This window comes from Panthera pardus, unplaced genomic scaffold (assembly GCF_024362965.1).
Source record: "Panthera pardus isolate Hobbes unplaced genomic scaffold, ASM2436296v1 HiC_scaffold_8, whole genome shotgun sequence".
NCBI lineage: Eukaryota > Metazoa > Chordata > Mammalia > Carnivora > Felidae > Panthera > Panthera pardus.
The window spans coordinates 17,770,375-18,041,781 of record NW_026527013.1 but is presented as its reverse complement, the minus strand read 5'-3'; the positions used below and the strand labels follow the sequence as shown (position 1 = coordinate 18,041,781).

The following is a 271,407-nucleotide window of genomic DNA, read 5'->3' as shown; positions in this document are numbered from 1 at the left end:
AGAAGAGTGTGTGTGTGTGTGTGGTTTTTTGTTTTTATAGAGAGAGCATGTGTGTACAGGGGGGACAGAGGGAGAGAGAGAGAGAATCTCTCCATGCCCAGCCCAGCACACAGAGTTGATGCAGGGCTTGATCCCACAACTGTGAGATGAGCTGAAATCAAGAGTCGGATGTTTGACTGAGCCAGCCAGGCACCCCAAAAAAGTGTTTTTATTTTGAAAATACTGGAGGTTCTTTGTATAGAACCAAAGAAAGGGAACACAGTGGTAAGATGTCAAAAGTGAAAGTGCCCCACTGGCCTTCCCTCCCAGTCCTCAAATGTGCTCTTGAGTGACTGAAGTCACTGCCCTTCTCACAAGCTGGCTGATTCCAAAGGAGTCCATGTATGATTTGCTTCAGAACTGTGGATGTGTTTGAACTTGATTTCCTCAAAGTTTCTTAATATTTTGCTATGCTTTATTTTGGAAAGAAATCTCAGGACTTACGGAGGATGACTGGCAAATGGCTCTATGTTAGGACAAAGTGCTGTGACCTGTGCCAGTGTCAGGAATTTTTTCATACCCGTATCTCATTCTTTTTCTGGCTGGTCGTGGAGGAACACTGAGTATACTGAGTGGTTTGTGATAAAAGCTGCCAGATTGGTGCTTTGAGCCTGGGACACTTTGCAAACCCTTGAGGAAAGTATTAACTAAGTGAGGTTTTGCAAGGACCTGGAGCAAATTGTGCCCCCTGGACATATAGGACCTGGTGCAGTGCAGGATACACTTTGGTCCCTCCATCAGCAGGTATAGCACTCAGGGTGTCGGCCTAGGCATGTCAGGGATGCCTGGGTTCTGTGGCTGCCCATGAGGACTGAATCATTTTTGGCTCCCTGTGTTTTAGAGAATGAGCTCGTGTGTCATCTGGTTAGGGAACCAGCTGAGGGATGAGTAGGGGTAAACATCAACAACATGCAGAGAACATATAATCTTGCCTGAAGCCAATGGACCATTATTTGTCAGCACAAGAGAGAACTGTGACTCAAGGTAGGAAAGTCCCTCATGGATTGAGCCCTCACAGCAATTTCGGCTGCAGTCTGAGACAGCCATTTCTGTGTGTTTCTGTTGTGTGTATTTTTTAGGGGGTGGTGGGAGTCATAGACTGCACCAAGGAGGAGGAGACTAGAAATGAGAATTGCCCTTGAAAGAGGAGTAATGGGCTTCTTTCTAAGGAGGACTGAGAATTCTTGGTGTATGTATGAAATACATTTAGTTATTTATAAGAAAATGTGATTCTCAGATAAAGAAGACATGTGACACCTTAGAATCAATAATTTCAATTTCCTTGAAGGAGTCGTGCTATGCTTTTCGCTAAAAAAAGCTTTTTAAGTTGCTAAAACTTTGTAATTCTAGCAGTATAACTCTGATGAACATATTTCTAGGTAGGCTGAAAGTTCCTTCTCATCCCCTTCCATTTTGGGACCTTCTAGTCTTTCATTCCAGAAATCTAATTTAACAAGGCAGAGAGATGGGGTAATGTGTCATGCTGGTGGTTCTAGAGAGGAGAAGCATCTGAGAGGCTGCTGCTTCCCTTACAGAAAAGCTTGTCTGGATTTTTGGAACAGAATCTGGTATTTTATTTGTTCCTCAGCATTGGGGGAAGGATCTGTGTTATTATGGCTTTAATGAAACAGTTCCATGTACAACTTCCAGCTTTTCACTTATTAGAACTAGAATAAAGGGGCACCTGGGTGGCTCAGTCAGTTGTGCGTCTGACTTCAGCTCGGGTCATGATCTCACGGTTCGTGAGTTCGAGCCCCGTGTCAGGCTCTGTGCTCAACAGCTCAGAGTCTGGAGCCTGCTTTGGATTCTGTGTCTCCCTTTCTCTCTACCCCTTCCCCACTTCCTCGCTCACTCTCTCTCTCTCTCTCAGTCAACAATAAATAAACATTAAAAAAAAACTTTTTTTAACTAGAATAAAATGCTAACGAGGGAGAAAATGAACACCTAGTCTTGGACCACAGGCATCTGTGTCAAGTTGATGCAGAGATTGTGTCTTGTCTCTGGCCCTGCTGCTTTAGTGGAGCCAGTGCCTACTATGGCATTGGGAGGATGGGGGGAGACGGGGCAGACAGACACCTTGCCAGCCCGCCAGTCAGGCTGCAGCTCCTTTAAGGTTAGGACTAGGATTCCAGCCATTCTTAGCAGTAACTCTTTCATCTCAGGCACCTGGTTTTTGTGGTGACGCATACCTGTTATGGTGACCTCAGTACCTGGCACCTCAGCATGCCCATCATGGCCATGTCTACTCCAGAGGGCTGTTGTAAGAGCAAGGGTGTTACAGAACAGACTAAGTGCTCCAAAATGGGAGCTCTGGTCTCTAGCATGTTTGTATCACGTTGTCATTGAAGTTTGAGGAGTTGGTTACTTCCTTTTCTGATCTTCCAACACCTTGTATACACCTTAGGGTATGTGGGGGTTGTTAACATATGGTCCATCTCCCAGGGTCTTCATCATGGAGTGGAGCTCTGAGCATGCAGTGTGGGCTAGGGCAGTGTTGGATGAGCTTAAAACCTTCAAGAGCTAAACAGCTATCTGGGTTGTCCTATTTTGGTCTTAGTGATTTCTTTTCTTTTTTCGCCTCTAATATTTTCCCTCCCTGTTGTAAAGATAATATATGCTCTGAGTTTGAGACTATTTCAAGAAGTTTGGGACATTTAGAAAACTGAAAAGAAAGGAATAACGTCTTACTATTTGGTACAAGGCAGATCCAGGTTTTGTGCTGTCTGAAGTTTATATAATGTAATATGAATATATATATAATTTATTTATATAAATATGTAATTATAACTGCCATCTTTAAACAAAAGAATTTACAATTATGAAACCAAGTAGGTAGGAAAGTGAATATCTGTTTAGATTGAAAAAAAATCAGAAGATACACATTTCAAAATCAGACAAATACTACAACTGCAATACTTTTCCCCCTACATTTTGAGGCAGGATTTTGATTGCCTCTTCTGTGACAACAGTGTTATAATGTTTCTATAGAAAGGGCATACAGTTGCTCCCCTAGGTTGATGCTCATCTGCTTTCTCTTGTTGACAACTTAGAACAGTTTCTTTCAGCTTCACAACTCATCCTATGTCATGTAAATTTTTAGAATTGTTGTCAAATTTGGGAAACCTGTATCAAGTTTTTTTCACACCTGAGCTGGGAGACTTGGAGGCATTCAACTTTTTTTTTTTAAGTTGCCATTTTTAGGTGCACCTGGGTGGTTCAGTCTGTTAAGCCTCTGACTCTTGGTTTTGGCTCAGGTCATGATCTTACAGTTTTGTGAGTTTGAGCCCTGTGTTGGGTCTGTGCTGAGTGTGTGGAACCTGCTTGGGATTCTCCCTCTCTCCCTGCCTCTCTCCAATTCGTGCTGTCTCTCTGTCTTCCTCTCTCTCTCTGAAAAATAAACGTTAAAAGGAATAAAGTTGTCTTTTTTTAACATTTATTTATTTTGAGAGAGTGCGAGCAGGGGAGGGGCAGAGAGAGGAGAGAGAGAATCTCAAGCAGGCTTTTGCGCTGTCAGTGCAGAGTCCGATACGGGGCTGGAACTCACAAACCATGAGATCATGACCTGCACCAGAATTAAGAGTTGGATGTTCAGCTGACTGAGCTACCCAGGTGTCCCAAGGCATACAGCATTTTTAATGCAGTGGCAGTGATGAAAGGGCCTTGGAAGGGGGTGGGACAGCCATGACCTCTGTGAGTAGCTGGTACTTTTTAAAATTTTTGTGTGTATGTGGTAAAATATACTTTACGTAAAATTTACCATTTTAACCATTTTTATTGTATGATTCAGTAGCATAGCTGGTACTTTTTGACAGTCTTTTTCTCTATAATTCTTTCGACATAGTTGAGACAATATAGATTATACAATTTTTATATCTTGCCTTCATTTAAAAGAGTATATCATAAGCATTTTCTCAGATTGCTTAAAAATCGTAAAATTGATAAACTTTTTATAATATCTCGATAGTTCATCATGCACTCTTCTGTTGCTTGACATGGAAGTGAGTGCGATCACAATGGGGTATAAGAGATATCTTGATCTCTGTGGTGCAGTGGTGGGAATTTTCCTGAGGTTGGTAGTTTGATGCCCTGTACTCAGATGGGTCAATCTGGTCAGCCTCTTATCCTTGCCTCCCACAAGGCACATATTGACAGCTTTCCTCTTACTTCCTGGCTTTATTTTGCTAAAACTCCTTTTTGTGTATTCATTTTGTTATCAGGGATTGTGCCTCATCTGGTACCCAGCTTCCCCAGAAGTCCAGGTCATGCAGGGAATGATTTTCCTTCTGCATTGTCTTGCTGAGATAACTTACTTAAATAAAGCTGGATGGCAGACCCACCAGTGTTGCTGAAAGAGGCCTTCAGCAGAGACTCAGCACCAACCCATGGCCATTCTTTGCTTTGCCTGCAAAAGATGGGGATGATCATCTTGTAGTGATAACTTTGCAAAGCAAAAGGTTTGAGTCTTTGGGATGTGAACTTTGAACCAACACAGAATTTCTGATTGCTAGTTAGTATATTTGTTTTAAACTATGATAGAATTTTAATCTTCTTGAGGCCACATTTTTAAAGTTTATTCTTCAGTGACCATTCTTTTCCTGCCTGATTTTCTACAAGAGATAATTTTCCAGGAGGTTGATTGTCATTACATTAAGAGCTTAAGCTTTGTTTACATGAAATGTTTCCACATCACCAGGTCCCACATGAGTGTTAGGTGCAGAGTCCTTCATTTATATTCCTCAGTTATTGTAGACTTGATAGATGGGGAATTATAAATGCAAAATTAATACCAGTCGGTGCTCAGAATACATTTTGTATAGTGTGTTGCATGCCTCATTTTAATAATTGTACCCACTGTATGTATGATTGGTTTGGGTTTGGATAATTGCAGTGGTTGCCTTTTGAGTTCTCTGTGTTAATCTGCGTGTGACAGGTGTTCATGACGCAGTAGTGATTTTGAGGCACATCCTGTGAAGTGCCTACTCTGTTCGTGTTCTCCTGGACTCTGGAGATTCAGCAGTGAACGGAGCGGTCAGAAATCTCTGATTTTATAGACCTTTGTTTTTTGGTGGGGTCAGGGTCAGGGATAACAAAAAATAAACAAGACAATAAAACATAGTATGTTACATAGTGATAGGTACTAAAGAGAAAGCAGGGTTGTATAAGGGAGTGTGGACAGGGAGATATGTTACTTTCAGATGGGGTACTAATAAGGAAGGCCTCATTAAAGAAGTCACATTTGGGGGCGCCTGGGTGGCTTAGTCGGTTGAGCGTCCACCTTCAGCTCAGGTCATGATCTCACGGTCCGTGGGTTTGAGCCCCGCGTCGGGCTCTGTGCTGACAGCTCAGAGCCTGGAGCCTGCTTCGGATTCTGTGTCTCCCTCTCTCTCTGACCCTCCCCCGTTCATGCTCTCTCTCTGTCTCAAAAATAAATAAAACATTAAAAAAATTTTTTAAAGAAGTCACATTTGTATGAAGAGCTGAAGGAGGTAAGAGAGTAAGCCAAGGGGGTACCCAGGGGAAAAGTGTACAAAGCAGAGGGAATGGCAAGTGCAAAGGCTCTGAGGTGGGTGTATTCCAGGCATGTTTGAGAAATAACAAGGAAGCTAGTATAAGAGGAGCCGACTTGATGCTGATTTTTCTTTCCTTCTGGGTGTTTTACAAGAAAGGCTTATTAAGGGCCTTCATGCTTCTGTTTTGCTTGATTGTAAAGGATGTTTTGCTTTGACTTTATAAGAATTAAAAAAGATAACCATGCAATTGGTAGTAGTCTGTGAGTAGGGGTGCCTGGGTGGTTCAGTCGGTTAAGAGTCCAATTCTTTTTTTTTTTTTTTTTTACAATTTTTAAATTTTAACTTGTTTTATTTTTTATTTTTTAAAATTTACATCCAAATCAGTTAGCATATAGTGCAACAATGATTTCAGGAGTAGATTCCTTAGTGCCCCTTACCCATTTATCCCATCCCCCCTCCCACAACCCCTCCTGTAACTCTCAGTTTGTTCTGCATATTTATGAATCTCTTCTGTTTTGTTCCCCTCCCTGTTTTTATATTATTGTTTCCCTTCCCTTATGTTCATCTGTTTTGTCTCTTAAAGTCTTCATATGGGTGAAGTAATATGATTTTTGTCTTTTTCTGACTAATTTCACTTACCATAATACCCTCCAGTTCCATCCACGTAGTTGCAAATGGCAAGATTTCATTATTTTTTTTTTTGATTGCCAAGTAATACTCCATTGTATATCTATACCACATCTTCTTTATCCATTCATCCATCGATGGACAAAGTGTCCAATTCTTGATTTCAGCTCAGGTCATGAGCCCCGAGTCGATTTTCTGTCTCTGCCCCTCCCCACAGCTTGTGCACACATGCGCATACTCTCTCAAAATAAATAAACTTAAAAAAAAAAAAAAAGTCTACCAGTATTAAGAGCCTGATAAAAATTAGGCTTTCAAAGTGAGCAAATGGCTTTAGGATTAGCATTGGGTGTCATGGATTTACAAGGGGAAATTTGGCTATCTCTGAAAGTCTATACCATCTGGCAATGCCTTCACAGAAAGGGAGGAGTCTGTACTTTGACCAAGATGGTGACCCAGGCTGACCTTGGCAGGAGTGACTCAAAGATGCTCAGTGTAAGGCAAATGACCCGAGTGAGAACAGATGGGAAGGTAAATTTCATCCAGTGCATTTGCATGTAGAAACTATTTAAAAGCTAATACGATCTTTTTAAATACAGTTTTTTTCTGATTATTAAAATAATATATACTTATGAAAATTTGGTAAATTAAAAAGTATAAGAAAAAATTTAATCCCTTTATTGAATTGTAAATTATATACAATAAGATTCATCAATTTTAAGTCTAATTTTATGAGTTTTGACAAATTTATGCAGTCATATAATTACTGCCCCAGTCATAGCTAAAACACTGTCATTACCCCTAAAAGTTCTCTTGGTCCCCTTTGCAGTAAATCCTATTCTTCTACCTCTGCAACTGCCTATCTACTTTCTATAGTTCTGCTTTTTCTAGAATTTTGTATAAATGGAATCTTATAGCACATAGTCTTTTCTGATTGGCTTTTTTTCACTTCTGATGCTTTTATGATGAATCTTTGTTGTTGCATGTATCAGTACATTCACTTTTATTGCTGAATAATATTGCATTATATGGATATACCACAGTTTGTTTATTCATTCACCCATTTGATGGATGTTTGGATTTCCACCTTTTGGCTGCTGTAAATAGTGCCTCTGTGATCATTCATGTATAAGCCTATGTGGACATTTGTTTTCATTTCTCTTAGGCATATGCATATGTAGGATTGTTGGGTCATATAATAAGTATATGTTGAACTTTCTAAGAAACCGCCAAACTGTTTTCTGAAGCGGCTGTTACCTTTTTGCATTCCTACCAGCAGTGTTTAAAGAGTTCAGTGACTGACCCTGGTGGTGGAGACATGGGTTATGTGCAGATGCCGTATGGTGGCGGCTGTGGGGCTCAGGGAGAGCAGGTGTAGATGGTGAGTGTTGATTTTCCACCATCAGGCTAGTGTGCCTCACAACATTCCCTATCACTATCCAACCCTGGGGCTTTTCTTGAGGCAAATAAGTGGCCCCAGCAAACTCCATTTGTAGCCTCATTAAACTAAATTCTAGATGTGTGAGCTAACGGCTCAGGGCTTTTCATGAGTCATAGTTGTTTTATTTGCAATATTTTAGAAGCTAAGATTATTAAGGTGTTGTTTCCAGTAAATTCTTCAACCAGTTTGACAGATTTAGGGAGATGGACTGTGGAGGAAATCTGTGTCCTGTCCTAGGATGAATTATGTTGTTTTCCTTCCCTGTTCAGAGTTCATGGGTCAATGTGAGGCAATGTGGAAAATAAAATAGATGCTAAATCTGAAGGCAGTATTTTGTTTGTCCCCCCCTCCCTTGGTACAGGGTCCACACATTGCATGGACATCTCAGTAACCATTAATACTCTAGGATTCTTGGGAAACTGGGCCTTAGACTTTGGATGTTTAAAAACCATTGAGAGAACCCTCTGCTCAAACCACATGTGGAACAGAGAAAGAGTAGCAGGTGAAAAAGCAGGTGTTTTGGGTACTTTTCTTCCTTCTGGCCAGGTTGAGGCCACTGATATGCTGCTCTGTAATCCTTGGGAAGTTTGATTTCTTCAATTTCCCACAGAGATAGGGCCTATAAGGGAAGCTAGACTGGAAGCTCCACTTCTTCGTCTGCACCCCAAATGTAAGAAATATGTAGTACAGTGAAGCCATACATATGTTCATATTGAGAGATTGAACATAATTGAAATAAAACAATCACAAAACAGGACTTACATTATTATGTGCAATACAATGATAGTTTCTGTTTTTTAAGTTTATTTATTTATTTTGAGAGAGAAAGGGAGAGAGGAGCGAGTGGGGGAGAGGCAGAGAGAGAGAGAGAGAGAGAGAGAATCCCAAGCAGCCTCCGCACTTCAGTGCAGAGCCCGATGCAGGACTCAAACTCATGAACTATGAGATCATGACCTGAGTTGAAGTCAGACACTTAACTGACTGAACCACCCAGGTGCCCCTATTTTTTTTTTTATATGATTAAAACAAACTACTATTCACTAATTGCATTACACCACCCACAGAGTAGAGATCTACTTCAGGCCTCTCTTCTCTATTTTAGAAACCAGAAAACTGGAACCCAGAGGGAGCCAGGGACTTGGAGTCTTTCTCTAAGCAATCAAGTGGCAGAAGTGGGACTAGAACCTGGCTTCACCTCCTTACAGGATAATCACTTGTCTCCCTAACGTCACCTCACATTTGGCAGTTTCCTCTGTCATCAGCTTGCCTCAGGCAAGGGTTGGCCTTATTTTTCTTGCATCTCTACCCAAGATGATGATTACTCTCCAGTGAGCAATGTCCTACGGACTGCCAGAGTTGGGTGCTGCAGGGAGGGTGGCAAGGTGCCATGTCATACCCAGCAGCTAATGAATACCCTGAGGACCTGGGAGGAGATGGAGACATTCACCTGGCCTTTTGGCCTCTAGCCACACTCCTGCACCATACTAGAGAGTGCTATGAAGGACCAGCTTTTGTTTTTGAGCTTTGGTGTGGAGGTGGGTAAAAGATGCCTGGAGAGAGATATTTTTCTATTTAATTGAATACGTTTAAGGAATCTTGGACAGAGTTGGAAAGGGATTTGCATTGGTGTTAGCATTACTGACAACGAAAGCAGTTTATACTTGTATGAAAGGTTTGGATTGTGTTTCTAAAGCCTGGACCATGAGGAGCATCTTGTGCAATAACAATAATTATGGTACCTGGTTCGTGCTTGGGTACTTACTGGCAGACCGACTGTGAGTCAGTACAGTAGCTTTCCTTTGGTATTGCTCGTACTCCTGAGGTCTTTTCAGTGGGTTATTATGAACTGGTCTGTGTAAACCTGGAGAAAGGGCTTGTGTGGCCAAGTATACCAGAGCTCCACCTTCTGGAGAGAGTCTGGAATGTCTGGAATGTACTCATTCTTTGAACTGATTGTCACAGAACCCTTCCCAGCACTTGCCCTCCTGAGGGCTTCTGTGATGCTCAGAAGGTGGTGCCAGGAGAGGAATCAGGACCTTTGATTTTCATCTCTTTGCATTTGGCACCCACAGTCAGTTCTCTCTAAAAAGAGATTAATACCAGTTGAAACTCTTAAAGAGAACTTTATAAATATATAGGAAATAAGACAAATATAAATATAAAACATAGGGGCGCATCTGGGTGGCTCAGTCGGTTGAACATCCAACTCTTGACTTCGGCTCAGGTCGTGATCAGATCATGAGGTTGAGTTGTACATGGGGCTCTGCGTTAACAGTGTGGAGCTTGCTTGGGATTCTCTCTCTTCTCTCTCTGCTCATCCCCCGCTTTTGTGTGCACGTGCGCTCTCTCTCTCTCAAAATAGTAAATAAACTTAAAAAATAAAAAATATAAGTACATGGTGAAGGCACTCTCACAACAGGCTAAGTGTCCCATGGATGTAGGAGTACTGTATGAAGGTACTAATGCCAGAGACCCTGGGCACTAGAGGTGGCCCTATGATGGCATCCAAAAGATTGAGGTTCATTTGGGAGCTTATTGTCCCTGGCCCTGGATGAGTTCCCTCACCTCCCCAAAGCAGTGTCATTGTTTGCAACAGAGAGAATAGTGTCTTCCTCACAGAAGGTATCTCAAGGACCAAATGAGGTAAGTTCCTGTGATGAGCCAACATCTAATAGGTGCTTTACTCACCTTAGAGGACAGTGGACCCATCTTTAGCAGACCTATTCTTACCCAGCATGTCAGCTGGGGTAATGGGAACTGGAAGAGTTGCCATTAAAAACCCTGTATGGGGGCGCCTGGGTGGCTCAGTCGGTTGAGTGACCGACTTCGGCTCAGGTCATGGTCTCACAGTTTTTGAGTTCAAGCCCCGCATCAGGCCTGGAGCCTGCTTCCGATTCTGGGTCTCCCTCTCCCTTTGCCCCTCCTCCTCTCATGCTCTGTCTCTCTCTGTCTCAGAAATAAATAAACATAAAAGAAAAAAAAAGTAAAAAAAAAAACAAAACCCTGTATGGTTGATGAAATGGCCTACATGCTGTAAGTAGTGCTAGTAGCAACCATGTAGTCTGTAAATTACAGACAGGAAACAGAACTAGCTTGACATGCCTTGAAGTGGTTAACAATTGTGTAGAGGTTGCTTTGCTAAGATCTGGGTGTTTAGTGATGCAAAGTCAGGTCTAAGGCCCTAAACCTCAGAGTGGATGAGAGCCCTGATTACGTAGGAGCACAGCTTTGGTTTAAAGGTGTGCCCCAGCTTTTGGAGATCAGGATAGAACTGATAAAAATAGTCAGTGACCTAGAACACCGTGTATCTTTTTAAATGGAGTTAGCCAGCCTTGATCAGTTGTTTTTAGATACAGACGTTAATCATTAAAGCTAGGCCCAAGCTCCACTGCTAATAAGGTTATTGGGGCTTGTCTTTGGCCTTGGGGTGGGGGTGGGGGGTGGACACCCTGGGGGAGTAGATCTTACTAGATGGTGACTAAGCAGGTTTTCCTTTTAACTGCATTTTATAAAAATACAATTAACGACTAAGAGTGAACCCTAATGTAAACTATGATGATGTGTCAATGTGGGTTCATCATCATTTGTAACAAACGTACCACTATGGTGGGAGATATTGGTAATGGGGAAGGCAACACATGTGTGGGAGCAGGCGGTTATGTGTGCAGTCAGTGTATCTTCCTCTCATTTTTGCTGTGGGCCTAAAACTACTCTAAAAAATAAAGTTAAAAATATATATGCATGAAGTTAATCTTATTAGAAAATGGTAACATTTAATCTGAATTCTTAGGCTTGAAATGGGACTTTACCTTATGTGGCTTTGCGTTTTTCCCGCCCATCTAACGCCGTTGTCGTGGTGGGAGGGCACTGGCTGTGTGGGTACACCTGGAGCCAGTCGCTGCCTGTCGGCATCTGGCCCCGCCCCGCGGGAGCTCTGGCTGTTTGTTTCTGCGGGAGAAGGCGGAGCCGGGGTGGGCGGTGTGGGTGGGGCCCGGCGAGAGCACAGGCTGTTTGTCTTTCCTCTGGAGGAAGGCTAGTGGCTCTAAGGCGGTTCCCAGGCCGCTTCCAATGCCAGTGTCTCTCTTTGCTTCCGGCAGAGCGTCCTGGCCCGCGCAACTGAGGAGCCAAAGCCAGGCAGACGGACGCACGGACAGACGACGGACGGAGGACTCACTGGCCGCTGGACCCCGCCGCCTCCCCCTTCTTCCTGCCGCCTGCGTCTGGAGGATGAGCCCAGCCTTCAGGGCCATGGACGTGGAGCCCCGCACCAAGGGCGTCCTGCTGGAGCCCTTTGTCCACCAGGTCGGGGGGCACTCATGCGTGCTCCGCTTCAATGAGACGACCCTATGCAAGCCCCTGGTTCCGAGGGAGCACCAGTTCTACGAGACACTCCCAGCCGAGATGCGCAAATTCACTCCCCAGTACAAAGGTGAGCCCCCGCTGCCATAGGGGTCTCCGCTGGCGAGGAGATGCAAGGCGGCACTTCGCAGCCGGGGAAGGCGCGGGCAGCTATCCCTGGAGCCCTCCCCTCCTTCCTCCCCACTCTGTGTTTTCCCTTCTCCTCTTGGCCCTCAGCCCAGCACCTCACACCCTCAGTTTGCAAGCCCTGGTAAGATTGCTTAATTCTGTTTTGTTTTGTGGATTTGTTTTGAGTTTATTTTTGGTGGAAGTGTAGTTGTGTTTTATGTTCAGGTATCTCTTGATCACAGTACCCCATAGGAGTCCCCCCACCCCCGCCCATGGGAGACAGCGGGGGAAGACTTTGGGAGGATTTTTCCCAGAATCCTTGCCGCCTGCTTTTTGTCCTCCAGGAAACCAGAAGCCCTGGTGATTAGGTAGGCTGGGAGCAGGGTTGAGTCAGATGGAATGCAGGAGTGGGAGGCCTGTGCTGATTAGCTGAAACCCTTTGCTATTACGGAATGTCCCTTAAATTGCAATGTTATGGCAACTCTTTGATTCACATATGGTGACTCTCTCTTTCTTTTTATAATGCATTTTTGGGGGGACAGCATTAGCCATCATCATGGTGTGGACTTTCCTGGGAATGGGGGATATTTTGTAAATCAAAGAACCCATTAAGGAAATTAAATTTACATTGCCTGGTTGTACAAAAGACTCTTGAACAACTTAGGTTCTTTTGGGACTGTTGAAACATGCTCTTTGAAGACAGAATGTACTGGGCGCCTCTCTCTGTACTCTGTGAATATGCATGTGTGTTGTGGTTGGGGGTGGGGGAGTTGAAGGCCCTCACTTGGCCCTTCTCTGTTGTTTTTTCCAGGACAAAGCCAAAGGCCCCTTGTTAGCTGGCCACCCTTGTCCCCCTTTTCCCCCTGGTTGTTTCCCCGTGGCCACAGGGAAGTGTGGTCCCCTGAATTCCCTACCCAGGCTCCTCTGCTTCTCTGCGCCCAAAGACAGGGACCACCTCAGAAGTGTCATCTCTCTCTGAGCACGCATTCCCCTGCAGCAAGCGAGCAAGCGGGCGGGCAGCAAGGACTGAGCAAATTGAGTGATCCCAGGCCAGAGAGGCCTGGGAGGAAAGGTGTTCAGCCAGTCGGTTGTAAGGCGCTCGTCGGCACCTGCTGAAACGCTCCCACCTGACAGCCCCTTCCTCAAAGACTGTCTAATTACACATGGCAGGTTCTAGAGACTCAAGGGGGAGAGCTGCTTTCAAGGCCACCATGCGTCTGTGCTCCCGGCCCAACCTTATTTGCCTTGTGTTCATTTTGTTCTTTTGTGACTGCAAAGACCAATAAAGTAATATGTTTGAGGACAAAAGGCTTGGGGTGCCCACCCGTGTGGGGGTGCTGCAAGAAGCCTCTGCTAGGGTGTCTGTTGTGCTGTGTGGTTTGTTTTGTTTGCTCCTTTATTATTTTGTTTTGCTTGCCCAGTCTTCCCTTACCCTTGGACCCTTCTTACCCTTCAGGGCAAACCTTTGTTCCCAGTGTTCAGGCTCCGCTTTAAAGCAAGTCTCAGGCCGCCGGAGTTTCTGTTTAGGGCATCAAAAATTCCCATAAGATATAAAGAGCAAATGTTTTTACATCTCTTTTAGGATTAGAAGAATTACATAAAATTTAATAAACATTTTCAATAATGGAAAAATGTGTCTTGTAATTCTTTGGCTCTTGCCTTGTTGAGTGCATCAGAGAGGAAGACTCTCGGCCATGTTTGCTCCCTAATCGCTTGTCTTGTATGGTGTCATCTTTTCTAGCTGTTTTGATATTTGTTAGGTTTGCAGATGAGTTTGGGGCCTCTGGCAACATAGAGACTAAGGAACAGGGTAAGAAAAAACCAAATGTTACAATCATGTTATTTATAACACATCATCTTTGGAATTAAAAATTCTTTCTGCTCCTCACCCCCCTTCCAGGTGTGGTATCAGTTCGCTTTGAAGAAGATGAAGACAGGAACTTGTGTTTAATAGCATATCCATTAAAAGGGGACCACGGAATTGTGGACAGTGTAGACAATTCAGACTGTGAACCAAAAAGTAAGCTTCTGAGGTGGACAAACAAAAAACATCACGTCCTAGAGACAGAAAAGAGCCCCAAGGACTGGGTGAGACAGCACCGGAAAGAGGAGAAGATGAAAAGGTGGGTATAAACTGAGAGGGGAACCCTGGACTCTATGGGAGGGGAGGTGTCATGGGATCTTAGTTATAGTCCAGTCGTCTGGAGCTAGAGACTCAGACGATGGTGCCTTGTCACTCAGTGGCCAGTTCCCACATGGCAGCTTCTTTGTAATGATTCTGGGTTAGGTCATGCCATTTTGGGTAAACAGCTACAGTGGCAGCTGTAAAAGAGTTTTAGTCACTCACTGCTCCTGCAGCTGCCCTGTGCCAGGCCCTGTGCTACATCCTGGGGATGTCGCAGTGGCCAAGATAGGAACTGTCCCATCACCTCAAGTTGCTCATTGATGGTGGGAGACAAAATGGTCAGTTGGGCATCCCCGGAATGTAGGATCCACTGACACAGAGCCTTCCAAGAGCCGGTTCTTGGCAGAACTGGTAAAAATATAAATAATATATAAAAATTGAGAAGTGTTTATAACGTGGCTAAGTAGGTTGGCTTATTCCCATGGGATTTCAGTTCAGCTTTTCCCAGTCTCCAGCATTTGGAATCCGGGAACTTGGATGTAGCAGAAGCCAGGGGACAGTACTGCCTAGAAAAAAAGGGCAGTGAAGGCTGCTTGGGGGTGGGGGGGTGTGCAGTGGTGGAGGCAGAGGCTGTTCTTGCATCTTAGGTTCTCTTGCAATAGAAAAAACAGTGATCTGGCCCTTTAATTTTTTCAAAGTCAACTTTCTTGAGGTATAATCCACTTAGAATAAAATGTATCCATTTGAAGTGTTCAATGTGTACGCTAAAACCACCACCACATCAAGATCTCAAACTTCCCATCACTCCAAAAGTTTCTTCATGCCTCTTTGGCCCTGAATTCTGATAAGATGTTGTGATTTATTGGCTCCTTGTCTCTTTACAGCCATAAGTTAGAAGAAGAATTTGAGTGGCTAAAGAAATCTGAAGTCTTGTACTACAGCGTAGAGAAAAAGGGGAATGTCAGTTCCCAGCTTAAACACTATAACCCCTGGAGCATGAAGTGTCACCAGCAACAGTTACAGAGAATGAAGGAGAATGCAAAACATCGGAACCAATACAGTATCCTTTGCTCACAGGGTATCTTTGCCTTGGGGATAGGGGAGGGTAGGTGAGATCCTAGGAGCTCAGAGAGGTTGGGTTTATTTTCTAGTCATGGTTGTGCCAGGGCACGCTTTGTGGTAACCATAGGCAAATACCACTCCCTCAGGAACAAGGGCTGGTCTGGGAATACAGGTGGTGGGGAGGCGGTTGAGGGCCACCTCATGGAGGGACCAACCTGCATCAGGGAGGCTTTAGCCTAGAGTGCAAGGGGCTGGTTTGTGTTTTCAGACTCCTACAGAGAAGACCCCAGATAGTGCTTCCTGCCAAGAATGGGGGTGGCAGGTGGGTGCTTACCTTTCAATCCTGGTTCACCAGACTGGCACATGAATAAAGCATGGGGCTTTCTCCCCCCCCCCCCCCCGCTTTTTTTTTTTTTTTTTACTCAGTGATTTCTTTTTAATTTATTTAGTTTTTAAAGTTTATTTATTTTGAGAGTGAGTGTATGCGCATGCATGAGCAGGGAAGGGGCAAAGAGAGTTCCCAAGCAGGCTCTGTGCTGTTAGCACAGGACTCTATTCCAGGAACCGTGAGATCATGACCTGAGCTGAAACACAGGTGCCCCTTCTTTCTTTTTTTAATCTTGAGGGGGTAGTTCCTCAGAATTGAGTATGTTTTATTTTATTTTTTAACTTTTTACTAGGGAAAATTTTACACATATTAAACATAGAATAATACTTTGAACTTATAAGTACCAGTCACCCAGTTTTGGTGATTAACCTACTTATGTCAGTCTTGGGCCGTGACTGTCTCTTATACCCAGCATCCCCCAACCGAGCTGTTTCTTTCTCCCTTTCCCTTTTTCCCTTTCCCCCTTTCCCCCTTTCCCCCTTTCTCCCTTTCTCCCTTTCTCCCTTTCTCCCTTTCTCCCTTTCCCTTTTCCTTTCTCCCTTTCCCTTTCTTCCTCTCCTCTCCTGTCCTCTCCCCTCCCCTCTTTCTTCCAGAGGGAGGGAAGGGAGGGAGAGAAAATCCTAAGCAGGCCCCCATGCTGTAAGCATGGAGCCCATTGTGGGTTTTGAACCCATGAACCATGAGATCATGACCTGAGCTGAAACTAAGAGTCAAATACTCAACTGACTAGCCACCCAGGTGCCCCCAACCGAGCTCTTTCTGAAGTGTCTCCTGTGTCATTGCATCCATACACATCTCATCATCCATCTTTAAGAGATAGGAGTTTTCTTTTAATTAAGTTAGAAAACGAGAACGAGTGGGGAAGGGGCAGAGAGAGGGAGACAGAGGATCCCAAGCAGGCTCTACACTGTCAGCTCAGAGTCCGATGCGAGCTCAAACTCAAGAACTATGAGATGATGACCTGAGCCGAGATCAGGAGTTGGACGCTTAACTGACTGAGCCACCCAGGCGCCCCAAGACAAGGGTATTTTTAAGATGTGAGCTCCTTAAAACTGGACAGTAGTGCCTTATTGTCAAGTATCTAGTTTGTGTCCACATTTTCCTAATTGTCTCATAAATATGTTTTTACTGACGGTTGGTTTGAATGGAGAGCCAAGTGAAGTCCACACATTTTTGGTTGAAATGTTTAAGTCTTTTTAAATACCCTTTTTATTTTTTCATCTTGGAAATTTCTTGTCAAAGAAACTAGGTCTTCTAAACTTTCCCACCATCTGAATTTTACTGATTACATCCCTGTGGTCTTTTACATGTTACTCTTTTCTCTTTGTTTCCATTAGGTTTTGATAATTTGATCTAGAGGCTTGGTCAGATTTAGGTTCAGTTTTGGGGTAGGTGGGAGCTAGGATCCCTTGGAAATGGTAGTGGCCATCAGGAAGTGCAGTATTTGTCTGTCTTGCCTGTGTTGCCATTGCCTTAGATCCATTTTTTCATTAGGCACTTTTCTAATTTTGTCATTCCTTCTTAGCTGGAATCTGTAAAGATAAACTTATTCTCATCAATTATATGCTTATACTGAGGTATAGTTTATATAGGAAAGGTACATTATTTACTGACTATTTGGAATAATGGGTGGGTTTTTTAACATCCATTCAAAATGCCAGTGGGTTTTTCGGCCTTATTATGAACCTATGAATTTAGACATATTTGATGTGGTTTTAGTCCGTTGCAGTTTTATCTTTACTGATGCACAGATTCTTCCATGTTTTGTTTTGCCTTTTAAAATAGGCTCTTGAGAAGCACCTGGGTGGCTCAGTTGGTTAAGCGTCCAACTTCGGCTCAGGTCATGATCTCATGGCTGGAGAGTTCAACCCCCGCGTCAGGCTCTGTGCTGACAGCTCAGAGCCTGGAGCCTGCTTTGGATTCTGTGTCTCCCTCTCTCTCTGCCCCTCCCCTACTCATGCTCTGTCTCTCTCTGTCTCTCAAAAATAAATAAACATTTAAAAAAAATTTTTTTTTAGTACTTTAAAATAGGCTCTCGAGTCCTTCTGACACAATCATAGTAGTCTGTGACGACTCTCTTACTTTCTGGTATGAAAAGATGGCCCAGGGTCATGTATATTTCCTACTCTAGATGTAAGTTCAGTCATTCCTCTGAGGCAGGAGTTACAAACCTGCTCAGTAGAGGGCCAGGTAGTAAATGTTTCTGGCTTCACAGGCTGTACCCTCTGCCACACCTCTGCCACTGTAGCTTGAAAGTAGTCATAGATAATCATGTAAATGAATGAGCATGACTATACCCCAATGAAACTGTTTATGATCACCAAGATTTGCATATCATTTAATTTTCCATGTGTCATGAAGTATTATGTATATTTTTTGACAACTTAAAATTTTAAGAACGATTTCTAGTTCATAGGCTGTACAAGTAGCCATAGTTCACCAATCCCTGCCCTAGGAAAACTGGTCTGGACACTAAGGGTGCTCACACAACTATCTGGTCATTGTTTCTAGACCTTTTCAGTGCCACACAGCTGGGAAATACCCTTTTATTTTATTTAAAAAAAGGTTTTTTTAATGTTTATTCACCCTTGAGAGAGAGAGAGACAGAACGCAAGTGGGTTGGCAGAGAGAGAGGGAGACACAGAATCCGAAGCAGGCTCCAGGCTCTGAGCTGTCAGCACAGAGCCTGATGCAGGGCTCGAACTCACAAGCTGTGCAATCGTGACCTGAACCCAAGTCAGATGCTCAACTGACTGAGCCACCCAGGCGCCCCCGCATTTATTTTAAAGAGAAAATTTTTCATGAGTTTATGCAGATATTTCCAGTTCACATAGAAGGTTACGGGATTTATTTATTTGATGTTCTGTTTGAAACTTAGGACAGTGTGAAACCCTGTTCCCATACCTTGTTGAGTTGTGGCAGTGCCATATGTGTGTCGCCCAGGCCTATGTTGAGTGCGGATGCAGGCGGTCCTCATGCCTGTTCCCTGACAAGAATTCAGTTCTTCGATTTTAGCCCTCTAGTCAGCCTTGGGCTCCCTACATGGGGGATAGCAGGACTGATGGGGCCTTCTGTGGACCTGGGCTTTTCTGAGGCACTGTGTGCAGGCATTGTGCCCTGGAGTGGCAAAGCCCCCATGCAGCAGCACCTTTTCTTTAGAGGGAGGATTGTCCTTAACCACTCAGAATTCATCTTACTGGAAAATCTGACTTCCCGCTATGAGGTGCCTTGTGTCCTGGACCTCAAGATGGGTACCCGCCAGCATGGTGATGATGCTTCAGAGGAGAAGGCAGCCAACCAGATCCGCAAGTGCCAGCAGAGCACATCTGCGGTCATCGGTGTCCGTGTGTGTGGCATGCAGGTGAGGGGAGTGCTGGTGCATACCACAGGCTGGCTAGGGCATCCAGTAGCTTCTACTCTGCACCGTGGGCATAGTCCTGCTGTTTTCTCAAGATTTCAGCATGGCTGAGTGAGTCTGTTGCTTTCTGGTTAGAAAAAAAAAGCATGCATGCCTGGTGAACTGTCTGGGGCTGAGCTGGTTGACTGAGTCCAGAGTCTCTGGACAGGAGTGGGAATGAAGGCAAGATGGTTAGGCCCTCTCCACCAACTGATATGCTAAGCAGGGGTCTGAGGACAGAACCAGGTCAGAGGGCTGCGTCCTGAGTGGTGGTAGATCAGAAAGGGTATTGCCTTGTATGACTGGTGTACTTAACAGGTTAAAGGATCTGATCCAGGGGTGTCCTATTGCTGCTGTTCCCCAGGGTCCAGGCTCTGAGACAGCTGTCAGCACCTAACCTGCTGGTCTCTTCCCACAGGTGTACCAGGCAGGGAGTGGGCAGCTTATGTTCATGAACAAGTACCACGGACGAAAGCTGTCAGTGCAGGGCTTCAAGGAGGCACTTTTCCAATTTTTCCACAATGGTCGGTATTTGCGCCGTGAACTCCTGGGCCCTGTGCTTAAGAAGCTGGCTGAGCTCAAAGCCATTTTGGAGCGACAGGAGTCCTACCGCTTCTACTCAAGCTCCCTATTGGTCATCTATGATGGCAAAGAATGGCCTGAGGTGGCCCTGGACTCAGATGCTGAGGACTTGGAGGACCTGTCTGAGGAGTCAGCTGACGAGTCTGCAGGTGCCTATGCCTTCAAGCCCATCGGCACCAGCTCAGTGGACGTGCGCATGATCGACTTTGCACACACCACCTGCAGGCTGTATGGCGAGGACAGCGTGGTACATGAGGGCCAGGATGCTGGCTATATCTTCGGGCTCCAGAGCCTCATAGACATTGTCACAGAGATAAGCGAGGAAAGTGGGGAGTGAGTTTGCTGGCTGCACCAGCACCTGAGAGACTCTCTGTGTCCCAGGCACAGCTGTGCTGCGTCGGGGAGGAGGCCAGTATGGCCAGGCGTTGGCCCCTGCAGCCTGGAGCTGATGTGCAGAGGCCTCTGTGAGTCCCAGCCTGAGCCAGCCCCAATCGCGTTCGGAGTCTTTTATTTATTTTAACTATTTCTTCAACATTCCACATTTGATGATGCAGATACCTCTTTCTTCCCTGAGTGTAAATGTTCTAATACAAATCTTTTTGTTAATTGTACACAGTGCTGCTGTCGTTCTTAACTAGGGGCAGACAGCCAGACCCCATCCCAGCCCTCAGAATCCTGACACGTGCTGTGTCCTCTACCCTAGCCCAGGAATATTCTCCTTGCCACTGCCCCCACCTCACGGACCCTGAGGTCACCCAAAGAGGACCTCCACACATATAACCTTAGGTTCCTTTTGGGTCTGTGCTGGCCTAGTGTCCCAGCATCCCCTAAGAACTACGTGACCCTTGATACAGGTCTTTTCCTGTCTTCCATGCACCTTAAGCCAAAGTTGGGCAGCAGGTGTGCCAGACCTTGGATCCATCTCCTGGACCACTGGCAGCAGCTAATTGGCTGGTCATTGTGATGTCAGATGTCCTGGAGCCAAACCAAGGCCTCAGGTAGCTGCCAGGCTCTGGTCTTTTGGCGATGGTGGACTCCATGGTAAAAGGTCCCAGCAGGATGAGGGGGTGGGGGTCAGTGAGAAAGGGTGTTCCAGGCAGGGGGGTCCTCTTAACCAAACCTCTTGTCACCACTGCAACCCACAACTATGCCAATCTCCTCTCCTAAGCAGCTGTAGCCAGGGCGGCCCCGAAGAGAGCTACTTCTGTGCTAGGAGGGTTACTGGGAGGTGTGGCAGGAGGTCTTGAACTGCAGAACCAGACACCAGGGAGAAGGGCAGACCCAGTGCCAAGAAGGTAGGGTCTTGATGTCCAGTTCTATCAGCCCCACACTCCTTTCTGAGGCCCACTGTGCCTCTGTGTACTATGTCCCCCAATGCCAACTGCATGTACTGGCCTCGCTGTGCCCATACCCGCTACACCCTGGGCCCAGGCTTCTGGTGGGAAATGTGGCTGGACAGGAATGGGAGGCCCCCAGGACCCTTAGGGCCTCTCCCCTGGGTCCCTCCCTCCCTCAGGACATCAAGGACCAGTCCAGGCTAATTGGAGGTGTGCAGGGTCAAACCAGCTCTTAAGGCTACCTAGCACCCCCCTCCCCACCCTTACCAGCTCTTCTATCTGCTCAGAAGGGCGCATCAGACATAAGATGGTTTGGAGTTGTAAGTCCTATAAAGACAATAGAGCAATATGACAGCGACTGGGAGAGTAATGACCTTATGCTGTGAGGGAGGGAATTAGGTCCCAGGCAGAGGAAACCCTATGGAAAGACCCACATTAGAGGGGTAGAGAGAAGCTATTGAAAGGAGTGGGGGGGGGGGGGGGGGCGGGGGGGGGCATCCAGGACGTGAGAAATTGGGGCTGGGGAATGGCCGACCTGGTTTCGGTGTGGCTGGAGTAGGGACTCCTCAGAGAGGGGTCATGAGGCCTGGGACACCAAGGAGACGGACCCCCCCACAGGCACCTCCAAGTGTCGAATCAGCGAGATCCAACAATGGGACTACGCTCGCGGAGTCGCCGTCCCTACTGTTAGTAGGTCAGGACCCACTCCCCCGGGATGGCAGGGACGCATGCGACTAGAGCGTAGGACACAGGCTCTGCCAAAGGAGGAAGGACGGCCGCACACCCGGTTTGAGTGGAGGGCCAGGACGGAGACTCTGGGGTGGGGCGCCCGGGAGGGTGCGGAGCCAGTGGTCGGGGGTAGGGGTGTGTGGTCTCGGAATCGGAGGTACCGGGACCGGACTGGAGGCCGACTGGAGACGGACTCGAGCAGCACCGCGTCGCGCCGCTTGGAGCCGCCAGGGGGCGCCGCGATCCGCGCGGGGGCTGCCCCCCTCCGGAGGCGGGGCTGCGGCTGGCGGGCGGGCGGGCGCGCGCACGCGTCGTGTGTCACGGGGCGGGGCGGGGCGATCGCGGTTCTCCGGGCCTGCCGTCCTGGTTCCGCAGCCCCCGCCACCTCCACTGCCCCGGCGCGGCCCGGCCCGGCCCCATGTATCGCGCGCTCTACGCGTTCCGCTCGGCGGAGCCCAACGCGCTGGCGTTCGCCGCGGGCGAGACCTTCCTGGTGCTGGAGCGCAGCAGCGCGCACTGGTGGCTGGCGGCGCGGGCGCGCAGTGGCGAGACGGGCTACGTGCCGCCCGCCTACCTGCGCCGCCTGCAGGTGAGTGTACCCCTCCCCAGCCCGGCCTCACCGGTCCTTAGACTGGGCCCCATCGCAGGCTCTCGGGACCGACCCCGGAGCCCCAGGCCCGCCAAAACTTCCCGCAGATAGGGAGTTTGAGCACCTGACCCTGAGACCCCAGACCCACGAGAACTGGGACCCCAGGAGCCCGCACTCCCAGAAAAGGCCAAGCCCTTGACAGCCAACTCTGAGGACTCCGGACCTGCAAGCCTAACTCTGGGACTGAGACTCCTTGGATCCCAGACTCATTGAGACTCATTATCTGAACCCCCATCTAAGTAGAATTCAAGACTCAGTTCTGAGAATCCAGTACCACTGAATTCTGACCAGTTCCTCAGATCCCTGAGATCCCAGATTCGTAATTGGCCCTTTCACTGGATCCCCTGGATCCTACCCTCAGACCCCCAACTGGAGCCACTGCCTCCACCACTAAGACCCCAGGCCACCTGGACACCACCTGTTTCCCCACTGCCCTCCATCCTCACTTCCCCACTGAGGCCCTGGAGCCTAGATGATACTCGTATCTCCTAGATGACCCACTAAGGGTGGGACCTGAGTGTCTTTCACCCTCCTGTACTCAGCCACCCCTAAGCTCTTCTTCAGACTGACCCCAACCCTCTTGGAACCAAAGATCTCAGCCCTTGCTGACACTCACTAGCACTACTCTCCCCACCCCCACCCCTCCATTACAAGCCACGTTCAGGCCCTGACTTAACAGACTAATTTTCTCTGAAAGTGAAAAGCTCCATCCCTCTGTGTCCCCAGCCTGGGGTGGGGGCTGCTCCCATTGTAAGGAAGTGAGATCTCTTCATGGCTTCCCCTGGTCTGACTATGACCCTATTTCCTTCCAGTGGAGGCTGCGTCTCCAGTTCCTGTTTCCCCAAGAATAGTCCTGCTGTGGGGGCTGGGGTGCAGTGTCTCTAGCTGGTCTATTCTGACCTCAGGGGAAAGGAGGGCCTGGAGCCTCCAGGCCTGGCCTGTGCCAGACACCCCCGCCCCATCCTAGTCCTTATCCTTTTGGAAACATCCTGTCCCAGCCTGGTTCAGGACAGAAATAACAGGATAAATTTGGAGATGTCATCTGGTCTTGCCAGAGGGGATGGGCCCTGGACCCTCAGCTTGTTTCCATCTAGGAGTGCCTGGGGTATGAGTGGGGCCCTGGACACAGAGGCTGCCAGCTCTATCGTGAATGTGTCAGACCCAGCCTCTCTGGGGCTGGGGGCTTGTTGGAGGCCTCTTTCCGAAGAGCCTGTGAGGCTCCTCTCCAGGGCCAGTGGGGCTTGGTGTTTGGGGACGGCAGAGAGGCCACGGTTTCTCTCATAGTTTCTTTCTGCATACCTCCCTCTGCCTCAGTCTCCCTAACGCTGTCTGTCATTATGACTCTCCCTTTCTCTGTCTCCAGCTTTCAATTTCTTTCTGCGTTGTCTCCCTCTGCCTGTCTCGCTCTCCCTCCCTCCCTCTCTCTCTTTCTATCTCTTCCTTATTTTCTATGTGTATGTATTTCTTTTTCTGTTCCCCTTTCTGTCTGCTGTCTCTCTGCATTCTGGCACACCCCATGGTACCTGGAGGGCTTTGCTGACCTCTGCATCCGTCTGTCTGTCCCCCTCAGGGAAGCTCCTTAGACCCTCTCTGGAGTGACGTCACCTCAGTTCTGAGACTTCCATGCAGCCTGATGGACCATCGTGGACAGGGAAGGGGTGAAAGTGGCTGGTCCCACAGCTGCCACCCCTTACTCTTCACACCATGCCAGGCAGGCTGGGTAGATTGGACCCCTGAGTTGCTTGGTCTGCAGCACGGAATCTGGGACAGGGGCCAGGCCCCTCTCCCATGTCCGTCCTTTGCCACAAACAGAACTGCCGCTTCCCAGGGCAGGTCTGGAAGATTCTTTGGAACAGCTGAGGGGGATGAGGGCTAGAAGCAGGGGTGGAGAGAGGAGATCCCTTTGGCCCATCCCCAGCTGGTCCCTCAGGCCCATCCCAGGGCCTGCAGAAGGCTCTATGAGGACAGGGCTATTCTGGAGTGTGACCTTGGTTTTGCGAAGGATCAACAAGATCCAGAGTGATTTGTTAAGGGTTCCAGACACTAGAGGCTCCCTGCTTGGCATTTCAGCCTGGGCTCTGAGCCAAACCTGGGGAGAGACTAGGTGTGTACTGCTGGCCTCAAGCTGGGGGGCCCTGGGCTGTTTTTGCCCTGGACCCGTGATTTTCAGAGCCAGCTGAGAGCCTCACTGTGGGGCCTGAGTGGGGCCCCAGGATGTAAAGCAGCGGCATGAGGCCACCCCATACCCCAGCTCCCTGAGTAACACCGTTTGAGAACCTTATTTGATATTCTGGTTCAACTTCTGTGTTCATGTCTACCATTCCAGCCTTTAGCTATAATGGTCCTCTGTCTGCCCCGGTTGCATCCCGGGCTGGGTCTGGGCTCAGTACCCTCACTTGGCCCCCAGGTCTAACTGCCCATCCTTGCCCTCCCCCCCAGGGCCTGGAGCAAGATGTCCTCCAAGCCATTGACCGGGCCATTGAGGCTGTGCACAATGCAGCCATGAGGGATGGTGGCAAGTACAGCCTGGAGCAGCGTGGAGTCCTTCAGTGAGTGTGGGTGAGGGGAAGAGGGCACCGCCTCCACCCCATTATCCTAATGAGCACAGTTGGGTGGGGTTCCTTCAGTGGATACTGGGGTTGTGTGTAAGGCAGAGCTGGGGTAATGCAGAGTAGGGTGGGGCATGAGGGAGGGGGCAGGAGCCCGAGCTTTGGGGGGCCCAGGACCCATGGGGAGCATGTAAGGACTTTGGGAGTTTAAGGTAACTCGCCCAGTAAGCTCCCTGTCCCTCCATCAGGAAGCTGATCCACCACCGGAAAGAGACTCTGTCCCGCAGAGGCCCCTCAGCCTCCAGCCCTGCAGCTATGACCCCATCCACCAGTGACCACCATCTGGACGCTGCTGCTGCCAGGCAGCCCAATGGGACGTGTCGAGCTGGGTTTGAGCGGCAGCACAGCCTCCCTAGTTCCGAGTATCTCGGGGCGGACGGAGGCCTCTACCAGGTATGTGGGGAGGACATCCTGGCGGAGGGAGGTGGGTGGAGCTTAGGCTTGGTCCAGAGGTTCCAAGGGTCCAGTTGGGTCAGTGATGCAGAGCCGTAGCCCGCCCGTGCCAAGAGCTCAGGGCCTAAGCCAGGCCGGTACCCCAGATGGCAGCGTGTCCTCCCAGATCCCGCTTCTGTCCTCTCAGATCCCACCACAGCCTCGCCGAGCAGCACCCGCCACGCCACCTCCACCTGTGAAGCGCCGAGACCGGGAGGCCCTGATGGCCTCAGGCAGTGGTGAGAGGCGGGATTGGGGCAATTGGGGAAGCACCCTGTGGTGGAATGATTGCTTTGCCTGTGTCAGGAAGTTGGGGGCTCTGGGCTTGGAGGGGTGGGTCTAGCAGAGAAACCAGGCCCTGTGTCGGGAGGGCGGGGCTCAGGGCCTGGAGGGGTAGGGGACCCAGGGGGCTGTCCCAGCACAGCATCCGCTCTCTGCCCACAGGCGGCCGCAACACCACGCCCTCCGGGGGCAGTTCTGTGTCCAGCGGCTCCTCAGTCAGCAGCACCTCCCTTGACACGCTCTGTACCGGCTCTAGCTCGTCTGAGCTGGGCCCCAGCTGCTCACCCACGCCCCCACCTGTGCCCCGCCGAGGCACTCACACCACTGTGTCCCAAGCTCAGCCCCCTCCCTCCAAGGTGCCAGCCCCTGAACCCCCTACAGAGGAGGTGGCAGTTGATACAACCTCAGCCCCTGATGAGCTGGAGGCCCTGGGTGCGCTGAACCTGGGGACCACAGAGGAGAAGGTGGTGGCCGAGACTGCTGTGCCCAAGACCATCGGGGCAGAGCTGATGGAGCTCGTGCGGAGAAACACCGGCCTGAGCCACGAGCTATGCCGTGTGGCCATTGGCGTCGTGGTGGGTCACATCCAGGCCTCTGTGCCGGCCAGCTCGCCTATCATGGAGCAGGTCCTCCTCTCGCTGGTAGAGGGCAAGGTGAGGGTGGGCGGCAGGGCCAGGGGCCTCCCCATCCTCGGGCCGCCCTGCCTCCCCTGCCCCATTCCCACTCTCATGCTTGTGTCCAGCCTTGACTCGACAGGTGTTTATTGAGCTCTAGCCTGGCCTTCATTGTGCTGGGTGCTGGGGACATTTGAGCTGATCCTTGGAGGAGAAAGGGAGGAAGAGCATTCCAGGCAGAGGCTCAGCCTGGACCAAGGCCATGAGGCAGGACCGAGCTTGGCTCGCAGGAGGAGGTGGAACAAGGCCAGCATGGCTGTAACACAGGGAGTGAGGGAATAGGTGGTGTGGGAGAGGTGAGACCCGGGGCAGGTGATAGATGAGACCAGATGCAGGTGGGCAAGAGTCATCTCTGGCTGCAGGGCAGGAGTGGACATAGAGCATGAGAGAAGGTAGTACCTCGCTGGCCTTGGCAGTGGAAAGGAGTGGGTGCTTTGAGAGCTGTGACAGAGGCCTCAGTACTGACTCAGGTGTGAGTCAGGTGCGTGGGCATTGTAGGGTGGGTGGGATCTTTTGCCAGGGTTGGGGCACTGGTCAGGAAGCAGGATTGGAGGGCGACGAGCCATCTCCATATGGGGACTAGATGGGCCCAAGGTCCCTCCTTAGGGCCCCATGACCTAGCAGCTCTGGTGTGGGGTGGAGGGAGCAGCAGGTCAGTGGACTTGTCTGTGTTGAGTACGGTGGGTGCTGCCAGGCTGGAAGCATTTGGGGGAGACGGGGGAGGTGGGGAGATGACAAGGCCTGGTGCCACTTCATGTGGATTCGGAGGGTAGCATCTCAGTCACACTCAGGCAGTGATACAGTCGGTGGCCTTCCTCGAGGAAGATGTTTCTACAGGGCTGGGATGAGCGGCAGGTTGTTGGAAGGCACCCACAGATGTGTCTCAGGCAGAATCTGGGCCCAGCAGGTTATCAAGACTGGGGGCAGTGGACTTGCTTGCAGAGGGGGTGTAGAACTGGGCTGGTGCCCTTGGGAGCTTTGGTGTTGAGGTGTGGGCCACAGGAGCAGGGTCCTTAGTGGGAGCTCGAGGTGGGGCAGAGGGGAGGAAGGAAGAGAACCAGGGGCTGGTCTCCTCACAGGTTCTGGGAGGACACTGACTAGGAGCAGCCCTGAGAGATGAGGCTGGGAACCCTTTCCTGTTGTCGGCCTGGAACTCACGCCTGTGACATTCTCAGGGTCTGGGTTGACTTCTAAACCTTGGGGGCTTCCTGGAGAAGGTGAGGGACAAGGAATGTGCTGAGCCATTCCTCTCTCCCCCCCCAGGACCTGAGCACTGCCCTGCCCTCAGGGCAAGTCTGCCATGACCAGCAGCGGCTGGAGGTGATCTTTGCAGACCTGGCTCGGCGCAAGGACGATGCCCAGCAGCGCAGCTGGGCCCTGTACGAGGATGAAGGGGTCATCCGCTGCTACCTGGAGGAGCTGCTGCATATTCTGGTGCGGGGTGGGGGCCCACGGGTGTCTCCCCCCGACCCTGCACTGTCCCCTCCAGTGCTCAGGAGCCTCCCCTGCGTGTACTCAGCTCGCTTATGTGTGGCCACATGGCTCACAACTGACTGATTGTGTCATGCTTCCTCCTCTCCACAGACGGATGCAGACCCCGAAGTTTGCAAGAAAATGTGCAAGAGAAATGAGTTCGAGTCTGTCCTGGCCTTGGTGGCCTACTACCAAATGGTGTGTGCAAGACAGAGGGGCGGGGGCGTGGAGGCACCCGGGTAGAGGTGGGGGTTCCGGGCACTGAGTGCACAGGGTCTCCTGCCAGGAGCACCGGGTCTCCCTGCGGCTGCTGCTCCTCAAGTGCTTTGGCGCCATGTGCAGCCTGGATGCAGCCATCATCTCCACACTCGTGTCGTCTGTGCTGCCTGTGGAGCTGGCACGGGACATGCAGACAGACACGCAGGGTGAGGCGAGGGGGAGCTTCCTGCCGTGTGGGGGGTTCCCACCATCTGTAGGGGCTCTCACCGCCTGCCTTGCCCCCCAGATCACCAGAAACTCTGTTACTCCGCCCTCATCCTGGCCATGGTCTTCTCCATGGGGGAGGCAGTGCCATATGCGCACTATGGTAAGTGAGCAGGTCACCGACCAGCTGACCGCTGGGAGCCCCACTGCACGTACCTGACAGGGATCGGGTGTCCCCAGAGCTGACGGAGACCCAGGGGGCTGGGTGGTGTGCACAGACGGGGAGGGCTGACTCCGTGCACCCCTCTCCCAGAGCACCTGGGCACACCCTTTGCCCAGTTCCTGCTGAGCATCGTCGAGGATGGGCTGCCCCTGGACACCACAGAACAGCTGCCCGATCTCTGCATGAACCTGCTTCTGGCTCTCAACTTGCACCTGCCAGGTGGGAATGGGGCCCAGCGGGAGGTGGCCGACTGGCTGGGTACCTGTGCGCTGATCTACTGACACCCATGTCCTTCCTCAGCCCCTGACCAGAACGTCATCATGACCGCCCTGAGCAAACACTCCAACGTCAAGATCTTCTCCGAGAAGCTTCTCTTGCTCCTGAACAGAGGAGGTGAGGGTGCAGGAATCTGTGTGGTGCTGCTTCGCTGTCCTGGGACTCCATGATCCCCAATAACTCCCTGCAGTGGCTCTGGCCCTCCCACGGTGACAGCCCTGACCCCTCTTCTCTTCCCCCTGCTTCCTAGATGACCCCGTGCGCATCTTCAAACATGAGCCGCAGCCGCCACACTCCATCCTCAAGTTCCTGCAGGACGTGTTCGCCAGCCCCGCCACGGCTGCCATCTTCTACCACACAGACATGATGGCACTCATTGACATCACCGTGCGCCACATCGCGGACCTGTCGCCCGGAGACAAGGTACCTAGAGGTGGCTGCAGTGGGGATGGGAGGTGTGTAGAAACCGAAACAAAATGGACTGGAGACAGGACACTGACGGAGACTGGGGACGGGGCACAGCTGGAGCCAGGCCAGTGTGGAGGCCACTCAGTAAGCCATGGCAGGTGTGCCCAGACCCAGAGGAGCCCCGGTGAGCTGATCTGGGCCAGACTTTCTGGACAGAGCTGGGGTGGGGAGGGCAGCGGGGTCAGACGGGAGGAGGTGGCATTTACACAAGGCCTCAGAGGCTGCAGCAGGAGCTTCTGATCTCAGAAGAGGAGAAGTGACCTGATGGACACCCCGAACGGAGTGTGGACTGTATGAGTCCGGGGGAGGCAGAGGTCTGTGAGGAAGCAGCCGCAGCTGTCAGGGCAGCCCAGCCGTGGCCTCCTGGGAAGAGGTCAGATTTGTGGGTATGGGAAGTGGGTCCCAGGGCTTACCACTGGACTTGTGTTGAGCAATCAAGTGGATGAAGTGTGATTACTGAGGTGGGGAAACACTCTTGGGGGGGTGGAAATGGAGTTGCATTTTGACGTGTCAGGTTTGAGAAGATACCTGTTAGACAGCCAGGTACAGAGCACATTCAGGGGCAGTGGAGCCGAGTTGGGACACTGGAGAGACACACTGGAGAGTTGCCTGTGCACCAGTGTGACGGGAAGCCTGTTTCAGGGCCACCACCTAGAGTGTGAGGAGGAGGGGTCAGAGGGCAGCTCGGGCCTCGGCCCAGGGCACAGTGAGGACAAGTAGGGAGGAGCCCAGGAGGAAACCCTGGAGAGAGCAGGAGCCCAAAGCAAGGTTCGGAGGAGGAGGGAAATGAGCCGTCTCCACAGTTAAGAGCCTGAGTAAGACGGAGGCTGCTAATTGGCCACTGGAATTGCCCCCACAGAGTCCCCAAGTGACTGACAAGCAGCGTCCGTGGAGTGGAGGGAAAAAGAATGGAACGTTTAAGAGAGAATTTGAAGTTGGAGGGGAGTGAGGGGGAAATTGGAAGCCGTAAATGGAGACAACCCCTGTAGTTCTTCTGTGAAGGGAGCAGAAAAGAGGGGGTCCGCCTGAGGGAGATGTGGAGTCATCAGGAAGTGTTCTAGAGGTAGGAGATGCTGGTGCAGGTGTCTGGGCCAGAGGGAATAATCCAGCAAGCATCAAGAAATGGCTGACGGGAGAGTGGGCCACCACAGAAGTCAAGTAGATCAGGCAGTGGCGGAGGGCCCAGGGCTGTGGAGGGACACCCCTCACCCTAAAGGGAGCCAAGGCAGCTTATTCTGGCAGAGACAGGTGAGATGTCGGTGCTGCGAGGGGAAGACAAGGGCTTTCTGAAAGATTGCTTGTTTTCTCCATGAAGCACAAGGCCAGCTGTCCAGGCACTTTGGGGTCTGGAAAGCCTAGAAGAGGTGGGCCGTGGTCCTTAAGGGCGTGTGAACATAGCGGAGAAAAGTGGCAGGAGCCAAGGCAGTGCTGCGTGTCCGTCTGAGGCTTGTGGTAGGGAAGGAAGCTGAGGCCTGCACACGGCTCTGTGGCCGTCTAGGGCTTAGACACTGGGCAGTGATTTGCAGGTGCTGTGGTCTGACCAGGCTGGGGGGTTACAGGGTGGTGCTGCCTAGAGAAGGGATTGAGTCCTCTAACCATAGGGAAAGAGGGAAATAAGGGATGGTGAGGGGGGCAGACAGAGGAAAAGCATTGGGATCGTGTCAGTGGATTGGGGGTCTGTGGGGAAAAGGAGCAGCTGGGGTGTCAGACTAGAGGGCGTGTTAGAGCTGGACTCTGGGCCCGTGTGGAAGGTAGGACGGTGGCCAGGTCCTAGGAGTGGGTTGGGTACGAGGTTGTGCCGACAGAGGGGAGAGAGCAGTGTCACAGAAAAGACAGCTGTGTTACTGGCCTGTGCATTTAGATGGACGGCTGTGCGCTTTAGTCAGAGAAAGAACATGAGAAAGCCTTCAGTTTTGGGAAGATGGAGCTGGCGGTTTTCCCTTGCCGCCTCTCTGAGCCAGGACTCCTGGGGGCTGGCCACGTTCTGGGACGCCTGTGTCTGGAATGGTCCATTCATTCACTTACTCAGCAACTGTTGAAGGCCAGTTCATGTGGCAGGCACATTGTGGGCGCTGGGGATGCAGCCCTGATCTTCGGTGCCGTGAGGCGGTCCGCAGCCCTGGGGTCCACGTGGCAGCCTGTTCCTGTCTGGTGGCAGTGGCAGTGCCTCCCAGGGTCCCTGAGCTCACCTGCTCCTCCCACAGCTTCGCGTAGAGTACCTCTCCCTGATGCACGCCGTCATCCGCACCACACCCTACCTGCAGCACCGCCACCGGCTGCCCGACCTGCAGGCCACACTGCGCCGCATCCTGACTGAAGAGGAAGCCTCGCCCCAGGGCCAGATGGACCGCATGATTGTCCGAGAGATGTGCAAGGAATTCCCGGTGCTGGGCGAGGACCCCAGCTAGCGCCTTCCTCCCCTCCCTTCCCTGCAGCCCCGGTCAGGGTGCAGGGGACGCGGAGGCTTGGCCCTAAGCATGTTTTGCACAGACGGTGTGGGGGAGGTGGTGGTGGAAGGGACCTGAGCAGGGCCCCCACCTGAAGTAGAGCCAGTGCCAGGGGCCAAGTGTGGGATTGGGGACCACGCTCTGGGAGCTATGCTGGGGCAGAGGGCCTGTGTGAGCTAAAGCCCCTCCATCTCCCGGTAGGCTGCCTCTTCAGCATGCCCCCTCCCCCCCCCCCCAGCACAAACACACACTCAGAGTCCTGCTGCTGCTCCGGGCTGGGCTAGAGCCGCCATCCCTGTCCTGCCTTGTCTGGGTCCTGGGCCTCAGCAAGCCATGTCTTTGGGGTGAGGGGAGCCACCTTCCGCCAGCTGTTCTTTGCCTTAGCTTTGCAGTGAGTGCTTCTCCTGTGCTCCCCGCTCCCCGTGGGGGTCGCTTTCCCTTGCTCCCACCCCCAGGGGTCTTGGCCAAGCTCCTGCTTTAAAGCAGAATCTTAGAGACAGGCCAGCTATTCTGGAGCCTCACAGAATAGGGTGATGGCACTCAGAAAGCCAATAACAGAATATTTTCTCTGTAAAAATGTAGACTGAAAAGCCATGTGTATTTTCCCGTGTGCTGCAGCTCACCTTCGGAAATAAATCACAGGCATCCAGAAACAGGCTCCCCTGTATGATCCTGGGTTGTTGTGGGAGAGGATGGGCAGGGACGCTGGGGCCTCAGGACCTTGTCACTTGCTTGCCCTGATCTCTCCAGTGTAAGGAGGGGGTGGTCCCTGATAGGTCTGTCCATCAAAGTTCCTTGAGCCCTGTTCCAGCTTCTCTCCCTGAGTTCCTGCTTCTGGGCCAAGCCGAGTGCCCCGTGGTCCGTTTGTAGGCGACTGCCCTCCCAGACTTCACTTACATCTTTCTTTGCTTTGAATGCTGACTCTCTACCCTGTTGAAAGCCTCTCCTTCATAGCTGCTCTCAAATGAAGCAGGCCCCACCCCAGCCTCAGCCTCCCTCCCTGCCTGTCCAGCTCTGTTCCCTTTCTCATTTGTCAGTGGGTCCAACAAGAGCCCCTCATTTTGCAGCCTCAGCAGAGATTTGGCCATTACTGTAGGGCAAGGAGAGTATCTTAACAGCTGTGGGGTTTAGTTGGCACTACTGTTTGAGGAGAATTAGGGACCGTTTGGCAAAAACTTCATTTTCCTTGTGGGCTCTCAAGTTAACAAAGGTTCTCGCCATAAATGGGGGGAGGAGAGTCAGGAACCCACAGACAGACATCAGTCAGAAGTGGTTTTCATCAGTTCCCTTTGGTTTTTGACCCAGGACGATCCTCATAAGACCCTTCCACGTGTCCAGAGTTCCCGATACTGTGACTTCCAGTCATAACTTTTCCTTTTTCATTGGGGGGCTGAAGGCAGAAGGCAGTTCTGTTATTTTCTCAACAGGACTGTCTAATCCAGCAAGAAGCACAGAGAGGTCAGGGCTAGGAGTGGGGTCCCCTGAAAACAGGTCCTCAGGAAGCTGAGGCAGGAATATTTGACAGGGAACTAAGCACTGATGAGAACTGATGAGGGAACTAAGCACTCATGGCTGATGAGATGTCCTTCCTTAACTGCTGACTCGGGTTAAACGCATAGGCTCCCCTGCTGGACCTGAAGAGAGGCTGACAAAATGCCTCCCAGTAAAGCTGTGTGGCACAGCCTGGTCGCTCTTCATCCCAGAGCCATTCTGCCTTTCCCTTCACATCCAGAGTCAGTGACACTGACTTCCAGCCATGACTTCTTCCTCACTGGAGTGCTGAGAGAACCATGATTCTCCTCCTGAGATAGTGTAATTGAGTGAAAAGCACAGGTCCTGTGACAGCCCCCATGCCTTGCTCTGTTCCCTGTTTTGCGCACACACAGACACTGGAAGGGCAGGGCTGTGCTGTGCCATCTGTCCCCGTGCTGGCACCTATGATGAGCAAAGTAGGGCCCCATGGCATGAGGATCAGAAAGCCCTGCCGGTTTCTGTATGATTGTCCAAGAGGCCCTGGCACGTGTTTGTAAGGGATGCAAGAGCCCCAGGTGACAAAGTTACATACTGGCCTCTGGCAGCAGACAGATGCTGTGAGAGGGTGCAGACCTCCAGGACCCACTCAGCAGATACCCCGATGGTGCTTTCACAACACAAAATTAGAACCACAGAGGGAAATATGATTAGCCAGAGAGTTCCTCAGCGAGGAAACTCTTTGAGAGAAAACACCCCTTTGGCTGCTTGGAAGGATGGTAAATGTGGGATATGGTGAGCAAAAGAAAGGGCAGAGGGAGACAACTAAGCCACTCGGGTGGGTGTTTGGGTGGGGCTGAGGGAAAAAACTCAAGAAATTTTGAGAGGCAATGAGGGCTGGGGGGTCGGGCTGACCTCTAGTGTAGAAACGGGTACCTAATGGTGCTGCCACACACACATCAGGCAACTCCAGAGCGAGGGAGTGGGTAAAGATCACACGCCTGCTCAGTCCCCCAAAGATACAGAGGCTCTGAGTAGTTGAAAACAATGTTTTTTTTTCTCTCTTTTAAAGAAATATTTTAATGTTTATTTTTGGGAGAGTGAGACAGAGTGTGAGCGGGGGAGGGCCAGAGAGGGAGACACAGAATCCGAAGCAGGCTCCAGGCTCTGAGCTGTCAGCACAGAGCCCAGCGCGGGGCTCGAATCGCGAACCGTGAGAACATGACCTGAGCTGAAGTCAGACGCTTAACCGACTGAGCCACCCAGGTGCCCCTTTTGTTCTCTCTTTTTGAACTCATGACCAAGACCAAGAGTCACATGTTCTTCTGACTGAGCCAGCCAAGTACCCCATTTTTTCTCTGTTTTTATGGAAGAATAACATAGCCATGAAAATTACACTATACAAAGAATAGAGCTGAATGAATGCTGACAGAGAATGCTGCTATAACTACCACCCAAGTCAAGAAATAGAGTATCACCGGTCCCTAAGGCCCACTTTGGTGCCCCCTCTTTTTAAAAATTTTTTCATGTTTGTTTGAAAGAGAGAGACCGAGCACAAGAAGGGGAGGGGCAGAGAGAGACTCCCAAGAAGGCTCTACGCTGTCAGCGCAGAGCCCGATGTGGGGCTCCATCCCGCAAACTGTGAGATCGTGACCTGAGCTGAAATCAAGAGCCGGACACTTTAACCGACTGAGCTGCTCAGGCGTCCCTGTGTGCCCCCTCTTAATCACTGATTCCTCCTTCCTCTCCAGACCTTCTCCCTAGAGGCAATTACAGATCAGCTTTGCCTATTTTTGAACTTTACGTAGATGGAATAATACAGTATAAACTCTTCTGTGTGGCTTCTTCATTCACCATTAAGTTTCTGAAATTCTTCTGTGTGATAGTATGCGGTTCCAGTATGTTCACCCCCAATGTTGTATGGGATATACCCTCATTTATTCACTGCTGATGACCTTTCAGTTTCCAGTTCTTGGCAGTTGTGAATAGCGCTCTCAGGGACATCGTTACACAGGTCTTCCTGTTGCACATACGCATTATACTGGGGAATGTGTTTTCATGAGCGGAACCGCAGGGTCACAAGCCAACGCTCCAAATAGTTTTTGCAAAGTAGCTGTACCAGTGTATGCTCCTCCAGTAGCGCGACTTCCACTTCTCCACCTCTTTCCCCAAATTAGGTGTTGTCAGCCATTTCTTTTTGTTTGCTTTTAGTCATTCTGGTACACTATGGTAGTATTTTTAAATTTGTATTTCCCTAATGGCTAAAGAGGTTGAACACTTTTTCATTAGTTTACTGGTTCTTTGGATCACTTGTGAAGTGCGTGTTCAAATCTCTGGCCTGCTCATCTGCTGGGTTGTCTATTTTTTTGTTGATTTGTAGTATGTATGTGGCATCTGAGTCCTTGGGTTATCTATTTTGCAAAATCTTCTCCCATCCTTAACATAGTCTTTTGATGAAAGTACATTCTTAGTTATAACGTAATCCAGTTTCTCAGGATTTTCTTTGTGCTTAGTGCATTTTGTGTCCTGTTAATAAATATTTGCTTAAAGTCATGAAGATATTCTGTATTGTCTTCTCAAAGCTGTGTTCTCTTTCTTTCATATTAAGATGTCAAATCTATCTGGAATTATGTATGTAGTATGAAGTAGGGGTCTCATTTAATTTTTTTCTACACAGATATCCAACTGACCCTGCACCATTTTTTGAAAAGCCCAGGGGCACCTGGGTGGCTCAGTCTGTTAAGCATCGACTTCAGCTCAGGGCATGATCTCACGGTCCGTGAGTTTGAGCCCCACATCAGGCTCTGTGCTGACCGCTCAGAGCCTGGAGCCTGCTTCAGATTCTGTGTCTCCCTCTCTCTGCTCCTCCCCCACTCATGCTCATTCTCTCTCAAAAATAAAAAAAAATAAACATAAAAAAATTTTTTTAAAGGCCGTCATTTCCTCATGTTGATTCTCTTTTTTTTAAAGTTTATTTAGTTTTGAGAGTGGGGGCGAGGGGCAGAGAAAGAGAGAATCCCAAGCAGGCTCTGAGCTGTCAGCAGGGAACCCAACATGGTGATCGATCTCACGAACCATGAATCATGATCTGAGCCGAAATCAAGAGTTGGATGCCCAACTGACTGAGCCACCCAAGGCACCCCTCCTCATGTTGACTCTTAAAAGCCACCCTTGGGGGCTCCTGGGTGGCTCAGTCGGCTGAGCATCCTACTCTTGATTTCAGCTTAGGTCATGATCTCAGGGTCATGGTATTGAGCCCCTCATCAAGCTCCATACTAAGCTACTTAAAACTCTCTCTCTCTCTCTCTCTCTCTCTCTCTCTCTCTCTCTCCCCTCTCCCTTGCTTGCTCACTCTAAAAAAAAAAAAAAAAAAAAGCCACCTCATCAAAATTCAAGGCTTCCCACATCTTTAGGCTCATCTCTGGATTATGTTCCAGGAGTGTATTCCTGTACTGGCACCATAGTCTTGGTTTCCTGTAGCTTTCTTATACCCAGTAGAGGAAAAACTGTCCTCCTACTTTGGTTTTCAAGGCTGTCTTGGGTGGGGTGCCTGGCTGGTTTAGTCAGTAGAGCTTGTAACTCTTGATTTCTGGGTTGTGGGTTCGAGCCCCATGTGGGTGTAGAGATTATTTTAAAAAATAATAATAAAACCTAAAAAAAAAGACTATGGGGTGCCTGGGTGGCTCAGTCACTGACTTGGTTTCGGCTCAGATCATCATTTCACGGTTTTGCGGGTTCAAGCCCCGCATCAGGCTCTGTGCTGGCAGCTCAGAGCCTGCTTGGGATTCTCTCTCTCTCCCTCTCTCTCTACCTCTCTCCCACTTGCACTGTCTCTGTCCCTACCAAAATAAATAAATAAACTAAAAAAAAAAAAAAAAAAAAAGACAGTCTTGGGTATTCCTGGCCCTCATTTTAGAACCTAGTTTATTAGTTTACACACACACACGAATACACACAGACAAAACCAACTGGGGTTTTATTGGAGTTGTATTGAAACCACATGTCAATGTCAATTTTGGAAGAAATGGCATCTTTACAATATTGAATCTTCCAATTTTTGAACATAGTTTTTCATCCATTTATGTATTTATTTCTTTCAATATCATGTGTGTGTTGCACATTTTTTAAATTTATTTTTTATTTTTTTACATTTATTTATTTTTGAGAGACAGAGAGAGAGCACAACTGGGGGAGGGGCAGAGAGAGAGGGAGACACAGAATTGGAAGCAGGCTCCAGGCTCTGAGCCATCAGCACAGAGCCGGACGCAGGGCTCGAACTCACGAACCATGAGATCATGACCTGAACTGGTCGGACGCTCAACCGACTGAGCCACCCAGGTGCCTCGCACATTTTTTTTTTTAAATATTCATTTATTTGGAGAGCAAGCGGAGGGAGGAGGGGCACAGAGAAATGAAAGAGAATCCTTTGCTGACAGCATGGAGCTTGATGCGGGGCTCCATTTCACAAACGGTGAGATCATGACATGAGTGGAAGAGTAGGCCACTCAACTGAATGAGCCACCCTGATGCCCTGTTGCACAATTTTCATTAGCTTTATTCCTGGCATTTTGTTACTTGATGCTTTTGTAAATGGCATATCAAATTAAAAAAAAAATGTTTTTTTAACATTTATTTATTTTTGAGACAGAGAGAGAGAGCATGAACAGGGGAGGGTCATAGGAAGAGGGAGACATAGAATCTGAAACAGGCTCCAGGCTCTGAGCTGTCAGCACAGAGCCCAACGCGGGGCTCGAACTCACGGACTGCGAGATCGTGACCTGAGCCGAAGTCGGCCGCCCAACCGACTGAGCCACCCAGGCGCCCGGCATATCAATTTTTTTTAAACTGTTGCTGATATGTAGAAATTACAGCTTATTTACTTATATAGAGATTTAATTTTTAAGTAATCTCTACACCTAACATGGTGCTCAAGCTTACAACCTCAAGACCAAGAGTTGCATGCTCCACCAACTGAGCCAGCCATGTGCTCCAACAATTGATTTTTATGTATTGACCTTGTATTCAATGTCTTTGCTAACTAAACTCACTCTAATAACTTACCTATGGTTCTTTAAAATTTTTTACATACCCAATCCTATTGCCTGTGCTTGTTTTATTTTTTCCTTTCCAATCCTCATACCTTTTTATTTTTCCTGCCTTACAGCACTGGCTAGGCCCTCCCCTCCGATATAATATTGAGACTTGTGGTCATGAATGTAAAATGTTTTCCTCCAGTAATGTTCTGCTCCTCCAGAACATTGTTGGAAGGGAGGATCTATCATCAATACTTAGTTTCTGTCTTTACAGGGGACATTAGAAGCTGCCGCTGGAGCGGGGCTGGGGTGCGGGTGGGGGATGGGACACAGAGGTGAGTGCACATGGGGAGGAGGAGCCACAAAGAGAGGATAACAGTGGAGGCAGGAACATTAGGGAGTGACAGGGCTGGCCACCGCAGTTACACCGCAAGTCAAGTGTATTAAGGAGAGGTCTAGGTCTTGCTCTTTACAGGAGCATCAGCTGAAGCCACTGCTAGCCCTAATGAAGACAGCAGAGCTCGATTTCCCTCTGCCATGGTTCCTTTACCCCTCTGCACAGTGCCCACTTAGCCTCCAAGACCTAGGATGGCTCCTGCTTCCCCTGTAGGTGCAGACTTCCTCTTGGTTATTCGAGGCTCTGCTCAGGCATTTTCTCCAGCAGGAAGCCGTCCCAGATCGCTAAGTTGCCTGAGGCAGCTCCCCAGGGACCCTAGTACTCTTCCCCCTAGCGTGCCTCCTGCTTCCCTCCTTTGCTGGTGTAAAGTTTCGTGCCCTGCACTCGCTAGATTGTGGACCCGGAGGGCTACTGTACAGCCAAATCCTCGTCCCTGGCCCCGCCCCTCCAGGCCCTCCACCGACTGGACCCCGATCCAACCCAGTTCCACCTCAGCAGCTCAGCAGTGCTCCATCCTCACGCCCATAGGAACCGAGACCGTATATCCGGCATGAAGTTCCGACCTTAGGGCGTCCTCAGATTCTGGAGCCCACCTGCCAGCTTTCCACAGCTAGGTAGGGCGCTCAGGAGGTGGGACCCACGGGAACCCCCCCTCCCGGAAGCGAAGAAGTCGAGGGGCCGAAGAATGTGCCGCCTGATTGGCCGATGGTGATGTCATATGTACCGTTGGAGTGGGCTGCAGGCCTGAGCCAGGAGTTTTGCTTTAGTTCCTAACTGGAGCCGCGCCCCTTGGAACGTTCTGGGATCCCGCCCTAAACCCCTCCTTGGTCTGGGGACGCCCGCGCCCTTTATCCATGACGCTGCAGGGCGTTGCCGCTGCTGCCTTTGCGGGCCAGGGGGCAGAGAGCCTCCGGGATTATCTCTCCGGGCTACCTTGGAATCCACAGAGCCCTCCCCTAAGACAATGAGTCCGCCGTCGGGGGGCGGAGCCTCCCATTGTGCCAATAGTTCTCTCCCAACCCGATGTCGTCTTCTGTGACGTCTATTCCGCCTTATCTGCCCATTGGCCATCCGGAACCGACTTGCTCCTGGAATTGCTCAGCTCTGGGAGAACTGTATTGAACCGTGGGAGGAGGATTGAGCTTCTGTTAGTCCCTTCAAGGGGTTAAGGGACGCGGTCGTGGAGGGCGAGGGGCGGGGATCCGAGGAAGCCGTGGCTGCAGTTATACAAGGCAACGCCGGGCTCCACGTGGCATCCCAGAGCTTTCGAGACCCGCGGCCTGGAGGAGGGTGTTTCCTCCAGTGGAGGGGCGCCCAGCGCAGGAGACTGCTGGGTTCCAGCAAGGCAGGGAAGAGTTTGTTCTCTATTCACGCCTGGGCGGGTCATCTCCAGTCCTTGCTCTGCAGAGACACTCCAAACAGATGGTCGCGACATGTTTCACGAGTTAAAACTCAGTGGTCGAACAGTTCAAGCTATCAACCTTAGGTCTGGCGTCCCAGGTCCCCATCCAGTCAACCTCCCCTGCGTCCCCGGGATTCCACATGGTACCCCTGCCAAGAGTCATGAGAACGCTCTCTGCGCAACACTGGCACCAATTTTCATACCAAACTCCAGGACAGGGTCCGGAACTAGTGCTCAGGAAGGGGAACAAAAGACCTGCAAACAGAAGAAAGAATAAGAGATGGAGCTGAGACCGCGCCTAGAAGAAGGAAGGCGGGTGAGGGGGGTGTCCCAAAGCAAGGAGGGTGGATCCAGGGGCGGCGAACCTTCCAACCCTTATTCAGCACCGAGGGCAGCAGTTATGCTTTGCCCTTAATAAAGATGGCGACAACAGCTTCAGCAGTCAGATTTGCCATGCGCAACGGGCTGTACCACAGGATTTGGGGTTTCGGGGCTGAGGTGGAACGAACCATCGCTGAAGCCGGGAGCCATGTTGGAGCGGCGGGAGGCGGCAGCCGCGTCGGGGATGCTGTGGTGGGGGCGGCAAAAGCCGGGGCCGCACGCCAAAGGGGCTCTGGCTGCGGAGTAGATGGTGCCCAGAGGGCGAAGGCGGTGCGGAGCGACAGGCCGAGAGGCGGGGGACCGGGGCGGCGGCAGGGGCCCGGGAGGGGGCCCGAGCGGCGGGGCGGGCCCAAGGCCCGGACCGGGGCGAGGGGCGGTGGAGGCCGTGTGGGGAGGCGGGGGGTGATGGCGAGGCGGCCGCCTTGGTGGGGTCTCAGGGGGCCGACAACCCCACTACTCCTGCTCCTTCTCCTCCTCTCTTTGTTCCCTCTCAGCCGAGAGGAGCTGGGGGTCGACGGGGGCCAAGGCTGGGACCCAGGGGTAGCTGCCGCTACGGGGCCAGGGGCGCGGACCGGCGGCGGAGCCTTAGCTCTTTGTCCCGAGACGCCCGGGGTCCAAGAGGATGAAGAGCCTGGCCTGGGAGTCAGGGAGCCTGTCTTCTTGGGGCTCCGAGGGGGAAGGCAAAGCGCCCAGAGTGGTAGAGGGCTCCCTGAGCAGCCGGACGCGGGGTTGGGAGCGAAATATGGGGTCCAGGCTTTAGACAGACGCGGGCAAGGAACAGGACAGGGACCAGGGGCTCTATTATGCTGGCGCCCAGAGGTCTCCTCTTGCGGGCGGATAGGACCCTTGCGAAAAGATAGTCAGTCTCCAGAGGCTCTGCCCCCAGGGGTCCCGAGCCTGAGGAACAGCTCTCCCTTCCCTTTGGACCTTCTGGTTCGGCCCCGTGGTTACAAGCCAGTGTTCTCCCAGAGGAATCCTGGAAGAGGCACCCCCAAAAAAGTGGGAACCACGCGCTGCTGCGGGGAATTGTGGGCACCGAGGCGTAGGGGTCAGAGCGAGAGAACTGCGACATCTCGAGCGGCGAGGACAGCCCCCCAGCCGGACTGTCCCCCCAGGGCTATAGGATGTGGCCCTGGGCTGGATTCAGCACCGCTCATAGAGAGGACAGCTCCCGAGTCTGTTTCAGCACTGCGCGAGTCTCGGACAGCTCCCGAGCCGACGCCCGAGCGCATGCGCTCGCGTGGTCTCTTCCGCCGCCGCTTCCTCCCGCAGCGCCCCGGGCCGCGCCCTCCGGGGATCCGGGCTCAGTCGGGAACCTGGAGAATACCCACAGCGAGCAGGATCCGCCCCCGTCGCGCCGCGAACCGCCACCCTCAGTTTCCGCAGTACAACTATCAGGCGCTAGTGCCCGAGAACGAGGCGGCTGGCACCGCGGTGCTACGCGTAGTGGCGCAGGACCCGGACGCAGGCGAGGCCGGGCGCCTAGTTTACTCGCTGGCTGCGCTTATGAACAGCCGCTCTCTGGAGCTGTTCAGCATTGACCCACTAAGCGGCCTCATTCGCACAGAGGCTGCTCTGGACCGCGAGAGCATGGAGCGGCACTACCTGCGCGTGACGGCACAGGACCACGGCTCGCCGCGCCTCTCGGCCACTACCATGGTGGCCGTTACAGTGACCGATCGCAACGACCACGCGCCAGTGTTTGAGCAGGCGCAATACCGGGAGACTCTTCGCGAGAACGTGGAGGAGGGCTACCCCATTCTTCAGTTGCGTGCCACAGACGGCGACGCGCCCCCCAACGCCAACTTGCGTTACCGCTTCGTGGGGCCGCCAGCTGCGCGCGCCGCTGCTGCCGCCGCCTTCGAGATTGATCCGCGGTCTGGCCTCATAAGCACCAGCGGTCGCGTAGACCGCGAACACATGGAAAGCTACGAGCTGGTGGTGGAGGCCAGCGACCAGGGCCAGGAACCTGGGCCGCGCTCTGCCACTGTGCGTGTGCACATAACTGTGCTGGACGAGAACGACAACGCGCCCCAATTCAGCGAGAAGCGCTACGTGGCGCAAGTGCGCGAGGACGTGCGCCCCCACACGGTGGTACTACGCGTCACAGCCACCGACCGGGACAAGGATGCCAATGGACTGGTGCACTACAACATCATCAGCGGCAACAGTCGTGGCCATTTTGCGATCGACAGCCTCACGGGCGAGATCCAGGTGGTGGCACCTCTGGACTTTGAGGCAGAGCGAGAGTATGCCTTGCGCATCCGGGCGCAGGATGCAGGCCGGCCACCACTGTCCAACAACACAGGCCTGGCCAGCATCCAGGTAGTGGACATCAATGACCATACTCCTATCTTTGTCAGCACACCTTTCCAGGTCTCTGTACTGGAAAACGCACCCCTGGGCCATTCGGTCATCCACATTCAGGCAGTGGATGCGGACCATGGGGAGAATGCCAGATTAGAGTACTCCCTAACTGGTGTGGCACCTGATATGCCCTTTGTGATAAACAGTGCCACTGGCTGGGTCTCTGTGAGTGGTCCTCTGGATCGTGAGTCTGTGGAGCATTATTTCTTTGGTGTGGAGGCGCGAGACCATGGCACACCTCCACTCTCAGCCTCAGCCAGTGTCACGGTGACTGTGCTAGATGTTAATGACAATCGGCCTGAGTTTACGATGAAGGAGTACCACCTACGGCTGAATGAAGATGCAGCTGTGGGCACTACTGTGGTCAGTGTGACCGCTGTAGATCGTGATGCCAACAGTGCCATCAGCTACCAGATCACAGGTGGCAACACCCGGAATCGGTTTGCTATCAGCACCCAGGGGGGTGTAGGTCTGGTGACACTGGCTCTGCCATTGGACTACAAGCAGGAACGCTACTTCAAGCTGGTGCTAACTGCTTCTGACCGTGCGCTTCATGATCACTGCTATGTGCACATCAATATCACAGATGCCAACACTCACCGGCCTGTATTTCAAAGTGCCCACTACTCAGTGAGCGTGAATGAGGATCGGCCAGTGGGTAGCACTGTGGTGGTTATCAGTGCCTCTGATGATGATGTGGGTGAGAATGCTCGCATCACCTATCTCCTGGAGGACAACCTGCCCCAGTTCCGCATTGATGCAGATTCAGGGGCCATTACACTACAGGCTCCACTGGACTATGAGGACCAGGTGACCTACACACTGGCTATTACAGCTCGGGACAATGGCATCCCACAGAAGGCAGACACCACTTATGTGGAGGTGATGGTCAATGATGTCAATGATAACGCTCCACAGTTTGTGGCTTCCCACTACACGGGATTGGTATCTGAGGATGCCCCACCTTTCACCAGTGTCCTGCAGATCTCAGCCACTGACCGAGATGCTCATGCCAATGGCAGGGTCCAGTACACTTTCCAGAATGGGGAAGATGGTGATGGAGATTTTACCATTGAGCCAACCTCTGGCATTGTCCGCACAGTGAGGCGGCTGGATCGGGAGGCAGTACCAGTGTATGAACTTACTGCCTATGCAGTGGACCGAGGTGTACCCCCACTGAGGACTCCAGTCAGCATCCAGGTAACGGTGCAGGATGTAAATGACAATGCCCCTGTCTTCCCAGCTGAGGAGTTTGAGGTGCGAGTGAAGGAGAACAGCATTGTGGGCTCAGTGGTGGCTCAGATCACTGCGGTAGACCCTGATGAAGGCCCCAATGCACATATAATGTACCAGATTGTGGAGGGGAACATCCCTGAGCTGTTCCAAATGGACATCTTCTCTGGAGAGTTGACGGCACTCATTGACCTGGACTATGAGGCCCGCCAGGAATATGTGATTGTGGTGCAGGCCACGTCTGCCCCTCTGGTCAGTCGAGCCACTGTGCATGTCCGCCTGGTTGACCAGAATGACAACAGCCCTGTGCTCAACAACTTCCAGATCCTCTTCAACAACTATGTATCCAACCGCTCAGACACCTTTCCTTCAGGCGTTATTGGGCGCATCCCAGCTTATGACCCTGATGTCTCTGACCACCTCTTCTACTCTTTTGAGCGGGGCAATGAGTTGCAGCTGCTGGTGGTCAACCAGACCAGTGGGGAGCTTCGACTCAGCCGCAAGCTAGACAACAACCGCCCACTGGTGGCCTCCATGTTGGTGACTGTCACAGGTGAGGGGTGGGGGGCAAGCAAGTGACCCAGTGACCCCAACCTTCAGGGCCTCAGGGGCTCCACAGGGCACCTGAAACCAAAGAAGGATTTCCAAGCCTTCCAAGAATCCCTTAAATGCTGGGTTCCTGCACCCCCACAGGATCTGCCATAGGCTTTACAGGTTAGGTTCATAGCCTGCTTAGGGTCTTGGACAGTCTCCACAGAACCTCAAAGATTCTAGGGCATATAGCAAATCCCATAAAGACCGTATGAACTGTCTACTACACTAGGGATAGTGCCCCCATCCCCAAAAGCCTGCAGGTCCTGGCTTAATGCTCTGGAGGCCACAGGAAAAGCCAGCATGGGCCAGTCAGCTCACACCTGTTCAGATGAAGCATTACTTTGGGTCCAGCTTGACCTTTACCCCATATGTACAGGGAAGGTGGGCCAATAGTTTAATGGTCATGAATAGCAGCTTACTCTGGCAGCTTCAGACAGAGAGTGGGCCCATACTGGCCTGACAGCTATCCAAGGGACTGACTGAGGACCTGCCCTTTGGGAAAATGTCCAGAGGCCCACGTGCCTCTTTTCTACCTCTACAGCCCCAGATTTTCACAAACACTCCCTCATAGGAGGGTGCAGGTGGGAGAGGCTCTTGCAATCGTGCCTGCTGCTGCAGAGGTTGGCAGAGAGGCTTCCACTGCTGTTCACTTCCCAATTCTGGAGCATGGACTCCTCACACTGCCAAAGAAGGCACAGACTTCATTTATCCCTAAGTTCACTCAACAACCAAGCCTTATTGGCCATCCAGTGTGTACTAGGGTCTGGGGACAAGGTATATAAGCACCTCATTCTCATTTTGAGAGGTGACCACTGAGATCACAGGACCCAGGTCTGGGATGACGGGCAGCTTTCTGATCCAAGAATTCTGAGGGGGCAGGTGGGTGGTGGTCAGGGTTCAAGACCTTCCTGGAGAGAGAGAGTTTGCTGAGCCAGGATTCTGGGGGATGGGGTTGAGTGGTCACAGGGCCAGGGGCCCTTCTAGTGCCATGGAAAAGCAGTTTGCTGACCAGAGATAGGGGATGGGTAAGTATTAATCTAGAAGTCTGTTTGTTTCTTTGAGGGGATGTTGTGCTGGTTATGCAATGCTGGGGGGTAGGGGTGGGTGGTCAGTGGCCCTGGCTCCTTTTTATGTTCTGAGTGAGGGTGGCTGCTGGCCATAACCTGGGGGAAGGTGAGTTACTATTTAGGGACTCTGTTGTGTGCTGTTAGAGGAATGGCTTACTGACCCAAGGGCTGACTCAGGTTTCTCCTGGCGTTGGAGGGAGGGGAGAGGAAGCAGCAACTTGGTACCCTGATGCTGAGGGAGTTGGTGGTCACAAGCCCCAGACCCCCTTGTGTCTGGCAGGGTCAGCCTGCTGACTCACAGGTGCTGGGAGTCTAGGCATTCACTGGCCCCAGCTCTCTGAGTCCCGGGGAAGGGCAGCCGCTGACCCCAGACTGACCACTGCCTCTACCCCCACCCGCAGATGGGCTGCATAGCGTGACGGCGCAGTGTGTGCTACGCGTGGTCATCATCACGGAGGAGTTGCTGGCCAACAGCTTGACCGTGCGCCTTGAGAACATGTGGCAGGAGCGTTTCCTGTCACCGCTTCTGGGCCACTTTCTGGAAGGCGTGGCCGCGGTGCTTGCCACACCCGCCGAGGACGTCTTCATCTTCAACATCCAGAATGACACGGACGTGGGGGGCACCGTGCTCAATGTGAGCTTCTCGGCGCTGGCGCCGCGCGGGGCCGGGGCAGGCGCTGCGGGTCCCTGGTTCAGCTCCGAGGAACTGCAAGAGCAGTTGTACGTGCGCCGCTCTGCCCTTGCCGCGCGCTCGCTCCTAGACGTGTTGCCCTTCGACGACAACGTGTGCTTACGCGAGCCCTGTGAGAACTACATGAAGTGCGTGTCCGTGCTGCGCTTCGACTCGTCTGCTCCCTTCCTGGCGTCGGCCTCCACGCTCTTCAGACCCATCCAGCCCATCGCAGGCCTGCGCTGCCGCTGCCCGCCCGGCTTCACGGGAGACTTCTGCGAGACGGAGCTCGACCTCTGCTACTCCAACCCGTGCCGGAACGGCGGCGCCTGCGCGCGGCGGGAGGGTGGCTATACCTGCGTGTGCCGCCCGCGCTTCACAGGTGGGCGGGCCGCGGGCCTGGAGGCGCCACGGGCAGAGCGTGAGGGCGGAACTACAGTGAAAGCGAGGATGGGGAATCTGTCTTGAGTCTACCGGGGTCGGGTGCGGCGCCGCGGAGCGCGAAGCCGTAGAACCCGGCCCTGGGAGAACCTAAAGCCCTGAAGAAATAGAGGTCTTAGGCGGGCTGAGACTGCGGCGGGGGCGTGGCCTGGGGCGTGGGGGCGTGACCGGAGCTGCTGGGAACGTGGGGCGGGGCCAGACCGGTAGGAGGCGTGTCCGCCCCCAGGGAGCTCGCCCTTTCTGTGGGCTGGGAGGCTTTGGAGGGGCGGGGCCCCCTGGAGCCGCGGGTGACCTCCTCCAACCTTGGTTTGACTCCTAGGAGAAGACTGCGAGCTGGACACGGAGGCCGGACGCTGCGTCCCCGGCGTCTGCCGCAACGGAGGCACGTGTGCCGACGGGCCCGACGGAGGCTTCCGCTGCCAGTGCCCGGCGGGCGGCGCCTTCGAGGGCCCGCGCTGCGAGGTGGCGGCGCGCTCCTTCCCTCCCAGTTCGTTCGTCATGTTCCGCGGTCTGCGGCAGCGCTTCCACCTCACGCTGTCCCTCTCGTAGGTGCCCGCCCGGTATCTCTGCGCGCCTCCACGCCGTCCCCACTCCCTCTGTGACCCTGAGTCAGATTCCCGGCTGCCCCATCCTGACGTCCCACAGGACATCGCCCCTCCCCGGGTGTCCTGCCTGGGTGTCTCGGAGCATCACTGTCCCTGACATCACTGCATTGTCCCTGACGTCACCGCACCCGCTCTCCTCCTTTCCTGCTTCACCCTAGCCTGGCTGGCGCCCCGTGAAACTTCTTGTCGCAGGGATGGTGGGTGTGAGGAGGTGTCCCGCTCGTGACTTGCCCTGTCCACCCCATCCAGGTTCGCAACAGTGCAGCCCAGTGGACTACTCTTCTACAACGGGCGCCTGAACGAGAAGCACGACTTCCTGGCCCTGGAGCTTGTGGCCGGGCAAGTGCGGCTTACATATTCCACGGGTGGGTGCTCCCGTGGATGTATATGTGGGGGAGTGGGTACATGAGTAGGTGAGATGGCTGGGGGGTATAAGCCTCGAGTCCCCTCAGGTTTGCCTCACTGTACACCTAAACATGTACCTCCATGTCAAACAGACATCAGTGAGGATCTTACCCCCTTAGCCATTCCCTGGGAGAAAGTCCATCTCTCCAAGTGGTGTGTGCTTCTCCTATCTTCCAAGGTACTCTGGTCCAGCCAGTATGGTCACCAGTGGATGGGACTGATCTGATGTATCCCTGACCATCCTGGGAGTAACTGTACCTGAGTAGGGATGGGGAGGGAAAGGTAACTAGGCAGCTCCAGACAACCTTCCACATGTATCCCCTGCACAGGTGAGTCCAATACAGTGGTCAGCCCTACAGTTCCAGGGGGCCTGAGTGACGGGCAGTGGCACACAGTGCATCTGAGATACTACAACAAGGTGGGCACCACCCTTGGCATGGCAGTATGAGGGGAGCTGGGATGCCAGGTTCTGCCCCTTAGGGGTTAATCCTGGAGGTCCTGTTGAGTGGTGTGCCTGGGTTTCTAGCCCCGGACAGATGCCCTGGGGGGTGCTCAGGGCCCCTCCAAGGATAAAGTGGCTGTGCTGAGCGTGGATGACTGCGACGTGGCTGTGGCTCTGCAGTTTGGTGCTGAGATTGGCAACTACTCATGTGCAGCTGCTGGCATGCAAACAAGCTCCAAGAAGTGAGACCCCAGCCCCTGATTCCCATGCCTTCTGCCTGCCAAAGCCCACTCCAACCCTGACCCCATGCCCGTCTCCAACCTGCCACCCCATCCTTCCCCAAATCACAAATCCTCTCTCCACTATGACACAAATCCTCTCCCCTACCTCACCGTAGCCCCATCTCTTTATTCTACCCCTGCCTCCCTGCTCCCATACACAGTCCCCAAGCACCCAGTCCTCCAGTATCCACTGCCCCCTTCCTAATGCCCCACATCCCCTTAGATTCTTCGCCAACCACCCAAATGCCTCACTGTTTCATCCTAGCCTTCAGCCCCTCCCCTTCACCTTTCCCTAGACCATCTGCCCATCATGAACTCTCCTTTGCACCCCCACAACTAAAGTTAGACCTCAGCTTCTTCCCTGGCCTTACCCTCCCCCCTAAATCACCTTTACCCTCTGAGTCCTACTCCCACCCCACCCCCACTTCTGTGGCCCTCAGGAGCAACCCTACCTTGGCCTCTGTCCCAACAATGATGAGGACCCCTGATCCTCAGGTCCCTGGACCTGACGGGCCCTCTGCTCCTGGGGGGTGTCCCCAACCTCCCCGAGAACTTCCCCGTGTCGCACAAGGAATTCATTGGATGCATGCGGGATCTGTACATTGATGGCCGCCGAATGGACATGGCAGCCTTCGTTGCAAACAATGGCACCATGGCAGGTAGGCCATGTCCCCACATTAGGGAGGGGGAAGAGGGCTATGTGGAGTGATTCCAAATCTGACCTCATCCTTGTTTCCTTTGCTGGCAAGCATTGTGCCATAGCTTAACCCTTAGGGCCTGTCTCCTTCCAACTCCATCTTGAGAGAATCTGGGGCTAAAATCATGGCCACTTTTGGCCCCTCTGGACCCCTGTGTCCTGATAATACTTGTGCCCCCTGCCCCCCATGTTCTCACATCTGCCATGTGCCTTCCTCTCCCAGGCTGCCAGGCCAAGCTGCACTTTTGCGACTCGGGTCCCTGTAAGAACAGCGGCTTCTGCTCAGAACGCTGGGGTGGCTTCAGCTGCGACTGCCCTGTGGGCTTCGGTGGCAAAGACTGTAGGCTCAGTGAGTGGGCATCATGGGGCAAGAGGGGCCTGCAGGGTAAGGTCTTTTCCTCAGGTGGGACCTGTGATCCTCTTCCTTTTATCCCCCCAGCCATGGCCCATCCCCATCATTTCCGTGGCAATGGGACGCTGAGCTGGGACTTTGGAAATGACATGACTGTGTCTGTGCCGTGGTACCTGGGGCTGGCATTTCGGACACGGGCGACTCAGGGGGTCCTGATGCAAGTGCAGGCTGGGCCACACAGCACATTCCTCTGTCAGGTGTGTCTGTCCTCCTGGCCCCTCCCTAGACCCTCAACTCTCAACCTCTAATGCCACCAGCAACATTCCTGGTCTGTTACAACCTAGTCCTGCCAGGTGTACTGACCATACTTGACCCTACTCTGGACCCTGGCCCTTGATCCTCTTCCCCACCATAATATCCTCTGCAGGTGCAGGGCCCCAGCATATCTTTTTTGTGCTAGCTGCACCAATCCATAATCCCTGATCTTGACCTCTGAGTCCCCTAACTTCACTCTCAGGGACATGGTGTCCCTATGGCACAATGCCCTGTGTGCCAGATATAGCCTTAGCCCTGCAGTTCTGATGTCTGAACCCCCTGATCTCACCTCTTGACTCTCCAAGCCCCAGCCCAACTTGGGGCCCTGACCCAGGGCTGTGCTTCTCTATCTGCAGCTGGATCGGGGGTTGCTGTCGGTGACAGTGACCAGGGGCTCGGGCCGTGCTGCCCACCTCCTTCTGGACCAGGTGACTGTCAGTGATGGCCGGTGGCACGATCTGCGGTTGGAATTGCAGGAGGAGCCAGGTGGCCGGCGGGGCCACCATGTCCTCATGGTCTCACTGGACTATAGCCTCTTCCAGGTCTGATCTCTGACTCTTGGGTAGTCCGTTAGTCTCCCAACCAGACCCACCTCATTTGACCCCTCTCTAGTCCAGATCCCCTCAACTGTCTCCACTGTACATCACTCTCCCTGCAGTCCCTTCCTCATGCCCTTGCTTTGAGCCCACCCTGCCAGCCAGGCCTGCTCAGGTTAGAGAGGCTATCCAGATTTCTGGCCTGGTCTTGGGGTACCTCTGCAGCCAGTACATTCCCTAACTCTTGGGAACCCCTTCTGGCCTCTGCCCTGATCTCCCTGTCTCAAAGCTCTGAAATTTCAGGGTCTATTCTGGGTCCAGGAAAGAGAGGCCTGTCTGAACCCAGCTCTTTACTGAAACCTTGCTATTATCCATCCCTCACACTCCAGCAGGTCCTCCGCACTCAGGGGCAGCGCATGCCCAGACCATTCTCCTGGTCCAGAGGGACAGAGGATGGTCATGCAGGGCTAGGACAAGGCCAAGACTGACTCTAGGGTAGGGCAGGGATCCATCAGGTGCCCCCACACCCCCAGTGCTGACTGTACCCCTCCCCCAGGACACCATGGCAGTGGGGAGTGAACTGCAGGGCCTGAAGGTAAAGCGACTCCATGTGGGAGGCCTGCCCCCCAGCAGTGAAGAGGAGGTTCCTCAGGGTCTGGTTGGCTGTATCCAGGTGGGGGTCAGCACGGGAACATGATTTGGGCCATTAGGGTGCGTGGTCAGTGGTCAGGAGCACCTTGGGACTTGAAAAGCTGCATTCACATAGGGGTTGGCATGGGGAGGGGATGTGACCCAGAGCCATCAGAGATGGGCCTTTCTGTGCTGTTGGCGGTGAGGGTCTAGCTTACATTATCAAGGGTCATTAGAGGTCTGTGTCAGGGACAGCACGATTAGGGGTCCCATGGGGGGCTGAGTTGGGGATATTGGGGTCAGGGTCTGGGCTTTTTGGGGGGTTTGAGGGAGACTGCATGTCAGGTGGCTGGCTCTGTAGGGGCTGAGATGCTTTGACATGGGGCTCACACCTTGCTGGCTGTGTCCATAGGGGGTATGGCTCGGCCCCACGCCCTCGGGATCCCCAGCCCTGCTTCCTCCTAGCCACCGAGTGAACGTGGAACCTGGTTGTATAGTGACCAACGCCTGTGCATCTGGACCCTGCCCACCCCACGCTGACTGCCGAGACCTCTGGCAGACCTTTTCTTGTACCTGCTGGCCAGGTGTGAATTGGGGGTAGGGCAGGGTGGATTTGGGTAGGAACTGGGGGCTCATGGTAAAGACTGGGATCACTGGAAGGACAGGTACCTGCTTACTCCCATGCTCTGTGGCCAGTGTCCTGAGCTCGCTGACCCAACCTGCAGGTTACTATGGCCCAGGGTGTGTGGACGCCTGCCTCTTGAATCCCTGTCAGAACCAGGGGTCATGCCGCCACCTTCCAGGAGCTCCCCATGGCTATACCTGTGATTGTGCAGGTGGCTATTTCGGGCACCACTGTGAGCACAGGTGAGGGGCTGGAGACTGAGATGATGGAAAGACCTGGGGTGGGGGGAGGGAGTTATCACTGAGATATCTTGGAGGCATCTCACATCTCACCTGGCTGTCTACCTCCAGGATGGACCAGCAGTGCCCACGGGGCTGGTGGGGGAGCCCAACCTGTGGCCCTTGCAACTGTGACGTTCACAAGGGCTTTGACCCCAACTGTAACAAGACAAACGGGCAGTGTCACTGCAAGGTATGCCTGGCCCCTGACCCCTGACCTTTTAACTTTTCTCTAGCCATGATTTGTGATTCTTATCGAGCTTGCTGATCTCTGCCACCTGATTTAGGCCCTAGCCTCTTACCCCTGTCCTGTCATCTAACTGCCACCTCTAGTCCTTGATGTCTGATTCCTCCCTTACATTTCATTTGAAGCCCAATCTTCCTTCTGGCCTGTGAGTACTGTTCTCTTGACCCTTTGCCCTTGATTCCACTCATTCCTCAAGCCCTGACCTGAGACCCCTACCTTAAGCCCCGATCTCTGACCTCAGTCCCCTGATCCATTCTCGAATAGGAGTTCCACTACCGACCACGGGGCAGCGACTCATGCCTCCCATGTGACTGCTACCCTGTGGGCTCCACCTCGCGTTCATGTGCACCCCACAGCGGGCAGTGCCCCTGTCGCCCAGGAGCCCTTGGCCGCCAGTGCAACAGCTGTGACAGTCCTTTTGCGGAGGTGACAGCCAGTGGCTGCCGAGGTGAGCAGGCTCCACGCAGCTCCACATATAGAGGGCTGGCTCTGGCATGCTGCCACCAAGCTTTCTGGCGTGTTTGACTCCTTGGGTAGGGCTCTGGGAAGTGTTTCCTGAAGGAGACCACTGATACCTAGACACCCCCCACATTTGTCCCAGATACTTTGATGACTTGTTACAGAACCTGACAGGCCAGCTCCTGTAAGGCCAGAGAGGGAGTGCTGGGTAGTGGGTCTGATGTGGGTGGTAAAGGAGTAGTGGGTGTGGCTATCATTTTCCCCAGTCCCTGGCTGCCTGGTTCAGTGCTTCCTCTCTCTTTAGTGCTCTATGATGCCTGCCCCAAGTCCCTGAGATCTGGCGTGTGGTGGCCCCAGACCAAGTTTGGCATGATGGCTTCAGTGCCCTGTCCTCGAGGGGCCCTGGGTGAGTACCTGGGGAGCAGGGGCATCATTGAGGGTGGGAGTAGGTCTGTCCTCTGACTGCTGGAGCCACTTCTTTTCCTGAGTTGGGTGGCATTGCTCCTGCAAAGAAGTGGGAGTGGGGTAGGGGTCCATGTGGGCTCCTCAATACCTCCTAGGGGGTCTGGGTCCCTCCCCACCCCCTCATTGAGCCTCCATCTGTTTCTCTTGGCTTCTGGGCAGGATTGCGGGGTGCAGGTAAGGGGTACGTGTTTGCTCAGGTGTGCTGCGCCCCCCCACCCCACTGCCAGAGCTTTTGCAGACCCCTCCCGCTGCCTGAAATCCCTGCGGACCCATCCCCGCTGCCTGAGGTCTCTAAAAGCTACTCTCAGCTGCTTGAAGTCCCTGGAGGCCCCTTCCCACTGTCTGAGGATGCTGGAGGCCCTTTTCTGATGCTTGAGGTCCTCAGAGGCCCCTCCCCACTGCCTGAGGACCCTGCAGACCCCTCCCCACTTCCTAAGATCCTTGCAGACCCCCTCCTCAGTTCCTGAGGTCTCTTCAGGCCTTTTCCTATGTCGAAAGTCACAAAAAATGCCCTCCTCTCTGTTTGAGGACCCTATAGACTCCTCCCTGCTGCCTGAGGGCCCCTCCCCACTGCCTGAGGTCCTTGCAGAACCCTCCCTGCTGCTTGAGGTCTCCACAGTGGCTGGACAGAGATCATCTCTGTATGCATGCTCATGTGTGTGTCTTTCTGTGCCTGTGCACGTGTCTGTGTGTCTGTCTTGGGGGGGTTCTGTGTTCAAGTTAGGGTCCCTCTTGCTGGTGGCTACGAGCTCTCTTAAGACCCAGGTCAATTCTCATTCAACCCCCATCCCCATCTCACAGACAAGGGCGAGAGGGCAGCAGAGTCCACCACTGGGACAGTTGAAGCTGGTGTGAGAACTTTCACCCCACCCTCACTTTGGTCACACAGTACTCCTGGAAACCTTGGTCTGTGTGTGCATACATGGAGAGAGCATGTGTGTCTGTGTGTTTGTCCTGATCCACACGTCCGTGTATGTGCAGACGTGGGCACTGGTCTATGTGTTTGCTTGCCCTGGGCCACATGTCTGTGAATCTGCTCTGGCCCGTGTGTGTGTGTGTGTGTGTGTGTGTGTGTGTGTGTGTGTGTGTTTATGTGTGTAAGAGAGAGAGAGAGACAGAGAGAGAGCGTGCGTACCTTTCTGCTCTGCTTTATGTAATCAGTGGTTCTGAATGGCCCACAGGCCCCCTGAGACTGATAGGCAGCTGGGACCTGCTTGGGCTGGGAGCTTGTCCAGCCACAGATGCCTACTATTCTGGTCTCTGCTTCAGAGCTCCCCCTGGGTTGGGGGAGGGTGCTGTGCTCATCAGATCAGTGAAGGTGTTCCGGCCCCAGTCCTGACCATGGTTCACCTGTCCCTAGGTGCTGCTGTGAGGCTGTGTGATGAGGACCAGGGTTGGCTGGAGCCTGACCTCTTCAACTGTACCTCCCCTGCCTTTCGAGAACTCAACCTGCTGGTGAGACTGCCCAGACCTGACCCTGCACTCAAGACCTGCGCTGGCCCTGGCCCTGGCCTCAGCTTCCCCAGGCCTGGGCTGGGGCCCAGACATCATACCCCAGCCTTTGACCTCCTGGGCTTTTCCTGGTTGCCCTTTAATCTGGCCAAACCCTTCTTCCTGTGAAGCTTTTGAGAAAGGCCTAAGGGACCACAGAGCGACCATCCCCATCTTTGTCCTGGCAGCTGGACGGCCTAGAGCTGAATAAGACAGCACTGGATACTGTGGAGGCCAAGAAGCTGGCCCAAAGGCTGCGGGAGGTGACCGGCCACACCGACCACTACTTTAGTCAAGATGTCCGAGTCACTGCCCGACTGCTGGCCCACCTGCTGGCCTTTGAGAGTCACCAGCAGGGCTTTGGGCTGACAGCCACACAGGATGCCCACTTCAATGAGGTGGGGCTATCTCCTGTGCTCCCCATCTCCTGGACCCCTGCTCAGGCCCCTCCTGACCCTGAGGAAGTAAAGGCCCTGGGCTCTCCCTCTTCCCTTGTCCTCTCCCAACCCACGCCCTTGCCGGCTGGGGTGTGTCTGAGCACCCAGCCATAACCCTCAGACCTGCCTTGTCTCCCCTCACATGTCCTCACCTGGCTGAGCCCACTTTCATCTCCCTGATTCTAGAATCTGCTGTGGGCCGGCTCTGCACTGCTTGCCCCAGAGACCGGGGACCTGTGGGCAGCGCTGGGGCAGCGGGCCCCTGGGGGCTCCCCAGGCAGCGCAGGGCTGGTGCAGCATCTGGAGGAGTATGCAGCCACGCTTGCAAGGAATATGGAGCTCACATATCTGAATCCCGTGGGGCTGGTGACGCCCAACATCAGTATGTGGCGAGTGGCATGGGGGGGAGGCAGGAAGGGGGCTGTGAAAGGGCAAGGACCTGGAAATCTGAGGGGCTGGGGGCTATTGATGTCAACATTAGTAGCGGGAGGCTGTGCCACCTCCCTCAGTGCTTTGCAGGGACGGGCTCTGTGCTGGTAGCAATGAAGTGAGGGATTGTGGGACTTGGGTATAAGATGCAGATAGGAGGGTGTGGGGCCTTCTGCATGGGGAGGAGATCCTTGTTGGGTCTCATCCCTCTTCCTCCTGGGCAGTGCTCAGCATCGACCGCATGGAGCACCCCAGTCCCACCCGGGGAACCCGTCGCTACCCTCGTTACCACAGCAACCTTTTCCGGGGCCAGGATGCCTGGGATCCTCACACACACGTGCTGCTGCCTCCCCAGTCCCCACGGCCATCCCCACCTGAAGGTGAGATCCCTTGGGTGACCCCTGGCCCGGGTCCTGTTTTCCTATCCCACCTCTTTCACCAGATAGCATATTGCCCTCCTGCCAGTTCTCCCCTTGTCAGACCCACGCCATGTCAGACCCCTGTGTGAGACCCTCCCATGTCAGCCCCCCACACTGCTCTCGCCTCGCCGGACTCTCTCCCTCACCACAGATGATCTCTCCCACACCTTGATATTCAGGATCCAGCCCTGGAGAGCCCAGATCCCCTTCATGGGTTCCTGCTTTCTCCATCTCCCAGACCTGGACCTTCAGGGAAGAGATTCCCATGCTTGATGCTGCGATGGGTTGGTTCAGAGCTGGGTTTGTGGGTGCTTGGGGTCAGAGGTCACTGACAGTGGTTCCTCCCCCTCCCCTGGCAGTTCTGTCCACAAGCAGCAGCAGCACGGAAAACTACACCTCCTCAAGTGTGGGCCCCCCTCTGGCCCCCCCGGAGCCCGAGCCTGAGCCTGGGATCTCCATTGTCATCCTCCTTGTTTACCGCACCTTGGGGGGGCTGCTCCCTGCCCAGTTCCAGGCCGAGCGCCGGGGCGCCAGGTACCACGGGGGGCATTACTTCCAGGCCTCTCACCCCTGAGTTGCCTGTAAGCTTCTACTCAGTCTAGCACCCATTTTTTTCATGGGCAAATGAGCAGGTTCACAGTCATCCTGAGACAGCTCCCATGTGCAGCTCCAGGGAGCCTTGTCCGTGCTGGCTTCTAGGTGAATCATGTTCTGTGGGGTTGTGCAGGGTTGCAGACAGGCACAGAGCCACAGGTGGGGACAGTCTCATAAAGGAGAGGTACATGTGCCGGGTACAGACAGGCAGACTGGCTAACAGAGGCAGGCAAAGACAGGCTGACCAATCGATGGAGGTCGCATCGGGGTGGCAGGGACGGCAGTTTGAGGTAGACAGTCTGAAGCTGCTCAGGCCATAGACCCCAGTGTCCCTCGGCTGCGGAGAACCTGCCATTTCTGCAGAACCATGACAGCCTAGCTATGCCATTGGACTCAGGGTCTTGAATCAGCCCAGTGGGAGGCTGAGGGGGTTCCCCAAAATAGCATCCACTCTGGGGCATCCCGACTCTCAGTCAGCCATGCCGGTGGCATGAAGACCCAAGATGTAGGCAGTCAGAGCTTGGGGAGGTCAGCAGGGTCTGAGCCCAGGTGGGGTGTCTCCTCAGGCTCCCCCAGAACCCTGTTATGAACTCCCCGGTGGTCAGCGTGGCTGTGTTCCATGGACGCAACTTCCTAAGGGGTGTCCTAGAGTCCCCGATCAGCTTGGAGTTCCGCCTGCTACAGACAGCGAATCGGAGCAAGGCGATCTGCGTGCAGTGGGACCCGCCTGGCCCGTGAGAACCTCCGCTCCGGAAACCCTTGGTCCCCTGTTGGCCCCTGGGGAGCCCAGCCTGCCCCTGGGGCCCCTACCAATGTCCCTAGGCACCCAGGCCAATGAGGAATGTGGCTCCTCAGCTTCAGGCCCCCTGCCCCTCCCCACTGTCTGTCACAACCCCTCGCCAGGCCACGGGGCACTTTCCCGAGGGGATGATAGGTCTAACTGCCCTGTGGCTGCAGGGCGGACCAGCATGGCATGTGGACGGCACGGGACTGTGAGCTGGTACACAGGAATGGGTCTCATGCTCGATGTCGCTGCAGCCGGACAGGCACCTTTGGAGTTCTCATGGATGCTTCGCCCCGTGAGGTGGGACTGTGTTCAGAGTCCTGAGGACGTGGGCAGGCCAAAGGGCAGGGGTGACCAACACCCCCAGTGACCATCCTTGTCTCCACAGCGGCTGGAGGGTGACCTGGAGCTGCTGGCGGTGTTCACACATGTGGTCATGGCAGTGTCTGTGGCCGCGCTGCTTCTGACCGCAGCGGTCCTGCTGAGCCTGCGCAGCCTCAAGTCCAACATGCGTGCGATCCATGCCAACGTGGCGGCTGCCTTGGGCGTGGCAGAGCTCCTCTTCCTGCTGGGGATCCACAGGACCCACAACCAGGTGCAGGGTCGGGGCCAGGGGACCTGTGTCTCGATGGCCTTACCTGGCTCAGGAAGTCCTGGAGCCAAAGCTCAGGGTCAGGGGTCAGGGATGCTCAGGTTGGGGCCCGGGTTTGGGGCACGATGCTGGGTCAAGGTGCTGTGGTTTAGGGGTCAGAAGCGGGGTGAGGCAGGAGTGGTGCTGACGCCCCCCAACCCTGCCTTCAGCTGGTGTGCACTGCGGTCGCCATCCTCCTGCACTACTTCTTCCTCAGCACCTTCGCGTGGCTCCTCGTGCAGGGGCTGCACCTCTACCGCATGCAGGTTGAGCCCCGCAACGTGGACCGTGGCGCCATGCGCTTCTACCACGCCCTGGGCTGGGGCGTCCCTGCCGTGCTGCTGGGTGAGGGCTCTGCTCCCTGGCCCATCCGGGCCTGCGACCCCTGGCTTGTACCTATCACGTGGCCTGACTCCTGCCCCCGCCCCCAGTCCCGATCATTACCCCAACCTCCATCCCTGCCCCCCACCACGCCATGTGCTCAGCAGGGAGCCCGCTGTGCCCCCACCCCTGGCATGAGAAGGTCAGCTGCTCTAGAACATACCCCTTCAGTCCTTCCTCTCCTCCCCTACAGGCCTTGCTGTCGGCCTGGATCCAGAGGGCTATGGGAACCCTGACTTCTGCTGGATCTCGGTCCATGAACCCCTCATGTGGAGCTTCGCAGGCCCTGTCATCCTGGTCATCGTGGTGAGTGTGCTGTACCTGGTGCCACCTGCGTGCTCTGCAGCAGGTGCGGCGGTGTTGGTGGAGGGGTGCCGGGTGGCAGTCGGCAGGTTTCCAGGCCTCGGCCTCAATTTCTGTTCTCCACTCGACTGGCACAGAGATGGGAAGTGTGGGGTCAGAAACTTGGCTGCCAATCTCTCTCTGCGGATCTCTATTTCCCTTTCTCAGTCCCTCTCTGGTTCCCTATCTCGGACATTTTCTGAGCCAAAGTGCCTCTCTGTTTCTGATCTCCCTGTTTGTGTGTGTGTGTGTGTGTGTGTGTGTGTGTGTGTGTGTGCGCGCGCGCCTGTGTGCATGTGTGTTTCTCACTGCTTCTGCCTCTCTGTGTCTTGGTCTCTCTCTGTCCCTGTCCCTCTCTCACTGCCTCTCTCTCTGTCCTGCCCCTGCTCCACATGTCTGGCCATGGGTCCAGATGAATGGGACCATGCTTCTCCTCACTGCCCGCACATCCTGCTCCACTGGGCAGAGGGAGGCCAAGAAGACCTCTGTGCTGTGAGTTGTCTGGCTGGGGGAAGCGGGGGATTCTTAGAATGGCAGTCCCTTCCTTGGCAGGCTGAGCTCCAGATTCTGGGTGGGGAGGTGAAGTCCTACCTGCCCTGGCCAGCCCCTGTCTGGTGCCCTCACCATACTCTGGCCCCACACATGCTCTGCCCTGCTGTCTCCCCTGAGTCTCCCTTGGCCTGGGTGGCTCACTGTGCCCCCTGCCCCCGTGTCCCACCTATCTCCCACGTTTCTCTCATAGCCTGCCCCTACTTCCCACATATTTTCCCCATGTCCCCTCATGGCTCCCTAACTATCCTCCTGGTTCTTTTGGTGACCTCCTGTCTCCCCTAGTGTCCTCTGGAGACTGCCATGTTCCTTTGTGATTTCCTGTCCTTCCATGACCCCTGTGTGTCCCCCGCATGAGCCCTGCATGACGCATGCTTGTCCCCTTGTGTCCTTCCCTGTTCCGCAGCAGGAGCCTTCGCAGCTGCTTTCTGCTGCTTCTCCTGGTCAGTGCCTCCTGGCTCTTCGGCCTCTTGGCAGTCAACCACAGTGTCCTGGCCTTCCACTACCTCCATGCTGCACTCTGCGGGCTCCAGGTAACTGGCACCCCTCCCCACCTCCGGCCTGGTGGGGCTTCAGCAGGGTGGCCCAAACCCTGGGCAGGCCATCGAGCCCAGTCTAGAGCTGACTCCTCTGGATGACTGATGCCAGGTAGGGTGCCCATCCTGGACTTCCTTCCCCAGCACTGTGGCTCCTGGCCACTTGCTGGTCCACACAGACCTCCACTGACTTAGTCACTTGGGCCACTCTGACGCCTCCGAGATTCTCCCTGACTCCCTTACTGGATCACCCCTGGACCCCTCACTCCCTCACACTGACTTGCAATGACTGATCCCCCTTGCTGACCCACAGTGACTTATATGAGCCTCGACTGACCCCCTGGGGGCCCCCCTCTGACCTGTGACTCATTTCTGATCTCTCACTGACTTTCGGTAACCCCTCGTTGACCCCATGCTGACCCTTACTGACACAGGGCCTGGCAGTGCTGCTGCTCTTCTGTGTCCTGAATGCAGATGCCCGGGCTGCCTGGACACCAGCCTGTCTGGCTAGAAAAGCAGCGCCCGAGGAGGCAAGGCCAGCGCCTGGCACGGTGAGGGGCTCTCAGGGCTGGGGAGTCAGGCCGGGGGCCCCGAGAGGCCAGGGTCGGAGGCCTCTCCAGAGCTGGCTCACACTCCTGTCTGCACCCACCTCCTGTAGGGGCACGGGGCTTACAACAACACGGCCCTCTTTGAAGAGAGTGGCCTTATCCGCATCACCCTGGGTGCCTCCACTGTCTCCTCAGTGAGCAGTGCTCGCTCTGGCCGGACCCAGGACCAAGACAGCCAGCGGGGCCGCGGCTACCTCAGGTGAGCAGAGCAGCCTTCTTGGGAGGAGGACATATAGCTCAGACCAGTCCCACTTGACCAGAGGGTGGCATTACTGGTCCTGAGATGATGGTTCTACCCATCTTGGCACCTGGTTCCCCCGCTACTGCTTCTGCCGTAGATGCCTCTTGCCACATACCCAGGGGTGCTTTCAGAGCCATTCCACAGCAGTTGGCTATGTGCTCACAGCCACCCCAGCCTCCAAAGCACCCCATCACATCCCTCTTTGATGGGAGGGGGCGGTTCCTGCATTTCCAGGGACAATGTCCTGGTTCGACATGGCTCAGCTGCTGACCACACTGACCACAGCCTCCAGGCTCATGCTGGCCCCACTGACCTGGATGTGGCCATGTTCCATCGAGATGCTGGTGGAGGTAGGGGCCAGGGCCGGGGCGGGGGAAGGGAGGCAGAGGATCTCCCCACCATTTCCCTTTCTTGAGAGCAGCAGCTGACTGCAGTGGGGCGAGCTCCCCGCAGGTCACTGCCCCAGGAGGCACCTGGTTCTCCTGCCAAGTCCCAGCCCTTCTGTACTGACCCCCACTCCAGACTCTACCTAGGTTCCCAGCCCCAGCTCCCTGCTGTAGCTAACCCAAGACCCTCAGCTCCAGGCTCTTTCTTGACCCCCAAGTTCCTCATCTCCCTGAGCCATTGATGTGCCTTCCTCCTTCTGATCTTCCCAACTCTAGCTGCAGACTCTGACTCTGACAGCGACCTGTCCTTGGAGGAGGAGAGAAGTCTGTCCATTCCATCCTCAGAAAGCGAGGACAATGGCCGGACACGGGGGCGTTTCCAGCGTCCACTCCGCCGGGCAGCCCAGAGTGAGAGGCTCCTCACTCACCCCAAAGGTGAGGGGGTATCTCTGACCCCATGGGTGACCAAGGGACACCCCATATTCCACTTGGGTGTGACCCAGGGACGCTGATATCCCCTGAAGATTCCTGGGACCAGCCTATTGGGAACCTGGGGTCATCATTAGGCCCCTGCACACCTCTCCCTATCTTCCTAGTGGTTCTGCTGGCTAGAGGTCCAGGAATAGCCTGGGCAACAAGGTCAAGGTCAGAGTCAGGGATGTTACAGGGTGACATGTCATTCTTCCAGCCCCTCTTCTTCCATGAGGGTTGGGGTTCAGCCTGGTTTCTTCTTCCAGGATTTTTCTTGACCCCTCAGCCATCAAGTCCCTCCACCCCTACTCTCTGTCCACCTCCAGAGTGGCAGGCTCACCAGTAACCCTCTCCATGGGTCCATTGATTTCTGAGAAACACTCTCTTGTTCCTACCTCTGCTCAATCAGTACAGCCAGAGTTTCAGGAGTCATTAGGGTCAGGGTTAGGGGGGTGGTCACTGAGTCTGGATCATAGGGGTCATGAATCAATGGGGTCAATTCAGAGGCTCCTGTAACCTGCTCTGGCTCCACAGACGTGGATGGCAATGACCTTCTGTCCTACTGGCCAGCCCTGGGGGAATGTGAGGCCACTCCCTGTGCTCTGCAGACCTGGGGCTCCGAAAGGCGCCTGGGGCTGGACACCAGCAAGGACGCAGCCAACAACAACCAGCCGGACCTGGCCCTGACTAGTGGAGATGAAACCTCCCTGGGCCGGGCCCAGCGCCAGAGGAAAGGTACGACCCCTGACTTTGTCCTGTATTTCAGGGACCCCAGAGACTGCTTCTACCCCAGCCCAGGGGATTCTTGCCCCTTTGAGCCTCACCTGCATCGCCAGGACCTGGGGGTTGCTCCTCCTCTGATCTCAAGGGGAGGTCTGCCTCTACTCCTGCACCTTGAAGACTGACGCTGTCCCGACCCAGGGGATGACTGCCTTCCCACTCTAAGCCCTATCCTGCTGTCGCAGTGGGATCCCCAGGGGCTGCCTCTGCCCCTCCCCAAGGGGTTTCTGTCTCCAACCCTTTGTCACAGGGATCCCAGGGGCAGCTGCATCCCTAGCCCCAGGGAGTGTCTGCCACCCCCTGCCCCACATACTTACTTTACTCCCATTTGTTCCTCACACAGGCATCCTGAAGAACCGATTGCAGTACCCACTGGTGCCACAGACCCGGGGTGCCCCTGAGCTGTCCTGGTGCCGTGCAGCCACCTTGGGCCACCGTGCTGTGCCAGCTGCCTCCTATGGTCGTATCTATGCTGGAGGGCCCACAGGCAGCCTTTCACAGCCAGCCAGCCGCTACTCCTCTCGGGAACAGCTGGACCTGCTCCTCCGGCGGCAACTCAGCCGTGAGCGACTGGAGGAGGCCCCTGCCCCTATGCTTCATCCCCTGAGTCGGCCAGGTTCCCAAGAACGCCTGGATGCCGCGCCAGGCCGCCTGGAGCCCAGGGACCGGGGCAGCACCCTACCACGGAGGCAGCCACCGAGGGACTACCCTGGTGCCAGGGCCGGCCGCTTCGGGTCGCGGGATGCTCTGGACCTAAGGGCGCCTTGCGAGTGGTTGAGCACACTGCCCCTGCCCCACAGTGCCCGGAACCTTGACCCACAGCCCCCGCCTCTGCCCCTGTCTCCCCAGCGGCAACTCTCAAGGGACCCCCTCTTGCCATCCCGGCCCCTGGATTCTCTGTCCAGGAGATCGAACTCAGGGGAGCAGCTGGACCGTGTGCCTAGCCGGCACCCCTCACGAGAAGGCCTCGGGCCACCCCCGCAGCTGCTCAGAGTTAGGGAGGACCCAGCCAGTGGCCCTAGCCATGGCCCCTCTACAGAGCAGCTGGACATTCTCTCCTCTATCCTTGCCTCCTTCAACTCCTCGGCTCTCTCCTCTGTGCAGTCCTCAAGCACGCCCTCGGGCCCTCACACCACTGCCACGCCTTCTGCCACAGCCTCTGCGCTTGGGCCCTCCACACCACGCTCTGCCACATCCCACAGCATCTCAGAGCTATCTCCAGACTCAGAGTAAGCAGGCTCTAGCCACTTGCCCTTACCCTCATCAGCTTAAGACAACCTCCTGTGTACCCTGGCCTGTGTTCTGCCACAAAATGGGGTATGGGTTGGCCCTGGCTTAGCACAGCCAGGGTGCCATGGGCTGGGGGCAGAAATCTGGCGGGGAATGGTGGTGTGATTAGCCGGAACTTGCAGGGTGTATGATTGGTGCCAGCCACCCTCCCCTGTACCTCCTGGGCGAAGGAAGAGAGATAGGTGCCTTCCGAAGGGCTTGAACAAGAGGAGGGGGTGAGAGCAGGTGCCAAGGCTTGGCAGTAGGAGGTAACCTGGTATGTGGAAGGGGCAAGGAGGAGAGGAAGAGTCATTGCCTGAGAGGCTTTGTTCAGGAGGTGGTATGGGATAAGGAGGGGCCAGAAGTGGTGCCAGGATATGGGCATCTTATATTCCAGGCTGAAGAGCTAACTTTGAAAGTAAGTCATTTATCCATTGACTGATCGATTGATTTAGTCAATGTTAGGTTCCTCGTGCCTGTGGGCACTGTGAGGTGGAGCACGTAGGAACTGAGCTGGGACCTGGTGCGTTTCAGGTGCCAATGGGGCATCTGTGGGGTAGGGAAAAGCAGTCGTACCTGGGAAGCAGCTGGATACACAGGAGCCAGAGGAGTGGGGAGGAAACAAGGGCTGCGAGGCTTTGGAAACCAAGAGGAGGAGAGTTGAGTTTTGAGAAGGAGGAACAGCTAGGTCAGGCTCTGTGGAGGGCCGCAGGGCGAAAGGAGGCTTTGGGGAGAAGGGGACCCCAGGTGTGGGACAGGAGGCCAATAAAACCCAGGCAGAGTCCGAGGAAGAGAAAGGAAGGAGGAGCAGGGAACTTGGGGCCTGGTGCCAGGGACTCTGGAAGGGTGCTGGGGGAGGGTTGAGGGAGAGCTATGAGTATTGCCTGGACCCAACTGCAGCCCAACTTTGGGGTCTGACTGGTGGGGGTCGGGGGTGGGCCTGGGGGGCTGAGCAGGGGTTTGGGTTCGGGAATCACACTTGACTTCTCCGAGTCTCTGTTTCCATATCTGTAAAATGTGTCTGTAGTGACAAACTTTCTGAGATGTGGAGATTTTTTGAGACGAAAATCTGTCAAGTGCTTAATGTAGTATTTGTACATAGTAGGTGCTCGCTGAATGCCTAGAGAGAAGACAGGAGGCCGCGGGGCCTTGCTGATGAGTCTTGGGGTGCAGAAGGGGTAAAGGGGCTTGAGAACCCTGAAATGGGTGTAAGGGGGCTGGGGACTGAGAGGCAAAGGTGATGGGGTTGAGGGAAGTTGGCGGGGGCCCAGGCTGTGGTGGAAGCCCAGAGCCCCCTGACTGAATTCTCTCAGCAACCACCTCTGACTACCGCATTCAACTCTGCAGAGTTCCCAGAAGCGAGGGGCACTCCTGAGGGGCAGACTCACGGACCAGGAATGGCTGAGGGCAATGGAAGATTAGAGCTAACAGAAGAGACTCCGGGAGTCAGGGGCTGATCCCCAGGCAGCCTCCTGCCCACCCCCCAGCTCTCCCTGTTGCTGCAGTGCTGAGGCTCCTTGCTCTCTCTGTGAGCAAATCCCGCCATGCGTGTAACAGGTGCAGGGGGAAGAACTGAAAGGAGGACTTTTATACGTTTTGTACCTTTGTAACCAGAGAGATATGCTTATGTTATTTTTCAGCTTTTCTGTCTCCTGGGGTTCTGAGGCTGGGCTGGGAGGGGAAGGGGACAGAGGGTAGAGTTTGGCCCCATTTGGGTCCCTGGCAAACCATATGCTCTTTCCTCTCATCTTACTGGGGCGGATTCAGACAGGGAGGGCAAGTAGCCTCCCACCCATTGATCTGAATATTGTTAGGGCCCAAAGTACAGAGCTGATCTTTGCTTTTTCTTGGATGCCCCAAGGGCCAAACTTCAGGGACAAGGGGTTGGTCTTGGAAACGGGGGTCCTCTGATCTCCTCACAGGGCTTGCTCACGCTGCCCCTCCCCGTGGATGTGTGTGTTTATTATGTGGAGTCCCTGCCACTTACTGCCTTATGACCTAGGACTGATGCTGTGGGGTGCTGGTGGAGCAGCAGATGTCATGTTTACAGAGCAAGGCTTCCCTTTCTCTCCTGGGGAGGGGCTCAGGCCTCTGTTCAGACATTCCTGCAGAGGGTGGACTAGGGGGTCATTTGCCAGCCCCTACCCCTGCTATGAGCAAAAGTTGTCCATGGTGCCATTCGATGCCCTGACCCTGCCCTGTGCTAGAATTTCTTCCGAGGGGTAGGGTAAGAGTGGGGGCAAGGGGAGCAAAAACAAGGGAATTGAAGACACAGAATGTAGGTGCCACTGCCTCCCATGTTTACAGGACCCTCCCTGGCCCTTGGCACCTGGGCTGCAGTAACTAGTTCCATCCTACTCTATTTTCTCCTATAGGGAAAAATGACTGTTAGGACCCTGTTCACAAAACTCTCTTTTATTACTTTGTCTGATGTCCAGAACTGGGGACTTTTAGATTTTGTTACTTTGTTTACAGGTCAAGATTTCAAACATTTTACAAGTTTGTTTACAACTGAAAACTTTGAACTTTTACACTTTGTTTACAGTTGAGAATGTGTTTTCCCCCCCTTTGTTTACAAGTGAAAGATAGAGAAGATGGGAGAGGGGCTTGAGGACCCTGGACCTGGCCATCTTGAGGAGTTTCTAGCCTCTACCTCTCCCAGGCCAAAGGCCAGCCCTGAGCCCCCTGTTGAACAGCAGACCCAGAAATCCTCCAGAGCGGGCATCCTTTTACCGCTACGAACAATGGGTTGTGCAGGGTTGTAGGGGGTTCTGTGCAGACACCCCCCTGCCCCTTCCCCGCACATACTCTTGGGAGGCAGTTTCCAAGGAGATTAAAAGTTCTTCTTCACTGACTGGTGCCAAATCCGCCAGCCAGGACCCCAGCTCTCCTTACCCAGCAGAATGACCCCAGCCCTTGAAGGGTTAAGGGGCCCACTGTGGGGAGAGGGGGTCGTCCTTGCTATGTCCTAGGTTCTATAGATGTCCCTCGGTGGGGGTCCCCTGCTCCAGCCCAGTGGCCCTTTCCCTGTCTGTGTAAATTGTTCCGTGAAGCCGCGCTCTGTTTTGGGAATAAACTTCTATAGAAAATGGTTGTTGCCTCTTTCTGTTTGGGGGTGGGGGTGTAGGGTAGGAAGGAGGCTATGAATGATTCAGGCCAGGTTGACCTTTGGGAGAAATCTGAGCTCTGCACCCCCCTCAATATTCAGTTATTTTTAGCACATTTCGTCTGACATTTGGACCAGGTTCCCATCTCTTTCACCCTTAATTCTGGCCTGGCGCCTTGTGATTGGGGCCTGAAGTACGAGCACAGGTGCTGGGAGTAAGGTGCCAGGGAAACTCCTCTCTCTCAAGGTGGCAGCATGATGACTTGGTCTTCAGGGTGTGCAATTGTAACCTCGAATTTGCCCTGGCTAGGGGCCCAATCAACCCTAAGAACTGCCCTTGCTAACCCCTCAGCCCATTAACAGCACTGACCCCCACCAGCCTCTAGGACTTGGAGCTGGCTGGGACATCGCGTTCCTTCTCTGCTCAGGCAGAAATCTTTGGACAGAAACCGAGATGCCAGGCTGTGCTCTGTATAGAGGAAGGGAAACTCTCAGTCTCATTCTGGGTCTGGGTGTCCAGAGTTGAAGGGCAGCCTAGGGCACCTTCGGTGTCAGACATTGCCTGATCTTAAGAGGAGAGACTGAAGGTGGCGCCCGCAGAGACCTGATACCCCAAGGAGAGCTGTGGCTCTGGCCATCAGTAGCGCCCGCAGGCAGCCCATTGGCGGGTTTCTCGCCCCATCCCGTGGGGTCCTTCCGCGAGAAGCCAAGACTTGGTATTCGCCTTTGTCGTACTCAGGGACCTGGGGCCGCGGCTATGGCCAGCTCCGCGCAGGTCTTTAGTCCCAGTTCTGCAGTTCTATCAGGTTTAGACAGGAGGTTAAAAGTGAGCCAGGAGCGGCAGTACTAACCAGGCCGCAGGGGAGGAAGGGGTTAAATCTTCCGCCTTGGGGCTCGCCCAGCCTAAAGCGTGTCACTTAGGCCCCGCCCGACCACTCTGATTCGTCCAAGCCTTCCCTGTCCTATCCGGGGATTGGCCCCTCGGAGAGTGCCGGAGGTCCTCATCCCGGCCCCGCCTCCCGAGCCTCAGCGGCCTCCAGCCCCAGTTCCTGCAGCAGCCGGCAATTGACAGCCCGCTGGCCATGGGGCTGTCGGAAGCGTTGGGGTGAGTGCAGGGCGTGGCCCTGGTTCCCCGTGTCTGTGTCCGCGAGCCGCCGCGTGGTCTCGGTGCAGAAGCCGGCTTGGGTTAGCTCCGAAGGCGTACCGCCAAGTCCGGAGCAGGCATCTGCCTGCAACGCCTCTGTTTGCCGCTTTGCCGATTTTCTGCAGGCAGCTATCCCCTGAAGCGACGGATGGGGGCGGGAACTGGCGCGACCCTCTCTCCTGAGGACTGTGCGGGAAGCCACTCGAACGCCGCCCGCGAGCTGGCTTCGGGCCGCGGGAGGCGGCTGAGTGTGGCGGAGACCCGGCCCAGGAGGTGCGCCGATGGGCGCGTTGGGGCGGGAGGTCGTTGCACCGAGTCCATAACGGTGTCCTAAACCCACCTAGCTGTACGACTGATCCCGGATACTGGGATACGGCTGGAAGGGCTGCGGTGCCCTCCCAGAGGGAGGGGCCAATGATCTAGGCCCCGCCCTCCAAACACGCGCTCTGATGGGTGGTGGGGAGCGCTTTAAGAAGACCTGCGTGACTCACGGAGGAGGGGCAAGGGGGTTCAAAGATCTCTGTGAGACTGCGGTGCCAAGAGTCTCTGAGGATCTTCCTTGTGCGCACTCTACTCCCTTCTCCAAGCAGGACATCCAGGTTAGAGGCTCTTCCCAGGAGAGTTCCTACCCCTCCGGTGGGATCCTACCCCTAGGTCAGAGCTCACAGATCAGAACTTTCCTGAAAATTTTCCCAGCAGGGGAGTTTCCCCTCAGGGAAGATTCCTGCGCAGCGGAGATCTATTCTCAGGTGAAAGCTTTCACCCATTCCAGGTGGGAGCCTCCCCCAGGTAAGAGCTTCTCTTAGGTGAGAGTACCTTCCACATGAGGACTTTACTGGTAGGTGAACACTTTCCCCACTGAGAAAGCTTCCTTCTCAGTATGAGCTACCCCCCCCCCCCCCGCCCCCTTAAGAATTCCCTCGCCTCCAGATCTCCTATTCCTAGAGGAGATCCACCTCCCGCTTCAAGTGGGAGCCTGGGTAGATAAGAGATTCTCCCAAGACAGGACATACCTGGCTGATGAAAACTTTCCTGTCAGTTGAGAGCTTTCCCCTACGTGAGATCTCACCTGGGAACAGGAGTTCTTGAGGGGGGGGATCTTCCCACTTTGAGTGGGAGCTTGCCTTTCCAGGTGAGACCCCTTTCTCCGGGTGAGAACCATTCCCTGGCTTTGTGAGATTAAGCCTGAGTTTGTCCACAACCTGGACCCTGGGGCTGGAGGCCCAGGGGCAATCTTAGCCTCAGCACCTTCCTTCCCTTAGAGGGGAGCCCCTCTAAAGAGCAGCCTGCCTGAAGAGCCGGAACCCTGGTTGCTGGATCCCTTCCTTGCGTGTGCTCTCAGATGGCCAGCACGGAGCTCATGGAGCAGCTGGATAAGGACTCAGAGACTAAACGGGGATTGGCTGGGGGATGGGCTGGAGGGGACCTGGGGACCAGTCAGCCTGGGACCTGGACCTGGTAGAGCGCTCTCAGCTGTCCCTGGGTTGGAGGTATGGATTGTATTCATCCTGATGTGTTTTTGTAGGGAACTTTGGCCCAGTGAGAGACTTGTGCTAGACAAAGTTCAGGGATTGCCACTGGCAGGGCGTGGGGCCAGCTGGGAGCTGGACCTACCTAGATCTTGAGGATGATTCTCTGACTCCAGGTGGAAGTGTGAGGGAGGTTGGACCAGGGTTAAACTCACTATGACTCTGGTCTCGCCACCCCAGTCAGAGGGACACAGAGGCACTGTTGCCTGTGACGCAGGCCATGGAGCTGAGGAAGCGAAACTACTACGTGGAACGGCCACTGCTGAATCAGGAACAGCTGGAGGAACTGGGCTGCTTGACCTCAGCCACCGAGACCCACCAGTGGCGAACCTGGTTTCAGTAAGGCTGAGGTTGGGGGCTGGGGGCACCGACAGGACTTAGGTAGACTGTGTTCCCAATGCCTACCATTGTGTCCTCAGGTGCTCCTACACTCGGGCCCGAGCCCTTCTCCTCCAACACCTCCCAGTTTTGGCGTGGCTACCCCGGTATCCCGTGCGTGACTGGCTCCTAGGTGACCTGTTGGCTGGCCTGAGTGTGGCCATTATGCAGCTACCACAGGGTGAGCCATACCTGACCCAGAGGCTGTACCCTCAGTCTTTGGGGGGTGATCTGCAGCCCTTCAAGGCCCTGGCCCGGAAGCCCTGTGGTCTTGTGCCCACCCACCCCGCCACCCCCATCTGAAGCTTTGAGCCCTGCCCCTGGAACTATGGACCATGACCTAGGGCTGGGATTCACTCATCCTTTTCAAGGCCCAGCCTTCCAAGCCTACATTGCTACCATTTCGCCTCCAGGCCTGGCCTATGCCCTCCTTGCTGGACTGCCCCCCGTGTTTGGCCTCTACAGCTCTTTCTATCCTGTGTTCATCTACTTTCTGTTTGGCACTTCCCGGCACATCTCCGTGGGTGAGTGGAGCCAGCCTCAGCCTTGCAGGAGGATGTCCACGTTCCCCCATGGAGGACAGGATGAGGGCAGGCTGAGGAGGGCAAGGGAACTTAGGGAAGGGGACAGCATTGGTGTTGGGCTACTGGGAGACTGGCCCAAGGTCATTCCCAGGCAGGACTAGGCCTCTGACTGTGGGGCCACAGATTCAGGATAGCTCCTGGCTCCGGGAGGATGTGTGTGAGGCATTGCAAGGGGCCCAGAACTTGGCAGAGGCCTGACTAGCCTGAGACAGGCCGTCCCTCTTTCCTCATTTCACCTTCCACGAGGGGAATGATTCTGAGCCGATGGACATGAGTGGAACAGGGCAGACGATGCAGGGCCAACGTTTCTAGCCACCCTCAAGAGCCCCTGAGCTCTGGGTTCATACATGACCACCAGCATTGCCTCTGTTTGTATGGCATAGTCTGAAGATACTTGTCTAGAGCTGAATGTCTCCTGGCCTCTGCCTTAAGGACAGGGCTCCTGGTTAGGGCAGTGCCCTCTCCCCTTCAGACCTGCCCTGACCTGTCCCTGCAGGTACCTTTGCTGTCATGTCTGTAATGGTGGGCAGTGTGACGGAATCCCTGGCCCCGGATGAGGACTTCCTGCAGGCTGAGAATGCTACAGTCGATGAGGAGGCCAGAGACGCTGCCCGGGTGCAACTGACCGCCACACTCAGTGTCCTGGTCGGCCTCTTCCAGGTGCGGAGCAGTCAGGAGTATGTGTTTCCGACCCCCACTGCTGCCAACCCCATCCCCACCCTCACCTGCCATTTCCCCTGTCTGACCATCGCTGCCTTTCTCACTATTGCTGTTCACTCATGCCCCTTGGATCCCACCTGCCCCGGGCTGTGCTCTAACTGCCCTGAGGGCCTTTGTCTTCCCTGACTGTCCTTGGCCACCCCACAGGTGGGGCTGGGCCTGGTCCACTTCGGCTTCGTGGTCACCTACCTGTCAGAGCCTCTGGTCCGCGGCTATACCACAGCCGCGTCCATACAGGTCTTCGTCTCGCAGCTCAAGTATGTGTTTGGCCTCCAACTGAGCAGCCGCTCTGGGCCGCTGTCCCTCATCTATGTGAGTGAGGGTGGGAGGAGGGACGTGTAGGGTGTGCTCCACCATCTGGAGTGCTGGCTGTGACCCTGCCTCCCCTCAGACAGTTCTGGAGGTCTGCTGGAAGCTGCCCCAGAGCGTGGTTGGCACTGTGGTCACCGCATTGGTGGCAGGAGTGGTGCTGGTGCTGGTGAAACTGCTGAATGACAAACTGCAGCGACATCTGCCCCTGCCGCTCCCTGGGGAACTGCTCACGGTTCGGATTCTTCGGGGCAGGGGGGAAGGGCAAGGGAGGATATGTCCCTCCCAGCAGGTACCCTCGGGGATTTAAAGACCAGCCAGAGTGGGCACCAGGGAGAGTTCCTGGGGAGTGGCTGGAACCACAGCAGAAAGGTCCCATGTTGGTGCCTTCCAGTCCCCAAACAGCACCTTACCCGGTCGTCCACTTCTCCCCATCTCCTGAAGGCTTTGCTTCAGGCCCCCTTCTTCCCTGCCAAAGTGGTTTCTCCACACTCTGACTGTCCTCTCCCCCCAGCTCATCGGAGCCACAGGCATCTCCTATGGCGTGGGTCTGAAGCACAGATTTGGGGTGGATGTCGTGGGCAACATTCCTGCAGGGTGAGCTCTGGCCCCTGTCGGGTTAGGGAGGGGTGGGCGGCCAGGACCAGCACCCTCCTTTGGCCTCACAGATGCCCTTTGCAGGCTGGTGCCCCCAGTGGCCCCCAGCCCCCAGCTGTTCGCCAGTCTTGTGGGCTACGCCTTCACCATCGCCGTGGTTGGTTTCGCCATTGCCATCTCACTGGGGAAGATCTTCGCCCTGAGGCACGGCTACCGGGTGGACAGCAACCAGGTCTGGCGGCAGGATATGGGGGCAGCTGGGTAAACAGAGATGCCAGGGCCTGGGGGGTGGGGGTGGGGCGGTGTGTGGTATAGCGGGTGGGACAGGGGGAAATAGCAAACAAGGGGCGCCTGGGTGGATCGGTCGGTCGGTTAAGCATCCGAGTTTGGCTCAGGTCATGATCACACGGTTTGTGGGTTTGAGCCCCATGTTGGGCTCTGTGCTGACAGCCTGGAGCCTGCTTCAGATTCTGTGTTTCTCTCTCTGCCCCTCCCCCGCCCATGCTCTGTCTCTGTCTCTCAAAAATAAATAAACATTAAAAAGAAAGAAAAGAAACAGCAAACAAATGTGCTGGGGCCACGCAGGGGGCTGGGACAGTAGCCAGGGCATTCGGGACAGTAGCCAAGTCTGGAGGCTGTTGAATGAGGATGGAGGTTGGGGACACCTGGGCCTAGATACAGTGGTACGGTGACCAGACATGACACACCCGCACTTCCCTCCACCAGGAGCTGGTGGCTCTCGGCCTCAGTAACCTCGTCGGGGGCTTCTTCCGGTGCTTCCCTGTGAGCTGCTCCATGTCCCGCAGCCTGGTACAGGAGAGCACCGGGGGCAACACGCAGGTGGGCTCCGGGTGCGGGTGTGCATCTGTGCGCACGCACACCGCTCTGGCTGGGCGGTCCTGCCCGCTCCTCCCTGCACCCTGCTCCCCTACCCTCCACCCCACCCCACCCCCCTGCTCACTCCCACCCTGCAGGTGGCTGGGGCTGTCTCCTCCCTCTTCATCCTCATTATCATCGTCAAACTTGGGGAACTCTTCCAAGACCTGCCCAAGGTGAGCCGCCTCCTCCCCACAGCCAGGCTTGAGGGACCTGGCCAGGCCAGGGGCTCAAATCAGTCAGGTCCTAGGTGAGGGGCAGGGACACAAGCTCATGCCCTGTTTTTCAAGGTTGAGCTCTTTGGGGTGGGATTTGGAGTTAAGGATCAGGGATTGGAACCCTTCCGGGTGAGATCCAAGTTGTTCAGTTCAGGGGGCAGGTGGCGGCTAGCGTCGTGCGGGGCTCATGCCCGGGTGGTCAGGGTTGTCAGCACCTGGGCGCCTCTCGGAAGTCCCTGGTGACACTCCCCTCACCCAGGCAGTCCTGGCAGCCGTCATTATCGTGAACCTGAAGGGCATGTTGAAGCAGTTCACCGACATATGTTCCCTCTGGAAGGCAAATCGAGTGGATCTGGTGAGAGGCCTGTGAGCCCATGGGTGGGGGTGGGGACCTACAGCAGGGCCCCCTCTAGAGCCTGTTGACCGCTGCCCTTCTGCTTTTAGCTCATCTGGCTGGTGACCTTTGTGGCCACCATCCTGCTGAACCTGGACCTTGGCCTGGCCGTTGCAGTGGTCTTCTCCCTGCTGCTTGTGGTGTTCCGTACGCAGCTGTGAGTCTCCCCTCTGGGTCCCCCCATCCCAGCTCGTGAGGGAGCGAGGCCCACACTTTCTTCCCACCGCCTTCCTGCATCTCGGGGGTCACCCAGGCTCCCTCGTACCCCCTCGCTGCCCCTTCCTCACATGGTCTCCTTCACAGGCCCCGCTACTCTGTCTTGGGGCAGGTGCCAGACACGGATATTTACCGAGATGTGGCTGAGTACTCAGAGGTGGGTGGCAGGGGCTGAGCAGGAGGCCTGGGGGTGGGACAGAGGCTGAATGGGCCTTTGTTAGTCTTGTCTGCACCTGGCAAAGACCCTGGGGATTGAGGGTGCTTTGGTCCTTGGAGCTTCAGGGGAGGAGTTCTAGTCTGCCACCCTCCTCAGAGCTAGGAGCGGACAGAGGAGGAGTGGATACAGGGGCCATGGGAGCCTGAGGGGAGGGGTCTGTCTTATCCTGTGGAGCAGCTCTGGGGCAGGAGCCTGGGACACCAGGGTGAAGGAGAGGCTGTTTGTGATCTGATCAGCAGAGTTCCTACATCTCTATCATTCGTTTACCTCCTGAGAAGTTTCATGCTTAATAGTAGGGGCAGTGGAATAAAACAAGCCCATTCCTGCTGACTTGGAGACTTGGAGTCTGAGTACAGTATAATCAGGCAGAGGGAGGAGTGGTCAGGAGGGGGAGCAGCTCAGCTGGATGGAAAGGGAGGTGGGGGCACATTGTGCAGGCCCAAGTGCTGAGCAGAGACCTGGACTGTGTCCTGGGTGGAATGGGAGCTGGGGAGGGTGTCTCTGTGTACATGCAGAAAACAGACCACAGAGTGGGGGGTGGAGACCCAAGAGGAGGCCTAAGAGCCTAGCCTGGGTTTTAACAGAAGGGAGGGGAGATGGGAAGGGAAGGTTCAGGGTGCCCTGGAGGAAGCTTTGACGGGCTTGGCTGAGGGTCTGGGTGGTGGGGGTGAGGGGTAGGGAGCAGGACGAGGTGTTAGGGTTATGTAGCCAAACCTGTGGCCCAAGGTCTGGGAGGGCAGGGGCTTGGTGATGGGGGGCCCTTGGGCCATACAGGAGAGGAAAGCAGGAGAGCAAGATACAACCAGGAGAGCAGAGGGCTCAGCCACCCCCAACCCTGACCCATCCCTAGGCCAGGGAGGTCCCAGGCGTGAAGATCTTCCGCTCCTCAGCCACCATGTACTTTGCTAATGCCGAGCTCTACAGCGACGCACTGAAGCAGAGGGTGAGGCCTGGGGTCCCCAGGGTGAGTGTCATAGGGTCCCTTACCTCCCCAGAATGTCTGCATCCCTTCTGACATTTCTCTCTAGTGCGGTGTGGATGTTGACCACCTCATCTCCCGGAAGAAGAAGCTGGTCAAGAAGCAGGAGCAAAAGCTGAAGCGACTGAAGAAGCTCCAGAAACAGGCAGGGGCCTCTCTGAGCCAGGGACTCCTGGCCTCCTGACTTCTTAACCTCATTCATTCCCCTCTTCTCCTTGATGCCCCCAGGACCCCTGCTTTGCTCCCCTGGTGGGTCAGTGCTCTGGGTGGAGTTTTGTTTTCTCCCACATCCTAAGCCAGTAACAAGCGTTACACAGTAACAACCACCACGATCCTTTTCCAATCTGGCTGTTCCTGGAGCTGGTCAGAACCCCACCACCTTCAGTCTGGCAGCCCTGGGTCCCAAGCTTCAGTTCCTGGCCTGCCTACCTGCCCAAAGCCTGGGGGTGGTACCAGACTTGCCTGGCTTGGCTGTCAGGTGACAGCTGGGACAGCTTTTTACGGCCCCTCTCTTCCCCTGACCTAGACTGCCACCTCCAAGGACACTTCTGTTTCTATCGAAGTCAACTCCAGCACCAGAGACATGGAGAGCAACAACATGGAGGACTCCAAGGCCGAGGGAGAGGGGTCAGCCATGAGCTGCAGAGATGGGGGTGCCCATGCATGTCCTGAGAGGAAGGCCACGGACCTACCAGCTGTGGGTTTTAAGTGGTTGTGCCAGTGGCAGGGGGGTGGGTGATGGATCAGATGCCCTATGGGGAGAGGTCTAGTGATCTGCCATAGATTCTGCTTGTGGCTCTCTTGTCTGCCATCGGAAGACCTTGAATTTGTAGAGTTCACAAGACCCCACAGTCTGTGCTCATGGGTAAAGGGAAAGGATTGGGAGTGGGGGGGAAAATATGGGATCAAAAGGGATGCCAGGCTCAACTAGAGACCCAGATGGTATGCCAGGGTGTCTGCGTTTGCACATGTGTCCCTGGGCCCCCTCCCTGCTCCGCCCTGGCTGACTGAGGGTAGGCTACAATTGCCCAGCGCCCTCCCTTCTTAAGCCTCCCTAGTAAGCCTGGGTGCAGGAGGTAACAGAGCAGTATATGCAAGTCTGTATGTGCTCCTGAGTCTGGGCGTCCTCTCCTGTGTTTCCTCATGTGTCCCTCTTGCCTTTGCATACAAGAGACTCCCCACATCCTGGTTCTCCAGTGTCCCCCGAATGTCCCAATATATGTGGGTGTTTACGTGCATGCTCCCACATCTGACCCTATGTGTCCTTGTATGTCTGTGTGCTCCTTGACATCACCCCTTCATGGGCAGCCTTTGCAGTGTGTCTGGTTTGCCAGCAGGTGAGCACAGGGAATGAGCTAGAAGATATGGCAGCCAGCGGTCAAGAAGGTGCTAAGGCCCCAGATGTGACCACACTGAAAGCCCTGGGCCTGCCTCAGCCGCACTTCCACAGCCTCGTCCTGGATCTGGGAGCCCTCTCTTTTGTGGACACTGTGTGCCTCAAGAGCCTGAAGAATGTAAGGGGCTGGGGGCTGGGGACACCCCTAAGAAGAGCCCTGGGAGAGGACAAGGCCCCCTCAAGCCTCCTGACCCTATAACTAGATCCAAGAGCCCTCTGAGCTCCCCCTCAAAACTCCCTCCCACCCCAGCCTCCCTCTTCGGGACCCACAAGGCTCCCTCTGAGTCTGGCCCCCTTTTCTGCTGCAGATTTTCCGTGACTTCCGAGAGATCGAGGTGGAGGTGTACATGGCCGCCTGCCACAGTGCGTGGGATGGGGACATGAGCGGTCTGGGAGGGGAGTGGGCTCTTCCAGCCAAGGAGTTAAGGTCTCTGAAACTGGAGGTCAGAGGTGTCTTGAGGGGGCAGGGGTCAAGGATCAAGAGTGGAGGTTTAGATGTAGCCTCAGGGGTAGAGGTCAGGGACGAAATGGGTCAGGGTATTCGGGGGACTGGGGTTGGGGTTCCTGGTGGTTCTATGAGTCAGGGGAGACCTATTCCTTGCCTACAGCCCCTGTGGTTGCCCAGCTTGAGGCTGGGCACTTCTTCGATGCATCAATCACTAAGCAGCATCTCTTTGCCTCTGTCCACGACGCTGTCCTCTTTGCCCTCCAACACCCGAGGTCCAGCCCTGCCAGCCCTGTTTTGGTGAGCTGGCCTCTGTCTTGCTGAGCTTTTTGTCTGTCTACTGGTTGTCCCTACCCTGACCCCCAGCTTCAGGAAGTTCACCCTTCCTGGATGGATCTGTCCCTGGTGGACCCATTGCTGCCCCTTCCTGCCTTTAGCTGAAGCTGCTCCTGGGAGCAGGGGTTGCTGTCCTGGGGGAAGGGGCTGATATGTGTCCTTTGGAAACTGACCAGAGCCTCCCCTCCTCTGCCTCCTCAGATGACCAAACTCTGACCATGCTGCCACCCTGCCTGAGACTGCTCCCCTCTGAATGTTGTAACTTGTGAGAACGACACCCCCCCCCCAACCCTGGGCTGCCTCCAGATGTCCCCCAGGAGTCCCCTCCGTATAAACACACACACATACACACAACTCAGGGATGGAGGTTCTGGGACTCCAAGTTCAGTGCTATAGGCCAGGGATGGGGCACTGGAGTCAGACTGGCACTGGCTGGGTTGGGGGAATATGTATGATTTTAGCCCCAGAAATAAAGATTTATTTGCCTAACACCAGGCTCTGCTGTGCCTTGGTGGGGGCTTGGTGGGGGCTTGGTGGGGTGGGCAGCCATCTACAGCCCTGGCTCCTGACCTTTCTTATGCCCCAAAGTGGGGACTGGAGTCAGAAGTTGGGGGGAAGGTTTGGGGAGGGCAGAGTCAGGTGAGACAGCAGACAGCCACCAGAGGGAAAGTTATGGGGCCCAGGGTGGGGGTACCCCAGGTCCAAGTTACCCAGCTGCTCTCAACCCTTGGCACCTATGTCTTCATCTGGAAGATAGTTGGAATCAGAGCTTCTTCTCAGGAATGATCCCAATGAGGTGCAGCCCCCGGAGGGTGTGAGTGAACCGGCGGGGGGGGGGGGGGGGGGGGCGGGGAAGCATGGTGTTCACAGGTGCTGCTGGTCTGTGTTTAGAAGAATGTGCAGGATTGTCTACTTGGGAAAATGCCTGTTCATAATCATTACATCACCTGGGCTCTGCAGGTCATGGTCAACCAAGAAATGTGCTCATTTCTACCATAAAATGCCAGCATCTAGGCATGTTCCCTAGTGGGCAGCAGTGGGCCTTTAGGCCAGCTGATGCTCTGAGTGATGGCAGGGCGGTGCGGCTAAAATCTTTCTGGTCCTGTGTCTCGGCAGTATAGTAAAATGACGATTATACCCGCTTCCTGGGTTGCTCAGTGAATATTAAATGAGTCAGTGCCACAAAATGCTGACAGCAATGCTGGGCTCGAGCCACCTGCTCAAAAGCACATGAACACTGCTGTCCCCCAGGTAACTGACCAGGTGCTCAGCTCTGTGCTGGACAAGCGGACGGAGGCTGACCTATCCTTCAAGTCACTGAAGCGCCCCTTGTCCAGCTCAGTTTTTATCGTGTTCTGCATCAGCACCCTGTTCTGTGTTCATGAATCCTCCTCCCTGCCCCAGCCCCCAGAATCACAGCCCAGGAAGTCAGAGCTTTTTATCTGCTTTGTCATACGTATCCCAGCACCAGGAATGGTGCCTGGCGTGCTTGGCAAATATTGGGTGAGTGAAGCTTATGTGTCTGAGTGGAGGGCAGACCTCAAATAAGAAACTGCAGAGAGTTAGAACTTCTTTGAAGAAAAAAAAAACGGGGTCACACGACAGAGAAGGGACTGTGTTGCCCAGTATGCTCATGGGAGGGAAGCTAAGGGAGAAGGTGACACAGACTGAAACACCAGCCATGAGAAATGGAGGACCGTGTCCTGGCATAGGGAACAGCACTTGTTTTGGGGAACACCGGAGAGGCCTGCGTGAGTCTGGAGGGAGGCCACAGCACACAGGACCTCACAGGCCAGAGAGAACCTTCAGGCTTTGTTCAGAGCCTGTGGGGGCCCCACAGTTTTGAGCGCTCACCCTGCTGTGATTTGGACTGTGGGGTAGGCTGGGCTTTGGGGACCAGCAAGCGGCTCTGTGCCAGACAGCAGCCTTAGGGACCATGGGGTGTTAGAATTTGAGGGACTGAATGTTAGGTGAGGGAGGAGGCTGGGGGAAGGAGTTGTTCTTCAGTCCTGGGCTGGCTAAAAGATCGGCACCCAGGCCTCAAGCGTACCGCCTATCTTGGCCCTGGAAGCCCCCCTTCCCCACCCTGCTGTGTTTTCTGGCCAGTCTGCCCCTCAGGAAAGGCCACGGACCCAGCTGGAACCTGCTGCCTGCCCCTGGGGGAGGGGTGTTTGTCTGTTGCCAGGCACCCAGGTTCCACCCGGGGACTTGGCACAGCCATGCTGCCCACACCGTTCATCCTGCTACTGCTGCCCCTGCTGGCGATGCCAGCCCCCTCCCATGCCTGGTCACGGCCCCTGTGGTACCAGGTGGGGCTGGACCTACAGCCCTGGGGGTGTCATCCGAACACCTTGGAAGGCTGTGGGGGCAGTCTGGGCTGTCCTGGCCACTGGATGGGCCTGGGGATGAACCGCATCTACCCTGTGGCTGGGGTCACACTCACCACCACCATGATGCTGATGGTCAGCCGTGCGGTGCTACAGCGGTGGCGCTCCCAGGGCACTAAGTCTGAGGTGAGCACAGCACTGCTCTGTTCCCCCAGCCTCCTGCCTCCACTCAGACCCAGTGAGATCACGTCCTCTACCCAACCCTCCCCCAGTCAACCTACCCATGCCTGTGCCCCCCCGCCCCCCGCACCGCTCACACTCTCTGGTCCCTACATCTGTCCACACCCATCAACCCCTGACCACTCCCAGTACTCTGTCCCCATCTGTCCCTCCGCCCCTTAATATCCTTATTCCTCATCCAGCTCCCTTGGCCCCCATGACCACCCCAGCCCATGGCAGACCCTCGGTGACCCTCCACCACCATCTGCCTTCCTATGCCCTTCTCCCTGGCCCCATCGCTGCCCCTCACCGCACCCTGATCCCATCCCTCTGCTCTCACTCTTGCCTCTTGGTCCTATCCTCAGCACCCGCAGGTGACCACTAGTCCCTCCGGACCCTGGAAACGGCGGAATCCGATCTCAGACCGCGCCCTGCTCATTGGGGTCCTGCACATGCTGGATGCCCTCCTGGTCCATATTGACTGCCACCTGCGGCATATAACCACCAAACAGAAAACCCCAATAAAGGGGTCTCCCACCCAGAGTGGGTGACCCAACATATGCCTCTCTTTGCCTGGTGGCCAGTCGGGGTGGGGGTGGCCTGAGGCTCTGGGCCAGGCTCAGGCCTGTGTGTGTGTCGTCTCCAAGCTCGCCTGGACCCTGTGTCTCCTTTTTATTTTTGCAGTCGGCAGATTTGAGGCCTCTGTGCCCAGGATGGGTGGGCATGTGGGGCTGACTCACACTGCTCCATTGCCCCCACTGACAGCCCCCTCTTCCTTAAGGTCTCACTTATAAATACAGCTCCTTCTCCAGGGCTCCTTAGGGGCCCTGGTGTGGTGGGACAAGACTTGACCATCAGGGAAGACTTGGCTGGTCCATGGAGGGCTGCCCAGAGGAGGTAACAACCTGAATGAGTCAGTGAGGGCACCCGGTTGGGGATGAGGGGGGTCGGGAGGTGGAGGGTGAGCCTTGGCCACCTTCATCTTTATGGCGGGCTCAACCATGCTCTGGCACCTGAGTGGTCCTTGCTCTAAGGCCCCTGAAAGTGGAGTGAGGGCTGAACTTCACCCCTTCTCTTCCTTCTACTGAGGACAATCCAGGTTGAGTGGGTACTGAGGCCTATGCATGTTTATCTGTTTTAGAAAAAGAATATAAAATTACAAATTCAAAAATAGAAATAAGTGCATTAAAATGAGGAAAAAATGGTGAGAGATTATAAATGTTAAAAAGCTGACACTACAGGGGCTCCTGGGTGGCTTATCCTGTTAAGCGTCCGACTCTTGATCTCAGCTCAGGTCTTGATCTCAGGGTTGTGAGTTCAAGCCCCACTTTGGGCTCCACAATGGGCATGAAGCCTACTTAAGAAAAAAAAAAGTGATGCTACAATGCAAAATCCAGACCAATAATGTGTTTGTGGCGACTTCCTAACACATTAATACTTGTACCCCTATACTTTCTGGCTGCTGACTCTGATAACCTCTATATAGGATGAAGATTTTGTAGTACAGAGGGGACATATCCTCTATACACAGAAAATAGATGAATTCAGTCTTCCTTCTAACATGGTTGATTGTTGAAATTTGTGTTTTAATTATTGATAGTTTAGAAAATCCCTCTCCTAAACTATTATTGATGATGTCACATAAATTGTCTGGATGTTTTTCAAATTTGGAAAACTGTCATCAACTTGCTTTCATACAGAAGCTCTATATTTTGGAAGAATTTCCCAAAGGTAGGCTCTGGCTCCACATACATTTCAAAACTTGTTTTCTCTCCATGGCTCACAATTTTTCTAGCACTGGGCACTCTGGGGCACGTGCTAAATGCAATAGGATCCTGCATTTCTGTCCTGACCAGAAGCTCTGTCTGACCTGGCAGGAGGTTCCTGGAGGCCTCATGTACCAGGACAGAAATGACAAGGTGAATGCACACCCGAGTGGAGCAACCACATTAGGTCCCTCTAAACCCCGGCCAAGTGTGTCCCCTTGGTAGACTTGGAGGTGGTCCCCTTTCAGGGAAGCCCGCTGCTGCCAGTCATCAAGAAGGGTCTCAGCTGCAGGCGGCCTCGTCACAGCTAGTTTTTGCCCTTGGCGCAACCCTTTCCCTCTCTCCCTCAGATGCTGATCTCGACTCCCTGGTAAATGTCCTAATCTCCCTCTGGGGAGTCCGCTTCCTAGAGAACCCAACCTGGGACAATCCCCAACCCACCTTCCTCTTGGCTGAACCCCCCAAATGTTATAACTTCTCCAGTATCCCCATAAGAGGTGAGGTAGGATGGAGGGATTGACTAGAAAAGGACAGAGGTTCTAACTACATGCAGTTAGAATATCTTCATTCCGCGAGTTTAAAAAAGACTTGCCTCTATGGACACACTCCTGGGGCTCCTCCCAAGGCCTGGAAGAGAAGAGCATTGAAGCTTGAGATTCATCAGCCTCTTGTTAGGCCCACTTCTACATTCTACAAGGTTCAGTAAGCACCTACCATTTGCTAGTCTATTGTGGATACCAGGATCCATTGATGTACAGAACAGAACCGGCTCCTCTCTTACTCAAATGGGAGGGTGGTGGTGGTGGTGGTGGTGGCGGCGGTGGTGAAACCAACTCAATAAAAGCCATGACTCTGCAGAGATGTGCTGGCCTAGTCAGGGCAGTGGGCGGCAGGTGGGTGGGGGCATGGAGCAAAGGTGGGCTGACTGCTGACACTTGAAAAGTGAGGTGACTAAAGTAGGGGACAGTGCTCCAGTCAGAATGACAGGTCCTTGTGGAGGGTGTGGGGGTGGACCTTGGCCTGGTCCAGGAACTATAAGATGGTCAGAATTTCAGTGGAAAGAAGGAGCCCTGGAGAGGAGGAAGGGGCAGGCTGGGGAGGGACAGGGTTTGGTACCTCCTGGTGAGGATATGGTGGGCAGAATAGTGGCCCCTCAAGATGCCCATGGAATCTGTGGATATGTTATAGTACCTGGCAAAAAGAACTTGGTAGATGGAATTAAAGATCTTTCTGGATTATTTTGCTAGGCTCAATGGAATCACATGAGCCCTTAAAAGTGATGAAGAGGGCAGGAGAGTTGGTTAGATTTAAATTGTCAGAGGTACTTGATCCTCTGTTTCTGGTTTTGAAGATGGGGGAAGGGATCTCCCACCATCCAAAAATCCAAGGAATTCAGGCGAGCTCTGGAAGCTGGAGATAACTCTCTGGTGACAGCCAGCAAGAAAACAGGAACCTCAGACCTACAACCACTAGGATCTAAATTCTACCAACAACCCAAATGATCAAGGACACAAATTCTCTCCTAGAACCTCCAGAAATGAACATAGCCCTGCTGATGCCTTAATTTCAGCCAAATGAGATACATGTTGGACTTTGAGCCTATAGAATGGTGAGGTAATAAATTTGTGTTCTGAGCCATTGAGTCTGAGGTAATTTGTCATGCTGACAATAGAAAACTAATACAGATGTTGATATCGAGAGCAAGGTACTACTGTAACAAAGTCTAGAAACATGGAAATGGCTTTGGAATTGAGCAGTGAACAAAAGTTGGAAGAATGTCAAGGAGCATAGTGGAAAAAGCCAAGACAGCCTTAAACCGTTAGCAGAAATATCTTGACTTTGAGAATGCTGCCAGCGAGGGTTCAGAAGGAAATGAGGAACATGTTATTGGAAACCAGGAGGTTTCCTATCCTCCTTCTCTCCTTTCCAGGAGGAAAGCTTAGTGGAGTTGTGTCCAGAAGTTTGGTGAAAGGCAGAACTTGTGAATGATGAAAGTGGACATTAAGTAGAGGAGATTTCCAAGGAAACTGTTGAAAATTCAGCCTCTGCTCTTTTTGCTATTTATGGTAAAATGCAAGAGGAGGGAGAAAGATTGAGAGAAAAATGGTCAAAACAGAACCAGGACCTGATACTGGAAATTCTCAGCCAACTGTCTAAAAAAACACTTTCCCCCAAATTATTGGAGTTGATATAATTCTTTTTTTGTAATAAAATTTTTTTTAATGTTTTATTTTTTGAGAGACAGAAAGAGACACAGTGAGGGCAGGAGAGTGGCAGAGAAAGAGGGAGACATAGAATCTAAAGTGGGCTCCAGGCTCTGAGCTATCAGCACAGAGCCCCATGCGGGGCTCGAACCCACAAATGCGAGATCATGACCTGAGCCAAAGTCAGATTCTCAACCGACTGAGCCACCCAGGCACCCCTATATAATTCTAATCAAATTAGGCTTTTCTTTTAGATGGAATATTCTTTTTACAAATCATTTAGAACAGGGTGTGACATCACAAAAGATGGCAGAGTAGGACTCTCCAGGAATCCTTTCCTCCACCAAAATATCAAGCTAGCAGAAACTTCAGCAGCTATTTTTGGAACTCAGAAGTCTAGTTGAACACTTGCAGCATCCAAGGGAGAACTTGATGAAGAATTCAATGAATTTCCCTGTTTCAACCCCCACCGGCTGAAGCAGCTTCCCAGCTGCAGGGAATTTAAGTAGACCTCACCCCCCACCCCCATCCCCACATTTCCTTTGGGAGCAAGACGTTTAAGGAAATCTTTGTCAGGTCACTGGCTGATTGCAGAAATAATAAATTAGAAACTTCAATTACTACACACAACAAGGAATATACTTTGTGAAAGTAGTATGGAATGGTCATGATGGCTCCACTCCTCAACAAGCTGAAATCAGCAATCCCTAAAGAGAGAACTCGATCTCCAGAGTTATCATATGTAACACTCAGAACGTCCAGTTCTCAACAAACATTACAAAATATGCTAAGAAATGGGAAAGTGAGGCCCATTTGCAGAGAAAAAAAAGAAACCTGACAGGAAACATCCCTAAGTACGCCCAGGCAATGGAATTATTAGTGAAAGGACACTATAGACAAATAGCTAAAGAAAACCAGAAAAATAATGTCTGCCTAAAATTAGAATATCAGCAAAAACGAAAATTTTAAGGGGCACCTGGGTGGCTCAGTCGGTTGGGTGTCCAACTTCAGCTCAGGTCATGATCTCATGGCTCGTGGGTTTGAGCCCCATGTCGGGTTCTGTGCTGACAGCTCAGAGCCTGGAGGCTGCTTAGGATTCTGTGGCTCCCTCTCTCTCTCTGCCCCTCCCCTGCTCATGCTCTGTCTCTCTCTCTCTCCTTCAAAAATAAATAAACATTAAAAAAATTAAATAGGAAAAAAACCCACAAAATTTTAAGTGGATCTAAAAATTCTGGAGCTGAAGACTAGAATAACCAAAATGGAAAACTCACGAGAAGGGTTCAGCAACAGATTGGAGCAGACAGAAGAAAGGGTCAGTGAGCTTAAAAGTAAGATGACTGAAATTATCCAGTCTGAGAATAGGAAAGAAAAAGGATAGAGAAAAAATGTGCAGCTCTTGAGGAACCTGTAGGACACTATCAAGCAGAAAAATATATGCATTGCGGAAGTTTCAGGCAGAGTAGAAAGAGAGAAAGGGGCAGAAAAAAAATTTTGAATAATGGCCACCCCTTTCCCCTCATATCTGATGAAAGGCACATCCAAAAAGTTTGGTCTGGTGGTATGGGGCTTAGCATAAATGACTATTTTGGATCTCTTGTTTTTAACAACATATGTTGTACGATCCCACCAATATGAGATACTTAAAATAGGCAAGTTTATACAGAAAAAAAGTAGAATCGAGATTATCAGGGGCTGGAAGAAGAAGGAAATGGTCAGTTATTTTCTGTTTAGGATGCTGAAAAAGTTCTGGAAATAGTGGTGACGATTGCACAACATTTTGGATGTAATTAATGCCACAGAGTTGTATACTTAGTAGTTAAGATACTAAATTTTATGTATATGTTAGGACAATGTAAATCTAAAAAAATTTTTTTAAATAGGAAAGAATCCAGAATAAACTGGTGAGTATATCAAACAAATATTGAGTGAGAAGAGTAAGTTGAGTGCCAGAGCCTTCTCAGGCAGCCCACACAGACCTGGTTACGTGTTTGAGAATTTCTGGGGTGGGTAATAAAGGAGATATGGATAGAGATGGATAGAAAAAGAAGGTCTGGTCAAGAAATGTTGTTAGAGGGGCACCTGGTTGGCTCAGTTGGTAAAGCATGTGACTCTTGATCTCAGGGTCATGAGTTCAAGCCCCACGTTGGGCATAGAGATCACTTAGTAATAATAGAAATGCTGTTAGAAAGTTCAGTTTGCAACTTAGGGAGAAAAAGGATATTTTGACTTCACCTCATTCCATATACCAAGTAAATTCCAAAGAACAGTGAATCATCAAAGACTCTTGCCAAGTTATTGCAATGGCTGCTGCTTGTACTTGACTTTTCAGTAAACATTTCCTTTTTGACCAACATCTTGAAACACATCCTTCCCCAGACTCCTACATCACACTTCCTGGTTGTATCATTGCCTTTCCCTTCTCACGCTAGGGTAGCAGTGGGGATGGGGGACGGGGATGTAGAAGACTGGATATAGAAATTATTTGGAACAGAATTTACTAAAGGATTAAGTGGGAAATTTGAGAGAGGAATCAAGATGGGTCCTAGATTTTTTTAAAAGTTTATTTACTTATTTTGATAGAGAACAAAGGAGAGAGAATCTCAAGCAGGCTCTGTGCTATCAGTGCAGTGGCTCCTGGTTGTTGTTGTTGTTGTTGTTGTTGTTGTTGTTGTTGTTTTAAGAGAGAGACAGCAGGGAAGAGGGGCAGGAGAAAGAGCATCTTTTTTTTTTTTTAACATTTATTTATTTTTGAGAGACAGAGGCAGAGTGCAAGTAGGGGAGGGGCAAAGAGAGAGGGAAACACAGAATCTGAAGCAGGCTCCAGGCTCTGAGCTGGCAGCACAGAGCCTGACTTGGGGCTCAAATCCGTGAACCGTGAGATCATGACCTGAGTCAAAGTTGGACGCTTAACCTACGGAGCCACCCAGGTACTCTGGGAGAGAGAGAATCTTAAGCAGGCTCCATGCTGAGCATGGAGCCCAATATAGGGCTTGATCCCATGACCCTTGGATCATGACCTGAGCCCAAATCAGATAGATGCTCAACCAACGGAGTCACCCAGGCACCCCAGTGGCTCCAAGATTTTTAACCTGAGCAACTGGGTTAATGGAGGTGTCATTTACAGAGATGAAAGCAATTATAGGAGGAATAGGTTTGGGAGGGACAGTGAAGAGTTCAGTGTTAGCCATGTTTAATTCTCTAGGGGAGATAGTGAATTATGGGAATATAGGAGCCATTGTATGTACAGACAGCACTGAAGCCATGAGGCTGGATGAGATGACCAGAAAGTAGTCTTGATCAGGACGGGAAGAGGAAGCCAGACCTGAGCCCTGGGCTCTCACTCTGTTAGATTGGGAGGTGAGGAAGAACCAGCCAAGGTTCTTGGATTGTCCAGGGAGGAGTGTCCAGGGAGGTAGGACAAGAACAGCGGAGTATGGGAACCTGAAGGTGGAGAAAGGATGAGGGTCTCATGAGGAAAAAGTGTCCAATTACATTGAAGGAGGCCACTAGAGCTCCCTGGTTGCCAGGACAGATGTGGTTTTTGAGGAGCGATGTGGGCATTGGACTGGAGTGGATTTGGGAGAGAATGGGAGGAGAAGAATTGCATGCAGGGAACTCTTTGGGGGAGCTCTGCCAGAAGGGTATAGGATGTGGTGGTCACTGGAGGAGGTTGTCATAGGCAAGAGAAGCCTAAGGAGATGTGGTAACTAAATGTGATGTGGTATCCTGGATGGAATCCTAGAATGAGGCGGGGGTGGGAGGTAGAAACTAAGGTAAATTGAATAAACTATAGACTTTAGTTAGTAATAGTGTACTGATATTGGTTCATTAATCACAATCAATGTACCTTAATAATGTCAGATGTTAATAATATAGGAAACTGTGCACATGTGTATAAGGGGGATACATATGGGAATTCTCAACTATCTACTCAACTTTTCTGTAAATATAAAACTTAAAACTGAAGTTTTAAAAAAGTGGAAACATGGACTAATTAGAAGATTCTATTTCATTTTATTTTTCATGTCTAAATCAGTGCTTCACACACTGAAGCATCTTTTGTCTGCTTTTTGTAAAAGGGTTATAATTTACATTTGACATTTTTTGAAAGATCGCAAAGACAAAACAATAAAGCACGTATCAATCATGTAGAGTTCAGAATTATGCTCTTTCAAAAGTAACTTTTTTTGTAGAAACTAAAAATTCTGCATTAAAATAACAGAAGTGTATTCTCCTTCCCCTCAATCCATTTTCCAGAAGTCATTCGGCTAAAAGTTTCGAGGGAGTTCCTCCAGAATTTTTTCTATGAGGTCTACTAGAAAAGGCACATAGCTTCGTGTGTGTGTTTTTTCAAACAAGGAATCCTATTTCACAAATTGGTCTCTATACTGTTCCTTTTTCTTAGCAATATATTGGGTTTTTGTTTTGTTTTTTTAGAGAGAAGGGATTTTTTTTAAAATGTTTTTTATTTATTTTTGGGAGAGAGAGAGAGAGAGAGAGAGAGAGAGAGCAAGAGCCGGGGAGGGGCAGAGGAAGGGGGAGACACAGAATTCACGCTCTAGGCTCTGAGCTGTCAGCATAGAGCCCTACGCGGGGCTCGAATTCGTGAACCAGGAGATCATGACCTGAGCCAAAGTCGGACGGCCAACCGACTGAGCCACCACCCATGCGCCCCTTAGCAACATCTTGTTAACTTCCTTCGATGTCGGGCATCTGAATCTGCTTCACCCTTTAAAGAGAAAACCGCAATCAGAAGCTACCTCATAGTCCCAGGAGCCCTCGGTGGTGCTTTACCCAGGGCGGGGGCTCCCATTCTCAGACACGCGGCGGCTGCGGCCCTACACAGCGCTGCAACTCCGAGTACACAGTGGATTCGGGACGCCCGCGGTTCGTGAGAAATATCGCGCATCCTGCCTCCCACGGGTGAAAGGGGAAGAGGAACTGGACTGCGAACGGACCCGCGCAGGCCAGGTGGGTTGACGTGTGCAGGTACCGGTGGACACCCGGACAGAGCCACCGACTAGCCGCATGAGAATAGCCATGGTCTCCGCTAGGAGGCGGCCGAGCGCCATATTTGCGGTAGTGCGCCTGCGCCTCGGACGCCGCTGCGTCCACTCTACGCAAGCGTGGCGCGACCTGGCGCTGACTGGAGCTCGAAGATGGCGGCTTCCGCAGTTTGCCGGGCGGCTAGCGCCGGGACTCGAGTGCTGCTTCGCACCCACCGCTCGGTGAGGCGACAGCGAGAGCACAAGGCCGCGGAGCGCGGGGCTTCGGAACCCGAACGGGGAGTGGACTGTTAGCGGCGACGGGTCGAGATTGGGGAGGTTCCGGGGTCAGGGCCATGGGAAGGTCACGGCGCTGAGCGGGGATAGGAGTCTCGCGGCTGACCGGAGGTCCGGGGACGGGGTTCCCACTGCTGGCCTGGGAGCCGAGGAGCGATCCCGCAACCCAGCCCTAAGTCTCGGTTGTCCCTTTCCCTCAGCCGGCCCTGCTGAGGTCGCCTGCCTTGAGGACCACCGCCACCTTCGCTCAAGCTCTCCAGAGCGTGCCAGAGACACAGGTCAGCTTGCTGGACAACGGGCTGAGAGTGGCCTCCGAGCAGTCCTCCCAGCCTACCTGCACGGTGAGCGGGGCCCCCTCTTGGGAGGTCGCCTCCATACTGCTCCTGGCGTCTTTTCTCAGGACAGGGTGTGACCTTGGGCTCGAGACTTCTGTGGTTTGGGTCAGACTTCTCTCCGCCGCTGGATTGATTCTGCTACCTTAATCCCGACCCCAGCTAGGCTTGCCTTCTTGGGCCATTCCTTACTATAACACTCATTTAGCAGATGATGCCTGCCAAGCAGGAGGCCAAGTTCCTTTCCAGCGTTTTCCTTTCCTTAAGCAGCGCATACGAGAGAAGTGATCCTGTTTTCATTTTACAGTGAGGAAAATGGGTTTCAGAGACCTAAGGTGACTGCTAAACTCATGGCCCAAAGTCATGATCTCCTGGCTAGACCACTCACGCACTTGCGAAAGGAATGCATTTGAAGATTCCAAAGAAATGGATGACTTTCCAAAAAATACAAATTTTCAAAATTGACTTAAGGAGAGAAATCTTGGCTAGATACAGTATATGAATAGGTGAGAAGATTCTCAAGATGTAATCATCTTCTCTGGACCCCACACTCCAGGGTTAAGTGGTTTTATTGGTAAATTCTTCTGGTTTTTCAGGAACAGATAATGTCTTTTGTTATAAGTTGTTACTAAATACAGTAAAAGATCATGGGCAGCTTCCTTATATGACACTGCTATGAACTGATCTGTTAAGACAGTTTGGGAGATGGGGCACCTGGATGGCTCAGTTGGTTAAGTGTCTGACTCTTGGTTTTTGGCTCAGGTCAGGATCTCAAGGTTTGGGCATTCAAGTCCTGCCATTGGGCCCTGCACTGACCACGCAGAATCTGTTTGGGATTCTCTCTCTCTGTCCCTCCTCTGTTTACACTCTCTCCCTCTCTCAAAATAAGTAAATAAACTTAAAAAAAAAAAAAAAAGTTTGGGAGAGAATGCTGTATTTCATGGACTCTGAGACGCTCTAGATTGTAAGGGGCACCGCTGTGCTCCAAATGCCAGAGAAAGATCGCTGTCAGTTATAATCCAAAGATAACAGGTTGTTAGGCGAACTCTACTTCCTAAGATGTTAGTTATGAAATAGATGTCAGTGTAAGAATTTACAACATATGTGTATCAGCATCTCTTAGGAAAGTAAATGTGAAATTTTTAAATCAACTGTGAAGGAAAATTAAAAGACTAGAACTATGTGACCTATGTGAGGTGCATGGTGTGGCGTGTGTTTCATAGCACACCAGGAGACTATTAAGAAAATCATGCGAGGGGCCCCTGGGTGGCTCAGTCGGTTAAGCGTCCAACTTCTGCTCAGGTGATGATCTTGAGGTTCGCGAATTTGAGCCCCGTGTCAGACTCTGTGCTCACAGCGCAGAGCCTGGAGCCTGCTTTGGATTCTGTGTCTCCCTCTCTCAGCTCCTCCCCCGCTCACACCCTGTCTCTCTTTCTCTCAAAAATAAATAAGCATTAACAAAAAAATTTTTTTTCTTAATTATGGGATTCTCTCATTGGGTGCCAAGGAGACACTGTGCAATGTTAGGTATCCAGGTCTGATTAAAACTTTTTTTAATAATTGTGAGCGAAGTCTACTTGCTTAATAGGATAAAACATTCAGCGTCTAAACCAACAGCCTCCTTCCTTAATGGGGAAATGAAAGAATCACCAGAACAAAGGTAGGGTATAATTTTTAGAAAAGAGAAAATAAATTGTTGTTTGCAAATGATGTGTAGCTTGCCTAGAAAAAATTTAAAAATCAACTGAAAAGCAAGACAGAATATAAAAAGTTCATATTGGTAATGGAGCCGAGTGAATGTGCACAGTTAGAAACTTCCTTGGAGTAGGTCCTTTTTCAGCCAGTGCCTGTGCCCAGGGCATAGCTGTATCTCCAAGCACAGGGGGCCTACTGAGACAGCTCTCCCCCACTCTGGGACCATGAGCCCCATCCTGGGGCTTCTGCTGAGTCACCCAGAGTAGGGTGTGAGTGGAGTCTGGGGTGGTTTGTGTGTTACCTTTGTTGGTGGCTTCTCGTCCAGGTCGGGGTATGGATTGATGTTGGCAGCCGTTACGAGACTGAGAAGAACAACGGGGCAGGTTACTTTCTGGAGCATCTGGCTTTCAAGGTGAGGCTCCTGAAGTCCTGCATCACCCCTGGGCTTACATCTGCCTGTTGTCCCTCCTGAGGATGCAGGTCAGCAAAGCCAACCTCTTCAATTATGGGCTTCAGCTAGGGGGGCGATCTCTGGCTGGCCTTTCTGGGAGGAACCATGAGGGCTTGGCCTCTCCTGAGTGAGCACTTACCTGGTCAGCCCCTGCACAAGGCTCCTAGAGCCAGAAAAAAACCTGGGGAGCTGCGGGAACCCCACTCCTCACAGAGAGGCCAGGCCTTTGTTATGTGCGCACGCTGGTGTGGAATCGAACACGTAGATAGATAACGGGCATTTTAACAAATTCACAGACACAGGCAAGTTGTGTTCTTGTGAAATGTTCTGCTCTGGCAGAATATCCGGACATCTCTTGTTTGTAGAAGTAAATACTGAGCTTTCTTGAAGGTGGGGACAGTCACCACCCTCAGCCCCTAAGCCAGCCCATGTTGGTATGGAGTCTGAGTTTTTTGAATGAATGAAAAAATGGAGAAGGAGATATGGATCGGTAGGGGTGTGGAGCAGGACCGGGTAGGTAGCTTAGCCAGCAGCAGCATCACAGATGTGTATGTAGATCTCAACATGCGTGTGTGTGTGCCCGTGGACAGCAACACCCACACATACATAGGGGACTGGGGTCGAGTCCCACAGAGGTGTCCACTAGCACATACACAGTCATATGAATGGCATGGGGGTAGAGTGGGTAATGACAGTGTCATCTAAACATTGATGTGACATAATCTGGCTATGACTGTCAGTAAGGTGATTGGTAAGATCAGGCTGCTATGGGGATCTGGATTTCAGGCAGCACTTGCACTGACCGTGCCCTTCTCTCCTGGCCCCTGGCTGTCTCCATTCTGTTAGCCCATGATACTGTGGCCTGCTCGGCACTTGGTGAGGACAGACTGTAGACTGTACATCCCCATAGTCTTTGATGAGGAAGGTGCCTGTAGACCACTGGTCCTGCTGGGACTTTAGCCTTTGAAGATAGGGGTCCTCAGTTCCCATGTGGCTCCTGATGGTCGTGTTGATATCTGGTTCCAGGGAACAAAAAATCGGCCTGGCAACGCCTTGGAGAAGGAGGTGGAGAGCATGGGGGCGCATCTCAATGCCTACAGCACCCGGGAGCACACAGCATACTACATCAAGGCGCTATCCAAGGACCTGCCAAAAGGTAACGTCTGGAGGATGGGGCAGGGACGGGGATAGGACTTCAGGGGTACAGAGGACAGGCCCCCAGGAACTTGGCCTGGCTGAAGAGTGGGGTTACCATGACAGCAGATCCTTGCCGCAGGGCAGGCAGGCATGCCAGGCCTGGGGGTTTTGTGCTGTTACCGGCCTGCAGTGGCCCCACCTGCACTTTGGTTCCCAAACCTGCCCTTCTCACGTCCAGCTGTGGAGCTCCTGGCCGACATTGTGCAGAACTGTGCCCTAGAAGACTCCCAGATTGAGAAGGAGCGTGATGTGATCCTACAGGAGCTGCAGGAGAATGATGCATGTATGCGGGACGTGGTCTTTGACTACCTGCACGCCACAGCATTCCAGGGCACACCTCTAGCCCAGGCTGTGGAGGGGCCCAGCGGGAATGTCAGGTGAGGGTTGGCTGGGCCTGTGCTGGAATGTTTTCAAGCCCCATCCACACGAGTTTGGTTTTAGTTGCCCTTTGCTATTATACGTTCTTAATTTGCACAACTGGAAATGTTTTCTCTGTGCCCTGTGGTCCTTGCAGGGCTTTTTAAATACCTGTACGGTCTTCACTCACATTGCGGGCTTCTTTGTAGGGTATGATTCTGTGCGTGTCCTGAAATCCTGAGGGAGAGAGCGTTGGGAATCTGTGTGGCTCCTTGTTCCCGGGTGGGATAAGCACTGATACCGCCCCTTGAGAACCTCACAGCATCAGCTCACCCCCTCAGAGAGGAAGGACTGAGCCTGACCTAAAGGCAGACGTGAAGCGGGGCCCCAGAGGACTGGGCGACAGAGATGAGAAAGGGGATTGAGGGCTGTGCTAGGGCTTGCTCCCCGGAGAAGCCATGTCTTCCCTTGTCTGTCTCCTCAGCACTGTTTTGTGAGACCCAGACTGCTGTGGTTTGGGAGAGGCATTAAGCCATTGGCCATATGTCTTGCAGGAAGCTATCTCGTGCAGACCTGACGGAGTATGTCAGCAGGCATTACAAGGCCCCTCGCATGGTGCTCGCAGCAGCCGGAGGTGAGTGATGGGCTCCCTGAAGCCCTGTGGTAATGGGTGCATGGGCACCAGCCTTGCTTACTGGAGCCCAGGTCTCTTGGTTCTGACCACAAGGGATCTTCCACTCCTGGGCACCCTGTTCCTGTCTTGTTCTTGTGGAGAGTGATCTCTCTCCCATGCTCTCTGAGGTGGGAGGGCATTCTGCCCTACCACCACCACTGGGACCTGCCACATAGGGATGCTGCTCCCCCTCATTAGTACAGGCCTTTCTCAGCCCCACCTTTGTTAGGAGATCCAGTTTGCAGGCTGGTGGGAGATACTAGCCCCAGGTTTGTTCCTTGTAGCTTTGCTGGTGGGCAGGCCAGACACTGGGGTGTGACAACACACATTCAGTGACAAACCGGGAAGTGCTTTCAAGGGGAGGCACCCAGTGGCAGGGGGACTGAAATGGAGGACCCAGAGTTGGAGGTTAGGGGGTGCTCTTGGAACACATTATTGTTGGAACTGAGGTCTAAAGAATAGGGGGGTCATTCAGGTGAGGAGTGGGGAGCCCGAGCAGAGGGGCAGGGCGGTGTCATGGCCTGACGCTTGGCTGCCACATGGAGGGCCAAAGCAGAGGCAGGCCAGCCAAGGAGGGGCTGTGGCATGTTTCTGGTGGGAGGCAGCAGGAGCAAGGGAGGGAGATGGATGGACTCAGGATGGTTCTATCGATGGAAATCTGCAGGAGGTCTGGCCGTGGTGGGGAGGGTGGGATTAAGGATGTTTCTCTAGCTTGTGGTCTTGGCAGCTGGATGGGTGAAAAGGACTGATGAAAAGAGCATGATTGGTGGCTTCAGGGCCTGGGAACCTGGGAACCAAGAGCAGTGTAAGCTAGTGACATGTGAGATTGTGTTGAGTCCAGTGGGGTCCGGGCACCTACTGGTCGAGATGCTAGAGCAGCAGAGGCCTCCTCTTGTCAAGGCGAGGATGTGAAGTCTGCAGGGGTCCCGAGGGCCTGAAATTACAATGTTGTTTATAAACGTACCTGGAGCTGGTCACGGCCCTGCAGTAGCACCTCTTTGTGTCCTCTCATTTGCCACCGCCCACAGGGCAGCAGCCCCCATCGGCTTGAGGAAGGGCCAGAGGGGCAAAGCAGGACAGGTGGCCTTGTGCCCAGGGAGCCCCCATCTCGTCCTTGATGTGGGTGAGAACGCATCACATGAGGACCCACCTTCAGGCGCAGCATGCAGCTGCTTCCCTGTGGTTGAGGGGACGGATGCTGTTCGACCCTGAGGTGCTTGCCCTGCCCGTGAGGCGGAGTCCGTCTGGCGGATTCTCTTCCCTCACCCTGTCCTGATGTCCTGTTTTCCTTCTGCCGTCTCCCAGCAAGATGGGACGTGGGGTCCTCCCCCTGTGCGTGAGTCCCCTGACTGGTAACCATGCTCTCTGTCTCGGCAGGGGTGGAGCACCGGCAGCTGGTAGATCTCGCCCAGAAGCACTTCAGCGGCGTCTCTGAGACATACACAGAGGACGCTGTGCCCACTCTCGCTCCATGCCGCTTCACTGGCAGCGAGGTAGGTGGCCTTGTGGGCAGGGGTAGTGTTCTCAGCTGGGGCCTCTGGAAGGATGCTTGCGTACAAGGTTATCTTCATGACTCCAAAGGTGCCTCAGGAATTGTGAAGGGGTCCTGTGGCTGCTGCCTCACAAGCACACACGTTCACGCGCGCATGGGCATGCTTCACCCACACCCTGTACCTTTTCTCGTCGTCCGGACATTGTGGCCGTCCCTCAGTCTCGCCATGTACTGTTTCAGATCCGCCACCGCGACGATGCTCTGCCGTTGGCCCATGTGGCTATTGCGGTAGAGGGGCCTGGCTGGGCCAACCCGGACAACGTGGCCCTCCAAGTAGCCAATGCCATCATTGGCCACTATGACTGCACTTACGGTGGTGGCACGGTGAGTGCCAGGGCGGGCACGGGACTTTGTCCTCAAGGAACAGAGGGTGTCAGGCCGTGGGCTCCTGTACTGGGGTTCAGGGTGTAGACCACAGGCAGGAGGGTGGGTGCTGATGGTCCTTGTCCCGGTAGCACCTGTCCAGCCCACTGGCTGCAGTCGCCGTGGCCAACAAGCTGTGCCAGAGTTTCCAGACCTTCAATATCTGCTACGCAGACACTGGGTTGCTGGGTGCACACTTTGTCTGCGATCGCATGAAAATCGATGACATGATGTTCTTCCTGCAAGGCCAGTGGTGAGTGGCAGCCTAGTACTGCTGGGTGCATTAGGGGCCTTTGAGGACAGTGAGGGGCTAGGAGACAGCACGGTCTCTTGGGATGACCATCCCATCCCCTGCCCTTTTAGGATGCGCCTGTGCACCAGTGCCACAGAGAGTGAGGTGCTCCGGGGCAAAAACATCCTCCGAAATGCCCTGGTGTCTCATCTGGACGGTGAGTGCAGCAGCCCTGTGGGGAGGGGGTGGAGCGCATCCTGGCAGGGACAGCCCCAGTGTAGCCACCATTCCCAACCAAGATGGGAAAGGCAAACTTTGAAGGCCATGCCATACCCCACTCCCACCCCCAGGGGCTTGGCATGTCAGATACAGGTGTGGGTGAGCCAGGTCAGCAACAGCCCATCGCTACGGTAGCAGATGGTTGTAGAAGTGAAGGTTGGGATCTGGAGTCTGAGCACAGTCCCAGCGTCAGCCTGGAGCCAGAGCTTCACTGTGTGCCTGTGGTCCGGGACTGGACCGGGTGGACCTGGAAGCCTCCCCTGACCTTGCAGGCACCACTCCTGTGTGTGAGGACATCGGACGTAGTCTCCTGACCTATGGCCGCCGCATTCCCCTGGCCGAGTGGGAAAGCCGGATTGCGGTAACGAGGGCCCCTGGGAGATGTTCTGGAGTCTAGACCTGGCAGGCTCCCCAAAGGGCGGGGAGTTGAGGCCTGACGGTGCAGATTGCTCCCGTAGGCTTCCCTGATGTCCTAGGCCGCGTCACCAGCAGGGGTGGCATAAGTGGAGGGCAGGGCAGAGGCACTGATAGCTGAGGAGATGGGTGGGGCCTGTGGCGGTCTACAGGAGGAGGGCCCTGCCGCCTTTCCCCTTTGGGTAAGGGGGCTGTGCCATGGTTCATATGGAAGATCTTGGTCGGCTGGGTAGTGTTGACTGTCTGAGGTGGTCCCAGGAGCCTGCCTGTCAGTTGGCGTGCTCTGTCTCACCCTGCAGGAAGTGGATGCCAGTGTGGTACGTGAGGTCTGCTCCAAGTACTTCTATGATCAGTGTCCAGCAGTGGCTGGATTTGGTGAGTGGCCTAGGGGGCCTGTTCTTTATCCTTCTCAGGTCTCCTCTTAGGCTCCCCTTCTGCCTCTGCTCCCCCACCCCCCAGCCTAGCCTGGCAGCAGCAAACTGAGGCCCCTGAGAGGCTCTGCCCAATAGCCTGGCTGCCAGGGAGTTCTTGCTCAGAAAACCTGTCCCAGCAGCTCCCTGACTCCCTGCCAAGGTGCCTCCATCAATACCCCACACCCGCCAGGTAACGGACACCTCCATGTATGGGGTGGGGCTCCAAGAGCCAGGGAGCATGAAGGGACAGGCTCAGCACCCCTGGGGGAATGTGCTTTTCCTTTTTTCCACTCAGAGCCTGTCTTGTGCTGCTCCGGGCAGCCCTGGATCGGGTGCGGCGCAGGGCCAGGTGTCCCTGTGCAGGCCAGGCACCCCACCCTGACGCCCCACCCTATCCCCACAGGCCCCATTGAGCAGCTCCCAGACTACAACCGGATCCGTAGCGGCATGTTCTGGCTGCGTTTCTAGGCTGGAAGGCTGTGCTGGCAAGAGGGCGGGGCCGGGGTTCATGGTCTACCTCCCGCCCCCTAACATACCACCTCAGCTCTTCAGACCTGTGTGCGGATTACCTTACCTCCAATAAAAGCCTGTGTTGAGAACTGCGTTGTTCTTCTCTTCACATTGCCATGGAGTCCACTGGGCAGTGGATGGGGGAGCATGGACTTCCCTCCAGTTGTGTATCCCCCAGATCCTTCCATCTTCCCACATGCTGATGTGTCCTCAGCCAGAGGCAAGCGTGGGGGCCACAGCACAGAAGCCGGAAGTCTTTGATGCCTGCAGGAGTTGAAGCCAGATGTTTCCACTTAGCCACATGGGGTATGCTCCTGACTAGTCTGTCCCAAGAGTAGGGTGTGGGAACCCATGCTTTTGCCCTGGTAGAGGTCCCAGCTTGGGAACTCTGGTGGCTCAGGAGGGAAGCGCTTTGATGTGGGCCTTGCGCAATCGCCTTCTGGCAGTCCCTGGTTCCCTGGATGGACCAGGAAGGGCTAAGGACTGTCCCTGAGGAAGCCTCCTTCATAGGTTTACTCTGGATTCTGGGAGGAGGATATAGCCTGGGGCATAGTGTTCCTATTTGATTTCTAACTGTTGCCTGGACAGGCAGGGCAAGAATCCTTTGCCTCGATTTGCCGCTGACTCAGGCTCCGAGAATAGCCCTGAGCTCAGTGGGGCCTGAGCCCCCCTCCCTTGACTAGATCTGTCCCAGGCAAGTCCTGAGCTGCTGGCCTGATGATCCCCTTCCCATCTCCCTGAGGCAGCCAGGACCTGGTGGAGCTCTCAGCTATCTAGTCCCCCCACCCACCACCTTCAGGCCCTGGTCCCACAAAGCAGGTGGGCAGGTAGGCCCTTCTTCCTGTGTCCCCAGCCCTTCTGCAGTCAAGTTCCCTGGGAGCCCAGGAGGGAAGTGGAAATGAGAGGCTGGATTCTCCTACGAGAAGTGCTGCTGGCAATCAGTTGGGAGCAGGGTCCTGGGACAAGGGTTGTTGAGAAGTGGGCTCTTCAGAAGTCACCCAGCCTCCCAGTCCTATAGTGGCCAAAACAACTCTTGAATCACTCTTGCCCTGCCCCAGTGCTTTCCCTCCCCCCCCCCCCCCCCCCCCCCCCCCCGCCCCACATCTCTTTGTTGCCACCAGTTGTCAATTAGGAAATAACTTTCAAGCGCCTTCTAGAGCCCAGAGCTGGATCCGGATTCAGGTCATCCTCCTACTTTGTGCGATTGGCTCAAGAGAACCTGCTGGACAGCACAGAACTCTGACAGACCCACCCTGGGTGCTTACAGATGCAACATACCCGGTCTGGGAAACAGCAAATGCTTAATATTGGTCTAAAGTTTGAGCTCCTGGAATGTGGGGCTTGATTTCTAAGCCCAGGCATGGTCTTCAAAGGCTCCAGGTGTGCTGGACACACAAGAGAGCCCAAGCGCCTGGAAGTGATCTGGTCCTAATGGGTCTTGCACACCAAGCCAGGGAATTTGCTCTTTACTCTGGAGGCATGTTGGAGGAGGTGCATTGGAGGTTACTGGGAAGAGAAGTGACTTGGGCAGCCTGAGACTTAGCACAAGGACTCTCAGGCTGGATTTCTGTGGCACACTAGTGAGCTGCAGTGTGGTAGAGCAGTGGTCACAGCTGTAGGAAGAGCTGGAGTGAGCTTCAGGGGACAAGCAGGACAGCAGCCCCAAAGGGGCCGGGGTACCCCAGAGGAGGGGTACCCTGGAAGATGATAACCTGCCTAGCTTTGGTCACAGTTCTGATGAGAAATTTGGAGGTGTCCAGGACAGTGGGATGTGTGGGGCTGGAATCCTGAAATAAAGCCCCTGTTAGAGATGTGGTGCCACCTGGCAGAGGTAGTGACTGAAGCCAGAGAAGCAAATGTCTGGGGGATGTGAGAAGAAGGACAGAACTCTGGGGCCCCACTACCCAGATGGAAGGAGCTGAGCTCAGGAGCTGTGGCCTAGTGTGTGTGCCTGCCGGGAGGTTGGAGCCAGCGGTCTCAGAGGGTCACTTTTGCTCATGGGCCTCCTGGGAGCTCGTTTCACACCCATCCCCACCTGTGCTCAAACCTCCCTAACAGCCTCTCTCAGCACCGTTTGAAAGATCCTCATGCAGCAGGCAGCCCTTCCTTTCAGGGGCACATCATGGTCCTGATACCTTCTCAGCCGGGTGTCCAGTCTCCCTAAAGGCTAGACCGTGTGTGTGACCATACTGTATGTGTCCTCTGCTGTACAAGAGGAGCTAAGGGTCTTGGGGACTGTAGGGAGATTGTGTCTGGTTCTCTGCTGCACTCACCTACCGGATAGCTTCAAGGGGTGTGGGTCCTGGGACATAGCTGAGGAGACCATGACCTTGGAAAAAGGTTCTGGGCCCCATAGGTCACAGCACTGTATCCTATGAGGGGGAGGGTTCAGTGATAAAAGGGGTCATTCTGTAGCTTCAGTCTTATGGGCAGTAGGGAAACGGACAGCATGATGGTCTTCATTGCCTCCAGCTCTGGCCATACCAGAGAACCCAGGCCGTGAAGGAGCCCAGGGAGAATGAAGTGCTGTCCCCATCTCTCCCCACTCATTCTGTTGATTCCCAGGAGAGGGCTGGGGCCAGGCAGTCAGAAGGGGCCCGGTGGCAGTGATGAGTATAGACATACTTTGTGGGCTTCTCAGAATTCTCTAGGACTGGCAGGAAAACAAACAAAAAACGGGGCCTGCTGTTCTTGGGACTATCTCTGCCTTGGTGTCACTCCCCTATAAGACACGCATGTACAAAGATTCACCTCCTCTGGGTAGTATTTGTGACCTGGAGATGCGTTCAAGGGGACTGTCTACAGCCACAGAAGCCAGTTGAGGGAGATGGGTGGGAAGTCAGGCTGGTTAAGGGGAGAGCTGTGGGGCAAGGGTAGTTATAAAGGTGGCAGCCACAGGTGGCCCCTGAGGGCAGTGAGGAAAGGAGCGAGGGCCCACAGTGGCCTCTGGGCCTGGTGGGGTTAATGGGTGGAAGAAGGTCTTTGGGAAGAACAGAGTGAAGGAGGAGACTCTGGCAGGCCAGAATGAGGACATGTAGTTAGGGGGACTTAGAGCAGGACAGGGCCACCAGTGGGGGTGTAGGCAGGAAGGGGTGGATTCCTGAGAGCTGAGCTGTCACTGTGGGTGGTCCCACCCTGCACATATGGACAATCCCGGTCCCTACAGGCACAGCTGGATGGCATCTGCCTAGGACTTGTTTAGGGCATGGTAGGGGGTGTGGGGTACTGGGGTAGACACGTATGCATATGCATGACACAGAATCTCTCCTCCTGGCTTCCCCCTCCCAAGGTGGGGGGGGGGGGGGTGGGTGGGCATTTTTCAGATGCAGACCAGTGGTGCCTTGGTTTCCCTGGGATGAGCCCAGAGCACCTCATTCCCTGGGGGCTGTTCTGGCTGTCAGGGGGTTTGGGGTGGGGCACAGGAGATCCAACAGACAGAGGGATGGCTGAATCACAGGAGTGGCCGGCGGGACTCATGGCCTGAAGGCTTGTCTGGGCACCCCCATAGGGTGCGGGGTGAGTCATCTCCAGCTGCAGCCTCCCCCCACCACCATCCTGTTGTCTCCTCTGTCCCCAGGAACCTATTTGAATTCCAGCCTCCAGCAGTCATGTCACTAGTCACTCTGACCTTAAAGCAGCCAAGACTTCTGACCCTAGACAGAGCTGGAGAGGTTTCCCTCAGCATTTGTCAAGAACCTTCCCGGGGAGTCCCGGAAGCCACAGGAGGTGGGGGGCTTTACACTTCAGTAGACTCAGATCCTCTGTCGGGCAGGGGAGGTGGGGGCGGTGTCCTTTGGGACGCAGGGTGGGGGGCGGGCCGCCTGGGACCCCGCCCGCAGCTCCGCCCCCCGGGATCAGGGACTTTTTCTCTGCCGTGGCGAAGACCGCAGCAACGGCTGGCGGCGGGAGCCGGCGGACAGACAGACCGGCAGGCAAGACCCGGGCTAGGGGTGGGGGAGCGCTGGGCTCGGACTTGCCACAGCCGCGGGCCGAGGGACAGAGCCGGGGGCCTGGCTGACCGACTCCCCCACCCAGGATGAGGCTGCCGCTCCTGGTGGCCGCGCTCTGCGCCGGGATCCTGGCAGGGGCGCTCCGAGTGCGGGCCCAGCAGAGGGAGAGAGGTGGGCACCGCCGGGAAGGACGCCGTCCAAGCCGCTGCACCCTGTCACTTGTGGCTTTCATCCGGGACCCCCCACCACCACGACCCTTCCCGCATCTCTGCTAACTCTCCCCCCACTTCTCAAACCCTCCGCTGCAACCCCGTGCTGGCTCTCCCAAACGGCATCCTATTCTAATGGGTCTCAAACTCTGGCTCTCCAGATGTGCACTGGGTCGCCTACTCTCTGTCACTCCATCCTGGCCCCTTGAGGCCAACCCCAGCCCCCAGATCTGCACCTGCGTCCGTGGCTCTGCCTTCTCTAAACACACCAGTCCTCCATGGAGAGTCTGCTCTGGGCCCCTCCGTGCCACCCTCCAAGTCTCCCAGGCCCAAGGCGGCCTGGGCGGTTGGCTTAGCTGATGAGGCCTACTCCATCCTCCCCAGCCCCTAGTGCGGAGGGACCATAGCGCAGGGAGGGGTGGGTGGGCTCCAAGAAAAAAGCATGATGGCTCCTCCCTGCCCCAGTGACCTGCACTCGCCTTTATGCTGCTGACATCGTGTTCCTACTTGATGGCTCTTCGTCTATCGGCCGTGGCAACTTCCGTGAAGTGCGTGGTTTCCTGGAGGGACTGGTGCTTCCATTCTCTGGGGCAGCCAGTGCACAAGGTGTGCGCTTTGCTGCTGTGCAGTATAGCGACGATCCACGGTGAGTGGTAGCCCCTGGAGCTGGGAACCCAGAGATCTGGCCAAGATTCTTCCCCCCAGAGGCAGAGAGCCCAGAAACCCCTAGGCCAGGTTTTCGGGAACCCAGAGACACCCTCCCCCGCCCCCCCTCCGCCCCGCCCCTGGCCAGGACATCCTGTGGAGACAGAGGCAGGGATCTCCCAGGTAGAGTCCTCACACCTGAGACACCTCCAGTCTATTGTCCTGCCAAAGATGAGGCTGTCTTTTCTAATCTGGAGGTGGAGAGCCCAGGGGCCTCAGATGCCCCCTGCCTACTGAACTCTCCATGTTCCAGCCCTCTGCCTCTCCCCTCACACAGGGCCCCCCTGTCTGGCCAACATCCACCTCCCTACAACTAGACCCTTCCTCCCACAATTACTTAATTAACTAGACATCCTGCTGCCCGAGGCAGCGAGCCCCAAGAGCTCCAGCCACCAGCAGAGCACAGAGGGGTATCAGAGGAGTTTGTTAACTTAATGGCTTCAGAGGTGGAGGGCAGGAGTCACAGAACCAAGAGGACCCTCAAGGGGGCCTGATATTCACAGACCTCACCCGGAGGCCTCTTAGAGGCCAGGGCCAGAGGTCTGTTGCCACCTGTTGCCACCTTCCCTCCCCTGTTGCAGGACGGAGTTTGGCCTCGATACACTTGGCTCAGGCTCAGGTGGCGAGGTGATCCGAGCCATCCGTGAGCTCAGCTATAAGGGGGGCAACACGCGCACGGGGGCTGCAATTCTCCACGTGGCTGACCACATTTTCCTGCCCCAGCTGGCCCGACCTGGTGTCCCCAAGGTGATCTCCCACCCTACCATTCCCCCCACCAAGTTAGCTGCCTGAGGCAGCACTGATTTACCCCCGGCACCTGCCCCAGGTCTGCATCCTCATCACAGATGGGAAGTCGCAGGACCTGGTGGATACGGCTGCCCAGCGGCTGAAGGGGCAGGGGGTCAAGCTGTTTGCTGTGGGTGAGTACCCATCTGGGGTGACAAGTGGGCTATGGCAGGGGCCAGTCAGAGGGCATGTGGACAGCTGAGCTCTGATTGGGCATCACCTCAGGCATCAAGAATGCCGACCCCGAGGAGCTGAAGCGAGTCGCCTCACAGCCGACCAGTGATTTCTTCTTCTTCGTCAACGACTTCAGTATCTTGAGGACACTGCTGCCCCTTGTTTCCCGGAGAGTGTGCACAACTGCTGGTGGTGTACCTGTGACCTTGCCCAGTGAGTTCCTGCCCCCACTTGTGCCCTGACCTAGACCTCTGACCTCCCTCCCCAAACCTGGAGGTGCTGCTTCCATTCCCTGTGCTCCTGACACCGAGCTGGGGGTTCTGCCCTCTGATCCTGCCCTTGAGGTGCTGATCTGACCTTATGTGCCCCCGACCCTTGACCCCAATGCTACACTTTAAGTCTGACCCCTGATCCTCCTGCCTGATTGCCTGACTCCTCACCCTTCCCAGCTGATGACTTGACATCTGGACCACGAGACCTGGTGCTGTCCGAAGCAGGCAGTCAATCCTTGAGAGTACGGTGGACGGCGGCCAGTGGCCCTGTGACTGGCTACAAGGTCCAGTACGCTCCTCTGACAGGGCTGGGACAGCCACTGCCAGGCGAGCGGCGGGAGGTAAGGATGTCAGGAGTGGTAGATGGAGGGCTGGGGACTTGGCTGGGCAAGGTAAAGTGACCTCTGGCCTTGGGCAGGTGAGCATCCCAGCTGGTGAGACCAGCACACAGCTGCAGGGTCTCCGGCCACTGACTGAGTACCAAGTGACCGTGGTAGCCCTCTACGCCAACAGCATCGGGGAGGCTGTGAGCGGGACAGCTCGGACCAGTGAGCAATTCTGCTAACCTCTGACCCCGTTCATCTAATTGCCCAGTAACCCCTTCCCACCCCTGACTCCACTAATCCCTGCTGGACCTTCCCCCAGCTGCCCTGGAGGGGCCAGAGCTGACCATCCAGAATACCACAGCCCACAGCCTCCTGGTGGCCTGGCGGAGTGTGCCAGGTGCCACTGGCTACCGTGTGACATGGCGGGTCCTCAGTGGTGAGTGAGAAGTGTGGGCTGAGGGGGATCTTGGCACGTCAGACAGGGTTGTAGGGTCCTAAGTCTGCAAGGCGCGCTGATCCCTTGGTGCTCGCCCTGCACACCCCCCCCCCCCCCCCGCCCGTGCAGGTGGTGTCACACAGCAGCAGGAGCTGGGCCCTGGGCAGGGGTCAGTGTTGCTGCGTGACTTGGAGCCTGGCACAGACTACGAGGTGACTGTGAGCACCCTGCTCGGCCGTAGCGTAGGATCCGCCGCCTCCCTGACTGCCCGTACTGGTGAGAAGGCTGGGTGCTTTCTTCGCGCTGGGTAGGCAGGCGGGCAGGGCACAGAGGCCACTGACATCCCCTGTGCTCTGGGCAGATGCTTCCGTTGAACAGACCCTGCGCCCAGTCATCCTGGGGCCCACATCCATTCTCCTTTCCTGGAACTTGGTGCCTGAGGCCCGCGGCTATCGGCTAGAATGGCGGCGTGAGAGTGGTCAGTGCAGGGGAGAGGGGCGGGCGGGCAGGGTCAGGCTCGGCTTCAGCCAGCCTGACGCTGTCGTCTTGCAGGCTTGGGGGTGCCACAGAAGGTGGTACTGCCCTCTGATGTGACCCGCTACCAGCTGGATGGGCTGCAACCAGGCACTGAGTATCGCCTCACGCTCTATACTCTGCTGGAGGGCCGCGAGGTAGCCACGCCTGCAACTGTGGTCCCCACCGGTGAGGGCTCTGTGGGCCTTGCCAAGTGAGAGGGGAAGGTACAGGGGCCCGGGGCAGCCTTTAATGCTGTGCTCTCCAACAGGGCCAGAGCTGCCTGTGGGCCCTGTGACGGACTTGAAGGCAACCGAGCTTCCTGGGCAGCGGGTGCGAGTATCCTGGAGCCCGGTCCCCGGTGCCACCGAGTACCGCATCACTGTGCGCAGCACACAGGGTGAGGTGGACACAGCCACACCCGGACACACATTAAAGTTCCAGCTTTTGTGGTCTGACTACACCTTCACCCCAACACATTGTACCTCTGGGTTTCTACAGCCTGCTCCTGTCTCCTTGTCCGACTATCCCCCAAGGTGGAACTGAGCCCAGGCCTGTCACGGTGTCTTTCTGCTCCCAGCCCTGCCTCAGCCCATCTTCTCACCCGGATCTGTCTCCACTCCCTGCCCTGCATCCCTGCCTGCAGCTTTGGCCCTTCTCCACAATCCCAAACTCAATCCCTGCCCTTCTGTTACTCTAGCTGGAACCACTGTCCACACTGACCTCTCATCCCCCGTCCCCATCCAGTACTGACCCCCATTACCCCACATCACTGTCTATCAATGACCTGTCAACTCATATCACTATCCACTGATTTCTGTCATCCTACATTCCATGTCCCTGTCCACTGACTCCTATCATCCTGTATCTCCGTTCATCACTGGTGCATTATCCTGTGTCATTGTTCATCACTGACCGCCATCATCCCACATCCCTGTGTCTCACGGACCCCTGCCCACCTACTCTGCCTTCTCTCTTAGGGGTTGAGCGGACCCTCGTGCTTCCTGGGAGTCAAACAGCCTTTGACTTGGATGATGTCCGGGCTGGCCTAAGCTACACTGTGCGGGTGTCTGCTCGAGTGGGCAGCCGTGAGGGCGGTGCCAGCACCCTCACTGTCCGCCGGGGTGAGCACACAGGAGGGCTGTGGGGGGACAGCTCCTTGATTCACTCTGGTCCCGGTCTTGACCCCTGACCTCTGCCTTTAACCCCCAGAACCGGAACCCCCACTTGCCATCCCAGGGCTGCGAGTTGTGGCATCAGATGCAACACGGGTGAGGGTGGCCTGGGGACCTGTTCCTGGAGCCAGTGGATTTCGGATTAGCTGGAGGACAGACAGTGGTCAGTGTGGGGTGTGCGGGAGGGCTGTGGAGAGGAACAACTAGGGTTTGGGGGATTGAGGGGGCAGGCAAGAGCCATGCCAACACTCCCCTCTGACCCTAGGTCCGGAGTCCAGCCAGACATTGCCCCCAGAATCCACTGCCACAGATATCATGGGGCTACGGCCTGGAACCTCCTACCAGGTGGCTGTGTCAGCACTGCGAGGGAGAGAGGAGGGTCCCCCTGTGGTCATCGTGGCTCGCACTGGTCAGGGCCTGACCCAGCCCCTTGACTGGCTATCTCCAGTGCCCCTTCAGACCCCCCTGCCCCCCTTCGCAGATCCTTGTTTCGCTCCAGAACAGCCTCCCTCTTCAGATTCCCACTGCCTTCTCCCTCAGAGTCCTGCTTTCTCCTTCGGCCTCCCTTGCCTCCTCTTAAGCCCCCATCTTCTTCAGATTCCTCTGCCTCTCCTCAAAGATCCCACTCTCTTTGCCCTCAGATTTTCACAACCTCATCTCTCAGGCTCCCACTGCTTTTTCTGCTCCACCTTGCTCTCCTCTTAGGCTTAAACTTTTCCCTTTGTCAGACCCCCTCACTGCCTCCTCAGACCTCCATCAGAACCCTATTATCTTCTCTGTCAGACCCTCTTCTCTTTGATTCCTATCACCTGCCACCTCAGATTCCCACTATCTCCTCTGTCAGATCCCCAGTTCTTCCCCCATCTGGCCCATTAACTACCTCCTCCATCGGATCCCTGCCTCCTTTTAGACTCTCACAGCCTTCTATTAGATAGTTCCCCAAAACCTCCTCCATCAGACCCTCCACTGCCTCCTCCATTGGACTTCCCATTGCCTCTCCCCACAGACCCACTAGGCCCAGTGAGGACTGTTCATGTGACGCAGACCAGCAGCTCATCTGTCACCATCTCCTGGAACAGGGTTCCTGGTGCCACGGGATACAGGGTCTCCTGGCACTCAGGCCATGGTGGGGACCAGGGGTTTTGGAGGGGACCAGAAGTTTTAGAGGGTCATGGGGGGCAGGTCTGGGTGGAATAGGGGCTGGGGGGTTTTATTAAAGGTCCAGGTGGGGCATTGGGGGGCAGAGTCTAGCTAGCCCTGGAGCTGCGTCCATCCTCACTCCCAGGCCCAGAGAAATCCCAGTTGGTTTCTGGAGAGGCCACAGTGGCTGAGCTGGATGGGCTGGAGCCAGATACGGAGTACACGGTGCATGTGTGGCCTCATGTGGCCGGTGTGGATGGGACACCCGCCTCTGTGGTTGTGAGGACAGGTGAGTGGGCCCTGGCCAGCTGGAAATCACATCTCATTGGCTACCCCGCCCCAGTTGACCACTCCATCACTGCTCAGTGAGTTCGCCACATTGACTAAGTGTCCACCCTCAGCGACCTCCTGGCTGCCCCACACTGCCCACTCTGGGGCACTGGCCTCATCCCTCTCAGAGTTTGCCTACACTGACCGGTCCATACTAACCTCACACTGACCTTCAGACCTTCCTGCGTTGACCATGTTTGCACTGCCACCCCTTTCTCTGCCAGCCATCCAGTGGCCCCTGACCCCTTCCCCTGCCTTTGCCCTCAGACCCTGCGCCCGTGGGCAGTGTGTCGAAGCTGCAGATCCTCAATGCCTCCAGTGATGTTCTGCGGGTCACCTGGGTCGGGGTCACTGGAGCCACAGCCTACAGACTGGCCTGGGGCCGAAGCGAGGGTATGGTTCCCTGACCCTGCCCTTGTCCTTCCTGGCTGGGACTGCCCTCTCTGGTAAACCACCCCCACCCCGACCGTTGCCCCATGCTTGCCTGGCCAGGTGGCCCCACAAGACAGCAGATGCTCCCAGGAAACACGGACTCCGCCGTAATACGGGGCCTCGAAGGCGGAGTCAGCTACTCGGTGCGAGTGACTGCTCTTGTGGGGGACCGTGAGGGAGCACCGGTCTCCATTGTCGTCACCACGCGTAGGCGGAGCTTGGGCTGGGGCGAGTCTGGGATTGGCCTCCACGGTTTGGGGGCGGGGTTTGTGCTCTGCGGGTTAAAGGGGGAAGGAAGGATGAAGCCTGGGATGGGAAAAGGGGTCGGTTGGGATTGGCTTAGGAGCCAGTTGGGGGGCGGAGCCTCCCTGAGTCCCTTGCTTTCCCTGTAGCGCCTGAGGCTCCGCCAGCCCTGGAGACCCTTCGCGTAGTGCGGCGAGGCGAGCACTCGCTGAGTCTGCGCTGGCAGCCGGTGCCGGGGGCACACGGCTTCCGTCTGCGTTGGCGACCCGAGGGTGAGAGGTTTCCCTCGGTAGGGGGTCAGGGACCGATGGGGGCGGGGCTGGGGGCGGGGTAGGAGAGGTAGGTCAGTGAGTGGGCCACGTCTGTCAGTGTCAGTGGGGGGATGTGCTGTGCGCTGGGATCAGTCATGCGGGGTCAGTAAAGAGAACAGGGTGAGCGAGAATGAGGAAGATCGGTTAGGAGGGTGGATCTGGTTAGCAGGGTCAGTCAGTGAGGTGGGCGAGATCATTAATGCCCGTCTGTAGCATCTTCCCACATGCCTTGGGTCCCCACTTCCATGCCTGCCCCAGGTGGCCAGGAACAGTCCCGGGTCTTGGGGCCCGATATCAGCAGCTATGAACTGGATGGGCTGGAATCAGCAACCCCATACCGAGTGTGGCTGAGCGTTTTGGGGTCAGCTGGAGAAGGGCCCCCCACAGAAGTGATTGCACGCACTGGTGAGCCCAGAGTCCACTCTTCCCTGGTGTGATGTTTCCCCCACTGATAACCCGCACTGGTTTCCTGCACCCCGTGGCCGTGAGTGACTCCTCCTGTAGCCCCTTACCACTCCTGACCCCAGCATGATCTCCCTTGACACTTCCTTTGCTAAGATGATCCTGCCCCAGAACCTCTTCAGATGATCTCTCTCTTCTGGGTTCTCAGGACATAGACTCTGATCCCTGGTTTTTGATTCCTTCTTCAGAGTCACCCCGGGTGCCAAGCACTGAACTGCGTGTGGTGGACACTTCAATTGACTCAGTGACTCTGGCCTGGACCCCAGTGTCTGGAGTATCCAGCTATATTCTGTCCTGGCAGCCGCTCAGACGCCCTGGCCAAGGTGAAGGGGAGGCCAGGATTGGGGTGGGCTGGCAGTTGGGGCTCTGTGGAAGACCTCCTGTTTAAACAGGTTTTATCTTTTGCAGACATCCCTGGGGCCTCACAGACACTTCCAGGGATCTCGAACTCCCAGCAGGTGACAGGGCTAGAACCTGGCATCTCCTATACCTTCTCCTTGACACCCATCCGGGAGGGTATACGGGGTCCTGAGGCCTCTGTCACACAGAACCCAGGTAAGGTGGGCACAGTGGGAGGGGCTTAAGGGGGTAGCTAGATGGGCCAGCTGCTTCAGTAACTCAGCCCCTTTCCTGCAGTGTGTCCCCATGGCCAGATGGATGTGGTGTTCCTGCTGCACACCACTCAGGACAATGCTCATCGTGCAGAGGCCGTAAAGCGAGCCCTGGAGCGTCTGGTGTCTGCGCTTGGGCCTCTTGGGCCACAGGCAATCCAGGTTTGGCCCCGGAGACAAACAGACCCCTTCCTATCCCAGCCCTTCCCCATCCCACACTTCACAGCAGCTACCATTTCCCTCCTCCACCACTGGTCCAATCTGTCTCCCAGCCCTTTCCAGGCTCCAGATCTCCTCATCTGCTGGTTGGCTGCCTATACTGCCATCACTGCTGACCCCCTAGTGTTCAGGTTTAGTCCCATTCCCTGAGCTCTATATCCCGCCCCCCCTCCCCGCCCCGATAGGCTCTGCCATCCTTGCTTTGCCATCTTCCCCAGGCTCTGTGTTCCCCCACCCCAGGTTGGCCTCCTGTCCTACAGTCATCGGCCCTCCCCACTGTTCCCACTGAATAGCTCCTATGATCCTAACATCATCCTGCAGAAGATCCGCAGCATCCCTTACATGGACCCAAGTGGGAACAACCTGGGTAAGGACTGCATTGTACATGGACTCTTGGGGCCTACCTGTTGGGAGCTGGGTGCCCTGGGTTCTGACATGTTCTTTCTCCCAGGCACAGCTGTGGTTACTGCTCACAGACACCTATTAGCACCAGATGCTCCCGGGCGCCGCCAGCATGTACCAGGGGTAATGGTTTTGCTAGTAGATGAGCCCTTGAGAGGTGACATCTTCAACCCTATCCGTGAGGCCCAGGCTGCTGGTGAGGAGGAGGGCTGGTGGGGATGGGGCCTGGGAGTCGGGCTGGCTCCAGCAGGGTTGTCATGCAGGCTGCTGGACCCCTCCTTAGGGCTCAGAGTGATGATACTGGGCCAGGCTGGAGCTGACCCGGAACAGTTGCGTCGCTTGGTGCCAGGCATGGACCCTGTCCAAACTTTCTTTGCTGTGGATGACGGTCCAAGCTTGGACCGGGCAGTCAGTGGTTTGGCAACATCCCTGTGTCAGACAGCCTTGGCCACTCAGGTTTGCAAGGGGCCTCTGGGGGAGGGGTGACTGGTGGGGGAGAGGGCGCTGGAGACTCTTGGGACAATTGCCTAGCCTCAAAAAGACCTTATGTCCACAGCCAGAGCCAGAGCCTTGCACATTGCATTGTCCAAAGGTAAGTGTCCAGGGTTGAGAGGATGGGCGAGGGCCACACCCGGGGCTAGCCACTCTGACCCTCATGTAATGTATCTTTCCCCAGGGTCAGAAAGGGGAACGTGGAGAGATGGTGAGTGACCCTATTTGGGGGCAGAGAATGGTTGGGGGTCAGTGTGGCTGGGGGAAGTTGGTGGCACAGGGCTCACTGATCACCCTTCCTAGGGCCTGAAAGGACAAGCCGGGCCTCCTGGCCCCCCCGGCCTCCCGGTGAGTGCCTCCCCACGCCTGTCCTCTGCCCCCTGACCAGAGTACTGCTTCCTTACCTGCTCTCTCCTCTCAGGGCAGGGCTGGTGCTCCTGGACCCCCAGGGCCTCCTGGAAGTACCGTTGCAAAGGGTGAGAGGGTGAGTGGAAATCATTGGGGTTCCCCGAAGACACTCCTCCAAGTGTTCTCAGGGTTTTTAGAAGACAGAAGTAGAGAGCAGGGCTAGAACCGCAAGGGTGTTAGAAGTCTAAGTGGACATTTAAACCACACCAGAGACTCTTGGGCAGGGCCTATAGTAGAGCAGCCAGTGGGGTTTTGAGACTCCCCCCGAGAGCCTGGGTGTAAGTTCTAAATCCCAGAGGCAGGGAAGGCCCCTCCACCTCATCATTGCCCTGGTACCTGGGATGAGTCCCTATTTAGCTCAGAAGGGCTGCTTCTCTGCCCCACTGCTCCACCCCAGCAACACTCAGGGGCCTGTGGGGTGGGAATCTAGATAAAGAATAGTCTCGGCTCCTCCGGCAAACCAAGGGCATGGAGGGAGGGTCCCTTCCTGCCCTGACCTCTTTGACTCCTTAGGGCTTTCCTGGGGCAGATGGGCCTCCAGGCAGCCCTGGCCGCCCTGGGACTCCTGGAACCCCTGGCTCCAAGGTAAGCAAGCCTTGCCCTTGCAGGTCATTTGGTAGGACTCTTTGCTTGAGTGGGTGAGTAGGTGGTCTGACTGCCCTGACTTCTTCCATTTACAGGGCTCCCCAGGGTGGCCTGGCCCTCGTGGAGATCCAGTGAGTTGCTTTCCCTTCTTTGCTCACCCAGTGTCTTCCCAAAGTTCTTTCTGGAGGGTGGGGACCCGTTGGGGGTGGGCAGTGTGGATGCGCTTGAGCCCAAGCATCACCCTTTGCTCTATTTTGTCCTCAGGGAGAGCGAGGACCTCGAGGCCCAAAGGGGGAGCCGGTAGGTGAAGGGGGAAGGGAGGGAGCCAGGATGTCCCAGGGAGGAACAGGCTGGATGCTATGCGGGGCCTGTGGCATGATAAGGAATACCTGGGTACCTCTGGGAACGTCTCCCGCCTCAAGGCTCCCATGCCCTGAATCCTGCCCTTTGCTTTCTGACCTGCAGGGAGATCCCGGACGAGTCATTGGAGGCGAAGGCCCAGGGCTTCCTGGGCAGAAAGGGGACCCTGGACCTCCAGTAAGTTCTAGGATGTGTGGGGGCAAGAGGTGTGTGGTGGGGAACCAGCAGGAGACAGGGTAGGAGTAAGGGTCAGTGGGGTTGTACTTTATACTTTGTCTCCTCCATTAGGGCCTCCCTGGATCCCGTGGCCCACTGGGGGACCCAGGACCCCGTGGTCCCCCAGGACTTCCTGGAACGACTGTGAAGGTGACAACATGATCCCTTTATGGTCTCATGACCTCAATGTGATCCAGTGACCTGGTGACCCCATTTGAACCCATATAACCCCTACTGGTTGCTCTGACCCCATATGACCCCTTAGCCCCCCATGACTCCTCAGTTCCTCCATGACCTTTGTAATCCGATTTGTCCCCATGACCTTCATTTCTCCTGGTATATTTGGGAGTGGAGGTGTGGTCCAGGGTCATGGAGTCATGATCTGTCTTCCAGGGTGACAAAGGCGATCGTGGGGAGCGGGTAAGTGAGGGGCAAGGTGTCCTGGGGGTGGCTTGGAGTCTGATTCCCATTGGCTGGCTCCTGACCTACTGTTCTCTCTCAGGGCCCCCCAGGACCAGGTGATGGTGGCACTGTTCCAGGGGAGCCTGGGCTGCCGGTGAGGGAGCCTTGAGGCTCTGCTGGGGAACTTGGGGGCCATCTCAGGGGTGTGGATACTGAGGCTGAGGCTCTTCTGGGGCAGTAGGTGGGTGCTGGGCCTCATAGTTTGGGGCTCATGTTTTCACTCACTTTCTCCTAGGGTCTTCCCGGAGGCCCTGGACCCCAAGGCCCAGTTGGCCCCTCTGGAGAGAAAGGAGAAAAGGTGGGAGGCCTGACCTCTTGATGTGCCCATTCTGGGGCAGAGGTTGAGGGAGGTAGGGTCTTCTACTCATCTGTTTCTCCTTCAGGGTGACTGTGAGGATGGAGCCCCAGGCCTCCCAGGACAATCTGGGAGCCCGGGTGAGCGGGTGAGTGTAGGGGCAAGGGTTCTGAGGGATGGGCACAGCTCCCTCAGCTTCCCACCCTCTATCCTATGCTTATGCCCAAACTCAAGTCTCCAAACCCCTTCTAGGGCCCACGAGGACCTCCTGGGGACATTGGCCCCAAAGTAAGTGCTATTTTGGGAGGTCAGGTGTGGGGTGTGACCACTGGGACAATTCTAGGACTGGGGGCTGGGGGAGGATCAGGAGATGAGGGCTCTCAGCAGGTCAGAGGTTGTAGTTTTGGAGGCAGGATAGCTAGAGTTTGAGATGCCTTCTCTAGGGTTTGACAGTCAAGGCGCCTCTCCTATCTCTCTCCCCTTAGGGTGACCGAGGACTGAAAGGGGCTGTGGGTGAGATTGGAGAGAAGGTAAGTGCAGCCTAGGGGTTTCTCAAGGCCCCAGAGGGTCTGTGGCCAGACTCAGCTCTGACCCATTCTGTTCCATCAGGGTGAACGTGGACCCCCTGGCCCAGTGGGACCGCAGGTGAGCCCTCTGGCCTGATGCCAGTGTCCAGCTGACGTGTGCTCTGTGCCCCTTCCTGGTTCTGACTTCTCAACCTTGATGCCCCCTGTCCCTGGCCCTCCACCTCTCCTCACATGACTCTTGCTGATGCAGGCTCCAACCCTTAACCCCCGGGACCTGCTTTTTACTTCCTGACCCTGCTGAACTGACCTTGACTTCCACTGACCTGGACTCTGTCACCCCTCAGTTTGACCCCTGTTGCCTAAATCCTGACCTTTTGTGCCCTCTCTTCAGCATCCCCACAATTTCTAGCCCTTGCTTGCTACTATCTCCCTGCCCATCCCCCTGGATCAGCATTTCTGCTCTTCTTTCCCAGGGGTTGCCTGGAGTGGCTGGACGTCCGGGAGCTGAGGGGCCCGAAGTGAGTCTGTGACTATGGTAGGATGGGGAGAGGGGTTTTCAAGGGTTCCTCCTGCTCTGGCTTCATACCTTTTCCATATGCAGGGGCCGCCAGGACCCACCGGCCGCAGAGGAGAGAAGGTGAGTCATTGCCTGGGGGTCAGTCCCTCCCACCCCCTGCACTTGGGATTGTGGCAGGTGGGACACCAGGACCTGGAGTTCCTAGATGGGTCTCTGACTCATCCCTGCCCCCATCCTTTTTCCACAGGGGGAGCCTGGTCGCCCTGGGGACCCTGCAGTGGTGAGCAAAGGGAGGATGGGGCTCTGAGCACAGCGTGGCTCCTTGAGCACTAGCCTGCCTGTAGACCAGTATTCTAGGCTGAAACCCCATAACCTTGGGACCATGGGAAGGCTAAGAGTTCTGTGACTCTCCTGATGCCACAATGCATCTCCCGACTCTTGGCTGTAACCTGTGACCCTGTGACCATCATACAGGTCATGAACTCTGTGTAACCCCTGCCCTGCTCCCAGCGGTGACTCTGTGACCTCTGGACAGAGACTGAGCTCTATGACTTCTAGTTCCATATTACCTCATCCCCAGTCAATCACGTAGTACTGTGATCCCCGGGCAGGGCCAAGTGTGTCTGTCCTGTTTGTTTTCAGGGACCTGATGGTGCTGGGGCCAAAGGAGAGAAGGTAATTCTGGCGAGAGTGAAATGGAGGCTGATCCAGGGTTGAGGTCAAGGTCATGGGGTCTGCCTTTAGGCTTTCCTGGAGGCCCCTGGAAGTCATAGGGTTGTGGCATGATTGCTGGATTGTGGGGTCATGGAACCTGGGGCTGATGCTGATGGTTGATGGTCTTTGTTACTTCCAGGGAGATGTGGGGCCCACGGGGCCTAGAGGAGCTACAGGAGTCAAAGGGGAGCGGGTGAGTGAAGGGACAGTGTCTAAGGGGGTAGGGCAGGTGAGGGTTGTGCTCCCTGACTTCTGATCCTTTCACCACAGGGCCCACCTGGCTTGGTTCTTCAAGGAGACCCTGGCCCCAAAGGAGACCCTGGAGACCGGGTGAATAAATGTGGGGCTGGGGAGTGTGGCAGGAGATGAGGTAGTACCCGGGAGCCCCAACTAAGTCCTGTACTCCCCCCTACACCCTGCAGGGTCCCATTGGCCTGACAGGCAGAGCAGGACCCCCGGTGAGTACCTATGACCTTGGGTAACCTCAAGGTTTCTGGGGTTACCACCCCTCAGGGACTGGCTGCTATGTGCATCCTGCATCACCCCACTTTTGCCTCCTCCACAGGGTGACTCAGGACCTCCTGGAGAGAAGGGAGACCCTGGGCGGCCTGGCCCCCCAGGACTCGTCGGCCCCCGAGGACGAGATGTAAGAAAGCTGGAGTTGGGGGAGTCTTGGGGGGTAGGAGAATAGAATGTTGCTGTTATCGCGGGGTATCTTAGGACCAGGACTGATTCTCATGTCTCTCAGGGTGAAGTTGGAGAGAAAGGTGATGAAGGTCCCCCGGTAAGACTCCTTCCCACTCTGATTTCTGACCCGGTACCCTTGCATTGTGATCCCACTGGACTGGGGGCTCCCCCAGGTCATCGAATCCATTCCCTTGCCTACTGTCTATCTGGTGCCCAGACCCTTCTCTGCCCCTGCTCTTTGAGTCAGTTTGAGCCCAAGCCACCTGCTCAGTGTGGCTTTCTCTCCATCACCAGGGTGACCCAGGTTTGCCTGGAAAAGCTGGCGAACGTGGCCTTCGGGTGAGGCTGGCAGGGAGAAGTAAGGGGGTGCATATTGTGATGGGAAATTCAGGCATGGTTTTGGGGGTGATGGGGAACCTGAACAGTATGGGGGGTCATGGGAAACCTGCAGAATGCCACGAGGGCCTGTCTCAGACCAGCTGCTCTTCTCAGGGGGCACCTGGAGCTCGGGGACCTGTGGGTGAGAAGGGAGACCAAGGAGATCCTGGAGAGGATGGACGAAATGTGAGTCCTAACCCTGACCCCTAACCCCAACTTCAGCCATCCAGTTCCCAGCCCCCGCTCCTGCCATCCCAACCCTGCAATGATAAACGCTCACAATCCCCTGTGACCCCTTCGTCACAACCCCCAAAGGCCACCAGGATCCCCATGAGTCTTTAGTTTGCTTCCAAAGCTTCCTGAAATTGCTGCCTATCTTGAGTGACCCCTGACTTTCTACAGGGCAGCCCTGGACCATCTGGACCCAAGGGTGACCGTGGGGAGCCGGTGAGTAATGCCAGTGTTCTGGGCTTGGAGGGATGGGAGTTTCCAGTGCTTGGTCTGGTCAGTGTGTACATAAGGGGCCTGGAGGTCAAGGTGGGGAGTATTGATGGCTGTCTCCAGGCCTGACCTGCCTTCTGGGTGTTGGCATTGGGGTGCTTCAGGGAATCGGGGAGCAGAGTTGAGTCTGGGATGAACAGCCATGCCCTGTGATCTTGGGGCTCCTATTGATCATAATCATTTCCTTTCCCAGGGTCTCCCGGGACCCCCTGCACGGCTGGTAAGGGCTTAGCTGGGTGTGGTCCTCTATCCTGTCCCTCACCTGCTCCTGTTGGCACCACATGGTATCCCTTCATCCCTTCCACTGCCCCCTGTTCCCCTCATGGCCTCCTGATAGCTCCATTGATCCCATAGCCCCTCACTGGCCCCAATTCTCCTTGTTGAACCATTCACTGACTATCCCCCCCCACCCGACAGGTAGACATGGGACTTGGACCCGGAGAGAAGGTATCAGGGTCTGTGGGTGGAGTGAAGCTCTGAGCACAGGGAAGCCCCCTGGTGCCTCCATGATGGGCATGCCTGCAGCCCTAGGGACGTTCCTTCAACCAGCTTGTCTCTGCCACAGGGAGAGCCTGGGGACCGTGGACAGGAGGGTCCTCGAGGACCCAAGGGTGACCCAGGCCCCCCTGGAGCTGCTGGGGAGAGGGTGAGTGTGGTTGGTCCCATGAGGAGGTGTGGGTCTGGGAAAGCCTGGTCTGATTTCTTCCTTCCCCTATCCTCAGGGCATCAGTGGACTCCGGGGGCCCCCAGGCCCTCAGGTGAGTGATACTCTTTGCCCCAGCAGCCTCAGTCCTCCTCTTACCCTCACCTCTTATCTGACCTTGTTCCCTCCAGGGGGACCCAGGTGTCCGAGGCCCAACAGGAGAGAAGGTGAGAGGGCATGGAGGTTTTTAGCCCCAAGCCAGGCTCTTAGGTCCATCTTATCTTTTGAGGCCTCTTACTTCTCTATTTTCCTCAGGGTGACCGGGGTTCACCTGGCCTGGATGGCCGCAGTGGGCTGGATGGTAAACCAGGAGCCCCTGGCCCCCCTGGGCTGCATGTGAGTCATGATGGTCATGGTCTGGTCACACCTTTCCCTTTCCTCTTCATATGACCCCACCCTCACCTGGGTCTTCTTGGTCTTGATGAACTCGGGAGCTAGGTGGGGTAACTGTGTCTTCTCCTAGAACCTTCCTGGGTGGGGGATGTTAGTGCCTTGCAGGCCTGAGTTCACAGGAGCTAGTGGTGTTGTTGGTGGGTGGTGCTCCTGACCCCGTGATCACTGCAGACTCCCTGACTTTGAGTCTCTCCTCAGGGTGCTGCAGGCAAAGCTGGAGACCCAGGAAGAGACGTAAGTGAGGGGAGATCTGTTTTTGTTTTTTTTTTTAACATTTATTCATTTTTGAGAGTGAGAGAGACAGAGCATGAGAAAGGGAGGGGCAGAGAGAGAGGGAGACACAGAATCAGAAGCAGGCTTCAGTCTCCAAGCTGTCAGCACAGGGCCCGATGCCAGGCTTGAACTCACGGACTGCGAGATCATGACCTGAGCCGAAGTCGGACGCTCAACCGACTGAGCCACCTAGGCACCCCAGTGAGGGGAGATCTTAGGCCGGAGGGTGGCTCAGGTCCAGCATAAATTGCCCGGGGTCATCATTTCACAGTACCACTGGGAATAGGAGCAATTGGTCCAGCCCTGTCCTTGGGAGGGGTCTCAGTCCCTGGCAGGCAGGTTTTAGCAGGGTCCAGCTTTCTGACCTTCTTGACCTCGCCTTGCGGGCCTTATTAGGTCCCCCAAGTCCTGTAGGTTATTCCCTTGGGAGTTTTAGTAGGGGGGGGGGGGCCCTAACCAATGGAGTCTCTGCCTCAGGGGATTTCAGTGAGACCGCCAAATTTTGGGGGTCTCTACACTCAAGGAGGATCTTAATGGGGTCCTCCCCAGTCCATGGGTGTGCTCCAGGGGCTCTCAGTGGCTCTTTCAACCCTAGCAAAGACTTTTTCCAGGGGCTTCCAGGCCTCCGAGGAGAACACGGACCCCCTGGCCCGTCTGGCCCCCCTGGAGCCCAGGTGAGACTGAGTTTTCATGGTAGCCATGTTTTTAAAGTTTAGTTACATATGTATGTATATAATCTCTACACCCAACGTGGGGCTCGAACTCATGATCCTGAGATCAAGAGCCTCACGCTCTACAAACTGAGCCAGCCAAGCCCCCCTCATGGTACCCTTTTGCCCCGTTACTGCCCTCACCCAATCCCTGACTTAATGATCTGTTCCCACAGGGAAAGCCAGGAGAGGATGGCAAGCCTGGCCTGAATGGGAAAAATGTGAGTTTCTAGAGCAGACACAGGGACACCTACTGAGAAATGTCAGCACGTGTACCCAGACCAGATATGTAGCTGCACATGGGACACACAGACAGACACTTGCTGAGGTGTGTCAACACCCATGTACCTAGCCCAGACCTACATACAGATACATACTGAAATCCACGTCACGTGCACATCAGGCAGCCTCGCAGTGAGTTATGTGGGCATGCTGATTTGTGCCCAGATGGACTGACACCTGCTAGAATAACCCACAGCCACGGGATCAGGTGAAGAGCCACAGACACATATTGAGAGGGGCAGACATACTCGCATGAAGCCACATTGACGGATACTTGGAGACTTGTTGACACAGACACTTCCACCCAGACCAGATATGTGCTAAGACATGGGACCAGGGCCACATGTGGACCTGTGCTGAAACATAATGAGACACACATCCAAGGCTCTGGCATGTGACACGTGCATTCATATCCGCAGTCACTCACCTACATATGGCCACACATATTGACTTGTACACAGATATTGAGACATAGAGACAATTCTCAAGGCACCAGAGACATGTAGACACATGTCCGCCCTGTGTATACATGTACATGCCCACATGTAGATATAAGTCACAATGTGCAGACCAACAGACACCTACTAAGTGCCACCTATGAGGACATAAGACCCATGCATGGATACACATGCTAACACACACACACACACACACACACACCTACACACACACACACACAGATGCATAGATGTGGTATTATATCTAGAAAGCCAGAGATAGAGAACATGTGCAGTTACATGTAGAAGTGAGAAGAACCACACAGGCATGCCCTCAGATGTATAAAGGCTCACTCAAATGGTCATAGGCCGTGCTCCAAGACACAGAGGCTTGGAGTCATAGACACAGACATATAGTCAGCTGAGACCAGCCAAGCCAGTGTCTTGCAGCCAGACACCAGTGAATTTTGGGGCTGATGTGAATCTTGTGCCTACAGGGGGAACCTGGGGACCCTGGAGAAGATGGAAGGAAGGTAAGACCCCTCGCTTGGAGTCTGTTCTGCCCTCAGAATAGGGCCCTATCTAAAGTACCCTTGTCCTCCACAGGGAGAGAAGGGAGATTCGGGCACCCCTGGGAGAGAAGTGAGTGCTGGAGCCTTCTGCAACCTGACCCATGACCCTGTGATATCTGTGATATATGGTTCCACTCTTTTCTGGGGCCTCAGGGTCCTGATCCTGGCTACATCCCCCACAGGGTCACGAGGGTCCCAAGGGTGAGCGTGGAGCTCCTGGTAGCCCTGGACTCCAGGGTCCCCCAGGCCTCCCTGGGCAGGTGGGCCCTTCTGGCCAGGTGAGTATCCAGGAGGGTCGTTCTAGGACTTGGGAGCGTCGGGGGCCATTATGTTCCCACTGGATACCATCCTGGGATACCATGATCCTATGTGACCTCTTTGTGTTCTCTCATATCTCAGGGTTTTCCTGGGGTTCCAGGAAACACAGGCCCCAAGGTGAGTGTGCATGTGGTGGGTAGGGGGTACGGTGAGGGGCTAGTAGGGTTGAGGCATTTCCCCCCACCTCTCTTTGTGATCACTCTTTGTTCTCAGGGTGACCGTGGGGAGAGTGGACCCAAAGGGGAACAGGTGAGGTCCCCACCTTTCTCACATGCCCAGGTAGCCATAGCTCCCACATGGTGCATGCACACTTCCCCCAGAAACTGGGTCCAGCAACTTGTCTCTTGGTGTCTCCAGGGCCTTCCGGGAGAACGTGGCCTGAGAGGAGAACCTGGGAGCGTGGGGGTGAGTGAAGCTTAGGACCTGGTCCTCGACTCTTATTTGCATGCCTAAAGGAGCCACCTCTATCCTCTTCCCCTTGCCCTGTGGCCCCATGGGTTCTGTCCTGTGTGTTCAGTCTCCTGTCCTATTGGGATTCCCGTAGTCTACACTGGGGGGACCAGGCAATGGGGGCATGCCAGGGAGGGGCTTCCAGGGCTTTGAGCCACCTCAACCAGCGCTAAAGTGTCCTGTGGGCAAGAGGCCTGGAGAAGAGAGTATGGAAGCTGTTTCTGGGAGCAGCGTGGGGCTTCTCTGAGGGCAGCCCCTCACCCAGCTTGTGTCCCCAGAATGTGGAGCGGTTGCTGGAAACGATTGGCATCAAGGTAGGTTGTTTGGGGGCTGGGAGTGGGGGTGGATGGAGGCCCCAGGGGGCAAGGAGTGCCCACATGGCCTGGCGAGGGCCTGGGTGGCTGCAGGAATGGTCCCTGTTTCCCCAACCCCTTGTTATCACTCAGACATCTGCCCTGCGAGAGATCGTGGAGACCTGGGATGAGAGCTCCGGCAGCTTCCTGCCCTTGCCTGACCGGCGCCGTGGTCCTAAGGGGGACCCAGGCGAGCGGGGCCCCCCAGGCAAAGAGGTGAGTGTCGATCACTCAGTGGGGATGTCCTGTGGATGGTGTCACCCACCTCTAGCGACATTCACTCTTCTGTTCCTCCAGGGACCCATTGGCTTTTCTGGAGAACGTGGGCTGAAGGGAGATCGTGGAGACCCTGGCCCTCAGGGGCCACCAGGCCTGGCCCTTGGGGAAAGGGGCCCCCCTGGACCTCCCGGCCTTGCCGGGGAGCCTGGAAAGCCTGGTATTCCTGGGCTCCCAGGCCGGGCTGGGGACGCAGGGGAGGCAGGAAGGCCAGGAGAGAGGGTGAGCTGGGCTAGCCAGGAAGGCTGGGGATGTGGGGCCAGGAGGGGCTGGGCTCCCCGTGGACGTGACCCCCACCCTGCTATTTGCATCTCAGGGAGAACGAGGAGAGAAAGGAGAACGTGGGGAACAGGTGAGCTGAGAGAGGCTACAGGGGGCGGGACTTCCTGGGTGTTGTGCTGGGGAAGCCACACCGTTTCCTTCTTCTCCACAGGGCAGAGACGGCCCTCCTGGCCTCCCTGGACCTCCCGGCCCTCCTGGCCCCAAGGTGATCAGCCAGCCCTGCCCTGGGCCTGTGACTGTTGTTACCAGGAGGCCACCATTAACTTAGGCCCCAGAAACTCCATATGGTGTCTCTAACCCATAATCCTGTGGGATCCTTTAATCTGGGGTGACCCCTCCATCTGTGATAGACACATTTCTCTCCTATGACCTGGTATTTGTAGGTGGCTGTGGATGAGCTAGGTCCTGGACTCTCTGGAGTGCAAGGACCCCCTGGACTCAAAGGCACTAAGGTCAGTGTGTGCGATCAACAGGGGGGCCACTCCCTGCCATGGCACCAGGGTCCAGCTTGACATGTCATCCCTACAGGGGGATCCAGGCAGTGACGGCGACCGAGGCCCCAAGGGAGACAGGGTGAGGCCTGCTAACCCACCCTGCTTCCCTCTCCTTTAGGGGGGCACATGAGCAGTGGTGTGTCTATGGGCACATAGCAGTGACCGGGGGCTCAGGACATGGCGTTCTGCTTGCAGGGTGTGCCAGGCATCAAGGGAGACCGGGGAGAGCCTGGACAGAGGGGTCTTGATGGCAGCCCGGTGAGTCTGTGCCACAGGTCACCCGTGTGCCTGCACAGGGCTCTTACAGTGTTGTCTGGACTGGAGTCTGCACTGCCTGGGACTGTCTGGGGCGGCTGGGATGTGGGAACAAAGAGGATCCATGTGGTCTTAAACCTGTTCTCTTCAGGGTCTACCAGGAGAGCGTGGTGTGGCTGGGCCTGAAGGGAAGCCGGTAAGTGGTGGCAGGAACATCCTGGCCCAGGCTCCTGGGAACAGCTGCCCTCTGCTGGGAGCTGGCTGCTCTGTGCACATGTCACCAGTGACAAGGATGTTGTGCCTGCGTGCCAGGGTGTGAGTGCAGGGGTGTGTGTGTTATCCCTGAGGGTATGGGGTGATCTATGCCTGAGGGGTGGCAGCCTGCACGTGGGCTCCCTAGACAGAGGCCTCTGCAGGTTGGAAACAGGCCCACATGAGGCCCGGATTGAGGCTCAGCAGCCCCCCTTCTCTATCCAGGGTTTGCAAGGTCCAAGGGGGACCCCTGGCCCAGTGGTGAGTATCAGAATCCTCACCCCTCCTGCCCCCATCCTGCCCCCATCCTGCCCCATGCCACAAGGGGCAGTACTGCCTTAGTTTCTCTGGTGGGGTGGGACTGGCTCCGCCTCACCAGACTCATTCTCTCTCCAACAGGGTGGCCATGGAGACCCTGGACCTCCTGGTGCCCCGGTGAGTAACAGGAGAGCACTGCCTGGTGGGGGTGGGATGGGCAGGCCTTGTTTGTGTTAATCCCCGAGCAGATGACTCTGACTCCCATCTCCTGCTCTTGATACTTTTTTCTAGGGCCTTGCTGGCTCCACAGGACCCCAGGGTCCTTCTGGCCTGAAGGTGAGTATAGGTGTGTGCAGACATGTGGCTAAAAGGCAGAGGAGGCTCCTCTGAGCCATGTCCACACCAGGATAGCCCCTGCCACCCCCCTGGGTTGTCATCACCCTGCGATGGGGCTAAGCACCAAGGTGCCCCATCCATGTGGGCTTTTCTTATGGGCAGAGGGCTGAGGAGCCTCTTGTCTTTTTGTGGGGTCACAAGGTCTCTCGGTTTTTGGCAGGGGGAGCCTGGAGAGACAGGACCACCAGGACGGGTGAGTGGCCCAGCTCAGGGGTTAGAGTCACAGGGAGCCACGTGGGATTGGAGCTGCCCTGAACTGTTTCTTCCCCCAGGGCCTTCCCGGACCCACCGGGGCTGTGGGACTTCCTGGCCCTCCTGGCCCTTCAGGCCTCGTGGTAAGTGAGGTCCCTGCAGGAACACCGTGTCCTGCCCCCTGGGTCCCACGTTCCCCCATGTTCCCCTTACATCTGACTTGTCTCCTTCAGGGTCCTCAGGGGGCACCGGGTCTGCCTGGACAAGTGGTGAGTCCTGGGGGTCAGGACTGAGCTCCAGGGGGTCAGGAGTCAGTGGGCAGGCCCGTGACAGAGCTCCTCCCTTTCAGGGGGAGACAGGGAAGCCGGGAGCCCCAGGTCGTGATGGTGCCGGTGGCAAAGATGGAGACAGAGGAGCTCCTGGTGTGCCGGTGTGTATTCTGGGGGAGCTTTCTCCAAGCCTGTGATGGGGCCGTGTGCCCGGTCCTGGGCCTAGAGAGTAGGGAGGGCAGCGGCAGCAGGCCCAAGGTGGTGGGGAGGCACTGAGTCCTTCCCATTGCCCTGTCACAGGGGTCGCCAGGTCTGCCCGGCCTTGTTGGACCTAAAGGAGAGCCTGGACCCATGGGGGCTCCTGGACAGGTGATCCTGACCCTGACCCCGACCCTCTGTACCAGCTCCTCTGCCTCACCATCCAGGCCGGCGGGGTGGGGCTGGGGAGAAGGCGGGGGGGCTAGGTAACTCACTGGGCATTCCCCACAGGCTGTGGTCGGGCCCCCTGGAGCAAAGGGAGAGAAGGTGAGTGTGCAGAAGGCCTGGGGGGAGGGACTGAGGGGGGCCAGGGCATCCCACTGACCCTTCTCCCTCATCAGGGAGCCCCTGGAGGCCTTGCTGGAGACCTGGTGGGAGAGCCGGTGAGTGTGGAGCCTCCGACAGCATAGTTCACCCATCCTCATGACTCTGGGCTTTCATAATACATGTTACATTGGACCCTGCACCTCCTTCCTTGGGTGTCATCTTTCTGTGCCCCTAATGCCCATGTTGCTTCCTGTCCCCTGTCTCTACAGGGAGCCAAAGGTGATCGAGGACTGCCAGGGCCTCGGGGCGAGAAGGTGAGGCAGACTCAGCCCAAGGGCCTAAGCACTGTGTAGAGGGGGGCCAGGCTGGGTGGCTAGATCCTCTACTACCCTTTCTGTGCAGGGTGAAGCTGGCCGTGCAGGGGAGCCTGGAGACCCTGGGGAAGATGTGAGTCTGGGGTCTGGGCAAGTCAGCTGGGAGTGAGGAGTGCAGGTGTGGACATGAGGGACCATTCCCAGGCCTGTGCACCCTCCAGCTTTCAGGGTCCTGCTCCAGGGAGTACACAGGGATCCAGCCTCTTGACTTCCTCCCACCTAGGTGGGGGCGGGGGTGTGTCTTTGCTTCCTTGTGCCTGTCCTAGGTCTTCTGCTCCTCACTGTGTCTGAGCACACGTGTGTGTCCCTGTCTGATGCCCTAGGTCTCCTGTTAATGTACCCCTTTCCCCTGCCACCTCTGCGTTCCATGTATCTGAATGCATGCTTGTGGGCCTGTCTTAGCTCCCCAGGATGGGGCGACATTTGTGTGCTCCTGGGAGCTCCTGTGTGTCTGTGCTCACACCGGAGGTCCCTATGCCTGTGCTTCTGTGTGGGCTCCCCGTGTCTGTAGCCACGCCTAAACTCCCACATATCTGTGGTCACCTCTGGGCTCCTGTGAGCCAATCCTTGCTTACGTGTCTGAGTTCCACATGTGAGCTACCCTGGGAATATTCTTGGGCCGTGTCTAAGCTCTGGGTTCATGTTCCTCCCGTCTCAGGTACCGTTTACTTTGCTTTTTTAGGGTCAAAAAGGGGCTCCTGGACTCAAGGGTAATAAGGTATGTGTACCCTAAAGCATCCCTGCTGGGGGTCATGTTCCTGGGACTCGGAGAGCTGATCTGACCCCTCTTTCCCTTGAAGGGTGACCCAGGAATCGGGGTCCAGGGCCCCCTTGGGCCAGCTGGTCCTCCAGGTCTGAAGGTTAGTCGATGCCCCATCACCAGTGGTGTGCAGCAGGCAGGGAGGTGCCTGGAAGTGGGAAGAAGGCATTCTGGGCCTGGTTCTGGGAAGCAGTCCTGTTGGGGCCATTCCTCCCTTTGCTATCTCTGTTCCAGGGAGATGCGGGCCCCCCTGGGCCCCCTGGTGCTCCTGGTGTTGTCGGATTCCCCGGTCAGACAGGCCTTCGTGGAGAGACGGGTCAGCCAGGCCCCAGTGGAGAGCGGGTAAGCGTGCTGGGAGCAGCATGCAGGGACTTGGTGACTTCAGGACTTCTGAATTTGGTAGTGGGTGAGGAGAAGGGGGCCCAGGCCCTGCCTCAGGGGCTCCAGTCTTGGAGGGGCCATAGGGGAGGAAGGTCTCCAAGTCATTCTCTGCCTCTTTTGCTTTATTGTTCCCGTAGGGTCTGGCAGGTCTCCCGGGGAGAGAGGGAGCCCCAGGTCCCTTGGGGCCACCTGGACCACCAGGGTCAGCGGTGAGTAGAAGTGCTCTCTGTCCCGGGTATCTGATTCCTGTGTGTTGGAGTCTGTCCAGGTGGGAACTGGGACACACTGTGTGGCTGGGTATGTGTGTGTGCTTTTGAGGGCATGGGACACTCACCTTACTCTGCCCACAGGGAGTGCCCGGGCCCTCTGGACTCAAAGGAGACAAGGTAGATGGGACAATGCTGCTGGCTCTCCTGTATCCATCACTCCCTCCACCCTCCACTGACCTCCCTTGACCCTCTGTCCCCCACTGATTCCCCTCTCATATCCCTGGTGTCCTGTTGATCTCCAGGGAGACCCTGGAGCAGGGCTGCCCGGGGCCCGAGGCGAGCGTGGGGAACCTGGTGTCCGGGTATGTACTTCCTGCTCTGCAGCCATGGCTCCCTTTACCACGGCTCTTGCCTCTCATTTCCAACTTCTGAGTCAATGAACTCAATGTCACCATCCAGGGTGAAGACGGCCGTCCCGGCCAGGAGGGACCCCGAGGACTCACGGTGGGTCCCCTTGGGGAAAGCACCAGTGATGTGACTTCAGTCCCCTGCCTGTGCCCTCTGTGCTGTTGGGACACACTCTGTAGACTTCTGGTTCTTTTTATGTACTCTCTGGTCCTTCATGTCTCCCATTCCCCTTGGACCCCTTGGTTGTCCCCTACCCCCTGAGCTGTCTCCCCGCTAATGCCCCCAAGTTTATTTAGCTCACTGTTGTCTTTTCATACAGGGGCCCCCGGGCAGCCGGGGGGAACGTGGGGAGAAGGTAAGGACACGGGGAAAAGGCCCCAGGGTGGGTGGGGGTGGAGCCAGATCTTGTAATTCAGGACTTGGGACTCCTCAGTTTGGAGAGATTCACACTCTTCCACCCAATAGGGTGACACTGGAACTACAGGGCTAAAGGGTGACAAGGTGAGTGTGGGCATGCGGGAGGGCAGAGGCAGGGGCTAAGTGTGGTCCTGCGTCCTCTGATTGCCCTCTGTCCACTCAGGGTGATGCAGCCATGGCTGTGGGGCCTCCAGGGCCACGGGGTGCCAAAGGGGACATGGTGAGTAGGTCTGGCTCATGTACAGAGTGGGTCTATCTTGGGTGTGGGAGGAGCTCCCGTGGGGGCTGGGCCAGGGAATCTGAGAGCTCAAACCCTCAGATGGTGAGAGACCACCAGCCCCTGACCCTCACTTCTGACCCCTGACCCAGGGCGAACGAGGGCCTCGGGGCATAGATGGTGACAAAGGACCTCGAGGAGACACTGGGAACCCTGGAGAGAAGGTACAAAGAAGAGGGTGGGGTACTCTATATAGGGTCAGGAGAGGGTTTCTGTGGGCTGTGGGGCTCTATTGAGGGTCTGTGAGGAAAAAAGGGGAGGATGGGGGCTTTCTGGGGGTTAGAAGGAGGGGGTTCAGTAGGCTGTGGCAACTCTGTAGAGTGGCTGAGAGGATGGGGGCTCTACAGTGGGCTCAAGGACCTCCATGTGAGGGCGCCAGGGAGCTCTGTGGAATGTAGCTCGAAGAGAGGCCCTCTGGGAACAGACAAGGGGCTTCTTAGGTGTCAGGAGTACTCCAGGTTGGTTCAGGAGCCCCATGGTAGGAAGAAGCGGCAGGGATCTGAGGGCCTGGGATGAGAAATGAGCCACACTGAGGGTGATGGGTGGGAGCGAGCGCTGCCCCATCTGGCAGGTTCCAGTCATACTTCAAGCCTCCAGCCTGGTGTGGTCCTGATTATGTCCCTCTCCTGGTTACACCCACAGGGCACCAAGGGAGAGCCTGGTGACAAGGGCTCAACCGGGTTGCTGGGAGCTCGTGGACTCACAGGACCCAAGGTCAGCCCTGCCCCAGGCACAGACCCCAAACCACCCGTCACACACATCTGTCTCATGGGTGTCCTCTGAACGTTGGAGGGTTTCCAGCCTCCCTCACTGTTGGCCACGTGGCCATGTGATTACATGGGATTTGTGTGCAGCCTGGGAGTCACTGAGTGGCACGGGGGACAGTCACACTGAAAGGTGGCCCTCCCCCATCTGTGTTTCCTACAGGGTGAACCTGGTGCTGCAGGGATCCCAGGTGACCCGGTAAGATGCCCCTGCTCCCTCAGAGACCCCCTGCCCCACAGGGCCCCATCTCCCTGTGGTGGCCTTTGACCTTATAGTGATCCAGTGGTCTCATGGTGTCCTCATGCTGCCCAGTGCCCCCACCTTCACAGTAACCGCTATGATGTCTCCACCCGCATGGTGACCTCTGCCCATGGAAAATCCTGCTCTTCCATTAGCTCTGGCCTCCAATAGTGACTCTCACCCCTGTGGTGTTTCCTGTTCCTTTCATCCAGAGTGATTCCCCTGGATCCCTCCTGACCTCCCTTGACTCCATATTGACCCCTCTCTCTACCAGGGATCACCAGGAAAGGATGGAAACCCTGGTATCCGAGGCGACAAAGGAGATATTGGCTTCATGGGTCCCCGGGGCCTCAAGGTGGGAAGGGGCTGGGCTTTTTTCCTGGTCAGGAAGGCCTGATGTTGGAGGGCAAGGTATCTGGGGTCAAAGGTCAGGTATCTGGGGTCAGATGTTGGGGTATATGGGATTGAATGTGGGGCATTAGATTAGGGGTTGGAAGGTCAGAGATTAGAGTGTCTGAGGCCAGTTTGGAGAGTGGTTACATGGTCTGGTCAAGGGGTTAGGTGTCTGGAAGTCACTTTTCCATTTCTTTCCCCCCTCCAGGGTGAACGAGGGATAAAGGGGGCCTGTGGCCTTGACGGAGAGAAGGGAGATAAGGTACAGAGGTGATGGGAACATGGGCGTCTGTGGGGCCTGGGGCCTGTCTGACCCTTCTATCTGATTGATCCCTGCAGGGAGAAGCTGGTCTCCCTGGCCGCCCTGGGCTGGCAGGACGCAAGGGAGATGTGGTGAGTGTGGGGTACCCAGAATGGGGAAAGGATGGGTGGGCCAGGGCCCAGCTCATGTTTTCTCTTCTCCAGGGGGAGCCGGGTATGCCGGGCCAGTCGGGGACCCCTGGAAAGGAGGGCCTGATTGGTCCCAAGGTATGGGCCCTCTCGACAATGGACAAAAGGGGGTCAAAATGGGGCAGGGAAGGTCATGGTAGGGTCATGGGGGTTTCATGTCAAGAGGGTTGTGGAAAGTTGGGACACTCGGGGGTAGAGTAGGGTTGGTTTTGAGGTTTCAGGGCGAGTTGGGGTCACAGTGGGGACTTTGGATTAAGGGATGAGAAGTGGAGCATTGGGGAGAGGTGCATCAGGGCTAAGAGGTCAGTAGGGGAGGCTGGTGTGTGTATATAAAGGAAATAGGTGGAAGCAGGGCAAGGGGTATTACAGTCAGGTCAGGGTCATGGGGATCACAGCAGATTGAAGGTCCTGGGATGGTAGGGTCACAGGTGCTTGGGTCATGGAAGATTGTGGCCATTGGACCAAGGGGCTCATGGCAGTTGAACTGAGGACATCAAGACAGATGGTCTCTCATGCTTCTTTCTGTTCCCAGGGTGATCGAGGCTTTGATGGGCAGCCAGGATCCAAGGGTGACCAGGGTGAGAAAGGGGAGCGGGTAAGTGGAGACCAAGGTCAAGCTAAAGGGACTGTACTTTCTGGAAGTGGGTCCATCTTTGGGGGCTTTGATCACTGACTCTGACCTGTCTCTCCACAGGGGCCCCCAGGAATTGGGGGCTTCCCAGGTCCTAGGGGCAATGATGGCTCTAGTGGCCCCCCTGGGCCACCTGGCAGTGTTGGTCCCAAAGGCCCTGAAGGACTTCAGGGCCAGAAGGTAAACAGCTCTGACCCTGACTCCTGATCCCTGAACCTCCCTGACCCTTCCAATATCACTGACCTCTGACCCTGCAACCCATCGCCAATACCCCTGAGCCTAATGATCTCAACTTTCCTTCCTTCTGACCTCCATTGACTCTGACTGCTCACTCATCCTTGTGTCTGACAGGGTGAGCGAGGTCCCCCTGGAGAGAGAGTGGTGGGTGCCCCTGGGGCCCCTGGGGCCCCTGGAGAGAGAGGGGAGCAGGTAAGTGGGGATTCCTGGGGTTGGGGTCAGAGACTGGGGTGACCTCTGGTGTCCCTAAGATCAGAGGTCACAGTCTGGTCCCATCTGTTGCACACAGGGGCGGCCAGGGCCCGCTGGCCCCCGCGGGGAAAAGGGAGAAGCTGCGTTAACAGTAAGTGTAGGCCTTCGTGGGCTGGGCCCCTGACTCAGTGCTGTCCCCCTGTGATCCCTGCATCATATGCCCTTTGTCCCTCCTGTGATCCCTGGGTTCTTCATGATCCTTGTGGTCTTGTGCTCCCAGGAGGATGACATTCGGGGCTTTGTGCGTCAGGAGATGAGTCAGCATTGTGGTGAGTGGGGCCCAGCCCAGAGCCTCTTGGGTCTCATTCCCATTCTACTCCAGCACCCCTAGACAGGGGCAGGTGGGGTCCCCAGAACTTATGGGGGACCAGCAGTCACAGAGATGGGTGGAGATGGATAGATACACAGGAGGGCATGTATGCTCAGGACAGACATGCTGTGAGGACTTTCCCCAAACGGTGACACGCAGCAAATGTGGGTGGACACACAGTGTTCCTAGAAGCCCAGTGTGGCCGTGTGTGGAGGGGTGGAGGCGGGAGCAGCCCAGTGGGGCTCTGATGGCCCTGAGGGGTATCAGAGAGTGAAGCTCCGTCTCCTCCTGTCTCTGCTTCCGTTCCCTCTCCGTGCCTGTCTGTTTCTGACGCTCCCTCTCTTGCCCTTTGTTGGCCTGTTCCCAACTTCTCTTTCGTCCTTTGTCTGTTTCTCCTCTGCCTTTCTTCCTCTTTCTTCCTTCCTCTTTCTCTGCTTCCCACCCTCTCTCTCTTTCTGTCCTGTCGGTCTCTCTGTCACTCTCTCCTGCTGTCTTTCTCTGCCCCGCTGTGTGTGTCCCTCTGTCTCTCTCTTTCTCTGCCCCTTTCCATCGTTGTCTCTTTCTCTCTGTTCTTTTCTCTCTCCCTGCCCTTCTCTGCCCCTTCCAGCCTGCCAGGGCCAGTTTATTGCATCTGGATCACGTGAGTAGTTTTCTGGTATTTTCTGCTCCTGGGACTTTCCTCATGCCAGGTCCCACTGTGTCCATTACCTGGGTTTGCTCAGCAGGGACTTGGCTGGGGTGGCTGCCATCATGACCCCAAGGCCCTGTGCCCCTGCTCCTTGCTCCAGGACCCCTCCCTAGTTATGCTGCAGACACTGCCAGCTCCCAGCTCCACCCTGTGCCTGTGCTCCGGGTCTCTCATGCAGAGGAGGAAGGTGAGGACAGGGGAACCATGGGGCATGTGTGGTGGGACACAGACACATGCGGGTTGCTCATGCATGCAGGGCACATGCCATGTGTATAGGGGCGACATGGAGGGCACAGCATGAACACTGGGCACACACGTGGGAGACCAGCGCTACCCGCCCCACTCTCAGGGCCGGGGTTGGGCAGCATGAACATGGCCCAACAGCAGCCTCACTCATAGCACCCCACCCTGTGTGCAGGCGAGGTGCCCCCAGAGGACGATGAATATGAATATTCTGAGTATTCTGTGGAGGAATACCAGGACCCTGAAGTTCTTCAGGATGGCGATGGTGAGAAGGGGGGTTGGCCCAGAGGGACTCAGGGAGGGACAGTAGTGACCCCTGCTGACCTCTCACTGACCCTCAGTCCCTGACTGCCGCCACCCCTGCTGACCTCCTGACCCCCGTTGGCCCTAGACCCCTGCTTGCTTCCACTGGATGAGGGCTCCTGCACTGCCTACACCCTGCGCTGGTACCATCGAGCTGTGGCAGGTGGCACAGATGCCTGTCACCCCTTTGTCTACGGCGGCTGTGGAGGGAATGCGAATCGTTTTGGGACCCGTGAGGCCTGTGAGCGCCGCTGCATGCCCCGCATGGTCCAGAGCCAGGGAACAGGTATGGGCCTACCCCTCCGCCCCGAGAGGGACCTGGACACTGAGCCTACCCAGATCAGGTCTTGGTCGGGGTCCCACGTCAGGACCCCCCTCAGACTGGGAGGCCTGGGACAGACCTCCCCAGACCAAGTTGCTGAACAGAGAACCCTAGCTGTGGAGTCCCCTCCATGCTCCCTCCTCAAGGGTCTGAGTGAGGATCCCCTCTCTGAGGTCAGAGCCTCACTCTTGTGCTCCCAGCTGCCCCACTGACCATCTGTGCACTGCCTCTCCGTGGCCTACGTGCTCGGTGAGGCCAGATGCCTGAAGTCAGCTCCCAACCTGTTCCACCCAGGTGCTGCCCGAAGCTGAGGCCCAGATGATGAGCTGAAGTCCAGCATCCCCTGGTGGACTCCTGTCCCTCCCCTTGGTGCTACAGGCCTGAGTGCATGTGAGCGTGCATGAGCGTGTCCGTTATTTCAGTGACTTGGTCCCGTGGGTCTAGCCTTCCCCCCTGTGGACAAACCCCCATTGTGGCTCCTGCCTCCCTGGTAGATGACTCAGTGTGGGGGTGGCTGTGGGCAGTGAGCGGATGTGACTGCATCTGACCCGCCCCTTGACCCAAGCCTGTGATGACATGGTGCTGATTCTGGGGGGCATTAAAGCTGCTGTTTTAAAAGGCCCCTGTTGTGACTGTTTGGGGAGATGGGGATGGCAGGGGGTCCGGTTTTCCCTGGGAGGTCAGTGCTCTCCTGCACGGGTGCAGAGTCCCTCTGTCCAGCCCTGGTCACTGTTCTGTGGCTCTCAGTGTCCAACGTGTCCCCAAAAAGGAGTATACAGAGTGGAGGCTGAGGACATGTCCTCACTGCCCCCCCAGGAGGGGATGAGTCAGAGGTGGGGGGCTGCTTCATGCCGGAGCCGTGCCCAGCTCCTACCTCAGGGGCTGAGAGAGATAAATGGGCCCAGAAGGGGGGAGAGGCCCGACCACAGCACAGCACCGCCTGGTCCCAGCCGCAGGCAGCCCCAGCGGCCCCACCTTGCTCCAGAAGAGGCTGCCGCTGGTAGGACTGGGATGGCTCTGGGTGGGATGGGCAGGGCCTTGGGGGCTGAGGAGATCCGGGTATGGGTTATTGGAGGTCTCCAGACGTGGAGTCTCTGGCTGCTTCTCTACCTTGAGGACCCCATTCCTGCCCTTCTTTGTCCACGATCTGCTGCAAGCTCCCTCAGACCTGAGGCTCCCCTTTTGTCCCTCTGTGTTCTCTCCATGCCTTGGTATCCTTATTTTCATCATGCTGTCTGTCTCTGGGGTGGCTCCAGCCTCTTTGTCTTCCAGTCTCCCTCTCTTTTGCTCTGCCTCCATGTCCTCCCTCTCGTCTTTTTCCCTCTTCTCCCTCCCCTCCCCAACTGTATCCATCTCTACATCTAGATCCAGACCTAGCTGTGCTCTCTGTCTCTTTCACTCTCCTTCTTGCTCTCTCCGTCTCCCTGGCCCCTGCTCTGTCTGGCTGTCTTGTGCTTTCATCTCTGTCTCTCTTATCTCCATCCCATGCCTGGCCTCTCTAATCTCTGCCTCTCTGTCTCCTTCCCTTGGTCTCCCTCTCTCTGTCTGTCTACTTTCCCCGTCTGCATCTGTCCATGCGTCATGGCTGCCCAGAACCCCTGCCCTGAGCCTCTTTTCTCCTCGCAGCCTGACCACGCGATGACCAGGTGGGCTCTGCTGGTGCTGATGATCCTGACGTCGGGCAGGGCCCTGCTTGTCCCCATGACCCCTATTCCAGCCTTCCAGCTCCTCCCTCAGAACCCTCCCCAAGCCACTCCCCGCCCTGTGGCCTCAGAGAGCCCCTCAGCCAGCACCGTGGGCCCCTCCACTGCTTGGGGCCACCCCAGCCCTGGCCCCCGCCCAGGCCCCCGCATCACTCTCTCACTGGATGTCCCCATTGGCCTCCTGCGGATCTTACTGGAGCAAGCCCGAGCCAGAGCTGTGAGGGAGCAGGCCGCTGCCAACGCTCGCATCCTGGCCCATGTTGGCCGCCGCTGAGCCTGAGGGCGGGGGTCACCCTGAATTAGGAGACCTGGAAGGCAGCAGCAGAGCAGGACGCACTACATCTGGGCACAGTGCGCCTGGCCACAGCCCCGTGCAGTCACTGCCATGTGGTGTCATATCACAGCTGAGTGCCTCACAGAGCCACAGTTTGTTTGGACAGCCCGGACATTGCCATATCGGGTGACTGCCAAATGGAGTCTTGCCATACCTGGAGCCCCACAGACTTACAATATGTCTGGACAGCTTGGACACTACTGTGGAATGTGACTACCGTGTGGAGTCTTGCCATGTCTGGGTGCCCCACAGTCAAAGAGCAAGAATCTGGACACTGCCAGTGTGGCCACTCCTGTGCCAGTTTTAGGAACCTCAACATAGGAGCCCAGTATTGCATCTCAGACCCATCCACCTAAGACCAGACCTGCAGGTCTTCCCTGCCCCCAACAGGTCACCACACAGGGGAGTGCAGGCTGAGGGTCACATGCATGTTTTGTGCTTCATGAGGCAGCACCCACCCCAGAAGAATGGGGCCGTCACAGGCATCTCCAGGCATGGGTGACCGTATGTGGAAAGTCTGTGGTTGTGACAGCCTTGCCCTGTGGTAGGTGTACGTGTGATCGGTGGGTGCATCTCTGCTGTGGGTGTGTGTGGGTGAGGGGAGGGCATGCGAGGGGGCTGGGAAGAACAGATACTTGTCCCCCAAACCCACATGAAGCACACTCAACACACAGCCAGGCACTGTCCTACCCACAGCCCTGCACACCTGGCCTCGGCCCTTGGACACACATGACTCGGGAGAGAGGAGGCTCGAGCTGCTGGGGCTCCGGTCCAGCCCCATACCTCCTTTGTTGAATTGTCCCAAGCAAACTAAAATTTGCTCACCTTTCCAAGCCTTAGTTTCTTCCTCTGTAAAGCAGAATGATGCCACCAAGCTTCTTGCAAACATTGAGTGATGGTGCACTTGAAGGTTCTGGCATGCAGGAAGAGCTCAATAAATGTAGTGACTGGAGAATGGGATGAGTGAGAATCACAGTCATGTGCACCCAGGCAAGGACAGTCAAGGGTTTGGTCATAGCTGACTATGTTGCCCCTCTGCCCACTCCCCTCCACCCCTGCCCCATTTCACCCACCCGGTTCCTTGGTGTAGAAGGAGTAGGTTTTGCCTAATCTCACACCCCCAGCTCCATTGCTGGGCTGGAGATGGGGCTGACCTTCTGAGCAGTGTGGACAGGCTTGCCTGCACATGGGGCAGATACCCTGGGTACTGTAGACAGCTCCAGCTGGAGACGAGGGCAGACACTGGGCAGTATGGACCGCTCTGCCTGGAGAGAGAGGCCACACGGGCAGGAGTTTGGCTGCCTGGGGTGGGGGCACTGTTGATCTCTCAAGTTGTGAGCAGCCTCGGGGGGCGGGCCCAGGGCGTGGCCGGGGAGGCGGGGCCACGGGGCACACCGAAGCTGCCTCACGAACCCGGAGGGCGGGGCTGCCTGGCTCCAGGCTGCAGGGGGGCAACGGTCCGGGGCCAGTTCGCTTTCAGTATGGACAGAGGCACGGAGGGAGGCAGCGCCCTGACGGACCCCGGGTCAGGGAGCAGTAGGCGGGGTAGGCACCGGCGGCGGGGCGAGGGTGGGGGGATTGGGGAAAGACCAGGGCGCAGTGGGGGTGGTGCTGGAAGGGGTGCGAGAGTGTTGGGTGTCTCTCTAGCTGTAGGGGTGTTCTGAGGGGGCATCAGCCTGTCGGTGGCAAGGAGGAGGGGGAACCCTGTTGCCGTGCAGGGGAGTGGAAGGGCTGGGCCAAGGGGGAACTATAAATAGCTTCTTCCTGCAGCCCAGGGAGAGGGACAGCCAGCTGGAGCTGCCTGAGGCCCTCCCGCTCTACCCTTTGCTGGCCTCCCAGGGGGTCAGGTTTGTCCAGGTCCCCCTCAGGGGTCACACATCAGTTTGGGGAGGCCCAGAAGCTCATTTGGGAAATGTTTCGTATGAAGTGGCTTTAGCCCTTAAACCAGGATTTCTAGGGCACCTACTGTGTGCCTTGTGTGGGTCCTGAGCTGCTCTAAGCACCTACTGTGTGCTCTATCCTGGTCATGAACCTCTCTAGCCCTTACTGTATGCCTTGGCTGGCAATGAATCACTCTGAGTGCCTACTGTGTGCCTTGTGCCAAACTGCAATCAGCAAGTGCCGACCACAGTTCACAGGCTGCTTGGTCACATGGCTCCATACCCACAAGCTGGAACCTCACACCGTCTGTGAGCTCTGGGCCCAGGGAGACACTAGGGATGATCCTGGGCTTGAACTGGCTGGACGAAGCTGGAATTCCTGGGAACCTTCCAGTGGCACAGAGGGAAGAGGAGGAGGGAAATAAAGGGGAAAGGAGGCAGTAGAGAGCAGCGGGCTCTGCAGCCTTCCTGTCTGTGTAGGCCTGGGTGCAGGGCTTGCTAGTGTGTGTGCACGTGTGGCTCTGTGTTCATGCTTCCGTGCACTGGCATGTGGGGCTGTGTGGCATTCACTGAGGTCCCTGGGCCTTTATGCTGCAAAGGGTGGCTTGACGGTCTGGCCGGGACTGACCACCAGATACAGGTTTGGGGAAGAGTTTGAGCAGCAACAACTGAGGATCGAGGACTTCAGCCAACCTGTAGCTTGTAGCCTGGGACACTGGAGAGAGGTCTAGTGGTCAGTGCAGAGGGCACCACGGGAGCCAGCCAGGACCAGGCCAGGCAGGTTCATAGAGAAGGGGGGAGACTGAGCAGGACACATTCACACATGAGTGCACGCCGACATCCCAGCACACTTTCCACCCCGTCACTTTGGGATGGCTCCAAGGAAGGAAAAGCCATGAAGGCCAGCTGTTCTCTTGGACATCTACTGATGCTGTAGGAGCAGAAAGCCAAGAGAGCATTTCAATGGAAGGAACAAGCCAGAGCCCAGGGGTAGGGGTTGGAAATGTGGTGATATGGAAGGTGTGGGAGGTGAGGTTTTAAAGGGCTGGGAGTTCATCTCAGTCTGTCCTGCACTGTGGGCTGGCTCTGTGACCCCGGACCCTGCTCTCCTCCCTCAGTTTCCTACCTGAGAAATGGGCGGGGAGACAGGAGCATTCTTAGAGCAGAGGTAGACTTTGACCTTGGGGAGGGGCCCCAGCAGGCTCCTCCTGCTGGTGACCTGTGGCCTCCCACTGGATGTTGGGACTTGGGAAGGTGTGTCTGGGTCAGCCCAGGGTCAGACTGTTTGGGGAAGAGTGGGAGGTACAGAGTCATTGCTCTTCCTGGGAAGTCAGGCTCAGACTGGGCTTGGGGACAGCTTCCTCGAAATGGCCCTGGCATCCTGCCCTGCCCTACTCCCTACCCCCAGCTTTTGACTAGCATCCCAGGAGGGGTAAGGAGGAGAATGGGCAGGCAGAGGAGGTGCTGGGTGTCTGTGGGTGCTAGAGTATGTAGCCTTTGCAGTGAATGCTGGGGGTTGGATAGGGTGTGGGCGGGTGGTGACAAGGTCTCTGAGGTTGAGGTGACCCCAGGATGGCCTTGGCAACGGCTCAGAGACAGACCGGAAGATTGGCTGTGCCAGGAACCAATGAGTGGCTTTGGAGAAGTAGGAAGCAGGTGGGTGGTCACAAGGGGCATCAGGAGCCGCATATGAGTGTGTTCAGAGCTGCCCTGGTGTGAGGTGGAAGGAGGTGGGAGGTGGACGCTACAGAGAGAGGATGAAAGAGGAAGTGCTCAAGTCTGTCTGGGGCGGGGCATTCCTCTGGGGGTAGGCAGCTAAAGCTGGTTTCAGGAAGGATCTAGGTGGGCTTCCACCTCCCCATCCATCTCCTGTGAAGTGGGCAAGACATCTGTATCAGAGTTATCTTAAGGGTCCTTGCCAGGCTCTGAAGTGCTGGGTGGAGACAAGTGGGTGGCAGGGAGGTCAGAGGGAGGGGATGCTGCTCCCCTGATGCACTGGGCGGAGCCTTGTTCTCCATGTCCCTAGCACCTGGCTCCTGGCTAGGGAACACTTTGGGCAGAGAGAACCTGAGAGTGCCATGATCCTGTCTGGGGGTTTTGTGGAGGACATCGCTAGAGGGCAGTGTGACCCAGGTTTGAGCAGTGTCAGTGGGGGTCCCGGGACAGAAAGTGTACAAAACTTTGAGAAACTGGGCTGAGGAGACAAAGGAAAGTGACCCAGGGTTCCTGAACTTCTGGATTTCTCCCTTGCCCCCTGCTTCCACTGCATTCTTAGAGACGGGAGGGAGATAAATAATATAAATATCACTGATGTGCTTTAAAATGGATTTCTCAGACACTGACACATTTAATAAATACCAGAATCTTGTAGGTTGATGATGCCCGCATTCTGTTTTCCTGATGGAGAGACAGAGATTCACTTAAAAAATATGTAGATTTACAATTTAAAATTTAATTGGTAGAGATGAAATCCTGGCAGGAGAAGTAAGATACTGCCAGGGAGCTTGGTTAAAAGGTCCTGCTCATGTGTTCCAGGTGGGCCAGAGTTTTAGCCTGAGCTTCCCACTAGCCAAGGTAAAAAGAGGAAACATAATCAATTTTGAGATTTGTCCCGTGTCCCTGTCCATGAGATAAAGAAACTTTTCCAGCGCGGTTGAGTCGGTCGCTTCAGTCGGCGAGGGAAGAGTCCTGGGGCTTGAGAGAGGGTCGAGAGAGGACCGGACGGACGCAGGGCTGGCGGGCGTGGCAGCTGACAACTGGGATTACGCAGGAGTCACCAGACAGGTCCCGAACAACTGAGACCTGAGGGTCAAGCAGGCCCTGCCCCAGGGCATGCAAATCCCTTCCTCCTAGGGAACCTGAGGTCAAGGGTAGCAGTGAGCAGAACCCGGGTGCTGGGGGGGGGAGGGGGGGGAAGAGGGGGCAATCTATGCAGGCGAGGCCGTGGGTGAGGCCAATGCGTATCTGAGTGTACGGTTGGGTGTGCCGAGCTAGAGCCTCTGCACATCCCGGGCTAGAAGCTGTGGGGAGCTGGGCATGCGCGTCCTCGATCCCGGCGTTTCTGGCGAGCCTGCTGGGTCCAAAACCGGCTGGCAGTCGAGTTGGGCATGCGTGGTCGGAGGCCAGCCCTCTTCTGTTGGGGGTAGGGCCTATTTGTTCTGGGGAGGAGCCTGGGGGAGTTGGATTGGCGTCTGCATGGCTCGAGGAGGGGCGGGGCCGAGGGGCGGGGCCTCGAGTGGCCCGAGGTGGCCTGGCTGCTGGGTCGCGGTCCGCGCAGTCCGACTCATCCCATCCCGGGTATGGCGTCCCCACGGGAATTGACTCAGAACCCCTTGAAGAAGATCTGGATGCCCTACAGCAATGGGCGACCCGCTCTGCACGCCTGCCAGCGCGGTGGTGAGGCGGGGTCCTTGGGGAAGGGGAGGGCGGCGCATCGGGATGCGTGGATAGGGCGGCCTGGGCAGTGGTCTGCCATGGAGAGGGGGCCAAGGACAGGTGGGAAACCGGGGACAGATGGGGCTGCCGTGACTGGTGGTAGAGGAGCAGGAACAGGCCGGGAGCCGGGCACAGGTGTGGCAGAGCAGGGGGAAGAGACATGTATATGGCCGCGTCTACGCTCGCTAGGGGCTAGGTCTGGCCGCCATCACCTCTGGCAGGTACTCACTAGGTCAGGGCAGGGGAGGATTCGGAGCTTCGTCCTGCCCTCTCTGCAGGCCAGAGAGTGTAGACGGGTTCTGAGCTGTGTTGGCCTTATGGAAATCATTTGGCCTCTCTGAGCCCAGAAGTTTCAAACGCCCAAGGGTGGGCCATTCCTCCAGTGGGAGGAAGGGTGCTCCTTGGACTTAACTACCCACTTCTGGGCCTAACACTGAGCTTTGAGAGGAATTTCAGGGAAGTGCAGTTGTGTTGAGGATGGAGAAGGTGAGAACACTGTCCCATATGGACCTGTCTTTGTGTTCATGGCTGTATATGCATCCAGATGGGGTTGTGGGCGAATGGTAGGGTTGGAAGAGAAAACATCCAGGAGACATGCTGAAATCCGTGGAATTGTTAATGAATTGTTACGGCGGGGCCTGCCTTTCCTGGGATCCCGGTGTTGAATCCACTTTACTTGACTTTCTATTTGTCCTTACATGAGTCTGCAACCGCTTATTGCCAAGAAAAACAAAGGCTGGTTTTTTTTTTTTTTTTTTTTTAGGAGTAACTGAAACATTATAATGAATTTGCAAATTGGCAAGGACCTCAGAGAACATCTAGTCCAACTCGTGGTACAGATATAGAAAAGGAGATCAGGAGATTGTGTGTTGTGCTAGGATCTCCTTGTACACCTTGATGTCTGCTTGGGCATAATAAGGGAGGGAGAGTGCCCCGTGCTTGTTTTGCTTTGGGCCAGCCTGGGGGCTTTTTGACCAAGATGTGAGTCCTGTAGGTGGGCTGTGTGTATCTCTTACTGTACTGGGTCCTGGTAGGGGGTGGTCATGGTTTTGACCAGACATTCTGGTGGGTCATGGCTCTAATCATGATGTAGGTCCTGGTAGGAGGCTGAGGTGGTGGTCAGTCTCTTAGCCCGGGGGCCATGGCTTTCCAGTCAGTACTCAGTCTGACTGGCTATGGCTCAGTACTGAGTCTATGGCTACACCCTAGACATCCCTTCTTCCAGACTTTTCTGGAGGGACCGAGGCCAAGGCCTCTTGCTCTTGTGCTTCTAGCCAGTCTGCATTAGGCTGTATTGTCCTAACAAGGGGGTGGCTGCTGTTACTACATAAAGGCGAAGGAGTCACAACCTGGGCTTTTGGAGGCAGGAACACTCCAGCCACATGGTAGCTCAGCTGTGTGACCTTGGGCACAGAGCTGACTCTCTTGGCCATGGGTTCCTCATCTGTGGGATGGAGGCAGCCATCTCCCTACTACCAGAAGCTGCCAGGGGCCCCCTCAGGAGGAGGCGCTTGATAAGAGGCAGCAGGTGGCTCTGCCATTTCATCACCACTTTGCTTCTCTGTGTGTCAGAGTCAGGAATTGAAGCATCAGCCCTGAGCCAGCCCCCATTCCAGGTGGCAAAGATGCTGCGACCCGTTGGGGAGGGGTCGGTGTTTCTCCACACTCCAAGTATGCGATGAAAATGTGGCTCTGGTCTGAGCAGAGGAACTTGTGCCATGGCACTGTCTCAGGGTGTTGCAGCGGGTGGGATTCTGGACTGTCCCAGAACAGGAGAGCTTCCTGGAGGAGGAGGCACCCAAGAAGCCAAAGATGAGACCTGCAGATTGTGTGGTGGTTTGGTCCCCAAGCAAGGGTCCCTGAGTTCACAGCAGGGAGTAAGCCAGGAGGGAACATGGAACCTGTCTGGGCAGCACCTCCAGTCCCTAGAGACTGTTCATGCGGCATTGTACCCTCTACATGGTGGACTTATAACTTGATGGAAGACCACAGGAGGCCCCCCTCTGAGGGAGGGGGATGGGTAGAAATTGACTTGATCACAGGGCTTTGTGGAGAAGAGGATATAGGGCCTACGGCTGATCTGTGCTGTGTAGTGGGTTGGCTTTGGTGTATAGTCCCTGGCTCCTGAGGGCACCACAGGCTGGTTGGCTGTGCTTCCTCCACCCCCACTCTCCATTAGCAATTCTTCTTTCGGTAAAATTCAGAGCTACACGTGAAGGCCTGGAAGTTGTTACCTTCTTCAGCATTGACCCCTCAGCTCAGACTTGGAGGAGTTCTGGGGGCAGGTGGGGCAGGGGATGAAGAAAGGAATCAAAACATGGCAGAAAGGACAGTACTTTTGATAGCTTTTATTTTATTTTATTTTATTTTATTTTATTTTATTTTATTTTATTTTATTTTATTTTTTAAGAGAGAGCACGAGCGTGCACACATAAGTGGGGAAGGGGCAGAGAGGCGTGCCCAGCATGGAGCCTGATTGGGGGGAGGGGGGCTCAATCTCACGGACTGTGAGATCATGACCTGAGCTTAAATCAAGAGTTGGATGCTTAACTGACTGAGCTACCCAAGTGCCCCTATGATAGCTTTTATTAACAAAAAGGTAACAAGACTTTTCTTTTTTTTTTAACGTTTATTTATTTTTTATTTTTATTTTTATTTTTTTTAACATTTATTTATTTTTGAGACAGAGAGAGACAGAGCATGAACAGGGGAGGGTCAGAGAGAGAGGGAGACACAGAATCCAAAACAGGCTCCAGGCTCTGAGCTGTCAGCACAGAGCCCGACGCGGGGCTCGAACCCACGGACCGCGAGATCATGACCTGAGCCGAAGTCGGACGCTTAACCGACTGAGCCACCCAGGCGCCCCAATGTTTATTTATTTTTGAGGGAGAGAGACAGAGTATATGCGGGGGAAGGGGCAGAGAGAGGGAGACACAGAATCTGAAGCAGGCTGCAGCCTCTGAGCTGTCAGCACAGAGCCAGACATGGGGCTCGAGCTCACAAACCATGAGATCATGACCTGAGCCTAAGTCGGATGCTGAACTGACTGAGCCACCCAGGTACCCCAGGTAGCAAGACTTCTGGGCTAAGGACACGATTGGTGCATGCACGGGACAATAGGAAAGATGACTTTCTGTCCCCTCTGAACAGGACAGTGCTGCCAGGCTGCTTTATTTTAAAGAGTACTCCCTTCCCCAGCCTGCCTCAAGGAAGTAGGAGCACGTGCAGTTCAGGAATCAGTTCTGGAACCCACTCAGGACTTGTGGCTGCCCCTGAGGTGACACCGCCAGAAAGTCATCCCTGTGTTGCACTAGGCTTATGTCGGGCCTCTTGACTCCTGGGGCTCCTAAGGCCTTAAGCAAATTTATAGGAAAAGAAATCAGCGAGGTAAGTCGAATCGACATGTCTGCAGATTTCCCTCTGCACCCGCCTCGTGTTCTAAACGGTGCGTTCTGTTGTCTGGTTGCTCGGGACTGAGGTTCTTGAGGGCCCAGAGCTGCAGGTCCAGCTATGCACCCAGCTCACCTGGCGCATATGCTCTCTGTTCAGGCGCGGTGGTGGGTTCCCTCTTGTGGGCCTCAGTTTGCAGATTCTCTACTGCTAGCACTTGCTTATGTTTTGCTGTTGTAAGCAGAGCTATTGTGAATACACTTGTACTTTGATCTTTCTTTGGGTCATTTCCTTGGGAGCTTATCTTGAGGAACAGAGATGGTAGGTAATTTATTGCTCTTATTCTGCACCCAGCCCTGGTTTACTGCCCTGCCTGCCCACCATGGCTGTGCATGGGGCCAGGGGATGCTGTTACTAAACACTGGGAGAGGAGGCCGGGAGTTTCTCTGGGATGGGAGATGTGAAGACGGACCCTGAGGTGGTGGGAGAGCCCTTCAGGGAGCAATGGGAAGGAGTGGAGCAGGCTGGCTGCAGGTTTCCCCCATAGTTAGTAGCTGATTCACTGCTCTTTGGTTGCTTGAGAGCCTGGCCAGCAATTGTGCAAACAGCACAGGCCATCGTGTCGCTGGGCCTCAGGATGCAGGGTCTTGCTTAACTTGCTTTTCTCTCTCCTTAGCCAATGCTGAGGTTTTTCTGCAAGCTCACTCTTGCTCACTGTCATCCTGTGTTCCATGGGATCCTCTCCTTCTCTCCCCTGAGGCTCACAGTTTGGGTCACATTTGCCCAACGGTCATGTGCAGGAGCGATGGAGCCCCAACTGGCAAGCAAAGCCCTTTATTTCTCTGCAGGGCCTGCCTGGAGACAGACAGGTGCTTCTGTGCCCTAAGTCTGAAGGGCAGTCTGTGCTAAGGTGCACTTGTGTCCTTAGCCGGTGTGCTGCCAGGGCTGGGCAGAGGGCACAGGTTCCCAGACATGCTCTGGCTTTCACATGGAATAGTGCTAGACCTCACTGAGGGATTGTCATCCCATTTTACAGGTGAGGACACCAAGCCTCAGAGTTGCCAGTAATTGTCAGAGTCAGTATAGGAACCCAGACCTGTCTGACTCCTGACCCCTAGACAGGGCTGCCCCTAGGGCCTCTGCACTCCAGCTCCAGTGGGGGAGACAGCTTGAGGGGTGGGGCCCAGTGATCTGTCCAAGGACTACCAGGTGAAGGCACTTGCAGAGCCTGGGGCAGTGACAGGTCCCCACACGGGCCCTCTGTCTGTCTGCTGTGGTTTCACATGGCCCAGGTGCTGAGGACAATGAAAGGAAAGCTTCCTCAGGTTTCTGAGGTGAGGCTACACTGAAAGCTGAGACGGGTCACGTGAGGCTGGCGGTTCTGCTGTCTTGGTGTCTGTCCTAGTGGACCAGGGTTTGGGGGTGCTGTGTCCAGACCTGTCCCCGCCTCCAGCCTTGGCAACTTCTCTGGCTGCCACACTGACCCGGTGACACGTGGGATGGTGGGGGGTGGGCTATCGGAGGGTCAGTCCTTGTGGACGTTGGTCTCAGCCCCTCATGGCTCTCACCCCAGGGGATTTCGAGAAGCCGCCCCTCCCCCCAGCCTGCGCCCATAATTTTTGAGCATCAGTCCTGTGCCAGACCCCATGGTCCTGAATGGCTCAGATACTGCAAGGCTGCTCTTGTTTCAAGTGATCAAATGCAGGGGGCGGACTCGTGGGTGAGGTGACCAGGACTGAGGGAGAGAGAGGGTGCCAAGGCAGTGCAGAGGTGTCTTGGAGGAAGGGTTCACTGAAGAAGCAGCTTTTGAGCTGGGCTTTGTACGATGAGGCAGGCAGGAAGGGTAAGCAGTGGGAATGCGCTAGTGGGAATGCTGAGTGACTGCTAGGCTGGGGTGCGGATTCCTGGGTGACAGGTGGCGCGTTGAATACCCTCTGGGCTTTGGCTCTGTCCTGCATGTTCATTCAGGGGTGTGGCACATCCAGCTTTATATCCACAGTGCACATCTGGATCAGGGGCTGGTGAGATTCTGCTGTATCCGCTGGAGCCCAGACAGGCCTGGGCAGTGGGGCCATGCCAGTGGTGGCTCGAGACCAGGGTATGAGGCCAGAAGGCCTGGAGGGCACATCTGAAGTCCTGTGCCAGGAGCAGAGGGAGGGGCACACTGGGAGGGGTCCCAGCTCTTGTCTGACACCAGCTCCTTGCCTTTCAGTTTGCATGACCAACTGCCCAACGCTCATTGTCATGGTAGGCCTGCCCGCCAGGGGCAAGACCTACATCTCCAAGAAGCTGACTCGCTACCTGAACTGGATTGGCGTGCCAACGCGCGGTGAGACTTGGCCTCGGCTTCCAAGGGGGCCTTGGGGCTTTGTGAGGGGGAGGGGAGAGGAGGAGAGAAGGCGGGTCTGGGATGTGTCAAGGGCAAGAGCTGGGGCTGCTGCTGTGTGAAAGATGAACCTTTCTTTCCCCCAGAATTCAACGTTGGCCAGTACCGCCGGGACATGGTCAAGACATACAAGTCTTTTGAGTTTTTCCTTCCAGACAACGAAGAGGGCCTGAAAATCAGGAAGTGAGTGTATGTATGTGTGTGTGATGTGTATGTGTGATTGTGTGTGTTTATGGAGAAGGCCCTGGAGCCCAGGTGCCGATCATGACTAAGCTGCTCCTGAGCCCTGGCCTTGCCCTGCCCCCACTCGGCTGTGATAGGGCTGGTCTCCTGACCATCTCAGGATGTGGTGGAGCTGGGGATGTGTTGGATTTTGGAACAGTGGGAGAGGGTGTGTGGCCTCTTGGTAGTTGGCCCTGCCCTGGGGTTCGTGAACTCTTAGTAAGGACATCCTGTGGGAGGGGAAGAGGGGGCTTCAGGGAGATGCAAGGGGCTTAGCCAGGGCCAGTCAAGGGCTGGCTGCATAGAAGCCTCTCAGCTTGCTTACCCCAGGCCTTCCATGGGGATGACCTCTAGTAGGGAGGGAGGCCCGAGTAGGTGCAGGGACACAGGCCTCAGGGATGGGGCAGAGTGGGAGCAGGACTACCTCCAGGCAGCTTCTCACAAAGCCAGAAGGATCAGCCCAGAACCGTGGCCTTCCTTCCCTTGCCCCAGAATAAACTGTATACTTGGAGGATGTTTGGCATGTGCTTGGCATGTTCTTGGCATGTGTAGGGTAGGCCGTGGCTTTGCTTTCATGTGGCTCAAACCTCACACTCTTGCTCTTATTCACGAGATGGGAATTTGCATGTGACACTCAGACTTGAACCGAGAACACCAGCTGGTGGTCTGAGGAGCTATGCTGCATTCTTTTCGGCAGATGTCAGCTGAGGGTTCAAGAAGCTTCCTTGCCCTTGCTCTGGACCCAGCCATTGTGGTAGGGCATTTAGCAGAGGTCTGCCCAGCTGTAGTGACCTCTCCAAATCAAGTACGGGTCCAGGCCAGAAGCTACTGAGTTGTTGCCCAGGCCTGGATTCTAGGCTGCCTGCTCTGTCTCTGGCCACCAGGGGGCAAGAGCTCTTTGCTGTGGCGCTTGGCCCCTCCCCAGGGTTTGCTCTTGGGCCAGTGGGGCTGGGCCAGGCTGCTGCACCAAGAAGGTGGGGGAATCTGACATTTCAGGCCTGTGGCCGAATTGTGCGTCAAACATGAGACTGGACCCTTTGGTGAGCCTGACAATAGGGAGGGGAGTGATATTTGAACTCCTGCTGTGTGTTGGGTGCATGCTGCCCATTATCACCGCCCCTTCCCATTTTACAGATGAGGAAACTGAGGCTCAGGTGTCTCATATAAGATAACAAGTTACTTCAAAGAGCCCAGACTTGAATCTAAGCCCATATACCACTAAAAACTGTTGTGTCCATCTTCTAGTATTACCCAATTAGTAGGTCAGAGATCGTATCAAATGCAGATTCTACAGCATCCTCAAGCCGTGGGCACTGACTAGCTTGCCTGATCTTTCCTTCAGTGGGTGCTGGCACCTTACCCTCCCAGATGTGGAGACCAGGTCTGTAAGTGATGGTATTTTAGGATCACGCAGGGTTTGAATTTGAAGCCAGGCCTGTCTGAATCCAAAATATTTGCGGGAACAATAAGAGAGCTGGCACTCCTAGGGCTCACCGGTAATTCTGCTCAGGCTGCCAGTCGAAGGTAGGCGTATTGGGATTAACTGAGATGGGGAAACCCAGCCTCGGAGTGGTTGGGGAGCTAGTCCAGAGTCACCCAGCTGGAACAGAGGCCCCAGAGGTAGCAGCTGGGGGCAGGTTCACATGGGCCTCTCTGCAGGCACACCCTCTGCCTATTCCTAGAAACCCTCCCTTCTGGATCTAAAGCCTGGGTCTGTGCTACAGGACCATTTCCCAATAACCAGCCCCGAACGTCCCACAGCTAACTGGCAAAATAGAAGAATCAGACTTTTTTAAAGTGGGAAGCCTGAGAAGAGAAGACTGTATTTCCCAGAGGCCTAGGTTCTTGTATATCATCGAGATCCCTGGAGCTCTACAGCATTGATGTCTGTCCCTAACACTGGGCACAGTGGTCTCCTACTACACACGAGCCCATATGGCGGCCGTGGGCGCATGCACATTTGTCTGACAATTCAGTTCAGTTCTTTTTTTTTTATTTTAATTTTTTTAATGTTTTTATTTATTTTTGAGAGAGAGAGAGAGAGGGAGACACAGAATCCAAAGACAGGCACGAGGCTCCAAGCTGTCGGCACAGAGCCCAATGTGGGGTTCAAACTCGTGAACCATGAGATCACGACCTGAGCCAAAGTCGGACGCTCAACTGACTGAGCCACCCAGGCGCCCCAATTCAGTTCAGTTCTAACACTATCTATCTGGAGTTAGCATCAGTCTGCATAGGTTAAGGGCTCAGTCCCACAGACTGTCCCCACTTTACACTCAACACCCCCATCCTCTCAGGCTCCCAGGCTGTTCCTCCCACATTTCCACTGGAGCCCTGAGATGTACGTGGTGCTGCCTTAGCCAGAGCAGCCCACAGATCTCAGCCCAGAGCATGGTGCTGAATGCAGGTGGCCAGAAATGGCTCCGGCAACGCCAACTTCCCAGACTCTCAGAATTCAGGTTTTTGGGCGTGCAAAAGCTTTTTGAAGTGTTAACTAAAAGACCCACTGGGGCACAGAAAGGTCACCAGGAGGCATAGGAACAGAGCTCCTCCCAGTGACCTGGACTCAGCTCTGCCACCAGTTTCCCCATGACCCCAGCAGGCTGCCTCCTGCTCCGCTTGGCCCGTGCCTCCATGCACGGGCACAGTGGCCCGGCCCGGTGGAGGCCCTGACAGCACAGCCCTTTGATGCACTGGGGGTTTACGTGCAGAATCAGAAGATCAAACAAATGGAAGAAGATCTAATTTTATTCTTACGTCAGACAAGATAAAAAGAAAGAAAGAAAAAGAGGAAGAAGGAAAGAAAGAAAGAAAGAAAGAAAGAAAGAAAGAAAGAAAGAAAGAAAGAAAGAAAGAAAAAGAAAGATCAAAATGATTTATCTAGCTGCAGACCTTGTGGGAGAAACGGATAAAATTAGGAAGATCCTTATATATAGCAGTATATTTAGCCGCAGTAAACCAAGAGGCTGAGATGTTCTGAAGGCAGTATAACCAATGGTCAGTCGTGGGGAAAGTTTCACCTTCCACAGGGCCAGTGGACATGGTGCAAGAGGCAGAGACACAGCGTCCTCCTCCAGGAAGGGTAGTATCACGTGTTTTCTCTCCCAGGAAAGAAAATTGAATATTAAACGTAATGTTGCCCTGGGGACCAGCGATAGTGTCTTTTGTCTCCCCACCGCCAGCCCCCAACAGTCACATACGAGGAAATGTCTGGTTTTGAAAGTGCTTATTTTGATATCAGGGGAAATGCATGACACTTGGAAGTCATGCATATGGCAAAATGGCAGCCTGGATTTGCGCACAATGAGATGAGAAGAGAAAGCACAGAAAAGTGGTATTTTAAAAACTATTCCCAGTGGCCAGGAACACGTAGCCTTTCACTTATAGGAGCAGAGTTCACAAAAGCGCTGAAAATTACCCGAAGGAAAGAGAAATCTTGAGAAGAGAAGGGACCCCAGGGACTGTGCCCTCTCTGGTCTGGGGTAGAACATATCCCTGACCTGTTGCCCTCCTGCAGCCAGGGTCGGGTGCTGGGCTGACCCTGTGTTTTTTCTTCTGAAGGCAGTGTGCCCTGGCGGCCCTCCGTGATGTCCGGCGGTTCCTTAGTGAGGAGGGGGGACATGTGGCGGTGAGTGTAACACCCTGGTGACTTCTGCGAGTGACATGTGGGAGCCTATATACATCTAGCCCTTTGCTCATCAGGAATCCAGAAGGGAAGTCAGGGTGTGTGTGGCCCCAGCTGCCCCTGGGCTCCAGCCCTTGGGCGGAAATCTACAGCCACCATGTAAGAGGAAGCTAGAGGCTGGTTGTGTGCTGGGAATTTCCCTCTGGGCTTGTGGTTGCATTTGATCCTGTAGGACTTCCTTCTGAATACTCACATTATTGGCCACCACATGTGGTAGGTCATGTTACCAAGTCTTTAGCAAATGTGATTTCTCCTGGGGTGGGGAGAATCCTGGCCCGTATTTAGTGGCTGTTCTGGGAGCCAGCCAAATCCTAGGTAATGGAATTCCCCTGTGTGTTGGCCCCTCCTGTCAGGTGGATGGGTGGGACACAGTTGAGCAAGGGTGTCTGTTGGAAAGGGCCCTACCCTAACCCTATGCAGTCAAACACAGGGGCTGCTTTTTCCTTCCCTTTTCCTCTCGGAGACGTGCCTCCCACAGCTCTTCATCCTCCAGCTCCATCTGGATCAGTTGCCTTCTCAGTCTGTGGTACCCTGGGAATTCCCTTCTGACTCCCGAGTAGAAGGCCCTGCTCTCGGACCCTGTGTCTTCTTTTTCCTTGTTTACTGACTTGTTTTGTTGGAGCACATCCTCCAGTAGCTTCCTGAGAAAGGTACTTAGGAAGTACATCACATGAGACCTTGCATGTCTGGTAATGTCTTGTTTTATCCTTATAGTTGATGGTTGGGTGTAGGTGGGAGGTATTTTTCCTTTAGAATTTCCACAACATTGCTCTGTTGTGTTATGGCTTCTAGAATGGCTGTGGAAAAGTCAGATGGCATTCTGATTTGTTGATCTTCCTAACAGTTTCATCTCTTGGAGGGAAGTGGAGATGCTCATGGCCTTTTCTCTGGGGAGAACTTTAGGGCCTTGCCGTGGGTCCTCTCCTCCACGCTGGGTCCTGGGGTGACTTTTCCAATGGGAAACTCTTCTTTAACAGATCAAGAAATTGTTGTCTATTAATTACTTTGATAAACCACCCGACCACTTTCTGACAGTGATTTGCCATTCCACTCCCATTTCCTGAGCTGTTTTTTCTAGAACTCCTGGTGGCTTCATGCTAGGCTTGGGCCCTAATTTTATCTTTTTTCTCCTTATTTTCTATGTCTGTCATTTTTGTTCTATTTTCAGGGAGACTTTCTCAACAAGCACTTTACCTTATGAGCATTGGGTTGAATTTAAAAAAAGTCATATGATCATATTTTAATTTCTAAATTCTAAATTTCTTATTCTCCTAGTGTTCCAGTTTTTTATAACTCTGTCTTGTGGTTACTATAATATTTTGTATCTCTCTTTAAATAACAATTGTAAGTGTTCTTACATTCCTTTATATTCTATGCCCTGTCTTCTTTTGCTGAAAGTTCTTTTTATTCTTTTTTTATCTAGTGTTTTTCATGTTAGAGGTTTTGCTGGAGCATCCAGTGAGCCCTGATTGAATGCCCTTTTAAAAAAAGTCCTGCTCTAGGTCGCCTGGGTGGTTCAGTCAGTTAAGCATCCGACTTCGGCTCAGGTCCTGATCTCACAGTTCATGAGTTTGAGCCCTGCATCAGGTTCTGTGCTGACAGCTCAGAGCCTGGAGCCTGCTTCGGATTCTGTGTCTCCCTCTCTCTCTGCCCCTCCCCTGCCCATGCTCTGTCTCTCTCTTTCAAAAATAAATAAATATTAAAAAAAATTTTTTTTTTTAAGTCCTGCTCTAAAAGCTGCTTGGACATGCATATAAGTGGGTTACCCCTGAGGGTGTGTGGACAGGCCCCAGGCAGTTCATAAGGAGTTCCAGGTGGGTCAGCCTGGCTGGATGTGGTGGGGAGAAGGCCTAGGGCTCCACCTGGTCTTTTCTGCACCACCAGGCAGTCCTCCCTCTTCCTCTGCACACATGTCTCTTTTCTCAGAGACACCTGTGTCCCGATTCCGACTATCCTGGTTCTGTACAAGTGGGTGTGCTCTGGTGGGTGAGGGCTTGTATTTGGTTTTCTCCATTTCTTGTGAGTCATTCACCCAAATTTTGTTAACATCTCCTCTCCTGTTCTCTTTACTCTTATTTTCCCCTTTTAGTAGAGTCTGAGAATGGCACGGAAATAAACAGGGGTTCAGCTCTCCATGTGTAACTGGTTTTACAGGAAGCATGAACTGAGTCAAGCGTAAACTGAGTGCCTGCTGCATGCAGGGCAGTGCTGAGTGTGTCCTTTGTGCCAAGGGTTTGCTGCCCTGCCAGGAGCAGAGCCACCCACTCCTTCCAGCTTCCTTGAGGTGTGTTCCTCAAGGAAGGGGAGTACCAACCCAGCCCTTGCAGGTCTAAAGAACACCCGCCAGGAGGGTGGCCTGGGCAACAGAAGGTCCCTGTGAGAAATCCGGTCCCTGTACTGCAGCTGTTGGCTGACTTCCCCTCTTCTCTAGGCCAGAGACTGAGTTAACCCTAGTTTGGTCCTAGGTTTTTGATGCAACGAATACCACCCGAGAACGGAGAGCGACCATCTTTAATTTTGGGGAACAGAATGGCTACAAGGTGAGGCCTCTTTGGTTTACCTTCTTGGTTGGGCTGTGGCATATTCGGACCCTCTGGAGCCCCTTTCATAGCCTGGTGACATGTGCTGGGAATCAGGCAGGTGGGTTCCAGAGTCGATTTGGGATAGAAGCGTTGCTATTTTCTTTCCACCTGGAATTTTCTGTTTGGGGAGGTGGGTGTCTTGATGGGAGAGTCCTGGATAGGGTGGCATCTTCTTTGGTCTGGGGCTTCTTGACCCTTCCCTCAAATGCAGAAATCCCTTGGGTCAGCGTGGCCCTCAGTGGGGTGGGGGCTCCCTGGAGCCAGGCCCAGGGCCCTGAGAGTGTCTGGTTCCTTTTCTCCTGCCCGCCCTGGTCCTTGCTGCAGACCTTTTTTGTGGAGTCCATCTGTGTGGATCCTGAGGTCATAGCCGCTAACATCGTGGTGAGTGGTGTATCTGACCTTGTGGGGCAATAGTACAACTGAGGTAGCATGGGACAGTGAGGTCCTCTCCAGGTCTGGGCTGGTGCCTGGGCCAGCCTTAATTTGGTCTTCTTGAACACTGGGGGTGGGGTGATCATAGATGCCCAAGGACCACTTGTGTGGAGGGCCATGTAGCTGGGGGCATTCATTCTTGCTCCCTCCTCTTCCCTTCCCTTCCCCTCCCTTTCCCCCTCATAATTCCCTCGACAGTGGGAGAGGAGCTTCAGCCTCTGGAGGTAGAGAGTGTGGTAGGAGGTGGTTATATCTGGAAAGAGAAAGAGATTTGCTCTCTCTCCTACCCCCTGTTTTACAAGGAATGAATATCTGGGGTTGGGAGGATGGTTCAGATGGCCTCACCTCCCCCAGTGCCACAAAAATGAGGGACTCTGATCTTAGGGTGCCCACTAATACTCTGTGGCACTGGTGTGGGAACTAAGACCAGGAACTGTTGAGCTCTTCCTAACGGGACCAGTCTTCTGGGATTGGCCTCCAGCCTCATGCCCGAAGCCTTGGCCTTGGCCTCTGGCCCTGCCTCCCCCTTCCCCCTGCCCAGCATTCTCCTTGGTCTCTGGCCCTGCCTGGCCTCCAGCCCTGATGTGATGTCTGTGCTTGGTCCGGCAGCAAGTGAAACTCGGCAGCCCCGATTATGTGAACCATGATAGTGATAAGGCCACGGAGGATTTCATGAGGCGCATTGAATGCTATGAGAATTCATATGAGTCATTGGATGAGGACCTGGACAGGTGAGTGAGGAGAGCACTATGTCCTGCAGCTATGATGGGTGGGTGGTGGGGATCCCCCTGAGCTGCCTCCTTGTGGCTCCCTGTGGTGGTGGCTGATGGGCCACTCCAACAGGCAGAGATGGTCTGGCCTTGTTTCTTTCCTTCAGGCAGAAATTGAGGACCAGAAGTGACTTGCAGAACCCTATTACCTTATTGGAGCTCTGCAAGTCAGAATTTTCTGTTATTCCTTACAGCTCTTGATCTCAGGGTTGTAAGTTCAAGCCCTGTGGTGGGTGTAGAGCTTACTTTAAAAAAAGAAAGAAGGAAAGAAAGAAAAGGAAGGAAGGAAGGAAGAAAAGAAGGAAGAAAAGAATTTTTGCTATTCTGTTATAAAATCAGGCCTGATTTCTGTGCAGCAGATCTTTCTGCCAGGCATTTGCACACATTACATGCTGCCCTTTAAGTGCGCGGTCTGCATTTTGAGCAGGCAGGAAGGAGTGCCCAGATGCTGCCTACAAACAGCTGGCAGTGACCCGTGCTGATTAATTCCACTGCCTCTTTCTGGAATGGCAGACCCAGCAGGCACTAGGAATTAGTGTCAGGTGGGGAGGGGCCTTTAGGCCCACAAGGGGCATTCAGCTGAGGCTCTTACAGTAGCAAACTTTTTCTGTAAAGAGTCAGGTAGCAAATATTTTAGGCTTTGGGGGCATACAGTCTCTGTTGAGCTATTTAACTCTGCCATTGTGGTGCAAAGGAAACAGACAATGTGTCAATAAATGGGGGTGGTCCAATAAAACTTTATGTACAAAAACAGGTCGTAGGCCGAATTTGACTTATTGGCCATAGTTCATCGGTTTCTGTATAACAGCAAAAGTGGGGGCAGTGGTTAAGTAAGTGACAGTGTGGCCCCTTGGTAAAGTGTTGTATAGTCACAGATCATACCGACAATGCATGGGAAGGTGTCAGTTATGTAACATTAAGTGAAAGACTGGAATCTAAACTTGGGCGTGGGTCACTTATAATGACATGAGAACATCCGATGTATTCGAACTAAGGAGAACAAGCCACTGTAAGAGGGATGGTTTCTAGGGTTCTTTGCAGAGCACTGGCTGAGTCTCCTTGGCCAGCCGAAGGCAGTTGCACTAAACAACACTCATTACCTGGGCCCCCTCTGTGGTTTTTCGTGTTTCTCCAGTCACTCCAGCTCCGCGGTTTTCCTCATGGTTCTGTGATGTGACCGTGCGAGACGCTTAACTGGAGCAGCTCCTGTTGGACTCCTCAGTTAACGTGCTGCTGTTTTTTGGTTTTTCAATTTATTTTTTTTGACATGTATTTATTTTTGAGAGAGAGACAGAGCACAAATGGGGGAGGGGCAGAGAGAGAGGGAGACAGAGAATCCAAAGCGGGGTCTAGGCTCTGAGCTGTCAGCACAGAGCCCGACGCGGGGCTGGAACTCATGAACCGTGAGATCATGGCCTGAGCCGAAGGCGGACGCTTAAGCGACTGCGTTGCTGCTATTTTTATTGGTGTCCATGTAACAACCCTAAACCTAAAGCCGGGCTCCCAGGCCAGACGGTGAGAGCTCAGATGAGAGCATGCAGGGAGCTCCTGGGCCAGTCCAGAGCACGATGCCTGAGAAACCCCACCTTTCCTCCTGGTTCCTCCCCAACACCCAGCAAACATATCGGCAGAGAATGTTCTCCCAGCTGCAGCGCTTCCCAGCCAGAACGAGGGAAGTGGCTGAGCTGGGTTTCAACGGGAGGGCTCACTGGGGGAGGGAACGACAGGTCCAGGGGTGGCTGGCCAGGGGAGTGGAGGAGGAGTGCTTGCCAGCTTCTTTCAGGTCAGTCCTGGAAAAAACTATCTCTTATTCACCTTACAGACTGTGCGTTGAGAGCTCAGAGGTAGGCAAGCGGGGTCCGGGGGACACAGAGCAGTGGCGAGAGTCACAATGTGTATGACTGACCCTGTGCTTTGGATGTCACCTTTTGGAAACACGACAAGTGTTGAGCACCTCTCACAGGGTTTGTCTGGATGTCACACGTGTTGTGTTGCTCCCTCCTCACCCCCATCACTTACACACCAGCTGACAGTCCTGTGTGTTGTAACCTGAAGCCTCGTGGTCAGGAAGGCACCACTCTGCGGCCAGTTCCTGTGGCTGGCGGGATGGACCCTCAAGGGCCCTAGTAGCACTCACAGGGCTCTCTCTACCTTCTCTCTGGAAAGGGATCTGTCCTACATCAAGATCATGGACGTGGGACAGAGCTACGTGGTGAACCGTGTGGCTGACCACATCCAGAGCCGTATTGTATATTACCTCATGAACATCCATGTGACCCCCCGCTCCATCTACCTCTGCCGACATGGGGAGAGTGAGCTCAACCTCAAGGGCCGGATTGGCGGGGACCCAGGACTGTCCCCTCGGGGCAGGGAGGTCAGTGTGTGTGGGGGGGGGGGGGAGGGGCGGGTGGGTGGGTGTGTACATGCTCACATATTAGGGTGGTGGTGCTCCAGCTCTTGTAGCTAATGTGTCATCAAGGTGGATGACCTTCATTCAGTCTGGAATGTTCCTGTCATTTAGGGAAAGTCACCAAGCACCAAGCTTGGATTTCTGGCTTCCGTGCAAGTTGTCACCAGCTGAGCCCCTTTCTCTGGAGAGGCATGCCATTTTGGGAGTGATCCAAATCCCTACAGTGCAGCTGATGGCTGCACCACAGTCTAGGGGAGATATTGAGGCCACAGTTGGGGGTTATAAGGACTAGGACACATGGTCAGGAGGTGGGCAATGGCAGGGGACGTAATGATCCACAATGGGAACTACACAGAGGGTTCTGGAAAGAATGCCTAAGAACAGCACTTAAGGACATGGGTATTCTTAAGAGATTAGTTCTCTGTGTTCTTGGAGGCTGGGCACAATGCCATGTGCCCTGTGGCTTCATGGTCCTTGGAGGGCAGCCTGGAATCTGTGAGTCTGAATTTGCTTATGATGCATTTCAGTTTGCCAAGAGTCTGGCCCAGTTCATCAGTGATCAGAACATCAAGGACTTGAAGGTCTGGACGAGCCAGATGAAGAGGACAATCCAGACAGCTGAGGCCCTGGGTGTGCCTTATGAACAGTGGAAGGTCCTCAACGAGATTGATGCGGTAATCCCCATCTCTGTCTTCCGTTGCCCGGGTCTCCTGGGCATGGCTGCGCTCAGCCAGGGTGACAGTGTTGAGGGTCAGGGAGAGCTTTCTCCTTAACTTTTCTTCATTTCTTAGGGTTTTGATTCCTCCCTCCCTCCCTCTTTCCTTCCTTCCCTTTTTTTCAATTTAACTATCTAGACCAACTAGGATTTATTTTGATGTTCTAACATAGGCCTTAAATCTGATTTTCCCCCAGTTAACTCACTTACCTGTAACCATCTGTTTATCCTTGTCCTGTTGATTTATTTCACCTACTTTTACATTAGGTATGATTTACCTATCTGTTCACGTACCAAATAGCACACTATTTTAATTATGACAGTTTTTACTAGGTTTCTTGGCCATTTGAATATCTTTTGTGAGATCTTCTGCTCTTTTTCTCCCCCTATAGGATTGTCTGCCTTTTTCTTATTAACTTTTAGGAGTTCTTCATGTATTTTGGATACAGAGCCTACCTGGTGATTTTTGATTGGGAGCTGGACATTTTGGATGAACAGTGTTGGAGATAAGTTAGGCTCAAGTTAATGTTATCTCTCTCTAGAGGATAAACTTTTACTTGGGGCAGGCAGTTGGGGTGGGTTACCTTAGTCTGCTCAGGAATAGAGCAGTTTCAAAGCTGCTTTTTTTTTTAAGTTTATTTATTTATTTTTGAGAGAGATAGTGTGTGTGTGTGTGTGTGTGTGTGTGTGTGTGTGTGTGTGTGCACGCGCGCAAGCAGGAGAGGGACAGAGAGAGGGGGAGACATAGAGAATCCTAGGCAGGCTCCACGCTGTCAGTGTGAAACCCGACCTGGGGCTTGAACTCACAAACTGTGAGATCACGACCAGAGCCAAAATCAAGAGTGGGACGCTTAACTGACTGAGCCACTCAGGCACCCCAAAGCTGTATTTTGATCTTTGTGGAGGCCACTCAATTCTCAGGTCTTCCTCCTTCTCCTGTAATATAGCCTTTAAGGTTCTGATGGAAAGACTTGTGGGCCCAACCTTTTTTTTTTGTCCCTTCAGCCCAAGATTGCTGCCAGTTCTGCCAGGCTTGTGTCCACTCAGTCCCTATACTTCCTGCTTGGCTTCTCCTCCTCCCCACTATCCCTGGTTTTATTGAGATATAATTGGCATATAACATTGTAGTAGTTTTGGATGTACAACATGATGATTTGGTATATGTGTATGTTTCAAAGTGATTACTAAAATAACATCTGTCATCTCCCATAGTTACACATTTTTTTCTTGTGATGATAACTTTTAAGATCTAATCTTTCAGCAACTTACAAATAGACAATAGACTTGTTAACTATAGTCACCACCATGATGTACATTATATTCCCCAAGACTTAATTATCTTATCACTGGAAGTTTGTACCTTTTGACTACCTTCACCCATCTCCCCCACCCCCCAGCTTCTCATCCTTTTAACTGCCACTTTCTTTTCTTTTTTTAAATTTTTAAAAATGTTTTATTATTTATTTTTGAGAGAGAGAGAGAGACAGAGTGTGAGCGGGGGAGAGACAGAGAGAGAGGGAGACACAGAATCTGAAGCAGGCTCCAGGCTCTGAGCTGTCGGCATTGAGCCTGATGGCAGGGCTTGAACCCACGAACCTCGAGATCATGACCTGAGGCAAAGCCGGACGCTTAACCGACCGAGCCAGCCAGGCGCCCCTAACTGCCATTTTCAAAGCAACAAAATGATGCCATTAGCAGGTTTGCCTCTTTGGGCTTCCCTGTACTCTAAGACCTTGGCCCCTCATGGCCCCTCTGCCTGGAGCTCTATGATAATATCAAACAAATATAAATTTTTTTCTATCTGGGTTTTCTAGTTGCTCTCCCTGGAGGGTTGGTCTAAACAAGCTAGTCCACTATTGCCTGAAGTGCAAGTTGGTAATGAGATCAGATTTGAATGGTAGAAGGGTCACCCCAGTGGGTGTAGAGAATGGTTTTGTTGTTGGGGTGAGGTAAAGGGGACAAGCTGGAGAAGCGAGACCAGCTAAAGGTGCTTACGGTGGCCTGGTTAGGTGATGACATCTGGAACTTGGCTGGCAGCAGTGCAAGAGAGAGAAGTGGATGGATTTGCAGGATGTTTATTCAGTTATTCACATATTTATGCGGGCCTACCCTGTGGTAGGAACTGGGACAGGTGCTGGGGACGGACATGTGGTGAAGTGATAGAAGCGATAACTGATGGGGCGCCTGGGTGGCTCAGTCAGTTGAGTGTCTGACCTCGGCTCAGGTCATGATCTCACAGTTCATGAGTTCGAGCTCCGCAACAGGCTCTCTGCTGTCAGCACAGAGCTCGCTTTGATCCTCTGTCCCCCTCTGTCTCTGGTCCTTCCACGCTCACTCTCTTTCTCTCAAAAATAAACATTCTTAACGACAACAAAAAGTGATAACTGAGTGGTGAGGTGAGAAGAAGACAGGCGTCCAGGACAATTCCAGGTTCCCGGCCACTGGGAAGGGTTCTGGGTCACACGAGGACAGGAGCTGTGCCTACTTTGTTCACTACAGGGTAGGTGCTCAAAAAATATGTACTGAGTGAAAGGAGAAAATTTGGGGGAGAATTAGTGGGTGATCTCTTTAAAAGAGTAAGCACTTTTTGTAACCTATCTGGGAGCTCCCTTAACCATTTTGTAGGCTTCCATCACTGGTGGCTGCCGGGAGTCCTGGGAGGCCTACAGCCATCGCTGTCTTTGTCCCCCTGATGCAGCTTTGTGCCAGTGTCTGCCCTCCAGGGACACGGATGTGGCTCCAACATTGGGTTTTGCAGAGAAGCCCTGGGCCACCCCAGTTTTTTTCCATTGTAGTTAATCTGATTATTTTCCTAGATGCTGGTGGATTCTCTTCTTTTTCTTTCAAATTTTGAGACTGTTCCAATATCTGTGTGATCTATTCATCATCTTTCTATGTTTATCTTTGTTCTTTTTGTGGGTTCTGGTAAACAGCCCTGGGCTAGTCTTCTATTTCAACATTGGGATTTTTTTCTTAGTTCAATCCACAATTCACGGCCTTATTTTTCCTTTTTAACAAATACCAGCTTTATAGGGGTGCCTGGGTGAGTTCGAGCCCCACATTGGGCTCCAAGCTGACAGCACAAAGCCTGCTTGGGGTTCTCTCACTCCCTCTCTCTGCTGCTCCCGTGCTCATGTTCTCTCTCTCTCTCAAATAAATAAAACTAAAAATAAAATAAAAAAAAAAATACCAGCTTTATAGAGAATTAATTCACATACCATACCGTTCATCTACCTAAAGTAGTTCAGTGATTTTTAGTGTATTCACCCAGTTGTGCAACCATCACCAATTGCAATCAATTTCAACATTCATTACTCCAAAAAGTAACCCTGACCCCCGTCCCTCCATTTTCTTCCAACCCCTCCCTTCAGACCTAGGCTACCACTCATCTATTTTGTGTCTCTGTGGACTGGCCTAGTGGGGATATTTCATGTAAATATGTGGCCTCTCTCTCTCATAAATAAACATTAAAAAAATTAAAAATTAAAAATAAGTAAAATGTTTTACTCATTTTTTGAGAGACAGAGACAGAGACAGAGGGTGAAGGTGAGCGGCGGAGGGGCAGAGAGAGAGAGGGAGACACAGAATCCAAAGCAGGCTCCAGGCTCTGCACTGGGGGCGGCACGGGACGGGGGGTTTGAACTCGCTAACCAGGAGATCACGACCTGAGCCGTAGTCAGATGCTTAACTGACTGAGCCACCCAAGCGCCCCCAGAATTGCTCTTAATGCCCGTATTTTTACCAAGAGTCTCATGGTTGCCAACAGTCCTTGGCATTCCTTAACTTCCAGCTGAGTCATCCCAATCTCTGTCCTCACATGGCCTTCTTGCCTGTGTGTGTGTCTCTGTGTCTTCACATGGTCTTCTTGAAAGGACATTAGTAAGTGCATTGAGACCCACCCTGGTGACCTCATCTACTTGGTTACATCTGCACAAGCCCTATTTCTAAGTAAGATCACACTGTCTGGCACCACGAGTTAGGCCTTCAGCATATCTTTCAGTGGGGACACATTAGACTCAACAACAAAGCCGGTTTGTCTTTCTAGGAATTTTCTTATTTCACGCAAGTTATCTAATTTGTTGGCACAGAGTTGTTGGTTAATAGTCCTTCAGAGCTTTTTTTTCTTTCTGCAAGCTTGATAGTAATGTTCTTCTTTCATTCCCAATTGTAGTAATTTGATCTTTTTCTCTTGTCATTCTAGCTAAAGGCTTGTGAATTCTTTTGATCTTTTCAAAGAACCAATTTCTTTCTTTCTTTCTTTTTTTTTAATTTTTTAATGTTTATTTATTTCTGAGACAGAGAGAGACAGAGTGTGAGTGGGGGAGGGGCAGAGAGAGAGGGAGACACAGAATCCGAAGCAGGCTCCAGGCTCTGAGCTGTCAGCACAGACCCCGACGCGGGGCCCGAACTCACAAACTGTGAGATCATGACCTGAGCCGAAGTCGGATGCTCAACCGACTGAGCCACCCAGGCGCCCCATCAAAGAACCAATTTCTAATTTCATTGCTTTTCTCCATCTTCTGTTTTCTAGTTGATTAATTTCTGCTCTGGTCTTTTTAAAAAAAATGTTTATTTATTTTGAGAGAGAGAGCGAGAGTAGGGAAGAGGCAGGGAGAGAGAGAGAGAGAGAGAGAGAGAGAGAGAGAGAGAGAGAACCCCAAGCAGACTCCAAGCTGCCAGTGTGGAGCCCAGTGTGGGGCTTGAACTCAAACCATGAGATCATGACCTGAGCTGAATGGACGTTTAGCCAGCTGAGCCACCGGGCGCCCTGCTGTGATCTTTGTTACTTCCTTCCTTCTGCTTGCTTTGGGTTTACTTTGCTCTTCCTTTTTCCAGTATCTTTAGATGGGAGATCAGATTATTGATTTGAGATCTTTCTTCTTTTAAAAAAAAAAAAAAAAAAAGCTTATTTATTTTGAGAGAGAGCAGGGGAGGGGCAGAGAGAGAGGGGGTGAGAGAAAATCCCAAGCAGGCTCAGTACTGTCAGCATGGAGCCCAACATGGGGCTCAATCCCACAAACAATGAGATCATGACCTGAGCTGAAATCAAGAGATTGATGTTCAATCGACTGAGCCACCCAGGTACCTCAAGATCTTCTTCTTTTTTGATACAGACATTTATTTTTATTTTTAAATGTTTACTTATTATTTGGGGAGAGAGACAAAGAGCGCACGCATGCAAAAGGGGAGGAGGCAGAGAAGGAGAGAGAATCCCAAGCAGGCTCCATGCTCAGTGCAGAGCCCCATGTAGGGCTTGATCCCATGACTGCAAGATCACGACCTGAGCTAATATCAAGAGTTGGATGCTCAATCTACTGAGCCACCCAGGCACCCCTTGATATAGACGTTTACAACTGTAAATTTTCCTCTTGGTCTGTACTTTTTTATTTTTTTATATTATTTTATTTTATTTTTTTAATTTTTTTTTAACGTTTTTTCATTTTTGAGACAGAGAGAGACAGAGCATGAATGGGGGAAGGTCAGAGAGAGAGAGGGAGACACAGAATCTGAAACAGGCTCCAGGCTCTGAGCTGTCAGCACAGAGCCCGACGCGGGGCTCAAACTCACGGACCGCGAGATCATGACCTGAGCCGAAGTCGGACGCCCAACCTACTGAGTCACCCAGGCGCCCCAGTCTGTACTTTTTTAATAGACAACTTAGAACAAAGGCAGAGATCAGCAGCTCTCTTTTTTTTTTTTTAATGTTTATTTATTTTTGAGAGAGAGAAAGAGCACAAGTGAGGGGAGGGGCAGAGAGCGAAGGAGACACAGAATCTGAAGCAGGCTCCAGGCCCCAAGTGGTCAGCACAGAGCCCAACTCGAGTCTCGAACCCATGAACTATGAGATCATGACCTGAGCTGAAGTTGAACACTCAATTGACTAAGCCACTCAGGCGCCCCTCAGTAGCTTTTTATTAGGGCATTTTATTACTTCCTCTCTCAGTACCCTTAAATCACTTTGGTGTTCTCAACCAGTGTTCTTCTTTGATAGATTTTTAAAAAATAGCATTTGTAGGGGTGCCTGGGTGGCTCAGTCAGTTAAACGTCTGACTTCAGCTCAGGTCATGATCTCACGGTTAGCCCCACGTCAGGCTCTGTGCTGACAGCTAGGGGCCTGGAGCCTGCTTCAGATTCTGTTTCCTTCACTCTCTGCCCCTCCCCCACTCACACTCTGTCTCTCTCTCTCTCAAAAATAAACATTAAAAGAAAAATAGCATTTGTATAAGGTAATCTATGCTACGTGTGAGTGTGTGTGTATCCTGAAGGGACACAAGTGAAATCTTGCTTTATAGCTTGTACAACAATCCATACTTAGAGTATTTCTATAGCACAGAAAACAAAAGACACAAGAAAAGACACATAGTTAACATTCTGTGTTATTTATTTATTTATTTATTTATTTATTTATTTATTTGATTTTAATGTTTATTTTTTTATTTTAATTTATTTTAATGTTTATTTATTTTTGAGAGAGACAGAGACAGAGACAGAACATGAGTTGGGGAGGGACAGAGAGAGACAGAGACACAGAATCTGAAGCAGGCTCCAGGCTCTGAGCTGTCAGCACAGAGCCCGATGCGGGGCTCGAACTCACTAGCCATGAGATCATGACCTGAGCCGAAGTCTGATGCTCAGCTGACTGAGCCACCTAAGCATCCCTCTGTATTTATTTTTATGGCATAAACTGGATGGATGGAAAAGACTGTTCTGGTAGCTCTTTACAAACCAGAAGCTGCCCCCTTTGCTCAGTGGTCCCACGGACCTAGTCTTCCCAGATGCATTCTAAGTTCCGGGCTGGGAGGGCCACCATGACCCAGGAAATACCCTGTAAACCTGATCCCCTCTGCCTGCCCTCCCCCCGACACAGGGCTGATCCCCAGGCCTGGCATGGGAGGTGTGATGACCGCGGTGTCTCCCTAGGGCGTCTGTGAGGAAATGACTTACGAGGAAATTCAGGATCATTATCCACTGGAGTTTGCCCTGCGGGACCAGGACAAGTACCGGTACCGGTACCCCAAGGGGGAGGTAGGTGGGATTTGGGGGCTTAGCCACCCGCCGTCTGCCCCAGGACCACTGGGGGGTGCTCTGTGGAGGCTGTGTGGGCGGTAGGTGGGGTCTGACCTCAGAGCTTGGCCAGGCTGGGTGTGCGTGTCATCTCCATCACCTCCCAGCCATGGGGTCCAGGCCACCCAGTCCCTGCCCGCCTTGGACAGTGCTGCACGGACTCCCACCTCTGAGACTCTGGATCCCTGCTTCCCAGTGTTCCCTACCTTTGCCTTTTTCCCTTCCCCGGGATATCACAGGGATTGTGTCCTCCCTGTGACTCCAGACACAGGCCCCCGAATGCAGACATAGGGAGACCTTCCCCAGTTGAGTCGTGACCACTACAAGCCATGTGCTCTTGTCTCCTTCCCTCAGGCTGGCTCCTGCTTCAGCCCAGGCCCCAGGTCAGAAATAGGTGGCCTTTGACTCCAGTATCTCCTACTTCCAGGAGGTGGCCTAGGGCGGTAGCCAAATAAAGATACCATTACAGACACACAAGTGTATGCACACATACACGTACACATGCGGAAGTCCCCATCCCCACCCCAGAGTCCAGACTCTGGGCCCCTTTGCTGTACTGTCTTCGGGAAAAGCACAGCTCTGGGTAGCATTACTTTTTTCCTGTTGTACTATGAGGCAGGGCTCAGATTTAAAACTAACCCAGATAACAATAAAAAGGAGTAAAGCAGCTGGCTGTTCAGACTTGAGAATACAGGAAAATAGCAGTTACCAAAAGGACTGATCTAGGATTCCTCCAGAACTACAAGGCATTGCTCTCAGTCAGAGCGTGGAGGCACATTCAGCTCCCAGCTTGAGACATTTGTTTTGCTGGTTGTGTGCAAAGAGGACTCGGTCTCCTGGTGGAAATCTCTAAACCTCATGGCTGAGGGATTGGTCTAAGGTGTCCCTTGTCAGCTACCTCCCAGCACCCAGGGGAGGCACAGGGCAGGGAGACTGCCAGGATCATTGTTCCTGGGCCCTTAGGCATGCGGACAGGTCTTGCTCCAGGAAGTTTTGGCAGCCTTTATTGCCCCTGCCCCCACAGCTCTTTCTGGGCACTCCATCTACTGTGGGCTGGAAGGGCACAGTGCCTCCTACCAGTCCTCAGTTGCCAGCATGTGAGTTCCAGCAGTGGAGGGTTCAGCCAAGGGCCCTGTAGGTGAGCACAGAGGTGGCCCCTTAGGATGGCAGCCTGAGGCCCAGCCCTGCCCTCTAGTCCTCCGGGGACCTGGCCTGGGGTGGAGGACGCAATCCCTTTCCCAGGCTGCCCATCTTTCTCCCCTCCCAGCTCCCCTCTCAAACTGGACATCTCACTGTCCTAGAGGGTCCCCAGGGGCCAGGCTGGAGGATACCAGTCTGCAACCTCCCAGAATGGTGAGCATCCTAGGACCGAGGAGGTAGCTGGTACCCAGGATGTCTCCATCACTTACCCCTGGAGCAGGGCCTGAGGGACCCTTCCCACTTGCACTTGCAGTCTTATGAAGACCTGGTCCAGCGGCTCGAGCCTGTCATCATGGAGCTGGAGAGGCAAGAGAATGTGCTGGTCATCTGCCACCAGGCTGTGATGCGCTGCCTCCTGGCCTACTTCCTGGATAAGGCCGCAGGTGCGGGCCGGGCCCCCAGGGAGGTGGGATGTGTGTATGTGAGAGAGACAGTGGGACTGTCGTGTGGGCGTCCCTGGCGTGCCAGCCCTCCCCATCTGTGTCCACAGAACAGCTGCCCTACCTCAAGTGTCCACTGCACACCGTCCTGAAGCTGACCCCTGTGGCTTACGGTAAGGAAGCTTCTTGCACACTGACCTGGTTGCCAGATGCTGGCTTTCCACAGGGTTCCACGATTTTGCTGCAGATCCCTTGAAATTCCTTTAGGGACTCATTCTTCCTCTGCCCACTCCACTACCTTTCCCAACTTACCTTTTTTTTTTTTTTTTTTAAGGAAGCTCTCTACCCAGTGTGGGGCTTGAACTCACAACCCCAAGATTAAGAGTCACATGCTCTACCAACTGAGCCAGTCAGGGAGGCACCCCTCCCAATTTATAATTTTTAGTTGTTGTTTTTTTGTTTTCTGTTTTTTGTTTGTTTGTTTTTAACTTCTGTGGCCACTGGTGCCTTTCCAGTGATCCTCAACCATCACCCACCCACATGAGGGGCTTTTCTACTGGTTTTTCTGAAACCCCCGTAAAGCCCCAAAGCCTCCAGGACCTGGGCCTTAAAATATTCTGGGTGCAGGGCCTGAGCTCCTGGGTCTCAGCTCCTCACTTTCAACACAGGCCATGAGGCACCCCTCAGGTGGTCGTGTCCTCCGGAGAATGACCGTAAAGCCTAGTGGCAGCTGATGTCATTCCCGTGTGTGCTCATCCCCTCGTCCCCCATTGCATTGAACACCTGGCCTGTCGGGCTTGTGTTCGTAGTGTGCTTGGGCTGTAAGTGGTTTGGCGGCTCTGAAGACTCACAGAATGACTCCATGCCGAGCTCAGGCCCGCCACTCCTTAGACTGCCCTCCGCCCCGCCAGTGGGCAGCTTGGGTCCTAGGTGTAGCCCTGCCTGGGTGTTTGGGCTCCTCACCAAGGCTGCGCTGTGGCACGTGATAAATGTGGGCCTGACTGGGTACCTCATCCTTCCTCACATGCTCTGCAGAGCTGCCTAAGGGTGAGAGGACCAGGACGAGGCAGAGGATGGCTGTCTAGTCTATCATACCCCAGGCCTCGACCTGAGAGACGTTTCTACCCTCTGTGGCTCCAGCGGCCTTCCAGGAGGGGAAATGCATTTCCATCTTCCCTTTGGCAGGTTGTAAAGTGGAGTCGATATTCCTGAACGTGATGGCTGTGAATACGCACCGGGACAGGCCTCAGGTAGCAACGGGGTCATTGCTGTGGGGGCGAGCATATTCCTGGGGGTATCCAGGCACAGCATCTTCAAGGCCCAGAGCCAACTGGGGTGCCTGCCAGAGTGAGCTGGAGTTCTCTGCCAAAGCTGCTGTCTTATCACCAGGGCGAGGTCATGGCTCTGGGCTAGGCCTTCCCGAGGATGCTGGCCTGGGGGTGGAGAAATCCCTGGAGCTGGGTCCCCAGGCTAGGCAGTGCCTGCGTCTGGGTGTGGTGGCTTCTTCCCAGCAGCCCTACCATAGCGGTCTGAGCCAGGGGGTGGGGGATCCCAGCTGGGAAAGAAGCAAGAGGCCCTACTAGGGGGCATGTGGGGATCCTTCCATAGTCCCCTATAAGCTCAGGCCTCACAAGCATCTTTTCCAACTTGAGCACACCTTTAACAATTAAAGTGGTATTGTGCTTTGTTGTAGAAAGGGCCGTGCAGGTACTGAGAGGGTGTTGGCACTAGACAGAGACTGTCATGCAGAAGAGCAGTTCACTATCCTGTGTTCCCCCAGTGCCTTGTTTAAGATAGAAGCTCCTCAAAGTTTTGCCCAGAACCACTTTCTATGTCCACGTGAGGTCTCTCTTTCACTGAGGCCAAGGGCCGGAGTCACCCTTCTGGACCTCATGCACAAGGTCTACTGCAGCAAGAAGGCCCCTGGGGCCTCTGTTGTGCCTGCTGCCACCTACAGTGGAGCATGGGGGGCTCTGGGTCCCTATCAAAGGTGCAAGCCTTGGGCTGCTCACCTGCCACCCCTCGACCTTGAACCCCACTGGCAGAGATATGTGCATGTTCTTAAGACTGCTGCCCATCACCGAGACCATCTACCATGTAGGCCACTTCTCTATTTGTCCTGAGAGTCTGCCCCAGGCCTAGCCTGGCACCCACAGGTCACAGGAGAAGGCATGTCCTAACAGGCACCCTTTGTGCAGAACAAAGCCCAGAAGGCACTGGGCCCCAGTACTGACTGACAGGGTGATGGTAAGAGAAGCCCCTGGAGCCAGCAGTCATTGGGGGCTGATGCCTGCATCAACGGGACAGGAGCCGGCATGACCATGGGGTAGGTGGCAGCCACCTTGCCCACCTCTGCATGGTGGCTTCTGAGAGGCAAACTTCTGCTGGCCATAGGTTCCTGGCTGGTTTCCTTTCAGGTGGCGGGATCCCCGGGTCCTAGCCCATTCTTGGGAATGTGATGGGAAAGGGGGACCTCGGGAAGCCTGCCCCACCCACCATGAGAATTGCACCTGCCCCTCCAATTCCAGTGGCTGGTTCAGGGCACGCACAGGTGTGCCCGTGGGGGCAGTGTCTTCCTCCCTGCAGATCCGGGCACATCACATCACATGGGGCTGTGGCCCAACGTGACCTGCTTCAGCAGGTGATGGTTGTGAGGGCCCCCAATCAAGAAGATGGGCCACCAGGATTTGGGGGTCCCATAGGACCATCTCAGGGAGCTGAGGAAGGTGTCAGGCTCTCAATCCCTTAGGCCACAGCCCAGCAAGCTGTGGAAGGAAGTGGACTTTGTGGTTTGACAGGGCCCATCTGTAGCCGAGGGCTTCAGGAGGTCCAGAGTGCCCCACCCCAGGTCTGAGAGGACAAAGCACGCCACAGACTACGAGATTTCCACAAGCTGCTGGGGCTACATCTGACACCTGTCCACCGACACTTCGAGCCAGGAGGAGGTCGCCCCCAGGAGCCGGTTCCCTTCCCTGCCCCCCACTGGCGAGGATGCAAGCCAGCTGTTTCCTCCTGGTTGACTCAGGCCTGGGGCAGGAGGTGGAGATAGCCTTACTTTGGGTGATGCCCGGCCTGTGTGCAAGGAGCAAGCAGGAACTGGGGGCATCTTCCACCCCTGCCTTTGAACACTTGTGTTCGTCCGCCCACCATATGTTGAGAGGCTCTTGGGCCCTTGCTCTTAGGGAAATTTGGGAAACGGAGTCCTGCAGCCAGGGCTCCTGGGGAGTGAGTATGTGAACCCAGAGGTGCACAGTGATGAGGAAAGTAGGCAGCAGGACAGTGGATGTCTGTCTATTCTCACCACAGCGTGAATCTTCTGTGTTGTTTGTTTTGCAGAATGTAGATATCTCGAGGCCTCCAGAGGAAGCCCTCGTCACGGTCCCTGCTCACCAGTGACCATGTCTCATCCACTGCGACCCCCAGGCAGGTACTGATCTCTGCAGATGAGATCATTACAGGCCCCTGCTCCATGTGACAGTTTCTATGCTGGATCATCCTCAACGCCACACCTGGTTGGTGGCACCCAGAGCCCCCGCACAGCCCACCTGCTTCCTTGTTAATGGCGACAGGGTTATACGTGGTGCCTGACCTGCTGCTAAGAATCATTTGGCCAGACTGCGTCTGCCCTGGGCTGGTGAGACGTTTCCTAGCAACCCGGTCCTTCTGTTGCAGCTGTGAGGTGTCCTCTCACCGGTCGGTTGGCTTTGTGAAGTGTGAGACCCTAAACATGTGAACAGAAAGCACTTGCTGTGACGATCCCACCAGGCCGAGCTGTCTGAGGTGGACCGGGGACCCCTGCAGGGGCTCCGCCGTCTCCTCTGTGGCCACTTCCTGAGCCTGAGGCAAGGTCTTCATGGCAGCCTGAGCTCCACTGCCTTGGGTGAGAAAGAGCCCTTCCCATCCTGCCCTGCCAGGACCCGTAGAGCCACCAAGGCAGGTACCTCCACTGGCTAGGCCACTCGTATGAGCAGTGTGCTCACTTCACCACGACATGATGTACAGAACACACAGGGAACACAGCCTTTGTGGTCACCGCTTCTCAACTGCGCACACACTGGAACATTGGCGAGAGCTGATGGCCAAGGCCACCCCTGCCCACCTGCTGCACAGGGAAAGCACGTAAAGACAGGGTGGTTGTGTGAGTTCTTCCCAGTGTACACCCAGGTGCTTGAGGGAGGGGCTGCCGTCCCCCTCCCCTCCTGGCCCTGCCTGCTAGGCTACCTCTTGCCTGTTGCCGCCTGTGTCCACACAGGAGTGTACCCCGGTGGCCGAGACGTGCATTTGCTGTGAACGATTCAGAGAAAAATAAGCCTGTCCTGGCATTCATTGACCTCTGCCCGTGGGACTGAGCCGGAGAAAGGGCGGGCTCCTGAGGTACCCGTCCAGGGGAGGATTTTCTCAGCCATATCGTAGCTTTTGATTCACGTGTATGGGAGCCTGGCAGAAAACGATCTCAGAAGGCTACCATCTGTCACGCCCCTGAGTTCTTTTGAGTCCAGAGAGGCAGGCTGGGCAGTGGGTTTGGGCTCCATTTTATAGCTGAGCAGGAGACCTGCCCAGCAAGTCGCAAGCCTGGGTGAGGAGGTGTCTGGACCTGTAGTCGGACGCCCCACCGTCCACAGGACCCAGGATCCCAAGCCCACCTTGTACCCGGAACCTTCCTTGGCAGAACAACCCACCTTTCCCAGCCTTCCGGGGCTTTGCAGCCTGCAGGTGCCACCTGTCCCTGAGGGAAGTTCATGTCCCTGCCCCAGCTGGCAGTCTGTCAGCCTTGGGTGCTGCAGTGGCTGTGGACAGACACGGTGGAGGGCTGGGGCAGGATCTTCTGGACTTACCTCCTGCCAGAGCCCCAAGCCCTAGACTCAGGACCAGGGGACCATGCCACTGCCTTTGGGACATGAGGACCACAGCCTTTGTTTCTGTGTCCCCAGAGTCTTGGGTGACTCGGTCACTTGGACACACTCACTTTTTGGCCATAGTGGTACTCTTTTGTTGGTGGCACCTACGTCTGGATGTCCCCACTTCGCCAGGACCTCGAACTGGCTGAGGCATGACCAGCGAGGCCTTTTCTCTGTGCCCAGAGGGCAGTCAGGAGCTGACAAGGCCTGGGATAAGGCAGAAGGAAGCCTGGGGGCATGGTGTGGGTTGGGGCCTTTCCTCTCTGCCTGTGCCCTGGAGTGGTCTCTGCATGGTCAGCAACCCACTGGGTTGACCACTGGTTCTGTCCATGATGGTGGATGTGCTTGTGTTGAAGACACTTTCCCGTTCTTTTCAGAATGGAGGTTGTTGGATCTCAGCCACACATTACACTGTGTCTAGCATTCTTTGCAATAAATACTTTTTCTTAAAAAATTGGGCACCTGGCTGGCTCAGTTGGTACAGTGTGCAGCTGTATCTCGGGGCCGTGAGTTCGAGCCCCATGTTGGGCCTAGAGCTTACTTAAAAAAAAAATAAAATATATAAGAATCTAAGGTTGTATCTTGTGACCATCTCTCCATTTGTGAGGTATTTCCGGCTGGCTCTGCACACTCCCATGTTGTAGTCTCTCGTAGGTCTGTGTTGGGGTCCTTGGTCCAGCTCCCACCTCCATGCCTACCCCTCTCTGGAGAGGAAACTGTCTTGCCCTGGAGTGTGCCCTGGGCCTGGTGCACATGGGCAGGGACAGGGCCGAGTTTTCTCTGGGCCAACCTAGGGTTCTGGGTGCTCATCCCTGAGCAGGAAGCAGATGTGTGAGGGGGCATTTGGAGCAGAGCACCAATGAGGGGAAATTATTGATCTCAAATGTCGGCATCCCTGGAGAGGGGAACCAGGGGCTGGATGGAGGATGGACGGAAGGTCTGCACGAGGCTGTGGGTGGGGGCGTGTTGGCTAGTTCTGTTGTGTTTTCTTTGTCACCTACCTCTGGATTGGGGAAGATGAGATGAGGGGCAGGGTTTTCCCTTTCTTGTGCCCCAGAAAATCACTGGACTTTCCATACCTCTCGCCCTGGGGCTGGGCTGTTGGGAGGGCAGGGCTGCTCTTCAGTGGACATGATGGGGCTGGACATGGCTGGGTGCCCATCTGCACCTCTCTCGGTGTGTCAGGTTGGAGGTGGCTGTGGCTGGGCTGTTTCTGAGTGGTTTGGTGTTGCCAGTGGCTATGGCTGTGCCTTACCCAGCTGTGTCATGATGGATGACAAAACCCCCTGGGCATCATCCCCGAGTTCAGAGGGATTCCAGCTGCAACGGTCCTCCTGGCAGGTGAAATTAGGAGACAGCTTGATGGTCCTCACCCTGTCTCTGGGCACTGAGTTCCTGGGTGGACACCTGACCTGAGAGGCCTCAGCACTTTTGGAAGAAGGTGTTAAAGATTTTTAGCAACAAAGCAACAGCAGAAGGAATGAGATTTAACACTATGAGAATTTTTCTTCGGGTCCAATGTTCTACCACAACCTAGAAAGAGCAATTATATATTGTCATGTTGAAAAATTTTGTAGCAGTTTGGATTGCTAGAAAACAATGACCATGATTGGATGTTAAGATCAAGCGTATTTGGATAGAAAGAAATGTTGCAAAGATACAGGTTTTGGCAATATTTGAATTATATTTATAATATAATAATATACTATATATTAATAAATTAAAATACAATTATCAGCAAAGGGGAGTGTTGGCATGTATGGCTTAAACCAATCATGTGTGGGGCTGGGCGCATTGTTGTTTGAGCAGAACCTTTTTTCTTTAAGTAATTTATTCATTTATTTATTTATTTATTTATTTATTTTGAGAGGGAGACAGAGAGCGTGAGTGGAGGAGGGGCAGAGAGAGAGAGAGGGAGAGAAAGAGAATCCCAAGCAGGCTCTGTGCTGTCAGTGCAAAGCTCATGTAGGTCCTGATCTCACAAATTGTGAGATCATGACCTAAACTGAAATCAAGAGTTAGCTGCTTAACTGACTGAGCCATCCGGCACCACTGAACAAAACTATTAAAAGTGAAAGATGGGGAGCATATTGCTCTTGACCTTGGGGTCATGAGTTCAAGCTCCACATGGAGCATAGAGATTACTTTAAAAAAAAGAAAATGGGGGCACCTACGTGGCTCAGTGGGTTAAACATCGACTCTTGATTTCAGCACAGGTCATGATCTCACAGTTTGTGAGACCAAGCCCCAAGTCGGGCTCTTCGCCGACAGCGCAGAACCTGCTTGGGATTCTCTATCTCCCTTTCTCTGCCCCTCCCCTTCTCTCTCTCACTCTCAAAAGTAAAAGAAAAGGAAAAAAAGAAAGAGAAAAGAAAAGAAAAGAAACATGGCTTTGGGGTAGATTAGAACTAATGTCAGCCACACCCTAGTTAATGGCCACAAGTCCCTTTGGGAAGGACTGTGAAGAAAGTGCCAGCATGAACCAGTAACATTTGCACAGGGCCCTCCTTCCTTAAAGGGCACCCACCCTACTTCCTTCAGGGACCCCTGAGTTTATGAACTGATTTTACCTAGAACGTTGGAGAAAAAAAATCCTCTCTGTTGCAGGCAGGTCTCTGTTGGTCTGACCTCTGGTCCTTCTATTACACACATCAAGGAGGACTCTATGGGCCTCCCTGTCGGTTTTGGTCCTAGGGGCCTGGTGATCCTGGCAAAGATCCTTTCAGGCCAGGCCATTCAGATGACCACTAAGTCTCCTGCATGTCATGGTCTCTGTACCTCTCTCTCCTCTGGCAGCTCAAGGCTGCTACTTGCCTCTCAGTGCCCAGGGTCCTGGTATCTGCATTGAAATCAAGGAGTCATCTCAATTACGGTGTCTCCAGTCAGAATCCCTGACCCATGGAGGACAGTGACTACGGTGCTTGTTAAGTAAAGGTTGAATTGTGTCCCCCCACAAAACAATTCATACACTGAAGACCTAAGCCTTGTACTTCACAATGTGACCTTATATAGAAATAGCATCACTTTTCAAAGATGATGTCCTTGGCAGTGAACTTCTAAATGATGGTAAAGGGAGTATCTCTGAGTGAGTTGTCTGATGAACTCAGCCCAACATTGGATTTCAGTGAATGAATGAATCTTCCTAAGGTTTTGGATTCTTTCTTCTACATTATACCAGGGGGCTTTGGACATCTCTGTTGCATTTAGGGAGACTCTGCTGTCTTCCAGCCAGCCAGATAGACACACAGAACAAGCCTTAGTGGCTTAAGCCAGCACACTGAATCCAAAATTTCTGTCCAGTGCACCTGTATCAATAAATTCAGCCCAATCTAAACTTAGGTTCTTATCTCCTGGGTCTAGGACCTCAATCTTTCCTCGCACATATTCTCCACATTGTCACGAAGGTAAGTTAACAAAAGTCTTACAGTTCCTTTGATATATAAGCCTTCCCCTCTGCATTTTACTTTGTAATAAGATCTCCAGACATGCTGGAATCCATCTTTTTTTTTTTTAATGTTTTATTATTTTTTCCTTAGTATTTTATCATTCAGTAATCTCTGTACCCAATTTGGAGTTCGAACACACGGCCCTGAGATCAAGAGTCACATGCTCCACCGACTGAGCCCACCCGGCACCCCACTGGAATGCATCTTTAGTTTAAGGCACTGGGGTTATTGAGGAGTTTGGGAAGAGGGGAAGGAGAAGAGTTGGCTTCCCCTTGCAAACAATAATGTTTCCTCTGAGTTCATTCATAGATCTTCATCCTGTGTAATTTGTTAACAGGTGAAGTGCCTACTGTGGGCTAAGCTGTGGAGACAGAGCAGTAAGCCCGACAGGCAAACTCCTGCTGTCACAGAACTGCCGTGGGAGACACAGTACAGAAATACATAAGGATGTAATTCCTCCCAGGGCGCTGGGACAGAGGAGAGGGTGTGGGAGGGCGTGTAAGTAGGCCTCACTGAGAAGGTGGCCAAAAGGCCTGGATGAAGCCATGGAGTGGATGGCTGCAGAAGCCAGAGTGAAGAAGAGGAAGGCCAGGTCAGAGGTCATGGGGTACAGGTGATATGGGGCCTTGGAAATAGGAGGCCCATGAAGGCCTTTGGGCCAAGTGACTTGATCCGATGAACTTTTTTTTTTTTAATGTTTATTTATTTTTGAGAGAAAGAGAGAGACAGAGCATGAGCAAGGGAGGGGCAGAGAGAGAGGGAGACAGAATCCGAAGCAGGCTCCAGGCTCTGAGCTGTCAGCACAGAGCCCGACGCGGGGCTCGAACTCACAGACCGCGAGATCATGACCTGAGCCGAAGTCGGATGCTTAACCGACTGAGGCCACCCAGGCACCCCATCAATGAACATTTTTAAAGGGTCCCTCTGGCTGCTGCCGCCTCTAGAATAGACTTCAGTGGGGCAGAGTGGAGGTCAAGAGACCTGTCTGGAGCCACTGTGACAATCCGGGTGAGAGACCTTGATGCTGGCATTGGGGCTGCTGAGAAGTAGTCAGATTCTGCCTAAATTGTGAAGGTAGAGCCAAGATTGGCTGCTGATGTGGATGAAGGCCTATGAGAAAGACGTGGTGCCCAGGGGTGGGGTCACCACTGTGGACATACGAAAGTCTGCATGGGGCAGTTCGGCTGAAGGCGCATTCAGATTAAATGCCAGCTGGATATCTAAGTGGAGGTGTGACAGGAGTTGGATCTTGAAGTCTGGAGTTGAGGCCTGGGCTGGAGATAAGAAATGACATCATCAGTGTGTAGACGGTGCTTAGAGCCGTGACACTGGATGAGCTCTCAAGGGGAATATAAATAGAGAAGAAATGGCACCTGAGGACCAAGCCCTAGGGACCCCACATTACGAGCGTGACATGAAGAGCCAGCAGACGGTGTGAGAAGGAGCAGTGTGGGGAGCGTGGGGGAGCTGGGAGTGCCCCGCTGTGTCAGGTGATGCTCGTGGGTCAAGGAAGGTAAGGCCAGTGGATGTGGGCCTGCGAAGTATTTCCCAGTGTCGCTGCACACTCTCGGTGCTCTGTCCTGAGCAGTGCCTGACTTTCACATTAAAGATTTAGGGAGGCTGTGAATTCCCTCAGCATTTCATCTGGAAGCCGTAGAATCTGCCTATGGGTTTGATAATGGGCTGTCTCAGCCCCATGGCGGCAAGAGATAGGAGACTCCTTTGCAAAGCAGAGAAAGTTTAAAAAAAAAACTTTAATGTAAATGTTTATTTATTTTTGAGAGAGAGAGAGAGAGAGTGCGCGTGAGCCTGAGCAGGGGTGGGGCAGAGAGAGAGGGAGACAGAGGATTTGAAGCGGGCTCTGTGTTGACAGCAGAGAACCTGACACAGGGCTCGAACTCATGAACCATGAGATCATGACTTGAACGCTTAACCGACTGAGCACCCCCCAGGCGCCCGGAGAAAGTTTTCCATTTGTGCTTGGACACACAGCAGCTGGGAATCTGACCCTGTTGTTCTCTTTAAGCTGCTTGGATGCTGTTAAAAGCAACCACCTGGCAGCAGTCAGTGCATTTCTCAGGCCCTTCATGTTTTAAGGTGAAGCCCTTGGCCTTCCAAAGCCCGAGTATCAATGGATTCCTCACCTGAGGGGCTACCTGTGGTGTCTTGTTTTCTGATGCCACTTGGGACACTAAATTTTGTGGGGTTTTTCACACCAATAACTAATTCTCTGATTCTCCCACACCAACTAGGTGTCCAACAATTCAATCCAATTTGGACACCAACTCTTGAATTAGTGCAGACCCCACAGGTTAAGGGCTCAGTCCCACAAGACTGACCCTACTTCAGGTGCTGGTCCCAAGTCCCAAGAGGGCCACCCATAACTTCTGATCAACTGGCTATAAATCAGGTCTAAGCCCCCTCCTCAAATTCAATAACTCGCTGGAATGACTCCTAGAACTCAGGGAAACACTTTATTTGCATTTAAAAAGGATGCAATTCAGGAACCACCAAATGGAACAGATGTATGGAATGAGGTACTGGGGAGAGGGAGAGGGTGGTGTGGAGTTTCCAGGATAACCAGGGCTATTGCCTTCCTAGCACATCAGTGCGTTCACTAATCTGGGAACTCCCAGAACTCCACTATGTAGGGGGTTTTACGGAGGTTTCATTACAGAAGCACCATTAATTAAATCACCGGCCTTTGCAAGTTTAAGGACAAGTGTAGAAGTGGGGTACTGGGAGACCTTGCCTTCAAAAACCCTAGAAACCAAGTTACATAGATCATAAAATACTTGGATTAGAATTTTTAAAATAATGTTTTGACTTTAAAACTTTATTTAAAAAAAAAATTTATGTTTGTTTGTTTATTTATTTAGAGAGCAAGCCGGGGAGGGGCAGAGAGAGAGAGAGAGAGAGAGAGAGAAATCCCGAGAGCTGGCTCTGCACTGTCAGCACAGAGCCCGACACAGGGCTTGAACTCACAAACTGCGAGATCATGACCTGAGCTGAAACCAAGAGTCAAGAGCCAAATGAAGAGACGCTTAACCAACCGAGCCACCCAGGCGCCCCTAAAACTTTATATTTGAAAGGAAAGAAAATTTGATATTGCTGGTGTTGATTATAAAAAAAAAAAAAACATTGGCCTCTGGTTGATAGAAGTGAATCTCCACCCCCCACCTCCCCGGCTTGGGCTGAAAGTTCCTACCCTCTATTCATGGCTTGGTCTTTATGGTGACCTGCCCCCATCCAGAACCTTTCTAAAGGGTTTGGCTTTCCCTGGCCGGGAGTCTTATTAGCATACGAAAGACAGCAAATCCAAGTGTTTTTAGGAACTCCGGTGCCAGGAAGCAGGGACTAAGAACACGTATTTTTTATTATACCACACCCCCAGCGGTGGCTTCAGGCTGCCAGGTTCGCTAGAGCCTTTCCCTTCATCCTAGCTGGATTTCCACCGCCTTCAGCTCCTACCAGACAAATGTCCAGTCCGGACCCACCTCTATTTCCCCGCAGCACCTTCTGCCATTCCTGGTGACAACATCTCTATCACTTGCAGGAAACGGTCTCTGCCCGACCTAATCAGAAACAGAATTTGTGAAAAGGAACTTGTGTAGCTTCCAGAGCCACCGAGGGGGCCGGAGGACAAGACTCAGAGCCGGACAGCTCGTTTCCAGCCCAAACCTCCGTCCTGCTCTGGCCTGCTGAGCAAGCCACCACCACCGCCACCGCAGGATCCTCACCATAGCCCAGACACTGCAGGATCCTCATATAGCCCAGACACTTCGAGCCCTGAGCCTCGAAGGAGGCTCTCTGTTGTCCAGACGTGGCAGCCAGCCCCCCAGCGAACTCCTGGGAGGGTTCTGATTGGCTGGGCCTGGACAAAGGCCCTTGCCCTGGGGCGAAGGACAGCGAGCCAGTGAGTCTCTGGCATTTCTGCCTTCTCAAGTGGAAGAAAGGGGCCCAGGTGCTGGGTGAAGAGGAATGGCAGGGGCCTCTACTTCAGCATTGCTAATTAACAAAAATTCGACTGAGTAAATTTTAAAGATCTAATTGGCTTTCTTAAGTGATTCCTGAAGTGGGCAGCATCTCATCTTACCCGTGGAGGGGAGCTCTGAGGAGTGGGACAAGACGGAAGGTTTCTATAGAAGGAGGGTGGGAGCAGGAAGGTTATTAGCAAAAGAAAAGGATGTTCCAGACCTGGCCTCTTTCTGGGGGGGCGAAGCAAGGTGTCTTATCATGCAGACGACCCCATCTTTCTTTGAGGGGTGGGAGAGGAGCAAGAGGCCGACTCAGTGGCGCTGATTGAAAAATTCCTGACTGACCGGTTAAGACTACATTTCTGGGAGAGGTTGAAACTGCAATTTGATCGGGTATCAAGGCCTGGTTTGGGAACTTGGTCTGAGGGACGTCATTTGGGGCCCGTGATTTTTGTTTTGTTTTGTTCTAATTTTTTAATGTTTATTTTTGTGTGAGAGAGAGAGAGAGAGCAGAGGAGGGGCAAAAGAGAGAGGGAGACAGAATCGGAAGCAGACTCCAAGCTCTGAGCTGTCAGCAGAGCCTGACTCAGGGCTCGAACTCACAAACCGAACCGAACCGTGAGGTCAAGACCTAAGCCAAAGTCGGACGCTTAACCGACTGAGCCACCCAGGCGAGCCTGCACCACCCCCCCACCCCGCCCCGTCTTTTTTTTTTTTTTTTTTTTTTTTCACAGCACTCACCTCTCCTGGCCCAGAGTCTCAGGCCTGGGCTGACAGGTTGCGCCCACCCCCTGTCAGGGACTGGGCTTTCTGGGCATCACTGGGTGCTCCCCATGCAGAATTGCCACTACACGTTGGCCACACACTGGGGGCTGGGCATTTGAGGTCAGCGCTCAATACAGGGGCCATTTACAGAGCTATAGACAGGTTCAAGTGGCCACTTAGGTCGGGGCAGCACCAGGGGCTAACATCAGGAGACCTTTCAGTCCACAGGCCTACAGGGGCAAAGTGGGGAAGGGTTACCGGTACCTGGTGTGGGACCATCCCTTAGCCACGTATTGGTCCCCAAACCTCCAGTTTCAGTTCCTGTAATCTGTCCACCAGAGGGATCTCTGAAGTCACTCACTCCTGTGGCCACCTAGATAAGTCTCCGTTTCTGAGCACTATGGCCCTGAAAGAGGGGGACTCAGGGGAAAGAGGCCAGTGGGCTGAAGGGGAGCTTGTCTTTCCTTTTTCAATTATCTGGCACCTACTATGTGCATGCATGGCCCTTGTGCTGGATACAGAAGACAGACACTAGCCCAGCCTCATAGAGCCCCAGAGTAGCAGAAGACACCCACATGACCCAGGGGGTTGTTTGTGTTGGGCGGGGGGAGTCACAGAGGGGAGCCCTAACTCAGACTTGACATCTTGGGAGGCTTCCTGGAGGAGGTGGTATTTCAACTGGAATATAAAGGTTGAGGGAGGGGTGGGAAATGTGTGTGGTGTCTGCAGAGCCAGGAAGCACGAAGAGCCCCATTTGTTGCTGGGACTGAACTTGGAACTTTTTTTTTTTTTAATGTAAACTCTACACCCAAGGTGGGGCTTGAACTCATGACCCTGAGATCAAGAGTGTCATTGGAGGACCCTCAATCTTTTTTTCTTTTTAGTTTTTAAATTTTTAAATTTACATCCAAGTTAGTTAGCATATAGTGCAATAATGATTTCAGGAGTAGATTCCAGTGTTTCATCCCCTATGTATAACACCCAGTGCTCATCCCAACAAGTGTCTTCCTTAATGCCTCTTGCCCATTTAGCCCATCCCCCCACCCACAATGCCTCCAGCAACCCTTAGTTTGTTCTCTATATTTAAGAGTCTCTTATGTTTTGTCCCTCTCCCTGTTTTGATATAATTTTTGCTTCCCTTCCCTTATGATAATCTGTTTTGTATCTTAAATTCCACCCACATATGAATGAAGTCCTATGATATTTGTCTTTCTCTGACTAATTTTGCTTAGCATAATACCCTCCAGTTCCATCCACATTGTTGCAAATGGCAAGATTTCATTCTTTTTGATTGCCGAGTAATACTCCATTGTATATATATACCACATCTTCTTTATCCATTCATCCATCGATGGACATCTGGGCTCTTTCCATACTTTGGCTGTTGTTGATAGTGCTGCTATAAACATAGGGGTGCATGTGTCCCTTCGAAACAGCATACCTCTATCCCTTGGGTAAATACCTAGTAGTGCAATTGCTGGGTCGTTAGGGTGGTTCTATTTTTAGTTTTTTGAGGAACCTCCCTCCTGTTTTCCAGAGTGGCTGCACCAGTTTGCATTCCCACCAACAATGCAAAAGAGATTCTCTCTCTCCACATCCTCGCCAACATCTGTTGTTGACTGAGTTGTTAATGTTAGCCATTCTGACAGGTGTGAGGCGGTATCTTATTGTGGTTTTGATTTGTATTTCCCTGATGATGAGTGATGTAGAGCATTTTTTCATGTGTCAGCCATCTGGATGTCTTCTTTGGAGAAGTGTCTATTCATGTCTTCTGCCCATTTCTTCACTGGATTATTTGTTTTTTGGGTGTGGAGTTTGATAAGTCCTTTATGGATTTCGGATACTAACCCTTTATCTGATATGCCATTTGCAAATATCTTCTCCCATTCCATTGGTTGCCTTTTAGTTTTGCTGATGGAGGACACTCAATCTTGTTGAGACCCTCATGTTTGGCACAGGGAGTTTGATTTCTGCTTTGGAGAGGCTGATTTCCCTGGGCAGCTGTGGAAGTTACCATTTCCCAGCTTCACAGGCTTGGTGTCCTCTGCCCCCACCATGGGCATATGCCTGTCAGATGCATGGCTGTGGTTTCCCAGCCACTGGGTGTTCCTGGCCTCCAGCCCCTCCTATCCATGCACAGCTCTGGGTGGGTCATGGAGCCGCCACCATCCTCCACCATGAAGGTTTCACACGTTTGTCTGTGACGTGTGGGAGGATGAGCAAGCACGGGGATCCCAATCCTGAAAATGTCAGGGAGGATGAGGCCAGGGGAAAGGCACCTAGAAGAAATGGGGGGAGGTGTCAGAGCAGGAAAGCCAAAGACAAGTGATAGGAGGTAAGAAAGGACAACTCTTGGGAGTTTGCTGGGGATAAGGACTGGGTTTGAAGAGAGACAAGTCTGTGGGAGGCAGAGGCTGGACACCCAGGGAGTGGAATGGGGTGGGGGGTCAGAGGACAGCTGGACAGTGACGTGGAAGTGAGCATGTGGTGTCTGTTGTGCATGGGGAAGGGGGACCTGGGCTGTGTCCAGCTTCAGGCCGTGCTGCTGAGGGGGCAGAGGCAGCGCGGCAGGACGGGGAGGGCTCCTCATTCTAACCAGGGATAGTCAGCTTCTGCCCCGTGTGCTGAGCCCGGACCCCTTCCTGGCCAGGTGGTGGCCAAGCCCTCTCCTCCCTCCTCTCACATGCTGGCCTGGGGAACTGCACTGAGGACACCCCAGGTTGCCCTCTCAGGTCTCAGTCTGTCCTCAGGTGAGAAACACATGATGTGGTGCACAGGATGTATGCCCTGGCTCCAGGGCCCCGTTAGCGTGACCTTTCATGTTTTCTGCCTTGAGTATAATGTACTAGATGTGCCCGGTGCAGGTGGGAGGCAGGTCAGAAACCCTGGGTAAAAAAATGCTCACTATAGATTGAACACTTGTGTCCTCGTAAAATTCATATGTTGAAATTCTAACCTCAAGGTGATGGTATTTGGAGGTGGGGCCTTTGGGAGGTGATGAGATCTTGAGGGTGGAGCCCTCATGAATGGGGGTTAGTGCCCTTATAAAAGAGGCCCCAGAGAGGTCCCTGGGCCCTTCTGCCAAGTGAAAACAAAGGGAAAGGACAATCATCTGTGAACCAGGAAACTCTCATCAGCCATAGAATCTGGCGGCAGCCTGATCTTGGACTTCCCAGTGGGCAGAACTGTTGTTTACAAGCCCCCAAATCTATGATGTTTTGTTATAGCAGCTGGAACAGACTTCTCGATTTCCCTGGCTCTGCCCAGACCCCTGCTCCACAGTGGGTGGCAGAGCCACCGTTAGCCATTGCCCCATCTCAAGGTGTCTTGTGTGAGCATATGGTCTGGAGCAGACGCGGATGAGGCCCAGCCAGACTCCCCCTGAGCCAGGAGGTGGCCTGGTGTGCCTGGGAGCTTCCAGTTCCCATCCTCAGACCAGGCCATCTGAAGCAGGCTTGCCCTGAGCTGGGAGGGGTGTGTGGGGGGGGGGCGGGTAGGATGCCTGAAGGGATAGAGGTATCAACCCATTGGGTGAGGTGATGGGCTAGGCTTGCAGAAGGGACTGGCATTTATTGAGTGCCTACTGTGTGCCCAGGTCTGCTCTGGGCACTGTCCCCACCACCTCACCTGGTCCTCCGATGCAGAATGAGGGCCCAGGGCCACGGGGAGGGGAGGGGCTGTGTCCAGCCTCCCAAGTGTTAGGATGCAGATTCCAGTGGAGACCCCCTTGGGGTCAAGGGCTAGGAACTGGGGCTCGGGGTGGAGGGGGAGCGGGGCAGGGAGCGGAAAGTATCCCGTGCACAGAAGTCAACGTCGGTGGTCGCCAGGTGCCTGTCAGCGTCCTAAACGGCCCCGGGCCATAGTTTTTGCTTGGCCCCCGGACGTGGGCCTGGCCGGCAGGCTGGGAGGGGCGTCCTCTCCCCTTCCCTCGCCTCGCCCTCCTCCCCTCCGCTCCCTCCTCCGGGCGGGGTTCCCGGAACAGGCCGCCGGGGCGGGGCGAGGAAGCGGTGGCCGCACGGGTCGCTGAGGCTGCGGCTGCACCTCGACCCCTGTTTCTTCTGTCTGTCTGTTCTTCTGTCCGTCCGCCACCCAGCTATGGCTGCGCGTGTCCCCGCGCCACGGATCCTCCTGCTGCTGCTGCTGCTCCCGCCGCCTCCAGGTGGTGAGCCTTTGGGGGTGGGGGGAGTTTGTCCCGGGCGGGGACAGTGTATAGGGGAGCGGGGCAGCCACGTCCGTGCGCCCCTGGCGTGAGCCCAGGCAACACCATCCCCACAGTGTCCCGCACCCCATTAACCGCGAGGCAGTCAGCCAACCCTCAGGACTGACCTGACCTCCACCGCAGCACCCCTCCCAGTCTGAACTGACACTGCCCAGACCCTAGGAACTTGCCACCATTGCTCTGCCCGGGAATGGTGGTGCTGGTGGTGGGGTCTGTGCTCCCTCACGTGTTACAAGGGATTGGGTCCCCAGGGGCTGGGGTAGGAGTTCCCGCCTGGCCTTAGCCTAGGGTGGTGGCAGCAGGGAGGCCTGGCCCCTCCATCAGAGGCTTTCCCTTGGGCTCTGTTTACTGGGTGTGGAAGCCCCTGCCGGGTTGAGGCCCGGGTTGAGGCCGGTCTCCCCCCGGGGTTGGAGGAAACATCACTGTGTGTGTGTTGACGGTAGACAGACGGGTGATTCACAGGCGGAGGAGGCCAGGCTGGGGGCCTTTTAGGGGTAGGAATTGGAACAACCCCTTGCCCAGCCAGAGGAAGCGGATGATCCCTCTGGGGTGAGTGGCTTCCTCCAGGAGAAGGGCTTTATTTCCTGGGGGCTGAGATGAATGTGGGGACCTGGGGTGGGAAAGTGAGAAGATGGAGCCCAGGTCCCTGGTCCAGTGAGATCTGGGAAGCCTCCTCCACTGGGAAGTGTCTGGGGCCCAGAAGAGCATTCGTGTCATGGGCTCTTGGCCCAGACAGCGTCAGCGCGTTGTGTCTTCAGTCCCAGCTTGGAGGCTGGGCCGTGACTGTAAAGGCTGTAAAGACCCTGCTGGAGGTGGCTCACCCGAGTAACCCAGTAGCATGGGCCATGCTGACCATACCTGCCACCATACCTACTACCAGGGTGAGCCTGGTAGTGGTCAGGTCCTCTGTCCCGCAGCTTTGCCCAGAGCAGGGTTCTGCCTGAACCTGCCAAGAGCAGAGCACCCCTCCCCCGCCCCCATCCCATTCCTAGTTATCTCTTCTCAGGGAGGCCACTCAGTGCCTCTTTCTGTGGGCCTCGCTCTGTACATGGTCTCCAGACACTGCACGCTGCCCCAGGGCCCTGGCCACTCTGGGTCTCTGCGTTCCAGGTGCTGTGTCAGCACTGTTTCCAGGTGAAGTAGCCACACTTCATGGTTTATCAGCTACTGTAGTCATCTGGGCCTTACTGGATTGGGTGTTCTATGTGGGGGTCTGCCCAGGCACGATCCGGGACTGCCCCCTCCTGCTGGTGGGCACTAGGCCTCTGCTTATATAACCTAAGGATGCATGGGAACATTTGGCTGTAGCATCTTCCTGGAAGTTTGCAAGGCTTGTGGTCTCTCAAAGCCCCGGTCACTTCCCACACTTGTCAGCCAGGTCCTCTCAGCATGGCCTGGTACAGTGAAGTGTTGTCTATACCCCAGCCTGGGGGAATATCCTTAGATCCCAGTTTTGCCTGAGAGCCTTGTAATGGTTCTGGGACTCCAAGTGGTGCCACTGCCTCGGAGCCCTGGCCACTGAGGGCATAAACATTTTCTAGGCACCCGCTGCAGCCCTAGCCCAGGACTAATTGTTTCACAGACTCTTATATGGTGGGTGTAACTGTAGCCAATGGGGAGTTGGTCTGGAGACAGCCTGTCGTGTGGTCTGTGAGGGCCAGGCCCCTGCAGTCCAGTGTCTAGCAGGGGCCCAGGCCCAGGTGAGGAGAGGGAATAAGGATTGAGAACTAGTTGGTCCAGTGCCTGGGCCCCAGCAGCTAGTTGGGGGTATTACTGTTCAGGTCTATGATTGCTGGGCTTGGGCAGTTTCTGGAGGAGGGGGCCTGGAGTGAGGCCTTGTAGGATGAGTAGATTTGAAGGTGGGGAATGGGAAGCAGGCAAGAAGAATATAGGCAGAATGTGGGTAGAGTTGGAAAGCTGGGGTGATCGTCAAGGCCTTTTGCAGTCCAAACCCCGTTTTGTGGACTCTGGACTTGATCCTGAGGCAGTAGAGACCAGGGATGGTCCGAGAGCAGGAAGTAGCCCAGTCAAACTCCCACTTAGAAAGGTCAATCTTCTATCAGAAGGCAAGTGGCCGGTGGGGGAGGGAAGGGGGCTTGTTAGGTGCTCTGCTGTGGGACAGGGAGGAGGGCAAGGCTGATGGGGGCTTCGGCTAGAGGTGGCCAATGACTAGGATGGTTCACAGATGGCCCAGATGCTTGTGCCTGCTGGCAGTGCTGGGAAAGGGGCTGTGCTAGCCAGGACATGGCTGAGATCTGGCATGAGGCCTGGCCCTGTGGCCACAGATTAACAAGTGTGTTTCTCTGCTCCAGTCCACAGTGAAGTGTGTGTGGCTTCCCGTGGACGCATCCTCTTCCCTGAGTCCTGTCCTGATTTCTGCTGTGGCACCTGTTACAAACAATACTGCTGCTCTGATGTGCTGAAGAAATTTGTGTGGGATGAGGAAAAGTGTTCTGTGCCTGAGGCCAGGTGGGTGCCCGGTGGTCGCAGGGGGGGAGGCCTGAGCCCGCCCCGAGCAGGAGTGTACATGAAAGGGAAATAGCCCTGCCCCTCCGCCTCTCAGCCCCCTCGAGGTGGTAGAGCACTGGACCAGGGGTGGGGGTGGGGGTGGGGTGCCCCTGTTCTGGGCTGAGCTCCCCAGAGCTTGCTCAGTTAGCCCCTTGCCCCTTTCCCTGCGACCCTAGAGGACTGCAGCTCACCCACCTCACTCAGCCTTGGGCTGAGCAGGTATCTCGGGGCTGGTGGCCTCAGCTGGCCCTGTGGCTCACCCCTGGGTATGTACCTGGATGTGTACCTGTACCAGCACGGTGCATGCCTTGGTGTGAGTGTACCCCACAGTTCGTGCATGCACCTGGTGGGGGATTGTATGTGATTTGTGTAGGTATCATCCTGTGGGCCCTGGAAGGCACGTCGCACTGCACCGTGCCTGTGTCCTCTTGGTCTGGCCCCTGGATTTGCATTGCATCTCGGTTTAGGCTGTTTCATGGGCTGGTCCCGAGGTCTCCCTTTGCCACATCTGTGTTTTGTGTTTGGTCGCGGGTATAGAAACGGTTGAGATGGTCAAACTTCTCAGCTCATGGCAGGTTGATTATCATCAGTCTGGGCAAGACCAGCCCCTGTCATCTTACGTATTTACTTTAATCTCACATGACCATTCCATTTCCCTCTCACTCCATAGGCTACCAGTGTGTATGTCCTTTTCATGGTTTGGGTTTTATTTATTTATAAATTAAATTAAATTAATTTTTTAATTTATTTTTTATTTTTAAAAGTTTATTCATTTATTTGTATTTTTATTTTTTATGTTTTTTTAATTAAAAAAATTTTTTTAATGTTTATTTACTCTTGGAGAGAGAGAGAGAGAGAGAGAGAGAGAGAATGTGAGTGGGGGAGGGGCAGAGAGAGAGGGAGACACAGAATCCGAAGCAGGTTCCAGGCTCTGAGCTGTCAGCACAGGGCCCGATGCGGGGCTCGAACTCACAATCTGTGAGATCATGACCTGAGTGAAGTTGGTTGCCCAACCGACTGAGCCACCCAGACACCCCACGTTTATTTATTTATTTATTATTATTATTTTTTATTTAAATTTTTTTTTTTTTTAGTGTTTATTTTTGAGACAGAGAGAGACAGAGCATGAACGGGGGAGGGGCAGAGAGAGATGGAGACACAGAATCGGAAGCAGGCTCCAGGCTCTGAGCCACTAGCCCAGAGCCCGACGCGGGGCTGGAACTCATGGACCGCGAGATCGTGACCTGAGCTGAAGTTAGACGCTTAACCGACTGAGCCACCCAGGCGCCCCCACGTTTATTTATTTTTAAGAGAGACTGAGTGCATGCACATGCACCCTTGTGCAAGTGGGGGAGGGTCAGAGAGAGAGACAGGGACAGTGGATCGGAAGGGGGCTCTGGCTGACAGCAAAGAGCCCGACATGGGACTCGAACTCACAAACCTTGAGATCATTACCTGAGCTGAAGTCGGACCCTTAACTGACAAGCCACCCAGGTGCCCCTATTTATTTAAAAAAAAATTTTTTTTTATGTTTATTTATTTTTGAGAGAAAGAGTGAGAGAGACAGAGTGCAAGCAGGAGAGGGGCAGAGAAAGAGAGGGAGACACAGAATCCAAAGCAGGCTCCCAAGCTCTTAGCTGTCAGCACAGAGCCTGACACAGGGCTCGAACCCACCAACCATGAGATCATGACCTGAACCGAAGTCGGAGCTTAACCTTAACTGACTGAGCCACTCAGGGGCTGAGCCCCTGAGCCACTGAGCCCCTCCCACCCATTTGTTTTTAAGTTCATTTATTTATTTTGAGAGAGAGAGAGCGCGTGCGTGCCTGTGTGCATGTGCATGTGTGTGCCAGTGTGGAAGGGGCAGAGAGAGGGAAACAGAGGATCCAAAACAGGCTCTGTGCTGACAGCAGAAAGCCTGATGAGGGCTCAAATTCACAAATTGTGCGATCATGATCTGAGTCAAAGTCACATGCTTTAAATGACTGAGCTACCCAGACGCCCCTATTTTTTTAAATTTTATTTGAGAGAGAGAGAGTACAAGTGGGAGAGAGGGGCAGAGAGCCACTTTGTGCTTTGCAAAATGTACATTGTTTTGTGGGTACGATGAACTCTTTTACCTTTTGCATTCAGCACAGCGTCTGTAAGACCCATCCGTGTTGCATCGTGTACATCCGGCCTGTGCCCACCCCTGTGGTGTCGTTCTCTTTGGTCTGAGTCCTAAGCTTGCTATCCTAGATAATTGTGATGGACATCCTCCTGTACTTCCTATCTCCTTTTATGGAACCATGTGAGAATTTTTTGGAAGTGTGCATGGGAGCAAATAGCCAGGTTAGTGAGATGTATGTAATTACTGACTAAGAAAGTGGTCTTGGGAATGGCGACACCAGGCTGCATACACTGCCAGCCACACCTGAAGATTACTTCCAACCTTTTGGTGTCCTTACATTTATGCATGTGTCTTTTTTAAAGAAATCCATTCCAGTAATTTTTTTTTTTTTAATTTTTTTTTTTTTCAACATTTTTTATTTATTTTTGGGACAGAGAGAGACACAGCATGAACGGGGGAGGGGCAGAGAGAGAGGGAGACACAGAATCGGAAACAGGCTCCAGGCTCCGAGCCATCAGCCCAGAGCCTGACGCGGGGCTCGAACTCACGGACCGCGAGATCGTGACCTGGCTGAAGTCGGACGCTTAACCGACTGCGCCACCCAGGCGCCCCATCCAGTAATTTTTTAAAATACAGGAGCATTTCATTTAAATTTAGTGTAATATTGTGCTGGGACTATATTTGCCATCTTATTTTGTGCTTTTTATTGGTCTCTCTCCTATTCATTCTGTACTTCTTTCTTTTTAACTTACCATATTGTTTTGGTTTGTTTTTATTCCATTTTTTTCTTCTACTGTTTATTTCTTTTATACTCTGTATTGCTTTTGCTCCTTCTTGCCTCATTGCACAGGCTGGGACCTCCAGTGCAGTGTTGAATAGAAGTGATGAGAGCAGATATCTCTTTCTGGGTTTCAATTTAGGGAGAAAACATTCAGTATTAAGTATGATGCTAGCTGTAGCTTTTTCATTGGTGCCTCTTATCAGAATGAGGAAGTTGCTTTCTATTTCTAGTTTGCTTGGACTTTTAGTCATGAAGGGATCTTGAATTTTGTCAAATAGTTTTCCTGCATCTGTACTTTCTCCTAGGTAATTACTCTAAAAAAAAAAAAAAAATCTTTTAAGTTCATTTATTTATTTTTGAGAGAGAGAGAGAGAGAGAGAGAGAGAGAGAGAGAGAGAGAGAGATTGCACAAGTGGGAGAGGGACAGAGAGAGAGAAGGAGACACAGAATTCAAAGCAGGCTCCAGGCTCTGAGCTGTCAGCATAGAGCCCCACATGGGGCTTGAACCCACAAACTGTGGGATCATGATCTGAACCAAAGTCGGATGCTTAACCAACTGAGCCATCCAGGTGCCTCAGTCTTTTTCATAGTACTGTAAGTAGTATAGTTTAAAATTCTCATTATGTATTGATACAGAGAAAGGTAATAAATTTTAATAAATTGACCTTGTATCCAGAGACTTTACTAAATTTACTTATTAATTTGAGTGATTTTAATTGAAATTTCTTTAGAATTTTCTACAAAAATAGTCACATCATGTGCAGTTAATGTCTTATTTTTTCCATTCCAATTCTTATACTTTTAATTAATTTTTCTTGTTTTGTTACACTGGCTCGGATCTCCAGTACAATGATGATTGAAAGTGGTGATAGGTAGCATTCTTGTTTCTGGTTCCAGAGGGAAGGCTTTCATCATTTCCTGGTTAAAAAATGTTTGCTGTAGTTTTGTATGTGTGTGGTTTTTAATGTTTATTTATTTTTGAGAAGAGAGAGTGTTAGTGGGGGAGGGGCAGAGCTGGGGGTGGGGGGTGGTGGTGGGAAGTTGGGGAGCAGAAGATCTGAAGCAGCCTTTCTGCTGACAGCAACGAGCCTGACGCGAGGCTCAAACTCACAAACTGTGAGATCATGACCTGAGCCAAAAATGGATGCCCAACTGACTGAGCCACCCAGACTCTCCTGCTGTAGTTTTTCTTTTTTTTTTTAAGACACCTTTTATTAGACTAGGCTTCTGCTACTCTTCCCCCACCCCCCCACCCCCCGCTATTCTAATAGCGATATTAAGAACTCTTTTTCACAAACCTTTGGTGCCTTAAAAAAATTTTGTTTCCAACGTTTATTTATTTATTTATTTATTTATTTATTAAACGTTTATTTATTTTTGAGACAGAGAGAGACAAAGCATGAACGGGGGGAGGGTCAGAGAGAGAGGAAGACACAGAATCTGAAGCAGGCTCCAGGCTCTGAGCTGTCATCACAGAGCCCGATGTGGGGCTCGAACTCACAGACCACAAGATCATGACCTGAGCTGAAGTCAGACACTTAACTGACTGAGCCACCCAGACGCCCCGTTTATTTATTTTTGAGAGAGAGAAACAGAGTGTGAGTGGGGGAGGGGCAGAGAGAGAGGGAGACACAGAATCTAAAGCGCAGAGCCTGGTGCGGGCTTGAACCCATGGACCTTGAGATCATGACCTGAGCTGAAGTCAGACACCCAACCAATTGGGCCACCCAGGCAAATATTTGGTGCCATTTATTTATTTATTGTTTATTTTTTTAAGTTTTTTTTTTTTTTTTAACATTTATTCATTTCTGAGAGACAGAGACAGAGCACAAACAGGGGAGGGACAGAAAGAGAGGGAGATACAGAATCGGAAGCATTATCCAGGCTCTGAACTCTCAGCATGATGTGGGGTTTGAACCTAAGAACTGTGAGATCATGACCTGAGCTGAAGTCAGATGCTTAACCAACTGAGCCACACAGGTGCCCCTCTTTGGTGCCTTTTAAAAGGAACATATTTCAGGGCGCCTGAGTGGCTCAGTTGGTTGAGCTTCTGACTTGAACCAAGTCATGATCTCATGGTTCACGAGTTCGAGCCCCACATCGGGCTCTGTGCTGATGGCTCAGAGCCTAGAGCCTGCTTTGCAGGTTCTGTGTCTCCCTCTCTCTCTGCCCCTCCCCTGTTCATACTCTGTCTCTCTCTCCCTCAAAAATAAATAAAACATAAAAAAAAATTAAAAAAAAAAAGGAACATATTTCTGGGGTGCCTGGCTGGCTCAGTTGGAGGAGCATGTGACTGTTGATCTTAGGGTCATGAGTTTGAGCCCCACATTGGGGATAGAGATTATTTAAATAAATAAATATTTCAAAGGAACATATTTCTTTTGGGTAAATATCTTGGAGTAAAATTGCTGAGTCACTGGTGCATGTGTTCAGCTTCCAGATACTGGCAGATACTTCCAGTTTTCTAACACTGTACCATTTACACTCTTGCCAGCCATGTATGAGAGTCCCAGTTTTCTATACATCCTCTCTAAACTTGGCATTGTAAGTCATTTTTAAAAATTGCGCTAGGGGCGCCTGGGTGGCTCAGTCAGTTGAGCATCCAACTTCGGCTCAGGTCATGATCTCGAGGTCCGTGAGTTCGAGCCCTGCGTCGGGCTCTGTGCTGACAGCTCAGAGCCTGGAGCCTGTTTCAGGTTCTGTGTCTCCCTCTCTCTCTGACCCTCCCCCGTTCATGCTCTGTCTCTCTCTGTCTCAAAAATAAATAAATGTTAAAAAAAAAATTTTTTTTTTAAATAAAATAAAATAAAAATTGAGCTATAATCACATACAGCAAAATGCACAGGTCTGAATGTTTCAGTTTGATGAGTTTTAATAAATGTATACTTCTCACATATAATATCTCAGTCAAGATCTAGATCATTGCTATTGCCTAGGTTTTAATTTCAGTAATTTTGGTGAATGTGTGGTGATACCTCATTGTGTTGTTTTCTTTTAAGATTTAAGTCTTTTGAGATTTATTGAGACTCATTTTATGACCCAACCTATACTGTACCTTGGTAAATGTTTCGTATGAACCTGAAAAATGGTATATTCTGCAGTTGTTGGGTATAGTGCTTTATAAGTGTCAGATCAAGTTGGTTGATAATAGTGTTTAGTTCTTTTCTGCCTTTTGGTTTTGTCTGCTTGCTTTATTGATTACTGGAGACCACAGATATGTTTGTTGTTTTAGTTCTGTCAATATTTGCTTCATGAGTTCTGATGCTTTGTTATTAGGTGCATACATATTTAGGGTTGCTTTGACTTTCTGATGAATTGTTCATCTTATCATATGTAATGTCCCTCTTTATCTCTTGTATAACCATTGTAAGCCTCAAAGACAGTATTTTAATTGTTTTTGACAGTGAATATTTATTTATTTATTTCAATATGAAATTTATTGTCAAATTGGTTTCCATACAAGACAGTGAATATTTATTTCCATTTATCCATATCTTTATCTTCTCGCTGCTTCTTATTGCTTCCTGCATCTTTAAGCCTCAACTGAGATCATGTTCCTTCTGCCTCTCATGCAGGTATGCTGGTGTCAAATTTTCTTGGTTTTTGTTTCTCTGAAAATGTCGTTATTTCACCTTCCTCCTCAAAGTATATTTTTCCTGGTTATAGATTTCTAGGTTGGCAGCTACTAACTTCTCTCAGCACTTTAAAGCTTTCATTCCATTCTTTTTTTTTTTTTTTTACGTTTATTTATTTTTTTAGCAATCTCTACACCCATCATGGGGATCAAACTTATGACCCTGAGGTCAAGAGTCATTGCATACTGGGGCGCCTGGGTAGCTCAGTCGGTTAACTGTCTGACTTTGGCTCAAGTCATGATCTCACAGTTTGTGAGTTAGAGCCCCGCATTGGGCTCTGTGCTGACAGCTCAGAGCCTGGAGCCTGCTTCGGATTCTGGGTCCCCCTCACTTTTCTCCCCCTCCCTCACTCGCACTCTCCCTCTCTCTTTCAAAAATAAATAAACATTAAAAAAAAAACCACTAAGAGTCATTACATACCCTTCCGACTGAGCCAACCAGGCACCCCGTTCCATTGTCTTCTGTTGTCTATTATTTCTGTTGAGAAACCAGTTGACAGTTTAATGATTGCTCCTTTGCAAGCAATATGGTTTTTCTGACTACTTAAAAAAAAAAATTTTTTTTTAATGTTTATTTTTGAGAGAGAGACAGAGGAGTGGCAGGACTGGGAGACAGAATCCGAAGTAGGCTCCAGGCTCCAAGTTGTCAGCACAGAGCCTGATGTGGGGCTTGAACCCATGAACTGCAAGATCATGACCTGAGCCAAAGTGGGACACTCAACCAACTGAGCCACCTAGGCGCCCCTGTTTATTTTTGAGAGAGAGACAGAGAGAGAGAGAGAGAGAGACAGAGTACGAGCAGGGGAGGGACAGAGAGAGAGGAGACACAGAATCCGAAGCAGCTCCAGGCTCTGAGCTGTCAGCACATAGCCCAGCGTGGGGCTCAGACTCATGAACCATGAGATCATGACCTGAGCTGAAGTCAGACACTTAACCAACTGAGCCACCCAGGTGCCCCAATGATTGTTTATTTATTTTTTATTTTATTTTTTATATATTTTTTTAAAGAAGCTAAGTATTTATTTTTTTATATTTTTTCTTAACGTTTATTTATTTTTGAGACAGAGAGAGACAAAGCATGAACGGGGGAGGGTCAGAGAGAGAGGGAGACACAGAATCTGAAACAGGCTCCAGGCTCTGAGCAGTCAGCACAGAGCCCGATGAGGGGCTTGAACTCACGGACCGCGAGATCATGACCTGAGCCGAAGTCAAATGCTTAACTGACTGAGCCACCCAGGCGCCCCATTTATTTTTTATTTTTATTTATTTTTTAATTTTTTTAATGTTTATTTATTTTTGAGAGAGAGAAAGCATGAGCAGAGAGAGACGGAGACACAGAATCTGAGGCAGGCTCCAGGCTCCAAGCTGTCAGCACAGAGCCTGATGTGGAGCTCAGAGCCATGAACCAAGAGATCATGGCCTGAGCCAAAGTCAGACAGTCAACCAACTGAGCCACCCAGGTGCTCCTGTTTGTTTAATTTTGAGAGAGAGAGAGACAGAGACAGAGACAGAGACAAAGAGAGACAGAGCGTGAGCAGGTGAGGGACAGAGAGAGAAGGAGACACAGAACCTGAAGCAGGCTCCAGGCTCTGAGCTGTCAGCACAGCCGATGCGGGGCTCGAACTCATGGACTGTGAGATCATGACCTGAGCCAAAGTCGGACACTTAGCTGAGCCACCCACGTGTCCCTTTCTCTTTGGTCTTGTATTCATGTTGTCTAGTGTCCTAGTGTTTCTGAAAACTTTGTAATGTGTGCCTAACATTACATTTGCAAAATTGACTGTAGAAATTTGGAGCTCAGGACTTCTGAGGAGAAGTCTTGCTTTTGCAGGGACACGGCACTCTCAGACCACCTTGGCCTAACTGCAGAGGCCAAGAGGATTAGGAGCTCAGCTCTCTGCTCACTTTCTCCCTTATTCTTGGGGTGCAGCTTTTTAGGTCTCATCCCCAGTTGGTGGGAATCATCAGAGAATCATCGTCACTTGGTGGGCTCTGAGTCCAATCTCCACTCAGCCCCTCAGCTGCCCTTCTGAAGTTGGCTAGTGCCCCCGGGAGCAACAGGGCCTCAGATGCCGGGTTAGCTTCCCTGGGTCTCTCTTTCCAGCCTCCCACACACCAGCTTGGCATCCTCTGCTCTGTTATTGCTCACCAAAGCCTACATACTGATTCTTTTTTTTAAGTTTTATTTATTTGAGTAATCTCTATACCCGACCTGGGGCTTGAACCCATGACCTGGAGATCAAGAGTTGCATGCTTTTTTGACTGAGCCAGCCAGGAGCCCTTGCTCTCTGATTTTTTAAAAGTATTTTCTCCTCAGCTTCAGTTTTCCTTCAAATTTAGGGTGTAGTTGTTCCTCATGCTTTTGAATTTTGTTCTACATTTAATTTTGGAAAGTTTCAATATATACAAAAACAAGAGAATAATAACTCCACATCCATGACCTGCTTCCATAGTTACCCACACTCTGACCATACACTTTCCACCACTTTTTTTCCTCATTAATTAATTAATTAATTAATTTTTTAACGTTTATTCATTTTTTGATAGAGACAGAGTGCGAGTGGGGGAGGGGCAGAGAGAGAGGGAGACACAGAATCTGAAACAGGCTCCAGGCTCTGAACTGTCAGCACAGAGCCCGACGCGGGGCTCGAACTCACGGACTGTGAGATCATGACCTGAGCTGAAGTCGGACGCTCAACCAACTGAGCCATCCAGGTGGTCCTTTTCCTCATTACTTTAAAACAAAATAAAAATTAAACCATCATAAAAATTTCTCCTCAAATGGTAGTTTTTATCTATACAAATGAGTCCTTTGTAAAGAAATATAACCACTGTATCAATAGTACATTTAGCACAATTAACAGTAATTCATTAATAATTTTCTTAAAAATTTTTTTGTTTATTTTGAGAGAGACAGAGCGCGAGCAGGGGAGGGGCAGAGAGAGAGGGAGAGAGAGAATCACAAGTAAGCTCCACGCTGTCAGTGCAGATCCTGACGCAGGGCTCAAACTCACGAAACTGTGAGATGGTGACCTGAGCCGAAATCGGGAGTTGGACGCTTTACCGAGCCCCTACCATTTCTTTTTTAACTTTGTGACATGGTAATCTTCCTTTGCTGATTTCTAGCTTAGTAGCATTGTGGTTCGAAAAGATACTTTGTATGATACCAATCTTTTCAAATCTATTGAGCCTGCCAGGCCTTACCTGCGGTCTGTACTGGAGAATGTTTCCATGTGCACTTGAGAAAAATGTGTGGGGGGCGCCTGGGTGGCTCAGTCAGTTAAGCGTCGGGTTGTGATCTCATGGTTGATGGGTTTGAGCCCTGTGTCAGGCTCTTTGCTGACAACTCAGCCTGGAGCCTGCTTCAGATTCTGTGTCTCCCTCTCTCTCTGCCCCTCCCCCACTCTCTCTCTCTCTCTCTCTCTCTCTCTCTGTCTCAAAAATAAAATAAACATTAAAAAAATTAAAAAAAAAAAAAAGAAGAATGTGTGGCATTCTAGCCTGAGATCCTGGTGTGTGTGATAGTCATGCTCAGGAGGCCATTAGGGCTACTCGCCGGCCCCGTACAGGACTGGCTTTGGTGCATGTTGTGTGTGTGCACTAAGGTAGCATTTGTTCCTGGTATGCTGGGTGGGGCTCGGGTGTATTAACTGTGAGTTTTCCTCTTTGCAGCGTGTCCACTGATATAGAGCCACTGGAGCAGCTGGGCTCGGCGCTGAGGTTCCGTTCCAGCTTGGACAGCGACCCCATGTCAGGGTAAATAAAACCTGCAGGCTGCGTGCATCTTTCTGGCCAAGATGACAAGGGGCTCAGCGGGCTAGAGTGAGGGCTGTGGGGACTGGGATGCCGCAGAGTCATTGTAGTGACTAGCCCCAGAGACTGACCACCGGGTCCCTTGCTCCTCATGTTGGAAAGTTGTGTCCTCATCATCGTACTCAGGAATGGGAGGACTATGGTTGGCAGTTGAAAGGCCAAGGGTAGGGGTCCATGTTGACCTAGGTGATAGGGAGGGCATGATGATGACGGTGGTGACAGGGATGGTGTGATCGTGACGGCGACGGGGCAATGGTGGTGACGTGGTGGGGCTTTGGTGGCGATGGTGATACAGTGATGGTGGTGATGGTCTCAGGGCAATGGTGGCGACGGGGCGACAGTGATGGGTGAAGAGGTGACGGGTGATGGCGGTGGGCGATGGTGGTGCAGGTGCACGGTGGTGAGGTAATGATGGAGCGCGGCGAAGATGCTGGGACAACCGATGACACCCAGTCCCCGTGTCTGGGCTTGTGAGTTATGGTTGCTGTGTCAGGGCCCTTCTGTCAGGGGGCCAGGGAACAACCCAATCTTTGAAAGCTCAGTTCCCTCGGCCAGTTTCCTGCTGTGTCTTGTTGCCACCATGACTAGGTGTTGTGACACACGTTTCATGCGGATGGAGTAAGCGTGCAGCCACTGGTGTGTTTTCCTGGTGGGGTCTGTTCCACGTGCCGCCTGCCCCTGCCCTGGTGGATCTAGAAGCCCCTTTTGGGAGAAGATCTGCCCAGGCCTGGTTGCCCCTTAGGAAGAAGAGACTTTGGGCTCAGGGCTTGCACGGGGGTCCAGGTGCTTGCCTGCCCCATCCTGCCCTGTGGACCTGGGTGGATGTGGAATCAGACGGGGCACCGGGGAGTGGGGAGGGGAGAAGTGCAGCCTGTGGTCCCCCTTCAGCGCCCAGGGCCCGGCCTCTGTACTCCCGTCTGCTGGCTGATCCTGCCCCCTTGGCCGCCTGGGGACTGAAGCCTCGATGAGCCCCTCCCTCCACATCCAGGGAATGCCCTTCCACTGTTGAGTCCCAGAACTGTGGGCTTTCAGATGGCCCCACAGGATGTTCTGATGTCCAGCCAGTGTGGGCCGGGGGCAGCCCAGGGGTGGGCCTTGTCCTGAGGACAGCAGGCAGCATGGGGTTCTGGGCAGTGCTCGTCTGAATGGTGTTTTAGGAAGACCACTCTGGCTGCTCTATGGAGGATGAAGGCAGCAGGCAGGGACGGGGTGGCGGGTGGCTAGTAGGAGGCAGCCATGGCTTCCCAGTCCAAGGTGTTGGGAGGCTAGAGGGAGACTGGGTTTGGTGGGGTGCTATGAGGCTGGAGACGGGCATTCAGCAGCTGCGCTAGGGAGGGGTGGGGGAAGCTGGTCTCTGTTGACAGGGCCAGAGGTCTGGCCCTGTGAGAGAATGTGGGACAAGGAATAGGTTTGGGGTGAAGGGCTCAGGTTGGGTGGCAGGAGTGTGTTGAGGACTGAATCTGAGGGTCAGCAACGTTTGAAGAATGGCCTCAGGAGGAGCTGAGCGGGAGGGTTCAGAAAAGTGGGAGGAAAGAGGAAGACGCCCGGTCCGTGGGGTATTGAGAAATGTGGATGCCATACCACAGAGGCCATGGCACCTGTGGCAGGAGCCGTTCAGTGCAGTGGATTGAAGAGTGAGTTGGAAATGGGTAGGGTGAAGTGAGTGTAGACAGCTTCAGGGAGATATCTGGTTGTGAACCAGTGAGGAGTAAGACAGGAGTTGGAGGAGGAGTCAGGGTGAAGAAGGGCTTCTTCGGTGCTGGTGGAGACTTAGGCTGGGAAAGGGGACAGAGGGGACGCTGCAGAACAAGGTCCCTGAGGGGCATAGGAGGAATGACTGCCAGGGCTTGTGGCAGGCAGTTAGGGAGGTGACTGGGACGAGCCCAGGAGCACCTGTCGCGCCTTGAGGTGTGCACCAGTCACGGAACTGGTGAGCAGGGCCACACGCTGCAGCGTGCACACCACTGTGCCTGGTGGGGGTGCCTGTGCCTCCTGCCCTGCCTGTTCCCTTCATGCCTCCTGCCCCAGATGTGCTGCCCACTGAGAAGTGCTGACAGTAATGCTGTTGACTTGCCCCCACCCTGCTCTGCCCCGTCTCTTCTCTGCTTTCTTACCAGAGCCCCTGTGTCTCACATGACACCTGTCTTAATAAAGGTTTAGGGTTTGGGAAGTAGGTACCAGGCAGGTAAAAGGGCATAGTCACCAACGACACTTCTGTGAATGCCCTCAGGTGGCTGCCTGTCCATTCTCTCAGGTGGGCATCTGTGTGCTGCCCCCTCGGCCAAGGGTGCTGTTTATCCACTGGAGTGTGGGCTCCTTGGTGGGTCCGGCACCTGCTGCCCAGGCCATGGCTGGGAGCTCCAGGGAAGCCTCGATAGAAGGAAAAACCCCTTGTCTCCCTCTGTGAGTGACTCCTTGGGTTCCCCAAGAATGAGGCACCAGCTCAGAGCACAGGGACCCAGATGAGACTATTTCTGCCTGTCACAGCCTGGATGGGTGATATCTTCCCTGAATATGGCACTGTGCTCCCTATGGTGTGGCCATGTTATCCATGGGCCTGGAGTTGGCCCAAGTCTTCTGCCTGCTCCCCACCTTTGGTAGGCGAGCCCCATCCTGCCCTATTGAATGGTCAGTGGCTGTGTCCCTTTTTGGCTTGTTCCCTCCCCAAAGCTTTCTTGCTCCTCTGTCATGGTTCTTTTGGATCCTGATTTCATTGTCCCTTCCCAGTCCCTTGCTACTCATGGGATGGTCAGGCAGGATTGGCATGTTTTTAAGCACCTGACTGGTAGGATGCATGGCTTCAGACCCCAGGCAGGCTGCTGCTGACCCTCCATCCTGACTCTGCTGTGACAGTTTGTAGGAAAGGCATACAGGTCCTTGAGGTGAGATGAGGCAATGGTGCACCTGTCCTGGCCCTCCCAGCATCCTTTCTGCAGCTCTCACACCCACTGTGTCACGGCCAGTCCCCTGTCTTGCCAGCGTCATGGTGAAAGTGCTGGTGTCCCTGCTCCAGAGATGGCCTTTCCCCAGTCTGAACATTGGGAGTCTTTGGCCTTCTGGGACCCCCCAGTTCAGCCCCACCTGCTCCCTGCCTGGGCTGACTCTATTTTTTGAACTTGGCCTTTGGTGTCTTTGATCTGGGAGGTAGCCCCAACCTTGGGAATATCATTCCTTCCTCTCAGAGGCATGGTTCAACTGGAATTGTGGCCATTGGTACCAGAGACCCCTGCCACACTGCAACCACCCCTCAAATATTACCCTTCCCCAGAACATCATGCCTTGCTGTCCTACGAGGTGCTGCCCCTGGGTCCCTGAGTGAGTTTTTCATTCATCAGGTATGTATTGAACACTTATTGCATGCTTGTCACTGGAGTTACAGTGATGGCCCAAAGCAGGTGCAGTCTGTACCTCTGTGAATCCACGGGTGGAGGCAAGGTACATGTTAATCAAATGCTCACATTGAGTGTTTATAAACTGAGGTAGACAGGAAGTTCTTACCTAAACTTATCTGCATGGTCAGGGGAAGTGTTCCTGATGAAATAATATTTTGAGCTGAGTTCTGAATGGTGAACAGAAATTAATTACATGGGGGTGAGACAAAGAGAAGAGTGGATCAAGCAGGAGGCACTGCATGTGCAAAGGCCCTGAGGTAAGATACAGCATGGGGCTTTGCAAAGCTGAAAGGAAGGTGATGTGGCCAAAGCACAGAGAACAAGGTAAGGTGGGAGTCCCAGACCACACAAGTTTTATTTTATTTAGACTTTATTTTATTTTATTTTTTTTAAATTGTTTTTTAACGTTTATTTATTTTTGAGACAGAGAGAGACAGAGCATGAATGGGGGAGGGGCAGAGAGAGGGAGACACAGAATCCGAAACAGGCTCCAGACTCTGAGCTGTCAGCACAGAGCCCGACGCGGGGCTCGAACTCACGGACTGCGAGATCGTGACCTGAGCCGAAGTCGGCCGCTCAACCGACTGAGCCACCCAGGCACCCCTAGACTTTATTAATTAAAGATTAAAATTTGTCTTATTGTAAGTTTTACTATCTGGTGAGACAGATCCTAGATCCCCCCCCCCCTTTTTTGTAAACTATAATATATATACAGATAAGTACAAATAGATACACATAATTTATCTCTTTTTAATTTTTAAATTTTTTTAAGACTTTTTTTTGGTGGTGGGGGGACACCTGGCTGGCTGTCATTTCAGCATCCGGCTCTTAATTTCAGCTCAGGTCATGATCCCAGGATTGTGGGATCGAGCCTTGTGTTGGGCTCAGTGCAGAGTGTGGAGCCTCCTTAGGATTCTCTCTTTCTCTCTGTCTCTCTTTCACCCCTTCTGCCCCTCTCCCCTGTCCATGCTCTCTCTCTCTAAAAGAAAATTTAGGGGTGCCTGGATGACTCAGTTAAGCATTCTACTTCAGCTCAGGTCATGGTCTCACCATTTGTGAGTTTGAGCCCCACATCAGGCTCTCTGCTGTCAGCATAGACCCTGCTTCAAATCCTCTGTCACCCTCCCTCTCTGCCCCTCCCCCACTTATGCTCTCTCTCTCTCTCAAAAAAAAAATTTTTTTAAGGTTCATTTATTTTTGAGAGAGAGAGAGAGAGAGAGAGAGAGAGACAGAGTGCGAGTGGAGGAGTTGCAGAGAAAGAGGGAGACACAGAATCTGAGCTGTCAGCACAAAGCCTGATGTGTGGCTCGAACCCATGAGCCATGAGATCATGACCTGAGCTGAAGTTGGATGCTTGACCGACTGAGCCACCCAGGTGCCCCCAAATTTTTTTAAAACAAAATTTTAAAAAATATTGTATTTATTTATTTCTATTAAAATATCTGAGCTTTTTTTTTTTTTTAAAGTTTATTTAAGAGAAGAAACGTGCATGGATGAGCACGTGCAAACAGGGGCAGGGCAGAAAGGAGAGAGAGAATCCCAGGTAGGCTTCGTGCTGTCCGCATGGGGCCTTGGGCCGGGCTAAATCTCACAAACTGTGAGATTATGACCTGAGCCGAAATCAAGAGTCAGATTCTTCACTGACTAAGCCACCCAGGCACGCCAATTTTTTTACTTTTAAGTAATCTCTACACGCAATGTGGAGCTCAAACTCACAACCCAAGATCAAGAGTCATGTGCTATGCTGACTGAGCCAGCCAGGTGCCCCAGATACAGCTTAACAAGTAAATTATAAAGCGACTTCCTGTGTGATCCTGAGAGCTATAGGAGCCATAGCAGGCTTTTGAGCAGGAGTGACATGATCAGACCTGGCAGGTTGGCCAGGGGCACTTGAGGAGGCACTTACATCATTCTGGCAAGGTAGGCTACTGGCTTGGAACATGTGCTGGTGGGAGAGGGGGTCCTGAGGGGATTCGTGTGTCATCCAGGAGGTCCTGGGGGTTGCTGGTGGGCCTAGATCACTGAAGGTACCCATCAAGGAGGACAGCTGGAACGGGGCTGGTGGGCTGAGTTGGGGCTGAGCAGGAGTGTGGCTTGGGCACTCAGGGCATCTCAGATCCCATGGCAGCGTCTCGGCAGGAGGACGGATGGATAGCCTTGGTGAGAGGCCAGGTCGGGGCACGTGAGGCTGGGGACACAACTCTGGGAGGACCACCTGAACACTTGGCTTCCCTGCCTGCTCCTGGCCCCTCTGGTGCAGCTGGGCCTTGCTGTGTCTTTAAGAGCTCTGTGTTGCTCTTCCTGCCACTGACGTCAGGGATAGGGGAGGGCCAAGATCTGCTTTCCTTTTCCTCGAAAGGGGAGGAGATTGAAACTGAGTGGCCCATGATGGAAAGAGGGGAAGTCCAGGGCTCCTGGCGGCCCTGGAGTGAAGGCAGAGGCTAACATGGGGTGAGCTTGGGCGCCATACTGTGTGTGTGTGTGTGTGTGTGTGTGTGTGTGTGTGTGTGTTTCTTTCTCTCCATTCCTTGGGGGCAGCAGAGGGCCTGGGAGGAGCTTATGAATCAGGGGAAGGTGAGGGGCCGGCACAGTGGCCAGTGGTTCCTGCTTTGCAAATGCGGTTGTGTATTTTGGAGTCCAGAGCATGAAAGGTCTGTTCTTCACCTGTCCCTGGGCTGTGAGGGGCCCTGCTGAGGTGGTGCTGCCCCTCCGGACTGTGAGGGGCAGCTTCTCCCCCCAGGTCGGGGCAGGGCGGGGTGGAGCCACAGCCTTCCCCTGGGTCTTCAGTAGAGGCAGAGGCCCTAACAGCTCGCCAAGGTTCTTCCAAGTTTTATTTTTTAATTAAAAAAAAAATTGTTTTTGAAGTAGTCTCCATGCCCAGTGTGCGGCTTGAGATCAAGAGTCTCATGCTCTACCAACTGAGCCAGTCAGGTGCCCCTCCTTCCATGTTTTTTAATTTTTAATTTTAGAGAGAGAGAGAGTGCGAGTGGGGTAGAGGGGAGGGGACGGGGTGGGGGGGGGGGGGAGAGAGAGAGAGAATCTGAACCAGGATCCATGCTCAGCATGGAGCCTGACATAAGGCTTGATCTCACAACCCTGGGATCATAACCTGAGCTGAAATCAGGAGTTGGACGCTCAACCGACTGAGCCACCCAGGCACCCTGCTCCTTCCATGTTTTAGGTGCAGTCAGCAAGCATGTACATTTTCTTAGAATAGAGCTTGGTCCCTTGGCACCTGTGGAGGAGAACAAGGGTCTCTGCCCTTGAAAGTGAATTTTAGTGACCTTCCTGCCCAAAACTGTTCTTTCTTAAAGCCCCTCCACTCTGTTGTGGTCCTTGCTGAGGGCCCGGCATCAGGCCCTTCCGGAAGGCAAGATTACCTCCAGCACGCCCATATTGTCTACCTGTTTCTTTCTTTTTTTTTTTTTTTAATTTTTTTTTTTTAACGTTTTTTTAATTTATTTTTGAGACAGAGAGAGACAGAGCATGAACGGGGCAGGGGCAGAGAGAGAGGGAGACACAGAATCGGAAGCGGGCTCCAGGCTCTGAGCCATCAGCCCAGAGCCCGACGTGGGGCTCAAACTCACGGACTGCGAGATCGTGACCTGAGCTGAAGTCGGACGCCCAACCGACTGAGCCACCCAGGCGCCCCTGTCTACCTGTTTCATTGTTCACCGGCCTGCAATACTGGCCAGAGTGCAGGAGCCCACCCACTGGTACAGTGCTTGGCATCCAGCAGGCTCACTGTCACTCCGGGAGGCCAGCAACCCTACTCCAGGGCCAGTGCTGAGTCTGTGTTCTCTGCGTGCCTCTCCTCACGCTTCTGGCCACACTGGCCTCGGCTCTCCTGGAATTTCCCCCCATCTTTGTCCCTTGTGCTTCCACAGTCATTTAACCTTCAACATCTGCCTCCTGCACTGGGCTGTGGGCTTCCGGAGGCCAAGGGCGGGTCTGTCTCACCCACTGCTGAGTTTCTGGTTTGTGGCATGTGCTCGATAACCGTCTGCTGACTAGGCGGAGGTGGCCAAGACGGGTGTATGGTGGGGAGGCGCCGGAAGAACTCCCTGCCGTGCTCCTCGGGTGGGGCAAGAGGGGTAGACCTTGGGTGCTTTATACAGACTCATAAGACAAACCCCATTTTACACGTGAGGAAACGGATTCTGAAAGAGGTTCAAGCTACACAACCTAGATGTTGCTCTGTGTCGCCCAGAGTCTCCTCTGGCAAGAGGGGTGCCCCTGGGAATGGTGGGGTGTGGACTCTGTCCTGGGCAGGGGCGAGAGGCCCTGGGTCATGATCGGCTCTTTGGCAGGTTTGGGGCAACTGTAGCCATCGGCCTGACCATCTTTGTGCTCTCTGTCGTCACCGTCATCATCTGTTTCACCTGCTCCTGCTGCTATCTCTACAAGATGTGCTGCCGGCCACGTCGTAAGCACGCCCGTCCCCTCCCCACCCCGCCGGGACCCTTGGTGTATGGGGTGCAGACCCCAGGCGGCAAGGGGAGCCGAGCAGCGCCCTGGCTTGGTTAAGCCCAAGCGAGGGGTGGCAGTGGTCCTGACTGGGATTCTCTTTGCAGCGGTTGTGACCACCACCACGGCCACCACCGTGGTACACACCCCTTACCCTCAGCCTCCAAGTGTGCCGCCCAGCTACCCCGGACCGACGTACCAGGGCTATCACCCCATGCCCCCGCAGCCAGGGATGCCAGCGGCACCCTACCCGACACAGTACCCACCACCTTACCCCGCCCAGCCGTTGGGCCCCCCGGCTTACCATGAGACATTGGCCGGTGAGTACCACTGCCAGCTCTGACCCTTCCTGAACCCCCTAAATCTCCTGCCTCTGCCCCCTCGCACTGCAGCCCCCGTGCTCATAACCAACCAGTGTCCTCTCTATTTTCAGGAGGTGCGGCCATGCCCTACCCTGCCACCCAGCCTCCTTACAACCCAGCCTACATGGACCCCCCGAAGGCAGCCCCCTGAGCATGTCCCTGCATCTGGGGCTGCCACCATGTGTGTGTACGTGTGTGTGCGCGCGCGCGTGTCAGACTGGGTACGCAGGCATGGTCCTTTTCTCTCCGTGCGTGGTGCGTGAGTCCTGTTTGTACACGAGACTTCTCGTGATGCTGACGTGGTGGGAAGCAGTCCTTGCCAGAGTTGCTGGGACCCTACTTTGTTCTCTTCCTCACTTGAAATCGTGCTCTTTTGAAATCTCAAACAAAATTCAAAGACTGGGGTGAGTTCTTTTCCATACCACCCCAGGGAGACCAGGTGGGGCTTGTGTCATGCTAGGATAGTACAGCTTTCCGTGGGCAGTGTGCATATATGTTCCAGTTTCGGTGGAACGGCTAGCCACTGCTTGAGGCCATGGCCTGTCCCCAGGGCATGGGGGATTCTTCAGAGAACCAGAGCTATGATGCAGGCCTGTGGGTGAAGTTTGGGACCTGGCTAAGTTGGATTTTAATCCTTTCAGCAGATGTCCCATAGTCCCCAGATCCTGTGCTGTGCCCAGGGGAGGGTGGGCAGCCTCCTGAGATCAAAACACTTCAGGCAGAGCCCCACCCGTCCCCGACCACTGTCTGACTGGATGGTCCCTGCATTCTTCCTGGCACCACCCAGAGGGCTACATCCACCCACAGTTCTGGCTGCCCTGGCTGGCCATGACCCCCCATCACAGGTAGGCAGGGTAGCCTCTGTCCACCGGCACACTCAGGTGTCCTCCCTGCAGTGTTATTGCCTTTTTAGCCAAACATTTTGCCTGTTTTCTGTTTCAAAGTGTGTATGATAGTTGTGAGGCCGAGACCCCTAAGTCCTGGAGGAAAACTGGCCCACAGTCTGACCTCTGATAGTCCCTGCTTCTCCCATCACCAGCTTCAACAGAACATCCAGCTCCCAAACCCGAGTCCACAGTGTGTCTTGGCACCTGGGACACCTGGGCCAAGGGGCTGTCTGGACCAAAGGTGCGGGGGGCCTCGGTGGCTGCTCTGGCCCAGACACGAATACCTCGGTGTTCCCCGTTCCTCTGTTAATATCTCACCAGATCTGTCTTAGCTTTGTGCCTGTTGATGTGTTTGAGAGCCTAGGGTCTGCACCTTTGTTTATAATAAATGCAAACATTTGGGGCTGCTGCCTCCTTTCTTCAGAGCCTTGGCTACTGGGACAGGGCATTAGGCCATGTACCATTTTCATCCACCTCTTGGATTTCCATGCTTTCTCTGCCTTCCCTAGGCTCAGACGTCTGACCATCCTGCTAGAGAGGGTGAAGGCAAAGACTGTGGCACCCTCTGTGTCCCCCTCCCCAGGTGCCTGAGTGTGTGGGCAGAGGTGCAGGAGGCTCTAAGGCTGCCAACAAGGGTAGAGGTGAGTGGCCACTCAGTGCTGTGGGGGCGTCTTTATTAGTCAGACTTTCCTTCTTGGCCTACTGCCCAGGTGTGGCCAGGGACAGCCCATACAGTGTGGCTATTGCCAAGGTCAGGAAGGCCAGCATGCCCAGTGGGGCCAGCAAGCCCTCCCTGGGTGAGGCTCCAGGGCCCTCCATTGGAAGAAGGGCTTTGGGCTTCCTGCCCCTGCCAAGCTTAGGACTAGTGTCCTCGGCTCTAGTCAGGGATACAGTGGCTGCGGTGGCAGATGGTCCTGGTTTGGTTCCAGCAGAGGCTACGACCCCATACATGGGCTTGACAGTGCTGAAGGGTCTGGCGTGAGCATCCACCCAGCGCAGCAGGGCCTGTGGCCTCCACTGACAGATGCTGAGCAGGGCTAGGACGTCCCCCTCAGCCATGTGGGAGTCCGGCGGGGCCTGCCCATACAGGCGTGTGTAGATGCTGGTCAGGCTGTAGCTCTTCTTTGGGCCGTGCTCTGAGTGGCTGCTGGCCTGCTCCAGGGCCTTCAAGGCAGCAATGCTATCCACACAGAAGGCACCGTCCAGAACACTGGCAAGGCCTAGTAAAGCCAGCTCTGCTTGGAGCAAGGGGAAGTCATAGCGGTCGCCGTTGTGCGCCACGAGGCACCAGGGCTGTGGCTGGCGCTGCAGGAAGGCTTGGAGCAGGTTGGCCAGGTCGGCATCGAAGCGTTGACGCCCATGTGCTGCCAGCACAGCTGTGCTGAGGCCCGTGATCTTACTGGCTTCTGGGCTGCAGGCCTTCCCTGGAGCCACGCACAGAGAGAGCTTGTCCACCACCCGGGGCGGCGAGGGCACTGTGGGAGGCTGCCCCTGAGGGGTGGGTGGGCTCTCCAGGGCACATCTGTGGACGGCTAGCAGGCACAGCTCCGTGACCTTGGGCCGGGAGGAAGGCAGGCCAGTGGCCTCCAGGTCCAAGAAGATAAGGGTCTGCACGGGACCCGGCGGTGGGGCCTGCGAGCCCATGGTGGGTACCTGCTGCCGAGCCTGGGGAGGAGCATGGGGTGGGGAGGGGCTATATGAGTGCCCAGTGGAAAGAGCTGAGGCGGGTGGGGGTGGGGCAGGCAGGAACACATCTTTGGCCTTCTCTGCTCAGGCAGGCACTGTCGGTGAGCTCTAAGACCCGTTTCCAGAGCAGGAAGCCAGAGAAGGTGGGGTGGCTTCCTAAGGGGGACCAGCACATTCAACTGTCTGGGGGAAGGCTTGGCTCCTCCCCTAGCGCCCACCTAGTCTGGGCCTGGGTGGGGGGGTGGGGCCTTCCCACCCTGCCCCATCCCCGTAGGGGTCCTCACTTACCGAGTAGCAGGCAGGCAGCAATGACTCGGGGTGCAGTCTGGCTGGTTCTTGCTGCTGGCAGCAGTGGCGGGAAGCGAAACTTAGTGTGAGCCCGCCTATGGGCTGTCCTGATCGAGGCCCGCCCTGCTTGTCAGCCTGCCAGGTCTGCCCCTCCCCAGCCTCCCCCCTCGTGACTCCCTGAAGGCCTCAGACCTGCAGCTGTGGGCCTGCTGGCTGGCACAATGTGCCAGAGCCCTCATACCATGAGAACCAGCCCAGAGGATGAGGGCAGTGTGCCCAGGCCATCAGGGAAGGCTAGCTCCAGGACTCACGCCTGCCGGGAACCCCTGCTGTGGCCACTTTGCACCCACTCCTTGCCCCTACTTTCTCAGGTCTCCCTGGTATAGGCCAGGGCTGACAGCTGTCTCCTCCCCTGCCACAGGATGGTTTCTTCCCATGGCCTCAGCCCAAAGCGATGACTCAGGACAATTCCACAGGCAGGGCAGGGCTCCTTCCTCAGGGCAGATTTGTTACTATGGGGACAGGCTCTCAGCTCTAGCCAGGGACGGGAAGAAGGATCCTAGCCTTCCCTGGGTCTGGCTCCTGCACCATCCCTCCCACTCAGCCGACACAGATCAGACTCAGGAAACATCAAAAGGCTGGAGTGTTCTCAAACAGCCTGTCACTGCTTTTAATCAGTTGCTGCGGTGAGGAAAGTAGTGGTTCTGGTGCCACTATGTGGCTCCATGCTCACTGGCTTCAGCTACAGTCCATCTCAGGGTCGTCCGCATCCGTTTCAGTGGCACACAGGTCATCCAGGGCTGCCTCTGAGCCAAGAGAAGAGGGTTGTGTGGTGAAGGCCTGGAGGTGCCGGGCACTGGGGGGAGACCCACCGCTCCTCCCCCACGCCCGCAGGAACTAACCAGTCCCTTCCACGCCCAGGCCTTGCTCCCTCAGCTACTGCAAGCAAAGTGATACAAAGGCAATTCAGACAGCGATGTTTCTGGAAAAACTGTGGCTCTGCTAGGCCAACTCAACAGATACAAGCAAAAGGCAGCCTGATAAGCTCAGAGAAGACCCAGAGCAGTAAGACAAGTGCGACCCCAGTGCCAGCAAAGGCTGCGTGGAGAGAGGACTGCTGACTTAAGGCCAGGAAGTCTGACTTGTCCGTGAACTTCAGGGAAACCCCCGCATGTGGGCTGGGGCAGGCAGGGGTCCTCCTGCTGGCTTACCTTCACAGTCTGTCACATCAGGAAGCCCTCGAATCAGCATGCTGACCCCTGGCATCACCTGGTCATACTGATGTAGGACCTCCACACAGTGCACAGTGAAGAGCTTGTCCTTCTGGGAGAGGCTGTGCAGCAGCAATACCGTGTCCCGCAGACACCGCACAGTCCGCTTCTGCTGCTCAGTCCTCGGGGGCTCCCCCGCCCTCCGCACTGTCAGCCACTGTCTGTGCAGCATCACTGTGAGTGCTCTGACCACCTAGGGAGAGGGCAAAGACTGAGGCCAGGTCTCAGGGTTCCTGCACCCTAACAGCTTGCTCAGCTGGACAGCACCTTTCCTAACCACCCCAGGTAAGGAGGGCTCCGAGCGGTGGCACCAGGGTTACAAGGAGCAGGGGCGTGCTTGCATAGGGTCACCTTCCCCCGCCCTGAAGGAGCTGCCACGCCATTGGCCCGTGCACTCACCTCCACGTTGCACTGGCAGACAGAGCCAGTGACTGGGGAGGCAGGGCTCTGCACACCAAGCTTAGCCAGGAGCCACACGGCCTAGAACAAGAGCAGACTATTCCATCCGTGGCAGAACGAGAGCCTGATCACAGTGAGGGCTTTCTCAGGCTTCTCCTACAAGTGCTCCAGGTTCCCTTAGCAGCCGCCTGTCCGCACAGTGACATTCAAGGAATGGTGTGGGGCCTTCTCAGGCTAGACTCAGGATCAATACCTGTCTCATCAGCAACCCACCTGCCTCCAGGCCCCAAAGCCAGGGTAGGGCCAGTTATTAGGCAGCCCTGCCAAGTGCTGGGACACCCTGGGGTCCACCTGTATTGTACCTGTGTAGTATGGAGCCCCCAAACTGAGTTCACCTTCTTAGCAGCTAGGTAAACACTTGCTACCAAAATGCATTAAGACTCCATTCTCCCCAGAAGAAGGAGGAACAGTGGCCCTTAGGTGGGGTGGGGTGGTGAGGCTCTGGAGTTTTTACCTCTTGTTCTAGTTGAAGCCACTGTGTCTCCGAGGCCACTTTATCAGGCCTTGACGTGATGTACATGTACAGCAGCAGGAGGAGGCAGCCTTCTGAAAAGGACGCCCCACCTCTCATTCAGGGTCCCCTTCTTACCCAGAGCCCAGGGCACAAGCTGCAGAAGCCCTCAGGAGGCCTCTGAACTGTCCCTGCCACCACCCTTCCCTCCAACCTGCAGGAGCCGCCCAACCACCCATCCCCCCTGCCCTGCTTTACCTGAGGGGGAGCAGAGCTGAGGCGCGAGCTTCTCGTGGTCCACCAGGAGGGAAAGGAGCTCAACAGTCAGTAGCACGCTGGGCAGGGGGCTCTCGGGGCTGAGGCACTGCGGCAGTACCCGGAACACACACTGGAACCTAAAGCACAGGGGCCCAGAGAAACGGGACACTGGCACCCAATCCCACAACCATCCTCACTTTTCACCAGAGGCAATGGGAAATTTTGAGCAGGCAGGTACAAGGAGGAGCTGTGGTTCGGACCTGGCTTCAAATGCTGGCCAACCACCACATACTTGCTGGGATATCTGTTTCCTGTGAACCAGTGGGTACTAGCCTTCACCGTGATATTGCCATGGCTTAGAGAGGACAGGCCCTTGCCAGGCCCAGTGCCACCTGTAAATGGGGGATGCTTCCCTGGACCTGGGGTGCCTGGCTTCCACACTCTCCTGGGCTCTTTCTTGCCTCTGTTCCCAAATAGGGAGGGAGGTCTTAACGAGTGTGAATGTTATAAGCCTACTACCAGAGGGCTGGCCAGGTTCCAGAGGGCTTGGCTATGGTTGGATCTTATGAGACCCCTTGCTTGCTGGCAGACTGTTTTTGCAAATACCAGCTCCCCTGCTACCAATTATGAGAAGGTGCTCACTTGGGGTGTGCACGGGTGTTGGGCTCTGGGCACGCTCTCTCCAAGGTCTCACGGGCAAAGAGAACTAAGGAACCAAGTCCCAAGACAACCACTGCTATTTGCTCAACCCACATAGCCTTGTGGATGGGGAGAGGGCAATTCTACATGTGTTCCCCTTCATGCATCTGCAGTGTCTTAGCACATGCCGTCAAGGGCTAAGAGTATTTCTCAGTATGCCATTAGGAAGCAAGGCCTCGTTATTTGGGGTGAAATCATTTTAGAGCAAATCCTGTACAGTGGGTAAGCTCAATGTTTTCAGCCACCAGAGTGTGGAAATTTGCGGGAAACTGGGATTTAACCTGGTGGTTACTCAATTTCGTCATTAGAATGGTCTGTAATCCACTAAAGTCCCTGAAACTATCTGCAAGAAAAATCCATCTTTATATATGATGTAGTGGTTTCTAAATTATTTTTGGATAGCAGAAAAAAAAATTTTTTTCCAGAACCCCCAAACACACAATAGAGAATAGTCCTACTGTTCTGTTTGAAGCTGGGGATGAGACCTCTGCTCAAAAGCCCCTGCCATCCCAGTACCCTGGAAATGACCCAGGACCATGGCTACACCAGATACGGTAGGAAGACGTGGGTCTGAGGGGATGATTTGTCCTCAAGCCCGGGTAGGCAAAGGTGCCCTTTCTGAGACTGCTGTCTGCCTGGCTGCTTGTGCTGCATCACATATTGCTTTAGAGCTTTGGCGGCATGTGTCCTTAGCTTTCACTCCAAGGTGAGCAGGAAGCTGTGTGGTAGTGGGGATCCTCCTGCAAGATGTAGGAATTCTGAAGCACTGAGTGGGAGGTGGTGCCAGACCGTGATCAAGGGCAAGTCAAGGAGACCAGCTGGAAACTCGCCCTGTATGTTCTCTCTATTCGTACAGCAAATACTGAGTGCTTACAGTGAGCCAGGCTCCATGCTAGGTGTGAGGATGCAGGGCTCTGAGGGTGTCACATGAGCTGGTGAACAGAGGCATCTGTCTGGCCTATGGAAAGCATCCATCAAATAGCTGTTTTTTCATGTCCTTGTGGACAAGCCCAACAGAAAGGGAATGATGGTGTATCTACCAAGAGAACTGGTAATAAAGTGCTTCCTGGAATTCATTCAACAAATATGAAACAAGCAACCAGCCACCATGAGGTAGGTCCATGCCAGACACGTGACAGTTCTGTACCTATTGTGTCGCCCACAGTACACTGCAGTACTGTGCCCGGCTCTGAGGACCACCCCTAGGATGGACCATACCAGCTGGAATATCTTCAGAAGGAAACCAGGATCCAGAAGTGTTTTAGGGAAACAAGTATGCTAAGCTCAGAGACAAAAGCTTAAGGTAAGTGCAGCCAGCAAAGTTGATCCAAATAGAACTGGCCTCTTGGTGGCATGCTGAGGGGGGAGACAGGATTTTTGGATGAGGAGATGGGCTGGATGGTGTTTACAGTTCCTCCCAGTCTTGAGGCTCTGGAATCCCAAGTTAAGAATTTATGCCAATAGTGTTCATGAGCTAGGTTCACTATATAACCACTTCCAACAAACCTTAGGAGGAACAGGTAACTTATGGCTTGTGCCAGAGTCGGGCACAATGAGGAGGAGCAGATTCCCAGTAAGGTCAGCTTATGGGCTGCCCACACCCTCTGCCTCCTTAGGGAACCCCACCAAACTTAAATGTGGTGTGATACATGGTCTTCACCTACCTGATCCATGGCCTAGGTTCAAGGCTCTGGGTTCAGTCTTTGTCCTGGGGGCAGGACACTTTTCCATAATGTCTTAAAAGCCTTTCATTACATGTGTCTTTTGCTTACCTGCTGTACAGAGGCAGAATTCAGCCAAGTAAACCACTTCCTTGGCTCTCCTAACACCTGGCCCCACTTTCCATCACTTCAGAACACCCTGAACAAAGCCTCAGAACATAAAACCAAGGCTTAGCCCTGAGCAGTACAGCTAAGATGTGGGCAAAGTATAAGGGCCACAGGATAGACCTCAAGAGGTCAGGTGAGACCTGCAAAGAATCATGACTGCCATGCAGTGTTATACCTGGGCAGGAAATCAAAGGAAGCATTTTCAGCTAATTTCACCAAAATCTTAAGACACTGGCTCAGGACACTGGTTTGAAGGTGACCTGTTGCTGCAGAAGAGAAAGTCAACAGGTGAAGAAGCATCTTCAGTAGTGGATGCTGGCCTTGGTCATCGGTAAGCCCCCTTGGGACTGAGGACACATCCCCATGATCTTGTCTGTGAACCAGACTCTGGTTTCCTTCCCCAGCGGCAGAATCCACCCCTGCATCTGATAGTAATAGGTGGACGACCGCTCCGCTGTGGCACACCAGGTGCTGAAGAACACTAAGTGAAGCCACAGAGAAGCCTTCCAGGTTGCAAAGTGAGTCCTCAAGGCTGGCCTCTCCCCCAGAGCTCACGTAGGAGGAACTTGTCGGTGAGTCCGCAGGCGCTCCACTTCTCTTGACTGCTGCCAGATCGTGCAGAGCCTGGCAGTGTAAGCCAATAAAGAACTGTACCAGGGGGAGGAGATGCACGGCCCCAGGAAGCTGGCAGAGTGGGAAGGCCCTTCTGCCTCCCTCTGCTTGGTCTCCATCACGTGAGCCTTCATCCCTGGCAACCAGATTCAATCCAGTAAGTGCCAGGTTCTGTGCTTCTTTCAGGGCCAAATGGGGAAATGACCCATCGCGAGAACCTGTGGTCCTCAGGCTTGAAATCCCAGTCAAGGTACTAGCAGCAAATACAAAAGAAAACATACAAGTGTGAGGCGGAGACAAGGTCAAGGGCCCCAAACAACCTGTCTACCGAATTCTCTAGTTTCCCCACCCAGCACACAGACCTCCCAGGCTGGCCAGGACCAGAAAGGAACTTGTTTCCTGGGAACTCCCAGCTTTTCAGGAGTCTGAGGTTTACCTGCCATACCCCAGTGGCTGCAGTAGGGTGCTGGTAGGAGCCTCAGAACAACTGCTCAGGAGGTGGCACAGACCTAGGGATGACCCTGGGATCAAAGGCTGCTTCAGGAGAAGGTTTATCAAAATGGAACCTGCAAAAGACAAGGTGATTCTAGAAGGTTCTGACAACGGAGGCCTTTTCTGTGGCTTCAGAAGGAAAAGTGAGGATTCCTTGGATGCTAACTGTCCTCTAAGCTGCCACTAAGCCCCACTGAGATGCCTGTGGGTGCTGAGGGCTCTGGGATGTAACTGCTATAGTCTTCTGCTAAGTCACAGACTGTTACTCCCCTGGCCCCTCTGAAGGACTGCCTGGGGTGCTGCTTCTCAGAGGCAATTCTACCAGAGCACCGCAGAGGATGCCCAGAGCTGTGCAGGCCTCCTGCACATGGAGCAGGGCTTCTGGTACCTTGAGTGTTTGATCTCTGCATCCAGCTGTCAACAAGTCTTTTCTGCGACTCTTCTTGCTTAATGGGGTCACCTCCCAGATTGTGGCTCTTATTCTCTACAACTAAATAAAATGTGAATCAAAACTTGAGCACAAAAGCACAGGCATATCAAAACTCTTGAATGTACCGAGTTTCATGTTCTCTCTCTCTTTTTTTTTTTAAAGTAAACTCTACCCCCAATATGGGGCTTGAACGCACAACTCTGAGATCAAGAGTCACGTGCTCTACGGACTGGGCCAGCGAGGCACCCCATAATGAATTTAAAACAGAGATTGTTCTACTTCCTCAACCTTGGATCAAATCAAGAACCAGAGCAACTCAAGAACCCTTGCATCATTGCCTCCCTCATGAAAAACAGGAACTCCTACAAGGAAAGGAAAAGAAAAGAAAGTTGTTTGCTCCACTTTAAAATGAGGCAATAACATGAAAGCAGTAACCACGAACACTTATTATGTGCCAGACAAACCCTGTTCTAAGAGCCGTACCCATGTTAGCTCATCTGTTCCTCAAAGCAACCCTAAGAGGAGGTGTCATCTCCTCTATTTTACATATAGAGAAACTGAGGCACGGGTTAAGGGACTTGCTCCAATCACACAAGCCAGTAAGTAGTGTGACCGGGACTCCTGTCAGGCTGGTGGGCTCCAGTGCCTGCCCACAACACCATCCTATACTGTTCCTGTAGTTGCCGGGTACCAAAAATGTGAGTGGTTGAGGTCCTCAGAGGTGGCATGAGGGCCAACGACTTGAACAGGTGGATGGTGGTAGGAGAGAGGTGATGTATTGGAATGGTAAGATAAACTGACACAGCATATTCTCAGAGTAAAAACCTACCAATGCTAGACTGTGTCCCTCTATAAGGCAGTAGCATGCCCTCAGTCTGGACTGAGCTGTATAAACTCAAGGCTCAAGGAACACAGGTACCTGATACTAGCTGTGTTTCTGGCACATCAACGGATGGTGACTGGGGAGGTTTTAAAATATGCCTGCAAATTCTACAAACACTTCTCTTCAAAAGGTGCAGCCTAGTTTCCTTCCCGTTGAACATGGTTTCTAACAAACAGAATGTGGCAGAAGTGATGCTATAGGACTCCCGAGGCCAGGCCATAAAAGGGATAGCTTCCACCTCGCTCTCTCTGGTTTGTTAGCTCTAGAGGAGGCCATCCACCAGGTTATGACATCACCCAAGTAGCTCTGTAGACAGACCCACGTGTGGAGAAGAACTCCATTGCCAGTCATGTGAGGGAGCCACTCTGAATAGATCCTCCAGCCCCAGACGAGCCTCCAGTGATTCCAGTCCCCACAGAGACAAACCATCTCCTCTTTATCAGAACTGTTGTCCCACAGAACCAGGAGGAGTACTTATTGTTGTTTTAAGCCACAAGGTTGAATAATCGGTTACACGGCAACAGATGACAGACAGACTGACTTACCCTCTCTGCCCACCAGGGACTTATATCCTGGCTCTGTCTGGAAGGGGTGGGGAAGGGACATGTTAGCACTAAAAGACTCCTTTGTAGGGAAAGATGGTTTTCCGAATTGTGGAGAACATGCTTCTGGCTTTATAGCCACAGAAGGGCTTTTCCTAGGACTGGAAAAAGTTAACTATGAAAGCAAAGTAATGATTCTGCTAAAACCACTTAAAATACCTGGTTATAAAACTTCTAACAAATGTTAAACTTTTCATGTTTAAATGTTTAAATGGTAAACCTGCTCCGGCCCATGGCCAATGTCTAGGTGCTTTGACCAAAGGTTTTTATCTGTTATATATTAGTCATTCTTTGTCAGTCAGGATAGCAGTGTAAAACTCAAGGTATTTTGATCCAGATGGTGGAAAAACTCTTTCATTTCTGTATTCTTCTAATAATCACCCCAAAACATTGGCCATAATTCCATTACAACTTCCAATTCCACCAAAATCTTTTTAATATGGAACAGCCTCTTATTTAATCGTTCCCAGGGGCTGGATTCAAAGATTTTCAGTAGAAAGAAGGTCTATTAAAAGGCGTGTTGTTGTGTCTTGCAACTTGAAAACAGCCCGTTCCTCAGTGCCAGGGGTTTTGTGTTAGGGAAGCAGTCTTAACCCCCCGAGTGCATCAGACAACACCAAGAGCCTTCTGTCAGAGACGTGTAATGAGGTGGGGATGGACCCCTCTGCTCTCCTGTCTTATTTGGACTAAGCTAGGCAAAAAGAGTTTAATTTCACACCCTGCCCATTATGAGCAAAGGCAGCAGAATGTTCAATATTCAGAAAAAGACACGCTGACCCACACTGTTCACAATTCAAGGCTGATATCAACGGTGTGCCAGACTTCTCTGGCAGGCAAGGCGCAGGACAGGACCATTAACAAGCTGATCACATCTACAGTAAAGGCAGGGGCTATTAGACAAAGGTCCCAAGACAGTAAATGAGAAAAAATATTCCAAGTAGTTGGGACTGAAATACGCTCATACTTGGGGCAAAACTGATTATTTGAAACACATTACATAAAAATGAAGACTGGGTCACCCCAAAAGTTTAGAGAGCATCTTTCCAGCCCTTTTTTAGTCCTGAGTATAAAGTCCTATAGAGGAAGCCCTTCTAGAGTGTGAGGCCTTTATGCGGTGATGCACCAAACCATTCAAGCCTCATCTAAACCACCTTTGAGGCCTTCAGGAAAGAGGATCTATGTCCAAATGGCAAAGTTTAAACAGCCTTCATTCAAGACTAACCTGACGTTGTTACTCAGACTTTCTAATAAACCATGCAAAACAACTCTCCTTCCAGCATCATCATTACCTGGCATGGAGAATGGAGGGAGCAGCCAATTTATTTGCTCGTTCACTGCTTTGAAGCTTTGTCCTTAATTCATTCATCTCAGCATCTTTAAATTGGAGTTCGGACTGCAATGATTGGAGCTGGAAGGCAAAAGCAACATACTCATGGTAACCCATCATACGTGCAAAAATATCTCTGGGCTTCAAAGTCTCAAGCTCATAAAGGAAAACAAACAATGAGAAATAAGTATAAAAGTGTGCTGTGACATAGATGCCCTATAATATCAAGCTTTCCCCTTCCTCCTCAAAGACAGCATGGTATTCTAGAAAGACATTTTGACCTGAACTGTTGCAAGGTAGTTTGTGAAGGTTCAAATACCATTTACTCGGCCTCTTTAAACTTTGACTTATCTGTAACACAAGCCCCTGTCTTTGTGGTTAGGGGGGATTAAATAGGAAGGATGAATGTGAAATGCCCAGCCTAGGGCTTGGTGAGGTGCCTTATCGCACAGTAACATGTTAACCTTTTAATGGACATAATGGTGCACAATTCCAGGTCTTCTTGAAATTTTACCAACATGCCACGCAGCACGGGGAGACCTGCTCCAGCCCATGGCCAGCAGTAACTGCTATTATTCCCTGAGCACACTCTGTGCCTGTATGGCACCAGTCACAGCACCAGTCACCGTAAGTGTGGGGCTGTTTAAGTCTCACAGCAACCCTTCTAGTTATTTCCTGGGACAGATAATAGAAATGAATCACAGAGCTGAAGTCACTACCCTGAGGTCGCCATTTATCATATGTGATAAAGCCAGGATTCAAACTCTAGTTTGTCTGATTACAATTCCCTTGCTCTTCATCATGGATGCGGAAGGAAAACTACTGCTGTTAGTGCTGGGCACAGGTTAGTGCTTCTTTAGAGTTTGCTAATTTGCTAATGGATGGCAGAATAAGATCCATTCCTTGAGACTGAAGCCTTGGGAAGTGCTGAAGGAAAGTGGCAGTATGTATGGACACCTATTAATTTCTTCCCCAAACAGCAACTCCCTCCCTTGAGAAACAATCATGTCCCTGCCTCAATGTGATTTAAAAAAAATTTTTTAACGTTTATTCATTTTCGAGAGACACAGAGAGACAGAGCGTGAATGGGGGAAGGGCTGAGAGAGAGGGAGATACAGAATCCGAAGCAGGATCCAGGCTCTGAGCTGTCAGCACAGAGCCCAAAGTGGGGCTCGAACTCACGAACCGTGAGATCATGACCCGAGCCGAAGTCAGATGCCCAACCGATTGAGCCACCCAGGTGCCCCTCCCTACCTCTATGTGATTTAAATGGGAGCTGTCATCTCTGTGGTTACAGTGACTGGGTCAGGGACAGGCACCTGACCCAGGTTAGAACAATTAGAGCCTTGAGATGAAGGAGCCCAAGTTTTCAGTCTGCTCTGGAGCTATGAAATAGGAGCCCAGGAGCTTCTGGAGAACACATCCTTTACCATAAGAATGGAGTCTGTCTGTAGACTAGGGAGTAAAGATGAATCCTGGCAAGGCTCCAGTCATTCAAGGCCCCAGCACACCTGTTTTTTCCCAGACTTAGTTATAGAAGTCAATACATTTCCTTTTGGCCTAAGCTAGGTCAACTGAGTTTCTGATCTGCCAAAAAGCTCTTACTTAAGTCTATTTCTGGAAAGTCTAAGCTATTGATTTATTCCTGCCAAGACCACCTACCACAACTACCACAGCAAAGCAGTTTCAACTAAGTCATTTTACAAACCTCATGCAGAGCCTGGAAAAAAAGTATCTGCAATTAACTGATATTAGAAATTATTTAAGACAAAAAAAAAAAAAAAAACTGTTGAAATCTCCCTGGAAGATTTACAGGCTCTTTGGTCATTATTGCTTCTAAAAGAACTCAGTGAGCAGGCAAAGCTTGTGTCTAGAACAAGGGGGAAAAAAAAAGGGAAAAAAAAAGCAGTTCTGGGTCACCTTTTTTGAAAATTCCTTTTCTTTGTCACTGAGCACTTGAGTTTTCTCTTGTTCAAGGAGGAAATGTGATCTTCTCTGTTCCTCTAGAATGGATTCTGTCTGATGCAGTGAGTCCCGCAAAATTTTTATTTCTCCATTTTTAATGAGAACTTCTTCTTCCATTGCTTTCATCTGTAAATCCAAAATCAATCTTGCGAAAAGCTTATAAGGGAAAGTTATATATGTACTTGTTTATTTTTTTTTTAATTTTTTTTAATGTTTATTTATTTTTGAGACAGAGCATGAATGGGGGAGGGTCAGAGAGAGAGGGAGACACAGAATCTGAAACAGGCTCCAGGCTCTGAGCTGTCAGCACAGAGCCCGACGCGGGGCTCGAACTCACGGACCGCAAGATCACGACCTGAGCTGAAGTCGGACACTTAACCGACTGAGCCACCCAGGCGCCCCTATATGTACTTGTTTCAACATATAGCTAGGGAGACAGAGAAAGCACATGTAAACTATGTTCTACAGACCAATGAGTTCTCAAAGTATATCCATACCAACTAGGTATGGTCTGCTAGGCCCATTTGTGGGACAGGTGACATTCAGAAAGCTTAAGGAGACACTGTCATTCACACATGCAGATTCTGTAGGTTCTAGTAAGTATTAAACAATCTGGGTCACACACTTCACAGATCTCAAGTTTCATACTATGTTTCTAGTTTTCCTAGGGACCTACAGATGGTCACATAAAGGATGTCTCCTTTTTTGTAAAACTGCTAACAAATACAGTAGCCATTATGATGTTGTGTTCCTTATAAAAGACATATGCTATAAATTTGTCTCAGTGCTGTGACAGAAAGTTTGTATCACTTTTTGGATGTGAAGTACAGTTTCCTTTGTTGCCTAGTTGTTAGGAACTAGGATCTGGTTTCTTCCAGTTTAAATTTTCTGGCTTTCTTTCCCCAGCCTTCCCTCATTTCATGGGGATGAATCTGGACTCCTGTTTTACTTTATTTTTTAAGTTTATTTGAGAGAGAGAGAGCAAGCAGAGGAGGGGCAGAAAGGGAGGGAGAGAGAGCATCCCAAGCAGGCTCCTCACTTTTCATGTGAAGAGCCCGATGTGGGGCTCAAACCCATGAACCATGAGATCATGACCTGAGCTGAAAACAAGAGTCAGTCGCTTAACTGACTTGAGCCACCCAGGTGCCCCTGGACTCTTGTTTTAAAACTTTTATATATTTTAGGGGTACCTGGGTGGCTCAGTTGGTTAAGCATCTGACTTTGGCTCAGGTCATGATCTCACAGGTTCATGGGTTCAAGCCCTGTGTCACGCTCTGTGCTGACAGCTCAGAGCCTGGAGCCTGCTTCAAATTCTGTGTCTCCCCCCCTCTCTCTCTGCCCCTCCCCTGCTCACTCTCTTTCTCTCAAAAATAGATAAACATTAAAAAAAACCCTTTTATATAGTTTATTCTGTGGTGCTTTATAACACATGCATAAGTGCATACATTAGCTATAAAACCACAAGTCACTTACCTTTTCTTTAAGTTCTTTGTATTGTGCCTGAAGTACCTCTAATTCAAAATTCTCTTTAACAGGAACATATTCTCTGTTTTTCCCTGCAGGAGTTTTTGACATCCCATCTAATCTGGGGACCTTATGAACATCTGTAAAAAAACAGTTCCCATATACTTTTCTGGATCCAACACTTTCCCACTTTTGCCAGTCAATGCTGAAAAGAATCACTCTTGAAAGCAAATTAGAGAAAGATCTAGTAAGCAGTATAGGTATTTTCCAACCTAAAATGTGATTCAAACTCATAAATGATCCTTATGAAATGACAAACAGATCCTGTCTCCCCCTACTCCCCACCCCTCAATTTTAAGAGTATCATCTAAAGGCTGAAAAGGTGCTGTGGGAACCTCACTGGTCAGAACTTGGTGATCTGTTATTCGACAATATTTACTGAGCACCTATACCTATACCTACTGAGCACCGGGCACAGTCTAGTCTCTAAAGGTACAGTGGTGAGCAAAATGGATACAGTCCGTACACTCATGGAGCTTAGAGGACATTCAAAAATAATTACACAAATAAATGTAAAATTACAACTGTGATAAGAGCTACACAAGAGAACAAGTATAGGAAAGCCAAGTATATGGATCCAACTGGAACGACTGGAAGGCTTCCCAAGGAAGTGATGACTGAGGTGAGAGCTAAACAAGCAGGAATTAAGCAGATGAGTGGGGATGGGGAATGGATGGGAAGAATACTCAGTGTATGAGAAACAGCAATGTGCAATTTTTGTATTGTAAGGAAGTCGGGAGAATTCAAGAAATGAAGGCAGGTCAGTGTGGCTTGAACCCAGAGAGAGTGGGAAAGGGCCAGACCATGCTGGGCCTTGTAGGCCATGATATGGACTTTGATCTTTATACTGGAGACAGTGGGAAGCTATGAAAAGGTTTGCAGCAGGGATGTGCACTTGTATCTATGTGAGACAAAGCCAGATTTGAGTTCTGAAAAGATCACTCTGGCTGTAGTGTGAAGTCTGACTTACAGGGAGTCAAGACTGGCAACGGGGAGACCATTTAGCAGATGAGCATCCAGAGGAAGGAATGATTGTAACATAGATCAGGGAGAATGGTAGAGATAATGGAAAGAGGATGGGTTCCAGAGATGGATAAAGAAGATAAAGTTACAGGACTTGGCAAGGAATTAGATGTATGGTCAAGGAAGAGGAACTGTTGCTTTGTGCCACCTGATGGAGACCGGTAGTAGTCACGGTTGTACAGAATATTTGGTCATTAATGAATGTTTTCTGAATGTCTGCTTTGCCAGGCACCATGCTGGCAATACTGGAGAATGACTGGACTTCCAGATGAATGTGTGGGATTTAAGATGCCTGTGAGATATCCAAGTACAGATGCAAGATGCCCTCAAAACGTTTCTCCTTCTGTGAGCCCCACAAGACTTCACTCACTCCCCAGCTAGAAAATAAGCTCCCGAAGAAAGGAGTTTTTGTCTTTTGTTCATTGCTAAGTGTGCTGCAGTTCCTAAGGTTTTGGACACCTAGTACAATTTACTGGTTGTATATCGGAATAAACCTCTTTCATCTCTTGCCTCAGCTAGGCCCTTATGTTCATGTGGCCCAAGGAGGACAGTAATCTTCGTTAGATCTAAAGCCTCTTAAACCTGTCACAAGAATGGGTCCCCATGGGTAGGTAGTGACGGTTCTGATGATGGTGGTTGTGTTCCAAGGATCTTTGCCTAGAACCAAGAACTTAGGGGCCCAAATTTTAACTACAGGAAAAGGTTAACTGAACTTTCTGTATTTCAAATCGGCTGTTTTGACATTCTTAATACAGTACTCCCACAACTCAAAGGACCTTTTGGAACACAACCTGTGCCTAAATGAAGCCGTTCCTATATTTTGAGAACGGCAGCGTGGGTGCAAGACACTGGGTCAGCGGTCGCCGTGGGGTTCCGAAGCCACAGCCATCACGTAGTTCTGGCGAGATCTGCACCACCCTCCGGGAAAAGGCCCCGAGGCGCACTCACTGGACACGTCCCGAGGAGCGGCCGGGCACTGGCTCAGGGCCTGCGACGCGAGGGTGTCGAGTTCCTCCAGGTCGTCAGCGGTGAAATCCCCGTGCGCGCCGAACGGGTCTTCGGGGTCCGGGGCAGCGGCTGCGGGGAAGCCTCGGGCTCGCTTGCTCGGAGGGTGCCCGGTGCTGGGCGGCGGGCCAGAGCTAGGCGCCGGAAGCCCGCTCCGCCTCCTGCTGCCCGGCGCGGAGGTTCCAGCCATGCCTCCGCTGGTCAGTCTCCCAGGGCACCGAGTAAGGCCTGGTCGCCGCGAGACCGGAGGGCTGGACCAACCGCCCGCGCGCCGCCGCTCGCCTCAGCCGCTAGGGCCACGCCCCCCGAGCCCACGGGCCAATCGGCTGCCAGCCGGAGAGCGCGGAAGAATGACCGAATCTGAACGCGTCGCCGTGCTCGGCTGAGTGCCGGCCTTTCTAGGTGTTGCCCCGCCCTCCCAGCCCCGTTCTGCCTGGTGCTCAAATACCGGCGGCTGGCTGTCCGTAGGCGAGTGGCGGGTGTTGTGCACCGCTATCCACGTTACTGGAGAGCAGGGCCGAGGCTCACCAGCCTTACAGCGCGGGGGCCTCCGCGCCCCTCCCTGGCATCCAGTATACAGCCTCGGTGGAGTTCGCCCTGACATTCACACGTACACCTGTGAATCGAGACCCGCAGCATTCAGGGGTTTGGTCTCTGCGACTTCGCTGTTTTCCTCCCGCTGGTCTCACCTCTCACATACCCAGAGGCTCTCTCGGGGAGGAAAGAGTCTGGGAGAGCGGGGTTGGGTGAAGAGTATGAATACAGCTTTTGTGAGCAGGCATCTTAGAGAACAGTAAATGTTTTGAATGTGTGCATTTAAGGTAGGTTTGGGGAAGAAAGGTGTAAGGAAGAGGGGTGATCCTGAGAACGATGTGCCTGTGTTGGAGAATGTGGGAACTGTCAGGCTGTTAACATTCATTTCTCTGAGAGTGGCTGAGTGTTTTTGTCCCAAGGACATGTCATAAATGAATAAGGCTCAGGAGGTCAAGAAAGGCCCCTTGGAAGTGGCACCTGGGTTGTCCTCCGGGTTGAGCAGGAGTTATCGAGTTAGCAAGGAGGCTGGCATACAAGACTATTCAGACAAGAATAGGACACCAACATGGAGGCCACACAAATGCCAGGTAGGAGTTGTGGCAAAGAGAGAAGGTAAGGCTTCAAAAAGGAGCAGGACTCGGGCAGGATTTTATTAGGCAGCGGTGGTGTGCAGGACAGTTAGCAGGAACAGGTTGTTTCTTGCACATTCAGTGCCAAACTTAGCTTGTAAGTGTCCTATGAATGTTTATGAAAACAGTAAATGAAAGGGATATAGTTGTCAGGATTTGGAAGGTCTTGAATACCTGAGTTTAGTTTCTGAGACAACTAGTAGGTTCCTTCAGACAGATGCCCAAATGTTGAATGCTTAAATCTTCATTACTGCGGGTTTCTGGTCTTGTAAAGAGATAGGATTGTACTTCATTTGTCAGGAAGGATTAGGTTCCACCAAATAACAGTAGTAGCTGTCAGGGGCAATGTGCTGGCACTGGCAAAGAAGGGCTGTTCTCAGCCCCACAGGGAATGCCTGAAGTCCAAAGGTGTGCGGGCTGTGGAACTTTCCAGGAGAGGACCAAAGTAGGCCCTTTATCCTCTCCTGTTAAGTAACTTAGAGTCGTAAAACAGACTTCAATCTATAAAAACCTTTTCCAGTTTTGACTTAGCATAATCTGACTAGTTCCAGAACCCTTTTTGAAAAAAATGGTCAGAGATAGCTTAGCATTATTAGCATAATTTACAGTGTTATCAAGGGCCTAGAGGGGAAATCCAAAGATTTGTGCCTCTGAATTGTTTCTCTCTCCCTCCCTCTCTCTCTATATATATATGTGAATGCAATATATATATGCATTTAGTATACATTATGGCCTCTGTCTCCTTCAGTTTACTCCTCCTAGAGTCAAGGGTGATAATCAACAAATATTAGGAGAAAAAAATGAAACAAACAATTGGGACTACTACTTCATATAGAGTGGTAAGGGACGAGTGCACTACTTTTAGTCCTCTAAAGGAAGGGAGGTAGTCTCCAGTATACAAATGAGTGACAGGCAGAGGCAAGAGTCGGTGAAAACGGTGAGGCAGCTTGCTTGCGATGTAGGCCATTGTGCAAGATGGACCAGGGGATGAATGGTGAATATCCAAAGATAGGGAGTGGCATCCAGATCCCTTAGGGCCTGACTGGTCATTGTAGGGACTCTAGCTTTTTCCTAAGAAGCCACTGAAGAATTCTGAGCCAAGAAGAGACAAAAGTATGACTTTATGGTTTAGCAAGACCATCCTGTCCTGAGTGAAGGTTAAACTGTAGAGGAGCAAGGGTAGGGGTAGGAGGACAAATTTGGATATGACTGCAATAATCCAGGTGAGGGATTTTAGGTTACAATCGGGGAGTGATACTGGAGGAAGTATGTAGGGGCCAGACTGAATTTTGCTGATGGGTTGAATGTGGGATACTCGTCATTCCCTAGCAAGGACCTTTCTGAAGCCCTAGTGTAAATGCAGACCGGGGGGGTTCAGGATAAACTTGGTTCTTAGAAACTTTCAGAAAGTCTCTCCTTTCCGGTTTTATTCCCTTTATAATGTATATTGTATGTAACAATGTTGCCCTCTTCCACAACAGAGAAATTTGTTGAAAACAGGAATCACTCTTCGGTGTATGTGCAGGATGCCCACATGAAAGATGAACAATCCCATTACAACAAATGGCAATGTGGAGGTCATAACAGAGAAAGACGTTTTTCCCCCCCCAAAGTACATATTCTTGCATTAGCCTCATGTATTGTATTCCATCGGGTATACAACTATAACAAACAACCATTTCAAATGAGTTGGTTTAATTCCAGGTGGAACAGAGTTCAGGACAGAACAAAGAGTGAAGAGCACACACTGGCAGGACTTCGGGCTAGGTTTACTCTGACCTCACAACAAAGGCAGAAATGACTGAATGATAAGAGAACATGAGCCACTGATTTTATTATTATTTTTTTTTTACAAAAGTTTATTCTTAAATGTACAACAGGATCTAAGACAACACTTCATTCTATCTATAGGTGGCAACAGATGCTATGGCAGGAAATCCAGATGTTTAAACAGGAATGGAATTAAAGATCCCCATTGTCTCGGGTACAAGGGATGGCTTACTTTTTGCCAGATTTCTTAATTCCACCTGTGGCTGCAAAAGGAAAAAAATGTCTCAGTTAAGAAAAAATATAGTCCTTATGGCAGAAGTGCCAGAGGCCTTATAAGGATCACTGAAAGGTTCAACTCTTGTGCTGGGCATTCTTTTTGACACAAGCATGTATAGGACTTTCCCAATAGTCTACTCTGGGTGATATCAGAATGAGGATGAGGCAGGGGCCCAAATAATGGCTGTGCCCTGGCCTGGATCTATATTGTTAAGTATTTCACACACTAGCTCATTTAATCCTCATCCCCCATCAACCCATTTTACAGATAATGAAGTGCTAGTGGTTAAGTGCTGTTCAAAATTATAAATTGGTATGTGACAAAGCCAAGATTCCACCCTGGGTAGTCTGATGTCCAGGTCCACATTCTCAACTGCCACATCACAGTACATATTATGATCCTGGGGTCTGGTTTACTATCTTTATTTTACTCAATTTACATTTGACTATATATTTGGCATACAGTAAATACCTTAAGAAATAGCTGATTTACCTTCCTGTACACAATCACAGATTAAAGGAAGGTACAAAACACCTTACATTCCAAAAGGGAATCTCAGTAACTAGAATCTCAGCCTTGTGAATCAATTAAAACCCACTGGGATAGAAGTCTTGGAAAGCCCTGGATGACACTCCCACCATCCCCCCCTCCACCAGCCCCAGTGTAGCTCATATAGGGCACAAATAACTATGGAAGAAATTATTCACTAGTGTGATGAATGTAAACAGCATTTAAGAAGCACAGAAAAGTTCAGGCTGCTGGGCTTGAAAAATATTTTGATACATAATCCATTTTTCCTACAGAAAAGAAGTAAAATGGTGGGGGATTAGGTTAAAAGAGCATACAGCGCAATAGCACATTAAGGAGCCTGGACTTTTATCTTTTAGTCTAGGCGCATTCAGAAGTCAAGACTCAGTATGCAAAAGTATTTACTGGAATTAACAATATGAGCGGTAAGTCAAGAAATGCCATAAGCAAAAAGGAGCAAATACGAATTTGGGGCAAGAAATAGTGAAGACTGTTTGGAAACTCAACTCTAAGATATATGAATCTCTGTGTTTCCATCTCTGCTGTTTCCCTAAAGAAAAGAAGACCAGAATGCCTGGGAGAAAAGAAATTTCATTTCCAGGACCGGTCTGGCTCCCTCCCCTCCCCGCTGCTGCGACTTCAAGCTGGGTGGGGGTCGTCCGCAGTAGCTGACACGAAGAATCGAAACCTCACCAATGAGATAGGAAACAGACCAGAGAGATGCTCAGAACGTTTGCCCGGCTTGAGCTCTATTTGCCCTCACTTACCCAGGGGGCCCTTCCCCGCAGCCTTCGCTTTTAGCTCCTCGAGTTTCTTCTGCTCCTCTTTCTGTTTCTGCTTGAATGCCTTATCTTCCTAAGAAGAGGCAGACGGCGTTCACTCGAAGCAGATTCCCCAGTCCCTCCGCACCCTCCCACGCCTCCGCGCTCGCCCTCACCTCGTCCATCTCCTTGGCCTGCTTCTTGGGCTGCTTCAGGGGCTTCTTCTTGCCACCTGTAGGCGACACAAGCATGCTCAGTTCCGTCCCCGCCGAGTACTGTCCCTCTCCACCCCGCCGCCCCGGCACACTCACCTTCGCGGCCGGACATGGCGCCTGCCGCCCCTTCCCCAGGCCCTGCCACCGGAAGCGAAGCGCCCCTACCCACCCCCGTGCCTATACCTCCGCGCGGGCCCGCTGATTGGCTCCTGGTCAGGAAGCTGTGCTCCCGCTGCCGGAAGCAACTCTGGGGGCGGGCATTAAAGGACCAGAGGTCTACTGAGTGGCGGACGCTTGGTTGGGGTTGCAGCTCTCGCGGTGGGGCGGCAGGTACGAGGGCCTGTCTTGCCAGGGAAGGGTCCGGAAGCCAGGAGGGGTGCTTAACCGGAAGGCGCTGGGTCTGGCATCGTGCATGGGGAAAGCACTGCGAGTAGGGGGAAGAGGCCTTTGAAGTTCAGCGCGTTCTTGGAACCGAAGAAAGCAAGCATAGCTGCAGGGAGATGCGAGGGAGGTGCCAGATATATGGGCGGGGGATAGATCACCCGGTCCTAAGGTTTTGGAGGCCACCGGAAGGAGTCTGGGTTTTAATATAGCCGGGGTGCAACTTTTTGCAAATTATGTTTATTCATTCAATAGGTTTTTGTTGAGTGTCATGCAGACAGTTTTATGGGGCACTGAGGATGCAGCAGTGAACAAAACACATCTCATACCCAATCCATCAGCAAATGGATGCCAGCCCTGGCAGAGCTGACATTCTGGGAGGTGAGACAGCCTGTAAGCAAAGTAAATAATTGAAATACATATCGCAGGTCACGTGATACGTGCGTGGAGAAAAATAAGGTAGACAGAATGGGTAGAGGGTGCTGGGATGGGAGTCCTTGGCAATGACATATGAGCAGGACTTGGAAAAGAGAAGGGAGCAAGCAGCGCAGATAGCTGGTGTGAAGGCCTTGTGCGGGGATCGTCTATTGTGTTGCAGCAACATCACGAAAGTCCATGCATGGTAATTACTTCAACGATGTGTTAGCTAACCTTATTGTGGTATACGTTTAGCAGTATATACGTCTATCAAGTGTATCAAATAGTCACGTTGTATATCTTAAACTTACACAGTGATATGGCAATTTATATGTCATTTTTATGTCAATAAAGCTGGGAGAAAAAAGGTCCATATGATTGGAGTAGAGTGAGGAAAGGTATACTTGTGGGAGATGAGGTCAGGGAAGACTGAGAGCCAGGAGGTGGATGTCCTGTAGACCGTGGAGAAAATTTGGCTTTTACATTGAGAGAAATGTGGAACGACTGGAGAGTTTGAGCAGAGAGAGACATGGTCTGGCCTGTGTTTTGAAAAGGCTACTGGCTGCTCTGTTGATGATAGATTGTAGGGGCTAGAGTAGGAGCAGGGAGACCTGTCAGAAGGGTGTTATAGTAAAAGATGTTAGTCACTGGGACCAGGTGGTAGCAGGGTTGGGGGGGTGCTAAGAGGAAAAGGGATTTTGGTTTTAGAAAGGAAGAAGCATTTGCTGATGGATTGGGTATGAAATGGGAGGGAAAGCAAAGGGTCAGGGATGATTTGAGGTTTTTGGTCTGATTTGGATTTGGAAGTTTCTATCAACCAAGATGGAGAAGGCTATGGGAAAGGCAAGTTGGGAAGGGAAGATCCTCATTAACCTTCCAAGCTGAGTTGTGGATTGGGTGGTTCAGTAAATGAGCCTGGAATCTATAGGAGAGGTCTGGGCTGGAAAAGTCAGAATATAGTTGATTGGGTTTTTTTTTTTTTTTTCTTGTTTAAAGTTTACTTATTTATTTGAGAGAAAAAGAGATTGAGGCAGAGAGAGAGGGAAAGAGAATCCCAAGTAGTCTCCACACGGTCAACACAGAGCCTGACCTGGGGCTCAAACTCACCAACCGTGAGATCATGACCTAAGCCAAAGCCAAGAGGTGGCTGCTTAAGCAACTGAGCCACCCAGGCATCCCTAGTTGATTGGTTTTTTAAGTAATGGTTTTGGGAGGAAAAAGCAGTGGGAGGAGCGGCACCTAGCTGGCTTGGTTGGTGTAGCATGTGACTCTTGAGTTCAAGCCCTAAGTTGGGTGTAGAGATTACTTTAAAAAAAAGTAATGGTTTTATTGAGATACCATTCACATACAATACAGTTCACCTATTTAATGGGTACACTTAAGTGGTTTTAGTATATTCACAGTGTTGTTCAACCATCATTATAGTTAATATTTTTAACATTTCCCTAGATGGTGTTTATTTATTTATTTAAATGTTTATTCTTGAGAGGGACAGAGACAGAGTGAGAGCAGAGGAGGGGCAGAGAGAGAGGCAGACACAGAATCCAAAGCAGGCTCCAGGTTCTGAGCTGTCAGCACAGAGCCCGATGCGAGGATCGAACTCACGAACCATGAGATCATGACCTAAGCTGAAGTCAGACGCTTAACTGACTGAGCCACCCAGGTGCCCCATCCGTAGATGGTTTTTAAAGCCATGGGACTGGATGAGAGAGGAGTCTGAGGACCTTGCCTTGCAGCACTCCACGTGGGTAGGTTCAGGAGATGAGTGGGGACTGGAAGCCAAGTGTAGAAGGCGTTTCAAGGAAAGAAAACTGTCACAAGGCTCAGGTTGCTGATAGGGCAAGTAAAATGAGGACTGAGAACTGATCACTGGATTTAGCAATGTGGAAGTGGCCTGGACAAGAGCATTTCCGGTGGCATGGTGGAAGTGAAGGCCAGATTAGAAAAGGTTTAAGAGAGAATGAGAGAAGAGGAACTGGAGACAGCAAGTGCAGATGATCTGTCCAGGAGTTTGGCTGTACAGAGGGGCAGAGAAGTGGAGCTGTTGCTGGAGAGGGTGTCTGATCAATTACTGAGCAGCGTCAGGTAGGGAGAGCACACGGGACCTGGCCACAGCTTGGTCTTCCTAGAGCATGAATTCTTCATCCCAAGGAATAAGAGAGAAGGTGGAAACCGAACAGACACAGGTGGGAAGGTATGGTGGGAATTTATAGAAGTTGTCTTCCAATTTTTAAATATTTTCTTAGTGAAAAATGAAGCAAGCCTTCAGCTGCAAGTGAGATCGAGGTACAGGTGATGGAGGTTTGTGGCATGGACAGTTGGTAAGAGACAGTCATCTGGATAGAGTGTAAGAATGGATTTGGAGGGTCAAGATTCTGAACTTGGCCCTCAAGGCCCTGCTTAATATGGTCTCTGTTTACCTCTTCAGCCTCTCCTCTGTCCACTCTCCCTTCCTCTGCTATTTTCCAGCTGCACTGGCTGCCTTTCAGGTTTTAGATGACCCCCAGTGCATTTCCACTTTTTCCCTTTGCCAGGAACACCTTCCCTGTGCTGGCTGAGGGCTTGTGGGACATTTGAATGGGGAGGGGCTGAGAATCAGGCTGGGGTGGGGGCTGGATGTCTGAGAAGAGGGACTGGAATAGAGGAACAACTTGAGTCATTTCCTCACACAGCAGGGTCCCTGCTGTCACCAAGCTTATGTTCTAGTGAGGGGCCTGGCAACATGTAAAGAAGGCAATATGTGTCTGATGGAGAAAAATAAAGCAGGTGGCCCAGGAGGGAATGGTCAAGGAAGGTTTGCCACGAGGTGGTGTTTGAGCCAAGATGTACAAGTCAGGATGAGCTGACTGGACCTGTCAGCTGACTCGACCTTTCTGTGGAGAAAGTAGCAGAGTCAGGCTTCACATGTTAGAGTGCATGGAGTGGAGGACAGGAGGAAGGGATGACAACCAAGAGGACTGTGGCTTGTTGGCCACTGGTGGGACTGGTGTTCATGGCAGGTGAGATGGGAGCTGTCGGGGGTTTTGAACAAGAGATGTGAAATGATGAGTTAACAGAGCCTCAAGTTGCCTTGTGAATAACGGCTCTGAGGGGCAGGGAGGAAGCCAGGACTTCGCAGGAGGCTGTAGCTGTCATTGCTGCCAGGGATGGATGACTTTCCTGGGGTTCAAGAGTGGGTGGCTGGTAGAGAAGTCAGGAGAGGAGGCTAAGAAGGTTGGAGGAAGCCGAGGCGGGGGTGGGTAGTGATTTCAAAAAGACAAGTGATTTCAAAAAGCTGCAGAGATGTTGGAGAAGAAATCTGAGAAATACCTGGTGGATCTGGCAAGGTGGAAGTTTTGCAGGGCCTCCAGGAGAACAGCCTCTCGGTGGAGTGCCATCCAGAGAGAATGGGGGCTGGGGAAGTAGTGACAGCAAGGTGGACACCTCTCTGGTGAGTGTTGCTGAAAAGGAGAGTGAGGGCTGTGGTTGGCAGTGCTGGGAGTCTGCTTTGCTCTGATGTAGGAAACACCTGCAGGATGGTCATGGGGCCACAGCTCATGTGTGGTGGATGCTGGCATTGAGGCCTAAGAGGCTGGCTTGACCCCTGGGTCATGGATGTTGTGTGCTTTCTTGGGCCTTGTGGATGGGGCCCAGGAGTTCGGGTGCAGCACCAGCTCAGAACCAGTGTTACGGGATGTCCCTTCCGTGGCTGTCAGCTCGGACCCATTTTGGGCAGGAGGCATGTCCGTACCCAACCAACTTTGTTTTCTAGAGGGCCTGAGCTTCTCCAAGCACAGCACAAGGGGATAGGAGGCTGAGATGCTCTGAGTGGGTCTCTATTCCACATCACCTTACATTCAGAAGCCCCTTTCTTTGTCACCCAAGCTCCTCCAATTTATCTTCCTGTCCCCAGCATCCTCTGCTTTTCTCTCTGGCCTGGTTGTTTGGCCACTAGGTGTCACTCTGACAGCCAGCATCAATACTTGAGAGCTTGTGTGTGTTATGGTTGGGGGTTGGTGGGGGAAGGAGGGTTGGCCAGAGGACAGGAGTACTGGTCCAGGTTTGCCTGGGAGCAGGGGTCACCTGACCCTCCTTGGGTCCCCAGAGTCCCTGCTGCTTTGGGGCTCAGGCAGAGCCAGACTGGGTAATGGGAGCCTCCCTCTGCTGTTTAGGTTAAGAGAAGTGGGTGTTGTTGGGTCCCAAACAAAGCAAGGTTGAAAAGGGAGAGATTGAAGAAACCAGACCTATAGAGCCGGACTAAAGTTGGAGAGGAGGGAGAAAGCTTGTGGAAGGTTAGGAATGTGAGGGGTGGGGGGGATTGGAAGCCTGGAAAGCCTCAGAGGGCAGAGGAGGGCTCGTGTGAACCTAAGAAAAGTTGTCCTCTGTGTAGAGATCCAGGCTTTTTGTTTTGTTTTGCCTTTTCCCTGGAATTGTCTTCTCAGAGGAGAGCCGAGGAGGGAATTTTCTGCCTTGGTACAGAATGACTTGTGTCCTCGAACATAAGCAAAACTCTGCTTTCCCAGTGCTGGGGCAGCCCTCAGAGTCTGGGCAGTTGATTTTGATGGTATTTTGCAGAACTCTTTCCCTGAAATCCCCTCAGTTCCCCAGTTTCCCTGGGAGTCTTTATGAATCTTTGTGATTTGTGAGGCTTTGTCAGCATGGACACAACTCAGGTTTGAAAAAAATATTTTTTTTTAAGTTTATTTACTCTTGAGAGAGAAAGAGACAGAGACGGAGACAGAGAGAACGAGTGGAGGAGGGGCAGAAGAGAGAGGGAGAGAGAGAATCCCAAGCAGGCTCCGCACTGTCAGCACAGAGTCCAACACAGGCCTCGATCTCAGAAACCGTGAGATCACGACCTGAGTCAAAATCAGCAGCTGGACACTTAACTGACCAAGCTACCCAGGCAGCCCTGGTCTGAGAATTTTCTTTGACGTTATCAGAAAACCGGGCACCAGGATTCCCATCCAAGTCACAACGGAGACCTGGAGGCTGTAGGGAAGGTGGGTGGGATGGGAGGGGCTGGTGGCATTGTGGAAGGAGATGGAAGGCATGATCTCCTAAACATGTTCTTCCCTGGTATGTTCTCTTGTCTGGGAGCACCCAAGGGGAAGCCTGACCACAGTGGCTACCGTCTCCAGGCACAACAGAGCAGCGCTCTGTTTGGACTTTTTCATGGAAATTAGTTCAGAACTGCCCCTAGGCCCTGAAACCTGACTTATGCCCAGCCTTTCTCAGCTGTGAGCTGATCTGTCTGGCGTCCCCCTACAGATCTCCTGATGACAGGGCGCAGCACTGTGTTTGCCATGCAGCACGTCCTCGGTGCGCCCCGTGTGGTGTGGAGAGGCCTCCTTGGAAGGGACCTCTTTATGGCCAGGACTCTCTGCAGCCCAGGCCCTAGCCAGCCCAGAGAGAAAAGACCTGAGGAGGTGGCTCTTGGGCTGTACCGCCGCCTCACAGCTCTGGGAAGAGCCCTGGGGCACGACATTCATCAGCGAGCATCGTCCACAGCCACGACTTGGTGGGAAAGATACGAAGAGTTTGTCGGACTCAGTGAAGTTCGAGAGGCCCAGGGAAATGTGACTGAGGTGAGGAGGGAAGCCGGGGTGGTTGGCCCTGCCTTCTGACTTGGAAATGTGGCTGGGAGGCTCTTGCCAGATAATTACCAGCCACGTGGTGCTGGGAAGCCTTGCCCAGGTTTGCCTTTTCTTAACAAATACTATTGGTAGATGAATTTGACTCATTTCTCACATGATAACTTGGATTCGATCGTACTGGGGGTGAAGATCTCTGTGTAACTGTACCCATCTACCCCGAAAACAGGTTTCTGTGTACTGATGAGTCCCTGGCCATTGACATCCATTGTGTTAGGCCAGTGAACACTTCCTACATTGACTGAGGGTTGGTGAGAGTGTTACAAGTGTCCTCAAAGCCCCATGTGTAATTAAAACATCCCTTGTGAAGGTAGAAGCCCAGGGCCAGGCAGCATCACACTGTGAGGTGGAAAGAGCTTCCTGTGGCTGGAAGCCCTTGGTGGTAGCAGAAATGCATTCTGTCGTCTCTGTTCCCATTCCTGCCTAGTACAGACCAAGCTAGTGAGGTGGCAAGAACCTGGGGGTTCAGTGGGAGGTTTTGAGGCACAGTGCTGTCTCTTCCCCTTGAAGGTCATGACCTTGGCTGAGCTGGAGTTTCTGGGTGTGTAAAATGGAGGCCACAGCAATGCCTCTTGTGGCATCGTCAAGAGGCGAAGATAAGGTAGCGTGCGTGTGTGAAACAGTTTAGGAACCTAGGTTCCTTTCCGTGGCTTGTATCCGACTAGGATTGGCTGGGTTTTGTGTGGAGCATTAGCTTTTTTCAAGTTTCTCAGGGGCATGTTATTTCCACTTGAATGGATAAATCCAGTGATTCTGATGGGTGTGGCCCAGGGCTGCACTTTGAGGACTACTGGGCGAGCCAGGATTTTGTGTCTGAAGGACTCTTTTTTTCCACCCTTTGCTGACACCCCACTCACCTCAGCCACAGCCTTGTCGGGAATAGAGCTGAGCCTGTGTGGGTGTGGAGGGAAGGGGCAGACAGCCTCCATTGTTCTCTCTGCAGGCAGAGAAAGTGTTCATGGTGGCTCGAGGGCTTGTGCGAGAGGCTCGGGAGGACTTGGAAGTTCACCAGGCCAAGCTGAAGGAGGTGAGGGACCGCTTGGACCGCATCTCCAGAGAGGATATCCAGTACCTAGAACTGGCTACGCTGGAGCACCGGCTGCTGCAAGTAGGCACTCAGAAGGCAGCCCTTCCTCATTGGATAGGGACCCTAGCCTGGCAGATCACCAAGGGGCAAGGTGGGAACCTGACTGGTCTGGTGGTCAGAGATCTGGTGAAGACGTAAACCAGAAGCTCTGGGCTCCAGGCTTCCAGAGCCTGTCCACCCACTTTCTCTTGGAGTACCGGGGTCAGTAGTCCAGGGCAGTATAATCTGGGCCCCAGATCCCAGATTGCTGAGGAGGGAGCACCAGGGAGGAGGGGACTGGCCTAGAGGGGGCCAGACACTTCCTTCTGATGGACACATTCTGTAGTCATCAGTGCGTGTCTGGTCGGACCCAGCACTGCTTGGGTAGGAAGGTAGCATTGCTCATCTTGACCGCCCCCAATTCCTTTGCTTCCTGCACCTGACCATGTTTATGCTGCCTTCATTCATTCAGCGGGTTTATTGAGCATGCAGTCTGCGCCAGGCATGAGGCTGAGCCCCAGGGACGTCTGCTGGCAGCTCCAACGGTGGGGCCACATTGCTGCTGTATAACACTGCTTTGCTTCTGCAGGAGGAGAAGAGGCTTCGTGCAACCTATCTGCGTGCTGAAGACTCTGAGCGAGAGAAGTTCTCCCTCTTCTCTGCGGCTGTGCGGGAAAGTCACGAGAAGGAGCGTACTCGAGCTGAGAGGACCAAGAACTGGTCCCTCATCGGGTCAGTTCTGGGGGCCTTGATTGGTGTGGCTGGCTCCACCTATGTGAACCGTGTGCGGCTACAGGAGCTGAAGGCCTTGCTCTTAGAGGCGCAGAAGGGGCCTGTGAGCCTCCAGGAGGCCATCCGAGAACAGGCATCCAGCTACTCCCTCCAGCAGAGGGACCTCCACGACCTCATGGTGGACCTAAGGGGCCTGGTACAAGCTGGCTCCGGGCTGAGCTCTGGGACCCAGGCAGGTACTTCCCCCACCCGAGACAGAGACACAGATGTCCTTTCAGCTGCCTTGAAAGAGCAGCTCAGCCATTCCAGGCAGGTCCATTCATGTTTAGAGGGTTTACGAGAGCGGCTTGATGGCTTGGAAAAGACTTTCAGCCAAACGGCTGAGGTGGTTCAGCTTGCGAAGGCTGCAGCACATCCAGGCCTGCTGGGGCCAGCAGAGAGGGCCCTGCCTGGCTCCTTGCTGGAGCAGGGGAGCGTGATCTTGGCACTATCAGACATGGAGCAGAAGCTTGAAGCTCAGGTCAACAGGAACACCATCTACAGCACACTGGTCACCTGTGTGACATTTGTGGCCACTCTGCCCGTGCTCTACGTGCTCTTCAGGGCCAGCTAGCCCTCCAGAGAGGGCTCCAGGGAGCTGAGGGGATAGCCGTGGATACAAATTTAGCTAGAGAATCCCAACAATGAAGTGAGCCTTTGGGGTGCACACAACCTCAGCCTGAGGCTGAGCACCATCTGTGTGGCTCACCAGCAGGCGTACTTTGATTTTGAGAAAATGCTCATTTATGTTAATTATCAACACTTTGTACTAATGTCCAAATAAAATGTCTTTCGGTTCGTGTTATTTAAATATTTAAAGTAATACTTACATCAGATGGAGTTTTTCTTGTTGAAGGTTGAGATTTGGGACTTAAGGGCTGAGCCTGGAATTACAGTAATCACGGCCCCCTTCCGTTCCTCTCTCATCTCCTCTTGGTCTCGTCCTCAGTTCAGAACCATGTTGGATGAACTTACCCTTGAGGCTTGGGTTTTTGTTTTGGATTGCCAGGTCTGCTTGCCCAACCCTCCTATGTCAGATAGCTTGGGTGTTCCGGGGAGTGGAACCAAGCCTGCGCAACCACGGCTGACAATGGTTACTTGCTCCGCTTCTGGATTACTTTCTCTGCCCTGGTGGGGAGAACCTTCTGGTTCTAATGCTGGAGGGATGATCAGAAGAGAGCAGGGAAAAGGGATTGGGGGAATGGTTGATAAATATTACTGGGGACATAATTACAGGGATCGGTAGCCAGTCTGGGTCCCTGTGCAGAGAGCTTTGGGCAGTCCAGTGTGCCCCTAGAGCTAGGTGTCCTCCCATACACAGCCTAGAGATGGCCTGTACAAGCATGGGCAGAGCTCAGCATGTCAGCAGAGTGAACCTCAAGGCAGGCCTCAAGGCAGGCCTGGGACCTGGGTACAGGCAGAGTTAGGTTTTGCCTGTGAGTTTGAATGGGGCCTGAGATCTTGTGATCCTATAAGTTGAGGACACGAGGCCTGGCTCCAAACCAGCCTTTTCAGTGGCAATGATGGAGACGGGCCTCCCTGAGGTGGGAGGTACGGTGGGGGGCCCGAGGGCAGACTGCCCAGAGAACCCCTGACCTGTCCCTTTGCAGAGGAGAACAGCAACCTTTGATCTCCTGGGCTAAATGGCCATAGGTGGCCTTGTGTGTCCTTGAGTAAATAGGAAGAGTGGGGAGGCACTCTGTACTCCCACAGGTCTGGAAAAGCCACTCCTTTCTAACCCTAACCCTTTCTGAACCCTGTATACAGGGTTTGTGGGGAAGGGCTTCTGTGGGCTGGGGTTTGCTTGGGCCTGTGTGGAGCCTCCTCTCAGCAGGGGCCTGTGGAACCAGTAGGGTTTCCCAGGAGGTACCCTCTGTACTTGGAGCCTGTGCTCAGGTTTGGGCAGTGAGTATGACCTGGGTGGCCCCATGGGTTCTGTGAACCTCAAGTGCCTGGTCCTTTGGTCATTTGGTCACTCCATTCTTGACATTGTTTCCTTTGTGTAATGGTTCCTCAGGATGGCATGAGTTGAAAAGACCTCTGTGCATGGGATGTTCACCCTCCTGATGGGGGGTAGGAGGTACCATATCTGTGTACAGATGAGGGGTGCTATGGGGTTTGGAAGTCCTGTGTCCACCTTTGGGGTGAGGTAGGTCCTAAAGAGTGTGCACTTGAGTGAATGGAATTGAGGGGAGGATTCCAGGTATGTGGCAAGGGTCTCCCATAGGCTGCACAGGCAGGAAAGCCATGGGCTTTCAGCACCTTAGCCAAGGGGCTGAGGTGGTGATGGATGTGGAGGAGTGGTGGGGCATAGGTTAGAGAATGAAATGGAGGGCCTGGGGTCTGTGATGCTGGAGGCCAGGGATAAAGGAACTGGGGGGGGGGGGGGGGGTGCCATGCTGGTTCACGGCCCCAGGTGCTGGGAGAGGGGATGGAAGAAAGGGAGTGATCAGAGAAGCTGGTGAGAGAAGTTGGAAGGCAGAGTTGGGTAGATGAGAGTGAAGGCAGACTCTTGATGAGGGGTGGCAGATGGCAAGAGTGTGTCTGTGGTGTTGGCTCTTTGGACACTAGCCAGTGTGGATGACCTGAACCTTCTGGTTGAGGCTCTCCCTAGCCTTTGGAGGCTCTGGGGGCTTCCAGAGTGGTGTGTGTGTGTGTGTGTGTGTGTGTGTGTGTGTGTGTGTGTGTGTGTGACAAATTTTGCCTCCCAGGACGCTATCCCAATGGCCTTGAGCCAAAGTCCTAACAGCATGGGCTGTGTCCTGTCTCCTCTGAGTTTGCAGTAGGCAGGCCAGGGTGTGCGTGAAGGGCCCAGCAGAGGGCACAACTGGGCCCCTGCCCAGCGGTTTCTCCCTAGAAAGGCCCAGGTATTTGCCAGTGAGGGAGTCCAGACTTGCCCAAGGCTTCTCAGCATAGGGTGGGTCCAGGTAGAGGCCCAGGAGGAAAAGAAGGAAATGCACCCTTGCTTGTGTACTTTGCAGCCGCTGTGCCCTCCTGTAACAGCCTGGTAGGTGTGGTATCACCTCCACTTGCCGGTGAGCAAACAGGCGTGGGGGGGCGGGGGTGTTCAGGGGTATGGGGGGCTCAGGTTACTTGGCTTAGTGGTGGCACAAACCCAGGCCCAACCCCAAAGCCTATGCTCCTCTGGCGCAGCCAGAGGTGGGGGCCGGAAGGAGAGGGTGGCTGTTAGGGAGTCCTGGGAGTAGGGGCGGTGGGCAGGACCTGGTACGGGGGTGAGAAACCAGGCGCCGAGGAGTTCAGGTAAAGAAAGTTGGAGGACGACCACAGGAAAGGAAGGAGAGAGTTCGGGACGCTGCGGAGCAGGGGTGGTGGCTGGCGAGCTGGCGGGGCTGGTGTGGGGTGCAGGTCCCACCCGTCGCCGGTGGGCAGGAAGAGGCCGGACGCTGTACCTGCAACACCTGTGGGCGCCAAACGCGCCACCCCCCCCCCCGGCCCCGCCCATCCCGGGAGGACTCTTGATTCCGGTTCCTGCGCAGCGCGCAGGTATGGCCTGGCAGGGGCGGGATGGGGTGGGGTCGGGCAGCCAGAGCTCTGGGCTCTGCTCCTCGCCCTCCGCTCGCCTGGCCGCGACCCGCGTTGCCGTGGCTACCGCCGCCCAGCAGCCAGCGCCCCCACAGGGAGGGGTCGAGTCCCCCGCCCTCGGCAAGTGCGGAGCCCGCAGGGCTGGAATGCGGGGTCCCGGGCGGCTCGGGGCCGCGCGCCCGGCTCTCCCGGCTGCTTCCGGCCTGGCCTGGGCGGCGGGCGGGGGGAGGGCGGCCCGGCGGGCGCGGGGGGAAGGAGCGAAGCCCGGCCCGGCCGACGCGGCTTTGTCTCCTTTGTTCCCGGCGGTGGCAGCGCCGCGGCGGGAGGGGCGGGCAGCGGGCGCGCTTTTCCGCCCCTCGGTCTCCGGGTAACAGCTGCGGCGCCGCCGGAGCCACCTCCGGGGGGCGGGGGGGGGGCAGCGAGGCCGCCGCGCGCAGATCCCGAGCCCGCAGCGGCCGGCGCCCGCCTCGGCGCGCTCCTCCCGCGGGGCCCGGCCGGGTGGTGAGTCCGGGGCCCGGGGCGGGGGCCCGGGGGTGGCGGTGAGGCCCCGGGGGGGGGAGGGGCCCGGGGCCCGATGCCGCCAGGCAGGGGCAGCCCGGGTGAGTGGTGGGCAGCTTCGGTCCTGAGAGTTGGGACCACACTTCTCCGCACTGAGGAAAACTCTGGCGGCTCCGCCTGTAACGCGATTGGGAGACAGAGGAGGTGGAGCTGCTCCTCCGCGCCCCCTCCTCGCCGCCGCCGCTGCCACAGCCGGGACGGCCGGCCTCTTCCCCGCCCTCCCAGGACCACTGGTGGGGTCCTTGCCCCGCGGCCGAGGGAGGAGGGAGGAAGGTCGAAGAAGAGCCGATGGGGAGGTCTAGGCTTGCCCTCTGTAGTAACAGCCCTTCCAGGCTGCGCTCAGCGCAACTGACAAAGGCGGACTGTGAGCCTTGTGCCAGGCATCCCCAGAGGGAGACCCCCCCACCTCCCTACACGACCCAGGCAGTAGGTGATTGATGAGCGCTCCTGAGTCCGCGCGGGTGTTGCATGGTGGGCCCCTCCACCCCACCTCGAAACACAGACAACAGGGCGAGCAATGTGCATTACAGTGCTGCCGGTGAATCTCTTCTCCCCCGGGGGACCCTGGGAGCTAAGCAGGAGAAGGGGAGGGAAAGTCCAGTTTCCCACTGATCCCCTTAAATGAGGGCTGGGGTACCACCCCTTCAGGTGTGGAGGGGCAGAGTTTGTTAGCCCCTTTGGTTGGTGAGGACAGCCCCAGGAGGGCCCCAGAGCTGCTTTCTCTTTGCAGATAGAAGTTAGGCAGCTGAGGGCTCTGCTGAAGAGGTCTAGAGAAAGATGAGCCCAGAAGAGACCTCAAGGCAGGCCTGGGACCTGGGTACAAGCAGAGTTAGGCTTTGCCTGTGAGTTCGAATGGGGCCTGAGATCTCGTGATCCTGTAAGTTGAGGACACGAGGCCTGGCTCCAAACCAGCCTTTTCAGTCTGCTCTGGCTTGGTTATTAATAAAGTGGGCCTGACACCTTGTCCTTTGAGAGGCCAAGTGGCTGGAACAGGGTGTGGGCCCCGTATCTCCCCTTCTGAGTGGATTTCCTTGGCTGTGAAATGGGGGTTCTTTCAACATGTGAGGAACACCTGCTTTGTGCTAATATCTGTCTTAGTTGCTGGGGCTCCTGCCTGCAAGGAGCTTTAAGTCTAGAGTTGGGAGAGTGGAACAGAGAGAAAAGTGTCTTTGGTTGGTGCCACTAATGCCAGGCACACACATTTCATGTTTAATGGTCAGAGCAGTCTTGCTTCCCATTCTGCAAATGGGAAATCTGAGGCTCAGCCCAAGCCAGAGCTGTAGTACACACTAGAGTGATAGCTGGAATATGCCCATTCCATCCTCCACACAGGGTGGACTCCTCAGGAGCCTGGGGGGACATGGAAGGCTCTCCTGGGAGATGGTTGGGAGTCAGAGTTAACTAGATAGAAAGGGAGTGGGCATTCCAAGCAGGGAGGAGTGTGAAACAGCCCACAGTTAGGCCAGCAGGAGCTAACAGCATGTGTGGGGGAGCCCTGGCATAGATTGGATGGAAGAGGGCGTGGACTGGAGGGGTTTGACCTTTATTCTTCAGGCCTTGGGCTGCCCCAAAGACAGGGGAGAGATGTGTTCTGATTCTGCTTGAAGATCCTGTGAGGTAGGAGGGGTGGCCTTTAGGGGCTGGGGGCTGCTCTGGCCAGTGGCAGGGGTTAGGTGAATTTGAGTGCCTCGAGATGTCACTACCCCTCTTTCCCTCCTCCCCCACCTGTGGTATGTGGGGAAGGGTGAGGGTCCTGCTTCAGTGATTGAAAGAGTCCATCACTTTTCCCAGAGTGGGTCAGCCTTCAGCCTCCTATGTGGCCTGGCCAGGAGCTCTTCTGATCCTTCCCATCCTCCTGTGGGCCACTTGACCCAGTTGTGACTTTACATTTGGGGAGTGTCTTGGTTGCTGCCCCTTGAGGGTTGGAAAGCTTTGGCATGCAGTAGGCTCTGAGCAAATGTTTGTAAGCCAATGACAGAGTGACTCTTGGTCTAACTATGGACCCTTTGCCCTAGGCACATCCCTGGGCAGGAGGCTACTGGAGGGAGTGCAGGAGGTAGCCTCTGCCCATCCTCAGACAGACCCTGTCTTCCCAGAGGAAGAAACTTTCTTCCTCGACCCCTTGGAAACAAGGTGGGGGGCTCCTGGGAAGCCTGGCCTTGCCATAGTCCTGAGTTCACGACTCTCCCTGCTATCCCCTTTCCCCCACCCCCTCGGGTAGCAAACAGAGGCGGCCTTGTTCCTGCTCCCATAGAGCTGCCCTGTTCTCCTCACACTAAAAATGGAAACCCCCAAGCTATTTCGGGAGCAGTGCCCAGCTGGGCTGTGGCCATGGCTCCCCTGCTCCCACCAGGCGGCCGGACCCTCCTCTGAAACTTATGCCCAGTCCGCTCACTCTGGGACAGTCTCAGCAGCACCTTGGTGGGGCCTTGGCGGGGAGGAGCCGACCCTAGCTGAGGGAAGCTCTCCCTCAGGCAGACTGGCCTCTGGGTGGTGGGAGGGGCTGGGCTATGTGGCCTGGGCAGAGGCGAGTAGGGGAGAGTAGGGGAAATATCTCCCGGCCTGGCCTGGGAGCAGCACTTCCCCAACCTGGTGCTCCTGGCTGGGGACCACCCGGGGCTGGGGAAGATGGTGTTACCATGGTTTTCTGCTTCAGCAGGCCTTAGCTGGGGCCCACAAGGAGGGATCTGTGAGGAGAACAGGCACCCAGGGTCTGAGGAGGTCCTGGGGATAGACATGGTGACTTCCTCTGGGACAACCCTCCTCCAACCCTGGGCCCTGGCTCTGCTCTGACCTGCAGGAGGAGAAATAATAGCAAGAGATGCCTGGCTTCCACAGCCCTGTAGGACTTAGGGCTCAAGCAGGGAAGTGTGCACGAATCTGTATGCGTGGGTATCTGAATGTGGGTGGTGGTGTATATGTCTTTGCTGGGGGGTGTGACATGCCCTTGCGCGGAATGCCTATTTGTACGTGTGTGTTCCTGCGTGTAAGGAGGCTGTGTCTTTGTGCGAGTGTTTAAGTGTGTGGTACGTGGGTTGTGTTCCTATGTGTGTCTGTGCGACGTGGACACGCCATATCTGCATGTATCTGCACGTGTGCAAGTGCCCGTGTGCTTGTGTATGGGTGTGCACCTGCAGGGCCGGCGGCATGTCTGCTTCTTGGTGTGTGCAAGCCTGTGTCCGTGTCTGTGCCAGTGGCAGTTTGGGCTAGACAGCTCCTGGCCTGTGTGGAGGGTGTATAGCGGGGTGCCCTAAGAGGACAGAGTTTGGGCAGAGGGTGAGAAAGAGACAGTAGCTACGAAGGGAGAAGGGGCTGCAGAGGACAGGGCCGTGCTGGGGGCCTGGCTGGGCCCCGCCTGCCATGGGGCTCCTTCCTAGTTGCCCTTTCCCAGGCCCTGAGGGTGCCTGGTTCCGCTGCCCTCCCCCTCCCTGTGTGGGCTCTGAGGAGGCGTCCCCTGTGGAATGTGTTTGGTGGCCGAAGGCCAGGCTGGGCCCAGTTCCATTGGCAGGCTGGGCAGCGGGAAGGGGAGCCCGGGCTCCCACATGCCTGCAGCCCAGCCCCCAGCTTCATGCTCTGCTATCTCCCTGGCTAGGTGACTCCCACACAGGTCATGCTGTTGTCTCCTGATCCAGCCGGCCCTGCCAGGTGAGCCTGACCTCACACCTAGGCACCTGGGAGAAGTGTGACTCCTGCTTCTTAGGGCTCTCCAAGGTGGCATCCAGTCATTTAGGTCCCAGTCCTGGCAGCCTCAGTCTCCCTCATCTCTTCATTGGTTCTGTGGATTCCTTCTGGATTCCTGGCCTGAAAAGCCCTTCATCCAATTCTTGCTCTGCTCTAATGTGCAGATGGCCCATGGGACCTTGCCCTCCCTCTTTCCCCCCTGCAGGCAGCTGACATCTGTGCAGAGGGGTCCTCTGCCTCCTCGGGGTTCTGGGCCCCTCCTTCCCATCACCTGCTCTCCTGCCTCTCCAGACCCTGGTCCCTGGGGATGGGATGTTTCTCACATCTCTACCCCTCTAGCCCCTTACCCTCGGACCCTGTGGTGACACAGGGCAGTGCAGGGAGAAGCGGGGGTGGGGTAGGATGGAGGTCTCCTGAGAGAATAGTGCTTGCAGGAAATGGACAGTGTTGAAGTTTCCAGGAAAGATCTCCTGACCCCTTGCTAGTGTGCAATCCTGGGGTCATCCTGGACCACAGTGCTGTCTAAGCCTAGGCCTCCTCTGGTCACTCCCCCGGTTAGGAGGGGCATCTTGGCAATGTCACGGGCTTACCTCCCACAGTAGCCCCTCAGCACTCCATCTCTCTCCTTGCCAGGTGACCATGCCTGCCCTCGGCCCAGCTCTTCTCCAGGCGCTCTGGGCTGGGTGGGTCCTCACGCTCCAGCCCCCTCCACCAGCTGCTTTCACTCCCAATGGCACGCATCTGCAGCATCTGGCACGGGATCCCACCTCAGGTACCCTCTACCTGGGGGCCACCAACTTCCTGTTCCAGCTGAGCCCTGAGCTGCAGCTGGAGGCTACGGTGCCCACTGGCCCCGTGCTAGATAGCAGGGACTGCCTGCCACCTGTGATGCCTGATGAGTGCCCTCAGGCCCAGCCTACCAACAACCTGAACCAGCTGCTCCTGGTGAGCCCAGGGGCCCTAGTGGTGTGCGGGAGTGTGCACCAGGGGGTCTGTGAGCTGCGGTACCTGGGCCAACTTGAACGACTACTGCTGCGGCCTGAGCGGCCTGGGGACACCCAGTACGTGGCCGCTAATGACCCTGCAGTCAGCACGGTGGGACTGGTGGCCCAGGGCTTGACTGGGGAGCCTCTCCTATTTGTGGGGCGGGGATACACCAGCAGGGGCGTGGGGGGTGGCATCCCTCCCATCACAACCCGGACCTTGTGGCCACTGGACCCTCAAACTGCCTTCTCCTATGAGGAGACGGCCAAGTTGGCCGTGGGCCGCCTCTCCGAGTATAGCCACCACTTTGTGAGCGCCTTTGCACGTGGGGCCAGTGCCTACTTCCTGTTCCTGCGGCGGGACCTGCAGGCTCAGTCTAGAGCCTTTCGTGCCTATGTGTCCCGAGTGTGCCTCCGGGACCAGCACTACTATTCCTATGTGGAGCTGCCTCTGGCCTGCCAGGGTAGCCGCTATGGGCTGATCCAGGCTGCAGCTGTGGCCACATCCCTGGAGGTGACCCAGGGGGAGGTACTCTTTGCTGCCTTCTCCTCGGCCGCTCCCCCCGCTGTGGGCCGGCCTCCGTCAGCAGCTGCTGGAGCATCTGGAGCCTCTGCCCTCTGCGCCTTCCCCCTGGACGAGGTGGACCGCCTTGCTAACCGCACGCGAGATGCCTGCTACACTAGGGAGGGCCGCGCCACGGATGGGGTGGAGGTGGCCTACATCGAGTATGACGTCAATTCTGACTGTGCACAGTTGCCTGTGGTGAGTCCCAGCTCGTCCCTGTCTGGCATTCACGGCCAGGCAGCTGCCCGAGGAGTCCAAAGGGAAGCTGGTGGTGTGGGGGCTGATCAGGTCAATGGATGTTATGTGCTTCCTTTGTGTCTGGGTGATGGAGATGCTTTACGAAAATCGTGGCACTCAGGGGGCGGAGGGCCATTCAGAGTGGGGCTTGGACTGCTTGCTGCAGAGGTGGTATTCGTGTAGGTGGACTGAAGGTGTTTGGGGTCCTAGGGTATGGGGCAGGGACCTAGAATGTGAGAAGATGGGCCCTGTTGTTTTACGTTATTGAGCAAGAGAGGCAGGTGAGGTTGAGGCTTGTTTGGCTCTAGTCTCTGGATAGATAACACAGGGGAGAAACCACAGCTAGGGGGACCGAGTGAGGGAGAGGTGGCAGGGACCCAGGGGAGTGGACCTGGACATGAAGACGCAAGCTTTGAGAGGCCTTGGGCAAGTGGTCCAGGGGAAGGCTGAGTGCGTACCCTGGGGGAAGGCCAAGGGTGTGGGAAGGTGGAGCCCCAGATAGGTGGGGATCAAGAGCGGGGTAAGGGGCTGCTGGAGATAAGCAGCTGAGGCCCCACTAAGGATGCAGCTGTGGGCAACATCAGGGAGGGCTGGCAGAGACACTAGGGGTGGGGATGAGGCTGTCCAGGGGCTCCTTAAGGGAGGGGTGACGGAATAAGGCCGTCCAGAGAAGAGAGTCATTCAGCAAAAGCTGGCTGGGCCAGGGGATGGGGATGTCCAGGGAGGGCCTTACTGGTGCTTCTTGCTGCCTATAGGATACCTTGGATGCTTATCCCTGTGGCTCAGACCACACACCCAGCCCCATGGCCAGCCGTGTCCCCCTGGAAGCCACGCCCGTTCTGGAGTGGCCAGGGATTCAGCTAACAGCTGTGGCAGTCACCATGGAGGATGGACACACCATTGCTTTCCTGGGTGACAGTCAAGGGCACCTACACAGGGTGGGTCCACAGGAAGTACTGGGCCCTGCCCCAGGGTCTAGAGGGAATAGGTTGCTGGTGACCCAGCCTGGGAGGAGCTATGCCTGTGACCCCTGGGACACACCCCTGGCCCTAAGGCTGGGAGAGATGACTTAAGCTTCTCTTCCCAGGGCTGGATGGTATTTACCTGTGATCTCCCCCACCCCCTGCCCAAGGGCTGGGTGGGATGACTTGTACTAGCAGAAAATTCTGCTTGTAGATTGCTTCATTGTGGGAAGAAGAGAGGGCCTCGGGCCTATGGCCGTGGACTTGGGTCCCAGAACTTATGGTCTCTGATCTCAGGTCTACTTGGGCCCAGGGAGTGATGGCCACCCATACTCCACACAGAACATCCAGCAGGGGTCTGCGGTGAGCAGAGACCTCACCTTTGATGGGGCCTTCGAGCACCTGTATGTCATGACCCAGAGCACAGTGAGTGCCAGGCGAGAGCTGGGATCTGGCTGCTGGGAGGGGCCTTGGGCAGGGCCAGGCACCCATATGTGGAGGAGTCACTGGTGTTTGGATTGCTGTCACAGCTTCTCAAGGTTCCTGTGGCTTCTTGTGCTCAGCACCTGGACTGTGCCTCTTGTCTCGCTCACAAGGACCCATACTGTGGGTGGTGTGTGCTCCTTGGCAGGTCAGTGCTCCACCGACTCCTGACCCATTCCCCAACCCCAACCCCCACCTCCTGCCCTCCCTGGTCCTGCATAATGGCCCTGTCCAGTATTCCTGGTCCTTGGCCCTTGACTTGCAGCCCACGACCCCTGGATGCCCCAATCCCCTACCTCCATTCTCCATCCTGGGCATCAGTGCCTTGCCAGGGCAGACGTAGCCTAGTGTCATGGCCCACCTGAGGATCCCGCCCAGGTCCCCAGTATTGGAGGTGTCCCTGCTCCGTGAAGGTACATCCTGGTCATTCTCCTGCAGGTGCAATCGCCATTCCGAGTGCTCACGGGGACAGGGCCCAGAGCGGTGGCTGTGGAGCTTCCAGCCTGAGCTGGGCTGTCTGCAAGTGGCAGCTATGAGTCCTGCCAACATCAGCCGAGAGGAGCGGAGGGAGGTGAATGAGCGGGGCAGGCACATCCCTCGTGGGGAGGACTCTGGTGATGGGTCAGGACCTCGCATTTTAATGTCAGATGCTCTAAATACCACGTGGCCCTATACAAGTTGCTTGTCTTGGGGCCTTGCTTTCTCTGTCTGCTTCTAATCCAGGCTAGAGGGCATTTGTGAAGGCTTGAGGGCTGGTGGCCACTGTGCCCACTCACATTGGGTGCTCTGGAAACACAAGCCCTGGTCTGCTGCCCGGTGGCTCCAGCAGCATGTCCTGGCCTCTCTGTCCAGGTTTTCCTGTCAGTGCCTGACCTGCCACCCCTGTGGCCAGGGGAGACGTATTCCTGCCAGTTTGGGGATCACCAGACTCCTGCCCTGCTGACCAGTTCTGGCGTGATGTGCCCTTCTCCGGACCCTAGCGAGGCCCCAGCACTGCCAAGAGGAGCCGGTGGGTGAGAGAAGGGGCCAGCCCTGGGGCCTGGGAGCCCCACCCTCCTCCCATCTTGCTCCAGGGGGTGTGGTTGGGGTGAAGTGTGAATCCGAGTGGGGATCCCTGAAATAGCACTTTTCTCTGGGCCCCCTGGCTAGTCCTCAGTCCCCTAAAGTGCCCATTTTGTGTCCTATGGGCTGTGTTCCCCAGATCCCGGGTGCTAACCCCACTCCTCAGCCTGGGCCCTCTCTCCCACCCTGCAGACCACGTGTCAGTGAGCGTGGAGCTCAGGTTTGGCGCTGTGGTGATTGCCAAAGCTTCACTCTCCATCTATGACTGTGCAGCAGTCTCTGAGCTCCGCCCGTCTGCACAGTGAGTTCCTCCCCGACACCCCCAGCGCCCGGGCTGCCCCGTGGCGACCTCTGCCCCATGGCTGTGCTCTGTGCAGGTGCCAGGCCTGCGTGAGCAGCCGCTGGGGGTGTAACTGGTGTGTCTGGCAGCAGCTGTGCACGCACAAGGCCTCATGTGACGCTGGGCCCATGGTGGTTAGTCAGCAGGTGAGCGGGACCCCCAGCTGGGCCCCACAGGGGTTTGGGGTTCCCTTTGTGAGGGTTTCTCTGATGGCCCGGGGTCTGTGTGCCTGCCTGCCCATGTGAGGCTCTGTTGTGAGCACCCGAGCTGCTGTGTGTGACGGACTCACTGGAGAACAGCTGCTGGTGTCCCGCCTGTTTCGGGGAGAGGACCTTTGTAGCTGAGCGGCAGGGGAGGTCTGGGCCTCAGGTCCCGCCTCAACACAGATGCCCCTGGAGCCTGCCCTCCCCTCCCTCCTTTGGAGAATTAACGGGCTGTTTTTGTTTCTCTTTTCCTTGGTCTCCTTTCCTCTTAACACACCCTTTGCCTGCCTGCCACCTGCTCCCGCGCCTGCCTGCTGAGCGGCCCCTCCTGTCTTTCTCTGCTTCCCCCTTCAGAGCCCGCTTCTCTCCCCAGCCCCTCCCGCAAGAGATGTACCCACCCCCTTCCCACCTGAAGCCCCCCAGACCCCAGTCACCCCTGCTCCTGACACCCTTCCCGTGGAGCCTGGTGCCCCCTCCACAGCCTCGGATGTCCCACCTGGGGATCGCCCTTCCCTGCTCAGCCCCTGGGGGCCGGGGGCGGGTCCTGGCCCCATACCTGCCTCAGCCTCCACAGAGTCACCTCTCCATGAGGAACCTCCCCCTCCCGACCCCCCCAACAGACGTGGAACCGCTGTCCCCGCCCCCACTGACTTCGGACCCACGGCCACACCCGAGGACCTCTTGGCCTCCCACCCATCGCCCTCAGATGCAGCGGCACTGCCCCCTGCCCCTGCAGACCCCGGCCCCGAGGCCGACCCCTCCGTGGCACTCTTGGACCAGCCCCCTGGCACTGCTCCCGCCACCACTTTCCCAGGGGCCGCTGGCTCCACGAAGCCCGCTCTGGACTGGCTCATGAGAGAAGGCGGAGAGCTGCCTGAGGCGGACGAGTGGACGGGGGGTGACACACCCGCCTTCTCCACTTCCACCCTCCTCTCAGGTGATGGAGACTCGGCCGAGCACGAGGGCCCTCCCGCCCCCCTCATCCTCCTGTCCAGCCTGGACTACCAATACGACACCCCCGGGCTCTGGGAGCTGGTGAGGCCCAGCCCAGGAAGGAGGCCTCCAGGGGAGGGGATGCGGGGCAGACTCAGGAGGGGTCGAGGGGCAGGGTGGGGTCTGCAGCTCCACGCCGGCCTGGGCCCTGAGTTGTGCGCAGGGAAACAACCGAGGTGATGGGGTGGGCTCCATAGACTGCCTTGCTCTTGGTGTCTCCAGGAGGAGGTGAACTGGGGGGCAAGCTCCTGCCCTTGTGTCGAGAGTGTTCAGGGCTCCACGCTGATGCCAGTCCACGTGGAGCGAGAAGTCCGGCTGCTGGGCAGGAACCTGCGCCTCTTCCAGGTGAGCGTGTCCGGTTGCAGGCACGTTGGCGGCCTCCTTGGCTGTTGACAACTATGCCTGAGCCCTGGAGAGCAGGAAGAGCGCCTGGCCCCACGTCTCGGCCCTGACCCTGGGGCTCTGTTAGCGGCCCTGCGGGACTCACTGGGGCCAGCTCCTGAAGTTGCCTCAGCAGCTGTGTCCTCTGCCCCCAGGACAGCCCAGGAGACCATGAGTGTGTGATGGAGCTGGAGGGCCGTGAAGTGGTAGTTGAGGCCCGGGTCGAGTGCGAGCCACCTCCAGAGACTCAATGCCACGTTACGTGCCGGCAGAACCAGGTGTGGGTCACGAGTGCCTGGGTGGGCAAGGGTGTGCCGGCCACGGGCTGGCTACCCACCTCAGCTGGCCACACCACATTCATCGTCCCAGCCCCACACATAACCCTGTGACCTCGAGGGAGTCTGAGTACCCCGGCTCTGACCTCTGACCCTGTGGCCTCATGGGGTCCCTGTCCCCCAGTTCTGACCTCTGACCTCGTGCTCCCACAACTAGTCATTTGGTCCTTTCTCTGACCACCACCGCCCCCCAGGCCTGATGCCTCCCCCAGGCCCAGACTCTGACCCCGCTCCCATTTCTCCAGCTCAGCTATGAGGCTCTGCAGCCAGAGCTCCGTGTGGGGCTGTTTCTGCGTCGGGCTGGCCGTCTGCGTGTGGACAGTGCTGATGGGTTGCATGGTGAGCTAGCTGGGGCCTCTGGGGCCACGGGGCTCCTCCAGGCCTGCCTCTCACATTTGTCTCTGCCCCCCTCCCGCCCCCCCCCCCCCCCCAACCAGTGGTGCTGTATGACTGCTCCGTGGGACACGGGGACTGTAGCCGCTGCCAAACTGCCATGCCCCAATATGGCTGTGTGTGGTGCAAGGGAGAGCATCCACGTTGTGTGGCCCAGGAGGCTTGTGGCGAGACTGAAGCTGTGGCCACGCAGTGCCCCGCGCCCCTCATCTACTCGGTGTGTTGAAATGCTGGCATGTCCCTTCTTCACCGCTGCCTTTAGAGGGAGAGTGGGGTGCTGTGGGTCCAGAGGTCCCGAAGGTGGGAGTCTGGGACTGCCTTTCCAGGCTGCCGAGGGTTGACTGGTGGTGGAGGTGAGCAGTCCGTGTCTTGGAACAGGTGGAGCCGCTGACCGGGCCTGTAGACGGAGGCACTCGTGTTACCATCAGGGGCTCCAACCTGGGCCAACATGTGCAGGACGTACAGGACACAGTCAGGGTGGCTGGAGTACCCTGTGCTGTGGATGCTCAGGAGTACGAGGTCTCCAGTAGGTGAGTTGGCTGGACTGACAGGAGTTCGGCACCCTTCATGGGCTCCCCGGTTGGCTTTCCTGCTCATGGCTGCCCATCTACTACTCCTCTGCCTTTTCCTCTCCCCCTTCGCTTGTTTCTGGTCACAATGTCTCAGAGCTAAGGTTGCCATTTGAGGCCCTGGAGCACCCACCTCGGCTTTGTGCACGGACTTGCATGTTCCTGGCCAGGACTGCTGGGGATCATTGCTGGGCCTGGGCCCAATCATTGCCTAGAACCAACAGGTGGCCCCATCTACATGTTCTCACTTGGTGTTCTGAGTGAGCATGGCTGTAGTTGTGGCAGCAAGGTTCTCAGATCCCAGATGGTTGTGCTCAGGGGCTGGGTTTCCACGAGCTGTCCTTTCTTCCCCAAGCACTGCCCCTGGAGGGCTTTTCCGGGCACAGACTTGTGGCCCGTCTGCTGAGTGCCAGACTCCTTGCCTAGTCCCTGGGACCCCCGTTGCCTTCCCAGGGACTGTAGCTGATAAAGGTTCTGGGTCATGGTAGCCTGGCTGGCAGTAGCAGGGTCCAACGGTGCCCACCCAGGACATTTCCCAGGAGATATCCACAATCAGCAAATCCCAGACCTGGCTGATATCAGGGTGACCTGGAGAGCCTGTCCAAAGCCACCGTAGAATGGGTCCTTCAAGCCTACCCTCAGAGATCTGGATTCTGTAGGCCTGTGCTGGGGCTCCGTGATCTGTATTTTAAACCAGACTTTGCTAGAGCGTGTGGTATTCCCCTGTGTGTTATGACCAAGAACTTGCGGTGACTGTCTGGACTGTTAATGATTCTAGAACCATGAGACTAGAGTAACTTATGAAGTGATTTATAAAGAGATTAAAATATTCTCTGGCCGAGGTCTCTCCTGGGTACTTTACATATCACTTGTTCTGTTTTCCAAAGTGTTGGCGGTGACTGTTACAATGTCACGGAGTCGAGCCACTGCCAGCTTCACCATGGGGACATTAATTTGTCCCAAGCTTCTCTGTTTTCTGGCTGAGAACCAACATTTTCTTAGATTGCTCACTTTCCCTTTCCATCTATCCCCAGACCTGATTAGAAGCTTCCAGGGACTTTTTTTTTTTCACGAGGAAATCAAGTTTCCACCACTTTGCAAGTGGTGTGGTGTGCGTGGTGATGGCAGCTAGTTAGGCCACTCATCAGTTTGGTGCTCGTCCCTATAGCCAGCCTCAGAGGGCTCCTTGTAAATTTGTGCCGTGCAGAGAGGTGAATTCCTCTCGGCAGGGGGCCCTAGGGTTGGACTTGAATGATTGAAACCATGCGTATTAACTCTCAGATGCCAAAGCCCCCTGGTGTGCCATAAGGAATTCCCCCCAAAGCAAGAGGATCTCTGTCAATCTTGGGAGCAGGGAGAACACCTCATTTAGTGGGGCAGCCAGCTCAGTTTGAGGGGCCCTCGGTGCGGCCCGGCACCCCAGCCTGCCTTGTGCCCACAGCTTCGTGTGTATCACTGAGGCCAGCGGGGAGGAGGTGGCTGGCGCTGTGACGGTGGAGGTGCCGGGAAGAGGACACGGTGTCTCAGAGCACGACTTTGCCTACCAGGTAAAGTGGCTCCCCCCGCCGGCCCGTCTGGTTTCGCCTTCCTGGGGCTTCTCACCCGGGGCCTTCTTGTCTTCCTCAGGCTCCCCCTGCTTCTCTGTTTGTGGCCTCATGTCTGCCTATGTTTCCCTATCCCCCTTCCCACAGGACCCGAAGGTGCATTCGGTCTTCCCAACCCGAGGCCCCAGAGCGGGGGGTACCCGCCTTACCCTGCACGGCTCCAAGCTCCTGACTGGGCGGCTGGAGGACATCCGAGTAGTAGTTGGAGACCAGCCTTGCCACCTGTGAGGGCTGCTTCCTCATTCTGCAAAAAATCCGTGTGCTGTAGGGAGAAGACAGAGGGGTGGGATGCTGGGAGAGCAGAAAGGGGGAGAGGGCCAGGTCTGCTCCATCGGAAAGCGGCCAGACCCTCCCTCAGGTGGGGCTGTCGGGGGACTGTGGCCTCCAGGGTCACGTGTGGAGCTTGCAGTCAGCTCTGAAGGGAAGTGAGCTGGGGCCGGAGGGGGTCCCATGTCCTGGAAATCATCCCTGTCCCCTTCCTGGCCTGCCTTCCGCTCATCCCTCCCTTCCCCAGGCTGCTGGAGCAGCAGGCGGAGCAGCTGCAGTGTGAGACCAGCCCCCACCCCACGCCTGCCACGCTCCCTGTGGCTGTGTGGTTTGGGGCCGCTGAGCGGAGGCTTCAACACAGCCAGTTTGAGTACACGTCAGACCCCAACGTCACCTCTGCCAGCCCCACCAAGAGCTTCCTCAGGTGCTGGGCCAAGGGCATGGCCTCATGGCATGCGGCAGGGAGGTCTTTGCAGCTCTAGTATGTGGGGAGGTTGCGGGGCTTTCTGTGGAGGCCGTGACTCCCGTGCTGCTGCTGGGGAGAGGGCCGAGGGACTTTGGGCCGGGCTGGCCCCGGTTCTCATAAGCCATGGGTGGTTCACGGTCTGTGTTGCAGTGGAGGACGGAAGATATGGGTCCGTGGCCAGAATTTGGATGTGGTACAGACACCAAGAATCCGAGTGACTGTGGCCCCGAGAGCACCGCAGCCCGGCCAGGGGCTTGGGCGGAGACGCCGCGTGATCCCAGAAACAGCGTGCTCCCCTGGAGCTTCCTGTGGTGGCCATCATGTAGGACACCCATGGGCGTCCCCTGCTTGCACTAGAGTAGCCATCGTCCTCATCACTCCACACTCCACCCCGTGCACAGCCGTGGGTGGCGGATACCAAAGAGGCTATTGCCCTGTCTTTGCTGGGCCCCCTTCCTGAGGATGGCCCTCAACTCTCCTCCCCTGTCTTTCCTCTCTGTGGCCCAGTTTGAGGAGCCGTGCCACGTGAACTCCTCTCAGCTCATCACGTGCCACACGCCTGCCCTCCCAGGCCTGCCTGAGGACCCCTGGGTCCGGGTGGAATTCATCCTTGACAACCTGGTCTTTGACTTCGCGACACTGAACCCCACACCCTTCTCCTATGAGGCCGACCCCACTCTGCAGCCCCTCAACCCCGAGGACCCCACCGCACCATTCCGGCACAAGCCTGGGAGCGTGCTCTCTGTGGAGGTACTGTTCCCGCTCACACACAGGGGCGGGGGGCTCACGACCCTTCACTTTGCTGGTCATTGTGGCTGTGTGTGGCAGAGGGGGCATGAAGGCAGAGCAAGGGCCAGCGGACAGACCTGGCTCCTCACCCTTCACATGTGAGGGCTGAGGGGCTGGTGATGGGCTGCCTCGCCTGACGCATCTGGCTGGAGCCTGGGGCCCCACACACTCTACGGCAGGAGCCTGAATGACAATATGTAAATGGTTTGGCACACGCAGTAGCTGGGTGGCGTGGTACACAGTAGGCGCCTGGGCTGATGCCCATTTGGCAGCCTGACTCAACGTGAACAAACACTTGGCATGGGTTCTGACACGTGCGGTAGGTGGGCATTCTAAAAGGCCACAGGTAGACAAGCCGGCATCGTCCGCCTGGTGGGCCAGCAGACACAGTAGTGGCTCTGGCTTTGTTAGGTGACTGGGCAGGATTCGGGGGCAACTTTATATTGTCCAGATTTTGAGCTCTGGAAAAGTGAAGATGTGAGGAAGAAGGATGGGAAGGGTAGAGAAGGGTCGGGGGGCAGCTCAGAGGATAGCCATGGACTGTCCCCTCCAATACAGGGGAAGAGGTGCTGACCTGGCATCAGCCCTGCTCCCGGGGGTGGGTGTCAGGACCATCCTTCCCACACTTGAGGGGATGGGATCTGAGTGACCCCTCGTGTTCCAGGGGGAGAATCTGGACCTTGCAATGTCCAAGGAGGAGGTGGTGGCCATGATAGGGGACGGCCCCTGCGTGGTGAAGACACTGACCCGTCACCACCTGTACTGCGAGCCCCCCCTGGAGCAGCCTCTGCCCCAGCACCACGCCCTCCGGGAGGCGCCCGATGCCTTGCCTGAGTTCACGGTCAGTGGGTGGGGACTGGGTTGGGCTGGGCATCAGGCCTGTGCTGAAACCTTGCTCACAGGTGGCTCCCCACATAGGTGCAGATGGGGAACCTGCGCTTCTCCCTGGGCCATGTGCAGTACGATGGCGAGAGCCCCGTGGCTTTTCCCATGGCAGCCCAGGTGGGCTTGGGGGTGGGCACCTCTCTTCTGGCTCTGGGCGTCATCATCATTGTCCTCATATACAGGTAGGTGCAGCCGGATGTGGCTGGGCTGGGGCAGGTAGGGGTGTGCGGCTGGATGGGAAGGGCAGACTAGGCCAGGGGTCAACAAAATTTTCCTGTAAAGGGCCAGAGTACCTATTTTAGGCTTTGTGGCCGGGTGGCCTCAGTTGCAGGGGCTCAACTCCACTGTTGCAGAGCAGAAGCCGCCATGGACCATATGCAAACACATGACTGTGGCCGTGTGCCAACAAATCTTTATTTACAGAAATAGGTCGTGGGCCAGATTTGGCCTGCTTGTAGTTTGTTGATCCTTGGGCTAAACTCCTGGGCTAGACTGGATATGGGGTGTGACTTGCCCAGGATGCGACAGGCTAAATTATTCTGGGCTAGGCCTTGGCTTGGCTGGGCATGGCTGGGTCAGACTGTGCCGGCCTAAGCCAGGGTGAGGCTGGGGTAGACAGGCCCGGGCCATAGGCACCAGCAAGGGCTCTGGCCTTGTCTTCCCCTTCCTGACCTTGGTGCTGAGCAGGAGGAAGAGCAAGCAGGCCCTGAGGGACTATAAGAAGGTCCAGATCCAGCTGGAGAATCTGGAGAGCAGCGTGCGGGACCGCTGCAAGAAGGAGTTCACGGGTGAGGCTGCAGAGAGTAGGCCCGGAACATGTTTCAGGGCCCTGTGAAAGTCTGCTCCCGTCGGGTGGGATCCACGCCCAAACCTGGCCTCTTCTGCCCAACAGACCTCATGACTGAGATGACCGATCTCACCAGTGACCTTCTGGGCAGTGGCATCCCCTTCCTCGACTATAAGGTGTATGCTGAGAGGGTCTTCTTCCCTGGGCACCAGGAGTCGCCCTTGCACCGGGACCTGGGTGTACCGGAGAGCAGGCGACCCACCGTGGAACAAGGGCTGGGGCAGCTCTCCAACCTGCTCAACAGCAAGCTCTTCCTCACCAAGGTGCCACTCGTGGCCCCACCCCAGGCCTCCCCACATCTGTCCCCTCCTGGCCCCACCCCTCCTGCCCCAGCCCCGCCCCTTCTTTGTCCCTTCTTTTCTGAATGGGCCCCTTCCTCCTCATCCCGCCTCCCTGGCGCCAGTTCATCCACACCCTGGAGAGCCAGCGCACCTTCTCAGCTCGGGACCGCGCCTACGTGGCATCTCTGCTCACGGTGGCGCTGCACGGGAAGCTCGAGTACTTCACCGACATCCTCCGAACCCTGCTCAGTGACCTGGTGGCCCAGTACGTGGCCAAGAACCCCAAGCTGATGCTGCGCAGGTCTGTGTGGCTGTCAGAAGCCACGGGGGCCTTGTGGTTATGAGGGCTGGAGCCAAGGGCTGCGTCAGACCCTCTGGGGTTTTGGGGTTCACAGAACAGGGAGCCCAGAGGCCCTACCTCTGACCCTGCCCCTCCCCTTTCCTGTCATCCTAGGACAGAGACCGTGGTGGAGAAGTTGCTCACCAACTGGATGTCCATCTGCCTGTACACCTTCGTGAGGGTGAGAGAGGCAGACGTGGACAGGGCTTGGGCTCCCCTCCGGGGCGAGGCGGGACTCTAAACCACACAGCTCTAAACCAGCCCCGTTCAGTCCAGACACTCCTGCCCAGCATGTCTCATTCACCTCAGGCCCTCTGCAGTCTGTCCCCTCCCCCAGCATGGGCCATGTCCCATACAGCTCTGTTTCATGCCTGTCACCTGCCCTGAGGCCCTCACTGGCTGTCACTTCCCCAGGACTCAGTAGGGGAGCCGCTGTACATGCTCTTCCGTGGAATTAAACATCAAGTGGACAAGGGGCCAGTGGATAGCGTGACTGGCAAAGCCAAATACACCCTGAATGACAACCGCCTTCTCAGAGAGGACGTGGAGTACCGTCCCCTGGTGAGGGAGGGAGGAAGGGAGAGGGATAGGGAGACCGAGTCAGGGAGGGATGGGGGAGGGAGGGAAAGAGAATGTGAACGTGCATACGCTCAGTGGTGTCTGTCCCTGGTGAGGATGAGGAGGGTAAGCATGTGTGATCATTGTGAATGGCTGGCTGCTGGAGAGAAGCCTTTAGATTAGCTTAGCAGCATAGAGGCTTGAGGGCTAGACCTCAAGGCAGAAGGCCTTGAGGATAGGACCTCAGGCTTGAGATGGGGTCAGAGTGAGATAGGGTCACAGCAAGGGTTTGGGGAGCAGTCCACAAGCCCTTGGACTGGGCCAGGGCCTGAGCGTTTGCAGGACCATCATCTCAGTGTCCTGCCAGTGATGTGATGTGCCCACCAAGCCAGGAGCCAGCTCTGTCAGTCTTGTCCATCTCTTCCTCCGGGTTGCTATCCCCTTAGTGGAGTGCCTTCTTCGGTGGCCCACGCAGGGCACCTTTCCTGGTGATCCACGCGGGATACCTTCCTTGGTGGCCCACGCGGGGTACCTTTCTTGGTGGCCCACACGGGGTACCTTTGGGAAAATCTCATTCAGGCTCCACCAAACCTGCCCCCTCTCAGGCCGGTAGGAATCCTTACTTCTTATGAAGCTTCTCTCAGGTGCCTCAGCCTGACCAGTTGAGCCAGGAACCTGGGGTCCTGAGTTCAGAGGGACTTGTGTTCACTTGTTTTTTTCTGCCATTCACCCCGTAGACATTTACTAGTGCACTGTGCTGGAGGTGGAGTCAGAGTGGAGGAAGCCACTGTCCCTAGTGGGGGTGGACGGCTAAAGAGATAAGAATTAGGGAGTTGTTGGTGCCGAGAGGTCAGAGCCAGTGGCTTCCTCATGGGTTGTCCTTGACCTTGTGTGTTGGTCATCCCATGTGTGGCATGAGCCCTGATTGCTCCCGCATATACCTCGGTAGACCTTGAATGCACTGTTGGCTGTGGGGCCCGGCGCAGGAGAGGCCCAGGGTGTGCCTGTGAAGGTCCTGGACTGCGATACCATCTCCCAGGCCAAAGAGAAGATGTTGGACCAGCTTTATAAAGGAGTACCTCTCGCCCAGCGGCCAGACCCCCGTACCCTGGATGTTGGTGAGGGTGGAGGGGAAGGGTAGCCTGGGGACCTGAGCCAGGGTGTGGGCTGGGCTGGCCCTGGACCATATCGCTCGGTGGGCACAGGGCAGAGGCTGGAACGACCTCTCACATGGTGAGGGGTCCCTGATCCTAGTCTTTGGAGGGGTTGGATAAGGCTGCCCCCTGACGGTGGGGCCTGTGTCCCTGTGGAGGAGGAGGTAGGCTCCACCGCAGGAAGGGTGTTCTGGAAGCCCTGGACCAAGTCCCAACTTGCTCTTGCAGAGTGGCGGTCTGGGGTGGCTGGGCATCTCATTCTTTCTGACGAGGACGTGACTTCTGAGGTCCAGGGCCTGTGGAGGCGCCTGAACACCCTGCAGCATTACAAGGTGGGAGGGGTAAGAGCGGGAGGCGGGGTAGGCGGGGTGGGGCTGGTGGAGGGGTCACCAGCTGTGATTAGCAGGTCCCAGATGGAGCAACTGTGGCCCTGGTCCCCTGCCTCACCAAGCACGTTCTCCGGGAAAACCAGGATTATGTCCCTGGAGAGAGTGAGTATGCCCCCCACTTCCAGCCCCTACCCAATCACTGTCCTCTGCCCCTGCTTTGCCCAGTCCCCAGTACTGGGGCAGATCTTCTGGACCTGAGGGTAGGCTTGTGTCTACCTCCCTTCCACTTAGAGAAGCCCTCAACCTGTGCTTCCACTCCTGGAAGTTGGCAGGACGCTGGGGTCCCAGGGGACGTGGTACCTGATGAGGGATGACGAGCTGTGGGGTCTTGGCACAGGGACCCCAATGCTGGAGGATGTGGATGAGGGGGGCATCCGGCCCTGGCACCTAGTGAAGCCAAGTGAGGAGCCGGAGCCTCCCAGGCCTCGGAGGGGCAGCCTTCGGGGCGGGGAGCGCGAGCGAGCCAAGGCCATCCCTGAGATCTACCTGACCCGCCTGTTGTCCATGAAGGTGGGGCAGGAGGGATTGGAGGCTGGGGTCAGGGATGGGACAGGCCGTAGGTCTGGGCTGTGGGGGAGGGGACGGCTACTTATGGGGTCTGGGTGTGGTGTGGGGCTCGCACAGGCATAGTGCCGTGAGGTGTCTGAGGCCGGGCTGGGGCCGAGGTCCCCTGTCCCCTTGCTGACCGTACGTCCTCTGTGCTTCCCCTCCCCAACAGGGCACACTGCAGAAGTTTGTGGACGACCTATTCCAGGTGATTCTCAGCACCAGCCGCCCCGTGCCGCTTGCTATCAAGTACTTCTTCGACCTGCTGGATGAGCAGGCCCAGCAGCACGGCATCTCCGACCAGGACACCGTCCATATCTGGAAGACCAACAGGTGGGGGTGGGGGTGGGGCTGGGGCAAGGCGGGCCAGGTGTGTGTGGGGTCTTCTCTCCCACCTCCCCAGCACGCTCATTGGCCCTGCCTGCCCTACCCACAGCCTGCCGCTAAGGTTCTGGATCAATATAATAAAAAACCCGCAGTTTGTGTTCGACGTGCAGACATCTGATAACATGGATGCAGTGCTCTTGGTCATTGCTCAGACGTTCATGGATGCCTGCACCCTGGCCGACCACAAGCTGGGCCGGGTGAGTGGGTCAGGGTGGACATGGAGGGCACGAATGGGGCAGGGTAGTACGGGCCAGGTGTGGACAGTGTTGTGTGTGCGCCGATTCCAGGCTTGGCTGAGAATGTCGGGGAGGAGGGCTAGGGGAGGCCTCTGACTCCAGCCCCAGGCTGGGCTTTGTCCCTGAGCTCCCCGGGAGGTGGCAGTGATGACCCCTCAGGGACCAAATCCACCGGGCAGCCTGGAGCTGTCCTGTGATTGTAGGATCCACATGTCTACCTGGAAACCAACCTAGCGGCCCCACCATCAACTCGGGCTCACCTCCTCCAAGTCTGGGCTCACCATAGCCAGAGGCCCAGGGATCAGAAGTCACCCTGCCTTTTCCTCGTTCCCTACACGCAGGGGCAGAGGAGGTATCTGCCTGTCGGTGCAGTGTAGACGGGAGAGTCCAGGCAGTGAGCGCCAGGCATGGGCGAGGTGCTGGCGAGGGGCGCTGGGAAGCAGAGAGGAGTGGCCAGGGCTGTGGTGGTGGCGGGGTGTTGTCACAGTAGTGAGAGCCAAGGGAGTCCCATGACAGATAAGGGGTCCCTGCTGCAGTGGCTCAGGCACCCAGCAGGCAGGGCCTGGGGCTCTGCAGGCCTGTGCAGGGAGCTGTTACCTCTTGAGGGATCGATCATTAGACTTCTGTCAAGAAACAGAATGCAAACTTCTACTCTGTAGTGCTGTCTTTTGAGAGCAGTTTCTATTCTGTGTGTTCTCGTCACTGTGCCTACAACGAACCCCACCGCAAGGACCGGGGAGGGCTACCTCGGGTGGATGCTATGTGGTGGCTGGGGTTTTGCCCAACCTTCACCTTGCCTCCCCTTGCCAGCAAAACTGCAAATGCTTGCTGGGTAGCTCAGGAAGAGTCCAAACCAGGAATGCCTAGGGTCCCCCCCCGCAGAGCGTTGGTGAGAAGGCATGCATGCTGACTCATGACTCAGGCCCAGGGATGCATCGCTGCCGCACAGGGGTGGCGCCATCTTACCTCACCCTCCCGGCAGCCGTAGGGTGAGGCAGCAGGTGCCGTCCAGAGCTCAGAGCTGGGGTTGGAACCCACTGCAGTGGTGGAAGATGTGTCTGGGTGTGTTACAATGTGGGCTCTGACCTGAGAGACCTGCTTCAGGTGCCAGCTCGGCCACTCAGAGTGAGGTGGTGTGGGACAAGTTACTATATTTTCTGGGTCAGTTTCCTGATTTTTGTATTTTATTTATTTGTTAAGTTTATTTCTTTGGAGAGAGAGAGAGAGTGCACGTGCAAGCAGGGGAGGGGCAGAGAGAGAGGGGAGAGAGAATCCCAAGCAGGCTCCACACTGTCAGCACAGAGCCCGATGTGGGGCTCGAATTCATGAGCCATGAGATCATGGCCGAGCCGAAGTCAGACACTTTACCGACTGAGCCCCCCAGGTGCCACAGTTTCCTGATTTTTGAAATGATTACGTGGGGAACGAGCAGCACGTGGAAAAGCGGCATTAGGGCTCCATATGGCGCGGTGCCCTCCCACCCTGCATGCCGGTTCCCTGCTGGATCCAGGTGGAGGCATGTGGAGCTGAGTAATGGCCTTGGAATAATTGGGGGAGAAGCTCGAGGTGACAGAGTGGAGATTGGGTACCGGTGGAGGGGAGTGGGCAGAGGAGGTCCTTGCAGAGGGAAATGGGCCAGGGGCACCAACCATCCCAGTTGCCTTGGACTGAGGGGTTCCTGGGATATTTAGAACGGAAACGGTGCTGGGAAAATTGGGACAGTTGGTCACTCTAAGGGGACTCTCCTCTTTCTCTCCTGCTGACGCCTAGGACTCCCCCATCAACAAACTTCTATATGCTCGAGATATTCCCCGTTACAAACGGATGGTGGAAAGGTATGAGGGCGAGGAAAGGGTCTGGAAGGGGGATGAGTGGACCGATTGATGGATGTTTATGGCTGCAGCCGTGGGATGGGCCCTGTGGGGGAAGGAATGGTTTGTTTACCCAGCAGCTGGCCGTGGTCTCTGGCAGGTACTACGCAGACATCAGGCAGACCGTCCCCGCCAGTGACCAAGAGATGAACTCCATCCTGGCTGAGCTGTCTCGGGTATGGCCCTCCCTCTGCTTCTTGGGCTGGGCACAGGCCTCCTGCCATGAGGATCCTGCTGTTTTGCAAGGAAGCCCTTGGGGCCTCAGCGATCCTGCGAGCTGGTTGGGGGCAGGACACATACCATCCCCATAATGCAGAATGTTCCAATGGCCACTATGAAAGACCAGGGCTCCCAACATCTCGCTACAGAGCAGCAGGCGCTTGTCCCGGCAGCTGCCACTTGACCTGACTCGGCCAGCTGCTTGGGTGCCTGCAGCCCATGTTTGGGTCTGGGGACGATGTATCCAGAGCAGTGAGGTGGCTGGGATTCAGCCCCAGGACAGCCCAGGTCAGTCTGCCCGTGTCTTCATACAGCATTGCTTCCATCGGTATAGACGTGCCCCCACCTACTTTTAAAACAGTCTCCAAACATAGACTCCAGGGAACTTAGTGTTCCTGAACACTAAGCGATGGAGGACCACAAGGACACAGAACACGCAACAATAGCAGCTACGATTTGGTGGTGGTGCTTTGATTGTCCTCTCGCCTGACCCCCATAGGAGCTCCGCAGTTTGGGCACTATTAGCCCTGTTGTCCTGATGAGGAGGTGCGGGCTCAGAGATGGAGCCCCCATGGAGGGGCCCCGTGCAACCTCCCGGAAGATGTGATGGAGATCAGAGCAGACCTAGCTGGGTCACAGCCCCTAAGCGGCCGCTGTCCCACTGGGCTCTGCAACCATCTGGGGTCCCAGCTGCCGCCTTGAGGGGAGAGAAGTAGGGCCCTGCTCACGCTGCAGACCTGGGATCCCTGGTCTGTAGGCAGGGCTTCCTGCTGCAGGGCCTGTCCTTTCTGCCACCGCCTCCCCATTTCCCAGGGGTCCTGTGGTTGGTGACAATACTCATCTCTCTTACCTCTTCTCCTTAGAACTACTCTGGGGACCTTGGGGCACGAGTGGCCCTGCATGAACTCTACAAGTATATCAACAAGTACTATGACCAGGTGGGCAGAACCCTGGGCCCTGATGGAGGGAGGGAAGGGCTGTGACTAGTGGTCTTCCCCAGGCACAGAGCAGGGTCAGGGCAGGGTCCTGGTATCTCCCCTGCTCTCCCCATCCTTGCCCTCTCCTCTGGGGCTCCTCGGCAGCAGCTGGGATGCCGGGGGATCTGCCAGGGTCTGGAGATGGTGTGGAGGATGGTCTGGGAAGGACACAGCTGCTGCCTCTGCCCCCACCTTGTCCTGGTCCCCATCCCTACCCGAGTCCCCACAGTGGCAGCGTGCTGTGCACGGCCAGAGAAGAAGGTCCTGCCAGGAGTGGGTGAGGGGACGGCAGAGCCAGCAAGGGGGCCGTCTGGGGAACTTGGACTGGGCCCCAAGATCACAGCACCTACGAGTCAGCCTGCTAAGTGTCTGCCAGAATCATTCTCTCGGATGTTTGTGTGGCACCAACGATGTGGCTGTTGCTGTTCAGCGATGAGGAGCCTGCCTGGTGGCCGGCCTGGGGGATAGTCATTTAACGTGAATTCCAGGCACCCCAGGCTTGCTCAGGCAGTGTGAGCTCCTGCATGGGGGAGGCGGGGGGTGTGTGGTACCTCATGTACCCTCATATAAACGGCACAGGCCAGCCCCTCCTGGGCTCCACCGTTCCCCCTGTGGCAGCCCTCATTTGTGCTTATGTGGTTGTTGGTGTTGGGTCAGAATCTGTCTGTCCTGCCATCAGTGAGCCTTGTGAGGGCAGGATCACACGTGTCCCATCATTGTGGGGTCCCTGCTCCATGCCAGCACCTGGAATGGGAACACAGGAAATGCTTGCTGCCCGGTGGGGGCAGGGGGAGCCAGGGGACTGGAACAGGGCTTCTAGGGGTTTCGTGGGGGGAAAGGCTAGCATGGTGGGTGTGGCTGGGCTCCACTCAAAACGATTTTTACTGGTGGAGGTAAAACCCCAGCAAGGCCCCGAGGAAGTGAGACGGCTCGCTGAGGCCCCCAGTTGTGCCGCAGTACCTGAGGAGGCCTGCTGGGGGCTGTGGGTGCATGCGGTGGCTGGTAGGCCCTGCTGACCGGCCGGTGTCTGTTGCAGATCATCACTGCCCTGGAGGAGGACGGCACGGCTCAGAAGATGCAGCTGGGCTACCGGCTCCAGCAGATCGCAGCCGCTGTGGAGAACAAGGTCACGGACCTGTAGGGAACTGGCCAGCCCTGGCCTGCCATTGCCTCAGCCCTGCCCGGGCAGCCCTGGAACCGTGAGGGAGAAGCTGCCTTCTTAGATGCCTGTAGTACCTGACGAGCAGAGTTAGTGGAAGGTGGCCCCCGGGCTCCTGGGGCCTCTGGCCTGGGCCCTGCTGGACCTACCTCGCAGGCCTGGGGCTGTGAGGCTGATGGGGTGGTGCCCAGCCTGCTCCCCGAGCCCAGTGACCCTGTGGGCTCTTTTCTGTGTGACGTCGGTCTGTGGGGAGTCAGGGACTCAGGGCTTCCAGAGAGTGGCTGGAAGGGCCTCCAGCCTCTGGAGAAACTGTACTGTTCCTGAACACTGGTCTTTGTCCCACCGGAATTCCGAGGGGAAGGAGGAGAGCCCCACTTCCTGTCCTTTCCTCCTCCATCATCCCTGACCTCAGTTTAGCTGCCTCCAGCCTTTTGCTGCTGCCACGTTCCTAGGTCCGAGAGATGAATGCCTTTCCTAGGCCACTACAAACTGACCCCTTGTCAGGACTGGCTGCCTCAGGGCCACCCTGCCTCAGAGGCAGCGAGTGGGGAGGGGCACTTGCTGCAGGGACCTGGGGGAGACCGGTGGCCCCACTGACCCAGCTCTTAATTAAAGGATAACACACTGCTTGGCGTCTGATGTGTGGGCTTGCCCAGCCCCTCCCTTGGTAGGAGGTGCCTGATAGGCACGGGAGGGGGGGGGAGGGGGAAGGGGGGATCTGTACCCTGGATGGGGGGGTGGGGGGGGTCTCAGGACCCCCATGCAAGACTTCAGACTGTCAGGCTCGCCGGGCTCTTTTTGGCTCCTGGGCAGGCCTGCTGGGGTGAAAGCATCTGGGAGGGAAGTGAAAACCCCATTCAGTCTGGGCTGAGGAGCCTGCGACCCGAGGTGGAGGGGTCTGAGTCCCTTCAGGGGCTCTGTCTTGTCTGCAGCTCAAGTGTTCTAATGCCACCATCCGGGTCTCGTTGTCTGGAAGGGCAGTGGGAAAGGAGGGCACCGGTGCAGGCAGCTTCAGGGAGAGTGGGTCTGGGGGCCCTTTTCCACAGTCCTGCTTCCAGGCTCTCCACACCCCTGTTGGCTGGGGCTGTCTGAAGGTTCTCCAGGATACTGAGTTGTCCCCTCACTCCAGGAGTCTGGGGTAGGGATCCCAGACCAACTGTCTGCCTGTGTAATGGCTGCCTTGGGTGGGGTTTCCTGATTTGTACCTGGAGGTGAGCTTCCAGACTGTCTCAGTTGGGTCTTGTGTTGCTGGGTCTGTGGGGCTGTGTGTTGATGCGCCTTTGACTGAGACCACCCTTGTCCTCCACCAGAGGCCAGCCTGACAAACAGAAATATTCTAGAATCTTGACATGGCTCTCCCCCTTGGCTCTCTGCTGACTCCCCAAGCCCATAGACCTCCCAGCCTCCCTTCCCCTCTGACTAGGGGCCCCACCCCCACTCGGGTCTTCACTGAGTTTGAAGAGACAGAGGCTGATAGGATTTTAGGAGTCCCTTCCCTCCCTCTCAATGGTCCTAGATAAAACCATCTCAGAGTCCTTGTCCCTATAACAGCAGGAACCACACTGGTCTGTCCATGCCCACTGTGGTCACAGCTGCTATTCTCTGTTCTGATGTCCCTCCCTCCCCATTTCTGCCCAGTGTCGAGACCACAGTCAGAGAGGTCAGCAGTCGGGCACCATCATTTGGAAGCATGGGTGCTTTAGTCCTTCAGATAGTGGCTCAGAATGGCTCAGACTCCCTCATGGTCTGTCAGGCCAAACGATGGGCTCTCAGGGAGCAGGCCCAATGAGTTCAGTCTGGGGTGGACTTGGTCACAACAGTCCCACACTTCTGTTCCAGGCTTAGGCCACTACAGGTTCCAGGACACCAGTAGGTGAGGGGAGGAAACCAGGCACCTACGTGTCTGGGGGTGCTGAATGTTGAATGTACTCTGAGTCGCTCACTTTCACATCTCAGCCCTCACAGAACACTGTTCTAGAACAAGGTGGATAATGAAAATCTATCACGATAACGTAGGTATTTCTAAGTCCTCACTCAAATGCCATGGCTGAGAACAGAGATCCCATCTCTGATAGTTCTTTGTGATTGTTTGCTTGGTTCTGGGCCACAGTTTCAGTGTCAGACACTTGTCATCCGGTTTGACCAGTGTCTTCCGAATTTTTCTGATCAAGGTTGCAAAAGTGTGCCCTTGTGGCGGTATTTCCCACAAACATGTTAGCGTGCTAAGGACCCTGTTTCTCACCGGGGGTTCCTTTAGGGGTTCAGGAAGTGATTTGCTTGAGTAAAAGGACTTTCATTAATTTAAATATTGGAATAACTGTCCAGACAAGATCCAGGAGTTGTGTGTTTTTGTTAACTTTTTTAGTATTTAAATAACTGTGCTATTCGATATAATGGCTGAATTTATGCTGATAAATGTTGGTATCATTTTGGAAGCCACTTGAAACCTTGGGATTGGGCAGAAGGACTCCGGCCCCTTCTGGCCAGTGCTGATAGATGGCTCTCGGCTGTGCTGGGCGCCACAGGGTAGGCCTGGCTGTTCCAGGCTTCTCTGTTCAGTGCCCAGCTCGTGTATCAGGTACTCTTCCACCCCCCAGGTCTTTATTAGGATAACACATTCCAGAACAAATTCAGACCCAAACTGTCTGGTTTAGCTGACTGGTGATGCTCCATGGATCTTCCTTTAAATGTTCTGTTATTTTTTCGAGAGCGCATGGGGGGGGGGGGGGGGGGAGGAGCGGAGGGAGGGAGGGAGGGAGAGAGAGAGAGAGAGAGAGAGAGAATATATGAATAAGCAGGCTCCACACTCAGCGTGTTCTGTTCTAATTAAGAATTATGGTTTATCCCATTCCAAATATGTACCAGAAATCTAAGGCAAAGATAACATTTTGGTGTTTGAAAGGAATTTATTCCATGATTGCAGTTTTGAGGTTTTATTTGTGTTTGTCTTACCTGGCTGATACATGCACTTGAAGCAGAATGGTCTTCGGGCTACCTGAGTGCCCACAGACCTAAGCTAGTGAGCAGCCCCTCTCCCCTCCTGTGTGGCTGGACCACTGGGGAGTTGGGGACTCGGGATGGTGGCGTACCGCCATCTTCTGGTCACGGTGTGGAATTTTATCAGAAGCTATTATGACATTTTCTGTGTCTGGAGCTCTAGTGCTGGGGCTCAGTGGGTAATCTTATCTTGTCTCTACCCTGACCTCTGGTTTAGAAGTGAGATACAGCTAAGGAAATAACTGGGGCCCTGTAACAGTGAGTGGACTAGTCCAGAAAACAAACCACAGAGTGTTTCAGACAGAAGATTGATTACAATAATGTTGGGAGGGCAAAGCAGGGAGTAAAGGTACCCAGAGGTTAACGACCACTGAAGCCTTTCACCCCAAACTGCAAGGGCACAGCCCTGTAACTGGTGCCCATGGGACACGCTGGGGCCGTGTGCTCGCTAATGGGTACCTGACTTCCCCACCATGTACTTACTGTGGAAACTTCACATCCATCTCAGTGCGCATGTGAGCACACACACACTCCTAGATGCATCTCTTCCCCCAAATCTCCAGGCAGGAAGGCAGGAGACCTGGATTCTAGCTTGAGTTTCTCTTTCCCTGACTGGCCGGGCCTCCGAGGAGAAGAGCGGAGTCATCCTGGTATGTGGCAGGGGCCACCCTGTGGCATAGGGTTGGACCCCACGTTGGCACGTGGCAGGATTTAATGATGAAATGTTTATCAAGTGCTGGATCCGTTCAGTTCCTGGTGAGAAACTGGTGGCACAAACCAGAAAAGAGGTAATGGAGGTGGATTTAGTAGGAGAACTACTGACGGAGCTGTGGGCCTCAGGGGAGCCAAGCAGGGTGGTGCAGCAGCCATTCCTGGCCCTGTCGTGAGGGTGCGGGGACCTGGCAGGTATCAGCACCAGTGGGAGCAGCCCCACAGGAACTGAGGCCTTCGGAGGAGGAAGGCAGCACCTGCCAGCCTGCCCCATGACAGGAAGGGCACAAGTGGAATAATTACCCTGGCCCCTGGCTCTGCCCACTGCCCTGTCCTGTCAGCTCCCCCTGTTGGCCAAGCCACCTGAACCAGAGGGCAGGGGAGCCTGGCTGGTGCAGATGCGGAGAGGTCAGCTTGTGAGTGCGGAGCAGGGTGAAAAATCAGGTAGGACGGGCCTGGTGGGCAAACAGGGCATCCGGCACGAGAGCCTATTTGCCCTGGGAGGCACATGGCTGGTGTAGTGTCATTCAAGGCCATGGGGTTAATGCCATAGCAGGACTTGGTTCCCAGCTCCCAGGGATTTTCCACTACACCCCGTGACCTGCTGCCCCTTGATTCCCAGGAAGCCCAGCCTAACAGAGGTTTCTCGTGCCCAGGTTCCCACTGGGGGTCTCCCTGGCTGCAGAGTGGGATTCAGCCTCCAGGTGATGCAGGAAGGCCCTGCCTTTGCTCTCTGTCTTGCTGATCCCTCCACCTTTACCCCCACGAGAGAGAGGTGCTGCTCTGGCATTGTCTATTGGTTGGGGTCTAAGCTGGGGGAGGCGTAGAGGGTGTCTTCCCTGGGGGAGGTTGAATCCATCCAGAGGGAGTGTGACTTGCTCAAGGTCACATGGCCAGGAGGACTAGCCAGCTTCTCCTGACTCCCACGTGGAATCTTGGACTCTTGCTGCTCCACGCTGCCCAGGTCCAACCTCCTACCCTGCCCTGTCCTGATGGGGAGGGGGCTCAGGTTCACCACCAGGTAAGTGTATTACAATATTGACTATTCCCTTTGCTGTACTTTTCATCCCTGTGACTTATTTTATAATTGTAAGTTTGTACCTCTTAATCCCCTGCACCCATTTTGCCCCTCCCCCCACCCCTTTCTCTTTAGGTAACCACCAGTTCTCTATGAGTGTATCTTTCTTTTGTTATTTGTTCATTATATTTTTTAGATTTTTTTAAAGTTTATTTTTGAGAGAGAGCGCGTGCGCAAAGTGGGGGAGGGGCAGAGAGAGGGAGAGAGATAATCCCAAGCAGGATCCTCACTGTCAGTGCAGAGCCTGACACGGGGCTCAAACTCAAACCATAAGATCATGACCTGAGCCAAGATCAAGAGTCTGACACTCAACTGACTGAGTCACCCAGGTGCCCCATATTATTTAGAGTGTACATGTAAGTGGAATTATACGGTATTTGTCTTTATCTGACTTATTTCACTTTGCATGATACCCTCTAGCTTCATCCCTTGTTGCAAATGGCAAGATTTCATTTTTCTTTTTATGACTTAGTAGTAGTCCATTGTGTGTATACACACACACACACACACACACACACACACACACACACACACACACCCCTTTATTCATCCATTGATGGATAGATTGCTTCCATGTCTTGGCCATTATAAAATACTGCAAAAACATAGGGGTATATATCTTTCTGAAGTAGCATTTCTGTTTTCTTCAGGTAAGTACCCAGAAGTAGAATTACTGGATTGTATGGTATTTCTATTTCCAATTTTTTCAGGAAGCTTCAGACTGTTTAGAGTGTCTGCACCAGATTGCATTCCTACCAACAGTGCACAAGAGCTCCCTTTCCTCCACATCCTAATACTTGTTATTTCTTGTCTTTTTGATTCTAGACATTCTGACATGTGTAAGGGGATATCTTATGGTTTTGACTTGCATCTCCTTGATGAATAATGATGTTGAGCATCTTTCCATGTGTCTGTTGGCCACCTGTATATCTTCTTTGGAAAAATGTCTATTCAGGTCCTCTGCCGTTTTTTAATTGGATTGTTTTTTGGTGTTAAGCTGTAGAACTTCTTTTATTTTGGATATTACTTGGATATTTTATAAATTTTAAAATTTTGGATATTAACCCCTTATCAGATATATCATTTGCAAGATCTCCCATTCAGTAGGTTGCCTTTTTGTTGATGGTTTTCTTCGCTCTGCAAAAGCGTTTTAGTTTGATGTAGCTTCAGTTGTTTATTTTTGCTTTTATTTCCTTTGCCTGAGGAGACCTATCTAGAAAAATGTCGCTAAAGCTGATGTCAAAAGAGAGACTTGTGTGCGTCAGTAGTTGATTTATATTTGTTGGTGGGTAGCATTCCATTGGATGGCTGGACCTGAATTGATCCTTTCACCAGTTGAAGGACAGGTTGTTTCCAGTTTTTGGTGATTATGAATACAGTTGCTATAAGCATTTACATACAGGTTTTTCTGTGACCATAAGTTTTCAATTCTCTTAGGTAAATACTTAGAATAGTTTGTATTGTTTCCCCACCTGCCCCCTCTAATCTAATAGGTGTATAACGGCATCTCATTGCAATTTTAGATTTCTTTAGTGGCTAGTGATGTGGATCATCTTTAATGAAGGTTGCCTCTTGTATATCCTCTTTAGTGAAGTAGCTGTTCAAGTCTTTTGCCCATTTTTAATTGGGTTTTCTTGTTGAGTTTTAAGAGCTCTTTTTTTTAATTTATTTTGAGAGAGTGAGTGTGGGAGGGGCAGAGAGAGAATCTGTCAGCGCAGAGCCCAAACCCACAAACCATGAGATCATGACCTGAGCTGAAATCAAGAAACGCTCAATCCACTGAGCCACCCAGGAGCCCAAAGAGTTCTTTATATATGGGATATAGGTTTGTAGGGGCTCAAAGAATTTGGGGGCTGATCAAGGAAAAAGGTATAACCACAAGAGGCAATGACACACAAACTTTACTGAGTGGTGCTTGGAGGGGAAGGTCCTCATATCACAAGACCGTCTAGAAGCTTGTGGTGTAGAAGCCACCATCTGGAGGGGAGGATGGCCTCCTGGAGAGGAGATAGAGGTGGGACAAGGGGACTTAGATGTCTAGGTGAGGTAGCCCAGCAGCACAGCTTGTGCACATGCGTGTTGAGGGGGAGGGGTGAGGCTCTGGGTCAAATAGTCCCGAATGACCGTGGCAGCCTGGGGCTTATAATCAGAAGGTTCTGGCTTATCAGTGGGGAATAGCAGTCAGGGGAGGTTTTAATGGGGGTATAAAAAGCAGACAGGCTCTAAATGGCTAAAAATCTGCTTGTTTGGGCTATTTAAAAAATAATGTGTTAAAATTTGAATCTGGCATTGGCAGGCTTTTGAGGTAACTGGTCTCTTGCTTGTTTTTTGGAGCCAGTGATAAAGCACCTTAGGAATCTTAGGATCCAGAATCATAGAAGGTCACACACTAGGATTTTAAAACCTTTTTTCCCCCTAGCCAGTCTGACCATTGAGTAGTAGAGAGCCAGGAGAATTGACCCAAAAAGGAAAAAATTTTATCTTTTTTGTTAGATCAATATTATGGTGCCTTTGGTGTGTGTCCTGTACTCAGTAAAACTTGGTGTGTTTACCTATAGGCAGCAGGATGTGCTAACCAGCACTAGACCTGCTCTCCTTTAGCGACCAGTGAGCCCTGTGGGGCTGGAGGACACTGAATGTTTGGTTGTACTGGTGAAGGTAGGTACTTCTCAGGTAAGGAAGTGACACAGCCACAGAGTAGAAGTTAAAGTTGAAGGTCATCTGCAGGGCAACTGTTTGTGTCCTGGGACTTGCCCATATGGTGGTACCCCATTCAGGGCAATTAATTCTGTTAAATTACAAAAATTCAACCAAGTAAATTTTATTTTCTGTTTTTAAAAGTTTTAATGTTTATTTTTGAAAGATAGAGGGTGAGCAGGGGAGGGGCAGAGAGAAAGGGAGACACAGAATCCGAAGCAGGCTCCAGGCTCCGAGCTGTCAGTACAGGGCCCGATGTGGGGCTCAAACTCATGGGCCTTGAGATCATGACCTGAAGTCAGATGCTTTAACCAACTGAGCCACCGAGGTGCCCCTCAACCGAGTAAATGTTAAAGATTGAATTGGCTTTATTAATTCATTTGTGAATTGGACAGCATCCCCATCTAGCAAGTAAAGGGAAGCTCCAAAGGGCTACAGAAAAGGAAATGTTTTTAAAGCTAGGGAATGGGGGAAAAAGGGAAATTATTATCAACAAACCCATTGTTTTAGGCAAGGTTGTGCTCCTAAAGGGAATGGAAAGGGTCTAGCAGTAAATTTCCTAGTGCTGACCAGGATATTCCCATGTTGACCAGGTAAAGGTTACATTTCTGGGGGGCTGAAACTGCAGTTAGGTTAGGGTCCCAAATCACTAAACCAAGACATAATACCTAACTTATGGGACACCATTTGGGGCCTGTGGTTCTCTTATTCACGGTTCTAGCTCTTGGGGGTCAGGAGCAGGCCCAGCTTAGTGGAGCGGAGTGAAGAACAAGGTTTTAGAGAGGACGTGCCTCTCTCTCCGGTAAAGTTTTTAGTAAGTAGAATGTATTAGTCAAATCAATAAACCATTCATTCATGTTTTTTGAATGTATCCGTTAAAGCAATGATATCTAATAGAGGAGTTGTGATGAAAGGAATAGCCCTGTTTAATTCTCTGTGGTCTATAGTTAGCCCACACTCATAATGGTGGCTTTTAGCACTGAGGGTCCCAGGGAAATGAAAGAAGGGAGGGGGGAGTCAGTACCCCTTCTGTAACTAAGTCAGCTGTAGTGGGCCTTCACTCTGCAGGGTCCAGCCTTACTGGTAGTCCCCAGCAGCTGGGGCCCACCCACAGAGCTTCCTGGGGCTGAGACAAATAAAACCTGGCCTGGATTAGGGAGCACAGGTCAAAAGTGAACTGCCAGAGCCTTGTAGGGATGTTTACAAAAAGAAGGGGCTAAAATATCACTAAGGTTTATTATTTCTGTGGTTTCTTGAATTCTTTTTACCCCAAATCCAAATTAGAGTAGTCCCTTTATTAAACCTTCATCTGTATATGACCTCTCTCTAGTTCTGGAACCTTCACTTACGTCAACTCCACCTCCAAGGAGAAGGAGGAGCTGAGAGAGGCAGCCATCCCCATCATCCTTCTCCAATGGGTAGACTTCCCTTCAGTTTACCTACAAGGGAAGGACAGTTACTTTTCCGAGGGTCCCGGACCTTGCAGCTGTGTGACCTGACCTCCACTTTGGCAGGGATCCTGTATTCCATCGTGGAGTCCTTAAAAAGTCTATGAATAAGGCATGTGGCATTTGTTGGCTTTTCTGGATTTATCCTCCCCCCCCCCTTTTTTCTTTCCCCAACTTAGAAGGTTTCTCTTCAATTCCAGCCACCTTAACCATGGATTTTAAGGTTTTTTGCATTTGCAGTTTTGAACAATGTTTGGTTCTGTGTGTAGAAAGTTTTCTCTGCATATCTTGACCACTTTTTTCTGGAAAATGAAAGCCCAAAAGCAGTTCAATTGTGTGTCTTTAGCTTAGGTTATTTAGAAATCACAGACGCCGTGGGATCCTATTTGCTCCTCTTTCCTTGGACAAGTTACATTCTTTGTGCTCATGCACATATAAGTCCACCTATTTCACACACTTTTCCTCTGTCACATCTTACCTTTGTAACAGAGATTCTAATCAAGAAAAATGACCTCGCTGCCTTTCCTTACTGTGGCTACTTTTGTTTTTTCAGTTGAGGTAAAATTGGTATATAACATTAGTTTCAGGTGTATGCTATGGCTACTTCTAAATCGATTTCCTAAAAGTCAGTGAAAAGGATCTTTTAAGAATATACATCTATAGGGCCACCTGGGTGGCTCAGCCTGTGAAGCATCTGACTCTTGATTATCGGTTCAGGTCATGATCTCATGGTTCGTGAGTTTGAGTTCCACATCAGGCTCTGCACTGACAGGGCAGAGCCTGCTTGGGATTCTCTCTCTGCCCTTCCTCCATGCTCGCTGGCTTGCTCTCCCTCCCTCCCTGAAAATAAAATTAAAAAGAATACAGGTCTATAAAATATAGGTCTTTTTTCTCTTTTGTTAAAAAAAAAAAAAAAAACAAACTATGTGGATTATATCTTGCAAATGTCTGTGTGACTTAACACTTTGACTTTCTACCCTTCGGTTAGTAGTGTTCCTCGCTGACTTCAGCCACCTAGACTTCCTTTGATTCTGACTTTTTTTTTTTTATTTTTTTATTTTTTAATATATGAAATTTACTGTCAAATTGGTTTCCATACAACACCCAGTGCTCATCCCAAAAGGTGCCCTCCTCAATACCCATCACCCACCCTGCCCTCCCTCCCACCCCCCATCAACCCTCAGTTTGTTCTCAGTTTTTAACAGTCTCTTATGCTTTGGCTCTCTCCCACTCTAACCTCTTTTTTTTTTTTTTTTTTTTTTTTTTCCTTCCCCTCCCCCATGG

The 271,407-nt window shown here is 53.7% G+C and overlaps 13 protein-coding genes and 5 long non-coding RNA genes across 64 annotated transcripts in view; 12 read left to right on the top strand and 6 right to left on the bottom strand.

Moving 5' to 3' along the window:
• Positions 1-20,246, top strand: part of IP6K2 (inositol hexakisphosphate kinase 2) — a 30,457-nt gene extending 10,211 nt beyond the window's left edge. For all 3 annotated transcript variants that reach the window (XM_019416751.2, XM_019416752.2, XM_019416753.2), the window contains 5 exons: positions 11,712-12,043; positions 13,982-14,204; positions 15,091-15,266; positions 18,842-19,017; positions 19,472-20,246. In XM_019416751.2, coding sequence (XP_019272296.1) covers positions 11,842-12,043; positions 13,982-14,204; positions 15,091-15,266; positions 18,842-19,017; positions 19,472-19,972 — 1,278 coding nt within the window. In that variant the 5' untranslated portion in view covers positions 11,712-11,841 and the 3' untranslated portion in view covers positions 19,973-20,246. The remainder of the gene's footprint in view (positions 1-11,711; positions 12,044-13,981; positions 14,205-15,090; positions 15,267-18,841; positions 19,018-19,471) is intronic.
• Positions 18,490-21,376, bottom strand: LOC128775470 (uncharacterized). Its single transcript, XR_008420149.1, has 2 exons — positions 21,240-21,376; positions 18,490-19,141 (listed from the first exon to the last, which is right to left on the bottom strand). It is a non-coding gene; the product is annotated as an uncharacterized LOC128775470 (long non-coding RNA).
• On the top strand, positions 20,754-32,314 carry NCKIPSD (NCK interacting protein with SH3 domain). 2 transcript variants are annotated; one of them, XM_019416749.2, is made up of 14 exons: positions 20,754-20,930; positions 21,532-21,666; positions 24,790-24,899; positions 25,148-25,352; positions 25,540-25,630; positions 25,836-26,326; positions 27,611-27,781; positions 27,932-28,018; positions 28,107-28,245; positions 28,326-28,406; positions 28,557-28,685; positions 28,767-28,859; positions 28,993-29,165; positions 31,415-32,314. In XM_019416749.2, exons 3-14 carry the CDS (start codon positions 24,853-24,855, stop codon positions 31,616-31,618), a joined length of 1,911 nt encoding a protein of 636 aa, XP_019272294.1. In that variant the 5' UTR covers positions 20,754-20,930; positions 21,532-21,666; positions 24,790-24,852; the 3' UTR covers positions 31,619-32,314. The 2 variants fall into 2 exon arrangements, with proteins under 2 accessions (XP_019272294.1, XP_019272293.1); XM_019416748.2 differs by lacking the exons at positions 20,754-20,930; positions 21,532-21,666 and adding an exon at positions 22,019-22,290.
• A 7,374-nt stretch (positions 32,315-39,688) lies between these two features.
• Positions 39,689-77,330, top strand: LOC109247773 (cadherin EGF LAG seven-pass G-type receptor 3). Of its 11 annotated transcripts, XM_053897005.1 has the most exons (54): positions 39,721-44,493; positions 46,003-46,653; positions 47,032-47,257; positions 47,567-47,682; positions 48,052-48,140; positions 48,249-48,406; positions 48,941-49,104; positions 49,366-49,491; positions 49,582-49,751; positions 50,166-50,351; positions 50,902-51,018; positions 51,388-51,559; positions 51,701-51,842; positions 51,951-52,071; positions 52,390-52,573; positions 52,889-52,990; positions 54,410-54,504; positions 54,729-54,938; positions 55,164-55,359; positions 55,631-55,786; positions 56,185-56,359; positions 56,986-57,153; positions 57,377-57,503; positions 57,592-57,798; positions 58,005-58,179; positions 58,409-58,521; positions 58,970-59,049; positions 59,513-59,639; positions 60,077-60,193; positions 60,301-60,449; positions 60,726-60,841; positions 61,154-61,312; positions 61,883-62,083; positions 62,472-63,357; positions 69,357-69,515; positions 69,596-69,735; positions 69,968-70,078; positions 70,635-70,798; positions 71,006-71,170; positions 71,250-71,402; positions 71,682-71,764; positions 71,849-71,996; positions 72,491-72,604; positions 72,739-72,816; positions 73,118-73,213; positions 73,303-73,409; positions 73,556-73,625; positions 74,536-74,628; positions 74,714-74,817; positions 75,199-75,361; positions 75,999-76,178; positions 76,369-76,423; positions 76,669-76,805; positions 77,043-77,330. In XM_053897005.1, the coding sequence occupies exons 1-54, from the start codon at positions 40,380-40,382 to the stop codon at positions 77,055-77,057; spliced, it is 12,630 nt and encodes a 4,209-aa protein (XP_053752980.1). In that variant the 5' UTR covers positions 39,721-40,379; the 3' UTR covers positions 77,058-77,330. The 11 variants fall into 11 exon arrangements, with proteins under 11 accessions (XP_053752974.1, XP_019272278.2, XP_019272277.2 ...); XM_019416733.2 differs by lacking the exons at positions 69,357-69,515; positions 69,596-69,735; positions 69,968-70,078; ... (15 more) ...; positions 76,669-76,805; positions 77,043-77,330 and adding exons at positions 53,209-53,223; positions 64,745-66,488 and having other exon boundaries at positions 39,690-44,493; positions 59,516-59,639; XM_019416732.2 differs by lacking the exons at positions 69,357-69,515; positions 69,596-69,735; positions 69,968-70,078; ... (15 more) ...; positions 76,669-76,805; positions 77,043-77,330 and adding exons at positions 53,209-53,223; positions 64,745-66,488 and having other exon boundaries at positions 39,690-44,493.
• A 1,490-nt stretch (positions 77,331-78,820) lies between these two features.
• On the top strand, positions 78,821-79,949 carry TMEM89 (transmembrane protein 89). The gene is made up of 2 exons (XM_019416731.2): positions 78,821-79,354; positions 79,753-79,949. The coding sequence occupies exons 1-2, from the start codon at positions 79,061-79,063 to the stop codon at positions 79,936-79,938; spliced, it is 480 nt and encodes a 159-aa protein (XP_019272276.1). The 5' UTR covers positions 78,821-79,060; the 3' UTR covers positions 79,939-79,949.
• An 8,504-nt stretch (positions 79,950-88,453) lies between these two features.
• LOC109247770 (cytochrome b-c1 complex subunit 1, mitochondrial) lies at positions 88,454-97,196 on the top strand. 2 transcript variants are annotated; one of them, XM_019416730.2, is made up of 13 exons: positions 88,454-88,585; positions 88,840-88,980; positions 90,992-91,078; positions 92,144-92,273; positions 92,493-92,691; positions 93,226-93,305; positions 94,722-94,837; positions 95,077-95,220; positions 95,352-95,512; positions 95,623-95,708; positions 96,043-96,131; positions 96,484-96,559; positions 97,001-97,196. In XM_019416730.2, exons 1-13 carry the CDS (start codon positions 88,517-88,519, stop codon positions 97,063-97,065), a joined length of 1,443 nt encoding a protein of 480 aa, XP_019272275.1. In that variant the 5' UTR covers positions 88,454-88,516; the 3' UTR covers positions 97,066-97,196. The 2 variants fall into 2 exon arrangements, with proteins under 2 accessions (XP_019272275.1, XP_019272274.1); XM_019416729.2 differs by having other exon boundaries at positions 88,460-88,585; positions 88,837-88,980.
• Positions 97,197-101,004: 3,808 nt separating this feature from the next.
• Positions 101,005-131,916, top strand: COL7A1 (collagen type VII alpha 1 chain). The gene is made up of 118 exons (XM_053897193.1): positions 101,005-101,228; positions 101,732-101,912; positions 102,553-102,718; positions 102,798-102,891; positions 102,983-103,144; positions 103,381-103,544; positions 103,622-103,751; positions 103,849-103,965; positions 104,095-104,241; positions 104,327-104,443; positions 104,518-104,667; positions 104,750-104,878; positions 105,459-105,602; positions 105,691-105,816; positions 105,919-106,062; positions 106,660-106,779; positions 106,939-107,082; positions 107,391-107,516; positions 107,616-107,762; positions 107,948-108,070; positions 108,368-108,514; positions 108,760-108,894; positions 108,980-109,126; positions 109,208-109,344; positions 109,642-109,768; positions 109,853-109,999; positions 110,087-110,259; positions 110,360-110,395; positions 110,480-110,506; positions 110,599-110,643; positions 110,717-110,779; positions 111,217-111,288; positions 111,384-111,419; positions 111,553-111,588; positions 111,754-111,825; positions 111,937-112,014; positions 112,258-112,284; positions 112,367-112,420; positions 112,562-112,624; positions 112,710-112,769; positions 112,874-112,909; positions 113,107-113,151; positions 113,231-113,266; positions 113,622-113,666; positions 113,750-113,785; positions 113,913-113,945; positions 114,308-114,340; positions 114,519-114,572; positions 114,650-114,709; positions 114,802-114,837; positions 114,945-115,025; positions 115,128-115,163; positions 115,361-115,405; positions 115,559-115,630; positions 115,847-115,891; positions 116,139-116,165; positions 116,363-116,392; positions 116,511-116,591; positions 116,668-116,703; positions 116,780-116,815; positions 116,904-116,984; positions 117,240-117,275; positions 117,926-117,988; positions 118,201-118,245; positions 119,241-119,276; positions 119,350-119,385; positions 119,498-119,593; positions 119,715-119,750; positions 119,847-119,882; positions 119,991-120,038; positions 120,362-120,397; positions 120,530-120,652; positions 120,734-120,934; positions 121,029-121,064; positions 121,146-121,199; positions 121,378-121,446; positions 121,523-121,567; positions 121,684-121,746; positions 121,895-121,939; positions 122,221-122,256; positions 122,395-122,430; positions 122,545-122,589; positions 122,810-122,842; positions 122,922-122,984; positions 123,075-123,110; positions 123,191-123,271; positions 123,411-123,479; positions 123,600-123,635; positions 123,710-123,751; positions 123,905-123,949; positions 124,038-124,082; positions 124,692-124,727; positions 124,810-124,869; positions 125,004-125,111; positions 125,288-125,359; positions 125,501-125,536; positions 125,662-125,721; positions 125,819-125,863; positions 126,087-126,122; positions 126,233-126,268; positions 126,348-126,404; positions 126,554-126,625; positions 127,104-127,175; positions 127,389-127,424; positions 127,741-127,821; positions 128,068-128,121; positions 128,199-128,252; positions 128,325-128,387; positions 128,842-128,904; positions 129,004-129,120; positions 129,292-129,369; positions 129,467-129,520; positions 129,650-129,698; positions 130,347-130,379; positions 130,528-130,614; positions 130,846-130,935; positions 131,062-131,259; positions 131,590-131,916. Exons 1-118 carry the CDS (start codon positions 101,144-101,146, stop codon positions 131,604-131,606), a joined length of 8,817 nt encoding a protein of 2,938 aa, XP_053753168.1. The 5' UTR covers positions 101,005-101,143; the 3' UTR covers positions 131,607-131,916.
• Positions 131,917-132,001: 85 nt separating this feature from the next.
• Positions 132,002-134,287, top strand: UCN2 (urocortin 2). Its single transcript, XM_019416726.2, has 2 exons — positions 132,002-132,295; positions 132,922-134,287. The coding sequence occupies exons 1-2, from the start codon at positions 132,191-132,193 to the stop codon at positions 133,270-133,272; spliced, it is 456 nt and encodes a 151-aa protein (XP_019272271.1). The 5' UTR covers positions 132,002-132,190; the 3' UTR covers positions 133,273-134,287.
• A 460-nt stretch (positions 134,288-134,747) lies between these two features.
• Positions 134,748-168,237, top strand: PFKFB4 (6-phosphofructo-2-kinase/fructose-2,6-biphosphatase 4). 10 transcript variants are annotated; one of them, XM_019416715.2, is made up of 15 exons: positions 138,420-138,608; positions 144,250-144,366; positions 144,510-144,606; positions 148,207-148,273; positions 150,796-150,870; positions 151,237-151,293; positions 151,954-152,075; positions 154,281-154,488; positions 155,052-155,198; positions 162,161-162,265; positions 163,758-163,887; positions 163,995-164,057; positions 165,070-165,134; positions 167,221-167,307; positions 167,557-168,237. In XM_019416715.2, exons 1-14 carry the CDS (start codon positions 138,512-138,514, stop codon positions 167,278-167,280), a joined length of 1,410 nt encoding a protein of 469 aa, XP_019272260.1. In that variant the 5' UTR covers positions 138,420-138,511; the 3' UTR covers positions 167,281-167,307; positions 167,557-168,237. The 10 variants fall into 10 exon arrangements, with proteins under 10 accessions (XP_019272261.1, XP_019272268.1, XP_019272263.1 ...); XM_019416714.2 differs by having other exon boundaries at positions 167,221-167,311; XM_019416720.2 differs by adding an exon at positions 141,798-142,034 and having other exon boundaries at positions 138,523-138,608; positions 167,221-168,237.
• A 7,349-nt stretch (positions 168,238-175,586) lies between these two features.
• LOC109247996 (uncharacterized) lies at positions 175,587-176,070 on the bottom strand. The gene is made up of 2 exons (XR_002071898.2): positions 175,969-176,070; positions 175,587-175,803 (listed from the first exon to the last, which is right to left on the bottom strand). It is a non-coding gene; the product is annotated as an uncharacterized LOC109247996 (long non-coding RNA).
• A 4,884-nt stretch (positions 176,071-180,954) lies between these two features.
• SHISA5 (shisa family member 5) lies at positions 180,955-203,546 on the top strand. 4 transcript variants are annotated; one of them, XM_019416709.2, is made up of 6 exons: positions 180,955-181,129; positions 183,502-183,658; positions 193,895-193,978; positions 201,738-201,853; positions 202,002-202,214; positions 202,328-203,546. In XM_019416709.2, exons 1-6 carry the CDS (start codon positions 181,066-181,068, stop codon positions 202,405-202,407), a joined length of 714 nt encoding a protein of 237 aa, XP_019272254.1. In that variant the 5' UTR covers positions 180,955-181,065; the 3' UTR covers positions 202,408-203,546. The 4 variants fall into 4 exon arrangements, with proteins under 4 accessions (XP_019272254.1, XP_019272253.1, XP_019272256.1 ...); XM_019416708.2 differs by having other exon boundaries at positions 180,955-181,132; XM_019416711.2 differs by lacking the exons at positions 180,955-181,129; positions 183,502-183,658; positions 193,895-193,978 and adding an exon at positions 199,760-199,878.
• On the bottom strand, positions 198,614-201,738 carry LOC128775679 (uncharacterized). Its single transcript, XR_008420603.1, has 2 exons — positions 201,087-201,738; positions 198,614-200,831 (listed from the first exon to the last, which is right to left on the bottom strand). It is a non-coding gene; the product is annotated as an uncharacterized LOC128775679 (long non-coding RNA).
• Positions 203,547-203,796: 250 nt separating the features above from the next.
• Positions 203,797-205,223, bottom strand: TREX1 (three prime repair exonuclease 1). Its single transcript, XM_019416707.2, has 2 exons — positions 205,118-205,223; positions 203,797-204,808 (listed from the first exon to the last, which is right to left on the bottom strand). The coding sequence occupies exon 2, from the start codon at positions 204,785-204,787 to the stop codon at positions 203,843-203,845; it is 945 nt and encodes a 314-aa protein (XP_019272252.2). The 5' UTR covers positions 204,788-204,808; positions 205,118-205,223; the 3' UTR covers positions 203,797-203,842.
• A 538-nt stretch (positions 205,224-205,761) lies between these two features.
• On the bottom strand, positions 205,762-220,229 carry ATRIP (ATR interacting protein). Of its 5 annotated transcripts, XM_019416692.2 has the most exons (14): positions 219,891-220,229; positions 217,869-217,999; positions 216,351-216,521; positions 214,393-214,511; positions 213,047-213,204; positions 211,577-211,678; positions 211,133-211,262; positions 210,260-210,949; positions 207,557-207,693; positions 207,302-207,393; positions 206,788-206,868; positions 206,329-206,581; positions 206,020-206,056; positions 205,762-205,923 (listed from the first exon to the last, which is right to left on the bottom strand). In XM_019416692.2, coding segments are annotated over exons 1-14 (2,349 nt in total). In that variant the 5' UTR covers positions 220,138-220,229; the 3' UTR covers positions 205,762-205,922. The 5 variants fall into 5 exon arrangements, 4 of the variants coding, with proteins under 4 accessions (XP_019272237.2, XP_019272235.2, XP_019272236.2 ...); XM_019416690.2 differs by lacking the exon at positions 206,020-206,056; XM_019416691.2 differs by lacking the exon at positions 206,020-206,056 and having other exon boundaries at positions 207,302-207,390.
• On the top strand, positions 206,559-219,456 carry LOC109247766 (uncharacterized). 6 transcript variants are annotated; one of them, XR_008420602.1, is made up of 8 exons: positions 206,577-206,673; positions 208,681-208,809; positions 209,421-209,558; positions 210,039-210,656; positions 211,781-214,538; positions 214,927-215,274; positions 217,958-218,541; positions 219,171-219,456. It is a non-coding gene; the product is annotated as an uncharacterized LOC109247766 (long non-coding RNA). The 6 variants fall into 6 exon arrangements; XR_008420600.1 differs by lacking the exon at positions 208,681-208,809 and having other exon boundaries at positions 206,559-206,673; XR_008420598.1 differs by lacking the exon at positions 206,577-206,673 and having other exon boundaries at positions 207,687-208,809; positions 214,927-215,057.
• A 2,690-nt stretch (positions 220,230-222,919) lies between the features above and the next one.
• On the bottom strand, positions 222,920-224,863 carry LOC128775678 (uncharacterized). Its single transcript, XR_008420596.1, has 4 exons — positions 224,758-224,863; positions 224,623-224,678; positions 224,453-224,540; positions 222,920-223,143 (listed from the first exon to the last, which is right to left on the bottom strand). It is a non-coding gene; the product is annotated as an uncharacterized LOC128775678 (long non-coding RNA).
• Positions 224,754-233,734, top strand: CCDC51 (coiled-coil domain containing 51). 9 transcript variants are annotated; one of them, XM_019416697.2, is made up of 5 exons: positions 224,941-224,991; positions 225,298-225,423; positions 230,710-231,026; positions 232,036-232,200; positions 232,748-233,734. In XM_019416697.2, the coding sequence occupies exons 2-5, from the start codon at positions 225,387-225,389 to the stop codon at positions 233,501-233,503; spliced, it is 1,275 nt and encodes a 424-aa protein (XP_019272242.1). In that variant the 5' UTR covers positions 224,941-224,991; positions 225,298-225,386; the 3' UTR covers positions 233,504-233,734. The 9 variants fall into 9 exon arrangements, with proteins under 9 accessions (XP_019272240.1, XP_019272250.1, XP_019272241.1 ...); XM_019416695.2 differs by lacking the exon at positions 225,298-225,423 and having other exon boundaries at positions 224,754-224,991; XM_019416696.2 differs by having other exon boundaries at positions 224,916-225,423.
• A 2,723-nt stretch (positions 233,735-236,457) lies between these two features.
• On the top strand, positions 236,458-261,819 carry PLXNB1 (plexin B1). 4 transcript variants are annotated; one of them, XM_053897109.1, is made up of 38 exons: positions 236,458-236,592; positions 240,623-240,675; positions 241,345-242,457; positions 243,252-243,434; positions 243,756-243,884; positions 243,989-244,089; positions 244,380-244,512; positions 244,794-244,950; positions 245,196-245,304; positions 245,381-245,489; positions 245,901-246,581; positions 246,762-246,884; positions 247,076-247,198; positions 247,501-247,594; positions 247,693-247,865; positions 248,027-248,178; positions 249,659-249,764; positions 249,909-250,045; positions 250,336-250,512; positions 250,705-250,876; positions 251,062-251,304; positions 252,008-252,184; positions 252,262-252,410; positions 252,916-253,016; positions 253,121-253,338; positions 253,479-253,657; positions 253,811-253,877; positions 254,111-254,257; positions 255,204-255,372; positions 255,637-255,740; positions 255,815-255,899; positions 256,135-256,307; positions 256,516-256,676; positions 256,780-256,927; positions 258,737-258,801; positions 258,938-259,013; positions 259,920-259,994; positions 261,070-261,819. In XM_053897109.1, the coding sequence occupies exons 3-38, from the start codon at positions 241,351-241,353 to the stop codon at positions 261,172-261,174; spliced, it is 6,408 nt and encodes a 2,135-aa protein (XP_053753084.1). In that variant the 5' UTR covers positions 236,458-236,592; positions 240,623-240,675; positions 241,345-241,350; the 3' UTR covers positions 261,175-261,819. The 4 variants fall into 4 exon arrangements, with proteins under 4 accessions (XP_053753084.1, XP_053753083.1, XP_053753086.1 ...); XM_053897108.1 differs by lacking the exon at positions 236,458-236,592 and adding an exon at positions 236,682-236,973; XM_053897111.1 differs by lacking the exons at positions 236,458-236,592; positions 240,623-240,675 and adding an exon at positions 236,682-236,973.
• Positions 261,820-271,407: the final 9,588 nt, after the last annotated feature.

Excerpts from the sequence above, each read along its gene's own strand:
- NCKIPSD (XM_019416748.2), top strand. The coding sequence starts at position 22,120 with ATGTATCGCGCGCTCTACGCGTTCCGCTCGGCGGAGCCCAACGCGCTG. Across the intron at positions 27,782-27,931 it reads AGGAGCTGCTGCATATTCTG|ACGGATGCAGACCCCGAAGT; the intron begins GTGCGGGGTGGG and ends TCCTCTCCACAG. Across the intron at positions 28,407-28,556 it reads AGTGCCATATGCGCACTATG|AGCACCTGGGCACACCCTTT; the intron begins GTAAGTGAGCAG and ends CCCCTCTCCCAG.
- LOC109247773 (XM_053897005.1), top strand. The coding sequence starts at position 40,380 with ATGGCGACAACAGCTTCAGCAGTCAGATTTGCCATGCGCAACGGGCTG. Across the intron at positions 62,084-62,471 it reads GGCCCAGCGCCAGAGGAAAG|GCATCCTGAAGAACCGATTG; the intron begins GTACGACCCCTG and ends TTCCTCACACAG. Across the intron at positions 73,626-74,535 it reads ATGTGGCTGAGTACTCAGAG|GCCAGGGAGGTCCCAGGCGT; the intron begins GTGGGTGGCAGG and ends ACCCATCCCTAG.
- TMEM89 (XM_019416731.2), top strand. The coding sequence starts at position 79,061 with ATGCTGCCCACACCGTTCATCCTGCTACTGCTGCCCCTGCTGGCGATG. Across the intron at positions 79,355-79,752 it reads CCCAGGGCACTAAGTCTGAG|CACCCGCAGGTGACCACTAG; the intron begins GTGAGCACAGCA and ends TCCTATCCTCAG.
- LOC109247770 (XM_019416729.2), top strand. The coding sequence starts at position 88,517 with ATGGCGGCTTCCGCAGTTTGCCGGGCGGCTAGCGCCGGGACTCGAGTG. Across the intron at positions 94,838-95,076 it reads GCCGCTTCACTGGCAGCGAG|ATCCGCCACCGCGACGATGC; the intron begins GTAGGTGGCCTT and ends GTACTGTTTCAG. Across the intron at positions 95,221-95,351 it reads GCACTTACGGTGGTGGCACG|CACCTGTCCAGCCCACTGGC; the intron begins GTGAGTGCCAGG and ends TTGTCCCGGTAG.
- COL7A1 (XM_053897193.1), top strand. The coding sequence starts at position 101,144 with ATGAGGCTGCCGCTCCTGGTGGCCGCGCTCTGCGCCGGGATCCTGGCA. Across the intron at positions 119,386-119,497 it reads CGGGCACCCCTGGGAGAGAA|GGTCACGAGGGTCCCAAGGG; the intron begins GTGAGTGCTGGA and ends CATCCCCCACAG. Across the intron at positions 129,121-129,291 it reads AAGGACTTCAGGGCCAGAAG|GGTGAGCGAGGTCCCCCTGG; the intron begins GTAAACAGCTCT and ends TGTGTCTGACAG.
- UCN2 (XM_019416726.2), top strand. The coding sequence starts at position 132,191 with ATGGGCCCAGAAGGGGGGAGAGGCCCGACCACAGCACAGCACCGCCTG. Across the intron at positions 132,296-132,921 it reads TCCAGAAGAGGCTGCCGCTG|CCTGACCACGCGATGACCAG; the intron begins GTAGGACTGGGA and ends TTCTCCTCGCAG.
- PFKFB4 (XM_019416715.2), top strand. The coding sequence starts at position 138,512 with ATGGCGTCCCCACGGGAATTGACTCAGAACCCCTTGAAGAAGATCTGG. Across the intron at positions 144,607-148,206 it reads GAGGGCCTGAAAATCAGGAA|GCAGTGTGCCCTGGCGGCCC; the intron begins GTGAGTGTATGT and ends TTTCTTCTGAAG. Across the intron at positions 152,076-154,280 it reads TTGGATGAGGACCTGGACAG|GGATCTGTCCTACATCAAGA; the intron begins GTGAGTGAGGAG and ends CTCTCTGGAAAG.
- SHISA5 (XM_019416708.2), top strand. The coding sequence starts at position 181,066 with ATGGCTGCGCGTGTCCCCGCGCCACGGATCCTCCTGCTGCTGCTGCTG. Across the intron at positions 181,133-183,501 it reads GCTCCCGCCGCCTCCAGGTG|TCCACAGTGAAGTGTGTGTG; the intron begins GTGAGCCTTTGG and ends TCTCTGCTCCAG. Across the intron at positions 201,854-202,001 it reads GATGTGCTGCCGGCCACGTC|CGGTTGTGACCACCACCACG; the intron begins GTAAGCACGCCC and ends TTCTCTTTGCAG.
- TREX1 (XM_019416707.2), bottom strand. The coding sequence starts at position 204,787 with ATGGGCTCGCAGGCCCCACCGCCGGGTCCCGTGCAGACCCTTATCTTC.
- ATRIP (XM_019416690.2), bottom strand. The coding sequence starts at position 220,137 with ATGGCTGGAACCTCCGCGCCGGGCAGCAGGAGGCGGAGCGGGCTTCCG. Across the intron at positions 207,694-210,259 it reads TCCTTTGATTTCCTGCCCAG|GTTCCAGTGTGTGTTCCGGG; the intron begins GTATAACACTGC and ends CCTGTGCTTTAG. Across the intron at positions 206,582-206,787 it reads TCTGCCAGTGCAACGTGGAG|GTGGTCAGAGCACTCACAGT; the intron begins GTGAGTGCACGG and ends CCCTCTCCCTAG.
- CCDC51 (XM_019416695.2), top strand. The coding sequence starts at position 224,772 with ATGGCGCCTGCCGCCCCTTCCCCAGGCCCTGCCACCGGAAGCGAAGCG. Across the intron at positions 224,992-230,709 it reads CTCTCGCGGTGGGGCGGCAG|ATCTCCTGATGACAGGGCGC; the intron begins GTACGAGGGCCT and ends GTCCCCCTACAG. Across the intron at positions 232,201-232,747 it reads TGGAGCACCGGCTGCTGCAA|GAGGAGAAGAGGCTTCGTGC; the intron begins GTAGGCACTCAG and ends TTGCTTCTGCAG.
- PLXNB1 (XM_053897109.1), top strand. The coding sequence starts at position 241,351 with ATGCCTGCCCTCGGCCCAGCTCTTCTCCAGGCGCTCTGGGCTGGGTGG. Across the intron at positions 247,199-247,500 it reads TTACGTGCCGGCAGAACCAG|CTCAGCTATGAGGCTCTGCA; the intron begins GTGTGGGTCACG and ends CCATTTCTCCAG. Across the intron at positions 256,308-256,515 it reads CCCGCCTGTTGTCCATGAAG|GGCACACTGCAGAAGTTTGT; the intron begins GTGGGGCAGGAG and ends CCTCCCCAACAG.